We start from the raw sequence: 288,358 nt of genomic DNA on the forward strand, positions 1-288,358 counted from the left end.
CCTCCTGCTGGGAAGCAAACTGAGAACAAGATAGAGAAAGGCACCACTGAAAATACAAATAAATCAACAAGGTGGCTATGTGGACATCTACGCTGTTCTCTAAGGTGAGGGGTACAGGCTTCAGAAGATGCCACCTGTGGTAGAAGGGTGCCATGCACTGTGGTGCCTCAGTCACCTTTGTCATTCAGGATCTTCTTTTCTATCTTTTTTCGTAGTTATGGGAGCCCTCCCTTTTGGTTTCACGGCTCTAAAAACTCGATTGTTGGAATGGTGAGCCTGAAAGGAGACAAATCGCTAGATAACTAAATCTCTCTTATTTTACAGTCCAGTTTTCCCTTTCATTTGTTCCATCCATGGTAAGGACAATACTGGGGCAGGAGTTTTGTAGATTAGACTAGTGTTGTCATTCTTTTTCATAATCTGTTTTTGAAATTAAATCCCTTGTCTGTCTGGTAGGTAGGACAGGTGGGATTTCTAAAATGCATTTAGAGAATAAGATTTAGAGAATATAGACAACTTTAAAGAGAGCCAGGTAGTAAATTCAGGTTAGCAAAAGATACAATGAAATGGTTATTTTATATAGGAACTCCTGCCCTCTACTAGATGGATTTACAACTGATCAGCTGTAGACCATATACCCAGTACTGCTAACCGCGTGGGGTCGTTTAGCTTTTGGAATAGATCTAACGTCTATCCCCACTGACACCAAGCAGCCACGGATGTTAATGATCATTGTGTGTCTAAGAACCTATCAAGTATGCTTAGAACATACTGTGGCTTCCTTTAACCGTGTACCAAGTGTCACTTAGCAGAACCACATAGTTTTGTATCTCCAGCTGACAGCTCAGTTAACCAGAAATTGATGTGTTACTGTAATGGAGTTATCAGTGAGACACACCTTCTACATAGCTTCCAGGTCACACTCACTTAAGCAATGATAAAGGAGTATGAGATACCATTAATCACAAAACAAGACCATAAGTATACAGTTTATAGTTTGCGAATCTTCAGACAGCTACAGCTGATAGCCTTCTAAGGTTTTATGGATGTTTTTAATTCTGTTAAACATGCCAGATAGTATCGGGTAGAAAATGCTGTTATAAACATTTTTGAAACATTTTACTACAGATATTCATAGCAAGTATTAGAGCTTGCCTGTTGTGGGGTGATAAAACATTAAACTGGTAAACATGAAAGTGTTTATTGCAGCTTGTTGGTATCCCAATGTATGTATAACTCCATCCTTAACCCCATTCCAAGGCCCAAGCAAAGATCTGTGAAATGGAAAAACACTTGGAGTGTAAATGTTGGCAGTTGTAAAAATCTGTTTGCCTGAGGTTCCTATGAATAACGACAGAGACATTGAGTAGGAAACTGGAGGCTTGCATTTAAGCAAGAGTCAAAACCTGACTAAATCCATGGGAAAGCAGACCTTGCAACTCAGGTTAGTCCCCAGTGCTATTTACATAAATTCCTTTCTCAGAATCTTAATTTCTATTAAGAATTAGCTGACCTTACTTCCCAAAGCTGCTGCCCCAGGGTACCATAGCATTACACCACTCTGTGACAGGGAGTGGTGGCTACTTTAGGTCTTAAGATGTTGCAGGAGCAGAGTGGAAGAGTTCCTTCTCTCATTAGTACATGCCCTTCTAACGTTTACAGCATATTTCTCCCAGCCAGTCATAGATTATCTAGGGCCCAGTGGGCTGCGGCAGCTATCAATCTAGTAATCCATTCTGCTTTTTAATTGGATGGCCAACACCAATCAGATCCAGGTGATCTCCACTGGCATGCTGCAGTTAGAAAGCTGGAGTAAATAATATTTGACATTCACAAGCAATAATATGCTTTAGTGGCCATTTTCAGAAAAAATAAGTGTTCAAAGAAAGAAAAATGACAGAACTGTGTCATGTGTGCTTGCAGATAAACGGAGACCACAGTATTTGACACAAGTGGTAACTGGTGAGAGAAGGTGGAGGGCTTTCACTTGGGTTATGAGTAGGCTCTTTTTTAAAATAGCAATGCATCCAAAGGAAAACACAAAACAAGTTTTCAGCTACCAGTGGATTTTCCATGTTAGTGTTTGCCACTGCAGGTTAGCTGTGTCATCATGCAAATAGTGCTACCATCAGAGAGAGCAGATGCTGCCTTTAATAAAAATATGATGAATGAAAGGGTGAATTTCTTTGAGTTACATTTGATACACATGGCCTCCGGGCTATGGCATTTACTTTTTTTAAAAGGTCATAAATAAACAAGGAAGTAGGGGGCAATTCTAGAGAGGAGCAACCATTGATAGCATCCTGCCGATGTAGGAGCTCCACTGAGGGGCAGCCACTTCAACCTGCCTTTGATGTTATCTGGTTTTAAAAGATCAACTCTGCATGAATATTTACATATGCAAAACAGGAATCTAAAGAAGACAAGCTACAGCAAAATATTTCACCATTCAATTAAAAGGCAAATTGTTATTCACTTTCAGCAAGCTTAATCTGTGGTCCCTCATCACCCAGATAAGCAAACACTTTTTCAGGTGCTGTGATTTGCTGGCTACTTCCTGCTTTAATTTGGAATCACATTCCTATTTCTGCCATAGCACTTTTTAAAAGTAAGCAATAAAAACTAAGATTCCATAGCTACCAATATAAGGAAATAACCTCCCTATATGTACTGGACCTCATTCCAGACTGATTCATTGGGGTAAGATTGAGATGAACAGCTACATGTAATAGTAATACATTTGGGCTTGATTGATGCCGATTTTAAAACAAGTTCTAGATAGACAGATAAGATCTGCAGGGATGGTTGTTGCCTGCTAGATTAGAGTCTAAAGCATTTTATAATCAAACACTTAAGCCTTGATGAGAAAATATATATATATATATATATTTTCTTCTGTAATGAAGAAAATTGATTTTGAAATTCATTTAAATGACGACTTTACAATAATCATTTCGTTCTCAGAGCTTTCATCTAGTGGGAATCTCAAAGTGCTTTTACAAATTGATTGGGCAAACATAGGACACACAGCATTTGTTTAAATTTTTTCAGTTTTTTTTTAAATTAATGCTACTTCCAACACTCGTTTTAAAGCAAAGTTGTGAATACCGTAATACTGTTAATTGCTTGCCAATGGAAATTAAAGAATTGAATAGCCAACTGTATGTGCACTTGCACACTAACACACAGTTTATTAGTTAGACCTCTGTACAAAATCACTTTGCTCATCCTTCAAATTTATAGTAATCCTCTTTTTAAAAAATTCTGCAATTGATCAACACTGCTTAGCAACAGCACACAACAGGCAAAGAAGGTTTAGCTGGACTACTCTTTGCTACAATTTATTTTTAGTCTGTTACACTACCTTGGTAAACAGCCAATATTATACAATGTAAACATACTGGAAATCTCAACCCATCTCAAATTTACCAAACATGATACATCACGATCGTAAATAATGAAGAGGACAAAGTTCTGATCATCAGATTTTTTTTATATTTTATTCCTACAAAAATCATGTAAACATTAGCATCCAGAAAAATCAAAATATGATGCATCAACTGCAAGTTTAAGAATGTGTCAAGAATATTTCAGCAATCCGTAAATTAATATATTCAGCTATTGGTACACATAACTGGATAAAAGCACCTCCTGACCGAGGTATTTAGGTGTAATAGCTGTAAAGTGAACAGAGGCACTCCGTCCCCCTTACCTGATTATAAGACCACACTCCAATCTAATAGACTGCCCACCATTGTTACATATTGATCATTCTATTTTGCAGCTAAAACACAGTATAAATCAATTGTTGGGGTAGGAAGTTTAATAATTCTGTTTATTTGAACATATGTAGCAAACACCCCTATAAGAATGAAGAGAATAGAGCATTCCACAAACAGGTTTCTAGGAGAGTAAAATTCTAGCTTCCCTGACTGCAAGATTAGTCCATCAGCACTCTCCATTTCTCAATATTTTGAATTCAGCAACAGAAGCGCCTCTGGCTAGACAGTATGCTCCAGAAAGTATGGATGATGCTGATTGGGTGGGAAAGAAATTAAGATGTAGAGTGAATATTACACTGACCCAAAGTTGTCCTTTTGGCTTTGATGGAACATCCTGGACAGTTTAATTTTCTCTCAGATTAGAAAGAGCCTGGGAATATAATGCTTTTAACAACTTCTTAACCGTGTGCTATGTTACTTCAAGTCTGTATAAGTAAATATAATCTTTATGCCGCACTCAACATTACATTGCAAGTGCCTTCACAGTATTCCCCCTTCAAAGACCAAGTACATAAAGATACAGGAGATATTACTTCTAATTTTTCAGGTGACTATATATAAATTAAATGAATTCTGTATGGACAGGTGAAAAAGCAGACAATTTATTAACTAAATTTCAAAGAATATATAGGGAGGAACATACATTAAAGAACTGAGCTTGAATAAGTTGCTCTCTCTGCTCCACCATTATTTAATTCTCCAGGATTTTAAGAAAAAAAAAACAAAAAAATCATAGATATGATCACATGGATTGTCCTGGAAATTCTTGATACTACCAACATCTTATTCTTTGAATTGAATACACTATGGTACAGTGAGAAAATAAACTTGAGAAAATCATCTTATAGTTACAAATATTCTCCATTTTCATGGCTGAAGTAGACTTTCTTGTAATGACAAGAAATTCATTTGGTAGAGTTTGATCTACAAAACTGATTTTTTCCCCAAAGATGAACACAATGCTTGTTTTCAATAAGACTTATTTAAAAAAGGGGGAAGTTATGCCCAACTACAGGACTTGCTGCTGTATTTTCTTCCAGTTGTTTAGGCCAAATCCTGTTCACCTTTGCTATAAGTAGTAAGCTGAACAGGATTTGGCATTTAGCTTCAATTTTCTGTACACATGTATGATCAGGTTGTGTTTATCATCAGCAATGCATTGGAGTCAAATCCTAAAACATGATCCTTAGAACAAAATGCCTGGAATAAGAGTTCACTATGAGCATTAACCTCTTATAGTCAGAATCTGAGCAATTCCTGGAACAGACACATTTCCTTTAGCTCTAAAGCCACAGATATAAACGAAGTAAAGGTTCTGAAATGCTATTCCAAGTCTCTTTATCGAGATTTCTTTTTCAATTTGCTCTTCAATGGATTTGGATGGACCAAAAGTTCAACAGTTGGGAATTGCAGGGTTAAATCACCTGTGCCATAATGTATTAAATTACAAGGAATGGTGATCTTTCCTAATTGAACTATTAGCATAACTGTGAAGATGTTTTTACAGAGCGTCTGCACTAATCTTTTTTTAAGTCCCAAATTCCCCATTAGTTCAGCTCCAACAGTACGAGCAGCAGCAGGAGCTTTAATGTAGGCGCACCAGTATTTAAGCACCATGTTGTCTAAGCCCACTCAGAGATCTACCAGACATCATGCTGAAAATGTTGGTGGCCAACAGTGCTTTATCTACTCTACAGCTTTCAGTATTACTACCACCTGCGGAGCTTAACTGGTAGCAGCAGCAGCAGCAATAATGAGATTGGACAAAAAAAGCCTAATGGAGAGAAGGCCATACTTTCCACCTTGGGACTAAATTGCAGACTGCTTACCAGAGACAAAACTTCCACTGAAATCAATAGAGTTTAGCCAGTATACATTCCTGAGATGTTATGCTACAGTTATGTTCCTGAAGCCTTGAAACTCATTCATACTTTTTTTTTTTTTTTTAAATGTACAGCAGCAGCATTCATTTTGGACTCATGGAGATGGTAATAGCACAATTTCTACACTACTTCACGTGACATACCTCCACTGGTATCTCTTCCATACTTCAAATGGCGCACGCACACACAGCTCCCACCAACAGTTGCTGTTTTAATGTTTTCTTTTTTGTAGGATGGAAAGATTTCTTGCCCACTGATGCCTAAGTAGTTGTCATATCCTCGTTTCATTTCTATTGTGTGCACATTTATACACATCTACATGCGAATATCTGTATATATTCTAGATAGGGGATCATTGATATGCTGTTGTAAATCTAACAACTAACTGAATTCCAGCAATATTACAAATCACTGCAGCAAACTTTGAGTAATTTTAGATCCATCATAATGTTTAAGAACTTGTTCACCGTTTTTATATAATACTTAGGACCTACTACAAATTTTTAAGAATGTAAGTAAACAATGTGAAATTGTTCCCTCTGCTTCCTCTAGTTTTAATGTTTTCTCTCTTTTTTCCTTATAACTCAGCCCCTCTTTTCCCTTTCCCAGTCTAACTTCCTGTTGTCCTTCTCTCCTCAGAGTGCCAACACCAGAAGAGTAGTTGTGGGTGCTGCTTTAATTTTTGCTTCCCCATAATCCTTGCAGTTTTTAAACTTTTACTTTTTATTTAAAACATATTTAAAATTGTGAAGTTTTAAAGCTGCAGAAATTAATAAGTGAAAATTAAAGGCAAAAGTACCATGGCAGTTCCAGGGATGGACTGGAACTGTTAGAATTTCCAATGAAATGGATAATTACAGGCTTTCCTAACATCACGCCCATGAATTACATGGCTGTGGGTTTACTAGTAATCACTTTATGTTGGAAATCTGTATATTTTATAGGTTCTCTTAAAGAGAGAGTTTTCACATAAACTGGTATTTGTTGATTCCAAAGGGTAACAAATATAGACCAAAATCTGCCGATGAACAAGATGACATGCAAATAGGATTTACAAAACAAACCCTTTATATATGTGGATGGATGGGGTTTACGTTGTATAAACAGAAAATCTCACCTCTGAAAATTTGTTTTAGGTTAGGAGAGTTTATAGGATTACAAATGCAGTATTATATACATTGATATTAAGTTAAGCCGGTCCATATATTACACCCAGCAATTCAATATATTAGGAAAGGAAAAAAATCCTCCTCAGAAATTTTTATTTTAGTCATCAAAGCCCAATCCTTTCTCATCTTCATCGGTGGAATCTGCATAGGATTCAAGGGTATTATATAGGAAAGGGTAAAGCTTCACATCTGGTCCTGGAGTAGAACAGCTTCTGCATTCTTCATTATAATATCTGAGCAACAGCCTGTAAACATCCCCTTGAAAATGAAAAGAAATAAAACTAATAAAGTAATTCTAAAATTACTGCATCATACTATAAGTATGTATATATTCACAATCAACAACTGTGTACAGGCCAGAGGATCTGCATTTACATGGATTTCAGTGGCAAGGAACATTGTTTAGGGGAAGTGAAGGGGCAGCAGCTCTTATTTCAGTGTGTAGGCTGGAAATGCAGACCAAGAGGGACCGTGTCATAATCTGTGGTTTGCTAGCTAGTTGAAAACAAGGCTTTGGGTCCCACTCAACTTCTCAGTTCCTTGCACAAAATCTATTGCTTACACAACTGATTGCAAAAAAACTACCTGAACTCTGTGCAAGGAGTGGTGAGTTTCACAGTAACTGTATGTATATACACTTTATAATTTTAAACAACAAAACCATTACAGAATGGATTATTTTTTCAACTGATTTGGAAAGACCTAAATTTAGAGTTCTGTTTCCCACAAAGAAGTTAGAGGTACTACTATCAGCTGGGCAATGAATGTAGCTTCTCCTGTATTGCCATTGGGACTCAATGAGTCCGAATGACTTCAAATCCAGCTACTTAGGTGCATCAGGGCTTGTAGCATAGGGCTCATAATACCATACCAGAATAGTACGAGGAACAAAAATGTGGGTCCTATTTTTTTTTAAAGACAGAAAAGCATTTCAAATTCTATTTAGAGCTCTGGCAGGCCTTCAGTTACCATAAACTAACTTATATGATGGCACATGTTTATTATCTACCACTTTTTCAGGAACAGCTTCTTGCATAGACCTGTAATGCTGAGGTTTTCTTTACTTAAATTCAGCACTTTTATGATCCTAGTGTCTACATTTCTTACTGTTCAACTTTCACACTGGAGAGGGATTTATTCCTCTTTATATTTCACAGTGGAGAGAGATTGTTTTATACTTACCAACAGTTTGGCCCTTCTGAGTGAGAAAGGTGTGCATGTTGTAAATATCCCTCATCAGCTCAGCATCTCCAAAGGTAAAATAAACCACATCTCGCCCAGCCTCCGCAGCTGCAAGGATTTGTATTAAGGCTGCAGCAAAAAATAAATACATAAATAAATAAATACATAAATAAATTTTTTTAAAAAGGGAGAGAGAACACAGAACACAGGTAAATATAGGATAAGACAATTTATGATAGAAGTAGAGTAATTTGTGGTCTAAATTTAAGGTTGGGAGCTTTCACAACTAATAATCACACCACATGGTATTCTTCATCTGGAGATCTTAAAGCCCACTTTTTGTAAAACTGCAAGTATCATTCCACTTAAAACAAAAAACAACCAGAAACTGAAGCTCAGAGCAGTTAAGTACACAATAGGCCAGATTCTGTCCTCTTACATCAAGTTGTATCTTGATGTTCAAGTAGTTCCCTTGAAGTAAATGGGTCTATTCAAGTAGGACTCAATTATAAACTGGCTAATGTTCCTGCACTGTGGATTAAGAGAGCATCCCCCACTCCCTCGTGTGAGCTGCCTGCGTTGTGGGTCACAAAGCCAGATAAGTGCAGAGCAACAACCACTGAGAAAATATGCCCTCTTCCATTCAGGTGGGCAGGGAGTGGATGGAGCCTTCGCTCCTCCCCCAACATAAAACCTGGCACATCCGAGTGTAAACTATGCCAGGAAAAGGGTTAGTATAGATTCCTTCCCCCAAGAACACAGGGGAAGCAGGGACCAAATGTGAATCCCTCAGCCAGTGCAGATACACACTGTCCTTTACTCAATGCAGATTGCCAATCTAGCCTAGTAAACTACTGCTCAGCATGAATAAAGGGGGCTTATGTGACCCCTAGAGAGTCAGTGGGAGAGCATGGAATATAACCCAAGTTTCCGAAGTCCCAGTTTTATATTTTACCCACTGGATGACACTGCCTCCACTGCTCTGACACAGGCTCCCTCTATGAGCTTGGGTACGTTATACTACTTAGCCTCCCTGTCTCCATTTTTTTCATATGGAAAATAGGGAGACTACTTTCTTCTGAAGAGTAAAATGTGTAAGTATTCATGTTAAGAAACCATACTTAGCAAGTAGCGTGATAGGCACTTTATGTATTATTTAATCACGTTTAGCTCAATCAGCCTTACAATGTTCCAAACGATGGATCTCTATCAACTGCTGAATCTATGGAGGGTTACCATTATTTCTCGTCTCTAGAGATATACTTGTCTGAATGCTAATCTTTCCATTCACAATGTCCGTCAGGGATATTATCCACTCTATACTCACCAGGTAGAAGGTGGTGAAGAATTTTATTTTAAACAAAAATATGACATAGGGAATTGTCCTTGCAGTCACACCTGGCAGGGCAAAGCACACTAGTAAGGTGTTCATTGTTCAGCTAGGAGGACAAATTTAACATACTATGCTCTTTAATCAAAGGGCCCTTTTAAACCCAGAACTAAATTATTCATTACACTCATCACATACACAATCAATCTCAATTTGGGGATGATATTTTAATTAAAATATTGAACCAGCAGCCTGTGGATTTGGTAACACTTCAGTAGTTCTGTTTTATAAAGGGCCTAATGAACTAACCTGCATAGGAGAACTGAATCTAATGAATCTTCACATTTAGGCCAAATGAACTATGCAACTGTGCATTGCACTAGGAGCATGAGAAGGTACTCTGCAAATTGCTTTCCACCCGAATTTTTACTTTTAATTGCTAAAAGTCTGTAAATTTGGCACTCCTGAAAGTGAGGAACAAACAGCAGTGGCTTCAGTCAGACTTCCCGCCATACAAGCCTTCCCTTTCCCTTCCCTCACCTCTGTTAGGGCCTGGTCCAATGTCCTTTGAAGCTAATGGGAAAAACCTCCCTTTGGTTTCTCACTTTAGTTTTTTGAACAGATTTTTTCAGGTTAGAGAACTTTTTATAAAAACAGTGATCTAGGTAGTTGAGAAGTACCTCGTCTCTCATGTAATCACAAATAACATACCCCATTAAAATACATTTTCATAACACTATGACAATACTGAACATTTAGCATTTATTTTAGTTATCTCAGACCTTGCTCCTCCCTTTTAACTGGAACATACTGGAAAACTGGGTAAATATTTTAAAACAATCAGGAAAGAATTCCTTTCTGTACAAGAAGCATCACTTCAGATTATTCCCCCCAAATTAGCACAATGGAACCATGAATCCTAAGTGGAACCTTTTGGCAGTACTGCAATATAGGATTACGATATACTATTCGATTTTTCTAAAGAAAAAACTAAGTTGGCCTGGATAAAGTGTTCCAGTAGGAATCTACAGAATTAAGGGCAGATATACTTCATGGAACTATAGAAAAGACTGTAGAGGCCAAACAGCTCTAGTGCAAAGAAATTTAGAGGACATGGGAACAACACTGATGACTATGGCTGTTAGACTGTAGTAAGTCAGAGATCCACAGGATAATTGTATGCATATCCTTACCCTTTTCCAGTACATATATACAGTGCAATTCAGAAAATAAACAAACAAAGCCCACTTCACAAAACTAAAGCAGAATTTTTTGAAGGAGACAAAAAAGGGGCATTTCTATGAACAGCCAATTCTGTGGTGACTTTAAATCAGTTATAGCCTCACCTCAGGCTGATCACATTTGATACAAAGTAGAAATTAATCCAAATCAAAACCTTGCCTCCAAGCACCCCAATCTTTGGGAAGGTTTATGGATGTGGATCCAAACTTTGTAGCTCAGTTGTATCTCTAGCTGATAGACAGACAGACAGACATTACCACATGTGTGTACACAGCCAGATAAACTCACCTTTTAAATATTCAAAATATCTATGCTCATAGCTTAAGATCATTGAAAACAGTCACAAACAAGCTGAAATCTACTTCAAAAAGTCTTATTTAGCCAACATAGCATTCCTCTATTTATAATCAGGAATAATTTTCTTTCTTTATACTGCAGTTTGTTGCGTTCTCAGGTCATTCACTGTGACCTTGATTCAGACTGTATTTTCAATACAATAGCTTTTCTTTAATGCGTGACACACAATCATGCTGGAGTGTGATTAAGGCTTCTAGAACAAATGTACTTTTTTTAAAAAAAAATATAAAATAACCAAGTTCTCCTGAAACATCTGCAGAATCTAGGGTGACCAGACAGCAAGTGTGAAAAATCAGGACAAGGGGCGGGGGATAATAGGACCCTATATAAGAAAAAGACCGAAAAATTGGGACTGTCCCTATAAAATTGGGACATCTGGTCACCCTAGATTCTGCAGATGTTTCAGATGTTAGAACATTTGGAGATGAAGACTATTTTGCTTTTTTAATCTGTGAAAATGAATTCATATCTCAAACTTGAATCTCTGCATTTCTGAACACAAATAAAAACACTGGTCAACACCATACTAAAAAGGGTTATAAAAATACATATACAAAATATAGCCCCAAATGTCATATCAGTACACAAGTTCTTCATTTCTAAAGTTGCTTTCTCACTGCCATATATTGTCAGATTTAAGACAGCCTGTAAAATCTATAATATCAGTTTCTTTTAGTTCATGAAAACTACAGATGACATTGATAATCTTACATGTATGTAATTCCTTCCATCACAAAGGATCCTAAAGCTCTTTACAAACTTTTGAGGACAAGCGGAGAAAATATCTTTTGCACTTGAAATCATATAGGGAATTTGCCCAGGCAGAACGTAATAAGTAGTTTGAATTTGGCCAGGAATTACCACTTCAGTTCTCAGGAAGAGAATCATGGGATCTTAAATGATGAGAAGTTGGTCAAGTTCTTAGTTTTGCCCCATGTTTTATTCAAAAAGGCTGTTTTAACTCTTCAAGTATCATATCAGCACTGACTCAGGAAAAAAAATGTCACATGCTGAATCATAATATCTCTTGTGCAGCACCTAGCTGTTCCCTAATTCTACCAACCAAGTACTGACACAGCCAAACCCTGGTTAGAGCCTGATCCAACTCTAGTTGATGTCTTTCCACCAATTTCAGTGGATCAGCCCCGAAGTTTATAATATCTGATGGAAGCACAGCATAAGGTTAGAGCAGTGGTTCTTAAACTGTGGGTCAGGACCCCAAAGTGGGTGACGACCCCCTTTGATTGGGGTCATCAGTGCTGTCTTAGACTTGCTGTGGCCCAGGGCTGAGGCCTGAGCCCCACTACCCAGGGCCGAAGCCAAAGCCCGAGGGCTTCAGCCCTCGGTGGCAGGACTCAGGTTGCAGGGCCCCTGCATGGGGCTGAAACCCTTGAGCTTCAGCTTTGCCCCCCACACCCAGAGTGGTGGGCTCAGGCTTTGCCCATGCCCCCCGGGCAGTGGGGCTTAAGCGGGCTCAGGTTTCAGTCCCCGCTCCTGGGGTGGTGAAGTAATTTTTGTTGTCAGAAGGGGGTCATGGTGCAATGAACTATGAGAACCCTTGGGTTAGAGGATACATTTGTATATTCTGATCTGTATTCTCAACACAGTAGCTGCAGCAAAACCTGCCTTCAAGTGGTACTAAATTGAGAATTTCAGCTCTGAAAAATCATAGATGGATACAGAAAGTAAGGCAAATTCCACCAATAGGTAGAGAAAGTGGCTAGTTTTCTCTTGCCAGACTAGAGATCATTATAGCACTTGGCTTACTGGAGATCAGGTTATAAACATTTTCTAACATCAATAGGCCACAACATTAGTGAACAAAAGCCAAATAAAATTAAACTTCTGTTCATATATTGTAACTGAAAAAAAGCTTATTTATGCTTCATAACATAATTTATATTTCTTTAAACACACACACTTATAATTCTGCCATGCCCTTATACTCTCACTCTCTCTGAGGTCCTCCTCTAATTTTCATCTACTCAACACTGATTTTTAAGGTAATGCCTCTCTCCTCAACAAATCTGCCGGGACAGTCCTACTGGTCACCCCCAGACTGGACCTCTGCGTGAAAGGTATTTTCAGTGTAGGACCATCAATTGTAAAGTTCATGTCCACTGTTGGTGCAATCGTACCTTAGTCAAGTGATCATTATTTCTAGCAGAAACCCATACATTTTAGGATTACACTGGGATATTGCATTTCAGACTAAGGAGCTCTTATGCAAATTAAAACATTTATTAAAATTCCTTAACTTGAACTGTCCATCAAATATGATCACAGATTGCAGCAGATTTGGCTTTGTATTGATGGCCTGAACTTGGTAATCTATTTTATTTAATGGAAAACAAAAAACAGTTGTCACGAAATCAATGAGCACAGAGTGAAAAATAGGCTCTCGCTGAGTGTAACACATTTGGAAAGAAAACTAATGCAGCTGGCAGCCTGAAGATCATGATGCTTACATTTAGTTTCTAACATAACCACCTAAAATATTCACTAGGTCATAGTTATAAAACTAACTTTTGAAAATATTTTTTCACCCCAAACACCTGACAATAAGCAGCAAAATATTGCAATTTCTGTTTAGATTTAAATTATGTTAAATTATAACCATGCAGAACTAGATTTGGGGATCTACTAATCCAGAATCCAAACGAGTGCTTGATTTGCAGGTACCCACAAAGTGGGAAGCAGTCCCAAATTAATCCAGGACTTTGGGGTCTGCTGCAGGTTGAATGCCTTGATTAAGGACAGGGCAAGAGAAATTGAGGGATTTGGTTGCAAGGAAGGAGAAATTTAAGAGACCGGAGGTCCCCAAGAATACACTTTGCCTTTTAGGAAGGCAGAGATCAAGAGGCATTTACAGAGGCTTCAAAGGAAGCTATGTTTCCTGTCCTTTCCTGACGATGATGTCAAGTATGTTGCACTGGCAATTGGTGCCCTCAAAGTGGTAGGGGAGAAAATGGGGCATGTAGCAAAGCGAGACTCACTGGCACAGTGCTCCTGCCGGTGATCCTGGGAATTAGCTCGATTCCAGCCCGGAGTGCCTCCTCCTGGCCAGTGGCTCACCTGCTGCTGGCCCTGGGTCCCTCCCAGGGGAATCCCCAACCCTCTAAACCCCAACTTGCCTCAGTGGCTACTGCCAGTCATCATCTAGCCCCCGCTCACTGGGGCAGACTGCAGTCAGTAAACCACTCATCACTGGCAAGGGGGTTGGACCAGCTGCCTCTGCCTAACCCTGGGGCCACGCTTCTGCAGCCCTGTACCTCTGTAGGCCTTGCACAAAGCTGCAGCCTGGGGAGTTACCTGGCTGGAGTTCCCCAGCTCCTCTTGCTTTTCCCCAGCACTACTCTACCTCAGGTACCAATGTGGGGAGCTAGGTCCTTCTCTCTCCACTGTTAGAGAGAGACTGCCCTGCCTTCTGGCCCTGAAGCTCTTCTATAGGGCCCAGCCTGGCCCTGATTGGCTGCCTTCCAGTCTTTTCCTGTTGGCTCCCTGGGGCAGCTCTTTCCCAGGGCTGGTTTTTAACGCCTTCAGGGCTGGAGCAGGGTGACCGCCCCGCTACAGGGCATAAGCTCTCCTATAATGCAACTCATTCTTATCAGCCAACAATCTCAAATACAGTAACTTCCCACTTAACGTCCTCTCGCTTAACATTGTTTCGATCTTACATCCCTGTTCCATTACAGAACATGCTCCATTTAAAGTTGTGCAATGCTCTGCTATAACGACGCCTTGCTGCCTGCTTTGTCCACACCTGGCAGCCCCCTATCAGCTCCCCTATGCCCCACCCCCCCAGCGCCTCCCACCCACCTGCAGACCCTGTAGATCAGCCTCCTTCCCCCTGCCTCCTGCCCGCGGCAATCAGCTTGTTTGCAGCGTTGAGGAGGCAGAAGGGAGGAGCGAGGAGGCAGTGTGCGGAGTAAAGGGGGAGGAGATGGGGGGGGAGAAGAGGCGGGTTAAGGGTGGGTACTTGGGGGAAGGGTTGGAGTGGGTTGAGCCCCCCGCCCCTGGTGCTTGCACAGTAGGGGAAGCTGCTGCTGAGCAACGTGCTTCTCCTAGCTTATGGCACCTTCAGCGTCCTTGCCTGCCTCATTGTCTGCAGTGCCAGCGGGCTGTGCCTGTGTGGGGTAAGGCGGGGGCACCTCCCATTGCTTCATACGCAACAATGATGTTCCCATTGCTTCATACTCAGCAGTGATGATTGTAGTATTAAATTGTTTCTTTAAAATTGTTTAAAACTTATACCTGTATTAAATTGCTTGTTTAAAATGTATATAATGCCTTTTGTCTGGCAAAAAAAAATTTCCGTGGAACCTAACCCCCTCCCCCCGCCATTTACATTAATTCTTATGGGGAAATTGGATTCGCTTAACATCGTTTCGCTTAAAGTTGCATTTTTCAGGAACATAACTACATCGTTAAGTGAGGAGTTACTGTATTATACTTAACATTTTACATCTTCGGAGTGCTATACAGATATTAACCCTTGCGTGGGGCAGATGGGCAGGTATCAACCCTGTTTTGCTCTGATTAGGAGTCTGCTTAAGGCAGTGGCCACTAATGATTTTTCTGTAAAAATCAGTGCAAACATACAAGTTATTCTCGTTCTTTTCTTGTTTATCCAGTGTAACAGATTAAAGAAACTGAGGGCGAGGCAAACTGTGTTTGCAAATGATTGCAGGTACTATTTTGCAACCAAAATTATTTGCTCCTGCATTTTAGGTAATTTAGGTATCTGAGGATTTAGGATTTGTGAGTAGAACTAGGTAATTAAGACAATTTTGTGGGCCCATAAATAAAGGTCCACTTAAGATAGGGCTCAAAGTTTGGCCCAAAGCCACAGAGTGTGCCAGTGGCAGCAACGATTTAAAACTCAAATTCTTGACTCCCATTCCCATGCTCATTCCATTTGTTCTTGCCTGTCAAAACAGAATTATAGCCTCCTCCCACTATAATGTGCAAAATACATGAATTTAAGAACAAGCATGTTCCTTTTTGGATTAGTACTACAGATGGTTTTAGTACTACTCCAGCCCTTGGCTAGCAGTTTGCTATGAAAACTCATTTCAATTTTCGGGACTTTTAAAGAGGGAGGAATAAAAACTTATTTCCTTCTCAACCAAAGTGTCCAAGCACCTAAAATAGAAAGCTTACTTCAACTTGACATTTGATTTGATTCATTCTGTCCTTAAAACATTGCTATTATTTACCTTTCAATCTGGAATCACCACCGAAGGCACCACATCCCCAGTTTCCTGTGGCTACTGCTGAAAGATGCTGAGGGGGAACAGCTGGTCGAGCAAAGCCACAGTATGCCTGCAATCAGACAAAAGGCATATCAGCAGAGGAGGTTTTTGACAGTAGTTCTGCTGTTATATTCTTAAGCTTAGTGTTAGATAACAGTAATCAACATTTTTATTCTACTGTTTTCTGGTAAACTAAAATTCAATATAGCTTCAGGCTGGCTTAAAAGTGAAAGTTAACACACTAGTTTGTTGGCAAATGAGCAATGATAGGTAATGGAAACATTTAAAGTGAAAATCAGATAGGAAAACAAAATCCTAGTTATTTCCCCAGGACTAATGAGGAGCAGGGAATCCCTCATGCCCTAGGTAGAATTCCAAGAATATCTGTAAAACAATGTCTTTCATTCATAAAACCCTAAGGTACTTTACATATTTAAACGTAATGTGTATTCTATATTGAGTGAAAGCTCACTTGGTCCACTTGAAACCTTTCCGGTGAAATAGCTACACTATGCTAAAGTTGAGCAAAGAAAGAGGATACTTGTAGTCAGTTGAAATTTGAGAGCGTATTTAGGTAAATAGGAATTTCTTAAACGGAATGTGGCTGAGACACTGGGATTAACCCTACTTGTATGGAAAATGCCATGGTCTCTTTAAATTACCATACTGGTCAGGCCCTAGTTTTTGTGTCTCATCTGAAAGCAGTACAGTACTAGCACACACCATGCTGGGGCTTCAGTTCAGTATCTACTCAGAGGGAAGAGTACTACCTCCCAAACCACATTATGAAGGTTGCTTAGAGGGCTTCCATCCAAGCACAGGTATTTATAGTTTTTCTGCATAATCCCCTTTACCCTATGCAACTCCTGCTGCCCTAGGCCCTGCATAATTGTCACCTTTCAAGGATAAGGAAGTATTTCATTTCTGGCTTTCACAAAACTAAAGGTTAGATTAGCTATAGGTTTAAAATGGTATATCTTTTCTTACTGTGCCTCTCTCATATACCAATACTATAAAGTTAATAAAATTCTGTCCTTTTTAAGGTTTTTGTTTAGGTCTTTTGACCACCCAATTGTTTCTCATAAAGGTGTAAAATCTCTTTTCACCAGTTAAGCAATCAGAATTTAGAGAGCATGACCCAGAAAGGACCAACTTGTGATTTACCAGCTATCATAGCAAAGACAAAAGAAACTCATCTGAGCCACGTAAACAGAATTACCTTACAAGAAAAGGAGACAAATTTCCAGCACTAAATGAAATGTAATGAAGCATTTTTGTGATTGCTTGTGAAGTGAAACCTTGAAAGGCCTATCGCTGATCCACACATGAAATATTATGAGACCATTACAGTAGGTTAAACCACTATGTAACAGCAGGACAAATCTGTCCCATGTTCTTTAAAGCCTTGAATAAAATACACAAAGCCATCTTAAAATACAGGTCTTATATAATATTAAGTGAGGGAAGGAGGAGGAAAACCTGACATAGTCACTCACAAATCTTGAATAAAGAAAGATGCTTCTACAAAAGACCCAGGGGGGGCAAAAGGACAAATCTCTCCTTGAAATGTTTACAAAGGTATAAAAATTTATTGAACGCATTGTCTGGTACGGATTAGTAAACCCGTTTTTTTCGCCCCCATGTAGTCTGTAAATTCTGACAGATATTAGTTATGATTTGGCAGTACACCATTATTCAAAGTTTAAAACAGTGAGCTTACACAACAGTTCACAAATTACCTGTTCCATCAGATGCATGTGGCTTTTTAAAATCTCCCTCAAGTCAGAAATATTGGTGTGCTCAATGACTGGAGCAGGTTTGTGAAAAATGACAGCACCTAGCAAACCATTACACAGCTGTGTGGAAAATAAACCTCCCCAGATGAAAGAACTAGATCTGTATTGGAACAAGACAGCCATTTTGTTTCTGTGTTTGTTTGTTTATTTGCAGGAAGGAGTGGGACATGTATTTTCTTTGTGTACTTCAAAAGAACATGGAGACCATGGAAACTGCCTTTATATTCTCTCTCACTGTCCTATTTAACAACAGATAGGAGAGCTCCAGAACTAGCAAGCTGAGTGCCTGGAGTACCTCTCATTGCTCCACAATGACCCTTATAGCCAATATAAGGGTGGAACTGTCTTCGTCATAAAATATCTCAAATTTCTAAACAGTGATAAGTGATGCTCTACTGGAAATTAAAAAGAGCAAGTTGCATCTTGATAATTAATCTATAAAGTATCACCAGGGATAGAATATTATTAACTAGCACTATTCTCAAGGGAATCATAATGATAATACAGTAGCCCTGTGGACTATCTTACTATTACATTTCTTACATCGTGTATTTGCAAATCTTAATATTGAAATCAGGCACAATGGATGCCTTAGAATTCTAAACAGCTGATCTCGGACAACATTCATCAGTTTTTTTTAGGGATGGATTAAACCAGGTGTACAGCCAGTTATAAAACCAAAGAATTATAGTTATCTTAACTTTGATTAAAAAATAATATATTTGCTTCATAGTTTGTGGCTAATAAGCAGAAAAAGACCCTAATCAGCAAATAAAGGAAGCCTATGAGAATAATTAGTAGTAGTAGTTATAGTGTAGGACGGATGCATGGTTAAAAAAAACTAATAAAAAGCTGCAGTAGCAAGACAAAGAAAAACGGTCTTAAAACCTTTTCTCTTCAAAAGAAACAAGCACAAACCTTCCCACTGTTCTGCTGGTAAGCAAGGAGATGGGAGTAGACAAGAAAGGAAGGAAAAAAACAAGGATAAATTGCTTCAAACTGGGTTTTTGCTACAGCTAGCAAGTTAGCTGATGGGTATAAAGAGAGCCATGGATCTGAAAGTTCTTTGTTAGACCCTACCTGATCATTCTGGAGCACACCAGGATGAGACGGTTTTCCCTGGGTCTGACCTGTTTTTAAATATACTGATCACATGCTTATGAATAATTTGTTACTGTATTGGGTGTAGTGACTGGTTATCTTTGGGCTGTTAGCCATGTTTTGAGCAATTGTATAAATACCATTTGTCCTTTGGACTTAATAAAGAAATTTATGGTTGAATTAGTGTTTGGTGATCTCCCATATTAATATTAATAATTTCAAATAATATTAATAATTCCAACACCACGAGTAGGTGTCACTCCCAACAAACTACCTCTTGGGAAAGCTGAGTGACAACTAACATCTGGTCCCATTGAGATAAGTGCAGCTGAAAAAGGAGGTAAAATACCAACTTATAAAATAGGATCCTTTTAAAAAATAAAACCACTCTATTAAATGTCTCTCTCAATTATTTCCTAATGCTTAATAACAGAATAGAAGTATAACAGAACTACAGGAGTCAATGGATACCGATCCCTATCCTATCATGGGGTGCCATTCTTGTATAAACAGGTATTTGATGGCCTAAATAAATAAATGGTCTAACTAATTAAATCATAATATATTTTAGATAAGAAAAAATGTATTGTTTGTTTCCACACCACACAAAAAATTAACTCTCTTGGTTTAGATAAACTGACTGAAAACCAGTGTAGACAAATACAGTAGCAATATGTTGTCTTCAGAAGGCATGGTGATTTCTAGTATGATTTAGTATAGAATTCCCCCTTATATTTAAGTTTACCTTACTTAATGGAATGTAAAATCTATTTCACTCAGCAGTTGGCTTAGCATTTTCCTCAGATATGATTAACCTGTTCACATTGAACTACCGCTGCCTAACAGGAGTTGTAAACAGAAGAAAATGCATACATTTATCCTAATATATGAAAGGATTTGCATCTATCAATATGATTGATAAGTTTAGTCTGATCTCAAATGCATTGGGGTGGGCAATTTAGTTTTCCAATTAAACTGTCACTGAAATTTACTAAATTCATTTACTGTCTTTTTCAGGGCTTATTTCATTACCATCAGTGATGGAATGATGTGATGTATGCGACTTTATACAGGAAACACATGTTTTTAAACTAAAACTAGTCTTGATCGGTGTACATCATTTTTGGAAAAATTACCTTAAAAGTGGTATTTCCTTTTCAGTAGGAGATTAATGAAAAGCTTGCCTATACTTGCTTGAATTTATTTACATATCTACAGTAGGACCTGATCCTGAAAGGTGCTGAATGCTTCAATTCGCACTGATGTAAAATGGAATCTGAGGTTTCCCAGTACCTTTCACAGTTGGGCCTATACAGTACGTATGTACACCTGCTAAAGATTAATTACAGGGCATAGAAATTAATGAAAAACCTGCCTTGTTTAGTTTAAAAAAAAGAGTTGCAACTAAAGATACCTGTAGCTGGAAAGGTATACCAAGAATGTACAGTATCATCAGAATTCAATGTTTACTTGGTTTCTAGATGGGGCTAGGATCTGATCCATAATAAAGCAACAGAATTCCCTCTCCAGTGTCTGATTGAAAATAGAAACTTAAATTGGATACTCATTTAGAGGAGAAAGAATTAGTCCACAATTTGGTCATAAATTAGAAACTGCAGGCAGGGGGAGGGGGAGAAGAGAAGGTTAACAATATCAGTATTGTTAACTGTCACTCTATAGAAATATGAGGTACTGTACTTTTTTGTTTGTTTGTTTCTTTAAAATCATAGGGTAGGCTAGATTCATTACAGCTAACCAGTCAAACACAAATTGCAGGAAATATTGGTAGTGGTAACTTTTTAGTTCTGGGCTTAGAACCTTTGAAAAACATTATTGGGAAGATTTAGACAGATCTATTAGTTTCCATTTAGAAAATTAAAAAATGTATGCCAAGACAGAAACCATTTACCAACAAGCATTCTATCTGGCATGCTTAGACTTTAATCTTACTATTGCAAAATATGAAGGATACCTATTATGAAAAGATACTGCAATTAAACAAGATGTCCCCTTCAAAAGAGTTGCTGATCCTGCAAGAACTATGGGAAAGCATAACTCCAACATTAATGAAATGGCTGTAAATAATGGGCCTTAGAAGTTACTGGCCTTGTTGAGTTCTCTTCTAATTTTCTCAGGAACAAACTGATCAAGGAAACGTCTGAAGTGAAATGCATCAATAGCAACAATTTCAGTGCAGCGCCTCTGCCATTCATCCCTGCATTGGGAAAAGGAGGACAGCAAAATTTTGTGTAGTCAATAATATAGTGTCTAGAAACAATTCCAAAAATTGAAGTGTGACTCAAAGCTTTATAACTCATTCAGCAAGTTAACACTTTCAGTAGGCTAAGCTACAATTCTGAAACACACACTTGGCAGAGATAACACCACCACCTTACCTCACAGTGATGTGAAAATACATTCATTACGTCTGTGAAGCACTGATATCATGGTGATGAAGGCCATGAAAAAGCCCTTTCAATGTGTTACAGATATTTTTGTACTGAAGACTCATAACTACACCATAGAAGTTACGAGAGAGTAAAATGGAGTCATAGGTAGCTGTGGCTTTTGGCACCGAACAAGGTAATGCTCAGCAGTGAAACAGTAAATGCTGATAAACTGTCATCAGATTTCAGAGTTAGCACCCTTTCTGAATAGATGCAATTTATGCCTCTCAGAACTACTGTTGCAAGCTGTCCAGCCTAAAGAAGACAATACTGTTACAGTTTGCACTTGGTTCCTCTTTGAAAGGTTTTCTTTGGAACCATAACGGCTTTAAATTAATGAATAATTAGTTTATTACCCTAAACTATCCTGTTGCAAAGAACAGATTCTGCAGTAAATTGCCCTGCCATAGAATATATGTGCCTTATCTATAACAAAGCACCTACATGCTTTCTAGCAGTTTTAAAAAACCCAATTGGTCAGATCTGTAAAAAAGAAGCTAAAAAGTGCCCGAGAGCCATAGTTCAACATTCATGATCGTTTCCTTACTCTTTTTTCAGGAATAAAGGCTAAACTTTAATTGTAAAAATTATCTCAGCTACTCAACAGTGAATGTATTACCTTGGGGTATCATCTTCATGGCTTCTTGCCCATCGGTATGTTTCTGCATAGCCTGTATATTCACTGTATTGCTCAGTACCTGAAATAAATCATTTGCCATTTGTCAATTTGCAGATGTTTCTCTTCTTAATACATCGCCTCCCTCCAAGGAGTCTTCACTCCTCTGAATATATGTGCAACTTATGTTAATACTAATGGGAGCCACATATGAACATTACGAGGCAAACTGAACCCTATGTAATCAATATGAGTCTCTTTTCCACAGGGGGTAGTAAGTGTCCAACACAGGCAATCAAAACTGCAGGTCTTTTACACCTGTATCCACAAGTCCTAACATACATTTAACTACCTGCAGTTCTCACCCTCCCCAGTCCACAGTGAAATTCACCAGGAAAGACACTGGGCTGTCGGCTAAGGATGCAGAGCTTGTGAGTAGCAAGTTATTTTTTGTTGGGGGGGAGGGTGGGGGGGGGGGAGGACAACGAGGAGGACAGGGAAGAATGGAAAGACACGAGTTAATCCAACACAGAATTTTTCCAACAAATTATTTTTCCTTCAAGTTTTCACTGATAAATGTCTATTCAACACAGAAATCAGATGCCTTACCGACAGGGGCTTTTTGTTTGAGACACAAGAAAATTAGTTCTTTCATATGAGCAAGAATATTTTCCTGAATTTTAATAACCTGACAACGATTTCTAATCTATATTGTTCAAAGATGAGAAATTTCATGCCAAACATTTCTTAGGAAGGGTTAAGTTATTAGCCCTAGGAGTTCCTCTTTCAACTGGCAATTCAGTTAGGACATTTTTGAAATACCAGGAGTCAGCAAAGTGAGGGAAAAGGAGGAAGAAAATCATAATATGGCAAGTTTTTTTTTATATATATATTAAACCTTTATTTTTATATATATTAAACCATATATATATATATATATAGATAGTTAGATATGACAAGGTTTAACATATTAGAACCCATTAATACATAGTTCAACTCCTTAACATGACATGAATTATTAATTCATTTGGACCAGGAGCTAAATGGGCAGTAGGTTCACAGGTACATAGATACTGAAACAAGTTGACTTGCATACATATTACAATGACAATAAAATACTCCACTATTCAGAATATAATTACACTGTATTAACCACCATTCACTGAAAGACTGGAATGATACACCTAATGAAGGAAACACAATAAGAGGAGGAAAATGGGATCTTAGAGAGTAGTACATTTTCACAGGGCAGTATAAATTTCTCTGAAAGAAAGTCTAGAGAATACATGAAGGTGTAAAAGCCAGAATGAAGCAGTTACTATTACTGTGTGCCAGGAGTGGTTCAGAGCTGCATCACCCCAACAGGAGCCTTGGGCATCCAGACTGCACACCTTAAAATCAATACATCTGGTCCAGGGCTGTCTTGCACTGGATGTTTGTCACCTTGGACCTCAGAGACCCGTGACTGCTTCTTCCGCTATACCCTTACCTCCACTTCCACTCTGAGGGCTTGTCTTCACTAGCAACATTAAAGTGGTGCTGTGGCAGCGCTTTAACGTGGCTTGTGTAGTCGCGGCATAGCACTGGGAGAGAGCTCTCCCAGCACTATAAAAAACCCACCTCCATGAGGGGAATGGCTCCCAGCCCTGGTGCACTGTCTACACTGGCACTTTACAGCGCTGAAACTTGCAGCACTCAGGGGTGTGTTTTTTTCACACTCCTGAGTGAGAAAGTTGCAGCACTGTAAAGTGCCAGTGTAGACAAGCCCTGAAGGTCATCAACTGGCAATTCATCTGTGGATTGCTAACTGAGTGTATAATCTGTGTCCCCACAGCTCCAATCAAAAGTCTGACTGCCCCAGATCACGTTCCCATTCACCTACATCTAAGACTGAAACCTAACTTAACAAACTAGAGTTGTTCATTCAAAGTTTCTCACCACAGCTGTTCTTCAAGCATGGGTTGCTACTACTGAGCCAGGATCCAACACAAACCAAGTTATTTGAGCTCTCTGACTCTTCGGGTAAAGGATGCCAAAATGGCGCGCGCGCTCTCTCTCTCTCTCTCTCTCTCCTTGTACCAAAATTCAATGACCTTGCTTCAGGAGGCAGGAAGGTTTCCTGGAGCTGCAGCTTCCATCCCGCACTGTGTGTGTTAAGTGGCCATCCCTCACACTGGTTTGCCGGATGGCTTTATCTACCTTGCACATAAAGGTAATTTCATTGTCTCTTTGTGCTGAGTTTATTTTGGAGACACATTTATGGAGGCAGAACCACATTCCTTTGTCTAGGACAGGGTGACTTAAGCCCTGCCTGCCAAACACCCTTTAAGAACATATTTTCAGCACATATTTATAATTTTTCATCTATCACCTGTACTTTCACAACACGATAATATTAATGACCAGCATATTACCAGTTCATATAGGATACCTTACATCACACCTTTTAGATACAGATTATGACAACAATGAGTTGGGGTACACGGAGCTGGTCCGGCCAGCGAAGGCTCACTGCTACATACCAGGAAGCCCTTTGCCCTCTGGTATTGGAATGCTATTAGGATCACAATCGAACGATTTTTTCCAACAGGAAGCTTTTGTCATTCAGCGCACAGGGTGGATGGTGCTCAATTAATGAGCAGCTATTCAATATTTTGTTTTCTCCTCAATATGTGACCCTCCACCTCATTTACTCCATAGAACTGAAACCCTGCTCTAAAGACAGAATTATAAATGTCCTCATAGGCTTTGCTATGGTACTCATCACTATAGTATCCGAGTGTTCTAGAAACATCACTTTATTTTCACAACATGCCTATGAAGTGAGGGGGTGATACTATCCCCATTTTACAGATGAGGAGCTGAGGCACCGAGAGATTCAGGTCAAAAATAGCTACTAATTTTGGATAGATGCCTGATTTGAAATGTCTAGAATCTGATTTTTCAGAGTACTTAGTATTACACAGGACTGTATATGTTGAAACCACATTGCCCATTGACCAAAGTTGCAGCTGTGACCACTCAGCAATTCTGCAAAGCAGGCCCAGGGTCTCAAGATGGGCACTCAGAAAATGAGGAACACACAATCAGTGACCACCTCTGAAAAGTCTGATTTAAGTGACTTGCTTGGTATCACAGAGGAACTCTAATGCCAGGTCTACATTCAAAAGTTAAGTCGATCCAGCTTCGTCACTCAGGGGTGTGAATAATCCACACCCTTGAGCAACATAGTTAATCCAATCTAGTCCCCAGAGTAGATAGTGATAGGCTGACAGAAGAATTCTTCCACTGACCTAGCTATTGACTCTCGGGGAGGTGGATTACCTAGGCTGATGGGAGAATCCCTCCCGTCACTGTAGTGAGTGTCTACGCTGAAACACTATAGCAGCACAGCTGCAGCTTCTCTGCTGTAGAGTCTCAAGTGTAGCCAAGCCCTGTGGCAGAGGCAGGGATAGAATCTACTTGTCCAGGGCAGCTTTCAACAGTCTTAACCATGAGACCCTCTTTTTTCTCTCTGAAATCCTCTGCCTCATTACTACACACCTTTCAACTTCTGCAACAAACAAGGCAAGGGTCCTCCAGACAACAGCCTCCTTCATGACACAACATTTATTCACCCCCCAGTTCCTGTGCACTGGATTTCCCCCAAGCTTGACCGCTTCTGTCCAACTCTAGTCCTATCTCTTTCCCATCCCTGGCTCCTTGTCCAAGTCCCACTATCCTATTCTACCCAGTTCCTATTCCTCAGGCTTCTCACAGTCCCAGTCTCCTTGCCCAGCCACTACTAGTCTTCCCCTCTAGGATCCTTTTTCAAGTCCCAATCTCTTCTCCCCATGACTCCCAATCATTCCCCCTTCCCACATCCTGTCCCAGTCCCCCCACCACCTCAACTCCTTGTCCCCAGTCTCCTTGTCCAGTCAGTACCAGTTCCCCCTCTCTTTGGCTCCTCGTCTGATCCATCTTCCTTTACCCGCTAGCTCCTAATCCCAGTCTCCTCATCCAATCTCTGTTTCCTTTCCCCATCCACTCCCTGGCTTCTTGTCTCCCTGTTCCTTTGCCCAGTCAGTCACAGTCCTCCCACACATCCATGCATTTTGTTAGATCTGCCTCTGCTCCCCCTTCTACACCTGCTGAGAGTGTAATTAAACTGTGTTTTGCCAAGGCCTCTGAAATCAGGGTACGGTTTCATAAGCCAAGGAAAAAGAGGGTACTTGAGGTCCCCCAGAATAATGGTGGGGACAGTAACCCCGTTTATGACAATGTCATTTGGTGAAAATAGTGTCCCAGACTGTCCATCAACAGAGACTCCCAACTGGTGAAAAACTCAGGCATCATGAACGTTTCCAGTGCACCCATGTTGATATTCATAAATCGGCCTCTGTGGTCCACTAGTACCTGCATCGCAATGGAATAGTCCCCTTTCTGGTTTATGTACTGATATGCTCCTTGACAAGGACAAACAATAGGAACATGAGTTCCATCAATGGCCTCAGCGCAGTTAGGAAACCCAATAGTCTTAAAGCTAGCATTACCTAAGGAATATCTTTAACGCCTGACACCTTGAGATAAAACACATGCCTGATTGCCTCAGAAACCACCGCCACCACTTTACCCACAGTCAACTTTCCAACACCAAAATGGTTGGTAACAGACCTATAACAGTCTGGGGTAGCCAGCTTCCAGACAGTTATAGTGACCCGCTTCTGGACTGGCCAGGGTGACCTCATTCATCTCGCTTTATGCTGGAGGGTTGGGGCAAGCCTCTCACAAATCTCCAAGAATGTTGCTTTCTTCATGTGAAAGTTCTGGACCCACTGCTAGTCATCCCAGGTCTGAATGACAACGCGATCCCTACAGTCTGTGCTTATGGCCCTGCGCTAGAAGCAGCAGTCTACTTAGGGGGCATCAGCGGCTATGCCAAGTGTATTGAGCAGCATAAGGGAGTACGAGTCTGCCATGCCAGGGTACTCCCCCTCCTCCATCATGGATTCAATCAGGTACCTTTGGTGGGTCAGAAAATGCTGTCCACAAGTGCCTCATGGAAGCTTTGCCCATTCCCTGACACGAGTGAAAGCGCAAGCAAGAGAAGTTCTTCAAAAGGCACCTCCTCCATGTTACTGGCTCTTAAGCTGAGAGCACACAGACCAAAATCACTCCTCGGCTGGCTGTGTTGGCAGGCTGGGTCAAACATTCTGTAACATGCAGGGTGGGCAGTAAAGTTTTCCCATAGCACATTATGGTGAAAGGGCTAGAGAGGCCACAATTCCGGAGGATGCTAGGGACTCCGGGATAAGTTTGGTTTGACTCAGGTGTGTGTACTGTAGTGTGGAAGCCAGAGCCCCAGGTTCAAGCCTGGGATAGAAAGTCTTAAGTCAGGTTTAAGAATCAGTGTAGACGCTCAGGCCCAGGAGTTTCTCCCACAGGTCAGCTGACTCAAGTCCCATTAACCCTAGGCTTACACTGAAGTATAGACATATTTTAAGAGTACGATTACCATTAAAAATGCTAAGAGTCACAAACGCAAGTGAATCTGGCACAGACAGTGCATTCAGTCATTCATATACACACAAATGCACACAGAAAAGATATAGCTGTGTACAGTTTATAAGTATTAAATACAAAAGACAAACCTTATTTTGAAACATACAGCCTATCAGCTTTCAATACAGGCTGTTCTTGACTCGCTTAAAATTCATATTTATTGATATGCCTGGGGAAAATGTCTGCGCAAACAACAAGAAAAGCAAATAAGAGCTGACAGCTCTCTATCAGGACAGCCTTGGAAACCTTCAACTTTGAGAAGAAAACGTTCCCTTCGGGTATAGCAGTTAGAAGGAAAGCACTGGGTTATCAGGAAGGAGAAACTATACCATATCATGATAGTTTAATGAGTGTAGATGTATTAGTTTTGTTTTTTAAAGGGTCATTTTCATTTGCTTTTTATGAAAATGCAACTTCTGATGACCAAACTATGAAGAGATGAATTAATCATCAAGAGGCTCACAGAAATCACACAAAATTTAAACTCATGTCCCAGAAACCCACATTAATGAAAACCATTGATTTTCATAAATGAAACTCTGGAAAGATACCAGATAAAAATTATTACTTGACAGGCAGCAGTCTTGCCTGTGACTCACAGGCTTACAAGCTGAGGTTGGAAAAAGAATCAGCTCTGCAAACATTTCTGGAGAATTTCAGAGGCTCCTTTATCTTCTGCCCTATTTTTTGGGATAAATTGATTAGCATTTCCAACATCTGAATTAAAATGAAAGTATACACAGTAGCATACTGCAGAACACTAGGGAAAACAACAAGTAGAGAAATGTAGGAGGATAATTTGCCATTTACAAAGCAGAAAACAACCAAGAAAATGAGAGCAAAGAAAGAAACAAAACATATATGTGGAGTGCCAAGGTTTAGAGGACAAGCTACAAAATAAGATGAGGGTGGTGCTTATAAAAGGAGAAAAAACAAATACAATACAGTAGCATAGAATATATATTCTTTAGCACTTCTATGAATGACAGAAGTCGAGGAAAACTATGTTTGTCATATGCAAGAGCCTCTAAAAAGAATTATGTATGTTACTAGAAACAACGTAAGGACTCCGGATCTTACTATGCTTAAGATCTACCTTTGTAAATTAAATTACTTAGCTATAGGGGAGGAGGAAAAGGGCACTGCCTCACCTATTTTTCCCATAGTGTCTGCATGGAAGAAGATAGAACATCATACCCTCTGAGGGAGGAAGGTTAATACCACTGGTATCCAGTGAAGTAGCAGAATAAGCAGCCTGTTTTTACTTTGGTTGAACATACTTGGTCTGAAATGGTAAAAAGGCTGAATTTAGAGTATCAGGACTTGTTCACAACCTGAGTAGAAACCACAGTCTGTCAGCAGCAATCGTGATATATAATCTAAACAAGAAAATATAGTAGAAATATATCACTGGAATCTCTAGCATTCCCTCTAACATTTCTGTAGGCAGACAATTCTCTGTGTGTTGAACTACTTGGTTTGCATGACCAGTTTCATATTCATTACAGTGATGATCTCAACCAGATGTTGCACAATCAGAACAAATTTAATTTCTTTCCAATTTCTCAGACTCTTCTGCAAATTTGAGTAGCACAGTTACATCCATTAGGCCACTGCATCAAGATGCATCACAGAAAGAATGTAATTTATCAGGAAGATAGTGGCATACAGTGCAGACATGCCTAAGAACCAAGATGGAAGAAAGCCAGAGATCAAATAAGGATGATGAAATGGCCATTTCCATTAAGGGAGCAGAACATCACATCACAGATATTAATTAGAAGGCACTATAATAAAGTAAAGTGGATTGAAAAAAAAATTGGGAGAATACTGGCTGAATGATAATGTCACACTTGTTTGACCCTAGCAACAAATGCTTGCATTTTTGAAGATGAATGGCTAGCTGCCCCAAAATCTTTGTTTACTGTATCCAGAGATATAGACTTCTCTTGGGATGACTCCTCCTTTACAATCTCTTTTAGTAATCTTAACCTGGAAGAGCTAACCCTTTCCAGAGGGGAAGTAATTCAGTGCTTTAATCTTGTTAGGGTCTAACACAAGGCATTTGACTGAGAACCTGAAACTCATATCACCTTACAGCAAATGTGTTATGGCACATGAACTACATTCCTGAAGATATTTGCCTATTGATACAACTATATATAAGATAATCAAATTTAAAATGAGACCCTGAAAAATGGACATTGTACTAAACTATCTTTTGTATGAGTACATTCTTTCATTAAGTATTCTTTCAGAGGGTTTTATCACATATGTGTTTAAATGTATTTATAAACTTAAATTTTTTTTTTAATCACTGTTTAATCTCTGGTCTGAATTAAAATTAAAGGGAATCTGGGTTCCATTAAAATGTAGACCCCTCACACCAACTTTAATTTCAAAGAGATTCTTCCTTCCTTCCCCATCTCCAGATCCCCCCCAGACTCATCTTCTACTCCTGAACTCTCAGTCTACCATTCCAGTGATACAGTTCACCCAAGCCGTCAGTTGAGCACATCATTATTTCGGGAAACTCTACATAGCTCAAAGCCACAGCTCAGCCTCCCTTCAACTCTGTGGGGCTCAGAAGCCTGATTTAATCCATCCTGGTTTGGTGCTAGAAACTGTATTAACATGAGTAACAGTAAATTCCAAATTCTAAAAGGTGTAACAGATTACACATTTCTGTAAACAGTCTCAAAACAACATATTCCAGGCACTGTGCAGACCCTGAGCATATTCTGTCTAAATAACTTGCAAAATCAACAGTCTGAGAGAAACTTCTTGGATTGCCTTGTCTTGCTCTGCTCTTTGTGTTGATTGATTTTTTTCCTTTTATGGTGACTATAAACCAGTTTCTTTCTTCAGACTGAGTTTTCAATCTCCCACTTTAATCAGGTTAAATGTAGCTGATTCCAGGAAGGATTTGGAAAACTGTTTTTTGACGAAATAGAAGTATCTGCTAATGGTGACTGATTGTGGCTTTTACTTACTGACTCTTCTTTGCAGTGCTCTTTAGTTAAATCTTAAAAATAGCCGTGGAGACTATTTAGGAGTCTCCAGAGACCTGTGTGTAATAAATGAGTTTTATTTCTCTTGTCAGCCTGCTGTTGGCCACTTTTTTAGTAGCTCATTCACAAAAATATTCTATACTGTATACTGGCCTTTTTCTCTGGAAATGGACAATTTGTTTTTTTTTTTAAACACACATGCACTGTTGTACCATTTTTAAACTTCAACTTGATATATAAACCTAACTGAAATATTTTCAAATCCACATTCAAACTTAAAAAAAAATTCAAAACATTGAAAAGTATTAGTTCATTTTGTTTCTACTGTTCTTTGTCTCATACAGTGACAGATGAAGAAATATGAGATTAAGCCACAGAAAAAGAAATAGTAGTAGGGAAAATATTGCAGGTTGTAAATAGCTTGGTCTTTCCTAACAGTAATAATAAAGCTCCATTATATTTAGTCCATGTCTAAGGCCTGGTCCACCTCCCTGTGAAGTCAATGGGAGCTGTTCCACAGACTTCAGTAAGAGCTGAGACCCTATATTAATAATTTAAGTATAAATATTCTCCTTTTATCTCTGATATCTTGGCCAATACAAATTTGGAAAACTATATTCCTGTACAGTTTTAGATCTATTTATGTATTCATATTGTGTTCTTCACAGGTATATTTAATCCAGAAAAAAAACAGTTAACTCTTAAAGTCCTTTCCTAAATTGTTGCATACATTGCTGTGTGCTACTAAAACAACTCTGCAAACATTAAAACAGCTGTAATTTTCCAGCCCAGCTGTAGCAGCACTTCAAACAACAGATGTAGTGAGTGGAGTGTTTTTAAAGACGGTGAAGTGCTTTGGACTCCCTTCAGGATGAATGTCACAATTTCACTAAAAATATAAAGGCTTAATATGCAAAACACACAAGTTGTTAACAATCTGCATATCAGTTAATCCTATGCATCTCCTAGATATGTTAATAATGCAACCATCCTGATAAGAGCCACTTTCTATTCTTGACCACAACAAAAAAGAGACTACCTCCAAAAGAAGCCATGCCAGGTTTTACACTGGGCTCGTGATTTACTAAAATGGAACTTTGTGAGCATAGTAAATATTCTGTACATAACTGTGCAGGGTAGACATCTCCAATACACTTCATAACTACTATCTTCAATATCAAATCTTAGTATTTTAGTTCAAGAAACCCACAATAAACTGAGACATTATGTAGACTGAGTATTAATGTAGGTATTATAGCCAGGTTACAGCAGACCCTAAGTGGAATTTACAATCAGACCATTAGACTCAAAAGAGGTTTGTTTTTTTTACTATAAAGCCTGTTCCTGAGTTATCTGAAGTCAGTGGGATTTTTAGCATAAACTAACACTGGAACTTAATTAGGTCATTAATCTCTTATCACAATAATTTCTCATTTGAGAATGGTCTACAAAGAGAAATATCAACAAACAGCATTGCAGTGAGTGTGAAGATTAGGAGATAGGTGCACAGGACGTTTTTTAAATTTGTGATCTAAAAGAAAAACGGCATGAATAAATCAGGGTATGTATATGACTGCTGACAGTGCCTGAACTTCTGTGATGTTGGAGATGTCAACTGAAACCTCCTGGCATCACACTGATTCCATATATAATAGGAAGATAAGTATTTGAAATGTTCTGCACAGAGTTAACAAAGACTAACCTGTGATTATAAGACATTCATTGTGGTCCAGGACTTCAGTGATGAGCCGAGATACTATCAGCTCTGGATTGATTAAAAAACGAATTTCTTCTTGTACCAGTCCTGCACCAGTGACACCACCTCCAACAAAACGATTTGCAAAATCAACCTAGTAGAAAAAATGTCCTAGATGATTACAGAATAGGCAAACATCTTTACATCCTTTCTTTAATAAGGTAAATAAATGCTGCATGAGATTCATCTTTCTGTTCAGCCTTTGTTTTGTTTGCCTACTTGCATTTAGAAATGCAACTAGCAGGACTGACCCACCTTGCCCTCACTGCATATTAAGTGGTGGGGACCTTTGTCTGGCTTGACAAAGAAGGTGAGTTGCCCCTGTTTAATTGCAAAGGTGGCTTGTCCAGCAGGCTGATAGGAAAGAGGTTGTTGCGCCCTGTCCCCTGGTTAACTTCTCCACCTAAGAAGCAGAAAGCAGTTAGTGGATCATGTGGGGTGGGGGTTTATTATTTGACAAAATGCTCTCAGCCCAAGATCCTTAGAAGGAACACTTTTTTTCCCCAAACATTTATTGGAGTAAAATATAGTTGTTGTTTCCATTTTTACATCCCTTTACAATTTTCCCATTCTATATTTTATAGGAGTTAGAAAAATTACACATTATTAAACATTTGGCCATCAGCAGCATGTCCTAAACCATTTATAGATTGGTAATGCAACTGTACCAGCAGTTCTCTACCTAGTGAGATTCACTGTGAACTATGGCTGAGGACACCTGAATGGGATGAGACTTTTTGTTCAAAATAGACTGACACACTGTTTAAAATAGATAAGCTTTAAACTCATGATTTTTTGCAGGAATAGCATGTATTTCACTTTAAAAAAGCCTCCATCCACAGAGATAAAGGTGGTGGACTAACACCTGTATATTAATCATGAGGTAGACTGTAAAGAAATTAAAAGTGACGGAATGGATAAAATAGAATCTATTTGGGTCAAAAGCACTTCAGGGGAAAAAGTTATCAGAGGTTCCTCTAGGTTAGTGCTTGGGGTATGCTATGGACTTCCCAGGATCTGATGTGGATATGGATAGAGACATCTTAAATATTTTTAATGAAATAAATATTACTGGCAATTGTGTGATTATGGGAGACTTTAATTTCCCAGATATAGACTGGAGAACAAGTGCTACTAATAATGGTAGTGTCCAGATTCTCCTGGATGCGACAGCTGACAGATTTTTCCACCAAACAGTCAAACAAACAAACAAACAAGAGGTGATGCCATTTTAGATTTAGTATTGGTGAGTAGTAAGGATCTCACAGAAGAACTGGTTGTAAGGGAAAAATTTCATAGGGAAGGGTTGCAGACCAAACTGGATGAGCAAGCATCTCAAACAGGTTACTAAGAGAAAGCAGAAAGCCAAAAGCCAATATGGAATGGAATATGGGATGGATCAGAAAGGAAAGCTACCTTTTGGAGGTCAGAAAGTGTAGGGATAAAGTGAGAACTGCCAAAAGCCTAGCAGAGTTAGACCTTACAAAGGAAATTAAAACCAATAGTAAGGCTCTACAGCTGTATAAATAAAAAGAAAACAAGGAAAGAAGTGGGACCGCTAAGCATTGAGGATGCTCAGGGTTTAACTGATTGCCATATTTGGGGTCGGGAAGGAATTTTCCTCCAGGGCAGATTGGCAGAGGCCCTGGTGGTTTTCACCTTTCTCTGCAGCGTGGGGCACGAGTCACTTGCTGGAGGATTCTCTGCACCTTGAAGTCTTTAAATCACGAGTTGAGGACTTCAGTAGCTCAGACATAGGTCAGGGGTCTGTTACAGGAGTGGGTGGGTGAGATTCTGTGGCCTGTGTTGTGCAGGAGGTCAGACTAGAGAATCATAATGGTCCCTTCCAACCTTGAAGTCTATGAGGATGGGGTGGAGATTAAAGATAATCTAGGCAAGGTCCAACACCTAAACAAACACTTTGCCTCAGTTTTTAATAAGGATAATGAGGAGTTTAGGGGTAGTAGCAGAGTGGCTAATAGAAATGTTGATTTGGAAGAAGAACTTATCACATCTGAGGTAGAAATCAAACTCAAACAGTTTAATGGGACCAAACAGGAGGGCCCAGATAATCTCCATCCAAGAATATTAAAGGAACTGGCACATGAAATTGCAAGCCCTATTGCATGGATTTTTAATGAATACCCTATGAATGGAGAATTGGTAATATAGTACCTATTTTTAAGAAAGGGAAAAACAGTGATCCAGGAAACTACAGGCTTGTTAGTTTGACCTCAATTGTATGCAAGGTCTTGGAACAAATTTTGAAAGAGAAAGCAGTTAAGGACATAGAGATAAACAGTAATTGGGATAAAATACAACACGATTTTACAAAAGGTAGTTTTTGCCAGACCAATCTGATCTCTTTTTTTGAGAAGATAACTGATTTTTTAGACAAAGGAAATGCAGTAGATCTAATCTACCTGGATTTCAGTAAGGCATTTGATACAGTTCCACATGGGAAATTATTAGTTAAATTAGATAAAATGGGGATTAATATGAGAGCTGAAAGGTGGATAAGGAACTGGGTTAAAGGGAGACTAGCATGGGTCATACTGAAAGGTGAACTGTCAGGCTGAGAGGGGGTTATTAGTGGAATTCCTCAGGGATCGGTCTTGGGATCAATCTTATTTAACATTTTAATTAATGACTTTGGCGCAAAAAGTGGGAATGAGATAATAAAATTTGCAGACAAGAAGTTGGGAGGAACTGCTGATATAAGATGAGACTCAGGGAGCTGGACTTGGTTCGCCAACCAAGAGAAGGCTGAGGGGTGTATGATTGCTCTCTATAAATACATCGGGGGATAAATACCGGGGAGGCGAGGAGTTATTTAATTCCCAATGTGGACACAAGAACAAATGGATACAAACTGGCAATCAACAAGTTTAGGCTTGAAATTAGATGAAGGTTTCTAACCATCAGAGGAGTGAAGTTCTGGAACAGCCTTCCAAGGGGAGCAGTAGGGGCAAAAAATCTAAGTGGCTTCAAGACTGAGCTTGATAAGTTTATGGAAGGGATGGTATGATGAGACTGCCTACAATGACATGTGACCCATCTGCAACTGCCAGTAGCAAATATCCCCGAAGGCCAGAGATGGGACACTAGATGGGGAAGGCTCTGAGTTACTATAGAGAATTCTATCCCAGGTGTCTGGCTGGTTGGTCTTGCCACTATTTGGGGTCAGGAAGGAATTTTCCCCCAGGTCAGATGGGCAGAGACCCTGGGGATTTTTCACCTTCCTCTGCAGGATGGGGCATGGGTCACTTGCAGGTTTAAACTAGAGCAAATGGTGGGTTCTCTGTAATTTGAAGTCTTTAAATCGTTATTTGAGGACTTCAGTAATGCAGCCACAGGTTACAAGTCTATTACAGGTGTGGGTGGGTGAAGTTCTGTGGCCTGCAGTGTGCAGGTCAGACTGAATGATCACGATGGTCTCTCCTGGCCTTAAAGTCTATGAGTCTACATTATAAACTAGTGACCAGCATACATTTATAGTTTTGTTTTTTTTTTAAAAAAAGGATACTATTCCATCCTAATCTTTCAAATGCTATTATATTTTTCCACATCTCTCTTAAGATAACTGAATTCATAATAGATAATAAGAGTTGAACCAAAATGAGAGGGTGGCAGAATAAATAAACCCCCTTGGACCAGAAACTCGTATGAAGTGTCAAGTCTAAAATGATTTTTAATCTTAGTGGCAAGGCCCTGAAACAACTAGCCAAAATAACAACAAATTCCCACTGAAACTTATGATGAAAATGTTGAAAGACATTTAGTGGTTGAGGTGTTGCTAAAAGTGACTGTGGTATATAAAACTCAGATGAAAATTCTCCAAAATGTTTTGTCAGAGTTCTTAATCCAAGCAGAGGGATTACGTGCTCGGTTAATATCATCATCCCTCAGGGTATATTTGTTTTAGCTGAGTTTAATGTAAATTTATACAACACATAAAAGGCATTATAAAAGTATCAGCATAATTTCCGCCTCCCTCCTAGGGTTACAGGATGGGTGGCTAAGGAGAAGAAAGAAAAATTAATATTTCTGTGTAGTTTTTAAGTTTATCATCTCCATACAGATTCTGGCTGCTCGGATTTAATGAAGCTATGAAGGGCTTCAAGGAGAAGAATTTTCCTCCTGTTAAAATATCAGCAATCTACTTGTCGTGATGCTCTCACTTGAGACATCGGATATGCCATGCTCGGTCACATCACTGGGTCCAGTATCGTGTGTCTGCTTGTGGCTAATATTGGAGCAGCACTAATGCCTACTGGGTATCAACTACAATATTTTAGAGCTGCCTGGAATAACTAGTTAATGTACTGTTATTATTGATGATAATAGTATTATGTGTATACCGTGGTAGCAACCAAAGACCCCCAGTGAGGATCAGGGATCAATTGTCCTAGCTGCTGTACAAGCAAAAAGGTAGGACATGGTCCCTCCCTACTCTGAAGGGCCTAACAGTTTAAATTCAAGACAAGACACAAAAAATAGGAGAGAGATGAGGAGAGATAAGGGTAACACTAATAAGTTCATACGGTTACACAGGGAATTTGTAGAAGTATAAATGTTTGGGAACCATCCTGTTGTGCATTTGTTAACCTATCAAACCATTATCTTCTGTGTTCTCTTCATATTTGCTGTCCCACAGAAAGAGTAACCCTGGGCACATTCCTTTTTATATTTATATGTTTCATCTCCACACTTCTACTTTGCATTACTGGTTCCTGTTTAATATTTATATACATATATATACACACACAAGATTTTATATGTATTAAACAATGTGTACACACACACACATGCCGGCTATTAGCCAGGATGGGCAGGGATGGTGTCCCTACTTCTGTTTCCCACAAGTTGGGAACAGGCGACAAGGGATGGATCACTTGATGATTACCTGTTCTGTTCATTCCCCCTGAGGCACCTTGCACTGGCCACTGTCGGAAGACAGGATACTGGGCTAGATGGACCTTTGGTCTGACCCAATATGGCCGTTCTTATGTTCTTACACAATTTTCATAATGCTCTCAGACAACACATATAATGATGTAAGCCCCCTTCCTCCTGGGTGGCCATTGGGGCCCGGAAGGTTTCCTAAACTCTGCAGGAATGGATCACTGCGGGTGTAAGGTGTGCATTGGCATGGAGCAGCTGACATCCCTGGAGGCTCTGAGGCAATAAAGGCACCACCTCCCTAGCACTGCTCCACAGGAGGCAGGACAGACTTTCCAGACTCCATCTGGCCGCTAGTGCTGGTACACAGGAGATGCTAGGGTCTTTTTAAAGGGTCACTCCCCATGGAAAATTCTGTGGAGGACTCCAAATCACATGGAGCTCCCCCCTCAACAAACACATTCCCAGATGTTATCCAACAACCTTGTAGTTCCAGCTACAGACTTTATGGATCTATTTCTCCCTCAGGCAAGGACTGTATTTCCCCTTTTCAACTGAGATTGCAAGAACTAAAAGCAACTTCAAATGACAAGATAAGTTCATAAAAGGGATAGAACTCAAAGTTTTATACTAAACTCTAAAAGCTAAACTTGTCATCCCTTCAAACAAAACTAAATACTTCTTTATGGAAATGGAGGAGACATTCTCCTTATCAATCGGTTTTAGCTGACGGCTCTCAGACCAAAACAACTGTGCTGGCAGCAGAAAGAGCCTTTTGACTAATGAACTGGTCACCAGATGGGGCACAGCAACAGCTTTTAAAAAATAAACTGAAAACTGTGACATCCTGTCAAGATCATACCCTGGAAACTCCTCTCCTGTCAATCTCCAATCCATGTCTGAACTGAAGGGCCTGAAGCTGTCCAGGTCTTGTGATTTTCTGTCAAATGGTTTTGGAAACAGGGACACATGTGGAAAAAAAAAAAGCTGGGGAATGTTGACACTATTAAGGCTTTCAGAATGATCAGTTTTGTGGTTTCTTTTATCCGGTATAATGTCACTACTTTAAAAAACAAAACAAAAAACAAGGAGGTATATGAATAACTGTGCTAAACTGCCCAGTCATCAATAATGTGCCAAAAGCACAGCATAAAGCCCTATTTTTATTAGACACTTACCTGTAGCATACCACGTCCATTGCTTTCTATAGTGCCCTCATATGTGACATACAATCTGGTCAGTTTTTTATGAGATCTATAATTTTAAAAATATATACAGATACAGTGTTACCTTACAGAGAATCAATTAACTACATCACCAAATGTAAAAGTCTCCATTATAAAAATCTGCAAAAAAATAAATGAACAAAATTATGTTTTCAGTTACATTAGTGTAAATCCAAAGTAACTCCATTGACTTCAATGAAAAGCTTTGTTTGCTTTCCAAAGGAATACTCCAGATATACAACTAAGACCAGTATAACTTAGAACAGAATTTGGTACAATGTGACAAAGGTCAGATATAAATTAGGGAAGTGGGAGGTGAAGAAAATGAATACTTTGCATTTACATCGTACTTTCCATCCAATGATCTCCGCTCCCTATAAACACATCAGTCAATCCTCACTACCACTTGGTGAATTGGGTTTTATTATTCTCATTTTATAGATGGTGAAACAGAAGTTAGGTTTCTTGCCCAAGGCCACAAGAGAACAGCAGGTCTGGGCCTAGAATTCTGACACTCCTGGATGTGGCTGGGTGCAGGGGCACCACCTGCACCCCTGTACACAAAGGATTAACTATAGCTTCCCTTTTCTTTTCTGTTACACAGCAACTCAGGTGAAGAACTATACGCAGGAATGCTGGAAAGACAAAAGAGAGGAATGTCTGTTGGAAGGCGGGACTCCACACTCAGGTACTGAGGCTATGGCTACACTAGAGAGCTTATAGCAGCTGCGATAAACAATCTGTGTAGCCGCTCTAAGGTAATGGGAGAGAGCTCATCCATCAGCTTAATTACTCCAGTCTCCGTGAGTGGCGATAGTTAGGTCAGCGGGAGAGCTTCTCCCACAGACATAGCACTGTCCACACCAGCACTTAAATCGGCATAAATTATGTCACTTGGTATGTGTGTGTGCCTAATTCACACCCCAGAGCAACATAATTTATGTCAATTTAAGCTGTAGTGTAGCCATACCCTGAGTGAACCCCACCTTGGGGGATCTTTTTGTTGTTGCTTTATGCTTATGGTAACTTATTTTGATCTATGCTGATAAAGATTTGCTGCTGTTGAAAAATCCTGTTGCTCGCTGCCATTTTATTTCTGCTGAACTACACCCTCCAGCCCACAACTACTCTTCGGGTTTTCACAAAATTGGCCTTATTTTGATCAGAATGATCATTTTTGATCATTAATTTCTATCCAGAATTGTAAAATTAAAATAACTTAATTTTATGGGTTGATCACCAGTGTTGTGGACAGAATATTCTAATCTACCATATACTTTCATTAATAATGGTATTCAATCTTTTGACTTACTGCCTTTATTTCTTCCAGAAAGAACAATTACTTCCACACTTTGTAAAGAAGAAAGTCACTGACATATTTAACAATAATACAGCTGAATTTAAAAAAAAGAAAAAGAAAAAAGAAAAAGAGGTTTAAATTAAGCTGTATTAGTTACAATCATCCATTAATAGATTTACAGGGGACATAAATCTGCCCTCTACTTGAGCAGGATGTTAAGAAACAGAATATTCTGTGTGAGAAGCTAGTACATAAACTGAATTACATTCATATCAGTGATGGCTTAGATTCCTCACTTCAGCAAACAAGAAATAAAATGATGTTTCACCTTTCTGTTTAAAAAGAAAAAAAACATTTGCCACTCAGCTCCCAGTGAGGTTAAAGTGAAACATATCTATATCCTCAATCACCAATTTAAAAACCTTTAATAGCATACAATTACATATTTCCTGCCCCTAAATAGTAGTTACACAGATAGAGCAAAGAAGCACTATGTTAATATGACAAAACCATCTGACAGAAGATTTGGTCAGATTTTGAAAAATAATTTTGGGTCAGATCCTCATCTGAGTACATTGGCAAAGCATCAGGGAAGTCAATGGAGGTAAACTGATTTACACCAGCTTAAGATCTGGCCTTTGACATATACAACTGTAAGGGTGTGCAGTTTCCTGGAAGACTAGGGGAACCATGTGTACTCTGTTATTTCTAAAGATGCATGAATTTATGTACTCTGAGACTTACAGTAATAGATTTTTAAAAAATGTTTTGGACCCCAAAATGAGAGCATCTTTTCTGCTCAGCACATATATACCTGTTTACTTCTGCAATTCAAGGGTTAATGAGACGTTCTGAATTGACTCATTGTTTTAAAATGGTGGCTTAATTCTCCTCTGCCATACCTCAAAGTCTCTCTCAGTAATCATTGCATATTTACCCTGAAACCAGAGCAAGCTGAGTGCTTTTTCCTTACAATTCACTGTGCCACCATCACCTCAAGAAATCAATCTCTTTGAAAGAGAGAGCACAAAATTACTCAAGCAGTGAGTGCCAAGGGAATGCAATGTCAGCACTGAGTAACTACTTTCAATAGGATTACCTTCTAAAATAACTTTTGTTTTATACCCTTTAGGGCCTGGGCATCCATTTATCATGTACTAACTATAGTATATTTGAGAACTGGTAAAACTAACAAGAAATCCATGACATGCTATATATTTGCAAGATATAGTATCAGACCTTTCATTCTACTATGTGTCTAACAAGGGTACATTTTTTAGATTATAGTTCATATGCATTGTATAGCAAGTAAATCAAAAGTGAATGTACACACTAGTTATTTTAGCACATTTTAGGGGTAGTAACTATTGTAACTACTACAGTTATAAGATTTTCTTTTTTAATAAACACCAATTATTAAAGTAAGTCTAAAAAAGAAAGAGCATGGAATAGCCAGTAAGTCTACACCGTGCTATTTACAGTTTTGGATACAAATTTAACATATGTTATATCTTAACTAGTATTTATATCTATAATCCTAAATTTGCAGATTTTGATTCTAGGGTTACACATCCAATTTCTTGCCTCTTTTCCCAGCCCCAAAACTCCAACATCCAAAAACTCTGCTTAAATTTAAAACTTCACATACCCAGACAAGCAGCCATCATCTTACTTGGACTGTTTGCTGATGACATGGCACTAGCCAATGAAAAAGCTAATAAATCAAAATTTTCATACTGGCTGTCAGCCACATTGCATTCGAGTTCCTGTCATTGCTGCTTCAGATGAACCATCACACCCAGGCTTCCCTCATCCCCACATGTATACCTGCAAATTTTCATGGAAATATCACTGTTTAAACGTTCATCTAAATCATGAACAAACAAAATGAAATGAGGTAGCTGAAGCACATAAATATGCTCAAGTTAGAAATTAATTTTACAAAATTTTAGAACTTTTGACTAAATTATCAACTTCTACAGAACACTGAAACAACTCCCCCACCAAAGAGTAACAACCTCCACCACCAAATTGCTTTTGCATCAGTTCAGCTGACTCCCCCGCCCCGCAAACTTGATGAACAAAAATAACAAAGATCCATACAAAATAGTGTCCCTTGTAATGATTAAGAGCCTGACTCAACTCCTAATGAAGTCACTGGGAGCCTATGACTTTACTGGGAGTTGCATAAGGCCCTAAGTCACCACAACCAAGTAAAACAATTTCTCACACTGAGAGATGTGTTTAACTTACCTTTCCCAGTCTGGAAGGTCTTGAAAACTTTGTCTTGTAAACGTCACTAATCCAGTTGGTTCTATTTTTAAAAAATAACAAAAAACAATACAACATACATTATCAGCTGTATGTTTCAAGTTTTAAAAGCTTACCACTTAAAATCATTCAGAGACTAAGGCTACAACACATGTGGTTCTTACTCAGGAATATTAAAAACCAATTTAAAATAAAAATGCTAGTTAAAATAAATATTTGTTTCTCCTAAAAGGAAAACTGAAGTTTGATTCCCTCACTGACAGTGCCAGTGTTCGAACTGAAGGAAACGTATGTGATGATCAAACTTTCACCTCCTTGCCCCCACTTCCTTTTACATCTATTTTTCTTTTTATCAGCCAGCAGAAGTAAAGTGGAGGTATGACATGTGTCATAAGTTGGGGGTATGATTTATGTCCCTTCCCAATTCGAGTACATGAAAGCATTTCTTTGCAATACCAGACCAAAGAAGGAAAGCACATTGTTTCTCAAATATTCCACTTAAGCTGTAAACATCATGAGACTGGCTTGGTAGTTCAGGCGAGAGCAGAATGTGTTGCCATGGACAAAAACCAGACTTCAGATCCTGAGCAGGCTCCAGTCAGTAGGTCATGAAGCACTACATGCAAGTAGTAGGGGAGCATCATATGTTTTCAACCAAGAACCTTGGCTGATTAACATGAAGGACTGATGGATTTCAGAGGAAGGAAGTTCATTATTTCTTGAACCATTTGAGAGGGGAAATAGGAAGATTCCTGGGGGACTCCAGCCCTCAACAGAAAAAAAGATGTGTATAGACGCATATTATAAGAGATTACCTCTATTTATGTGACTTCCTTTTATTTCACTAAAAATATGTTTTAGTTGCAGCAACAAAAAATCAGTTTTTGAATATTTGGAAGAAACTTATTTTATTCAATCTGTTCTTTGTCCAGAAAGCAATTCCATTTTTTCTGTGGAAAAGCATTCTTAGAGTGAGAAACATTAGAAACTATTAGAGACAATGGTGGTATCATCTAAATAAAAAACATATTTTAAAACTTCTATTCTTTAAGAACTCCTATTTTTTTGGAAAGAATAAAATATTCCTCAGAAAGTGTTAAATATTCCTGTAATACTGTTAGAAATGTTATGAGGTTATAAAGAATTTTATTTAAAAAGGTTAGCTTAATTTTTTAAAGAGAAGGTCTTGTATTAATCAAGTGTTTCCCCACAAGGGTTCTCTTGTATTATGGAGGTGATGTTTCACAAATTAAGCATACATTTTGAGTACTAAGCTTTGGTTTGCATACGCTTCAATGTATTCTGTTACAAGGAACTCAATTACTATTTATAATAAAAGGGCTGGGGAATTAAACATTTAATTTCCACTCATTTCCAGGGCTAAATTACTTCAGTCTTAATTCATTATGTGGGGGTGGGGGGGGAGAGAAAAAAAAAGGGCAGGGTCTGTTTGAAAGTGCAATATAAGTTACTAATTCAAGGAAGAACATTTGAGAATCCCATTAAATATTATTTGGAATTATAGTTTAAAAAATTCCAATTCACCGGTTACATAGAACATAATCCCAAATGATTTTAAGTACATAAAGAGGCGGAGCAGCTGCATAACTTAGAAGTAAGAGGTTGCTGTAATTCAGGTTGCATGTAAACATTTTTTCATTCACGTGTGAAAATGCAATAAGCTATACACAAAGTCACATGCCTGGGTCACATTCTACTCTGGACCTTGATGTCAATAGATGTTATTCACAAATGAGACTTTGGTAGGTAAATGAAGGACAGGATGTGGTTCTACTAGATTTCATGGTGGCAGTATAAATCCTCAAGTCAAAAGAATGACTGTCAGATAAAATGGGAACCTTTTTTTGGCCCAAGTATGGGAGTAGCTTTTTTTAATGCCATTTTGCACCTGAATACCTCAAAAATGTCTTTTTTTAAAAACAAATGCTTCTGACTTGGTATGAGTTAGTTATGAGGGAAAATTACTATTCTCTACATGTTAGAACAAATGATTTTCTAAAATAAAGTTTTAAGAGTAGAAAACATCATGACGTTCATATGGAGTATGCCATCAGAAAATCTAACACCAGACCAAGATATGATACTTCAGATATAATTAAGATATATATTGTATGAATGATTATTAAGGCTCCATGTTTGTCGCGGAAGTCACGGATTCCATGACTTCCTGTGACCTCTGTGACTTCTGTAGCAGCTGGTGAGCTCGAGCAGCTAGCCCTGGGGCCAGTTGCTTGGGCGGCCTTGGGGACAGCCACACCCTCCACTGCTGGAGAAGCCCTGGGCAGTGGCTGATGCAGCTGGCCCCGGGGACTATCTGATCAGCAGTCCCAGGGATGGCAGGAGCAGCCACAGCTTAGGGGCTCTTGGCAGTGATCCTGGGATGCCCAGAGCTACCATTAGCTGCCTGGGACTCCCCTCCTGCCCCCAGCAGTGGCCGGAGCTGCCACTGGCTGCCCGGGGCTTTCCTCCCCTCACAGCACCCCCCTCACCCCCCACTAAGATTAAATCAGAGGTATTTATGGTATGAGTCATGGACAGTCACAGGCCATGATTTTTTGTTTTTTGCCCTTTACCTGTCCATGACTTTTACTAAAAATACCCGTTATTAAATCTTAGCCTTAATGATTATGCATACAACTAGAGCATCATAGGTACATTTTTATTGGAATGAGTGCTCAGCCACATACATGTGTTTTTACACGTTTATATGAATGTGCAACTCCATGACCATGTAAGAAGCTTCAATTAACTTGGTACATTAACTTGAATCTCAGATAGCTTATATAATCTTATTGGACTGTCCTGCTACACACATTCTGAGCATTATCTTGCCAGGCGGTTGAATGCCTTAAAATCCAGTTAAGTTCCATGGGAGTTGAGGGTGCCCAACATCTCGCTGGGTCGCTCATTTAGTGGGTTTATTTTAAACATGGGTCAGCTCTCTTATGACCTTTTGGGGAAGAAGGGGATAGAAGTGGTTGGGGAAAAAATGAAAAAAACCTGCATTATTGCAATATCAGAGCTGAGAGTCTGGACACACTTAAGCCAGTAAAGTCAAAGTTACAGTTCCCTGGAAACCATTATTTTGACAGTGAGTGTGTGTATTTATATGCTTCTAACTGCTGCTATGTGCGTGAGTGCTCTCTCTCTTTTTTTTATGGACAAGAAAGAGAATGGCAGTTAGCAGCATATGGAATAATTAAGATAATACATATATTTTAATTACTGAATATTCTGCTAACTGCCATACCCTCACACATTAGAGAAACAAAGTGGGTGAGGTAAAAATCTCTTATTGGATCCTCTTATTGGACCAACTTCTGTTGGTAAGAAGCAAGCTTTCGAGCCATACAGAGCTCTTCTTCAGGTCTGGGAAAGGTACTCATAGCTGAAGAAGAGCTCTGTGTGGCTCAAAAGCTTGTCCTTCTTACCAACAGAATTTTGTCCAATAAAAGTTATTACCTCACCCACTTTGTCTTTCTAATACCCTGGAACCGACACAGCTACTACACTGCATCCTCTCACATACACATATACATACACAAAAAGTGTTAAAGCGTGTGTGTGTGTGTGAGAGAGAGAGAGAACACGTGTGCATGTGCATGGCAGTTAGCATCTTACATAATAATTCAACACTTTATATATTCTGTACCTCAGGGCAAAGCTACAGTTCCTGTGGGAACCAATATTTTCAATTTCTTGACTTCTTTGTTCAAAACCTTCACCATAACATTGTATTGCCATAGATTTTTCCATTTATTATACATTCTTTATGTGTTTGCTTTGCAGCTCAGACTCAGGCATGTTTCACAGCATTCAAAAGAAATGAACTAATAAGAGGATATACTTTTTTCTGTGACTCTTCTAAAGTAGCAGAAAAGGGTTTTAAGCTTCTCAGGCTTCCTTGGCGACCGCCCTTCAAACAATCTGAATAAAAAGAAAGATAGAAAAGTGACTGAATTAGTTTCAATGGCACACAGAGTAATAATTAAGCTGTTTAACAACAGTGATCTGATTGAATTTTGAAAGTAATAAGGATAACTTCAAGAGGCTTCTCTAGATGTTTAATAAGATAAAAGTGTCACACTCATTTAAATTGAAAAGTAACATGGAAAACAAATGTGATTTCTCTGTTCAAAGAGGGTTGTAAATCAAATGCATACTTTTCTCTCTTTATCAGTTAGTAGTACTTACACACTCTAGTTAAAATCCTCGTTGCCTGCATAAAGCCCAAATACTTTAGCTTTAAGCAGATGAAGTAGAGAGACTGAGGAGAAAAAATCCACCCAACAACCAAGTGTCAGGTTCCAAGGCCCCTCCACAGCCACTATTCCAGTCTACAAGCTTGAAACCACAGACCTTCCACAGCATTTGTATGGGGTGTGGATATACAGCCTTCCCCTGGCCTGCCCTCAATGTTGTATTTACATGCTGGTCTATGCAGGCTGAGTGCAGAGACCTTTTCAGCAGCACCCTGGGGGCATGAGGCATACCTGCATGGTTGCTCAGCCAGTGGACAGCCTTGGGGAACCTCTACAGGGTTTAAGTGGTACAGATAGCCTTGCACTGGCCCTCCAGAGTGTTATGAGGTTAATTTAATCCCACTAGTATTAAGTGGCTCAAACAACAAATTATTTTGGTTGGTTGATTAAATGGAAGAATACGCCCATCCTTATTTTAAAGGGGAAAAAATCCTTAATGAGATAATAGTACACAACTAAAGCTTCAGATCTCCTTTTAATCTTCAGTTCTCCAAGACACTAAACCTTTTAATATGTTATCAGTTTCCTTAGAAATAGGTGCCCATAGAACAGAGGTGGGCAAACTATAGCCTGAGGGTCACACCCGGCCCGTGGAACGCTCCTGCCTGGCCCCTGAGCTTCTGGCTCGGGAGGCTAGCCCCCGGCCCCTCCCCTGCTGTTTCCCCTCTTCCACAGCCTCAGCTCACTGTGCAGCCGGCACAATGCTCTGGGCGGCGGGGCAGCGAGCTCTTGCCGGGCTCACAGCTGCAGAGCCACGGCCTGACCCAGTGCTCTGTGCTGTGCGGTGGCGTGGCTGGCTCCAGCGCGGCTGCCTGTCTTGGTGCTCTGGGCGGCTCGGCTGTAGCGCTGCAGGGGGCAGGGAGATTGGATAGAGGAGAGGGGAGTTCGGGGTGGTGGTCAGGGGTGTGGATAGGGGTAGGGAACAGGGGGGTTGAATGGGGGCAGGGGTCCCGGGGGGGGGCAGTCAGGAATGAGAGGAGAGGTTGGATGGGGAGGAGGCTGGGGGGGCATTCAGGGGCAGGGGTTCCGGGGGCAGTCAGGGGACAGGGAGAAGGGGTGGTTGGATGGTGCAGGGGTCCTGGGGGGGGCAGTCAGGAATGAGAGGAGGGGTTGGATGGGCCAGCGGGGGGCAGTCAGGAATGAGAAGAGGGGTTGGATGGGCCAGCGGGGGGCAGTCAGGGGCAGGAGGTCCAGGGGCGGTCACGGGACAGGAAGCACGGGGGGGGGGGGGTAGGGTGTGTGTGGATGGGGCAGGGGTCCCGGGGGGCGGACATCAGGAAACAGTGGGGGTTGGATAGGGGGTGGGGGCCGGGCCACACCTGGCTGTTTGGGGAGGCACAGCCTCCCCTAACCAGCCCTCCATACAATTTCAGAAACCCGATGTAGCCCTCAGGCCAAAAAGTTTGCCCGCTCCTGCCTTAGAACTAGAAGTTCAGAGAAATCTGTTAAAAAACCAATTAACATATTTCCCTGTTTTTCCCCTACTTATCCTCCATTACATTATTATTTATATTGCAAAAGCACCCAAAATATATCAGGAGTTGTAAAGACATATAGTCCCTGCCCCAAACAGTTTACAGTGAAAGGCACTGATCCTAGAAACACCTCTTTAATTTTCCCCCAGAGAAGTATTCCCCATAGATTTCAGTAAGACTATTCAAGTGAGAAAAGGTACATGTTTGTTTGCAGGATTGGGTCCTAAAACAACAAAATGCAGATGACAAGTGAGGAAAAGGCATACGAAATACAAACAAAGTGGTCAATGTGACAAAGGGCATATGTTTCCCTAGTTCTTTTTCATTCTATTTGGTTTGTAATATACAGATCATCTACAACTACTCCTCAACCTAGCCACGGTTACTTCCTTCAAAATGCAATATAATATACATAAACTACCCCAATTGCTCTAGCATTGGTAACTTTATAACAACAGCTTGTAAGAGGACAGTTGTGGATAACAAATCACTTATATGATAATAAATAAAAAGTAAGTTATCCTCAACTGACAAATATCTACCCATCTATGGAAGACTCATTTATTCCCTAACATGGGTTAATTAGAACCACGTCCCACTGCCTCCCACTCCTCAAATGCCCCCTTGTGCTACCATGGACGACAAAATGAAAGAAAGGACTGAAATAAACTTCTCCTTATTTAATTCTGGCAACCAGAATCTGGCAACCTCTGTGTTTCCGTACTGCTAACTAAAAACTGGCACCAAGGCCAATGTTTGTTCCACAGAAAAGCTGGTAAAGCATCTGTTGGATAACCTCATCCCTACAAGACTAAATACACCACTTCATAAAGAGACAGATCTGAGCTCAGGTACATCTACAAATACTAGTAGATATCACCTTAAAATTAATTCAGAGAATGGCAAACCCAACAGAAACTCAATATTTTAAATTAGAGATGAATGAACTCACCAAAATATTTTGAGAGACCACAAATTTGGGGGGAAATTTTTTTTTTTGGAGAACTGAAAAAACAGAAGTTTCCAATATATGATTCTGCACCTGGAGCCACATGGGTGGACCCACGGGCTTGTGCAGAATCCCACTGGAGTCAATCTGATTCCACACAAACACAATGGTCTACCCATACAGATCCAACTGCAGGACTGGGACCAATATTAGCACACACTTTGTTCCTGTACTTAAAACGCAGAACTTAAAAGCAGCACAAACTATGGAGTCTACCTTCTTTTCTCCAAGCTCAGGATTGACAAATATTGATGGGAAAGCATGGGAGAAGTTTACACTGATATTGTTATTGCTTTGCTCATTAATTTCAAAATTCTTTCATGACCTTAGTGCTCATGAAAGGTACCAGACTGACAATCGTGGAAACCAGGATCTATCTACAGAAAAGCTACAGTATGGGCACCAAGAATGCAAGCTTCTCTATGTTATACCACTAATACTTTTCAACTTTGAATTGTAGAGATCACCTCTGGGGTGAAAAATTCATTTGCTTGCTATATCTATGCCATGCTTGGTCTCTCTGATGAGATTGCCAACAAGAACACCAATTAGTCCTATTTACAGGGATTTTGTAATGTTAAAAAAAGAAACCTGTCCTCGGGAATTGCAGCTGAAACTACTAACTCATTACATACTGGCTGCTTGGACTAGCAGATATTAAAGAGGGTTTGTTTTGTTACTGCTCTGCACTGGACTGGCACTAGGAACCAAGAAGTTAAAAGCTGCAAATCCAAATTCCAGTACCCTAAGCCATCTAACTCCTCCAGTCAAAACTGAATTTTATCTACTTACACTTCAATGATCATGTTTGGAACGGAAATAATATAACACTGGCCTTCAGAAATTTCATTGCAAGGGGAAAACACAACACCAGCTACCCTTTCTTCTGGATTAAAAAAATAAAATAAAAACAAGAAAAGCTGTACTTTAAATTACCAAGAGGGCTACTTCTGACATACAGAAATCCATTTATGAAAATCTAAGAAATAAAAAGAAATGTCCTTACTTTTAGCCATTAAGTGAATGCATTCTTTCCGTGTTAACCAAAATACTATTTTTACTGCATCATCTATCTTCCAATAACCTGCACTTGTATTGCTTAATTTGGTTTCCTACAAAATGACATGGCATTGTTATTGGTAACATATAATGCAATTTGTCTGGAGGGAAGAAAATAGGGGGCTTTGGAAGCAATATGCCTTGAGTAAGAAGTTCACTAAAAGATGTCGGATACAGTAGAAGCCCTTGGGGCTTAAGATCTCATTTCTAAAAGCCATTCTTAAAGTATAGCAAAATTGGCTGGGAATGGGAATGCAAAGTGACAGAATGCTATTCATCTACTTCCACGTAACATAAAGACAACCCTGCTTCAAAAGCAAAAAGCTTTAGGTGAATTCAGCCTTCTAGTATTGAAATGAATTAGATTTTTCATATTTAGAAAAGACGACTTACATAAGAACTATGTGAAGCGGGTGTATTCAATGTGAACAGATTAATTTTACTGGGAAATTATGATTCAATAAAAAAATTAATTGGGGAGGAGGGAAGAGAAGGGAAGGTTAGTCTCTAGTCCTGGTTTCACTAATCGGGAGGGGTGGGGGGGGAGGACCTGTAAATAAGGACTTCAGGAAAACAAATTTTACTTGTACACCCCATTTTAAAATGGTGTTACTGCAGGCACTAATAAAGTACAGTGATTGTAGAGCTAAGGAGGCAAGCTGACTCAGCAAAACAAATAAAAATAAATTAGGTGTCTGTTAAAGGTTTTTCCTCTAAAAACTTTTGACTTTTTATTTTAATATTTGTGCTCTTTATCTGAGACAGTTTATATACTGGACTAATAATGCACACACTAGCCTTTTGCCTCTTCAATTTAAACTGAAATAATGTTTAGGTTGCAAATAAATTTGTTAATCTCAACCAAATGTTCAGTGGATGGCCGTCCACATCACAAAGCCAACAACGATTCAGCATAACAGACAGCTTCTGTACAGAAAAAGCCAAGAACTGGAATAGCAGTGCTCATTGTTGGCCTAATTTTCCTCACTGAAGTAAATGGGATTTTTACAATTTTTTACAATTGTTTTTTTTTTCATTCTTAAAGCAATGGAGAGTTATATTTACAATCAAGAAGTCCATTTATATAAAATATTTTTTCGTTTCCAATTTAATTGTTTATATTTAAGATAGAGCCTTCATTATTAGAACTTTTTTCCATGGCAATAAGTGGAAAAAAGGATTTCATGGGCAAAGGCTAGTTAGATGAGAATGTAAATCAGTGCATCTCCCCTAAGCCAGTGGTTCCACACTTACTTGTTAAGAAAGATGTAACCCTGACACTAGCCCCAAATCCATGCTCACTCCAATCAGAATAATTCTCAATTCATCACATTTAATGTTTGTTCAAATCAAAGAGTTTCACCAAATGAAGTATTGGAGTGGCAATTTAAGTGAAAAAAACAATGAGTGAAAATACTGGATAAATATGCTAGGATTCATTTCACAATCTCCATGTAGGCTTATTATTAATTAGTGAGTTTGTCAATACAGATCAAAAATGTGATACAGCAGCCACACTTTTTGTAAGTCACTTAACAATACAAAACATAGAATGAGAGAAACATTTTGGTTCTTTGCAATGTTGAGACAGTTAGGACAGGAAACTTCTGTTCATTTGAGGCTCATAAACATCTCTAGAAACTCAGGGCCTGATTCAAAGGCCATGGAAGTGAGTGAAAAAGTTCCCATTGATTATAGTGGTCCTCGGATCAGCCCCTAAATCCTTACATTTATCAGTTTATGAAAATGCATCCAAATGTAATCTCACTATGCAGTTTACTTCATATCTCTTTTTTTTTTCAGTGTCCAAAGAGATTAAATGATCAAATTAGAAGACTTTCAAACAGCATTAAAGTTGGCCTGCCTGCAGAAGGGAGGGAAGGAGGTACATGCCTTTGGGGGTGGGGCGACATTGTGATGAATGAACACCTGAAAGATTGTTGGGGTTTTAAAAGTGTTTCACATTTAAAAATAAATTACATTGCCGGAGGGCTCCTTGAATGACTACAGAACTAGCTGGATTATAACATCAAAAGCAAGCATGAAATCTTCATGAAAATCCCCCCCAAACAAATGTACAAACAACCTCTTAGGCCTTCCCTATAAATTATAAAGCAGTAGGTCATTTTCTATGGCAGTAAGCTTATTACTATAGTAATAGAGAGTGGGGGTTTCAACAGCACACACCATTGCCCTAACCAAGCTTCCACTGAAGTTGGTGGGAATTTTACAATGAACGTGAATGGGAGCAGAATTAGGACAACGATGAATGCTTTTAAAAGTCTTGCCCAAAAAATTATTGGAGAGCTAAGTCTCAAATTACATCTATATTAATATGTACACCCAAATCTTAACATACACTAAACAGTCTCAGTTTATTAGTTTCCAAAAACTCCATTTAAATCCACCTACTTTTTCTTCCCACACCAGACTTGTCTGCAAAGTGCTCAAAAGGGCTGTAAGATCAGCCACCTCCCACACATCATGACAAGCCAAAGGCCCTATTTTCAGCGGTGCAGAGATCCACATTTTCCCATTGACTGCACTCTGAGTTTTAGGTGCTTAGAACTCTGAAGAACAAAAATAAAAGAATAAAAAAATAAAAAAATCAGACCCTAGACTTCTATTCTCTGTCTGAGAAAGTGAACCTATTCCAGAGCCAAGTTTTCAATTGCAAGTGCAGAGCTCTTTTTCCTGAAGGCAGGGGATAGGAGATGAACTAAAGACACACACAAAAATATTTTATCTAAATAAATGCAACATTCCCTACTAAGAAAAAGTACAAACACCACATGAACAAATCATGTCTCAAGTGCACATGCATCATACAATTAAATATCTTTCAAATCTCCAACATGGAGACAAAGAATTAATAGCATCAGAGGGGTAGCCATGTTAGTCTGGATCTGTAAAAGCGGCAAAGAGTCGTGTAGCACCTTATAGACTAACAGACGTATTGGAGCATAAGCTTTCGTCGGTGAATACCCACTTTGTCGGATGCATGTAGTAGAAGGCCTGTGAAAGTGAGGGACTGTTGTCCAGGATGGGTTGTAGATCACTGATGATGCACTGGAGACGTTTTAGTTGAGGACTGTATGTGATGGCCAGTAGAGTTCTGTTGGTTTCTCATCCTCCCTGATTGAACTAACCTCGTTATCCCTAGCCTGATTCTTGCTTGCATATACATACCTGCCTCTGGAAATTTCCACTACATGCATCCGACGAAGTGGGTATTCACCGACGAAAGCTTATGCTCCAATACGTCGGTTAGTCTATAAGGTGCCACAGGACACTTTGCCGCTAACGCACTAACAGAAATTACTAGGACACTGGAAAAATATTAATAGACATTTGTACAACAACCTAGAGTATCAACTCTCTCTATGTAGAACCAGAAATATCAAATATTAATTTAATGGTGAGGTCTAATTAACACCTGTACTTGCTAACATGAATCTTAAAGTGAATTGGTCAATATGCAACATTATGGAAACATTTATTTCAAGTACAGAGTTTTGTAGTTTTAAAAAGAATAGGCTTTGTTAGGGCATGATACATATTAACTGGAATTTTTCTTGAGCTCTGTATGACAAGATCACAAAAAAGCAATTCCCTGAGTGGAATGTAGATTATCAATTTACCAATATAAGAATCCAAGGCAAGAAACCATTAATACAATTTTTAAGAATTCATCCAACTAAACTGCACTGTAAATCAAACTCAAAGCACTGCAAACCCCATTTTAAATTGAAGTAATTGATAAATTACTTGCAACTGCATATTTTTATCCAGTAAGCCACTTTTGCTTTGTGCAAGATGTTCTGTCAAACTGCCACACAGCTACTTTAATTTAGTAAGGAGACAGATGCAAAAAGTCTGCCGAGTTGACCACTGAGGCAACCTACAATTTATCTTTGACCTTCTAGCTTCTCAACAAATGCAGCAGCAATGCTTATCAAATTGAAGCCCTTTACATAGATATTTAGGTATTCTGAGGAACCAAAGGACAGGCAGAAGTGAAGGTCAATAATAAATGTAAGCAGACTTGTGGGAGCAAATAACAAGACATTCAGTTAACATTAGCAGCCAAACAAAATGTTTTCTGATTTAATCTTTAACTGTTTTCAGTGTTTATGTTCTGAATATAAATCCTACACTTGATACAAAAAAAAAAAAAAAAAAAAAAACTACAGTGGTTATGTTCCAACTAGGGCTGTCAAGCAATTAAAAAAATTAATTGTGATTAATTGCACAAATAAAAAAATTAACTGTGTGATTGATCACGATTAAACAATAATAGAATACCATTTATTTAAATATATTTGGATGTTTTCTACATTTTCAAATATATTGATTTCAGTTACAACACAGAACACAAAGTGTACAGTGCTCACTTTACATTTAATTTTGATTACAAATATTTGCACTGTAAAAAACCAAGAAATAGTATTTTTCAATTCACCAATACATGTCCTATAGTGTAATCTCTTTACCATGAAAGTTGAATTTACAAATGTAGAATTATGTACAAAAAAAACTGCATTCAAAAATAAAACAATGTAAAATTTTAGAGCCTGCAAGTCCACTCAGTCCTACTTCTTGTTCAGCCAATTGCCCAGACAAACAAGTTTGTTTACATTTGCAGGAAATCATGCTGCCCACTTCTTGTTTACAATGTCACCTGAAAGTGAGAACAGGTGTTCTCATGGCACTGTTGTAACTGGTGTTGCAAGATATTTACATGCCAGATGCGCTAAAGATTTGTATGCCCGTTCATGCTTCAACCACCATTACAGGGGATATGTATGCTGATGACAGATTCTGCTCAATAACAATCCAAAGCAGTGTGGACCAACACATGTTCATTTTTATTATCTGAGTTAGATGCCACCAGCGGAAGGTTGAATTTCTTTTTTGATGGTTCAGTTCTGTAGTTTTCACATCAGAGTGGTGCTCTTTTAAGATTTCTGAAAGCATGTACACACCTCGTCCCTCTCAGATTTTGGAAGGCGCTTCAGATTATTAAAGCTTGGGTCAAGTGCTGTAGCTATCTTTAGAAATCTCACATTGGTATCTTCTTTGTGTTTTGTCAAATCTGCAGTAAAAGTGTTATTACAATGAACAACATGTGCTGGGTCATCATCCGAGACTGTTATAACATGAAACATACAGCAGAATGCAGGTAAAACAGAGCAGGGGACATACAATTCTCCCCAAAGGAGTTCAGTCACAAATTTAATTAACACAAGTCACAAGTTTAATTAACGCATTTTTTTTTTTTAAACAATCATCATCCACATGGAAGCATGTCCACTGGAATGGTGGCCAAAGCATGAAGGGGCATACGAATGTTTAGCATATCCGGCACGTAAATACTTTGCAATGCTGGCTACAAAAGTGCCATGCAAATGCCTGTTCTCACTTTCTGGTGACACTGTAAATAAGAAGAGGGCAGCATTATCACCTGTAAATGTAAACTTGTTTGTCTGAGCAATTGGCTGAACAAGAAGTAGGACTGAGTGGACTTGTAGGCTCTGAAGTTTTACGTTATTTTCTTTTTGAGTGCAGTTATGTAACAAAAAAATTATATTTGTAAGTTGCACTTTCATGACAAAGACAGTACTTGTCCGAGTTGAATTGAAAAATACTATTTCTTATATCATTTTTACAGTGCAAATATTTATAATAAAAATATACACTTTATTTCAATTATAACAGAATATAATATATATGAAAATGTAGAAAAACATCCAAAATATTTAATAAATTTCAATTGGTATTCTATTGTTTAACAGTGCAATTAAAACTGCGATTAATTTTTTGAGTTAATCACATGAGTTAACTGCCATTAATTGACAGCTCTAGTTCCAATATATTAGAATGCCACAAAAATATGCAATATGACAGAGTAAGTGGTGAGGAGTATTTAAAATAAACAATTTCAATACTATATGGTTAGAAACAAAGAAAATATTTTAAAAACGCTCTTTAATTCTACACTTTGCTTAAAATTTCGATTTGATTTTAAAATGACATCACGAGATTCCATGTTTATTGTCCAATTACTTCTACATAGAATTTACAACTTCTACAAGTAAACTTCTCCCACACCCCAACTGTTAGGGCTGCACTTTGCAGCCCCAGTTCAGGAAAGTACTTAAGAATGTGCTTAATGGCTTTTCTGAAGGCCTCGCCCAGTTAGTTTGGGCTGCATTCTTTCTGGTTCCTTCACCATCATCAGCAAGAGAGATTCTAGAACTGGAAACAAACTTGGTAACATGCTAGTTAAGAAAACAAACCAGCCTTCCATCTCACTGCTGTTTTACAGGAATAAACGTACATATTTATCAGAAATATAGGCAGCTCTGACTTGGACATATTGAGATTAGATTAATTAAATATCATGGTGCCATGTTCACACAATAAATTTCCTGATATATTTTATAGACATTTCATGGCAAAACTACAAGGCAAAAAATATTTCAAATATAGTGGGTCATCATGTCAATATAAGTATATTAATTTTGTAACACTACATTATTTGCTACAAAAAACTGACAGGGCATGGGTTTTATCTAATGGAAAGAAGTTGAACCTTTGAAGTAAATGGTTCTGAAAATGTCTTCTGTTTCATCAAATCAGAACAAAATCATCTAATTCTGAAACTTGGAATTCAGGCAACTCCACTATTCCAGTAAGTTTTTTCCAAAAACTGTGTCCCAATTCACAGATTTTTAAGGCCAGAAGGGACCTTTATGATCATCTATTCTAGTCCAACTTCCTACATAACAAAGGCCATAGAGTTTCATCAAGATCATATCTTGCATCAAGTAATCTCTGCATCCAGATCATATCTTATGGCTAATCTACAGTATATTTTTTAGAAAGGTATCCAATATTCATTTAAATGATGCATATTCCACCACATCCCTTGGTAAATTGTTCCAGTGGTTAATCACCCTAATGGTTAAAGATTTGCATTTTATGGCAAGAATGGCTCAAACGTCAAATCTCAATATAAAATTTCCCATTCACAGATACATGGTATTGATTGTAATTCCAGGACATTTACATGTATCCAAACCCACTAGTTATGGTTCCCTGAACAACCTCAATCTGTAAAGTTATCAGAGAGTGCAATTTAAATTCTGCAGTCAACCTTATTCATCAAGAAAAAAATTGATCTCTGCTGATGCAATTGAACATAAAATCAGATTACTCATGCTGTTTCCTGGATTTTAACGTGCTCTCACAGTGGATGATGACATTTACTCCTGTGCGGAGGGGCAGCACATGGGGTATGTACCACTGAAGTCCTACTTAAGACCTTAAAATAGTTTAAAATGAAATTTAAAATATAGGACTTAAATGGAGCTGGCATAAAGATCCACTTCATCCTTTGAGAATAATATGTTATTGGGACAAAGAAAGCTGCCATGCACATAAGGAATATTCACTTTTCCATTTCAAAAATATCAGAAGGATACAACACATCTTTAAGCAAAAGTTCATTTGAATGCATAGGCTGAACAAATACTTGAACCCCAAATAATAAGCTATTATTATCACAGTCCATTTTATTGGGTGGATCTGCTTAGGAGGTAAACTATTATGCTTGTATGTCCTTCGTGAAGACTGATTTAAGTCTACATAGAGATACAAGATGGGTTAGGTAATACCTTTTATTGGATGAACTTCTGTTGGTGAGAGAGAGAAACTTTCGAGCCATACAGAGCTCTTCTTCTGTGTGTTTCAAAACCTTCTCTCTCTCACCAACTGTTGGTTCAATAAAAGATCCTACCTCATCCGCCTTCTCTCTAATACCCTGGGACCAACATGGCTATGATGACACTTAAGTCTATATAGGTATTAAGAGCCTTATCCTTTACTATGCTAAGCACACTCAGATCCTACTGAGGTCAGTGGGAGATGTGGACACTCCACTCCACTTCACAAGGCCCAAAGAGAAAAACCAGGGGTTAAATGGGAAAACACTAACATTATCATCTACTAGGCTAACTAGTGAGCTTAGAAGCACTTGCTTTCAACTATCTTTGCTTATTTCTTCGAACCATGCAACTTGACTTCAGATTCTCCCCCCTACCCATAGAATTGCTTAAGGAAAACAGAGGTCTTATGCAAACAGAAATGTTTTCTCTTTTCAGAACTATCTTTTCTTTCACTTATTAAAGATCTGTTAGAGTTCAATTTGCGTTGTTATAAACATTTGCCTGAAACCTTTCAATAAGTATCCTGTCACATCATCAGCATTATCTGACCTTTTCATTCAATTATACTCCAAGCAAGTTTAATCACCACGGGTTCTCAACCTTATTCTTTCTGAGGCCCCCCGCAACATGCTATAAAAACTCCATGGCCCACTTGTGTCACAATAGCAGGTTTTCTGCATATAAAAGTCAGGGTCGGCATAAGGGAGTAGCAAGCAGGGCAATTGCCTAGGGACTGACGACACAGGAACCCCCGCAAAGCTACATTGCTCAGGCTTCGGCTTCAGCCTTGGGTGGCGGGGCTCAAGGCCTGTGCTTCAAACCCATGTGGCAGGGCTTTGGCTTTCTGCCCTGGGCCCTGCTGGGCGGCCTCCCTGAAACCTGCTCGTGACACCCCAGGGGCCTCAGGTCCCTGGTTGAGAACCATTGTCCAAGACCACACAGAGTTAGGTTTTTGTATCAAATGTTTGGGAAAATCAGGTGAATCTCTCTACAGAGTATTTGCAGATTGCAATGTTTCTTTATATAAGTGCAGCAACTACCTTTGAAAAGTTTCAGGCTAATAATAAAATTAGTTGATTAGTATTATCATTCTAGTCACCCTTAGACAATAGGGTTTTTTTTTTAAACAAATATTTTCTATTTACATTTTTACATATTCTGTGTTCCATCACAGATATTGATCAAGTTCTGTAAGATGAAATTGTGCTCGAATCAGTTATTCATCAAAGCCATCGTGAAGAACAAAGAGCTACAATAAGTGTTTGCTACTGTTATTTATATTCCCATCATCAAGTGAAATGGTCTCCAAAACATTCCACGAGTGCTTTTGTGGACAACAGTATGTTGCACAGCTTTAAGTAGTTCAGCGTCAACTACACAGCATAGGATGGCAGTCTATAGAGATCTTTAGAAATGTAAAGAAATTTAGAATGGGAAATTCTAATCTCCAATAGAAAAGATAAAACACAGCCATACTTGCTAGCATATGTATAAGTCCCAACTCTGTCACTCCGAGTGCAGAAGTGGGGCCCACAAGGATTTTAAAAATTAATACTTGCCACTCCAGGTGTGTATTAAACTCCCAAGGTTACAGCTTTTCTCTGACCTTGGCTTCATAAACACTGCTGCCAACCAAATGCAAAAAAACCAAAAACCCCTTTGAACCCGGAAGGAGCACTTGGGAATTCCTCCCTGTGGGGTACCTTCAAGCCCTTTCACCCCCCGCTCCAGGGAAGAGCTGAGAAAGAAAACAAAGGAAATTAGCTGTGGCTAACAGCACTCCCAGCTATCTTCAAGACACCACTGACTTCCCGAGGAAACTACAATCCATTGGTGATCTTCCAGAAAACGCCATCCTAGCCACTATGGATGTAGAAACTCTCTACACCAACATTCCACACAAAGATGGACTACAAGCCATCAGGAACAGTATCCCTGATAATGTCAGAGCAAACCTGGTGGCTGAACTTTGTGACTTTGTCCTCACCCACAAATATTTCAGATTTGGGGACAATTTATACCTTCAAGTCAGCGGGACTGCTATGGGTATTCGCATGGCCCCACAGTATGCCAACATTTTTATGGCTGACTTAGAACAATGTTTCCTCCGCTCTCATCCCCTAAATCCCCTACTCTACTTGCGCTACATTGATGACATCTTCATCATCTGGACCCCTGAGAAAGAGGCCCTTGAGGAATTCCATCAGGATTTCAACAATTTCCACCCCACCATCAACCTCAGCCTGGACCGGTCCACACAAGAGATCTACTTCCTGGATACTACAGTACAAGTAAGTGATAGTCACATAAACACCACCCTATACCAGAAACCTACTGACCGCTATACTTACCTACATGCCTCCACCTTTCATCCAGACCACATCACACGATCCATTGTCTACAGACAAGCACTAAGATACAACCGCATTTTCTCCAATCCCTCAGACAGAGACAAACACCTACAGGATCTCTATCAAGCGTTCTTAAAACTACAACACCCACCTGGTGAAGTGAAGGAACAGACTGACAGAGCCAGAAGGGTACCCAGAAATCACCTTCTACAGGACAGGCCCAACAAAGAAAGTAACAGAACGCCACTAGCTATCATGTTCAGCCCCCAACTAAAACCTCTCCAGCGCATCTTCAAGGACCTACAACCTATCCTGAAGGACGATCCTTCACTCTTCTCACAGACCTTGGGAGACAGGCCAGTCCTCGCTTATAGACAGCCCCCCAACCTGAAGCAAATACTCACCAGCAACTACACACCACACAACAAAAACACTAACCCAGGAACCAATTCCTGCAACAAACCCCGTTGCCAATTCTGTCCACATATCTATTCAAGGGACACCATCATAGGACCTAACCACATCAGCCACACCATCAGGGGCTCATTCACCTGCACATCTGCCAATGTGATATATGGCATCATGTGCCAGCAATGCCCCTTTGCCATGTACATTGGTCAAACCGGACAGTCTCTACGCAAAAGAATAAATGGACACAAATCAGACATCAAGAATTATAACATTCAAAAACAGTGGGAAAACACTCCAATCTCCCTGGACACTCCAAAACAGACTTAAAAGTAGCAATTCTTCAACAAAAAACCTTCAAAAACAGACTCCAATGAGAAACTGCAGAACTGGAATGAATTTTCAAACTGGACACCATCAAATTAGGCCTGAATAAAGACTGGGAGTGGATGGGTCACTACAAAAACTAATTTCCCTCTGCTGATACTCACACCTTCTTGTCAACTGTTTTAAATGGGCCACCTTGACTGCATTGGACTCATTAGCACTATAAAAGTGATTTTCCCTCCCTTGCTATTCACCCCTTCTTGTCAACTGTTGAGAATAGGCCACTTCCACCTTAACTGAATTGGCTTGTTAGCACTGCCCCCCACCCCCCAACTTGGTAAGGCAACTCCCATCTTTTCATGTGCTGTGTATTTATACCTGCCTACTGTATTTTCCACTCCATGCATTTGATGAAGTGGGTTTTAGCCCACGAAAGCTTATGCCCAAATAAATCTGTTAGTCTCTAAGGTGCCACAAGGACTCCTCGTTGTTTTTGCTGATACAGACTAACATGGCTACCACTCAAACTTAAAAAATGGTAACTACAAAATAATGTTGCTGAATAAAATATTTTAAAAAAACATCCAAGTGACTTGGGAACTTAAGTCTCACTGAAAATCAGGCTCCTACGTTTCTTTAATACTATTGAAAATGTTACTCTTTATGTACAAGCTGATACAGATTTTAGTAAATCACTAATACGAGGTTTTTGTGGAAAAACAGGTCTCTCAAATGGATTAATGTTAAGAATGTTCTTTACAGTGTCAAAATTTTACCCAAATAATTGATCTCTAACAATCCAGGTGATAATTCTGAGAAAACCTGTCATGATGGGTATCAAGCAGACTGCAAATTATCACTCTTGTGGTAATGCAGGAGGAAATGAAATTATCTAACGAGCTATTATGTTTTCTAGTGGGGAAAAACTTCAGAGCAGACTTATACAAGTCAAACACACAAGGCACTGTGAAATAAATAGATTTGATGCTGCTGTATATCTTTACAAATTAATTAAGTAACTCCCACCTTTCTACATTAAAACCTGCCTTCTATTCCTCTCTTTACATAGAAAGTAGCTTAGAGGTTTGGGATTCCCCTTGGCCTCAAAGAGAAGAAACATACTATACTTCAACAATTTAACCTCACTGGCAATTTCTTCTTTTATTTACTGCAGACTATTAACTGTCACAGGTGTAAAATACTGTCAGCGAAACAGAAAAAAACAGAGCACTGAACAACCTGATGTGCAATTAGAAATTTACCTTTAAAACAAAGATTTTTTTCATTAAGGTTTGTATGAACATATATACATGGAGCAATGTAATTTTTGTTGGTCAATCCAATTGCAAACACTGCCCTCCCTTACTACACCCTCAAAAAAGAGGCATCTTTCATTTCTGGGTTTTTCCCATGTTTGGTAAGTGAACTGGATCAAAGAAAATAATAGCAACTTCTTTTTTTAAAGTTACTGGGGATCTTTTTTAATCTTAAGAACCGCAAATTTACACTAAGGAGCAAATCTTGCTCTTGCTGAAGTCAGAGGGAACTGTGGGAGTTCAGTAACTGAAAGTTAAGCCCTAGGCCATAAGTTAGGCATCTGAAAATTGAGGCTTTCAAAATTAGTAAATACTTGAAAATTGTAGGGTATGTCTACATAGAAAAAGAAAAACCTGCGGTTTGCCCAGGTCAGCCAACTCGGGCTGACGGGGCTTGGGTTGCAGGGCTGCTTCAGTGCTTTGTAGACTTCTGGGCTTGGGCTGGAGCCCGAGCTCTGGGACCCGCCCACAACGCAGAACCCTGGAGCCCAGGCTCCAACCCAAGCCTGGAAGTGTACAAAGCAATGAAACAGCCCCGTAGCCCAACTCCTACGAGCCCGAGTCAGCTAGCATGGGCCAGCTGCGGGTGTCTAGCTGCTGTGTGGATATACCCTAAGTGACTTAACTCACTGTATGACCATGGGTAATAGGAGAACCAGGAATAGAACCCAAAACTCAGTTTTTATGCTTTAAGCATTAAACCAAATTCCCATTATCCAATCATTAGAGTTTGCTCTACTGATTATTCTAAGAATGTAAGACCTTTCATTTTGAAATTTAGACCACATTTTATAACCCAAATTCACATGTATATTTGTAAGTTGTACAGAAAATTACACATTTAAAAATAAACATTTCCATCTACAATGAAGATTTATAGAATCCACAGCCATCATCCTAAAGGGGGAAAAAAAACCTTAAAAAGCAATATTCAATTCTTTGCAATGAAATGTTTATGGTTAGGAGGTAACTGGAGCCACTTTTTATAGAAACAATATATATTCCTATTCCCTAACCAGATCACCTCAAATACACTGGATAATTTACTCCACAGAGAATACTCAATGCTATGAAATTGATGTTGTTTATGGTAAGAGACAACTGCATTATTGCTAAATCAGATTTCAGTTCCCCTGTATAAGTGTCTGTACAGTTTGCCCATTTCCTTTCCTATATTAAAAAAATCCATAAAAGATGCGTATATCTTAACTAGTGTAAATTTTTTTCCTATTTCCATTCACTAAAATAATTAGCTTAAAGATCCTGCCTGACAAGGCTGGAGTTAAATTTAGGATACATATTGGTGGTGTCAGTATATTATATTGTCACTATTGCAGAAATGCACGACAGTTTAGATGTATTTTTTATATAACTTTATTTTACCGTCTTAATTGTGCGTCAAAAAATCTCTAGGTTTATGCCGGTGTATGTACCACTTTAAAATATGAAACTGAACCCTGTGATCTGAGCTAAGCCTATTTATGACTGGGAACCATGCACTTTTAATGTGCACAGTCTCTTGTTACAGGAAAACGGGGAAAGGAGCTACTGTAGCAGCATACCATAGCTAAGAGTCAACAGATGCTCGCAGATCAGAGCCACATAAGTAAAGCGTATGAGCTCTTGATAAGCCACTCAACCCCTCTTACAGTTATCCGGAAAACTACTTTGAGAAGAAAATGTATTTTACCCTCATAACCTGCTTCAAACTCCATGATATTTGGGCAGTTTTTAAATAAAATTAAGGGGCTTCCCAAAGTCTAGGAATTTAAGAGGCAAGTCTAATAACTCTCAATAGGAACAACAGGCAAACTCAACAGTATCACAATCAGCACAAACCCTCATGACAGAGACCATTCTCATCTGCAATCCTCACACAAAAGTAGAGAAATTAAAAGAACAAAGGATCAGCCATACATGTTTTATATTTTTATTTTACAAGGGAGGGAACAAGGAGGAATATTTTGTTCCCCAAAAAGGTACTAGATAGATAAGCCCTGGATACAACTCAGATTCTCTGTCTATTCACAGAACAGATACACCGTAAGCAGAAGCAGCGTAAGTTTCTTCAACTACCCTAACAACGTGCCTCAACTATGTTCTAGAAGGATCACCTTTAGAACTGAAAAATGTAATTCATTCTCTAAGCACAGTCGGTGCTTGACCTCTCTGCAGAGTCTGTCAACAAGGGTGTCACACAATAACAAATTTAATAACTACTTATTTTGTGATGGAGATAAGACTGGCATTTCAACCATAACACCTAAATTCCCCGATTGTCTCTTTTTAATTCAGACAAGTTAAAATGCATCTTTTCCATGTCAACTTAATCTCTCTCTCTCCCTTCTAAAATATTGCTCACAATATTTTTACTCACATTTCAAATGTTCTGAAAGGAAACAGCATAGGCATTGTCCTAATTACAATTCTAAGGCAACATTTTAACACTGTAATCCTAAGAGAGAGTCTTAGAGACCATTCCATTTTATCAGATATACTTCTAATTTATATATTATACTATTAACAACTTTAAAAACCCAAAAAGGCACATCCTTGCCAGGTTTAAAAGGGATGTATTTAATCACATTGGCAAGTGTTTTACTACTTTATTATATTATTACTTAATAGCCTCTCAGTTTGTAGGAGGAAGTACAATCTAAATTTACATAAAAATGTTATAATGTACTATAAAATTAAGCACCACAAAGTCAAAGATGTACTGACACATATATATTTATTTTAGGTGACAATAGCAAGAGTTGGATTGGAAAGGGCAAAGTGTAAAATGGCTTATGTTACGCTGAAGTATAAGCATTCTCCCTTCCAGATGACCATAAAGCGGTCAGCATGCAGAAAAGCACTCAGGAAACTTGCCTTCATCAGCACATAACAAGCAGTGGCACATTTGAGATGGTTTACAGAAAATAAAATAAATGGTATGTTGCAGGTCTCTTGTACCAAGTATGGCTTGTTTGATAAAACAGATTGATAGCCTTGTCAAATCACAGTAAGCAAACAGTGACAATTTTTATTTAATATGTACATACCAAGTGTATCATTTCATTTTATTACCTAAAATGGCCAAGCCCTAGAGTGGAAAAGGGGGACATTTTCTATCAGCAGATTTAAAGTGTTTTAAATTAGACTTAAGACCTTTCTCAGTTTAACCATCTATGAAGTACCAATTTTTAAATGTGTTTAAAATGAATAGAGGTTAAAGGGGCATAATTCATTCTGCAATTTGATATAAAAGCCAAATCCACACAACTATGAGGGTACAGATCTTTTTCACTTTGAAACAAAAGTCCATCATTGTTAACGATGAGGGATGGATACTGTGAGGTGCACAGCACCATCAACTACCATAGAATCCAGTAAGATACAAGATTGAAAAGCAAAACATAGTATCAGGCCCTAAAATTAACAGGGTTGAAAATACCTATATTTGGCCCACGATTTTATAGTCCTTTCCAAAACAATCACTGAACATGTGCATACCTAGTCATTTCTTTGTAGAATAAAACAAATAAATTAATAATCAAAGATTAGGAACATGACTACTGTATGAAGTTAAAGACATTTGATTAAGAGATTTCTTATGCACATGTATTTTTTTACCTTAAGCTGCAAATTTTATTATTTAAAGATTTGGTGGGAAGAAAAATGTGTATTATGCAAACGTTGGGAAGGCAGAAAGTCAGTTTAATTATGGAATAATGCATTTGTTAAAGAAAAAAATCATAAAAATTTGCTAATATGCACACAATTATTCTGCTTCATTAAGGGAGCATAGTACATTAATTTCTACAGGTAATGGAAGTAATTCATTCCATTATGCAGAAGATAAAACGTAGTAGTTTCCACATAATTTAAGTCTCGATGCCATAGCACTTTGCTGTGGGGAAGCAGGGTTGCTGCAGCAGAACAACTTCTAATATATCCCTCTCTAACCACAGTAGGAAAAAAGCCCCCGATATTCCTTAAAAGTGGAGTGCATTGTTATAACAATCACAAATTTTGGACACTGCCCAGTACATTTTGTACATATGCTGCCAGCTTGTCAATGCTTGTTTGTATTTTCAAATCTTATAGAATGTAATGGGACAAATTCTGTCCTAATTACAAGCATGCAATACCACTAATGGCTAAAGACATTTATTTTATTGCCCTTTCCTTCCTGTTGACATGCCCATATTTTCAAAAACCAGGAAATGTGGAGAGAAGATGACAGTGGCATTGAGGGTCGGAAGAAAATGGTGCAAACTCTACGCTTTCCTTCTCCACCTCTCCCCATTTTCAAAATACAAATGGGGCCATGTTACAATAAAAGGTGAGGTAGGAAACAGTGTTACTCCTGTGGGTCAGTTTCTCCCAGTGCTCATGGTTGAATGCCTCCATCCTTCAATCTACCTTTTGTATGCTTTCCTCCGCAGTTCTTGCCTTATTAATCCTTCCCTGTTTCTGCTATATTTATTCACTCTCCCCTTATGCATGGTCAGCTGCTTGTCTTCCCTCCACACCAGGTGCCCTTCCCTAGTCTATTCATTACTGGTGCAAGGGAGATAGGAAGCAGAGTTCATGGTGGCTGCGGATATGACTACTACTTCAAGCAAATGGCTGCAGTACAGCTGATCTTTCTGTCGACATGTCACTTACAGCACTGCCTGGAGTAAGAGTTAGACAACAACTCCATGTGGATTGGACTCTAATGCAATGGAGGAGTAGCCCAAGGACTTATGAAGGATTGCATACCCATGGTTCCACTATGTAACAGAACTAGGGGAGATGGTGGCGGGATACCTGTTCAGCCAGTCTGATGTTAATTGCATCAGCTCCAATGGTCAAAATTTGCAAGTGTTTACAAAAACCATGACAAAACACGCTTTTTGTAAAAATCAACAGGGACTCTGATAAGCCCTAAGAACAAAGACAGTTCCACTTTTCAGGGACACTATGTTCTGTTCCTTTCCCCAGCGTCAGTAGCCTTCCATGCATGCAAGTACGGGCAACATTCTGCCCTATGTAAATAAAGGGATTAGTTTGTTTTAGCGTATGTTCTGAGCAGGAGGTTTGAGATACTTTGATTTAAAAAGTGGTGATGAAACAATGTAGGAATTTATACTGGTTGATGGGCAGAGAGTTTAAAGAGAAAAAAGAGGGACAGGCAGGCATTAGAGGCAGACAACATGCCACAGCCCAATATAATATTTAACAAAAGGTGGAATTAAGATCAATTTAATTATTTCAGTGCAAGTCTGAGCCCATGAAGGGGACACTAAAGGCTTGTCTACACTCAGAATTCCACTGGTTTTAGCTTAAGGTGCAATTTTAACTGCTGTAGTTAAACCAGAGCACAAAAGGCTGTGTGGACACACTCAGTTTAAGCCAGATTTATTTCAGTTTCACTTAAGTCTATTAGGAACAGGCTGAAGCTAAAAAGAAGTAAGGCACTCTTTAACAAGAATTATACCTAGCTCTTATATAGCACTTTTCATTCTTATAAATGTTCATAAATGGAAATAAGAGTGTCCACAGAGGGGGCTGCAGTCAATTAATTAAACCAGTGCAAGTTTGTGAATAGACTGGGGTAGGACAACCTTGTTATCAAGCATTAACTTTTCATCCACAAGACCCTCATATTTCCCATGGATAATGTGATTAAATTGTTTCCCATTTTTTCCTTATAATTTTAGAGGCAATAAATCAACTACTGAATTGGTGTTAATTGCCTTTTACTGACGTGAAAGAAAAAACAGAATTCTCCCCTGAGTGGCTACAATATTTTCCTTGAAGGGTCATCTGCTCCATTTATTCAAGAATGCCATACCTGTTGAAGTTAATGTCTGGATAACTAGAATACTCAGACTTCATCTTGGCATTGCGTCGTGGAAAAGTGCAGAAAAAAGCATTGGCTAGAAAACTAGCGATTTGCTCCTGTGACATTGTGATGGAGTGATTCATCTTTTGTTTCAGTAAAGGTATTGGCTACCAGGAGAGAATGGACAAAAAAAAAAAAGAGAGAGAGAGAGAAATAATTAGTTTAGCAATTCAAAAAAAAAAAAAAAAAAAAAAGCAGGAGCACAAAATTACATTTGCTAAATTAGAGCAAGGGTAATTTAGGGCCATTGGTTGGTCCTTAAATCAGCAGCACCATTAAAGTCAAGGGCTGTTCAACTAAGATGATTGGGAACTAGCTTGTTTGACAAATAGCAGATTTCTAATCAGTAACAATAAGGCCAACAAAGCACAACTTATCAGAGAAAAAACAGGCTCCAGAGGTGGAAACAGACTGAACGTAGTAATAACTGGGCAATCTTAAAATCAAGAAAGATATATATTATATTTTATTTATTCCAGCAGTTGGATTCTAAAGTTATGCCTGTGGGTAGTTCACTACTCTGTCTCAGCAACTCTTGTCAGGTCTGACATACCTTCTGTACCCCACACATTGGTGTCATTATCTGTATCTAAAAGGTGTTATGTAATATATCTACACAAACTGGTAACATACTTGTCCCAAAAATCATTGCATGGTGTGTGTAAGAGGTGTACACAAAGGGTAATGAATATGTTCCAGAATTATGTTCTTAAAATGTATCTGGCAAGCAATGCTTAAGATACAACTGTTTCAAAGGAATATGATTCTGATTGCTTGAATGTCTCTCCGTTGAAAAGTAGCCAAGATGTGACCAAAGACAAAGAAAAGCACACTGACATGCAAGAAAACAAAGACATCAGGAGAGCAAGTGGAGAAAGATGACCATTTAGCAATCTCAATGGGGGATGAAGATTGCACCCCAGGAAGCCCACCTATCTCTTGAAGCAGGGTCAATGAACTTTGGAAAGATATAAGCAGAGAGAAAAGGCCATTTTGGCATCCTTCACCTGAACGGATAAAGGAACTGAGCACTTTGAGATCTATGAAGGGTCCTGGCCAGAGAATCTGGTCAGCCATGGTAGAAAAAAAGACTTGAGAAACACTTCTTTGAACAAGAGTCTAGTTTGTTGAATCAGATTTTAGTCTTAGAAATGTATTTTTACTTTTGTTTGTAACCTTTCATCCTTATACTTGGCACCATTCAATCCTCTGTCCCTTTTGTTAAATAAATTTGCTTTACTTTTACTATAAAACAATTAAGTGCACTTTTTGAAGGGAAGGGAGTGTAAAACCCACTTAAGCTAACAGGCTGCAGTATATTGTCTCCTTAAAGGAGCAACAAATTTAACTTCTGTTTGTGCACTAAGGAGACTGGACATTGCACTGAGAGGTCTCTAGGGAACTTTCTGGGGGAGTTTGTTCCCTGCAAGGCAAGAGTTGGACAGAGTCCTGAAGAGTTTACTGGGAAAGCTGAGAAGCTGGTGTGTCAGGGAGTTGTCACACTTCTTAGCAATAGCAAAACTCTCAGCTGCTGAGGCTGAGAGGGTTAACATTAACTCTCAAGTCTGGGAACCTCAGCATACTGTCACAATGCTGTTGCACAATTTAAAGAAAATATATTATTACAGCACTCACCCATTTACAGCTGTAAAACGAGGGGACAAATGTCACCTTAACTATAAAAAATTTAATTACTCAACGATTTATTTTGACTCCCTCATCCAATTTTGTGTTTTGGATAACTAGAAGACTCAAATATAATTTGAATTAAAGAACAAACACAACAAGCACCATTATTATTATACATTTATTTTATGACTGGCTTATCAATTTGAAGGCCTTCTTTCTTTATCCCCACCCTATAAAACATGTGCAGTGCATAAACTAGAAATTCTGTCCCTTTCTGATATGCCCGAGGAGGAAGATGTTGGATGGAGTGGAGGAGTTGGAGAGGAATTTAGTTCACCATTTTCACTCCTGTGAGGAATCACTGTTCAAATCTTATTTGATCACAGGTGGAAACCAATTTGGAGAATCTCATTCTACATTCTAAGTGGGCATCTGTCCACAGCACAAAAATTAGCACAACTAGCAGTCCATGATATAAAAAGGACCAAATTTAGCAATACATTTACAGGACAAGACTAAAGTGGATTAACAGAGCTGTGAATAGGCCTGGGATGAGATCAGGAATGACATGCACTGGCAAAAATGAATCGAGAAGGTTGTACAGAGCCAACTTACAACTATCCACATTTGTAACTTGTATGATTAAACCTTTATTGACACCATTTGTTACCACTTATATTCAATCCATCTTAATCTCACAATTCCATGCAACATCCTCAGGTTGAAAATGCCTCTCGAAAGAATTTACAAGTCTACATAATGAATGTTATGAAGACTAGGACACCATAATTAAAGATTTAATACTTTAAGGGAAACATAATTAGCCAGAATGGAATAGTAACTTTTCTTTATTATTATTATTAAAATAACCCTAATGAAGACCAAAACAAAACAAAAAAGTTTGGGGGCCAGAAAATGAAAAGAAATACTGAAAATAGGAGCCACCAACTTTCAAAGTTATCCAGGAAAAAACAAAACGACTTAAGTAAAGACTAATAAAGAACAGCGTCTTACAAAGAATATTTTCCCCCCTCCCTATCTATAAGTTCACATCAGACAAAACTATCCTTTGGGGTTGTCCACACAAAACGCTACAGTGGCAAGCACTGTAGCACGTCAGTGTAGACACTACCTACTCCAACAGGAAGGGTTCTTCTGTCGGTGTAGGTAATACACCGTCCCGAGAGGCAGTAGTGAGGGTGACAGAAGAATTGTTCTGTTGACATAGTGCTGTCTATATGGGGACTTAGGTCATCTTAACGCCACTCTGGAGCGTGGATTTTTCACACCCCAGCCTATGTAGTTAAACCAACCTAATTTTCTAGTGTTCACCAGGTCTTTGAATCTGCTCACTATTCTGACAAGGCACTTGCTCATTAGTAATGGCTGTGAAACGTCTGTGGCCACTGAAGATGGTCCCTCTTTCTTATCTGAACACCAAATATGGCTTTTAAACTCATGAGAGTAATGTTAACAGATGCACTAAGCATATTCTGCAAGTTTTCCCCTCCACAAAATGTTCTATAGTGAACAGGATGTCAGCTAAAGAAACTTAAAAGGGGTTATAACCCAAAGCAGACTCTCCTTGCTGGCAGCTCTATTTGGGAGTTCTGCCAACAAATTAACAGGGGTCATACACTACAAAGAATCTTCAGTATCTGGTTTTATAAATCATCATGAGCTGCATCTCTGAGTGCTCTACAAGACCTGGAGAGGGGAGCAGGTTTCTGCCCCTTTATAGAAATGCTACCCTCCCCTAGACAGCAGCCACAGATTTAGGATATGTCTATACTGCAGTCAGAGTGTGCGACTGCTATTTGAGTGGACACATACCCAAGTTAGCTTTAATAAGCTAGCTTGCGTCCTGGAGCAAAGACATGACAGCACATGCTTCAGCATGAGCTGTATGAGCCCAAGAACCTTGGGTAATTACTCGCAGGGCTAGCCTGCACTGAAGTGCACACTGTTGTGGCTTCACTACTCCAGGACCCAAGCTAACTAGATTAAAGTTAGCTCCGGTATGTCTATTTGAACTGCCATCACACCCTGTGGCTGTAGTACATACACACACACACACACACACCATGGAAGCATCTCTGAAAGGGTATCTTCTGTCCCCACTGCCTGCAAACAGCACACCTACAGTAAGAGGGAGATAGCTGTAAGTATGAGGGGTAGTAAGTGCAGGAAGCTGGTCTTCACCCCAGCTGGCAGCTATGCAGGACAGCCACTTTACTGGTAGGGTTGTAGGAATTCCAAAAGGCTTGAATGGGTAAAAGGAGAGAACCAGGATAAGCATATTGGAGCCACTGCAGAGACTGAAGGATAGAGATTTATATCCACTTCCCTCTCTCTAAATTCTTTGGCAATAAGTGGGAAGTGGGTGTTTTTGTTTGTTTGGGGGGGAGGCTGTTTCTTCTTGATAAGTAAAATGACTGCAAAAGGAGCATCCAGTTTGCACAGTGCAATTAGAAGTTTACACAAAATTCAAAGGTGGACTATAGCATTTATATAAAAACTAAGCTTTTCGTTATTACTGTTAATTTTATCATTAAATTCCACACCATTCAGTGAAAAAAATATGCTTTCCATTACTACCACACCCATTTTTGCTTTGTGTTTCTTCCTTCTCTATTTGCTTGTTTTTCTCCTTCCTCGTGTCTTTCCTCTTTTCTTCAATGCACATTTCCTCCTTGTGTTAATTTCCAGTTCTCATCTCCCATGAGCTTCACTCCCATGAAAATGATCAGCAATGAAGTAGTTAATGCTCACATTTAAAGCATCATCACTAGGTTTTAGAGTTAACCAATCAACTAGATGAATGGGGGTGATGGAGTTCACACTTCTCCAAGCTACCGTTTCAAGTTCTGTGCAAAGTGATCCATGTTTTCAATGTCTGCTTTCCAACAACGAGAAACCAACTTTCCTCTTCCCCAGTGGAAGTTAGGATTCTGCAGGATGTGAACATGCCATCTCTCTTACACATACACACACACACAAAACATACATTAGAAAGGCTGAATCCAGGCCAGGGGCTATGTTTTTGACATTTCTGATTTAGAGTAATTATTCAGCATTAATTAGGAAATACTGTTGCAGAGCTATAAAAATGTCTTGAAACGTTTTGTTAAAGAGGAGAAACTGTGTATTGGCAGAATAGAATGTGTTAGAATAAAAAGAGATGTATCACTTTAGACAACACAAGAGAAAGCAAAACCCTCAGATGCATGCAGCATTTTCACGAATGTATTAGCACATCAATAACCTCTGCATTAAATCCTTGGCTATCATTCTTAGTTTCTAAGGAGACCTTCAAAAAGGGGTACAGATTCCCACTCATCCCTAGTAAATTGACCATTTTGTATTTTTACTAATCTACTGGCATGTCTACTGTAAGATTAGGAAACCAAATTGGCTCTCATCTACCATTTTGGTTTGCAAAAAGAAAAGAAGTACTTGTGGCACCTTAGAGACTAACAAATTTATTTGAGCATAAGCTTTCATGAGCTACAGCTCACTTCATCGGCATGCTCACGAAAGCTTATGCTCAAATAAATTTGTTAGTCTCTAAGGTGCCACAAGTACTCCTTTTCTTTTTGCGAATACAAACTAACACGGCTGCTACTCTGAAACCTGTCATTTTGGTTTGGTAACTTGACTTCAGGAGATGCAGAGTTTGAAAAGCCACATTTTCATACGAGCAAAAGCAATTACACATCTGAAAAACAGGATGAAATTAATGCTCTTTAGATTTTAGAAACTGAAATCAAACTAGCAGACCCTGCTATCCTTTAATCATAGTTGACAGCATGAAAAATTTTACTCTGCATTAAAAGAAGTCTGAAAAATTTCCTTCATTGAGTTTTTCCCATAATATTCAAGGGATTTTAGTTTAAGAACCACTTTTATATCTGACACAATATTACAAAATAAGTTAGAATTATTTAAGTAATGGGCTAGTAGCTATTGTAATAGTCATTTAAAAAAATAATCAAATGAAAATACATTTCTTCATCCCTTCTTCTAGCTCCTCCCTCCCAATTAAACAATTGCCATCTTTGCTTCTGGTTCTCCACAAATGCAACAAGCACAGCTTCACTGGAGCTGGGTCATTATGTTTTAGCACTAGCTGTGAAGAGACATTTCCTGTGTGAACAGGTGCAATAAGTAGAATTATTGGATATACAATCCTAGGAGACATGCAATAAATGAAATCTTCATTAAGAATGTTTTGATATATTTTTATAAAATGTGAAGTTATTAAATTTATATTCACTGAATTTAGATCTCTTTTGGCTACAGGTTTTTCTTTCTCCATATATTCATCTGTTCATATTAGGGCTCTGTAAGACTGGGTTATGATATCACAGAAGAAAAAATGGAAGAAAGATTGAAAAATCCTGTTTCACAGAATTCAGTTTATTTAGCTAAACTATACTGCTATTGTAGATTAAGTCATTTCAGTGTATAAAATAGATTTCACTACTGCATCTTAAGTTCAGCTACATCTAAACTCAAAGAGTGACCTAGAGATAGTATAAAATGGTCAATAACTCATCTCTCAAATAGAAACATTTCAAGGCAGTAAAACTCCTTTAAAATATGCATAATTTAATCATGTTGGTGTCCTGTGCATGCTGAACTCACTTTTAAAAGCTTTGTAGCTGTCAGAAAAGTTCTTCCAGCCAAATGACTGGTAAAAAGACCAGAAAATATTCCAATTTTCTGAATTCGTGTCCTTTGTAAACATCCTCTTTAGCATAACTAAGCAGGGCAATGCTTTTCTATTCCAATACAAACACCTTACTTTTGAAAAACCTATTTTAAAAGTTGAGACAGTCGTGCTTACTAATTAGAGGCTCTATCCTGCAAATGCTTACTCATCTAAATAGCCTTTACTCACATGAACAGTCCTATTGAGTTTGAGGTGACTATTCCCAGCAGTAAGCATTATACCAACTAAGAAGTGCCTAAAGGATTTGGCCCTATTACAATAAAGTAAAACATTCATGATCATTCCTGAGAACCGTATATTCACAGACACTGTGGAGGTGTAAATATAATCATGTATTTTTATACGTAAAAGAAGAAAGCCTTATCTGAAGCATTATTCCCATAAGATTAAAATAGCTTTAAAAGTGGTTTCAAATCCAAAAGGCTATAAAAATCAACTAAAATATTTTCAAAGTTTAAAAATTTCACGGTCATTTCATTAGAAAGAACAACAAGACATTCTAATATATATAGAATTTTGACTGATGGCTTAAATTAAGGTTCAGAAATGAGACAGTGAGTTTTTAATGTTCTTTTGTACCATTGTGGGTGTGTGTTGTCCTCCCTGTTCCCTAGGCCTCAGCTAAATGAGACAGAACCACCACAGCTTTCAATAAGAAACGTAACATGGCTATGGCATTTTGACCCCAGCAATTAGTTATAGTTTACAGGAAATTAATCTGCCCTGGGGGTGTACCTATTTGTGCTTACTTACCTGAGTGCAGATACTAGGGAGACAAAGTGCTAGCTTCACCATATCAGGCAAGATGGACTGGAACAAATGCTGAGACTCTGCATCTTCGAGCACCTACAAAAAGAAAGATTTCTTTTGCACCAAAAATGTGATTGATATTAACAAGATAAAGACTGCACAGGTCCACTTTTCACATTGGAAAATAGTTAACATTAGGCAAGTTAATCTTAAATTATTTTGTTTAATAATCTCTTCATTCCTATAGCATCTTTCATCCAAAGTTTTCGATTAACTTTACAAACTAATTATCTTTCCCAGTAATCTGTAAAGTACAGAGTAGGTAACCATTATCCACCCATTTTACTTATATGTATGATGAGAGGAAAGGTTAAGTGACTTGTCCAAGACAAAATAAGACGCAAATGACAAGGTGAATGTAGAATCCAATTAGCCGCTAATTAATCTCTAATGTAATAAAAGACAAGAAAATGGTTATCCAAAGACACTTTATGGAGTTAAATAATAAAGTTACTAAGAAATAAGAGCCAAAGGGTAGAGAAACCTAAGACGTATAGGCAAGAGAGAAGAGATGTTTCTAGCTGTAATTTAAAATGAAATGAAGAATTGCTGATGGAGAGAGAAACAGGAAGAATGTTCCCAGATCTCCCAACTGTCCTGGGTTTAACTGGACAGTCCTGCTTTGATCCCAAAAACCCTCTGTCCTGGTTGAAGTGAACATTTCCTCCATTCAGGGCTGCCCTGCGGATGGAGTTTGCCCTGGACCCCACTTTGAGAGGGGCCCCAAACCCAGTGGTGGTGGTGGTGTGACATGGCACACAGGGTCTCACAGCACCACTCACTTCTGGCCTGTCTGCTTCTCCATCTCCGCTTCTCCTCTAAATGTGATTGGTGTTGCAATCCCATGTGCTAGGTTGCAACATCAATCAAATCTGGCCAGTCTGTCCTTCCATCTCTATGTGGATGGACCAAACCTGAGTGGTGCTGCATATCGCTTTAGCCACCTGAAATTTTGGGAGGTATATGTTCCAGGTGGCAAAAGCTGCAGTAGAGAAAAATTAACATTGGCTAGACTGTGTGGAAGCTTAAAAAAATGGGGGTCAGGGAAATCCCAGGAACTTTTCACTCAAGATTAGCAGTTTATACCAACTGGGGAATTGGTTAAGCTCAGCTGAAGTCAAGAGAGCTACATTAATTTACAGCAGCTGAGGACGTGGCCTACAATCTTTGAGGGGAAGTGGCAGGTCTGAATACATGTGGTAGTTCTTCTCTGCTTTTTTTTTTTGCTCAGCCAATTTCCTCTTCTCCTCCCTCCTCTTATTTGATGTCACTCCATCTGTGTATATTTTTATTCTAGTTTAACACAAGGCACTGAAGGAATATGAAGAGCAAGATAGTTGGGTCCCTCCAATAGGCAACTAAGATCATTACCTTCACCAACAATGACCCCCAAAATCTGGAGATCTAGTATTCCATAGTTTTGGAGCCAAATTGTCAATTTAGAACATCCAGAATTGCTTTCTAAATATTTTATATATTGTACACACCAAAAATATGTATAGTAGATAGTGGACTTAATATGAAAAACACTGATGAGTGTTATTTACTTTAGACACGCATAAGAGTTCAGAGATTAAATAATCAAAAGTTACAATGAAAATATTTCTTTTTAGTCATATATTTAGTAATTTTCTTGCTTCAAGTGTCCATTATATGATTTCACTACACACTGAAGTCTCTTTGAAACTTTGCAGATAGATTTCTTGCAAAGGAGACCTTCTAGCTTGCACTGGACCACCATATACTACTTCAGTTCTTCACCTTTGTGGCTTGTTCTTCCCTTAAAACTTCTGCCTTCAATTTTCCCCAAATTATTTCTACAGCATGTACAGGAGAGGCGAAGGAATGAATATAAGTGCGTAGGAAGTTAAAGGAACTTATGGAACAAACTAAATATGTGAAAGAAAGGAGGATAATACAACCTTAACACATACGTAGTGTGGCTCTAGTTTATTATTTATAACTAGGTGAAAGTCCGTGTTGTCATTCAGGGGTAAATTTGTAAAGCGTAAAAAAGCCAAAAATGGCTGAAAACTTAAAAATTGGACATAGAAGTCCATGAATTCCAGTAATGATTGAGCCTGATGATATTCTAGACAAAAAGAGCACTCAACCATCCTTGAAGCTTTTTCCTTTGCTTTGCACTGACTCAGACATCCGAGGCTTCAGAGTGAGACACAGACAGAATGACAATCCTAGAATCTTATTATAAGATGTTCATGTGAAAAAAAAAAAAAGGACTATGATGTAGAGTTTTAAATTTCCATTTAACACTCTGAATTAAAGCTCGTCTTGCAAAGAAAGTTGCAAGTCTGAGAAATCTGAAGGAAATTTGGCTGCAGTGGAGCAACTGAGTGCAAGTTATATATCAATCTATTAACAATATATATTTTCAGAAATGGGACATGTTTTAATAAAAATTGAATAAGGCACTTACTGCACTGCAGTGGCTGGCTGTTGGCTTCATGTACATTTGCACTTTTGTGCAGTAAAAAAACATGGATATCAAAGTTAACATCTAAAATCTAGGTTTCAGAGTAGCAGCTGTGTTAGTCTGTAACCGCAAAAAGAAAAGAAGGACTTGTGGCACCTTAGAGACTAACAAATTTATTTGAGCATAAGCTGTAGCTCACGGAAGCTTATGCTCAAACAAATTTGTTAGTCTCCAAGGTGCCACAAGTCCTCCTTTTCTTTTTATCTAAAATCTAGTACCCTTCAATTTCAGCAGGAAACTTTAAAGATGTTGGCCTTGTTCTCCCACAGCACAAACACCCCCAAATAATGAGATAAACAAAAAAGTGTTGCAAGCCTGGAATTTCAGACTTCAAGCCATAAAATAAAATGAATACATATATAAATTAAATCTATTCAAAAGAAGACATTTAACCTTAAGTGTCACCAGGCTGTCAAATTCTGATATTCTCTCTCCTTTGGGTAACGCTTCCTGTCTTTTAAAACTGACACATGAATAGTAGCCGCCATGCTTTGCTGACTGCCACAAACTATACAGTATCACTTATCTGGTGACACACTATGGTACTGAACTTTGTCTTAGCTGTCAACACTTCAACCTTTTGTTTATGCTCCTTTGCAAAAAATGTAATGATAGTATGACACACATCCTTCCTGAAACAGAACCAAGGCCAGCAACTTCACAAGTCTGATGGCAAATACGTAATTAAATGAATATAAGTGCACATTTTAAACTCTGAAATTCTGCTTTCCTTTTTCCCTTTCTTTTCCCTCCTTATGCCCCTACAAGAGCATCTTCCTCTGTCTCTCTTACCCACCTATAAGTTTAATTAGGAATCCTCCCTGTACAAATCATGAGGCAAAGTACAGATATTTATGCACAGGAGTACTTTCACTGGGACTACTCACGTGCATGAAGTTAAGCATGGAATAAGTGTTACCAGTATCAGGACCTAAAGGCCTAATCCTACAGCACCTACACAAGTGAATAATCCCACTGATTATTTTAACAGAACTCATTTACCTGAGTAAGGGCTACAAGACTGGGTGCTAAATCCACAAGCATACCAAGGATCTCCCAGCTTTTTCTCTAGGGATCATCATTGCTTTCAACCCTCTCCTTTTTACAAGGCAGAGTTCCCTAAATAGTTTTCACCATAGATTCACAGTGCTTTTACCTAGAAAAGGGAGTGGGGGGTGATGAAGGGGGTACTTCCCCTTTTTCCCCAGCCCACTAGATCTTCTCAACAACACTTCTAAACTTAACTAAACTATCAAGTTTTCAGGAGGAAACAAAACACACTAACGTGACTGTTGCAGGATGCAGACCAAGAGCACACCCCCTTATGACCTGCCAAACCATTGCAACCACTGTGACTCAGTTTCCCTCCTAGTTTTTACCAATAATTCTCTTGGCCATCGGCACAGTTCCACTGCTGAGGTGACTTAACCCTCTGGCCAAGTCACAAGAACCCCTTCTGAGCTCTGAAGTCCAAACACACACAGAAGTCTTCCAGTCATTCCTTCCTGAGGGTCTGTCTTCTTGTCACCTCAATTCCAGCCCTTCCTTCCCAGGCTCAGCAACAAGACATCCTGGGCTCTATTCAGTCCGGTCTTCCCACTTATGTAAAGGGGACATTGGAGGGTGGGAGAATGCAAACAGAGTGGCAGTACAAGTGGAACTCACACCCACCCTCTATGGATTCCTGGCCCGGGGAACACTAAAAATTGGACTGACTGAACCCCATAACCACTACCTGTCCTGCTTCTCTTTTCTTCTATACTACCAGCTTTCCTGACTGCCCTCCTAATTCTTTATAGAGCACAGACTCCCAAGATTCCTCTCCCGGGAGTCCTCTCTACTTGGCTCTCCTCTTACTGAGATGCTGCCTTTATATCTCCCAGTGCACCCAGCTCCTAGTCACCTGATTGTCACATGACTTTAATTCATTTCTTCCACCTGTGGACATGGGGTAGGGCGGGCTCAGGTGTAGATGAACTCTAACCTCCTTACAAGTCCACTCACTCTGTGACAGTGGCAATGAGAAAAAGTGATACAATACTTTAATAATAAATAATAATAAATAATAATAATAATGTGATCAGATTCAAATGATAAAAATCTATTCTTCTTGAGCGCAGATGCCCAAACTTTGGAACATTAAGCCATGCTCATTTGTGGATAAATTTACATTATTTCTCTTTTTCTAACTTAAGGTACAGAAGCATAAAAATTGTTGCCAACATTTTTCTTGATAGAGGGAAATAAAAAACATTAGCAATAAAAACCTATAGCTGACCAGTTAGGTCCTTACTTTTTTAATATGTACTTACCCTTTGCGGCATTTTTTGGGCAACTGGATTTGAAACTAAGTTATATAACTGAATGAAATCTACAGTGTATTTTACCTATCACCAAAAATTTTGAAGGAATATTTAAAGCTTTAAGATCTTTTTAGGAGGGTTTTATTTCTCAGGGAAGCTCTAGGGTTTATTTACAAAACATGAGCTGCTATTTGCCAAATATAATTTGGTAATTTCATCAAGGTTTGCACCTGAGTGGTTGACTAAATGACTATGACTTAGTGATGCAAATGGTTTAATGAGTTGTAGCAGAGGTAAGAGCTCCTGGCCAAGCATACTTGACTTGCAATTTAGCAAAATGAACATTTATACTGCAGCAAAAGAAGCTTGACTAAACACTGCCGTAAGTAATGACTGCTTGTCAATATAAACTGGTCCTCCAAATATAATGAACAAATGTGCCTGACAGCCCAAATGAGAAGAGGCTGAGGTAGCATGTGGTGGTAGTGATGGCAGGGAGTTTAAATCTAAATCTGACAGCCCATCAAACCAAACAAACTAAACATACGAAACATGCACTTAGACAACTCTATCCATCACATAAGAAGGTAGAATAATGAAGCCAAAAAGACAAAAACAACATGCAGAGACAGCAATGGCTTAACATTTTCTACTTGGTTGTTTTCTCTTCCCCATATTAACTTGCTGTGACAGGATGCTGACTGACTGAACAACACTTCAGTAACAAAATGAATGTTTCCTTCAGACCTGATGAAATCTGTGTTTCCCAACTGTAATTTATTTTGGTCATTTTACTCCTTTCTGCTCTTCAACCTGCAGTGGTATTGTTTGTAAGAAAACATTTTTCCTGTTTTAACACATCTTGTTTCATATTTGGAATCAGTTTCCACAATACTAGTTACAGTCATGACCTGCCTTTCCAGCTAAGCAGTTTCGCCAACTATTGTAACAGTAGATGCAATATAGATGGAGGTGGTAACCACTCTACAGCTAAAACAATTATTGTTGATTTTATGTGACGTTGTATTATCATGTCTACTGCATTCAACTTAAGGAGTTTTATATTTAAATTTAGCAGACTATAATATTTCCCCCTAAACAAAATACCCTCAATATTCCTAGTGCCTAATAAAATCAATACAATATTAATTTCTGGATTTTACATATATATTAATTATATTATATTAATAAATAAATAAATAAATGTGCACACTCAGTAGCCACATACACACACATTCAGAAGCCAGCAGAGAGATTTTGAATCAATAATATAGTTCCAGGAATGAACAAAAAATATGAATGAAGCAGATTTTATTCTTGTATTGACAAAGTAAGAGCAAACTGAAATTCTGGGTTAAAGGAGTTTAATATGAATTTTACTCCCATAAGAAGAGAAAGTGCAGAGAGGTCATTTGACTATTAAGTCACATTCATAAAATTCAGTCCCTTTTTGTGTATCAAAGGGATAAGGGCATGGAAAAGAAAATAAAGCAGAGCAATAATAACTAAAAGTAAAACACATTGTTCCCATTTGGGGAGGGAGCAATAAGCATTTACTATATTAATTTACAGATTTTAATTTGTTTGTTTCTTTACCAAGGCCACAATTTTGTCCTGCTTATGTACATTCAAAATGCTGCTGCAGAGGTCATTTTCTTAGCTCATCGCTTCGACCAAGTCACCCCTCTTTGCATCCCTCCATCAGTTTCCCTTTCTCCATCAGATCAAATATAAGCTGCTTGTCTTCATTTTCAAGCCCTATTCCCAAAGTTGCCTATCATGTCTCATACACTGGTGAGATGCTGACTCTCATCTCCCTTCAGTCAATGATGTCACCCTTCAACATGCTCTCATTAAGCTTCCAAAAGAGTACCTTTCTTGTGCTTTCGAAGAGTTCTTTGTATACAACTGTAAAGCTACCTCATTATCCTCCTTCAAATACCTCCTTAAAACTATCCTTTGCAGTGAAGCCTACAAAAAAAACTTTAAAATGGTTAGGCAGCTGGAGTCCTATGAGAACTGCCTATCACATTAACCAATACTGTCTCCTTGTTTTCTTGTGCTTCCCTGATCTGTTGTCTTTTGTCTTATACTTCAGGCCCTACTTAACTTTCAATATAGCAGATTCGCAATATTAGACTTCCACCGCAATTTTGACAGTGGGAGTCCCCGCTCTCAGACCCCAGAAGCTGATAATGGGAGCCCCAGGCAACCAACAGTGCAAAATCGTGGAAAAGTAATAATGGACTTTTCCACAATTTTCCATGGCTTGTCCACAACTCAGCTGCAATTTTTTGACAATCATCCTGCAATTCAAGTTGGGCCTTACTTAGACCGTCAGCCCTTTGGGGCATGGACCATCTTTTTGTTGTGTGTTTGTACAGCACCTAGCACAGTTGGGTCCCAGTCCATGACTGATAGTCCTAGGTGCTACCACAATATAAACAGAGCAATTTTCTATCATACATCAATATTTTACCAGAAAGAAGAATAACCTCATCAATAACCATTCAGGACTCCCCAAGAGGCATATGATAAATGCTAAAACAGAAGTGATTCAAAACACTGGGGATTCCGAAAAGTAGTTTTGCCTATGAGTTTATTTGGTAAATATTTATAAACTACATATTAATCTAACCTGTTCCTGGTTTGACTGAGAAGAGATCCTCAGGACACTTTATAAACAGTGATTTAACTCAAACTGCTGTCTATCACATAACCCTGGCTTCTTGATTGGGAGATCATTATGACTCCACTTTGACTGCATTGTGCCAGCACACACCTACACATTTTATCAATGGTTTGTGTCAGGGACTGATACACAGATATGAGGGTGCAGTTCTCTAATAAGTATATATATATAGCCTTGTACCATGTAAAGCAAACTATTAATCATTGTCTTTATCCAAAACACTGTAGAAAGCATGACAAGAAAGCCTACAGCCTGGCAGCAAAAAAAACCAGTAAGTGTTTAGGCTTTTATTTTTATTCTTACTTTACGAATTGTTAATGAATTTCCAACACTATAGGAAAACAAAACAAAAAACAGCCAAACAAATGAACTCCCTCGTCTCCCCTTTTTAAGTTATCACATGAAACTAATTAAGTAGGAAACACACTCTGCTGTCAACTCCATCCCATTACTCAGATAATCTTCCGATGAGAAACCATAGGAAGGACAAAGTAATCTTTGGAGGGATGAGAAAAATCACAACACAGGATTATGCAGAGAAGAACTTTATTTGAAAAAAAGAGAAATGTTTCTGACATTTATCAAAACCACAAACTGACACTTTGAAAAGAAAAAGGAAGACAGGTTACAAGAGAGAAGTTAATTCATTTTTGTTTAATTTTTTTTGAAGGCTCATATATGTCTCCTGCCAACTGAACCCTGAAATGATCTCTCAGGTCTATCAACCTTGACAACTGCAGCTTCATTCTTACAGTTTTTCAAATTTTTAAATAAAGTCCAAACGGTTAATGAGAAATAATTATAAAAAGTGTATTCAATTTATTTTTATGACTCATTTTAATGTACTTTTTAAAAAAACAGTTTATATTTCACCACAGTACTGGAAAGATAACATTTCCCTCATGGGCATGGACATCAACCTGGGTCTGGGGAATGACATACTATACTTTTTACATCTCAGTTGCTGGTCTGCGTCAGTAATGATTGAAAGTCATTGACGTCTGAAGGTCACTTATGTGAAATAACCGGCCATCTCCCTAGCTATGAAGGATTGTTCACATCAGTACTTTCCTTTGTCCAAGTGATGGGGCTTCCAACACTTACTTTGAGACTAGTCAAAAGCCTAACAGATTTCATCATCAGGCACTCTGATATTCAGTCTATATTTTTTCCCCACTGATCTTGGTTCCATTATCCTTAAAATGTTTAATGACTTCCTTCTTTACTATATGGCCCGTGAGTGAAAACTAATTTACTCCAGAAGCTTTTCTGTCATCATGAAATTGCAAGAGTAGAGCTCCATCATTTTATGAGCACTAGCAGACCCCTACGAGGGAAGGCCTAGTAACTATGTACTACAGTTGAAAGATGCTGGATTGAAGTCATGGAGTCTGAAGCATTACCCAAAATGAGCTGCAGCACAGGCAGCAGCAGCAACAACGCAAGCTTCCCAACACTGACCATCCAACGTGCTCCACCCCTCACCTGAGCAGATCGTCTCTAGAAGTCAGCTTCCATGACTACTCAAATCTTTGACACATGTACTGCTGAAACTGCCAAAAAAGCTGATATACATCCTCTCCCACTGGCAGGAATAGTAGGTTCAACCTATTACCTTTTTGATTGTAGAATCTCCCCAATAATATTGGCTACCAGAAAAGCGCGGGCCAGTTTGGCTAGAAATATTAAATTCTGTTTCTTCTCACACATACATGCTGTACTTTGGGTCAACCCATTGCTGAAAATGGACAAGAAATCATTAATGGGTAGAGTGGATGGATAAGGGGATAATTTGGGTGTCTCAGTTGATCGCAGAGATCAGTTTCTCCTATTCCAAGAACTCCAACCCTGCAATCTACTCGGTCCACCTGCATGACATTACCGGCAGCTTAAGCATCTCTTGAAGGACATTTGAGCCTGATGCGCTGGAAGGACCAGAGACTTCAGAATTGTTGTTGATGTGGTGAGAGCTTCATTAAGTTCACCCAACCAACTGGAGCCCGTTATGGCTTACAGGCCCTAAAACCCTCCCTAATTTAACTGCCTGCACCATGCATGTATATCCTTGAACACTAGCCAATGGGGCAGTGCCTTGCAAAACATTAAAAACTCTATCCAGCAGAGAATTATATTTCACTGATACTGGTCCCCATATAGATTACTGTGGACAGGCCTTGCCAAAAAGAGACTCCTGCTGGAGATGTGGGTTTCCTGCAGCCACACACAGTCTCAAAAGTTTTGCAGCTGATACAATCCTTTTGGCTAGAAGTAAGTAGGAAGATTAATATGATAATAGATATCTCCTTAAAAATTACTTCCCACACTGTGTTTAGCAATTTATCCCTTCATCCTGGAAGATCTCCATCTCACAGAAAGCTTGGTTCTCCAGAGCAGTGCTTGAAACCAAATAACTACCTCACACCTCAGATACATTTGAAAAGATTTGCTCTAACTTTTTAGAATCTTTGATTAATCTTTACAAAATAGAAACCAAAATGTCACTTTTTTGCTTCCCCTCCTCCCTTTCCATTCCTCTTCTTTTACTGCTTTGGTCTTTTGTCTCTATTCTCTGTTCTTCTCTCATAGGGGTGGGTGGAACCCAATAAAATAATTTTTTTTGAAAGGGTGTCAAAGCATTGTAATGGTGGCGTTTTTCAAAAGTCTACCAAGAACAGGCTTGACACCAAAAACTTGATTTGTGGATGCCACGAAAAAGGCAACCTATATTAACAAATTTCATTCACTACTAACATGGTCCATTTTTGAATCAGTGTTCCCAGCTGCCAGTACTGCACACCTAACATGACAGAGAGCCCTACTTGAACAATATCTCTAGTAATAAAGATGCCATGTGCCTAATCAGAACCCCAGTAACACCTGGTGCAAACTCACAGCCTTCAGTAAGTAGACAGCTCTTGGTAAGCAATTCTGTTGATGAGGATACTATAAGGAATAGACTCCAACTCACTTTCTAAGAGGAGACAGCAGGAGTAAAAAAGCAGTTAAAAACCTTCAGTTACAAGAATGAGCAGATAGGACTTTGAAGACAGACTGGAAATATCTGTAAATGGCACTGCCATTTTTTTCCACAGCCACTTTTCAGGATAGCACTGCAGTTCAAAGTTTTGAAAGATTTTACCTTTGAAACTTTTTCAGTGGCACAACTATTTCTGACACCTATTATGTGGGGACACCATGAAATAAAGCCAGAAGAGGAATGTTCTGATGAAAGAGCTTGTAGCTCACTCATTTGTGACAAGGAATTGTTGTGGATAATGGCATAGTTTTCATACAACCTAATGATTACAGTAAAATCTGCCTAAAGCAACCACTCAAAAGGCCTGACAAAAATCTGACTGATGAGCAGAGGTGGCTTTCAAATGAAGGCTGCATATATAGGTACCTTCAAATTAATTAGATGTCTAATAGAAGCGGTCTCTTGCATAGTTTCACTGCATTTTAAAAATCTAAAATACACCTTTCCATATGGCTTAATGCATATGTACAAACTTTATGCGCACATAACATAATTATAACGCCACATCTGTTACAAGTGAGTAGCCTACTTTCCTCCCCACCCCACCTAAGGCAAATCTGTTTCTATGCCACGCTCATCACCATGGTGCCTGCATATGCCATTTTTTAATAATCGCTGATAGATATGGAAAAATCACCTATATGCCTATAATTCAATCCTTATTGCTATTGTCTAAAATGTTTAGCCTCTACATTTTAAATCTGTACATTTCAGATAAATACGCTTCCAATATTTGAGGTAACTTTTTTCAGTTCTTCACATATTAGAGATGTTTATATTTTGTTCGGTATGGGGAAAAATTCATTTCTGTTACTTTGAACAGAAAACCCTCCACCGCACATTCACAAAACCATTTCAGTTTAGATTACTCTTTTTTAATCTGATGTAATGAAATTTTTTCAAAACATCTGGACTAAAATGAAATCCAGAATGGAGCAGTGGATAGGTTATTTCAGGCCTTAGGACATGTTGTTTCTTGCTTAAAAAGCCTACATTTGTAGTGCTGACCTCTCTCAACAATGCTTACTTCTGTTAGCACTGTCCAGCCAATTACGAAGATAATTTATCAAAAACCCAGTCATCAGTACAACAAGCCTGTACTTTAGATTTTCCTTTATTCTGGTTTCATTGATTACAGCACTCATTTATTCAAGCAGTTGGTTCAAACAAAAACATATCAAGGACTATTCCAGTCTTCCCTATGTGAAGGCCTGTAGTTATACAGAAAAGTAACTGCATGAACCATTATTATTATATATATACATACATACATACATACATACACACACACACACACATATACATACACACCCCTAGTAAACAGACACTTAAATCATTCTTGCAAGATAAATGTACTGAATATTAGTTATGTGTTCTTAAGATGAACATCTTTCAAAACTAGAGTATAGTCTAGAGAATAGGACTGCTGCCAGAAGTTCTAGATTCTAACTAGACCCTGGTACTAAATGACCATGTGACCTTTAGGCTTGTTGTTTAACTTGAGTCTCCATTTCATCATCTATAAAGTGAGGAATTTAACACTTGTATAAGGATAAATGAGATGGCGGGGATTAATTATTTAAGGTTTGTGAAGCTCTTTGTAATCTTCCAGTGAAAGATTATAGAAGTATATTATTACCTAGACAGGACCATATTGATTTCATCCATATAAAGGAGGAAGCAGCTTACCGATATTTATGACCAGACCATTCCTCTAACAGAAGAGCCATACTAATCTGACCTTTGCTAGTCTGCATACCATCATCATTTGCACACAAGATTTGCTCCTTAATTCTAAAAGAGTTGATGGAGCGATGGCTACTAGTTGTTTGAAATATTACTACTTAAACATCAGCACTTCTACAAAATATACTGTCACGTGTACTAGTACACTATGTAATAGTATAAATCAAATGAAACTATCCTTTATCAAATAAATGAAGTAAATTTAGTAATGCATTATCTTGGGTTGTGTGTGTTTTTAGTTACTAAATTAGCCAGCTCAGTAACAGGTTTCCCAGAAAGTGTGAATTTGCAAAGGTCTACCTCAATAATAAAATTATGCCATATTTTACATTTGTAAATAATTCTGGAGTGCAAAATATTGAATAATGGAATCAGAGGCCCATTGCAGTGGGTTCCACTGCAATGAACTTGAATTTACATGGAGTCTACACAAAAAAGCTAAAATAAATCTTTCTACAAGCTTGTTGTAAACAAGTACTTTGTGCCCATACCTGCATAAGTATTGCAAAGCCAAAATTTAGATATTGAGATCTGTGTAAATGCAAAACGTTTGCGAGTATGATACAACGTATGCTGTAATTAAAACTGCTAATAATAAAGAAGAAACAAATGTTAATGAAGAAAAACATGTATTTGCAATAAAGCAATTAATTTTCATTCAAAATAGGATGTATGCAATGATGTTCTAGTCAAGATTCACAGACACAGATCTGTATGTAAAGAAAGAAAACAAGGAACATTACACCATGACAGAGCCATACTTTTCATAAGGATCCAGTAGCCAGAACGAAAAGATGAGCAGGTGAGGATTAAAAGAAAAAAGAATTCTTTCTTCAGTCTGAATGACCAACAGGACAGATTGCTTGTTTCTGCTGCTATAGCTACATAAAGATTTACCTATTTCCATTAACCTTTGACAAATTATGCCATACTGTTTTAGTCTGACAGCTGACACACTGTTTTCTATAGATTTTACCAGAAATTATATAATGGTATAGACCTTGACTGATCCTAAAAATAAATTAATAAGAACAGCAGATTTTAGCATCTTAAAGCCAAAATAAAGTGCATCCGAGCTGCAAAGGGCCAGAAAAGAGGGACGATTGGTTTTATGGCATGACCCTCCTTTCCCTTGACTCCAAAGATTGAGCTCTGTATCTGGGAAGGGATGGGTCAGAAGGTTAGCCCATTTCTGGGGCAATGTCACCATCCCCAGCCTCATAAGGAGTACCCAAGTAAGTGACGAATGAGTCAACATTCATTTATGCAGCTTCCCCCACAAAAAAAAAAGGAAACCCTATTATAGAGGAGGGTTGTGAGCCATAGAGTCCCTCCTAAAGGAACTGTGTTTAAATGGAAACTGAGAGCAAGAATGGAGGCACCTGGTCTTGAACAAATTTCCTGACACTCAAGGCATCGGGCACAGAAATCCTCCCTTCCTAATCTGCATAACCAAATCCAGGGCTTGGAAACAGCTAGTGTGTGCCCACACACCATACCGGCATCTCTCTGAAAAATGTGAGTAGCAGCAATATCTCAGCTGCTTTTTTTTTTTTTTTTTTTTTTTTTTTAAAAGGTTTCTAGCTATTCAGGTTGCTAAGAAAGCTGTAAAAATTTGAACTGAGTTTAGCTGATGCAGAGATGTAAGCTGTGGAGAGCCTGGAACAAGAGAGGTGTGAGCTGTCCACTCATCTCAGCTCAGATGCCCAGTGCTAGTAAACCATATTGACATTTAAATTATTTCATTCCTCATAAGAGAGGGTAGATCACAGGTCTTTTCCATTTCTTGAGTGACATCATTTTGGTTCTACAAGGGGTATTGGCGTGAACCCACCACTTCCCTTCTGCCACATCAAGAAGGAGCCCACCAAAACATGTACAAGCCCCACCAAGGGGAGCTAAGCTCAAGGAGTCTGAGCTATACTCATTTCGATTACTCACATGGGAGAAGTTTCATTTTTGTGGATGAGCTTATAATAGTATCACCACCACTTCCTCTCCCCACCTCAGTCTGACTGCTGGCCATTTCCCACTTCTCATCTCTTTTCTCCACAGAAAATCAGTCAGGAACTTCATGAGTCCAGACTTTCCATTTACAAACCCCTGTGTAGGAATAACCTACAAAGTTGACAATTTGTCCTTTAATGACATGTTTAATATGAACATTTAACCTTTTTTTTTTACCAAATGAGGTAACACAAACATCAATCCATTAAGTGTGGAGGGTCCTGAAGTACATATACTCATTGCCTGCATGTATAGAATGACAAGACCACAGCAGACAACTGGTGTCTCACACCCCACCCACTCTGCAGTAGGAGATAAAGGAAGATATCATCACTGGGTCTTTTGATTTTGATTCCTTTCTTTCATTTAAGTATAAGAAGCAAGTACATCACTTCTATTACTTAGCAATTGATTTAGTCTGCAGCAAATTCTGGCAGTGGTGACATTTATTTTCTACTACTAAAAATCAAAATTAAAACCCATAGACTTCCTTCTCAAGGAGGGAAGCTGATTCTGACTCCAGCCCTGAGCTGTTTCACCAGCAGCTTTACTGTTAGTTTAAATACTGCTGCTATGGTTGCTCAGTTTTATACAGAGGCCAGAAATCTCCGAGCTTGACACAACTCCCCTGTACAATCAGTGTAATGAGAACTTACAACAAACTCTGTGCCAACTCTTCTGCTGGTTACTCTGGCAGAATTCCAATGATTCTACTGAAGACTGGGTTCTGAAGCTGGAGAAAGCCTCCAATTTGTGAAATCAATGGAGTGCCAATTTGGCCCTACTCGTTTAAGTCTCTGCTACATTCTATATAACCAAAACTAAATTTGCAAGCTGGGTTTTGTTTTTGCACTGGTCACTCCAACAGTGTGTACAACGGTGCCATGTCTATTTAAAATTCAAAAGTTTCTCCAACTCTTCAAAGAATGGCGCAGTCACAAGCAACAAAAGAGCAATTCACAAAGCAGCATCAGCAGTATGCTTAAGCTCAAAAAGTTTAAAAATTGTAGGAAGTAACAAAGGATATCTTTAGCAGATATAACCCTCTTTGTCCTTGGAATTAACTTCCCGAGACAAAGCAGAAGCAATTGGAGGTGGAGCCTTTCACAGATCTCGGGATTTGGCTCAGGCAATCCTTTGCCCACTCGGAGAATGATAATTGGAAGCGGGATGGTAAATATACACTGAAGGAAAGGAAAAAAGTTACAAAAATAAACGGAGCACTGTTTATAGGGGACCATTAAATAAAACCCACTGGTCTGTTGTCATATAGTGAAGCCCCACCACCACTAGGTTATCATCATCTCACCTTGGGACTGCGACAGCCCCAACCCCAGCAACATCCCCCCTTTCCACCTCCTACTCTTCACCCTTACTTTCATTGCCTACTCTTTCCTATCACTCTAGAACTTTTCCTCCTTGCCATCTGATTAGAGCCCAGCATGATTTTCAAGCAGCAAGAATTTCATGATCTAGCTGACAATATTAGCAATGACGTGCAAACGAATCACACACGTGGTTAGCCACTGTTAGAAAACAAGAGAAAACTGTGTGTCAATTCCATACACGTCAACAGAATTGTCCACCTACCAGATATCAATCCCAGGTAGCATCCATTAGGGACAAGTGAACCATCTTGACTTAGCAGGAATTCTGTGCAATACTACTTACTTAGTTTAAAAAAGTAAAGTGTTCGTTTTAACTTTGTTTCTTACAAAATGTTTTAAGACAATGTTCCTTATTTCTGGAATGTGAGTTTTGCGTTCACACATTAAATTGCATCCTGAAAGAGACTATTCCTAAAACAGTGTATGAGCTCCCTCTTGCGTTGGAAAAACACTAGAGCTACTCGGAACGTTTTGTCAAAACCAAAATGTTTCAAGGAGACTTGACACTAGGTGGGTGAGGTAATATCTTTTATTAGACCAACTTTTGTTGGTGAGAGACAACCGTTTGAGCCACACAGAGCTCTTCTTCAGGTCATATTACCTCCCTCACCTTGTGTTTCTAATATCCTGGTACCAACATGGCTACAACAATCACAGAGACTTATCAGTTTCAACAAAAGTTTTTGTCAGGAAAGTTGAGAAAGAGAGATACTGACACCTATAAGTCTGGTGGGTAGGGAACTGGCTTGAGACTTGGGAGACCCCAGAGTGATCTGGAATAAAAAACTCTGCTCTGAATCAGGCAAATAAGCAACTTGAATATGAGTCCCCCACATCCCAGGCCAGTTCCCTAATCACCAGTCTTCTCTTCTCCGCTCACTTGCAAATCCAAAAGCTCATCTTTCAAGCCCAAAAGTGGAAATTTCAACACAACTTCATTTTTGAGAGGGGAAGGAGAAAACATTCAGAAGGTTTTGTTTTGATGTGGAACAAAATCAAACGTCAAAGCCTTGAAAGTTGCCACGAAATGGAATAACCATCCTCTGGCCAGCTCTAAAAACACTCAAACAATCAAACAAACAAACAAAAAACAAACAAACAGTCTCATTCTGAACACCTGCAGACACTCAATATGCAATTTATTTGGATTTAAACCAGTTTTTCTTAGCCAGTAATATGGCAAAAAATACACAAGTTAAGAACATAAAAATAGCCCTTCTGGGTCACACCAAAGCTCCATCTAGCCCAACATCCTGTCTTCCGACAGTGGCCAGTGCCAGGTGCCCCAGAGGGAATGAACAGAACAGGTAATTATTAAGTGATCCATCCCCTGTCACTCATTCCCAGCTTCTGGCAAACAGAGACTAGGGACACCATTCGTGCCCATCCTGGCTAACAGCCATTGATGGACCTATCCTCCATGAATTTATCTAGTTCTTTTTTGAACCCTGTTATGGTCTTGGCCTTCACAACATCCTCTGACAAGGAGTTACACAGGTTGACTGTGCGTTGTGTGAAGAAATACTTCCTTTTATTTGTTTTAAACCTGCTGCCATTAATTTCATTTGGTGACCCCTAGTTCTTGTGTTATGAGAAGTAGTAAACAACACTTCCTTATCTATTTTCTCTACACCAGTCGTTATTTTATAGACCTCAATCATATCTCCCCTTAGCCATCTCTTTTCCAAGCTGAAAAGTCCCAGTCTTATTAATCTCCCCTCATACGGAAGCTGTTCCATACCCCTAATTGTTTTTGTTGCCCTTTTCTGAACCTTTTCCAATTCCAGTATATCTTTTTTGAGATGGGGCGACCACATCTGCACACAGTATTCAAGATATGGGCGTCCCATGGATTTATATAGAGGCAACATGATATTTTCTGTCCTATTATCTATCCCTTTCTTAATTATTCCCAGCATTCTGTTGGCTTTTTTGACTGCCGCTGCACATTGAGTGGATGTTTTCAGAGAACTATCCACAATGACTCCAAGATCTCTTTCTTGAGTGGTAACAGCTAATTTAGACCCCATCGTTTTATATGTATAGTTGGGATTATGCTGTCCAATGTGCATTACTTTGCATTTATCAACATCAAATTTCATCTGCCATTTTGTTGCCCGGTCACCCAGTTTTGACAGATCCTTCTGAAGCTCTTCGCAGTTTGCCTGGGTCTTAACTATCTTTAGTAATTTTGTATCATCTGCAAATTTTGCCAGCTCACTGTTTACCCCTTTTTCCAGATCATTTATGAATATGTTGAATAGGACTGGTCCCAGAACAGACCCCTGGGAGACACCACTATTGATCTCTCTCCATTCTGAAAACTGACCATTTATACCTACCCTTTGTTTCCTATCTTTTAACCAGTTACCAATCCATGAAAGCACCTTCCCTGATCCCGTGGCAGCTTACTTTGCGTAAGAGCCTTTGGTTAGAGTCCTTGTCAAAGGCTTTCTGAAAATCTAATACACTATAACCACTGGATCCCCTTGGCCACATGCTTATTGACCCCCTCAAAGAATTCCAGTAGATTGGTGAGGCATGATTTCCCTTTACTAAAACCATGTTGACTCTTCCTCAACAAATTATGTTCATCTATATGTCTGACAATATTCTTCTTTATTATAGTTTCAACCAGTTTGCCCAGTACTGAAGTCAGGCTTACAGGCCTTACAGTTATGCCCCTGAAACCACAATTTAAGAGCTGTACATGATAAAACTGAATGAACTGCACATAAATCAGTCAATTAATCACTTTTTACTGTCTGGTGGCTAGAAAATATAAAATAATCATCTTTGTTTTGTCTTCGCTATAGTTCAAAGCTGCTGCAGGAGGTTAAAAAATTTAAACTGTAAGGATTAAGTTGGTAAATAGTGTGATCAATATGACAAAGCAAAATAGTTTGTACTATATAAACCTAATGGAACATGCTCAGTGTGTATTAAAGCACGGCAGTATATCAAAACCAGACAGTGAATAAGCTGTGGAATTACTATCACTGGGGATAATCAAGGAAGGCTGTGGAATTACTATCACTGGGGATAATCAAAACTAGACTGTACACTACCCATCCATCAAGGTAGTTAAGGGATAATTAAATTGATCCTGCCACGACACAGGGGAATAATTCTATGAGAAATGTCTAACACAAATTGTTTGATGTGCATATGGATGTGTTTAATTAACATTACGGAAAAAGGGTGTTTGTTTCTTCTAGTTGATATATTTTCCAGTTGAATGCTATGGGTTCAGTGACAAAGTTCACAAGTAAGGGCTGGTCTGGGCTAATGGAGTACTGTCCAATATGTTAAAACTCTTACTTCTAAAGTTCTGTATTTTAACAGTTCAAATGGAACACATTGAGCAGACGGTACATACGTGTACGGCCCTCCACATAGCAAAAGTCCTTTGGTACATAGGCAAGACAAGGTGGCATTTAGGGGGAGGGGAGTACAATCACACAGAATTGACTCTATGCTGGCTCCAAACAGACTAACATGGCATTGAGCAATCAGGGGTAAGCCACAGAAAGAGGTCACTAGACAGCACTTTTGAGGAGTCAGTGGCTGTAAGACCCTGGACTTCTAACACAAGAATATGGAAAGGCAACAATTACTATTCCAGCCTCGAGGCTGGAGCAGGACAGCCACAGAGATAGTTTCTAGGTTGCCCCCCCTCCCAAAAAATAAAATATTCCAACACTGCTTAGTTCTCCCACAAAGCCGACAGGCTTTATGCAAAAGAGGGAAGGGGTAAAGCACTGAATCTCCCCCTTTGTGAAGAGTAACTCCCTTCAAATATGAATTACACAGATGCATTGAAAGCACAACCTATATCTGTACTTAACCTACGAACACAGTACATGTCCAAAGAAGACACATACACCATCATGCAGCTCCACAGGCACCGCCTGCCTTAAAAAGCGTGGCACTCAAGGAGTGAAAATCCATGGAGTTAAAAGGTACCAAGAGCACTTGATATCTAAGTTGTCACTTCTTCAGTTCATATCACAGTTCAGATTTCTTAGAATAGTACAAGTAATATATAGCAATCTCAGATAAAATGCCTCAACTGTTTTAACGACACACACAAAATGTAAATGTCATGCTTCGTTAGGTCTAGCTCATCTTATCTAATGGCTCTGATTAGCTCCCTCGTGGTTTAAACAGTCCTTTTTAATTAAATTAAACTGAGCCGTAAAATAATGCAGGCTGTACTGATTAAAACACTCTCCGATTCATGCTGGGAAGGAGTCCAGAAAGAGTGAGAATTTCCATTAAATTTTAAATCTGAGATTCCAAAGCACAAAGAGAAAACAAACTTCAGGTGGCATCTTGTAAAAGTATGTAATATTTCTGTAGTACTGACTACCTTCAAAATATCTGGTTTGCAGTCACCCCTGAGGCTGTAGCAAGTCTATGAGACCACAAAACTTGCAGAACACACATCTGAAAAGGCACATTCCAAGAGATCCCCCCCACCCCCAAAATCAACCTTAAGCATGATTATAAGTCGTACAAGACTGATATTTGATAACTTGCTTCCACAGCTTTACTCGCAAACAATATAAACAGCATTCCAAGCATACATGTAAAAATTCAGTCTTTTTTATTAGCATGTTTGTAGTGTATCTCAGTTAATTGCCACACATATATAATGCATAAAATAGTATTCTGTAGCCCCAATCCTGCTATTCTATAGTCCCAGTCAGTCCATTAAAGGGACTGGGATTCTTCCCACACTAGCACTTGCAGATCCTTCTCCAGGATTAGGGTCTCAGAATGTTGTATAGGCTTTATGTCAGTCTGTGCTGATTGACTGATCTGCATTACTTGTCTTAGGCTTTGGTGACATGCATTTGATAGTTGAGAAAATAGTCTTTCAAAGAAAAAAACAAAACAAAAAACACTTTTTGTACTTAAAACTATTAATCAAATAAAGAACTTTAAGAGAAAATTAAACATAAGTTTTAATGACAATAATTAGCGCTTATATTATGCACTTAAAATTTCCAGAAGTGCTGGGCAAACATTACGTACACCTGTCTTTTTGGGAAAGTGAAATAACTTAAAAAAAAAGTTAATAGATCAGATTTCCTCTGGGCATGAAATCCGTCTCAGCTAAGTTTATTTAAATTTATAAATGCCCTCACAGGAGCCTATTGCATAAATATACAGAACACCAATAAAATAATAATAATGGACTGATCATCCCACCTTAACAGAAATTGGGATAATAAAATAAATCCAATCCTTTGCCCACTCAAACACTTCATGGACTTTGCAGCATGCCTAGAAGCTTAATAAATTTGGGATGGCTCCAGAGAGTGGAAGACTGATAGAGCAAGGTCCAAGGGCCTTTCTGAAGAGTCCCCAGATAGAATCCCCCTCCCATTTACAATAAGGAAGCTGTACCGCTATCACTGGTTTCAACTGTGATAATTAGTACAGGACGAGAAGCATCGAACAGGACCTTAGGCATGAAATGTGTGAAATGTTCAAGTAGTCATCACAAGAGACACAATAAGGATATTTATCTAAGCAAAAATACTAAGACAGTGAATAGGTTTGTCAAAATATTGCATGGATTAATTATATATAGTGAACTTCTTATGCTTGAAAGATATGCTACTACACTTTAATTATCTAAAGTCAACTATGAGGTTTATAAGCAGCTTGATCACACATTCATTATCTTATAAACAATAGCACCTAGGTCAGGGGTGGGTAAACTATAGCCCGCGGGCCACATCCGGCCCGCCAGACGTTTTAATCCAGCCCTTGAGCTCCACTGGGGAGTGGGGTCTGGTGCTTGCCCCTCTCCAGCCAAGGACCAGGGTTGGGGGCTGCTCCATGTGGCTCCCGGAAGCAGCGGCATTGCCCGCTCCAGCTCCTACGCGTAGGGGCAGCCAGGGGGCTCCGCTCTGGACGCTGCCCCCGCCCCAAGCGCCACCCCTGCAGCACCCATTGGCCAGGAACTGCGGCCAATGGGAGCTGCAAAGGGCGCCTGCAGATGGGGTACCGTGCAGAGCCTCCTGGCCACATCTCCACGTAGGAGCTGGAGAACGGACACGCTGCTGCTTCCAGGAGCCGCTTGAGGTAAGCGCCACCCGGAGCCTGCACTCCTGAGCCTCCCCCTGTGCTCCAACCACCTACCCTGATCCCCCTCTCACCCGCCAAACCCCTCGGTCCCATCCCAGAGCACCCTCCTACACCCAAAACTCCTCATTCCCAGCCCTACCCCAGAGCCTGCACCCCCAACCAGAGCCCTCATCCCCTCCCGCACCCCAACCCCAATTTTGTGAGTATTCATGGCCCACCACACAATTTCTATTCCTAGATGTGGCCCTCAGGCCAAAAACTTTTCCCACCCCTGACCTAGGTCCTGTTAAATGATTGCATTAAAAACATACAAAAATCAAATGTGATGTACAGTTTATTAAAAGAAAAAAATAAAATAATTAGCCTGACCTAAAACACCCAACAAAACAAAAACAGATAGTAAGGAAACATGTCCCTATGGATTTACCTGGGGAAAATAAACATTGGATCCCCCAGTGACATACGAAAGGCAGCACTAAGTATTTCCTTCCAGTGCACATAGGTGAATTCAACAATACATTGTTCCCCTTGGTATTCCTACTCACTGTCAAGAGATATGTGCAAAAGTATATGCATATGCAAACATATTTTTGTTTCTGCTATCAAATCAGTGTTTCTCAGAGCTTTACGTAGAGCTACAAATTGTAATTAAGTGTTAACTCTTACTCTGTAAGTAATCCGCCATTAAAAGGAATAAATAAGCTAGAAATATTCAGGAATTCATACCACAGAAGCCTCTTTGTGCGTCTTTCAAAATTAATTAGCCATGGCTTTTATAAAATAATCTGAAAATAAAGTACAAAAATGAAGGCACCTTTATTCTTGATGGGCTGGAAAAACATCTTACCTACACACTTTTCCAGATGGTCATATAATGCCAGCCATAACATAACAGATGTTTTATGATTCAGTTCAACATAATTTAAAAGAAACAAATCTACATAACTTCTGATGTTAGTATTTCAGCCTTTCATGCTTACTTGTGCAATTAGTGCTGTGCCTCTCAAAAGCATTTTTGACTTCTTACAAAAAACATAAGAGTAAAAAATCATTCTAATTTCACCTTCAATATTTCACTATTTATGACTTGCTTTCCACCTTGCATTGTCTTTTTTCTTTGCCCCTCACTCTACTGCTCCTTTTAGCTGTGTGATACAACAAATAATTGCATTAGACAGGAGTATCCCTTGTGGATCAGTCAGGACATAGAGGAAAAATAATTCCTACCATAGCACTTTCTCCCCAGACCAACAGGGTTTAACATGGGTTCTACTTTCCCTCACCTCAAAACCACAAAAATTTATTTTAGAACTGCAGCCTCCCAAAAAGAATCCAATACATGGATTAGGAAAAGTGTGTTATGCTCAAGATTTGTTTCAAAGGTTTTAAAGAGAAATCCAAAACACACTACATTTTTTCTTAGAAATCCAAATAAGTTAAATCCAGGAACGCTGTGAGGAAGAAAATCCTCTATTTGGAATCAGACAATGTTAATTCAGGTTAACTGTTTTTTAGAAGCTGTCTGATGTAGAGCATTATTTCAACAATGTAAATTTCACTTTCAAATGTACTAGGTATACAATAAGTGGTAAAATCAAGAGGAATGTCTTAAAACACAAGCTTCCAAAAGCACCCTGAATGCATTAGCACAGGCGACCTTCATTCTGTAATGTATTGTCACATATTCCTGTGAAAAATTGCCACATTAAGCATATTGATTCATTGAGAATATAAGTTATTAGGCAAGTGTTTTGGATTTAATTTAGTGGAACGCTACACAGGAGAGCCATAAAACAAAGCATGTTAGTTTCTGCTGTTTTCAGCAGCTGGCAGAGAGGAAGACCAACATTAGCACTTAAAATGCAAAAAACACTAAATATTGCCACTTCAGCTCAGCACCATTTTCAATTTTCTAATCACAGATAGAATGATAAATTGCAGTTAATATGTTCACCTTTACCTTATTCTGATAGAAATATGATTAAATCCATTACAAACACACAGTCATTGTTTTATCTAGATAAATACTTCCTTCCTCAAATCCCTTTTCACTTTCTAATGACATATGAAACTGCTGAAGATTTCAATCTATAGCACTTTACAGGGCTTGGAAGGCTGGAGGGCAGTATTTTTATTTCTTAAATTCACCCACTCCTCCCTAAAAGACATCTGTATTTATAATATTAAACTGGCTATCAGGATCAGCTAATAAGCCTACTATACTGATCCTACACCACAGACCGGGATACAAAACAGCTCCGTTGACATAAAAGCCACAATGAACCACAAAGAAAACTGCTGCTTATGTAGAATAAAATAGCTATTTTACATCCTCAAGACTGATTTATGTCTCTAAGGAGGTAACTTTGGGAGTTACCTAACTGCATGCCACTTGTTCTACTTATAGGAGGCTTACTTCCTACAAATTTCCTTGTTTTTCCTGCATTTAAGCAAGTTCCCTTTGCGCTGGTTGCCAGGATTTTTAAATAATGTAGATACTTTTTTTTTTTTTAATTGATTTTACAACTGTGTAACAAATGTTTAGAGTATAAGACACTCCCTATCTTGAAGAATTTAAATTATACTCTAAGCCAAATCCCACAAGTATAACTGAGGAAGTATGAGAGTTAACTGCAATATCTAGTCCAGGTAAACATGTATTCCTACATCCAAAAACTATCATCTCAACTTTTTTGCTTTAAAAAAATGAATACTTAGTAATATTCTTTAACACCTTTTAAGAAAAATCCTTCCATCCGAACAGATGTGAGCAAAAGAATACTAGAAATTCAAAAAAGAAAAGGGATTAAGATTAGGTGAATACGGCAGAAGAGACACTACTCTGTCAAAGATGGATTCAATAAAAAAATAAAATAAAACCCACCATATTCCCTAGTTTGAAACATTTAAAAAAAAAATCTCTCTGCATTCAACCTTACTAACCAGCAAAATATGTTTAGCAATGCCAGGCTAAACAATAATATTTCATGCCTTTCAAGATATCAGTTGTCAATGGCCGAAATCCAAGAATTGAGGTTTCCTGTGCAAACTTAAACTACCTCCATTGTATGTATGTATGTATTATAAACTCAAATTATAATTTGTCAGGGCCCCTCAGTGCACAGAATGGACAATGAATGAGGCAGAAAGTTTCAAGTAGAGAAAAAAGATGTTCTCTTGTGTTTAAGGCACTGGACTGGGACACAGCTGAGCTGGGGCTCTGCTACTTCTGTCAGACTTTCAATATGATGTTGGTCCAGACTATGAAAACGAATACACACAATGGGGCCAATTTAAGATTGCACAAGGAACCAAGTTCTGCCATTTCTTAACTTTCAAGTGCTTGACTTTGCAACCTTACCATTGTTATAAAATGTATTTTATATATTCTCAATGAAAGCACCCACATATCTAGCAGAATTATATCCATCTGCTTAGGGCCACCAAATCGTAAGCTCTTGCTCCTGCCCAAGGCCCACAACCAGACTGTGTAATTTAACCCTATAATCAGGTAAGAGACCAAGAATAGTCAATTCAAAAATACTTGGGTATTTTTTATGAGGGCATCACCAAGCCACATCGATCTGATCTCTTAAACACATTTCAGGCTGTATATTGTACCCCCATGCACTTTTCTACAAAGTAACCATCATCCCCATCTTTTACTGTTACTTAACTGAAACAAATGACCTTCAAAAATTAACTAGCTGTATACAGGTTGAGCTGACAGAATTATAAAATGTCAATGGATCACCTGTGCATTATCATTCTGACAGCCAACAGGGGAAGTCCCTTTTGATCTTGCCCTCCTTACATCACTCAGCCTTTGGAATTAGCAGCACCTTTGGCAAACTAGAACTTTGAAACTTTCCCACATGAGAATGATAGAGACACTGGGTTGCGTACAGGAATCTGTTTCTAAACCGGTTTAAAAAGCCAAAAGAGCTTTAATATTTAAAACACTCACCCAAAGGTTTAATACTATCTTAATAAGTATTGCTGTTACAAGGAAAATTAATTTGGATTTTACATTTAAAAATTTAAAGAATGACCCTGTATTTTGACTATATAACAATTAAGAAAATCACAAGCAGATGCACAAGACAAGAATTTGCTAATAGGATAGCATGAAACAAATTAGTGGGTGAGGAGCATTGAGCACACAGAAGATGCATCAGGAGATTGCAATGCCAACATTCTTTGGAATAACATTGTTAAATATTTATTATATACAGATATGGCCTAAAAGTTACACCCAGATACAAACGGGCCCCAATGTGCCATTACAGCAGACAGGGCTATCCAGAGGACAATAGTGGAATGCAGTTAGAATTGTGGAGGCTCAGCTCTTCCGCAAATCAGACCGTACAGGACTTAGTTAAAAAAACCACAGAAAGTAAGCAGTGGCTGTGAGTGAAAACAAAGGTTCTTGTCTTAGTCTCCAGCTCTAACAACAAAATCGCAATTTTATACTTTTTTGTACTAATTTTGACCAATGTTCAGCAAATTATTTCCTCTTCTTAGTCAAGTGACTTGCCACCCCCTGGACTTTTACTACTACAACTAGTTTTGCTTTCATCCCACCCTCTCAAATGGACTTAGTAAATAGGAGAAAGCATCAGTAATCAGTAAAACTGTAAGTGCTAACTCCCAAAGTCAATAGGTTCAAACTCTGCACTTCACTCCAGCTGGCATGTTTAGGTCAATCTGCAATCATCTCCACTGAGTGCCCACAGAAGCTCAGCTTTTCATTCAATAGCTCATGTGCTCTGGTACTGCAAAGTAAGCAAAAGAAGAGGTTTTGATAATTTATGGAACCTTTCAAAGTTTTCATGTTCCTCAGTCCAAAACTGATTTAAAATAATTTCTCGATCTAAAATATATAGTCTTTTTTGTTTGCAGTGTTGTTGTAGCTGTTTTGTTCCCCGGATGTTAGGTGGATGACGTAATATAATTTTCTGGACAAACCTCTCATAGTGAAAGAGACACGCTTTTGAGCTTACTCAGAGCTCTTCTTCAGATTTGTAAGATCAAAAGCTTGAATCTTTAACCACAAGAAGTTGGTCCAGTAAAATATACTACCTCACTCACCTATGACTCTGATAGTTTTTTGGGGAATTCAACTTTTTAACATGTATGAATACATGCATTTCCATGAAATGATTTAGTTATGAGAGTAATGGGGAAGTTAGAAAATTTGGAGAGGGAAATTTTCCTGTGCCATAGCTCTAGACATTTAATTTCTGAACTGGGGGATGGATTTATTCCCTTTTTGTACAATTTATGTGATTTTCATTATTCTTTGTTTAGTATACCAACACACACTATTCAAGCCTAGTCTGCAGCTCAGACTTTGGTACAGCTTTTCTCAATTTCTCTGGGAATCTCACAAATAAATCACTGTTACTGTGTGACAGAAACTGCCTTCCCACCTTTGGATGGATTAATGCCCACTGTAGTTTATTTCCCTATTGTTCCTATCTTCTCCAGTACCAGCTATTACTTACTGCCTCTGGCTGATGATCTCCCAGTCTGATCATCCACAGTTTTTGAACTCCCACAGCATCACTTGCATGCATTATGACAAGCTCAGAAACATTTGTAGCTGTGCAGTATCAGTTTCAAACATTCGAGTGTATTCTTCAATAGTACTTTTGATAAAAAAAACATTGGGGATTGAAACAGGGGGATATTGGTCCTTTAAAGGGAAGAGGCCAGGTCATCTGTGACTGGTCAGTTGACCCCAGCTGAGCTTAAAGCAAGGCACATGTGCCATATATTTGGGTAGAGACAAAGACAGTGAAGGAGTCAGTCAGAAAAAGGGCAGCTGAGAGCTGCCAGAGACCAGGAGACTGTAGGAATTCCCTGAAGGAAGCTATAGGTTACCGGGGCAAGGCTGACAGGAGAGACGTAAGAGGGGTTTGATGACTGACCACTTAGGATGGAGAGCCAGGACTAAAGGCTGAGAGCAGGAGAGGAAGTTGCCTGCTGACTTTAAAGCGGGAGAGCCACGGCCAGAAAGGGATGAATGCAAGAAAGCAGCAGAAGGGTTTGCCAGCTGACCTCCCCAAGGGCCAGGGCCAGGGCCAAAGGGCTGGAGAGGGGTGAAGACAAGAAACAGAGCAGAGGGAGCTGCCGGCTGACTCTCAAGCTGGAGTTGAGGGCCAGAAAGGGCTGATGGGAAATAAGCAGCAGAGGAGCTTACCTTATGGCCTGTCTGAAATGAGAGGTTAATGGAACAGGGGAAGTCATGGATTGCTTCCTGGATGAGGATGAACTTCCAGCAGAGAAGCGTTGTAGGGGGAAGAGGGATGTGTGTTCTCCACTGGGAAGAACAGGGTTGCATCCCTGCTGGAAGGACAGGGATAGCTGTCCTGGCAGAAGATCAGTAGAAGACTAATGAAAAACCCAGGTGTGGTAGAATACACTAGAGTGTGGTATGTCCCAAATTAATGGACTAGAAGTCATGGAATTTTTAAAGAACTACATACACTGTGGGCAAGTAATACATTATGTTTTAAGCCTTCTGTTATGGACTAAATTGCACTAGATTTGGTAATAAACTGGCCCCAATGAGGATATTAGTGAGTAAAGAAAGCTAGTACAGAGTTGCAGGTGACTCTAAAGGAGGGAAATTAAGGCCAGTAGGCCTGTTTTGCCACAACCTGCTGCTGGAGGGTAGCCCCAGCAGGGTCGCCCTATGACAGGGGTTTTCCCACCCCTTTTTTATAAGTTGTTATATTTATTGAAATATTATATTGTTTGACAATATTATAGGGAGCATCTTCAACAGACCAGATTAATTTCTGGTGGTGCAGCCAATGTTGCAAGCCCTGAGTGGTGGAAAGCACACCAGGAGCAAGGATGCAAAAAAATACCCACAACCACTGCTAAGCTAATGGCATGAAAGCTAGCCAATGCAGCCCCAAAAGAAGATGAACTAGGACTAGGAGGGGGCAGCTCCAGAGAGGCCTGAAGAAAGACTGATTCAGCACCTCTTCAAGACAATCTTGACAAGGAGGGCTCCCTATGAACCCATAAGCAGTTTTTACAGCTGCCCTTCTGCAGCAGTGCCACCGCCATGTTGTCCCAGAACCAAATCCCACTCCAATCCAGCTGTCCCTATGAGCATAAGAGAGGTATTGCAAAGAACAGCCTGCTTTCCCACATGGATCAAGTTGACCAAACGTTTTTACATGTACGTACTGTATGAACTTACAAAAGGGCAAACACATGAATTATGAAGAAAACTACTAAACACCAATTGTTTAAATGCACAGCTACTTTTGGATACTTATTGTTCCTCCTATGAAATTTTTGCTTCTGTAAAAATTGGTCAACAAAAGAAAATACATTTTCTTCTATATTTTATTGTAAAGCAGGCATATTTCAAATTTTCTGGCATATCTTTGTAATGGACTACCAAAAACTTCCCAACAAGTCCATACCATATTAAAAATTCTCCTTTATAAAACATTTATTTTGACTATAACATTCAATACAAATCAAATTCAATTTCAACCATACCTGAATTACCTACTGGAGAAGCCCCCGGCTGGAGACCCATCCATAATTTTTATCACCAAAACAAAGGCAGTCTTGTGTATTTTCCAAATACATTTCTTTCTCTCCTTCCAACTCAGAATCTGTGTCTTTTTTGGAGCTCTTAAACTCAAGATACAAACCCTTTCTTTGTAGTCTATTTAAGTTCTTGTACTGCCTTCATCAACATGGCATCTGAGCACTTTGTAGAAGTGCATTAAGCAATGTTACTAGCATCTGTCACCTGTAGCTCTCTTCCCCCATCCTCTTGCCAGGGGGAAAGTTTGAAGATAGAGCAATTGCCCCATCTTCACAAGGGTTTGTCTAAAGTTTGAAATCAAGACCTCCCGTACCTTAAAAGAAAAATATACTGCTAGACTTACAACCAGTCTCTGTGTCAGGGAATGAAACTGGGGAGAAACATAAAAATAAGTTTCTTTTTAGTACAATGTTTCTTTAGAAAAACACAATAGAGTTTACTAACAAATCTGGCAGCATAGCAGGATGATCACAGATTTTTTCCTGGAAGCAAACGGTTCAGGAATGCTCTAAAACTTCTGAGCTAGTCATGCAAAATCTAGAATGAAGCAAATGCCTCGTATGCACTAACCACTGTAGCTACCATGGCCAACCAAAGTATTACATTTGGGCCAGTTATAGAAATGTACAGCTCGTGACTCTTGTTAGAAGGGAAAATGAAAAAAAAGTAACACCAGATATACAGTAAATATAGCCAGAATTCATTGAATTATCTTTTAGATTTTCAGTTTTGAAGTAAACTTTCTTTACCTTATCACAGAAGTCAGTAAGAGCAGTAAAGTCCCACTTCTTGGCATAAGCAACATTATATCTCAATATAGCCTCCTATGGGGAAAAAAAAAACACACATACTGGAATAATAAATACAGATTCTTGGTTGGCATATGACAATTCACTGAAGTTTATCTTTTTGAAGAAACAGCACCATCTACTGGCAGAAAAGTATCTTAACACACAACAAACTTGCTATCTTGGAGCCTCACCTGAAGGCTTTATATAGACAAAAAACTCCCCTTGAAGTTGTCAGGAGCTTTTGCATGTGTAGGGCACTAGAGAATCAAAAGCATAGCAAGGTTAAGCAGAACAATTAAAAACAGAGAAACAAGGACCAGGCCTAAACATAATCTTACCAAAAATAATTCCAAGAAAAACTGACTTAGTTCTTAATTTACTCTTTGTGTGTGTGTATTTGACTTTATGATTTCTTTTTGTCTAATTTAAACTCATTTTGTTTTTGTTTTTTTAAACAAAGAACAACATTTCTAAAATATCAATTTTACACTGCTTCAAGAAATTAGTCAGCCTCAAAACACACGCTAGGAATTGTTGACAAAAAAATAATTTAGTAGTTGCTATGTCATTCATGAAACATAAAAATTGAGCATTTTCTTTAGTCATCACAGGGCACAGAGGCTTTTTTTTTTTTTAATTGTTTTTTAAAAAAGGTTTAAAGCCTTTCCAGCAGCCTCATTTCTTGTGAAATAGAAATAGAAGCAGGAATTCCTGACAGCCCTGAGCTCCAACAGATTGATGTGCAGATTGGTTTTCTGAGCTGTCCATTTGCCCTGAAGCATGAGAGCACTGAGATGAGTTCCCCATCCCAATAGCGATGCATTGGTCGTTAAAGTCAGTGATGTAATTGGGCGACAGAAGAGAATGTCCATGAATATGTTGAATTGATCTTTCCACCAATCCAGGGAGTTCCTCACTTATAGAGGAACAGTCACCTGTCTGTCCAAGGTGTTTCTGACTGGAGAATATGTCATTCTGAGCCAACCTTGAAAACAGAGCAAGGGCCAGGAGGCTGGAAGACAGCACTGCTTCATAGGAATGGCCCTTGGAAGACCAGGATTGGCTCCTGTCAGAGGTAAACAGCCACTACCACCACAACCTTGCAGAAACAGCCTTGGGACAGAGGAGATACTGAAGGGAAGTACTCTGGAAATGATCCTGTCTACAGTGAATCATAAATATTTCCTGTGCGAAGGGTGTATCATTATATGGAAACAGGCATCTTGTAGGTCGAGAGCTGAAAACCAATCCCCCTTCTCTAGTGAAGTAATTATAGCTGCCAGAATCGCCATCCTGAACTTCTGAGGCTTTACAAACTTGTTCAGAACTCTTAGATCAAAGATCAGTCTCCGCCCTCCATCCTTCTTTCATATGAGGAAATACTTTGAGTAAAACCTCTTGCCCCTCTGAGGGGCAAGGACTGGCTCTGTTGCTTCTAAACAGAGGAGTTCACCTTCCATCTTAATACAACTTCATGAAAGGGGTCCCTAAAGAGCAATGGGGAAGGGGAATTGAAAGGAGGGAGTGACGTACAATGGATGATATAGTGTGCTGTTGTAACCTCTATAACCCACTTGTCTGTAGTAATTCACCTCCAGGCATGCTGGAAATCAGAAAGGCAGTCCCCAAAGAGAGGGTGGAGGGCAAACAGTTGCAGCTGTAAAACCAGAGATGCAGGAGGATCCCAACTCTCAACCAGCCTCTCAAAACTGCTGCTTAGGAGATGGTTGAGTGGTCATGGAGGGCAGGTGGGCTGTCCTTTTTCTCTGAAACTTATGTCTTTTCCTGCGGCGTTCAGTGGACCTATGGAATCCAGAGAACTGATCAGGACGTGATCTCCAGTCAGCTTGTGACCTACTAAACTATCTCTTATTAGTAGGTATATATATGCCCAGGGAATATAAAGTAGCTCCAGAGTCCTTCAGTGTATGCAAAGACTCATCTGTTGTCCCCAAAAAAAGCCTACAACCACTGAAAGGGAGGGCCTCAACAGTTTTCAGTACTTCTCTTGGAAATCTCAAGAGCTGGAGCCATCATGCCCTGCGCATAACTACCACCATGGAGATGGACCTGGCAGCAGTGTCCACAGCAACTAAGGATGTTTGAAGAGCAGTCCTGGCCAATAATTGCCCCTTTGAAATGGACTGGAATTGCTCCCCATGTTCCTATCCCAGGTGTTCAATAAAAGCCATCAATTTATTATAGTTTCTGAAATGGATTGTTTGATAGTTCATGATCCTGAACTGCAGGATTGCTGATGAATAGGACTTCTGTCCAAAAAGTTCAAGTCTCTTATGGTCCTTGTCATGTGGAACAGAAATGGAGAAGTGCTGCCTGCCCTACTTGTTTACTGCATCCACTACTAGGGAGTTTGGTGGAGGGTGGGAGAACAAGAAATCAGAGTCCTTAGGGGAAATATAATATTTTTTGTCTGCCCTTTTACACATGGGTGGAATAGTAGAAGATGTTTGCCATAGAGTCTTAGCGGGATCCAGAAGTGCCTCACTGATAGATAATGCCACCTGGAGGGTGTTGTTGACAGTAGAATATCTAACAGCTTATGACGTGTTGTGAATCCCAGACCTCTTCAAGTGGAATTTGAAGAGTGTCAGCTACCTTCTTTATGAGGTCTTCAAATTGCTGAAAATCACTGGCCCTGGAAGATGGTGGAGGCAAAACTGCTTCGCCTGGAGAAGAGGATGAAATTGGTGTTTGAGGGTGATTTCTTCATCTGCCCTGGGCTCCTGTTCCTAAAAAGTGTCTCTTCCTGGGGTGAGGAGGGTATGGGGTGGCTGGTTGAGGAGGAGAGGACTGAACAACCCTACTCTTGTGTCTAGAGAATTGCTGTCAGTAAGCAGCCCAGGGATCCTAGTATGCCCATTGAGGGGGGCCCATACAGGAGTGGGGGTGGCATATAGGGTTAGTTCCACCACCCTTGATGATGGTTACACTCTTCCCTATGACTGTCAAAGAATGGGTTCCTGACAGGCTATGTTGGGGAACCCTGGACTCAAATAGAAGACCCCTTCATCCTCCTCAACACTGTCCGATGGAGGAGCATAGAAAAGGATGGAGAATCCTGAGGTACAGGGGGACTACAGCAGTCTGGAGACCGAGGTCTCAGTACTGAGAGACACTCAGTACTGACGAGGAACTGGGATTCCGGCTCATATGTTATGGATAGGGCCCTACCAAATTCACAGTCCATTTGGTCAATTTCATGGTCATAGGATTTTAAAAATCATAAATTTCACAATTTCAGCTATTTAAATCTGAAATTTCACAGTGTTGTAATTGTAGGGATCCTGACCCAAAAAGGAGTTGGGAGGGGGGGTTGCCAGGGGGTTGGGGAGGGTACTGCTACCCTTACTTCCCCACTTCTGCAGGTGGCAGCACTGCCTTCAGAGCTGGGCAGCTGGAGAGCAGTGGCTGCTGGCCGGGAGCCTAGCTTTGAAAGCAGAGCCGCCGCCATCAGCAGCGCAGAAGTAAGGCTGGCATGGCATTGCCACACTTACTCCTGTGCTGCTGCCTGCAGAGCTGGGCCCTCAGTCGGCAGCCGCCACTCTCCGGTCACCCAGATCTGAAGGCAGCAGTGCAGAAGCAAGGATGGCAAAAGCATGACCCCCCTAAAATAACCTTGCGACCCCCCCCTGCAACTTTTTTTGGGTCAGAACCCCCAATTTGAGAAACCCTGGTCTCCCACATGAAATCTGTATCACAGAAGGTAAAAGCACACAAAAGGCCAGAGACCATGGCAGGAGACCAGATTTCATGGTCCATGACGCGTTTTTCATGGTCGTGAATTTGGTAGGGCCCTAGTTATGGACAAGTCCCTCACATATCTGAACTCTTGAGGTACCGAGTAGGGAAGCTGTACCAATGTGGTAGCTATGGACATGGTAGCCAAAGCTGACGGTATCACCGATGGCAGGTATACCAGCGTAGACACTAATGGAGTCTGGCACCATTGCTTCCTCAGTACCGAGGGTGCCAAATGGGTAGGTGCTGACATGGGCCTGGAACTGACAGTACCGGACAACGGTGTTTATGCTTTCCCTCCTTCTCCCTGTCAGAGCCATGTCTCTCCCTCGAGCTCCAGGGCTTTCTGGCTCCACCAGTACCAGATGAGGAGTCCTTCTACTCAATGGTACTAAGCCAGGAGGTCAAGGCATTGGAGACTGTAGCTCTTCAAAGGGGACTGGGCTTTTCTGGAGCAGGCTCTTTCAGATGAGAGTCCACGCTCCTTTTCTAGGAGCCTTTCAGAAGCCTCCAACAACATTCACTTCTTAAGGGGAGCCTGTGCCAAGGGGGAAGGGGGCGGGGGGGAAGAAATCTCCTGACCTGACCCAGACACTGAAGCGAGCACTCAAACATTAACAGTCTGAGCTTAACCTTCTTGTTCTTCCTTGTCCTCAACTTGAGGAATAGGCAGAAATTGCACTCCCCCAAACAATGGGTACACTTAGAGTGGCTATTGCTCACAGGTATAGCCTCTCCGAAGGAAAGGCAACATTTGAAGCCTGGAGAGCCAGGCATGTCCTGTCAGAAAGACAAGGCTCCCCAAGGAAAAAGAGAAGGGGGGGGGGGAAACCAATCCTCTCACTACTAACACTCACTAACTAACTACTACTAACAATGACCTACGCTCACAAAACTTAAGCTATAAATATAATTTGAAATAACTGAGGCACGCTCAAGGAGCACATGCTAGAGCTCCATCTGAGGCCAAGGCGGTAAAAAAGGAAATGAGGGCAGTTTTCCCAAGCATCCATCTGTGGCTTCAGTGTCCAGCACAAGGAGGCATATGGCGCACATGAAGGCTGAACGAGTACTGTTACTGGAAAAATCTCCAAACAAGGGCTTGAGAAGCAAATGTGCAAGGAGGTATGTTTGGGGAAGTTACAGTGCAGCTTGCTGAGGAAAAGGCACTAGAGAAAATATTTATGAGAATTTAGAAGAATACCACTTATGTCTCTTGCTCATTTTCAGTATCTCCATTTACATCTGAAAACTGGTACACAAGGCCTGCTACTTTTGAGTGAAAAGCAGTTCAGAGTGTTAAAAATGCCATGGTGCTCAGTGAGGACTTAGAATGGAATCTGCTCTTTGCTTGGTCCAAAATAGCGCAAATCTGGGGACCATCTCGGTACTCTGCATGTGTCCTCTGTTGAATGGAGTTTTGGAGAGGGCCGAGGATGTGCTTCCTACAACAATGAAGGGGAAGAAAGGAATTTTTGTAGGTAGCTGATGACATGTTGAAATGATTATTTAACGCTGCTGGCATTTTATTGTGTTATGGCATCTAGAGACTTGAACTAGCGTCTTTATGATTTAAATAAATACAAATAACCACATTAAAAAGAGAAACTGCCTGATATGTGTTTTGGACCTACCTCATACAAAACTAACCAGAAAATGAAGGAAGGCGCGCACACACAAGCCAAATCTGACCTAAATTCTATTTTTTCCAGCTTTCTTCCACATTTGAATGGTCTAGCCTATTAAAACAATTAGATGGTAGGTTAAAATTCTGTATTCAAATTTCAAACCCATGAGCAGGTAGGATTGGTTTCTTTTTAAATTGCTAAATCAACAGTTCCTTTAAAAAGGAAAAACAAACAAAAAACAAAAAGTGACTTAAGGATAATGCTGTTGGGCATTTATTGTGTTTAACCAGGCAATGAGGAAAATAGCTCTGCTACTACACTACATAAAGGGATACCATCATTTAAAAAAAAAATATATCACATTCCTGCCTGCTATGTTTCTTTAAACTAATGTTATCAAACACACCTAAGGGAACAAAGTGATTAGAGAAAAAATATCTGTTTTTCCAGAATCTTTACTTTGTGCATTTGACAGCACATTTTGCAGAATGAGTTTCACATTTCCCACTGTATGGTCACTTTCTTCAGTTGTTTATGTGGGTCCATTCATCAGCAGAGAAAAAAAAGAAAAGAAAACTAGGATTGGCAAAGGCACTCCTAGACAGATATAGGACCATTGACTTTATTTTAGATTGCTGGCCTTACCTTCAAATCATGTGAGCTGGTGAACTTATTAAGTAGTGCAGTCTGGATTAGCTCCCATCGGCTTCCAGCAGTCCTATCACCATTCTTTAAAAAATAAAATAAAAAACATGAACAAAGCAAAGAAAACACTTCAGCTAATAAAACTGTATTCGACCACCCAAGCCAAAAAGCATGTAGCAGTAAAATATTCAGTGTCATTGACAGTATACCACAGTACAATTGTAGAGGGGAGAAAAGGAAAAGGGGTTCTCTATTTGCCTACTTTTAGAAAGAACTATGCTTTGAGCACTTGTGTAATTTGCTAATTAATGTCTCAAATCACACTGAATTTTGCTTTAAATTTTTTTTTTTTTTTAAATTGGGACATTTGTTAAACGATATATAATGTGCTCTCCTTCATACTGACCACACTGTTAGTCTTTTCTATACTACCCCCTCAGCCATAAATAATGCATTAATGGACCTTAATGCAGGAAATGGTTGACCAAAACATTATTAAAGGAGACCACTGTTGGAAGAAGTGAGCTTAATAGCTGAAGACCCTCCACCAGAAACAGTCTGCCTCTAGACCCAAAGGTCGCACATCCATGAACAGTAGGCAAAAGTGCCTCATATATCCTCTCAACCACCAAAATGGTAAAGCGGCAAAGAGAAAGTCCCTAAATGAGCCAAGTCCCAAATCACGTAGGGCTTTACAGATTACAAACACCACCATCAATCACACCCAGAATCAGAAGGAAAGCCAATACAATTCACAAAAACAGAGGTATTCTATGCTCATTATACTAGGCAAGGAAAGGTGGTATCATCAAAGCACTAGGAAACGAAATTGCTAGTGAAGATCTGGACCATCTGGAAACGGAGGTGAGAAATGGGAGGGTTATAATTAGCAAGGTGAGAGATATGACCAAGACTTGAACAAGAGTTTCAGCAGTAAGGATAAAGTGGATATTTGATTATGACATAATATGGCTAGAGTTATAAAATCCCCCAAAATCTCCTTTCACACTCAGAATATTAATTCAACAATTCATACTTCAAAAGCAGTCATTTTTTCTAGTATAGATAGGGGGATTAAGGTACAGAAAGTCTGGCTCATTCTTCCACATACTTAAATTAAGGCCACATGCCTAAAGAGAGAAAAAGATACTTGGAAAAACTCCAATGCTTACTCTGTGCAAACACAGGCAATTTTCATGAGGCTGGTATGAGGGGGCTGGGCAAGATACTTTACCTCTTCAGAGTCATGCTAATGGTCTTGTCTAAGTGGTGCCATAGGGTTTTCATGAATCCTTTTCCTATGAAGCACCAATTCATTAGTTATTAATTTTTCAGCTGCAGCAAAAATACCACAGCGGAGAAAGTCAAAAAGCCTTTAGGCTATAGACATGTGTGACAGCTGTCAAGAGGCAATATAATTTGGTCTCCACACAGGTCCATCTCCAAAAATTTGTTAACCTATAACTAAGGGATCTCTCAATCACAAGTCTCCCAAGTGGTAACAGGATACTCGTATCAAAAAATCTTTAACCTCGCAAGACTAGGCCATTTGTGGTTTAGCCAGTAACATAATAAAGAAGATACACTTGAAAACTATGAACACATGTACACTGAGTGACAAACTATAACCGAACCAATCTCATTCTGCAAGGTGAATGGTCATCCCCAATAGGATTGGGGGGGAAGGGGGGGGAAGGCTCTCCTTTTTTCCATGCCCAACCTGCCCCTCAGCCTTTTTCCCTACCATGTATACTATTCATCACACAGATGGCTAAATGAATTATTGGCTGGCAGAAGAGTTCTCTTCTTCTGTCTGAAGCTTAGCTACCAGACCAGATAGACCAGTGTTCTGGTTCAGTATGGCAAACTGAACATCTACAACTGTAGTAGAAGGGAGGGTCACAACTCCTTAGCATATCTGTCTCACTTTTATTGCCCAAACTTTCATTCATATTTGTAAGGAAATTTTTTTTTATCTTACCTCATCCTCTACAGGGTATAAGTTTTGTTCTGAACAAGGCATTTTAACATGTTTATTATCCCACAAATCTTTATAATGAGTTGGAAAAGGTTTGGGCACCTCTTCTTCCCTCAATAGATCGACCTGCAACAAAGAATAGAAAGAAAATTCATGCTATGCAAAGTGCTTGTGAAAGCTATCTAAACAATAAGAAACAGAAATCCTCATGAAAAGTGAGTACACAGCCAAATTTTGGCCACAAATCCTTTTCCACACGTTCCATCAAGTTTAACAGCAACTATACCCAAACATCTAAGAGCAGGCATTGACCCATATTATATAGTCTTAGACATAACTCTGGTTACGTGTACACTACCGCTGTAAGTCAACCTAAATTACACAACTCCAGCTAGTGAATAACATAGCTGGAGTTGACATAGCTTAGGTCGACTTACTGCGGTGTCTACACCGTGCTGGGTCGATGGGAGACATTCTTCCATCAACTTACCTTGCTCTTCTTGTTCCCAGTGGAGTACCAGGGTCGATCGGAGAGTGCTCTGCCGTCAATTTAGCAGGTCCTTCACTAGACCCGTTAAATCGACTAGCGGTGCATCAATCCAGCAGTAGTGTAGACATGGCCTCTGACACACACATTTGTGTAACACTGCTCCTGCCTGGGCTTTCTGTGGGGATTGAACCCACGACCTCTGGATCTAAAACAGAGTGCAGCTACTGCTTGAGCTAAAGCACCTGGTCAAATAGGTCAGCAGTAGTAGACTCAAACTTCTGTATGCAGTCTAGCCACCAGAAGGGGACAAAAAGCCACACTGTGCTGGTGTGGGTTACACTTGTTTTCAGTTTAAGACACTAGGACATTATAGTAAGAAAACAATCATTTTGGTGGAGAAGACACTTTCATTACAAATTGATCATTTTCAGGTATTTACATAACATTTTCTGAAATTATTTCTCTTTGGGCTGGAGGAGCATACTTCCCCTTTTAAGAGGCAGGCTTGAACCTACAACCAAGACAGGCTGGGTGTAATAAAGGAGGCCCCCTGCCCAACTTAGGGCTTGGTAATTTAAACAGGAACAGGAAACTGAGCAGGAGGAATGGGTCTAGAAGCCCTCCAGGCTGCAAAGGACAGTAGTCTCTCCCTCACGCTCCAGAGGGCTAGCCTAACCCAGCTAGAGGATTTCTTTGTGGACTTTTAGTTTGGAAATTCTGAAACAGGGTCATCTGGTAAGGGCCTATGAACTGCTGTTACAACTGCTCCTTCCCTAAGACCTTATTAAAGGGGATATACATATGTTGTTTCAGCTTACCCTTGCAGGGATTCTTTACAGTGGATTTACTGATAGATACAGTCGGAAACATTGAGGCCGGGTGTATCTGCTGCACATACCTGGCCACAAGGGGCACACAGGGAAAGCACACACCTTTTACAGGTGAAAAGCTATTCATTTTTATACACAGCCCAAAAGTGGATTAAAAAAAACTGTACAATTTAGTTTGGCATCTTTTGAGCCATTAGAATGCAGAAAATTATTTTTTCATGCTTTTACAAAATGTATTATATGCTGTTCTGCTTTCTAATAACTCAAACATGGATATATTTTAAAAACTCCAGACATAGCACATTTGTAATTCATAGTGTGATATTACTGGGTGAGCTTCTCTGGCCTGTGTTATGCAGGAGGTCAGACTATATGATCATAATGGTTTCTTCTAGCCTAACATTCTAAGAAAAAGTGTGATCATTTTAGTGCACTTTGAAATAAATGTAATATATGCAATCATTCCAATGTCTGATCACCTGCTAGGGATTTTTCCCCTCTAAAAATAAAGAATACTGAAAGCTATTCTAAGCCAATATGGCTGGAAATTTATATACAGAAAAGTCACACAATTATGGTTCCAAATGTAGCCATAATTATGTGTATGGACAACACACTCTATTATTGCACATGGTGATAACTAGTTGTGGATACAGTGGGATATATATTTAAAATTCCTGACTTTTCTGATAGTAAATTCTATTTATAACATTGCATTAACAGTTGAACACCTTATAGACCACATGCCTTTTAAGCAACATGTAAGTCAAATAAATGTCAATTTATTGAGAATGAATGCGATTTTCTTTACCTGTGCTTTGTGACATCCTGCCAGTTTATCATATATTTCACTTTAACAATTATTTTACTGTACTTTATTTCAAAGAGAGAGACAGAGACAGAGACAGACAGATATATGTGCTAGGTTAGTATTGGATGCAAGGCTAAGATTCCTTTATACTCCTCTTCACTCGTTCACTTTTATACCTTGAATCCAAAATGGAGAAATTTTGAAAAGAGAAAACATTGACCAATTCTGGATACAGATATACATCCTGCAGTTCCCAGAACCTGGAAGTCAAATGGGGAGGCACAAACCTATCTAAAATAAAAGTTTGTCCCATAAGGGCCAGAGTCAAAATCTTAATCATGTTTCTGCAGCCCTACTCAACCAAACTGTAAGACCTCTGTATCACAGAAGGCAAGGCATCTTTAAGCATCTTAGATACTCTAGCTAGCTTTCCATGAGAAGTCAAAAGTTTCCACAACCAGGTAAAGCTGCAAAACTGATAAATGGCAGGATATCAGTCTTATGCCATCAATTTAATAAGAAGGTTGTGTTTTCAAATAATATTTTGAATTATCATACTCTGATGGTCACTGTGTGATTGGTTGATGGTCTCAAATGAGGAAGACGAGCCCCACACACAGGCATTCTCCTCATCTCTTCAATAGGTGTCCCAAACCATTTCTTATTAGTGGGAAGTGAAGGTGGGATATATTTAGGAATCTTCCTTCCCGGCCTTTGGTGTTTGAATTCACAAGGTTCTTTTCTGCTGTTAAAATAAAAAGAATATATTGAAGCACATCTTATTTACAATGGAAAACTCTATTGCTAAACGTATGTATTAACATTAGATTTCAAACTAAATTTATGTCACTTAAGCAGTTTCTTTTCTAAAATACTTTTTAACAGCATCCAAAACACAGCAAAAGCTGAATCCAGAAACACCTTGTTTTCAGCAACATGCACAGTTTTCCATAGTGTTTTGTTGCATAGTCAACAGCAGAAAAGCCATCCTCAAAACTACTCCAAATATTGTAAACTTTATGGAATGGAACACAATCCTTAGCCAGGGGCATTGGTCCCATTATGGTCCCCATTAACAGGAGTCTAAGTATCAGTTTAATCATTAACTTTACATGTTCAATGCAATATTCTATTTATACATGAAAAGTGCTTTTACCATATGAACGCATCAGGACACCGTATTGGACAACAGCTTTCTCAAGATGACATTTACCTGTACCACCAGCTCCCCAGACACTACCAGGGGTATGGAACACATTGACTCCTAAGTCAGTAGTTTGAACAGCCTTTGTATTTGTATTTGTCCTCAAACAGCAGCAAAACAGTTCCAGTGTATTCCACCTGTGTACTAAGGCTTAAGCAGACACTGTAGAGACCTGGCACAAATCATCAGTTGTAGAACTTCAGAGTGATTACAGATCTCAGTTTAACAGACAAGCAACATCCTATCTGAATACCAAAAAAAGGTTTATCAAGGAGGAAGCACAAACTGAGTGTTCAATCAGAAGTAGAGATGCATATTCAGAAGTGCTTGAGCATTCACAGCTGCCATTAAAATGAATGGGAGCTACAAATGCTCTTACACATTTCAAAATCCAGCTCTGCCTTTCACCTTATGTAGGTAATGATTTACAGCCACTTTGCATGTGCATAAGTGACTACACAAAACGTAGGGCAATAGTGAATTGGGCCTAATACACAAGGAAAGATTATAGAAACAAGCCCAAACTTTGTTCTCTGTTACACTGGCATTACTTCAGACTTACACAGGTAATTTAGAGCAATAATTTGACTCAATTTCTTGAAGCTGGCAGGGGCTAAATTAACCAAAGAGTCTCCAGAAACAAGACTGATTTTGGTGAACACTTCATTATTTATTAACTCATTGCCCAAAAGTCTGCTCAGTGCCCAACAGATACAAGAGATAGCATCCTGAAGCTTTGTTTGAATCTAGATTTACTAAAACAAATAAATATATACACACACACACACACGTGTATATATATATATATATATATATATATATATATATATATATATATATACACACACACACACACATACATACATACATAAACTTGTGAGGAAATTCCCCTTGTGCAAGACTCATTTGTTACGGTAAGGTGAGCATCTCTACCAGACTATACAATGAAATACAGACGATCCAGAGGTCTCTGTGCTAATCTATTTCATATAAAACCAACAGTTGTAATGGATGGGTGGCAATTCATTCCATGGTCTCATTAAAATCTGGTGGACTCATTCATTATCAGCCACTAAGGCAAAAAATTTTTTTTAAAAAATCCCAATTTGAACTTTCTTCAGAAGTCAAAAGATCTGCATAACAATTTTGACAAACTATATTACTAATTTCTTCTGTTAGATTAGACCTCCAAGAAATTAACTAGCTCTGTTTATCAGATTTTAGCCAAGAAAATTGCTACAGATAAGCAAATGCCACCTGAAGAATGGATTTCTATTATCTAGTAACTTGACTCAAAGATGAAGTACAGAAAATTTCAGAAGTTTGAGAAAGTCCTGAAAAGTAAGGGCATGTCTACACCAAGAGGTAGAGTAAAATAAAAACTGGGACTCAACCTTAAGTACAATGTGCACCATGAAGTAGTGAAACTATAATAAAAGTGTGCACATAGTTTTAGATACATACTGAAGAGCCAAGGCAGAAAACAAAGTCTTGAATTATATTATTACTCAGTAAAAAAGTCAGAAGCTTCCAAGTATTCTGTTTCCATGGAATAGGCATAGCATACAATACTCTAGTGAAGCAAGGTTTCTGCTGCTTAAAAAATTAAGATCTACTTCATTAAAAACTTACATTTCTACTTGCACAAGTGATTTTTTACCAATTGCTGCTCTTTGCTATTGAGAACAGACGCAGTGCCACTGGCAGATGTAGCTTAATATCGAGCTAAAATACAGTATGTCATATAGTCAAGCAAACAACACAACACAAATTGCTAGTATGTCCACTTTATTACTCAGAATTTACACTGGTGAAACTGAAATTGGAATCTGGCCCAAATTCATTCACTGTCCTCTATGATCTAATTTAACAAAAAGATTTTGTACACTGTATTGAAAGGGATCTGTTCTTCCCTCAACTCCATTAATGCCAATGGGAGTTACCTGCACTTGTTAAGGAGAAACAGACTCTTTAGAACAGAGGTGGGCAAACTACGGCCCGCGGGACTGTCCTGCCTGGCCCCATAGCTCCTGGCCAGGGAGGCTACCGCCAGCCCCTCCCTCACAGCCACGCCGCCACGCGGGGAGCACTCTGGTGCGCCACTCCTGCCAGGCAGAGCAGCTTGCACCCACCCACCCACCTCCCAGGCTTTCTAATAAGCTAGTCCTGCCGCTCTGAGCAGCATAGTAAGGGGGCGGGGAGAGGGGGGGTTGGATAAGGGGCAGGGAGTTCTGGGGGCAGTCAGGGGACAGGGAGGAGGGGGCGGTTGGATGGGGTGGAGGTTCTGGGGGGGGGGCGGTCAGGGGATGGGGAGGTTGGATAGGGCATGGGAGTCCCAGGGGGCTTGTCAGGATGCGGACAGGGGTCGGGGCAGTCAGGGGACAGGAGGGGGTTGTAGCGCTTAGTGGATTTTCCACGCCCCTGAGCAACACAGTTATATCAACGTAAGTTTGTAGTGTAGCCCAGGGCTTAGACAAGTTAGATGTCTTCAAGTCGGCTGGGCCTGAGGTGATACATCCTAGAATACTTAGGAATTGTCTGAAGAGATCTCTCAGCCATTAGTTATCATCTCTGAGAATTCGTGGAAGAGAGGAGAGATATCAGAGGACTGGAAAAGGGCAAATACAGTATCTATAAAAAGGGGAATAAGGACAACCCAGGGAATTATAGACCAGTCAGCTTAATTTGGTTGTCCAGAAAGACAATGGAGCAAATAATCAAACAATCAATTTGTAAGCACCTAGAACAAAATAAGGTAATAAGTAACAGTCAACATGGATTTGTCAAGAACAAATCATGTCAAACCAACCTAATAGTCTTCTGACAGGATAATAATGACATCTTGACTTTAGAAAGGCTTGTGATACTGTCTCACGTGACCTCTTCAAAAACAAGCTAGAGAAACCTATTATAAAGCATGTGCACCTCTTTGGGGCAGCTTGTGTTTTTGTTGTATTTTTAGAGGACGTAGAATAATGGGGTCTTGATCCATGACTAGGACGTCTATGCTTTATGATAATACAAACAGAAACAAACAGCAAGCACCATCACCACTACATTTCCCAATTATGAATATCTTTCTCAAAGTTTTCTGGACTGAAATTTTCCATATTGGTCTCAACCCAAGGGTAAATATTTTGGTAAGTTTGAGCAAAACTAAGTCAGGTTTGTTTGTTTTTTAACTGAGTAATGTAAGCATTGAAAAAACAAATAAAAAAACAAAAAAACAAAAGCCCCTTTCTCCCATGTGTTCTGATTGAATTTTGTAGCTTCTGCCTTCTTTGCATTAGACGAATGCGCACACAAAAATCTAACTTATTTTTAATATAGATCATTGACAAAGGAACAATTGAAGTTTGAAGGAAATCTTCTTGATCAATGGCTTAAATTCTTTACCCAAACACCTCAAAAATAGATTATCAGTGTATTTAAGGATTGGTCCACTGGATCTCTTTCAAAGCTAATAAAAGCTAATAAATTGTATTAGATTGTGTCACAGATCAGTAGGCCAGATTCATCCTTGTTATAAATCTATTGAATTCAATGGAATTACACTAGGAATTTAATTTGGTCCTGTAATCATACTAATGCTTTAGAAAGAAAAATTCACTTGTATTCAAGCTCATATATGTAACATTCAGAAGTATTTCCACAATTCACAGTACTCGTTTGCCAAGATATATCAAAAGAAAATACATACCACCTCTTTATTTTAGAAGGATCTTGCTATTACACAATTTACTAAACAATGAATAGTAAAGCTATTCTTTGTCAACGATGTCCTGTGCCACCATGTATTAAAATCTCATTATTCTAAACTATTTCTTAACAAGATATACAGAGAAGCCCTTTCAGTACTCTGGCTTTAGAAGGTCAGTATTAATTCCTGACCTTAATATTTCTTCTGTGTTCTACAAATGGCATAAGACAAGCTGTCATTGTGTAACCTTGAAAGAAGGTTATATAAACATTTTTTAACTCATCTGCTATTTTTAAATCAATGGTTTCTTCACTTTTATGTACAATTTTGCAAAACTGCTTAAAGGATAATAAAAGTCTACTGTGCTATTACTGAAGAGAAATATACTTAAAAGGGAAAGAAGGAAGAGGACAAACTAAGGTTACCTTTTCTCCTCTGTCCTGGGTATCCTCATGAAATGGGCAGTGATTTTCGAGTCCTTCTTCCCACAGTGTTTTGCACCTTTGCGTTCTGATGAAAGAGCAGGAGAGATCCCATATGACTTTGTATGCAATTCATCCTCTTTGACAGAGTCACCCATCCCCTCAAAATGGAGGTTATATCGAGCACCTTCACAACATTTGGAAGAAAACGGTGACTTTCTCAACTCTGGGTCAGCATTCCCTCGCTGAAACCTGGAAGATTTGCTTGCAGCTTTTGATGTGTCAACATCCTCTTGCTCATCAAGAAATGGACTTGTTTCTTCATCAGCTTCTGAGCCCTGGCAGCTATTCTTAGAATTATCTACATCCATTGGTGACTCAGGTTCACTTTCTTTCTCAAAAGCATGTGAATCTCCTGAACTACTTTGATATTTGTTCAGTTTTGCTGTATCTTCAATATCAGATACACAGGTATCACTGCAAACATCTGAAAGTGGGCTTTCTGGAACTACATCCACCTCATCTTGCTCACTAGTCACACAGACTACATGGACAGGATTGCAGCTCTTTAGCTGCTGTGGATTACATGAAGTCACTTTTCCTTCTGTTTCACTGTCTTTTGATGGATGTTTTCTATTTGCCATCTTCACAGACCTGCCTGATGATAATTTCCTGTGAGTCCAATTGTCACTATTTTCTTCACTAACTCTGTGAACCTGCTTGCCAGTTTTGTGCATTTGATCAATATTGGCATTTTTAAACTGATCTCCAGACCAGGTCCCTTTGACAGGCTCTGTGTCTGATGGCTGATCTCTGCACGGCCCCTCTGCCTCCCATTTACACAGGTTTCCAGGGTGAGGCAGATTTACATGTTTTGTACTCGTTTCCACAGATTTTCTTGGATAGCTTTGTGGACAAGTATTCTCCAGCTTTTTAACATCATGCTCACACAAGTTATCCTTTTTAACAGAAGTCATCTTGGGATCTGCTCCTGTGTTATTAGTTTTGCTCTGCAAACTGTGGAAGAAAAGATGTGAAAAGCTGGGTTTAATTGTTTCTTGTGAAATTCTTATTTGTAGATTTAAAGGCCAGAGGGACTACTACAACCATGTAAGACAAACCACAGAATTTTACCCCAGTAACACCAGCAGTAAAGTCCAATAACTTACAGCTAGAGTATATCTTTTAGAACAGGGGTAGCCAACCTGAGCCTGAGAAGGAGCCAGAATTCACCAACATACATTTCCAAAGAGCCACTGTAATGTCTCAGTAGCCACCCCATCAACACCCACCCCCCAGCTCCCAGAACCTCCCACCCACCACCACTCCCACTGATCAGCGCCTCGCCCTCCCTCCCCGCACCTCCCAGTTAGCTGTTTCGCGGTATGCAGGAGGCTCTGGGGGGGGAGGGAGAGGAGTGAGGGCATGGCAGGCTCAGGGGAGGAGGTGGGAAGGGGTGGAGTGGGGGCAGGGCCCGTGGCAGAGCCAGGGGTTGAGCAGTGAGCAACCCCCGGCACATTGGAAAGTTGGCACTTATAGCTCCAGCCCCGGAGTTGGTGCCTATACAAGGAGCAGCATATTAACTTCTGAAGAGCCACATGTGGGTCCGGAGCCAGAGGTTGGCCACCCCTGTTTTAGAAAGATAACACGTCTCCCTTTAAAGGTTCCAAGTGAGATGATGAATTAGTTACTTCTCTCAGTCATCTGTTCCAATGGTTAATTATCCTCACAGTTAAAATGTTGCACCTTAGAAAAATTTAATTGGAAGTATCTTGTTATGCCTTTTCTGCCATCTTAAAGACCCTCCTAAATGAGGTCTCTTTTCTCTCAGTATAGGTAATTCGAGGCCACAATCAACTCATCTCTTAACCTTGTTTTTGATAATCTAAATACAATATGATTTAACTAGCTAAATTTAAGTCATGTTTCCCAGTCCACAAATCATTTTTGTACCTTTTCTCTGAACACTCAGCAATTTTCCTACATACTTCTAAAAGTGTGGACACCAGAACGGGACATAGTAATTTAGTTGTTTTCTCACCAATGTCGTATATACCTCTACTCCTACTCCACATACATTCAGTTTATACATTTATGTATAATAATTCTTGGATGTAGCAGTCCTAAACAGTCTGCAGTTTAATAAAAAATGATATTTACTAAATCTTTTATTATTTTACAACTAAGTCAGTTCTAGACTAAATATTACACTAAGATTGAACAGAGACATGATCTGCTGGTTAAATAACAGGCCTGTGAGTCAAAAGATTTAGTTTATATTCCCAGCATGCACTCAAGCAGCAGTGGGCAAGTCACTTCACCTTTCTGTGCCTACATGTGCTCATCTGTAAATCTGTATAAAAATACATACCTACAGCGAAGAGATTCTGTAAAACTAAAATGTTTATAAAGCACTTTAAGATCTTCAAATAGAAGGTTCTATAATAGAATTGTCTATAAGTAACATATATCAAATGTTAGTACTTTGTTGGGTCTTTCCCTAATCTTTCATCATCTAAAAGATAAAAAAGGGAAATTACTGATTGTTACAGTTTATGACCTCTTTGACTAAACACATTTTGATAAGCTACTGAAAATCAGCAGCCATCTCAATAAATGATAAGATTCTGCTGTTCTTAGAAGATACTATGGATGAATAAATGGATTACTTGTTGTGTACTATGAACTAAGCAATACAAATAAACAGGATAAATGACTCACTGCTCAAGACCTGACACTGAAATCGCAGAAGCTACAACACCAGTTACAACTAAAAAGAGTTTAGTGGCTTTCATCTTACAATATTCACATCCACCTCCATTAATCTGTATACCTAGATCAGTTTCTCTACTCACTGATATTTCTGATTATATTACTGTCTACTTCTCAAGAAATACTGAAATGACACTGTCAACTTAAAAAAAAACCAACCTTCTATCTGAATTTTAAACAACGTATTGCTAAAAGTAACACCTATGCTGACTATAGTTGAAAGAGACTTGTGGGGGAAAAAAAACTTTGTTTTTGTTTATTTTGTGTATTTGACAGCATTTATATATATCCAATGTGTCAGTTTCCACTACAGAGAAAGTCAGGACCCCATCCTGCAAGCTTCCATGTGGGCACAGAACTCTACCTGGGTAGAACAGCTTGCAGAGACAGAATTTTCCCTCTTTGTGCAAGTCTTTAAAATAGGAGCAGAAGTCATAAAAATTGGCAGAAGGACTATGGAACAGGTATATGTACCATTCCTACTTTTTCAGTATTTTTTATACTGACTAGGTTTCAACTTGACCATGTCCCTCTAAAGGCCTCACATTAGAGCCACAGCTAGAAAGGGAATTTGGAATAAAGATTCTCATTCCATTCACCTTTTTGTGTCAAGTATTTCACCATGTATGGTGCATGATATCACATAGCAATCTGAGGCCCTGTAATACCCAGGTACAACGGGCACCACTTAATCACTTTAATAGAATTTCCTTGCTTTTGCTGGTTATTTTATCATCATGGCTGTCAATTTTCTTTTCCAGTGCTTTTTTTTTGTTATTGTGAAAAATAAATCTGTTGACATGATAATTATGAGAATGGAACAGTTATAATTTTCTGCCGAAAACATTGCCTAATATTACTTCATGCCAGATACCACATAAATTAAACCTTTGTGGGTTTAGTTATGTTTTAGATAGTATACTTAATAGCTTGTACCAGCAGAACAATGAAGATTGTACATCAAGTTTGCATTTATTTGTAATAGTGATGCTGTCACACCAGCCTATGAATAAGTTTATGAATGCAAGATTGGGCATTCATACTCAGCAAGAAGAGTATGTTCCATACTAAACCCAGATGTGAGCAGCTACAACTTGATCATAGTCAATGGAGATACACCACCTTATACCAGAACTGAATATGATCCTAAAAGCTGTAGGAACAGCAAAACTATTTGCTGAAAACAGGATTACAACAAGAGCTTTGATTTATTAATGCTCTATGTTATACCACAATGAAAGCAGAGCCGTATCTACAATAGTCCTACTTCTATTCCAGAATAAAATGATTGTGTTAGTAAGTTATAATAAACCTTCTGACCCAAATCCTCTTTAGAGACAGTTAAAAGAATTGTTCCATTAATTAAAAAAAAATCTTTCAAGCAGTTTATATTATAGCTTTTACCTCTTTAACTCTATTGTCTTGGGTCCTTTATTCTCCATCCAAGTGGTAATTGTCCTTTGTTTGTAAACTGAAAAACCATAATATGTATATTATGACACAAACTGCAATATTACCAAAAACTATGAAGTTTACATTTTCCATTAGCTACAAGTAAAACATCTAACTTAAGTTTTCATTACCATACCTGCTTCAGGTATCATCCAGACCAAGGGTTGGCAACCTATGGCACGCGTGCCAAAGACGGCATGCGAGCCGATTTTTAATGGCATGCTGCTGCCTGCCGGACCCCAGCCGCCAGCCCCGCTCAGCCCGCTGCCGAACCGAGGCCAGGATCCCAGGAGACAGTAGCAGGCCATTAAAAATCCTGCCCGCCCCGGCCAGCTCTTCTCCGCCCCTATCCCTCCAGTGGGGGCAGGGTGAAGAAGCTTGATCCTGCCGGCTGCTGCTGCAGGGCAGGCGAGCTCCCCCCTCCCCCACCTCTTCCCCCAGCATGCTGCGTTCCTGCCCCTCCTCCTCTCCCTCCCTGCTGATGGCCCTTGCAAGGGAGGGGGAGAAGCGGAGCCGCAGCACGCTCACTGCTCCGGGGAGGAGGCGGAGAAGAGGTGGGGACGGGGCCTGGGAGAAGGGGGATGAAAACAGGGCATATCCCCTCCAGCCCCCTGTCTTGAGCCACTCTGGGCAGGGGGCTGGGAGCACCCCCACAACCCTAGCCCACACCCCCAGCCCTCTGCTCTGACCCCTACACCTCCCCACACACACCCCAGCCCCTTGCCCTGACCCCTGCACCCCCTCACATGCCCCCAGCCCTGACTCCTGCACTCTCCTCACACACCCGCAGCCCCCTGCCCTGACTCCTGCACCCCCCACACCCCATGCCCTGGCTCTTGCACCCCCCACATTCCCACCTGCACCACTCGCACCAAATGGGCGCTGCCCAGGTAAGTACTCCACACCCAAACCTTCTGCCCCAATCCTGAGCCCCCTCCCACATTCTAGCTCCTGGCCACACCCTGCACCCTAACCCCCCAGCCTGCTCCTTCACCCCCAGCCCTGTGCTCGGTGCACTCCCACCCTCAGTTCAGTGCAGAGAGAGAGGAAGAGAATGGGCTAGAACCAGGGAGAAGGTAGGAACCCACTCTAAGTGGGAAGGGCCGGGATCTCAGACCAGCAATGGGCTGAGAGGGGCCGGCAGCTGGGACCCTGGCTGGCAGGAGCCAGCGGATGGAACCCCAGACCGGCAGTGGGCTGAGCCACTCAGCCCACTGCCGGTCTGGGGTTCTGGCTGCCAGCCCCTTCCCAGCTGGAGTCCCGGCTGCAGGTCCCGCTCAGCCTGCTGCCGGCCTAGGTGAATGGAACCCCAGGCTGGCAGCGGGTTGGCAGTGTAAGATCAGAATTTTAATTTAATTTTAAATGAAGCTTCTTAAACATTTTGAAAACCTTGTTTCCTTTACGTACAACAATAGTTTAGTTATATAATATACAGACTTATAGAGAGAGACCTTCTAAAAAACTTTTAAATGTATTACTGGCACGCGAAACCTTAAATTGAAGTGAATAAATGAAGACTCGGCCCACCACTTCTGAAAGGCTGCCGACCCCGATCCAGACTAATGATGTAATATTACAACACATGTAGATTTAACATCTGTAATTAGCTCTTGTATTCCCTGTAAACTCCAGGCCTGCTTTTAGGATACAGTCACAGGTTTCTTTCCTCCCCTTCCTCCCCATCCCAGGATTATCTGCAAAGCAGGGTCAGTGCATTGGCTACTTAGTATTCACAATGAATACAAAGTAATTGGCTGGACTCAGTGGAATGGGTTGGAAAATTACCTTACCCATACAGCTGCTCTTGATGTATTCACTTCTCAGACAGGAAAATTAGATGCTTCTGTATCTTTAGCTATTGGTACCAACATACACCTTTAGTATATTGAGAAAAGACACATCCTGGATCTTTAAATGGCAAAATAAGATAGTCAATCTTGCTTCTCTACTGCCACCACTGCTCCACTCTATTGATCAGTGGCTAGGTTTAGTCTGCCCTTGAAAATTATATTGGCATAGCTCTGTCGATCAGAGGTGTAAAAAACCATGTAGCTATGGTGTAGAAAATTACATAGCTATGCCGACATAACCCCCAAAGCAGACGCAGCTACATTGAAAGAAGAGAGTTTCTGACAACTCAGTTAACATTTTGAGGGAGGCCTACCCCAACAGGAAAACCTCTTCTGTCAGTGCAGGCTGCGTTTACTATATGGGGCTGTGCTGACACAGTCTATGTCATGCACGCATAGCCACAAGCAGTGAACACCGACAGACACATTCTAGCCACTGAACTTTCAGAATGTGTGGGGCAGGGGGAGAAGGTAAGAAGGGGTGAAACAAGATCCTCAACGTCCTCACTAAGCTGAACTTCCCCTGCTCTTCATACAATTTTAGTATCATAATATACTTGACTGATAAAGCCAATTTGTGCACACTGTACAACGAAACATGGGCCTTGTAATACTGAGAGTATTAAAAATGAGCTGGAGCAGCTTTAGTTTATGCACTCAGTTGTTCCAAAGTTCAAAATAGAGAATGTATGTAACTTGCTCTTTTGGGTTAATCTAGTCCTTTTTTCTTTTGTGAATGTACAATCCACCCATACTTTCATACCAGAAAATTTCTTGAAATGCATGTCCAGTTTTATGAAGAACAGAATTTAGAATTTGTATTTTCAAGTGTATGTAACTGAATGCTACCATTTATTGTTATTTTATATTTTAGTATTATGAAGGTAAGATAGCACATAAGGAAAGGTAGAAGAGAATCTCTCTTATTAACCAAAATCTTACAACAAAAAAAATCTGATTTCTAAATCTGAAGTAGAATTTTAAGTTCAAAATATATTAAAGTAATTGACAATCTGTGTATTTGTCATAACTGGATTGCTACTAAAAAGCCCCATATATGATGGTACAACCCAGTAAGACTTAAATCTTCACCTTGAAACAACCCACTACATAAAGCATTTAGTTGGAGCCTTTTAACTAACTTGGCTACTCCAGTAAACAATCTGAAGTTTTGGTGGAGTAAAAACATGCAGAGCAGCCAAGAAACTCAGCAGTTGCAAATCACAGTGTTCTTAATTTGTTGGGGTACAGTACTTTCCCTCCTCTGGCTTCATTTCTACTCTCTGTCCGTATCCCTGTCTTTCTTTTTCCATTCACCTCTACAACAACCAAATCTCATCACTGCAATGACCTCCAATGTTTAAATCTGACAATCATTACTTCCTGTAATCCCAATGGATGACCAGATTTGGATGAACATGAGAAACTTTTGGCCACTGAAACAGGTGAATTCCTTATAATTTAACATAAGCATTTCTCTCCATTAAATTCATCACGCATATAGCGCTTTAAATATTTGAAAAGTGGTCAGTTTTCTAGCTAGGTTAACTATTGCTCTCAATATACATCTACCAAAACTATGTTCTGAAAGATTATAAAAAGTATCAAATCTTAACAAGTCTAACTCCAAGAAAAAAGGGGGAAATGAACTCTTTCTACAGGCAAGGTGGTGACAAGTAGGGAGTAGTTAGTGAAGACACCATTTGCCCTGTTTATTTTAAGTACATGAAAGCAAACAAAACAATCAGAAGACTGAACAACATACTTGTCTCTGTGCACTTGTCTACCACTCTTGATACTTGTCTCTGTGCACTTAGTACAATCTTGGCGTCTCCGATGGACATGGGGCGGGGGGGATGGGGAAGGGAATCATAATTACACACACATACAGGGAAAGACTCTCCCCAGTCAGACAGGAGACGAAAAACAGCCACAGAAAGAGATGCACAGAAGAAGGTTAAAAGGAGGAGGGTGGCACAAACCTTTGTTCCCCACCGTGGCTGCCAAGCTTTGGCAACTACCGCTGCTTCTGGGCCCTCGTTCCCGGGGGGGAGGGGGAAGAGGAGACGGAGGCTGCAGTGTCCCTTTTCTGTCCAAGGAAGGGGGCAGCTCTTCCTCCGACCCGCAGCTGCCGCTGGGAGAGGCGGGGGGGGCCAACCTGACTCTCTTCCTGGGGGGTTCACACTCAGCCCCTGCACTCATGCTTAGGAGACACCCCCCGGCTGCGCGCACCCCCAAACGCGCTGCGGCGCTGGGCTCACCAGGGAGGAGAGGCAGCCCCCAAGGGAGAGAAGGCGGGGGCCCTTCCCCTCCACATCCTCCTGCCGCCGACGATGCGTCGGGGGCAGCTCGCCCGGCTCTCCCGCGCCCCAGACCTTCCGGGGAGCAGCGAGCGGACAGGGAACAGGGACCCGCACAGGGCTGGACTCAGGCCAGTGAGGGGGTAGGGGCCGCGGCCACACACCTCAAAATGTCTCCCCCTCTCCCCATAGCAACAGCTCCTCCGTCGCCCCGCCTCCTTGGGCCGGAAAGCCACATGCCCGGGGTCGTCGTAAAGCGGAACAGGAGACGTGAAAGCTGCGGCGCTGAGGACTCGCTTTACGGCAGCAGTAGCAGCGGGCGAGGGAGGGGGCGACAGGGCGGTTGTTCGTTGGCTCGGTCAAGGCCAGACCCTGTCCAAAGGCGGCTGCATGGAGGGCGGCGGTGGCAACTCGAAGGGCTCAGGCCTCGGCGGCCTGTTCGGTGCTGGCGGAGCCGGGGGCCCGGGCTATTCCCACGCGGACTTGGCCGGGGTGCCGTGTGAGTATCCGCCGGCCGGGCCCGGCCTCTTGCCCTTCCCGCCACGCTCGGCATAGCCGCCCCCCCCTTATCCCCAGGGGCGGGCGGGACTCGAGGCCGCGGGGCAGAACCGGGGCGCGCCGGCGGGGTTAGAGGAGGAGAACTGGCTCTAGTGAGGGGGAAATAGAGGAGCTGGAGGCGCAGTAACCCTCCTGCGGGGGCGGCCGCGCTCGCTTCTCGCCCCGCGCGCACCGGTACCGGGCACTGACTCGAGCCCTGGGAAGCAGCTAGCCCCAGTCACGAGCGTTGCACGGGTACCGGGCGGGGTGCGCTGCCCTCTGCGGCATCCGAGTCTTGTGCAATCGCAGAGGAGCCAGTGGCTGAGTAGCGGGGGTCAAGAGCCGGCACGCAATACATCGGTCTTCAGTGAAAGCACTAATCGAGGGTGCGAGCTGAGGCCCTGGGCACTTTGACTGTCTCTCAGTGTTTCCATCCGCTATTACTAGCGTGGTGCCTGAGAGGGTGGCCAGGATTTATTCATACAAGCTGCTTTTGGCACAGAAACGTGAAAATGATCATGTCCTTGTTGGGGGTGATAAGCAGATAAGGGGGCCTTTCTTCTTAGTTTAAGAAAAACTTCAGTTTTTGAGATGACCTATACAAGACTTTATATATAGTTGAATGGATTTGACAGCTAAGTATGACTTAGGCAATTGGATCTATAGTAACCATTTAATTACTTGTCAGATAGTCCTGTTTTAGGGGGTCGTCAGGTTGATTTCGGACAAAATATCATCTTGCTCATCTCAGCCTGGCTATAGGCTTAAAGAAAAATAAAAGAAATGTGTAACTTTTGCACCTAAGAATAATAATCTATACAACCTGTACCAGTCTGTCTATAAATAAATTGATTTACAAAGATGTTTACAAAGGTAGGTAAGTATCATCATCCCATTTCACAGATGGGGAAATGGAAGTAGAAGTTAAGTGTCTTTTTAGGATCACACAGTACGTCAGTGGTGGAGTAGAGAATAGAACCCATGTTTCCCAACAACCACTCCCCTGATTATCGTGTTTGTCTCCTCCATGTCGTGCGGTATAATATTACTTCATCGGATGCATAAAGTGGAAAGTACTGTACATGCATCCGATGAAGTGAGCTGTAGCTTATGCTCAAATAAATTGGTTAGTCTCTAAGGTGCCACAAGTACTCCTTTTCTTTTTGCGAATACAGACTAACACGGCAGCTACTCTGAAACCAGTAACAAAGTTCTTTTTCTTCCTCATTCAGTAACTGGAATGAGCCCTTTGTCTCCTTATTTAAATGTGGATCCCAGATATTTAATACAGGTAAGAAGCATGTTTCTATTTTGATTCTATTAAGTCAGTTATCTTAAATGAGTCACTGTCTCCCTTGTGTAGAGCTGCTTTTCCTAAAGTAAAGAGGTCTGATTTTTCTCTCCTATATCAGCGACAAATTGAACTAAGCTGAAAACTTAAAATTTGTATGGAACCATATTAAGTTTTTTGTACTATTCATCACTTGAAGTCTGAGAACAAAGTTTCAGCACAGTATTTAATACAACTTCTTGATGTCACAGTGTCTGAGAGGAGAAATCCAGTTTAGGGACACAGTGTGAATTAGTCCAAATTAGAAACGGAACTTCTAGAATCTTAAGTCATGCTTCCTTCCAGGTCAAGATCTAGTACCCAACAAGAGGATGTATCAGTTGTGAAACTGATACTACGCTTAATCATTTCCCTTTGCTGGATCCTACACCCGAGAGGAGAGATCACCTACGTCAGAATTAGTTTAATTTAAAAGTATCCCTTATAAAATAACTCTCAGTTGACTTATGAAACAATAATGTTGAAGAAAAATGGTTTGGGAATATCCAAATATTTTTAGTGTACAAGGGCAGTGTAGACTAGATGTCACCTCAAAAGGCACAACTGAGTACAACATATTTCTCAACTAAAAACACAAATATTACTAAATTAAATATAGCTTTAAGAAAGCTTAAAAATAATTCTGCTAAAAATTGTCTGCAAAATTAATCTTGCACAAAGTTAACATAAGAATGGCCATACTGGGTCAGACCACAGGTCCATTAAGCCCTGTATCCTGTCTTTGGACAGTGGCCAATGGCAGGTGCTTCAGAGGGAATGAACAGAACAGGTAATCATCAAGTGATCCATCCCCTGTTGCCTGTTGCCCGTTCCCAGCTTCACTATTATTTAATCTGCCTGAGATCTAGGTAATATGCAAATTATATAGACCATCAGAAGATCAAATCAAATTAAACAATTACAGAAAACCTCATTTGCTTCCCAGTTTCATCCAGTTATATTAAATATGGCAAAAATATCCCTAATAAGATAGCTACTTCTTTGATTATGTCCTCAATTTTGAACAGATGTTTAGTACAAATAGGTTGTCCTATGATCTTAATAAAGGCACTTTGTCACATCTAAAATAGCTAGGAGCCTTGCTGGGTCAGGGGAGGGAACTGCTACTTAAGGAAATCTGTTTGGCTAAACAGGTACAGCAGCATGTGTTACTCTTTTGATCTAGCGCCAGTCTTTTATTTTGCATGAGTGTTAACACATGTTCACTCTTAAGATAGTAAAAGTAACAACTCTCTTCAAAAGAGCTTCCATTCAGTGAGTTTGGGAATTACAGGGGTTTCAGGAGGCACACAGGTACTCCTTTTCTTTTAGTAAATGTTCTGTAACCTCAGTGGTGAATCAAACTTAAATTAAGTAAGAGAAAACAACACTTGTATTCTATTCAAATATTTTATTTAAAAGTAAAAACCTGTAGTGTATAAACCAATAAAAATAGTACTTGACTTCTTACTTTCTCTCGACAATATCCCCTTCATCTGTTATATCGACATGTCTAGGGTAGTCAGTCATCTTGAATTTGGAAAATCCTGGAAGTCTTTACACCTACTGCCAGGCCCAGAATTGGTGGCAGATTTGCCTTGGTTATCTACTCCTGGGGGAATTCTGCACCACTGCAGATGCACAGAATTCATGTACCCCGCAGATTTCTTTGCTTCCCTGCAGAAAAATGACTTTCTGTCTGGGAAGCAAAGGGAAGCCACAAGAGCAGTCATGCGACTTTTCCCAGCAGTATGTTTTGGGTGCCCAGGGCAGCTGGCAGAGAGGTAAATCACTGTGGAGCAGGGTGCAGGACTGGGGAAGACCTGGCTGGTGGCTCCTGTCCTGCCCTGGACTCAGCTGCTAGTCCTAGCTGGGCTGGGGAGGATGAGACTTCCTCTTCCCGTGCACGGCATCCAGGGCTGGGTCAGACCAGATTTCTCCCCAGGCTGCAGGAAGCTCTGAAAACTCCCACCTCCCTGCCCGCTTCCTGCGCCCATTGCTCCTCAGCTACAGGGAAGTGGGATCACTGTACGGGGAACTGCTCCCTCATCTGCCTAACCCCCGTGCATCCAGACCCCCTCCTACCTAGACTCTCCTGCCGAGACTCCCCACCCTCAGAACCTCCCTTTAGAGCCCCACTCCCCCTTCACCTGGACCACCTCTACAAGCCACTCGTACCCGGATCCCCACCCCACCGAGCACCAAATAGCTACACCTGGATCCCCATCCCACTGAGTCCCACTCCTCCAGCATCTGGACCCCCTCACTGAACCCTCTATACCCAGACACGCACCCCCTCACCCTCCCGCCAAGCCCCAACCACCGTCACCTGGACCTCACTGCAGAGTCCCATTACCATTGCACCCAGAACCTCCCTCAATAAGCCCCTGTGCATCCAGATCTCCCCTACACCCAGATCCCCCCACTGAGCCACCTGCATCCAGATTGCCTCACACAGAACCCTCTCAACCCACACATAGATCCCCCACACACTAAGTCCCTCCACACTTGGACTGTGCCTTGCTGAGCCTGCATGCTCACACCTGGTGTACCAGGCACAGAGGGGCAGGACCCTGGAGGGTTTCTGGGGCAGGCCCAGTCCTTGCGCTGCGTCAGGGTTGGGTGTATCCCCACCGCTGAGCCAGTGTCCTGGGGGTGGGGGAAGCTGCAGAGTGATCTCCCACCTCTGTGCAGCCAGTAGCCTGTGCTCCCCAATGCCATGCTGGAGCCTCCACATTTATTTGACAAATAAAATTTGCAGAATTTTAAAATAATTGTGCGCATATTTATTTTTTGGTATATAATTTTTAGGCACAGAATGCCCTCAGGAGTAGTTATCAGTCCATAGGGTGTTGCAGAAACTCACTCAGAAAACTCAATTCAAAGTGTTGATGAAAAGATTCAGTGGAAAAGGAGAAATGTTTTCTTCTCTCCCCTTTCCTTTGAAAAGTAAGGATTCTACACTGACTTCCTTAGTTCTCAACAAATGTTGTTGCTTTGATATAACAAACCAATATTAACTGAGAGAGTAGTATCATGAATCCACTGGATCTGTGCTATGCCCCCAGCTTTGGAACAGTCTCTTGGAGGAATCCCTTCAGTATGCCAGACCCCCGATAGAGGCTCATTCTTCCTTCAGAGTAAGCCACCGGGCCTCACCACCTCCTAAGGCTGAACATGTGGAGCTCCAGCACTCATGTTTCACACTGTGAGCTCTGTTCAGCGAATCCAACTGAGATAGACTCCTGGTAGAGACTTGTATATTCAGGGATTAACACACCTCACCAAGCATCTGCAGTGACCCTCACATGGCATTGTCAAAGCAGTAGGCTTTATTAATCAACTGGAACACAGCATAGGAAGTCCTTAGGTTAGCATAGAGAAATGAAGGGTAAAACATAATCCAGGTCCATTCTGGGCCCAGACCCTGTAGTGAATGCCGTGTTCAGACTCTGGGCTTGTCTACACTGGCAATTTACAGCACTGTAACTTTCTCACTCAGGGGTGTGAAAAAACACACCCCTGAGTGCAGTAAGTTTCAGCGCTGTAAAGCACCAGTGTAGACCGTGCACCAGCCTTGCTGAATTTGCTGGTCTCTTATACACTATTTAGGCATCATGGTGTATGAGTGTCGCTACATTTCATTTTGTAATTCATAGTGCGTTCCATAACATGACAGCCAGAATTTTCTAGAATTTCATCCAATGTCCCCAGTGATTTTGGGAATAATGAAGCTAAGAATTGTTTGGATCCCAACAGAACAGACAGGGGAAGGAGATAATTTTTAAAAAAAAAAAAATCTTAACTGTGCTTTCTGACATAAGGTTTAGCAGAGACTGAGGACTAATCTGTACAGAGAAATTGCACTAGTTGAACTAGGGGTGTGACATTAAACTGATTTATTACCCAGTGCAATTGTGTGGACACTTACAGCAGTTTAAGTCTGGTTTATCTGTTTAGTTTGCACCTATGCATTTCAGGTGCAAGCTAAATGGATATAAACCAAGTTTAAATCAGTGTAAGAGTGTCAGGTCACAAAATTGCACTGGTTTAACTAAATCAGTTTAATGTCACATCTTTAGTTGAACGGGTGCAACTTTATGCGTGGACCAGGCCTGAAGTCTGTGTGTGTTTGCCAAGTCTACCCATTCTGATTGAACTAACTGTAAAAATTACTAAACTTCTGGAGTACAGATATCTTTGAACCAAGCAACACATTTTCTTTCTGACAAGTCATAATGTTGGAAAAATACAAAAGAAAATTTCCATAGATTTTGTACAAACAGTACATTTAATATCAAATGCTACAGCAACACTGTTAGGGAATATTGTGAATTCTCAACCAGGATCACCTTATGATCTATCTTTGGCAAAGGAGGAGTTTGCTAGAAAAAATATGCAGACGTTGATTGCTTTGCTCTCCCACATCTGATGTGTTGAGAACGAAAGTGGAAGCTGTTAGGTGCTATATCTACTGTCTAGAGTGAAGAAGGAAACTTACTATCTACCTTAAAGAAAATCTTATCACAGAAAATATAAATTACCAAGGAAGATGCAATATTGACTCAGAAAAAATACTGAACTGTGAAACTACAATTGTTCTTTTTCACGTGTTAATTGGCTATAGGGTAGATATTGTGCTAGACTTGTAAACTGCATAACAAATTGTAAAAACATATCTTACTTCTGAATTCTTTTATTATTGATGTGCGGGCTTTGGTGAAGTAGCTGTCCTGTTGCTTTCTTTCAGAGGCTAGACATTGAATTGCCTGCGATGAGGCATAAGTAATAATAAACATTGTACAAATAATTAATTAATGCATACTGAGTTTCTTGTTGTTTTTCACTTCATATTGAGCTAGCTGGAAATACTAGTCTAGGAAGAGAATCTCAGATTTAAACTTGCAGATTTAAAATCTCCCTTTTTTAGAATTTGTATCTAATCTATTCCAATCTGAATTTTTTTTTGTAACATAATTAGTGAGAGGCAAGAGTATTCCTGATCCCCACCCCCCCACCCCCACCCATGGTGTTCAGCAGCATTTATGTGGAAGTGTGTGTTTTGTATTTTAACCTTAGTATGGTTAAGCCAACAGAGAGAATTTGAGATGTGTCTGAAACCATGCCTACTTCGAAAGTACAAATGTATAGACACTTACCTTTTCTTCTGTTTCAGGATACAGATGAGTTTATCTTACCCACGGGAGCGAACAAAACTCGGGGAAGGTTTGAGCTGGCCTTTTTTACCATTGGAGGGTGTTGTATGACAGGTAATATCTTAATGTAAGATTGATGTTACTGCATTAAATCCCAAGTACATGAGACACAATAAAAGTGAAGAGATGTTGTCCTATAGTCGTCCGTTCCCCCTCCCCCCCCCGCCGCCACAGACTGTATACGTATTTACATATACAATGGCTACCTGACTCGTCTGTAAACTTACAAGATTGGGAATGAATGTGTTTGTCCGTTTACTGTATTGTTGATAGGGGCTGCATTTGGTGCACTGAATGGTTTGCGGCTGGGATTGAAGGAGACACACAGCATGGCCTGGTCCAAACCTAGAAATGTACAGTGAGTATATAAATGTACCTACGAATGTATACTTTCACCCCATCATTATTAGAATGGCTCAAAGCTAACTGAGTATATTACAATAACAAAATTAAAAGTACATTTGCCTCTTCTGTGGGACAAGGTGTACAAAGCGTAAATGCAGTATTGGGTAAATTGAGTTGTGAAATGCCTTAGTTAATCTTTTAAGTGCTAATTTTACTTTTCAAATGAGCTTTTGTGGGGGTGTTTGACCCTTCTCACAGGGGTCTGGAAAGAGAATACGTGAAGCATTAGTCATTCCCTGGATGCTTATTGAAAACCCACGTTGCATCAAGACTATTTTTACAGGTTGAAGTACTCCCAAAGGGATTACAAGTTGTCTAGAGGCTGCTTTTTTTTTTCCCCTCCCCCTTATCTGGAACTGAGTACTCTTTCTTCAGTACTCCCAGCCTTTGCAGGATCAGGCAGGGAGAGATTTAGGCTATGTCTACACTACAAAGACTATGTTGGCATAGCGCCCAAGTGTAGACACAGCTATGCCAAAAGGGGGAGTTTTTCTGCCGGTGTAGGAACACCACCACTCCAAGTGACATTGTCTATGTAGACAGAAGTGCTCTTCAGTCAGCATAGCTGCATCTACACTGGGATTTTTATTGGCATAATTATGTTGGTCAGGGATATGTCTTTTCTCACACTTCTGGCAGACATCGCTGTCCCAATATAAATTTTAAGTGTAGACCAGCCTCAGAATGGAATCAGTCTCCAAGCCAGCACAGAAAGCAAGCAGCTGGGTCCACCTGGATATTTTCCTGGGGGGGGGCAGGAGGAAGTTCCACTGTGGGACAGTCCAAGGCACAAAATTTGTTCTGGCGTGCTGTTACTCCTGAGATCCCTAGCACTCATCTCACCTTCCAGTGTTGCACAGGCTATATTCTTTCCAAGTCTCTAGATTAAACTCCAGAAACAGGGTGAGCTGATTGTATGACAAATAGGCTTCATATACTGCTTTCCCTCCCTCCCCTTCAAGAATGATTTTGTTGGGGAGATTCTCGTAACTGGATTGGCATAACTGTTGAAAAACGTAATTTTAAGTTGGCTATAGTACCTCTTCGTGGAATTAGTCATCTGGGGGAGGAAATTAGCACTCACTAGTGATTTTTTCCCCCCATAGACTGCTCATGTTTGAGCATTGTTTGTGTATCCTTTTCCTTCCTCCTTCACAGTGTATAAAATGAAAACATATAAACCAAATATTCTATAGTATAAATCTAAATTTATTTCTATCTAAATGGTTGATTTTTATTAACAGATCCTTACTTTATAGATTGTGGGGGAGGCGGGCATAGAGAGCAAACTTGAGGCAAGAAAATTAACTATTTACTTTTCTTAATTGAGACTGTCATATGAAAAACTTACCAAGTTGAGCCAGCAGAGGGCAACAGACACACATACTCCACCTAAGTTTGTCCTTTTATGCAAGGCCAATGAAATCATGAGCTCAGTTCCACTCTTTCATATTCAGCTACAGGGGTAGACATGCCTCACATGTCTCTTTTATAAGCTGAAATTTAGTTTCATTTTGTTACATCCCCTTCACACTACATTTTCTATTAGGTAATCACTAAGATTAAGATTCTGTCACAGATTTTTTTTTAGTAAAAGTCAGGGACAGGTAATGGGCAATTAAAAAAAAAAAAAAAAAATTCACAGAAGCCTGTCCCTGACTCTTACTAAAAATCCCCAGGGGACAGGGGGGAAACTAACAGTCGGAGTGCTGCCAGGCGCTGACTTCTGGTAGCTGCTCCAGCCACATTGCAGCTCGTGTGGGCTGGCCACTCTGGAAGAAGTCACGGAGGTCCTGGAAAGTCATGGAATGCATGACCTCTGTGACAGTCGTATCCTTAATAATCACCATCACAAAGAATGTGAACAAACTTTTGAAAAATGTCTGAAATATCTTCTATTACTAGTGTATGCCAGGAGCTTCTTTCTGTCTATCAGGCAGCACAGTCCTCTCCCACTGAAGTTGATGGAAGTTTTGACACTGGTGTCATTAGGAGCAGGACTGAGCCTGATGCCTCTAATGACTTTACACTGAAAGCTATTCGAAACATGTCCTGACTCTTTAAATTCTCAAACTTGATGTAAAACTGATAAATTGGGAAAATGGAGGGTGTTGATGTGTTCTGGATAGATGGATATACTTGAGCACCTCTTCTCTATTGTACTACACCAGATAGTTTTAGAATGAACTTCTCCATGCCCTTTCAACTCATTTAAATGTAGCAGCATTCAGTGTTGTCCTCTGTCTTTCAGTGAAAAGTTAGTGTAGTGTTACGAAGGAAAGTAATGGGGAAACAAGCTTGATAATTCAGAAACAAATACATGTAAAACATGTTTTCATAGTTTGACACTGAATTCCAGTGGCAGTAAGCTGTCCAGGGCAGTGCCATGCCCATGACATTGTTACACTGCTGGGAGATAAAGATACTGGCCATTTCATCTGTCTGTCATCACACTTCTGAAGGCAGATACCACCAGTGTGGAACAATGCTATGCTTCCAAGAGTGTGTGCTAGGCATAGCATTGTTTCACACATTAAAGCAGACTTTAATGCTAGTCTGGAACCACACATGAAATACTTAAGAGTGGGGTCAGCGTACTTAAAGGGGAAATGCCCCTCTCTCTCTCTCACACACACACTCTCTCTCTCTTCCCCCCCACCCCCTGTCTGCCATGCTGTCTCCCCTCCCTCCATTCGTGCTGCCTTGTAGAGTGTGAGTCAACATTAACAACAAGTTAATCCTTGAGGGCTCAGCCAATTGCTAGTTCATCATTTTAGCAGTAAGGCATCCCCTGGGAAATATCCCACCCATGGACTTCACCACCTCAACCAAGCTTCAGTCATCATCGCTGTGTACCAGTATTAAATTGTTTAAAACTTAAGTTTGTGTGTATACATAATATAGTCTTTTGTCTGGTGAAAAATATTTCCCTGGAACCTAACCCCCCCCGCCTTTACATTAATTCTTATGGGGAAATTGGATTCGCTTAACATCGTTTTGCTTAAAGTTACATTTTTCAGGAACATAACTACAACATTAAGTGAGGAGTTACTGTACCTGGAGCCAGCCTAAAATTTTAATGTTTTATATCAGATTCTGACTTGATAGGGTCTGAGAAAATTGAAACTTCATCCATTTGTTTGCTGAAAGGGAGACTTCTTAAGCTTAGAAAAGTAATCCTGGCTTTCTGCACAGCTTTTTTTGTTGGTAACAATGGCTGTATCATTCAAGCCTGTTGGAGGTATTACAAGGTGCATAATGGTTCTTGTATCTAGCTACATAATCACAGTCCTCCCAATGCATACCACACTAATTGCCAAAGATTGTTATATTAATTGTCATGAAGAGATGTCACTCAGTATACTTACAAGATTTTTCCAATTTTGAGTGCCTTGGTATCTTCTGTGTGGCTGGTTGACAGTCATGATTTTCATTGGAAAGAGCACAAATTACCCAGTGCAACTAATATTGCTATAGTTGAGCTAGCAGGTCATTCACAGCTGTAGTATACTCGTGTTTTAAAACTGAGAAGTTGGATTACTTGGAGAGGTACAAGCCAGATGAGGGTGGGAATTGGAAGGAGGATATTTTCCATTTTGTTTAGGACTTGACAGGGCCAAATACTTGTACTCAATATTGAGTGGCTAATTTTTCATTTGTAGCATTCAAGGTAGAAATGACACAGCAAGAAGAAAATTGATTGGCTTCCTTGCCTAATTCCTTCCTCTCATCCCTACTTCTTAAGTCATTAGGGGAGTCTTAAGGTATGTCTACACTACAGTCCTTACAGCAGCACAGCTGTACCCCTTCAGCTGCGTCACTATAATGTCTCTCAAGTAGCCGCTATATGCCGCCGGGAGAGCTAATTAAACCATCCCTAATGAGCAGCAGTAGCTATACCGAGAGCTTCTCCTGCCGACATAGCACTGAAGCTTATTTCTGTCAGTGAGGTGGCTTGTTTTTTTCCCCACATCCCTGACTGACAAAATTTTTTACCGACAAAAGTGCTAGTGTAGACAAAGCCTAACATACCTTTTGTGACTAGAAAAGGATTACTATGATATCATTTGGAAGCACTCTAGTAGATGGTCATTTTGCATTTGACTGTCACTTTGTGCTTCCCAGAAGTGGAAAGCAGCATTTTTAAGTACAGAAACAGTGTTTTGAACTGAACAGCAGCATCAGAAGTCAAACCTGAGAATTTGTTTTAAATTGTCTCCTGACATGAGGACTGGCATCAGGGATGTATCAGTTTAAACTTCAGGCAGGCTTGTAGGAAGTCGTATGTCTCTCTATATAAAAACAAAATTTTAAGACTACATGATCTCCTCTGATGACGGAATGGCTTTATATTAGATCTTCATACTATAGTTATTACCATATTAAATATATAGAATTATTTGTATTCCATTGTGCTTTGTACCATGCAGTCCTCATCTTCATGGGGGCCCGTAGGCACTTGATTAATAAATAAGGTATTTAAGTTTTATTAAATAGTGCCTTTTTTTAATCTTCAGAATTTTAAATATGGTGACACGGCAAGGAGCTCTATGGGCCAACACTCTGGGATCCTTAGGTAAGTCCAACTTATCTCAAACTAAATAGTGTACAAAGGGTTTGAAACTTTTTGGTTTCTTGGCACACTAAATGAGTTGATGTAGCCTATGGCTAAATTTTTCAGTCACAGCTGGTGATTTTGAGTCTCCACTTTAAGACATCTAAAAGACCCAGTTTTTCAGAGAGTGGTGCTCTGCACTGCCTGAAAACTAGGCCCCTTTCAGGTGTCTGAAGTTGGGCACCCAGATTCTCTAATCCTCTGATCAGAGAGACGTTTGTAAAATTAACTTGCCCTTATTCTCTCAGCCTTTCATTTGTATTATGACAATTGCTTAGTCATTAATTAGTCACCATTTTTTGTCTCTGAAAAATACAACATACATTAAGAGAAATTTGAAAGTCCAAAATGGATTTTGAAGACTAAAGGTGTAAAAATAACCAACTAACGGGTTGTTTTAGTACATCAGAAGTAAGAAGACTGAACAAAAATCTGTGGGTCTGCTGGATCAATGCCAGTGATTAAGGACAATAGACATCCTAAAACTATTTCTTTGAATTTCATTTGCTATCTACATTAGGGAGACACACAGTGTTGCTAAATGCAAAGTAGCAATGCACACTGGAGCGACATATAGATTAGTTAATTTAGAACCCTGTATGGTGCAAAACTATCTCAGCCCAAGAAAGGGATCTTGGTTGTGGTGTAGGAAGCTCAGTGAAGACCTCTACTTCGGGGCAGCTGCAGTTTAAAAAAAAAAAAAAAAAAAAACTAACAAGATGTTAGGATGCATAAGGAATGGGATGGTCAATAATAAAATAATGCTTTTGTATAAATCAATGGTGCACCCTCATCTGGAATACTGTGTACGGTATTGGCCATCCAGTTTCTTAGGATAGAAACTGTCTGCACTGCAGCCCGGAGCAGTCCTCGGAGCTAGACTCAAGCTAGCAGGGCTCAGGCTGCAGCTCAGACTTTCAAGCCCACACAACCCCCTAAACTTGAAAGTCTGAGCTGTAATGTCAGTCCACGTTGCTATTTTTAGCCTTGTGATAGCAGGCTAAAACTAGCAATCTTACCCAGCTGGGAGGCTTACTCCCAGCTGCAGTGTAGACATACCCTAAAAGGACATTGCAGAACTAAAGGGACTCCAGAGGAGAACTACAAGAATGATCAAGGGCCTGAAGAGAGATTGAAAAGATTGGGGTTGTTTATCTTAGAAATAAGGCTAAAGTTGGGACACGATAAAAGTTGATAAAATGAGTGGTCTAGAGAAGGTAGATTGGGAACTTCTGTTCTCCCTGTTTCACAAAAGAACAAGGGGGTATTCAAGGAAATTGAAAGGTAGGAAATTCAAAAAACTGATAAAAGGGATTACTTTTCACAGAATGTGTAATTAAACTAGAAAATTTATTGCCACAGGAAGTTGATGCCAAGAATTTAAGATTCTAAAAGGGACTGGATAACTTCACAGATATCCATAGTTATAATTACACCAATTTTTGGAATAAGCTTAAATCCTGAAGCACCAGGTTCAATATCTATCTGTAACTCTTAGAAATCTGGATGACCCAATGTGGGGAGCAGATTATCCCACATCTGCTACTTCAGAGGAAGGCACAAGAACCCTGCAGTATCAGATATTGGCCACTATCAGACAGGATACTGGACGAGATGAACCTTGGGTCTTTTCCATTATGGCAGTTCTCTTTTAGGTTTACCTATTAGCTGATTATAAAACTGGAAAACAATATAGATAAAAACACACATCTGAAAAAGGTGCTGCATGTTGCAGTTCAAGGTTCCAGTGTGATGAGTGATATATTAACAGATTTTTTACAGCTGTGTTTGTTTTCTTGAGTAATCTTCCCTCTTCAGTATTTGCCTTAGTTATATTGGCATGCATTCCAGTGGCCTACTAGTGTGCAAATTTCATATAGAACATGACCTTTCTAGTTAGCATATTATAGTCCTTAGGAGTGCCAGGCATGACATGAGAGTTGGTTCTGGCTTCTCCTGTGCTAGGTGCTGGGGAAGTGCCAGGCTTTTTCTCAGTGTGGAGTGCTTTGTATGTGTGTGTCAAAAATAAGAAGCAACCCTCTCCTCTTCCACCTTGCTGTTTGTGTTAATTTTCAAGAGTCTCTGCTAAGCAGAGATGGTTCAGTAATGTTACAGTTGTCCACTTATGGAGTGATCCATTTTGAAGGATTCTGTTGAACAAGAATTTTTTTTCCTCTAATACTGCACCCTTAAGGCCAGATCAATATCCTTGCTAATATTCAGTAGCATTTTAAGTGGGGCTGTTTTTGGAGGAGTAAAGTACAATCATGTGAGTAAAGGTATCATAGTCTGGCTTTTAGAGCCACAAGAATAACTAACAGTATTGTATCTATATTGTTTTGAGTGATATGAAGTTCTTCGCCCTGTATGAAGATTCTAGATATTGTTACATTATACCAGGGATTACTTTGTTTGCTGGCTTGGGCTCATGCACCCATATTAAGAATGCATAGATTTCCTTTTGCCACGGGGAGAGTCCCTCAGATTGATGCTTTCCTGTTAACTAAGTGTGTAAGGTGGTGCCACTCTTCACGTATAGGGACAAAATTATTTTATGCAGACAGAAACAAAGAGCTTATAGTACAGTTGAAAATTCTGAGAAACCGAATAGCCTAATTTAGAATGAGGGAAGACATAGATGTCCTCCTTATAGAATAGAAATGACATAATGTTAAAGACTGAAAAGGCCAAAGATATAGCCTTAAGGCATTAATAGTAGGAGTAAAGGGAAGTTGCAAAGACTCCATCAGAAATGAAAAATATGAATGGTGAGCTCAGGATGGATAGCTTTGAAAGCTGCATTTGACACCAGAATCCAAGGCCTGGTTAATCTTATCTCTTCTAGAACACGGATGGCAAGGTAATTTGGTGCAAATGTTTTCATATTTTACCAATAACTTTAATTCCTCTCCCAGCATTGCTTTACAGCGCATTTGGAGTCATCATAGAGAAAACACGAGGTGCAGAAGATGACCTGAACACAGTAGCTGCTGGGACCATGACAGGAATGCTATACAAATGCACAGGTAGACTGAGAAGATCATATAAATATTTTTGCCAAAGATATGTAAAGCATGAATGTAAACTTAGGTTTTTAAAGTGCAGTTCTGCTCTGAAGAGTGACTATATAAAAAGGGCATATTTTTACTCAAAGTTTTTCCACAGATACAACTCTGAGTGCACACAGGACTTTAGTGTCAACCAACACAGCAAAGAATGTGAGCGGTTTTATTCCTTCATATATATATCAGATTTGTTAAAAGCCTCTAAAGACAATATGGTTACACAGGTGGCACTCAAGGCATAGTTTTGCTTGCAGAATCTATCACTGCTGATGTGTGAGAATGGAAGAAGCCATATGGGAGTTTGTAGGGCTGGAAAATTGCCTATGTAAACTGGGTAAATGTAACCTGGAAATCATTTAAACAGATATGAATCTCCACAGTGCTGTTTTTAAAGTCACTTTTCAGAGTAGACTTACACTTAAGAATTAGAGCATGATTTAGCATTTAAAAAGTATGGGAATGTTTATGGTGGAAGAATATATTCTGTGATATAGTAGGTTCACAATAACCACTTAATTACATGTATTGTGCCTGTTGTTGCTATAACCAGAGATTTTAGGGTTAAGGCAAAATGAAGCCCAAGACTGCGTGAATCCTCAGCCACCTGAGAGGTAAAGATTGTTTAAGGGAACAAAGTGTTGGGGGGGAGGGGCGTCTGACCAATAAAATCCTATTAGATAGACATACAGTGCAACTATCGTAGGCGTTGTTTTGGATTTCATCTTCATAAAAAAGATGACTCCTTAAATCAATTGTTTCATGCTCCAGCATAAGTACCAGCGGCACCCCCACGGCCCCTCGATATCCCCTTCCATCTTGACAGTGTACTGATGATTACTCTCTGGGAACAGTTTTCCAACCAGTTATGCACCCACCTTATAGTAGCTCCATCTAGGTTGTATTTTCCTAGTTTGTTGATGAAAAGATCACGCGAGACCGTATCAAAAGACTTAATAAAAATCAAGATATACTACATCTACCACTTCCCCCCACATCAACAAGGCTTGTTACATCTGTGTTGGCATTACCATTACAGTACAACCCTAAGTACATATTGTTTATAATAGTAACCAAACCATTTCAAAGGAAAATGAAATTCTACAAAAATGAAAACCTAAGAATTTGAAGTAGCCTTTTTCCTTAAGGCAACAGAGAATTTGGTATTGTAATCAGGGGGATTATAAAACCACCTTAGTAAACAAATTAGTATATTGTGGGAGATAAATTTTGGGAATATAATTACATCACCCTTTGTAGAGACCTTACACTGTTTCTTGTGTAACTTGTTTTCTAAGCCATTAGGACTTGGAGTCAAACACCACTGTGAATTGCAGCCAGACAGTGAGCGTTGGAAGATGATGGGATATTTCCTACAGGAAGCACCACTAAGCAAGCAGGCTGGCATACTTTACACTACCAGAAGTTTCCCATTGGTTTTCAAGTGTAAAACCATAAGAATGATCATAGTGAGACCAATGGTTCATATCGCCCAGTATCCGGTCTTCTGACAGTGACCAATGCCAGATGCTTTAAAGGGAATGAACAGCACAGGTCAATTATCAAGTGATCCATCCTGTCATCCAGTCCCAGCATTTGGCAGTCAGATGTTTAGGGATACCCAGAGCAAGGGGCTGTACCTCAATGGCTATTGGCCAAGATAGCCAGATGGACCTATCATTCATGAACTTCTCTAATTCTTTTTTCAGTCCAGTTATATTTTTGTCCTTCACAAAAACCCTGGGCAACAACTTTCACAGGTTGACTGTGCGCTGTGTGAAGAAGTACTTCCTTTGGTTTGTTTTAAACCTACTACCTATTAATTTCATCAGGTGATCCCTGCTTCGTATGTTTTGTAAAGGGGTAAATAACACTTCCTTATTCATTTTCTCCACACCATTCATGATTTTATAAACCTTTATCCATAGCCCCTCTTAGTCATCTCATGGAGCATGCATTGCTTTAATCCAGTCTTGGGGTGGCACAGGCATGGATAACTTGTAAGGTCACCTAGCCTTTCCCTTGCCAATACAGGATTGTTCCTGCAGTATATCTTCAGTGTACTGATTTTTTTTGATTTTTTTTTTTTAAAGACAAATAGGAAGAAAAAGGGTTGTATTTCTTTAACTTCTAATGTCCAAAGCTACTGAGCCAATGGAAGTGTAGACAGTGGTTTGCCTATGTTCACAGCACTGTATGTACCAATATATCACTTCAGGCAATTTTTCTATACTCTGTTACATATGAAATGCCACACGCAAAAAAAACCCTAAGAACAATTGGGATATTCAACTCCACTGGAGCTAGTTAAGTACAGTATTAGCTGCTACACTATAGGTGTGATTGAAACTTTCCAAGGTTTATGATAAGGAATCAAAACTTAAGTGAGAACATCACAGATGATATTCACACTTGTTGAAGGGAATGAATTCCATCTTCTCTTTCTAGGTTCTACACAGCTCTGACTCTTTCCCCTTCCTCCCCCACCCTTCCCTGAGTTTTGTTCTTTTATTCCTATTACTCTTTGCACATGAATGCCTCTGTACTCACCTTTTTCCCCTGCTGCCCCTATGCCAGTCATGTCCTTCCTGCATACATTATAGCCTCCATCTCAAATCCAGTTCTCATTCCCACATTCTCTCCAACCAATGCAGTCTAGTTGTAATAAATCAAAACTGCTCATGTGTACCATACAGAAACAAGCAGTTATTTCACTGACTCAGATCAGTCATGTCATGTATCTAACTTTGGCAGTTTAGACAAGGCCTCTTTAGAGCGTGAAAAAAACACCCCCCTGAGCGCTGCAAGTTTCAGCACTGTAAAGTGGCAGTGCACCAGTGCTGATAGCAGTACTCCCAGTGCTGGTCGCCACTCCCCTTGTGGAGGTGGTTTTTTTACAGCGCTAGTGAAGACGTGCCCTAAAGCTCTCAGGATGGGGACCATGACTTTGCTTGTTATGTGAAGAGCCCAGGCACTATATACCAGTGTGAATTGATAATATCCACAGGAGAGGTTTATATGTTCATGGTGTGTCCTCTCCCACACCTTTTACTGGCAGCTGGCAAAGCAGGATCGTGCCCAGTTTCAAAGTTAGCTCCATTCTATAATCCAGAAAGGATGGGTACATTTGTGTTGGAGGCAGCGTTGTGGTGCACAGGTCTCGTGCGGCCACCCTCTTTTTGTTTAACAATGAGTTCATGGACAATTTATATACAGTAATGTAACATTTGGCATTAACTTTGTCAGCAGTGCATGGATGTAGCACTGTGACTCAGTATCAGTGGTAGCCTTGCGGGATTGAACATTTCTGTGTCTGCATTATGAAGCTTGCTTATTGACTGGATTTTTAAAACTGCATTGACTGAGCTTTTGATGAGGGGAAAACTGGTCAGAAATAGCTCATGGGAAGGCCATTGTTGGAATCTAGTGCATTATGCTGCTACTTAGAAAACTCTTGCCCCAAACTAACCCTTGATCTCACATTTTGCCCTTATGATGGCTTTAAATGCACAAAGATGTCACAAGATCAGACTAGGAAACTATGTTGCAACAAAATCCTTTGCAGAATTTAGCTATTCCACATGGTCTAGATTAGCAAATGTTTATAAATGACTAAGCAACAAAATGAGTTGAACTTCGGAACCATGCACTGTTTGACCACTCTGGACAAAATTATCTAAGATTTTCTGTTTATGCTGTGGCATAAACTTAAGTGCTGTGATTAGAGACTTTTTACAACTGGAGCTAGTTAAGTACAGTATTAACTGCTACACTACTCTTGCAGCTTGTTGGGACACATTTTGAGATCATACTTCACACTGAATGTAGACAGGTTTCAGAGTAGCAGCCGTGTTAGTCTGTATTCGCAAAAAGAAAAGGAGTACTTGTGGCACCTTAGAGACTAACCAATTTATTTGAGCATAAGCTTTCGTGAGCTACAGCTCACTTCATCGGATGCATACTGTGGAAAGTGTAGAAGATCTTTTTATATACACACAAAGCATGAAAAAATACCTCGTCCCACCCCACTCTCCTGCTGGTAATAGCTTATTATCCAAAGTATGCATCCGATGAAGTGAGCTGTAGCTCACGAAAAAGCTTATGCTCAAATAAATTGAATGTAGACAGTTAGTGATAGACAAAGGAAATCCTCTCCTGTTCTTTTTACCAGTATTATAAGCAGGAGCATTGTTGGGAAAACACTAGGCCATCAGGGAGCATGTGCCTCTCAGTTATAGACTGATTTTTCCCCCCACTTGTTGCCTGTGGTCTTGTAAACAGATTTATAATCTCAGAAAAAGGCCAGTCAGCACTGCCTTCTTCCTGTTTTTTTTTTTTTTTTTCCCTTCTTGGGTTGCACAACGTCATCACAGTTTGCGGAGAAGTGGTTAAAATTCAAAGTCTCACTTCCTTATAGACATTCCAAAAACCCCTTGTTGAAGAGGGAGGCATCATGCAGATGAAATGATCAGAAAAGCCCGTAAACGCAATAAGGTGGTGGGTGTGTCTCCCCCTCCTCCCCTGTTTAAAAAAATCTGCCTGTTGGGTGTTTTGCCACTTATAAATAGGCAGAAATAAGAACTGATCTGTTGTGGTCAGAATTACTGCAATGGATGTTATGATGCATACATGTTCAGACTCAAGCTTATATTGAGCCCATCTCTGTATGGGCTCATTCATTCAGCAACCTTTCTTTTGATTCAGAAACAAGGGTCACTGAAAACTTCAGTCAAGCTTAAAACAAGTTTGGCAGTTTTCAATTTACCTGTTTAGCTATGAAAGCAAAGCTCTTTGCACAGTGAATTGAGTCGGCAGGAAACTTAACCTTTAACATAAAACATGAGCCGAGTTTGTAAATTACTTTCCTTTTCCCTCCTTATGGCTTAGTGTGTTTAGCTTTTTCTTTTGGGGAGGCAGGAGGGAGACCTAACATTTGGGAAAGGGACTGTTTCCATGTATGCGTACAGCACCTAGTACAATGGGGCTGTGATCCTGATTAGAGTCTCTGGATCCTAAATCTATGGCAATAAATATATATAAATTTGTTGCAATCAGGAGGTCCATCTGAACAGAAGTGACATACATGTTAATAGCTAAAATGGACCAGTCATCATTTTAGAAATACAGGACACAACCCTGAAAGTCAACAAATCCTAAATTCATTAAACAGGACTAATCACTTTATTGCTACCAATACAAAGTCTGACCAAGCCAGATCTAGAGACTAATTTGGTGTAGTTGTAATGGGCAGAAGTTCAGGAGAACTGGTCTAGCTGTAAAAGAAGCCACACAGACAAACCATAAGACAGCAAGCCCTGCAAACTGAGGCCTGATTTGTTCCAGTCAAGGTTTTCTGTTTCCTTGATCCAAGTCTGATTTTTCTTTCTTTTTTTTTTTAATTTAAATCTGTATCTGCTAGGAAGTAGAGGTTCTCTTTTTTTTAATCCCCTTATATTTCTTCAGGGAGAGACCCTTGAGTTATTTTGCAACCTGCTATAGATACAGGCTCTGTGATATCTTTCTTGTCTTCAGAATCTACATAAAATTGTAGAAGATTTTGCTTCCTAGCTGTGAATTGATTTCAATTCAGATAATTTAGAACAGAGGTGGGCAAACTACAGCCTGTGGGACCCTCCTGCCCAGCCCCTGAGTTCCTGGCCCTGGAGGCTAGCCCCTCCTCCGCTGTTCCCCTCCCCCCACAATGCTCCGGGCGGCAGGGCTGTGAGCTTCTGGAGCAGAGCAGCTGCAGAACCCGACCTGACCCGGTGCTCTGTGCTACGTGGTGCATGGGTGGCTCCAGCCGGGCAGCGTGGCTGTAGTGCTGCCAGCCACCAGTGCTCCAGGCAGCGCGGTAAGGGAACAGGGGGCATTGGATAGAGGGCAGGGGAGTTCGGGGTGGTGGTCAGGGGGCCGGGAGTGTGGATAGGGGTCGGGGTGGTCAGAGGGCGAGGAACAGGGGGGTTGAATGGGGGCAGGGGTACTGGGAGCAGAGGAGGTGGGGGGGGCATCAGGGAACAGGGAGGGTTGGATGGGACAGGAGTCCCCAGGAGGCGAGAAGGGGGGCTGGGCATGCCTGGCTGTTTGGGGAGGCACAGCCTCCCCTAACCGGCCCTCCATACAATTTCCGAAACCCAATGCGGCCCTCAGGCCAAAAAGTTGCCCGCCCCTGCTTTAGAAACATAATGAACAACCAGTGTGGTCTGCCTTCTTTATAGTGTCAGCATCTTAGATGCCACTTTGACATGAGTTCCAAATAAATCAACTCAACTGAATTAGGTTGTGGACAGATTCACTCTTAATCATGCTCTGATCCAACAGATGTTCCACATCTGGTGCAAGAACGGAAGGGTATTTTTATGTCTGATCTTACTACAAATTGGTATGTTACATATAATGATGGGCAGTAATATTTGATTTTCAATCGCAAGGGAGGATGATCAAATACAACCCATTTGGGGGTTTTACTCAGCCATTCGGGGGTTAAACAGTTACCTCTGACTTATGCCTGTTCTTAGTTCTCTCAAGTAGCAGCACAGTGTAAAATAGACCACCTTCTCAGTTTCACTGCTGCTTGCAGGGTTCTGAATATCACCACTGGAAACACAGGAGCTGTCTAACAGACTCGGGAAGATAACATTGCATTGGTTAATATATAGAAGGTGATGCTAACAACCATTAAGGGGCTGTAAAGTGGGGGTGGGGTAAAGTGGAAAATTTAGTTTCTTTAGAAAATGAAGTCTGTCTCCCTTCCACCACTGCCAAACAAGGAAAGTTTCCTAGTTTTAGGTGCTGCAGCTGTGCTGTTGTAGTGTTGATGCTTCCTAGACGAACATAAGGGGTTTTCCTGCTGATGCAGGGAATCCACCTCTCCAAGATGCAGCTATAGTGAGGAGGGAGGTCAACCTAGCTGCATTGCCTAGGGTGTGAAATTGTTCATAGCCTTGAGAGATGTAACTAGGTCAACTTAAGGCTATGTCTACACTAGCACTTTTGTCTTTAAAACTAGTCGGTCAGGGGTGTGGGGGGAAAAAACCCACCCCTGACCAATGTAAGTTTCACCAACAAAAGCACTGGTGTAGACAGCGCTATGCCAAGTCCACATAGAGTGGCTACGTGGGAGACCTTACAGCAGAACAGCTGCAGTGGTGCTCCTGTAAGGTCTGTAGTGTGGACCTAGCCTGCATTTTAAGTATTGACCATGCCTTAGCATCTGGCTACAGCAGTCTGAAATCAGAGCTGTTTCTCTAGAACATTTCATTTCTTCAGCTCAGCTTTCCCTCCATAATTTCTATACCAGCGGACCTTTCCTACCCTGGCAACCTTTACAAACTCTCCCAGGGGCAGTAGTGAACTTTTAGAAAATTTTCCTAACATAGACCTACATTTTACTACATAAATGTACATGTTAAAAAACAAAACAAAAAAACCTGTGGGCCAGATTCAGAGATGCCAATTAACTACAGCTTCATTTTAAGTCGGTGGGAGTTGAAGGTGTTGATCATCTCTGAAAATCAGGCCCTTTTAAACCTTTGAAGCTATTTCTTCTACAGGCTGCAAAAGAAAAAAAGGATTATTTCTCATTCTGAGTTCTTGGGAGGCAGATGCTGGAAGCCATGAAATGTTTAGATTTCACTATCTGCCTTGTTCTACTTGACATATTTTGTAAGTCTAGATTTCTGGCTTTGTGTTTTTAATGCCTACCTATTCAGGTAATAGGCAGCAGTTATCAATGCTGGCATTTTCTTCTCTTCAGCTCCTGACCCATAGTTTTCCTTTTTTTAAACTTTCAGGAAATGATGAGGAATTAATGTTGCCTGAAACCCGTATATCTGTTTGAGTCAGTGAAAACTATAGGCTAAAAATGTGCCTGTCCAGCTTTTTCAGCTTGAGCACATAATTCCTCCTGCTCTGTCAGCTCCAGTTTTGTGAAGAGGCAGTGAATTGAAATGGTATGATAGTTGCGCTCCTTGAGTACTGCAAGTACGCTGTACAATAAAGTCTAATACTAGGACTGGGACAGAATGAATATGCATGCTCACTGATATTGGAAGTAGACAGGATTCTTTGATAAGCTAGATCAGCTAAAAGTATACATCAGACAACAGCTCATCTAACTTAAGGTCTGGGAAATGTATCCTTAGAAACTTTGGCCATTTCCTTAAATAACTTTTGTTGTTTGGCTAACCCTTAAAGATCTGGTTTAATATTGGATTCTAGCAAATTAAGCCTCTTTTTTTATTCTTTTAGCTTCACCTTGCTCATGTCAAAGTGCGATAATGGCATAACTATGTATGTCTGGTGGGGTGTGCCAAAGCAACTTGCTATCAAGACTAACAGAACGTGATTGTAAGGGAGGAGTGGGAATTTAGCCTATCACTTAGTTTACACCCCAGGGAGGGGGTGGTATAATTCCTAAGCAAGGTCATCAGGTCAGAACACTTAGCATTTCCTGCCCAGTAACTTAGTTTTGTTTGCTCTAGCCAGCAAACTGCAGTTTCACCAGAGCTGGAAGGATTTAATATCTTACTCAAATACAGTCTACCCACCTGGCAGAGTGGGATAATACTCCTTTAGCAGTGCACTCCTGTGTGTGAATGCTTTGGAGAGCAGAGGCAAATTGCACCAAACAAGAGTGAAATTGTAGAACTCAATAGTAATAGCTGGGGGCTTAAGTATGTATTAGGGCCCAGTTCCTATGTGCTTTCCAGTTACCAGGAAGGCTCATTGTATAAACCATATGCATCACTTTCCATTACATGAAACAAGCTGTTCTGCTGAAACAGTACTCTAAATCTTTCAGCAAAGTACAAGAAGCACCAAGCTACCCACTCTGCACTGAAGTATGTTGTGGTTGGAGGGTTGTAAAAGCTTGTGTGAGGCTTTATTCAACTGCCTGAGCTGCCCACATGAAAACTTTGGCCCTGCATCAGATGCTCTAAGCAGTACATTGACATGAAAATTGAAGAGTCCAAACTTGCACACAAAATAGCTAGACATGGCAAGTGACTCATTGCAACAACCAAATAAATTCTGTCTTTATATAAATAGCTCCCTTCTGTCAGAAATCAGTCCAGACCCTCTTGCAACCTCCCTCTAGTGGGAGAATGAGATTTTTAGAAGAGAGGGGTTACCCTGTGTTTTAGCTTCTGTAGTGTTTGTTCTGCGAATAGGTGAAACCTATTCCTTTCATCTGCCTTTACACCTAACTGGTTAAAGCCTTCCCTTATTTATTCTCCATGGCAAATCCTTTCCCACAGCACAAGCTAAGGTTTCATTTGGGTTTTTCCTTAGGATTGCGGGGAAGGGGCAAAATTTTATTGTTGTCCCCAAGATGATTATCTTAATTGCACAAATGTCCTGTCAGCTTTTTACCTCCTCTTGTGCTATGTACCCAAGACAAATTTTCAAGAATAGGAGACACTCCTAAATCCTGTTTTAGGTAAATAAGGATAACTTTTAATGTTGCTGGGGGCTCAATACTTCTGAGAATCAACCCACTTATTTAGGAGCCTAACTAGAATTGAGTTCTTGACCCACTTACAAACAAGAGATCTTGTAGCTAGGTAAGCACAGCTAGTCTGGCTGCAAAGTTACAGAAGGTAGGACTGGAAGTAACTTGGGTCACCGGTTATCCCTTGTGCTGGTTCCTGGTTTTATTACATGCCTAGGCCAATGTAAATAGATTTAAGACATAGCAGCTCCAGAGGGATTCTGCTTAATCTTAACGCTCGAATGCCTTAATCTAGATGAAACTAACAATTTGCCCCACTAAAAGTAATCTACAAAACCTTGAGCAGTTTAGGGGGAGACAACTAATAACCTAGGAGGAACTAATTAATTGGTACAGATTACCATGATAAACAGAAAAAGGAATGAGTAAGGCTGAAGAATTTGTGAAATTCCCCTGGTACTTCTGCTAATTCCCATCTAGCAGGCAGTTCATATCTAGCTCTAAAACTGAAAGTGATCCATTTCTAAGTATTGGACTTTTTCTCTCACTTGGCTTGATCCTGGTAAACACTGAAGGTTCCAATACTTAGTGACATTTTCCTGACAGTTTAAGGTCAGGGTCCCTAATACCATTGCATGTACAGTGTGTTCCTGGAAATGTCCCAGAAGCTTTTAGGTATTAGATACTGGAAACTGCAGAAGTGTCCATTTCACTGTTAGATGGGTGAAAGCTGAAATCGGACAGCGATTAACAGAGCAAGATGTTAAATAGGGCATAGAACTGAGATGCTAACTGTCAAATGACTGAAAAACTTCATCTGATTATATTATGACCATTGAGTAGCTAAACCCACATTTTACCATTAGTAGTAGAAATTTTTTAAACTAAACTTGGAATAGGAGAGCCATTTAAAATGGTTTTATTATATTTCTATGTGACTATGTGGTAGCTGGATAAATTGTTTTTTCATTGCCTTTTCTTGACCTCAACTGCCTGATACTAGTGAGAGTGAAGTCAGTCAATTCAATGATCCCCTCAAATGCTTGATGACTGATCCTGTTTCCCCAATTTATTCCAAATTACCAAAATTAGCTAAACTATAAAAACCTAGATGCAATTCTGTTTAACTCTCAATTTCTAATTAAAGGAGTTGGGCCAGATATAAAGAAGTTCTGTTGCAGAAGTTCACATCTGCTTCTGCTGTTGTTTGCTTGTCCCCTCACCTCTTCCCCCTTAGTTACCTTATTTGAGAGACAGGATTAGGATTTCAGGTGAACTACAATAAATATGAGATTGATTCTAAAGCAGCAAAGGTCTCCTCTGCATATCAACATCCAGTCATAAGGACAAGAGAAATACATGGAAGATATGACCTATGGAGAGTTTTTTGTTTGCTTCAAAAGCCCTTTACCGTCCATTTAAAATAAGTAAAGCTAATAATTGTACAGGCAGTTATATGAACAGAATTAAAGTTAGAATCAGGAAAGACACATTATATCATCCAGTCTAGTAAAATTACAAGTACTCTTTGGGAGAGCTTTGCTTTTATGAATAAGCTTAGACTTTAAAGGGGAAAAGGCGCAGTCACATAGAGCGTCTTGTATTTGAGATCCTCTTAGATGAAATGGTGCCAATTGCTCTAACTAAATACTTACTCTCGGTATTATTTAATGCTATTTATTTTTCTTTTCTAGGTGGAGTGCGTGGAATAGCACGAGGAGGCCTTGTAGGCTTGATGCTTACTGGCCTCTATGCTCTCTATAATAACTGGGAGCATATGAAGGGCTCTGTACAACGACAATCCCTCTGAGCAGGGTCATGAGGACTGACTATAGGACACTTATGTAGTTCACCAATCAAATTGATTGCAAAATCTGTCTGGTGATGTCCCTTCTTATTTTATCTACAATTAGTGTGAAACTGAATGGAAGCTATTGTACTGTGAGGAAGTTCATTGACATCATTTACGAGGACTGGCACATCGCTTCGAGCCAGCAGACTACTGGAGGCAGCAGTACCTGGTGGGTCTGCAAATGATTACAATGTGGCTATTAACTTCTTCTCAAAAGGCACAGATTGTCTCCCCAGCATCTCACTTTCTACTAGTCCTGGACATAAGCTCCAAGATCTGGTCCCCTAACTCGGCTCACGTAGACAGTGCTATGCCACCAGGTTCATTTGGTTATTTCTGTACTATAATTGTGCTACTTTCTAGCCAATAATGTTTGAGTCCCTAGAGGTAACTGCTGCAATTCTAACATAAATAAAAATGGTTTTGTAAGCCCATGTTAATTCAGCTGGAGCGAGGTGGAGTCTGTCAGTAGCAGTTAGCACAAGGCAAGGCTTGTGCTAATGGTAAAAGCATAGTGAAAACTGTAAACAGGTATATCAGGCAGTAAATAGAAGCATGGTACGAATGTGCGTTTTCTAAGCTGTCCTCTTTTGTCTGGACAAGGTAAAGAAACATGCAAAGTCTAGTGGTTTTTGTTTGATTATTAAATAGCTTTGTTCAGGAACTTGTCAGTGCTAAAAATTGAGGTCCGTAGTAATTTCTCAAGAAACATTGAATGACATAACCTTCCCCCCCCCCATGTCCTTCATGAAGTAGAGTAATTTTGTAAAGTGTCCATCGTGCAACATGGTGAGGCCAACCCGTGGTTTTGTTTGAAGGAGCAATGTGATGAGGTCACAGAAGGGCAATGCATAGGAATCAGTGGAATAGAAAAGCCACAGGCCAACTGACTCCTGCTGCTAGATAAATGGTATGGTGATAGTTTTAAAGAGGGGGTAATTGACTGGGTGTTGTATTTGTTTCTATTACTACAAATAGAGGGACTCATTTCTTCATGCAGGCTGTGGTTGGGGTGAACTGAGAGCTCTGTGCTGTTGCAGAATAGTTTCTCACTATTAAAACACGAGTGCTTCAAAATTAAGATAATGTTGAGGAAACTGGTTTGGTTAGTAAATTGGAACTAAGCAAATGGAACAGTACTGTTCAGAAAGCAATTTCTGTTTAAACCATCCATTTCAACCTGGTGAAAACTTCTCTGTGGAGCCAAGCAGGATAATGTTTATGCTTTTTGAAGAAATCTGAACCTTCATTCTTAGTAAAGGACAGTTTCTCCAACAGCTGTCTTTAATACACCCACACTGAGAAGCGTGGGCCTGAGTCTCTTCTCAGTTACACTTACATAAATCAGGAGCAACGCCCCTGAAATCAGTGGAGCAACACTGGTGGTACAAGGTGGAAAGGGGAAAGGAGAATCATCCATCATATGGGCAGAACTTACGACTAGAGTAGTGGATTCCTTAAGTGTATACAGTAACATTTACTGGTTACAAAAATGTAATGGGAACAGCTGCAGCTTATACTTCATATGCTTACAGTTGAGCGTATGCCTCAGTAAGCCACACTACAGAAGTGCATATTAATCCAGGGCACTTACAAATTCCAATATAGGACTAGGATTCTATTCCAACCCAATTCCTTCTCTCTAAAATAAACCCTTTTTTGCTTTCTCTTAACCCCATCTTCTGGCATCTTGACAGTTTGTCTACAGGAAGCCTCTTTCCCACAATAGTGGTCTTGCATAGTGCCAGGAAATTATTACAACACAGAGAATTGGCTTTCAGTGAAAAAGTAGTTCCTGCCAGTGGAAAGTATGGGAGGAGATTCACTGCAGGCAGCAAGCAGTCTTCTAGTTCCTCTGGTGGTTCTCCTACCTATTTTTACTGCTAACTTTGTTGTAGCCACTCCCTGGTTCATGTCCATCTGAGACCTAGTCAATTTCCTCAGGATTAAAGCAAAACCCCCTATGCTATGGCAGTAAATCAGGATGAAAAGGGAACAGTAAAGCATGACTTGAGGTTATTGTATTGTAGCTCCCCCCCTCCCCCATTGTTTTTTTAAGGTAGAGCCTGTGAATTAGTAAGTAGCCCTTTGTACTGTTTGAAAGCAGGACAATGGACACTCAAAAGCTTCCTCATTTCTGCAACCCCCTGTGAAAGGTAATTTAAAAAAAAAACAACCCACCTCCCAGATGAAACAACAGTTCTGCATCCCAATTCATACCTCAGTGCAGTGAGATCAATAAAGGCAGGAAGCAGCCCCTCCTGGCTTGATTTTACCTTTTCATCTCCTCTCGTTGAAAGAAGAAAGGATGTGGCTTTCCACAGGACTTTCTTCCTTTGAAAGGGGAGGCTCACTTTACCCCATAGCAAAAGTCTTTTGGACCAGCTTTTATCTAGAGAGCTAACAAGCCTTATAATTGACACCCATTAACCTAAATTATCAGTCATTAGAGCACAGTACCAAGCAGGTGTTTAATACCAATCTATAACTGGATGTAGCTGAGAGCCCCAGAGCTCTGCTACTGGAGCTACTTAAAACTAGATTTTGTGTTTTTCCTTGATAAGTGCATGGTGTGAAAAAGAGTAACTGCTGTTGCTTCTCCCTAATCGCTGCTTGTCCTCCATTCTAGCACACTCAGATTGGAATAGCATAATCCATCAGTGTAGAGAGTTAAACAGCCATATCACCATACTATCTGCATCCTTTGTGGATACAGAGGGATGATTTATCCAGCACATGTGACAGGTCAGCTGACAATGAGCAGGAAAATGCATGTGGCTCCCTTTAAGAACTCCCTCAACTCTCCCACTACCTTCATTTTTTTCTCCTGTGCTGGTCACCTTTAATACTTGGCAGGGGGTGTTGCACTTTTGTGATGGTATCTAAAGGAAATCTGAAATGTTGGGTGTTTTTTTTGCTTGAAATATCAGGACTTAGTAAAGTTTCCTCCTATTTTGCTGAAGATTTTTTCAGGAGGACTGAAATGTAGCCTTATAGCTCACAGATCTTAACTAAAGCAGAAGAGGTTGTGAAGCTTTAACAGATGGACTCCTCTAGCAGGAGAGGGGCATGCAAGTTAGCTGAAAACTGAAGTTTTGAAAGCGAGTTAAAATAGTTCCCCTCAATTAGATTTCAGTTGCTTGATTTGTGATGTTAGCCCTACTCTCTATCCAGTTAATTGGAATCCTCTGCCCCAAAAAATTGAGATGGCCTCTTGTCTCCTTTGCAGGTCACCTGTAATTCATTAAATGCAAAATTAATTGCTAGCCTATATGATGTTCAAATTCACTAATGCCTTGTGGCCATAATTAAAGGCTAGATTTACTAGACTTCTAACTACAGTCAATCTATCCTACAGAAAGTCTCAAACTACTTTGAAGTGATGTCCCCACTAAAGCAAAGTAGGCTTGGGTCACTGGAAACAGGAGTTTAATTAATTTTACTTTTAAGGTAAGTAAATAGAGCCTGGGTTCATCATAGTCACAGCTACTCAGTCATATGTCTTTGACTACATTCCAATATGTCCACTAGGAGGAGGATGCTAATCTTTAATCCTCCCTTGGCTTTTGTACCCAAGGAGGAATAATAGCATCAACATACTGGAGAGGTGAAGGCTTAGTATAAAATACAGGCCTTGAGACTTGACAAGAAGAGTAGTGGTTTTATAGCAGTTCAAGACGAATAATTCAAGGCAATGGTTTTAAACTGCTCGCATGCGTTTAAAGATTAAAGAAAAAGTGGGAGATGGCTGGTAAGTGGAAAGGCGGGGACAAAAGCTTGCTTAGAGAGTGAGTGAAAGAAAGGGAAAAGGCCTAGAATCAGATGGCAGGCTCAGGGGTTAAAAAGCAGATGAGACCTGCTCTGTGGAAGGTGGTCATGGCAGTTTTTTTATCTTCTTTGTCAAAGCTGTTTTGTCCTTTTGAAAGAAGCTAATCATGCTGTCTACTTTTACTCCCAGTTACGATGGAGAATGTGCAGAGCTGCCACCCTATGAGCAGCCAGCTCTCCAAACTCTACTGATCAGTTTAAGAACATTTACTCCAAGCAGCCTGGCAAGATCATGACATTTCAGGTGCAAAGAAATGCTTTTTCAGGTTTGCAAGGTGGTCTTCATTCATTATAAGGAGCAGCCAAAGACAAACTTCTTTTGCTGTTCCCTTTCACATGACTTCTCTCTTCCAGCCATACTTGTCAAAGTACCTTTCAGCAGACTGCATTTGGAATTCCCAGCCCCATAGTTCCTAGTTGAGGCAGAGTGCATTTCTAAACCATAGGGGTATGTACATGAAAGCAGTTAAGGTGCTAACACTCCTAGCCTCTGGGCACTTGTAACTGTCAGCCCAGCGTCTCCCTGAACTAAATGTGAGGAGGTGCAGAATGATACCCCTTTTCAAAGGCCAGGTCCTAGCAGAAGATTGAGTAGAGAAGCTGTGAAGCAGTCCAAAGAGAAGGGAATTCTCACTTCAGTCTATTCTGCAGGGAAGTTTAAAAGATTTGTACAGCAACTTTACAGAAGTGGGGTCTACTACAACAATACATGACATTTCTAGACAGCTAATAAGCAAAATGGCAGAAAACTCCAGGGTAGCTTGAATTTTTACTCATCACTAAGGAAGATTTAACCTATAAACACAAGAGGCAGCCCTCACCTATGTCTTTTAAACTGTTGGATTTTTAAGGTTTTGTCTACACTGCAGATTTGCCAATTTCAGGCAAGCAAGTGAAAGTTGCAGCTTATAGCATTTACCCTGTCTACACTAGGGCTTTTCACCACTACATTTACTCCAATGACTTTAGAATTCCATGTAGACAAAGCCTCAGAAACTTCCTTCTCTACAGGAGTGTTCTGAGTTCCATGAACCTGTGCTGCATCTTATATTAAAGATGGCTTATCTATCTTTATAATCTACTGGCCACCTACTCTAAACAACTGATAAAGGGGCAGGGACCCTCTGAAATGCATTTGTAAAGGATGGGAAGGAAAAAAAAAAAAGCAGGCATTAAGGAAGCTTCTACCTAAGGCTGGCCTTAAGCTTTGCCCAGCCCAAGCTGCCAGAATTTGGGAAGGGATGACAAATAGCCAGGTCATGAATTGCTTCCTCTAGTTTCAGAGTAGCAGCCATGTTAGTCTGTATCCGCAAAAAGAAAAGGAGGATTTGTGGCACCTTAGAAACTAAATTTATTTGAGCGTAAGCTTTTGTGAGCTACAGCTCACTTCATCGGATGCATTCAGTGGAAAATACAGTGGCGAGATTTATATACAGAAAGAACATGAAACAATGGGTGTTACTATACACACTGTAAGAGAGTGATCACTTAAGGTGAACTATTGCCAGCAGGAGAGCAGGGGGAAAAAACCTTTTGTAGCAGTTGACAAGCACGTCTGAGGAACAGTGGGGGGTGCAGGGGTTTGAAGTCTGGTAGTGAGGTGTTGTCCTCTCCCCATGCCAAGCATGCTGTCCAAGAGGCAGCCAGGACCAGCCTACAATTTATAATGCCTGCATGAAAAAGATCTTCAAGTGGCCCGTTGCTCTGCTTATGGCATTCCTGCTCTCCATCTTCCCCTCTGCAAGGAACCTAGAACAGACCCCCTCTTACAGCACCAGAAAGGACCTTCCAGTAGTATTCTTGAGGAGGCATTTGTTGCTGTACCTCTTCTGAGTAGCTTCTGTATTAAAGAGCACCCATGTAGCCTACTGGATAGTCCCATATCAGTCAAAGGACAATGTGCAAATCTGTCAAATGTTTGTGTTTAGAGCCACAAATGATGAGGGTGGAGGCTGTAGGGAACAGGACAATTTAAGTTACAGAAAGCTGAGCAAAGAGTTTATAAAATTCCCCAAATACAGCTTTCCACAAAGAAATAACCACCACACCCACTTTTCGCTGCAATGCTTTTTAATGGAAAAGACTAATCAACACTTTAAATATTTATTATTATTAACTAAATTGGGATTCTGTGAAAAGCAAATGAACACACCCCCAGAAAGTTTTAAGGGCGTAATGAATTGAATATGAAGTTAGTACTCATTGACTAAGGTTAAAAGGATTATAAAGGTGAGTTGCACATCAGACATCATTAAATTCAACTGCTAATCAAAATAAGTTATCATTGGAGTTAGTCATAGTGCAGTCTTTCCATGCAGCAACAGTCAATATGGTCAGGTAAAAACTGAAGTTCTGATTTCAGTAGATGACTCAAACTATTAAAAGAAAAGGTCTTAAGTGGTCTGCTAATCTAAAGCCCTTATAGAGTCTATTTTCAGTGTGCAAAGGGCCAAGATTTTTTAAAAACATCAGTTCACAGGCTATCTGAACACAGTGATACCACACATGAATACTTTTACTGTGTAGCACCAGGCAAGTGGTATTAAGTTTCAATCCTTCTAACAAGATTTCCTTTCTGCACTGAAAAGTTGAGGTCATTTTTACTCCAGACAAGCTTTAAGAAAACATTATCTAAAAATCATCAGAAAAAAGTTAATGAAAATGAACGGGGGAAATTAACTGTGCAGGTATTTAATAACTGCTAATTCTTCATGCAAGCTAGCAAACCTACTGCCCAATGGCACCTTGTACAACAATGGCTTCAGACAATGTATGCACTGTTTCAGAAGGGTTTAAATAAAACATATACTAGAGGAGATATATTCATGCTATGTCCACTGCTACAGAGATCAAAATTAATCTGACCCCACTCCCCAAATCTGATATCAAGGTGATAGTTACCTTAACTATCGAAAACAGATTGAAAAGGTGGTGGGATCTATGCAGGCCACCCGCTGGAAAACACATTGAACAAGATTACATCCTACTTGGAGGCTCTCAAGCATCCAAAGTTCCATTTTTGTTAAGCATTCCGAGATGTTTCCATTTATAATTATATTTGTCTATGAACCAGCTAAGGAAACATGACTACCAGCAGTTTATAGAATATAAGTTAACTGCCAATTAGTCTAAAAAAATAGACATCTTTGCATCACTATTACATTTTTTTGTACACCAAATTGTTTCAGTAAAATTGTAATTGTTACCTCATCAAATGCTGGGCACCTACTAGCTTCAGAGTCTATCAATTCACAAAGACTAAACAGCACTGAAAAGACTTTCAGTTCAAAAGCAATTTAAAAAGATCTGGGCCAAATGTGTCTCAGTTCTCAGTAGCTGAAGATCTCATTCACTGACAGGAAGGTCTTCCTTTAAAAACACATCTAACAGTTCTCATCATGTGTCAGGGGCCAAAAAAAGTATATTTCTTTCAAAAACTAGAATACATTTGACAGCTTTGGGCTGACCTGTACATAGGACACATGCAACAAGTGCCATCCTTCAAAAGTTAACAAAAAATTGCTTCCACCTAAGGAATAAGCTATCTAAAAAAGATGGAATCCTTCTCAAAATAAAGTTCTAGAATATGAAGGACAATCTTTTGGGTAAGAAAACTGCAACACTATATAGTACAGTCCAAGCACCAGAGATGCAGATTTCACAGCAAAGACATTTCATTTTACAATTGTTCCGAGCTTCACCATGCTTCAAGTGACAACCCATAAGAGAAGCTTCACATAGGCCCATGAAAGATACAATCTTACAAATGCCTATTGTGTCAGTGTGCTTATATTCAGCAGGCCTGCACTCAGGAGTATTTATAACACAAAGGCATTTTCTGCACCATAACTCAGTTACATATAAATATAGTTTGTCTTTTAGCTAAACGTTTGGAAGAAAAATAAAGCAGACTAGTCAGACACAAACACAATGATTCAGCAGACTGCATGACATAGTATGTTTGTGTGGCAATCAGCAGGAAGGTGACGTGGTTCTAATGCTTCAGGTTCTTCACTTCTAGAACAAAACAATTCAGAATACAGAGTTACTTTATTTTGTTCTTTGGTAAAGGAGAAAGTAACACTCTGTGAGAGAAGCAAGAACAAAAGGGATGTTGAAAATGCTTCACATAAAGATACTGCTTCTGGGGCTAAGTTTCTTGGTTCTGATGGGTTTGCTGTTCCCTTGCCAGCAAAAGAGCTTTCCAGGAGGTTAAAAACAGAGTGTTCATCTGTCAAATCCCAAATATAGGACACTGGCTTAAACTATATGACAGAGACTCCCAGTGTGATGCATAAAAATTAAGAAAATCCCGAATTAGAGTGTAATTTACCATAAACCATACAAAGAGTCAATATTTAATATCAATTTATTTAACAGGGGTATGATTCCCTCAATTTCCCCTGGCAGAAGAGGATAAGGGAAAGAACAATGGAGGACTAGGAGGGGTGGGAATGGAGAAAAAGGAATAGGTTGAGCTGCTAAAAATAGATATAGAAAGCAAATCAAATGTTGCTTTTAACATTTAAATGTAGATATCTTAAAGGATTATAGAATGCACAACTGTGTTTATTAGCAATGCATTTGTGTAACTGATTAATCTTACCTGTAAAGGGGTCTGGTACAGCCACTTTTCTCTATCTCCATTCAGTTTCATACAAGCAAAAAGATCACAAACTGTAGGAAGGCCACAGTCCTGAAAAAGGGAATGTCCTTAATAATTATGTCCAAAATGCATCTAAGTTAGTTTTCCTGTGGGTCTGCAATCTTTTAAAGGGGTCAGATCAAAGAAAGTTAAATCTAATATTTCTTGTGAGATGAATCTTGGCTACATTCGCTTTACAAAGTTAGTTGGATTTCAATACTGAGATCTGTTTTATTTCAGCACTCTTAAAATAGTGGTTGAGCATTGAGGAGACAAGATTTTTTAGAAAAAACTTGAGTTTGGTGTAAACACAGGGCAAGAAGTAACACTGGTAATTATACTGTCTTAACACATTATCTAGGAATAAACATTAAAGACTATGCTCACTTGTGCCTTCTTGCGTAGCAGCCATTTATCTTCCATCGGAGGCTGGTTGACAGTTTCTGTATTCTTTGAAGACAACACCCAACTGTTGACATGCAGAGGAAGGTGGAATGGGGCCAGGAGGTCTAGAAAGGGACTCTTGAAGCTAACTTCTGCTTTCTCCCGGGTTGCCTTTTCTTCTGTGCTTGCTGCTTTGTGCTCTGATTTGGCTAGCCAGGTTGTCAATGGACTCTCAAGCAATGCTTTTAGAGGTTCTACAACCTTCACTGAACTATCCAGTTTCACTGTGGTAGTAACTGACTCCTCTGGAAGCTGCCTGGAGGGATGAAGCCAGATGTTGACAGCAGATTTAGGCTTCTCAGGCTCAGGGTTCACCACCGGTACCTGGCTTACTGGCATGCCATTTTTATCCTTCCCCTCTTTCTTCAGGAGCCACTTACACAGAGCTTCCTTTTCACAGCTGTCATCACACACACACTCTGAAAAGCTAGTGCATGGCTCATTAGCTTTGCACACATCTTCCACTTTAAATGGAGTCTGGGGGTGCTGTAGGAGCCAGACATTGTTGGTAGATACTGTGGGGGATTTCTTCACATCCTGCTGCTCATTCAGGCACTTAAGATTTCCAAGGTTTTCTATCTCTACACTCTTGGCCTGACTGCCACGACAGTAAGTGCAGGAGTCAGCTGTGGGAAGCCAATCATTTATGTTATATTCCTCCCTAAAAGGTTGAAACACACATTTCCATTTCTCTTCTGAGGCACTACTTCCATTTTCTGGGTCAGAAGGAGTAAGCAGCCAGTCAGAAATGTCCATCTCTTCTTGCTCAAGGAACTCTAATTCATCCATCTTTTCAGTGGAAAAGAAGGAGCAGGTGGTGGAATTGGAGCTCCTGTGCTTATGGGAATCTGTTTTTTCATAATTTTCTTCTCTTTGCTGATTCTGCAGGAGCCAATTTTCCAAATCTTTCAGATTTCCCCAGGCTTCCTCAAAATAACAGACTTTGGAAGAGTTTAAATCCTAAAAAAAAAAAAAAAAAAAAAAAAAGCTGTTTGTACAGTGACAGCTCAGAATATTTTGAGAATCAAGCAAGATGTAACAAGGGTAGGGCAGAGATGCAAGACAAATATAATGGATGTGCTCCCCCCGCTTTCAATTTCAACTGCAGCATGAAACCACATTCCTCTTTAATACGTGAAGAGCTTACCTGGCTGGTCTCTGGCACATGCTTTTTCATTAGCCAGTCCTCAGGGTTGATGCTGGGAACATATGGAACCTGGCGAATGCTAGCAGACTTGCTTCCAAGTAGCCAGTCACTGAGTGGGGAACCCAACGTCCCAGACAATAGTTTCTGCTAAAAAAAGAACGTATGGGGTCTCCAGGTTATAAACATAGCTATTTCATTGTGGAGGCAATCTACAGAGAATCTCAGAATGTACAGTGTATCCAATGTGTACCAATATTTATTAACCAAAACAAGAACCACAGAAGTCCCTTCTCACACCATCATCACAAAAGCCTCACAGTCATCTATGTGGCAAAAAACCAGCTTACTGCTGTGTGGTTTGCTTTTCCAATTGTTTCTAATTATCTAGAAACTAGATTGAAAACAGTTAAATGCGTACAATTAATCTGCATGACCTATGACCCACAGGAGTTCTGGATCCTGTGATCACTTCAGCCCTTTTGACTGTATAGTCTCTCCATCTACATGAAAAATACCTCGAACTTAGCTGCATCTCTGTGCTGGACCCAGCATGGTGCCTCCCAGGTGAACTGTTGCAATACAACTGGAACAGTTTCAAATCCCTGTCTGGCACACTTAGGACTCAACTCCATTTATCCTCTAGTATTTGGACTAGAAGAGCCAAGCTGGAGCTGCCCCATTCCATCCCCAGGGACAAATTAACTCAAGTTCATAGTCAAGGACCTGATGTAAGGGAAGATGGCAAAAGGAAACTAGAACATCCACCCAACAGGCATTTCCTTGGGACATGCACTTTGCCACATTGTTACTGAATACTCAAACAGCAATACCTTAACCGCTGCCATGAAAATTACCAGTTAGGAAAGCGGATAGATAGCAAGGTTACGCTTATACTACCTTTAGTCAAACCCTATTTTCAGGGGACAAATTCATTTTACCTGTTCATGTTGGGTCAGCGTGCACTTCTGCACTGACATCCAAGGGGAAGCATTTTCTGTCTCAGGAGTTTGCTATTTTTAAAAAAAAAAAGGAAGATGAATAATCACTTTCCTCATTTTTAAAACTAAACTCTAATTAAAAAAACAAATGTTTAAACATTAAGACTAAAATGAAGCAGCATTAAAAGCACAGTTACAACTGGTAAACTCCTTTTATATCCCTGTAACTTCAAGGTAACTGAATTTTTTTTTTTTAAAAGGGGGGGGAGCCTTCAAAATAAAGATGTTATGGCAAATTTCAGTTTAGAGCAATTAAGCAGAATTATTTCTGCTTTTATAGAAGTAAATGCTCCCAGAGGCTGGGGCATGTACCTTTTTCACCAATATTGCTTACAAGTCAATCTCCACATTAAATTCCAACTGCTACAACAAAGAGCAAGAACACATACCCGCCGCCCTCCACCCCACCCTAACCTTCCAATCAACCTCTGCCAAAAACATATATGTAAAGTTTTGTGCAGCAGCTGAGGAGATACTTTTGAAACAGACTTCTTGACAAATCATCTATTGCTTGGGTTTTGTTATTACTGTATATAAATATCACATCCCACCTAGGTGATCATAATCTATCTGATCAGGGAGTTATAGACTTTTTGAAGTTGAAAAAAATTGCTATATGCAATATTAAATTATGTGCCTAAAGCTGTAATAAAACATACACAAATATTTTATTTCAACTAGAGATTTAAAATGAACCCAGTTGAATAAATAATCAGGGATCTGCAGACACCCTCTCCCCTTAAAAATATCTGAATCAAGTATTTTCAACAGTGATCCTACTATAAAAGCCTTGGTACTCACCATTGTTTTAATTGAGCCAAAGGACGTGATGGCCTGGCGAAGGAAAGACGTATCAGCCTCAAAGTTCAGGTTGGAAGACTCTTCTGGTTTGAGGGTCAGACTGCCCAGTCTAAAAGAATTAAGGAGATCTTTAATAAAAATTAAAGTTCACCCATAAGTTCAGTTAAATGCTTCACTAGCTTTAAGCTTATAAAACTGAGCCAATATTTGTATAAAGGCTTTTAATTGGCTCTGTTGCAAACAGCCAAAAATCTGAACTAATTTGAATTATTTATTTAGCGTTTTACAAAAATATAAAAAGATGTGTCCATCCAAGGCTCTTATGCAGTAAAAACAGAAAAAAAATGAAATATCCAGCAAAACAGCAAACTCCTCTCCTCACTTACTCTTCCTCCCAAATCAAATGACATCAAACCTTAACCTCTGAAGTAACCTGCACAAATAGTTATGCTTGCATTACCATTTATGGTATCCTGACTTCTCTTTAAAGGATCGATTTAAAAATCTTACACTGAGATTTTCAAAGCAGTCCTGGGTATTTAGCCATACTCATCTTCTATCCTAGACTGTTTTGAAATCTCACCATTAATTTTTTTAGCAATTACTGAAAATAGCTCACAGTAAAGTATTATACATACTTCAGAAAAGCTAACTATGTAGAAGAGATGGTTTACAGATATTACGACCAGAAAACAGTTTAAATTCAATGTAAAGTCAAAATGAATAGCACTCATTTATTCAGATCACGTAATATTTTTACCTCTCCAGGCACACAGAAATCTGATTGACTAGGTCATTGCTATGGGGGTGTTCCAGTTGGTGGATAAGACAATTGAACTGTCCCAGCAACTATATGAAAAATAAAACAATAGTATTGCCTTAGCTCCAGTAAAGGCATCACATGTTCAAATTCACATTCTTATACATGACACAGGATATACCTGTTCAAGATTTGTACTTTACCATGAATACATACTAGCAAGACCAGTGTATTTGAAACGGCCAATATAGCTAAATTGAGTTAAACACACACATCTTACCCAGTAGAGTTGGTGTGTTTGCTGTTGCAAGGTCTCTTCTTTGAGCTGCTGAATGAGATCTACCTGTTCAAGCAGCCAAACTTCACGACTGCGCAGACATTCCATATGACGACTTATGCAGCTGTGAACCTGAGCTTTGACCTGCAAGATAAATACCGGCTCCATTTAGTATTTCTAGAATGTCTGTTGAGTAGTTCAAACCAGAGCATACCCAATGTTTCATGGGGGAAGAGAGGAAACCACCCACTGAAATTACATACTAATATTTTTGTACTAATTGTAATCACCTCAAACCATAACCTGAAATTTCTTTGTTCAAAGAACACACCGAAGACACCAACCCTCACACATCACAACATACAATTCACACACAACTGGCTGGGTTAAGAAACCTAACACTATTGTACACAAGTCTGAGTACTCTTTAGGACAAATGCAGTTTCAATTATTATTAAAAACTTTCACAAAAGTCATGTGAGGCTACCCAATTCCAAAGACAGATAATATTAAATAGCAATATTTGTCATTTATGCATATCACAGTAACACCCAGAGTCCCTCATCAGAATCTGGGCACCACCATGTATTGCAGGCAAGTAGAGGCAGCGGGGATAGGGGAGAAGGGGGGAAATATAGTGTGACACAAACAAACAGACATTAGCTTCCAACCACCTTCTTCTCACCCCATAAAATACAAATACAAACCATTTTGAAATCCATGTCATTGCATGTTTATTCATCAAAGGCTTGGGCTTTTACCCAACATACTTACCAGTTACCCTACTTCAAAGTTCCAAGACCATTTCCATTGAAGGAGTACCCAAACACAAAGGATTATCAGTTTATTAAAACAGCCGTACTACTACATATTTATTTGTAGCACCTTTATATCATTCAGTTTAAAGAAGTTATTTCCAGTAGCATAAATAGTGAATCACTAAAAAAAAAATCCCATTACAAATAAGGAACGATTAACACAAAAAATGTTGAGAAACTGCACTTTTTATTTTGCCTGGTGAGGTTAGCAATACTCAAATGCTTATGTCTTCTAAGGATTATAGTGAGATAATGGTTAGGGCTCTGCATCTGTCATGAAGATTGAGGAAGTCATGGATTCCGTGACTTTCCGCGACCTGACTTTCCGCAAGCTCCAGCACTTCTGCAGCAGCCAGTGTGGCTGACCCTGGGCTGCCCAAGCAGCTGGCTCCAGGGTCAGCTGCTCAGGTAGCCCCGGGGCAAGCCACACCAGCCGCTGCTGGAACAGCTCTGCAGCCAGCCGCTTAGGTGGCCCTGCAGCAAGCCCTGTGCGGCTGGCCCCGGGGACCACCTGAGCAGGGGCCCGTGTGACTGGCATAGGTGCTGCTAGCCCGCCTCCCAAGGCTCCCTCCCACCCCCCAGATTTAGTCAGGGGTATTTATAGCATGGACAGGTCACAGGCCATGAACTTTTGTTCATGGCCTGTGACTGGTCCATGACTTTTACTAAAAATACCCATGACTAAATCATAGCCTTAATAATGGTGCTTCTAGGACAGATTCAGTTTATTGTCTCAGAACACCAAGTATCTTGTAGAACTACCAACCAAAACTGATAAAACGTTAGACTTTTAAAAAGTACATTTTAAATACCTCTCTCCAGTTCACTTTAATTTGTTGTTCAGCCTTGAGAATTCCAGCAATAGCTGTCTCCAAGTCTTTCTTAGCTTGAAGGCACTTTACAAGGGGCTCCTTACTGCAGGAGTTTCCACTCCTATCCTGCGGTGGGCTCATTCTTGATAATGTTCCTAAACCACAAGGAAATTTTGTTTTAACAACAGTGAAACTTAAGTATTTCCAAAAGTCCCTGAAAGGATAAGAATGAGGAGGGCATATTCTGAACAGTCATCTGCAACCTCAGTAATATTAATTTGTTATTGAAAACACATTTGAAAATGTAATTTTTCTAAAGGTCAAGATACCGAATACTAAAAAAAAACCTGCTATAAAAAAGTAACGTCCAGTAAGTTGTACACCTCTGTGGACAGCATGTCTGAATATACCAATCTTTGCCTTGGTTGTCCTCTCAGTTTACTTTTGGTACACAGTAATTTGCAATATCTGATGTGCTACAGAAAACAAATTATCTGGAAAAATATTAACGAGGAGGTCACATTGAGATCTTGAGATTCTTCAGGGTAATTTTTCAGCACAGTAATTTATCCACACTAACAATATAAAAAGAAGATATACTGTTCTGCTAAATATCTACATGCTGAAAACTTCCCCATTAGATTTCTGTTTTCCAATGCTTTTAAACTTTTTTCTAGCTAAGGAAGACATGGAGGATGGGAGAGGTCCCAGAGGACTGGAGAAGGGAAAATATACCACCTATCTTTAAAAAGAGGAACAAAGAGGACCCGGGAGCTTATAGACCCATCAGCCTAACTCTGATACCTAGAAAGATACTCAAATTATTAAATAATTAATTTGTAAACACCCAGAGGATAATAGTGTTATAAAGAATAGCCAGCATGGATTTGTCAAGACCAAATCGTGCCAAACCAACCTAATTTCCTTCTTTGACAGGGTTACTGGCCTAGAAGGTAGGGGCAAAACTGTAGACTTGATAAAGCTTGACTGTAGTAAGGATTTTGACAGTCCCACATGACATTCTCATAAGCTAGCTAGATAAATGTGGTCTACATGAAATTACTATAAGATGGGTGCATAACTAATTGAAAGACCATAGTCAAGAAATAATTATCAATGGTTCACTGTAAAACTGGGAGGACTTATCTATTGGGGACCTGCAGGGGTCTATCCTCGGTCCAATACTATTCAACACTAAAATTAACAATTTAGATATTGGAGTGGAGAGTATGCTTTTAAAATTTACAGATGACACCAAAGTGAGAGGGTTCACAAGCACTTTGGAAGACCAGAATTTGAAAGGACTGTGACAAATTGGAGAATCAGTCGGAAATGAACAAGACGAAATTCAATAAATGCAAAGTACTATACTTAGGAAGGAAATATTAAATGCAGATACAAAATGGGGCTAGGCAAAAACTGACTAGACAGAAAAGAAAAAGACCTGGGGGTTATAGATGATCACAAATTAAATAGGAGTAAGGCTACGATTTTGTCATGGACATCTTTAGTAAAAGTCAGGGACAGGTCACGGGCCATTAACAAAAATTCATGGAAACCGTGACCTGTCCCTGAAACGGTCCATGACAAGAAGTGGGAGGGAGGAGGGTCCAGCACCCTGCCCTGCTGTGGCTGCAGCCCCTGCCTCGTGGCTGGGAAGGAACCCCATCTGTGGCGGCTGGGGAGCTGCAGGGGATCCCCTAGCTGCTGCGAACTGCATAGGTCCCCTGCATCCGTGGCGGCTGGGGAACTGCAGAGATCCGCTGCCACTTGCAGTGGCTATGAAGCGGACAGGGGACTCCTGCCCATGGGGACGGGAGAGCTGATGGGGATTCCCCCGCCGGCCGCTGGTGGTGGCAGGGGTACCCCGCAGCTTCCGGACACCACAGGAGGTGGGGGTGAAACTGTTTAAGCGAAACTGTTTAAGCAGCATATTCCAGAAGTCTTGAGGTCTTTCCGAGTGTAGCCTTCATTGATTTGAGATCTACCATACCATACCATACAGCTCCCAGCGGCTACAGGCTGAAGTCACGGATATCTGCAGAAGTCACAGATTCCGTGACTTCCGCGACCTCCATGATCAAATCGTAGCCTTAAATATGAGCCAACAGGATGCCGCTGCAAAAAAAAGCTAATGTAACTCTGAAATGCAGTCTTGTATGTAAGACACAGAAGGTAACTGTGCACTCTACTTGGCACAGGTGAGGCTTCAGCTGGAGTAACGTGTCCAGTTCTGGGTGACACACTTTATGTAAGACCCTTTGTATTTTTGGGGATAGGAGGAGGAAACTTTCTGTCAGTGGTGGAGCCGAACCTATGTTTGCAGCATTAGGGAAGTTTTAGAAAACGCTGTACTCTGAGAGGCCAAATTTAGAACAAGAGCTAACAGATTCTTCAGAGATTTGCTATAAAACTTGAGATTCACTTCAAATGACTATCAGAAATGTGCAGTATCTCTGGCCTTCTCTTGATTACGAAAAGTGGTCAAGTCTAGGCTGAGCTTAGGTAGGAAAATTTAGCTAAGCCCAACTACATCCTACCTTTTTGCTAGTCAGGACAACCCTAAATGAGGCACAGAACTACTCTGAAAAGGTATGATTTATTTTTTTCCCATTCACAACAGTTATCGGAGTGAGAATTTTGTTTGGTTGAAAGACTGAACTACACTGCTTCCAATACACATTTTTTTAAAAGTAAGACTAGTTTCGTCTTACTATCCCCCAAAACACAAAGAGTCTTACATATATGCAGAGTGGATAAAAAACAATGATTTTTAAAAAAATAAAAGTTAAAAAAAAAATCGGATTTTTGAGGAAAAACAATCGAAAAATAGTTTTAATTAAGATACATTATAGTTCAAAGATATCTCATCCTGGAATAGGGATTATAAATTCTAATTCTATAGTATGAGAATATATTTGTGTAATGTTTAAGAAAAATTTTGTAAATGAGTTCCAATAGTTCATGGATTATGGACCCAATCTTATGGGATTCCAGGGGCTTCTGTATAGATTATTTAGGTTAATTTTTCTATCTACCCAATGGGACTCAGTGCTCAGTCTAGAAGATACCATCAGAGATACTCAGTTTTGCACTTCTCAAACTGTGGATTTGTGTCTCCAGAGATAATTCTTGTTAACAGCAAGATGTTATTTATGTTTTTAAATAAATAAATATTAGAGGTGAGAAATAAGACCTCAACCCTATTGTCCCTCTGCAAATTTGCGTACACAGAGTCAATCCCTTACCTCTCTCTAAAAGTGCAAAGTTTCAAAAAGTTCAATGAATAGAAGATTGTTGGGGCGGAATAGATCTGGACAAGGGAGAGGAAGTCTGAAGATAAATGTGAGAAGGGAGGTACAGACAGTAGAAACAAAAGTGAAACTGTTTAAGCAGCATATTCCAGAAGTCTTGAGGTCTTTCCGAGTGTAGCCTTCATTGATTTGAGATCTACCATACCATTCTCTCACTAGAAGAAAAAATCTATAATGGCAGCAGGCTGCAAAAGACACACAGTTTAGGAATATTTTAATGAAGTTTCTCTACCTGTGGGTAAGACAGGCATGTGTGCAAAATGCAAACAGTGCAACAAAGTAATGCAAGGCCTGGCTGAATGAAACAACATCATGAGAAGTGTTCCTTCTCAGGAGGAAGCTGCACTGAAGATGATGAAAGGAACGTGTCTGAACATGCAGGATTTTCAGTTTTGTAAACTTTCCTATTTCATACTTCTTTCTTAAGGACTGCCTGTCTTCCTTCTGGACTATTCCTCTGGAATTCTAATGTTTGAGCAAAAAATATAGTTGTTACTCTATGATACTATCATTTTAGATGCAGTTGTGACAAAAAAAATAAATAGCTGAAATAGGCAGATCTTCCTTTTACAATTTCACCTTTAAAGTAGTACTGAGTGTCAGTGAATGCAATGAGTAATACTAAATGAACAGTATGGTAATAATTAAATAACTGCATTGACTTATTTTGTTTAGGAGAATCCATCCTCAACATACAGGATTCTGAAGACTATCCACCTTCAAGATCACCATCATTTTCTATAGTTTCAAAGTTATCTGCTAATGATAGCGTTTCAGTAACATAATGTATGTCACATATATATCACCTGTAGCAAAAAGAAAAATAAATCTCCATCATCCAGAAACAACTATAGATAAGTTTGTGATAAAAACCAGCAGATTTACAAAAAGAGGTAATTGGGAAATTTTTTCATCAGTTTGTTTACGCAACAAACTCTTCTTTCCGTATGACTGAGAACCCACACTTCGTTAATATGGTTCAGCCATTAAGACCAGGATACAGTCCACCCAACAGAGCAGATGTCGCAGATAAATTGCTGGATAAAGTGTATGAAAAAGAAATTGAGCAGCGTGCAAAAGGTATAGGTGAGTAAAATTGTTAACCTTAGTCTTGATGGGTGGAGCAATGTCCACAATGATCCTGTTGTATGTGCTTGTGTGACAACAGAAGAAGGGAATGTCTTCCTTACAGAAACAATTGATAAATCAGGAAATGCACACACAGCAGAATATTTACAAGAAGTAGCAGTAAAAGCTATAACAAACTGGAAAAAAATTCAAATGTCTAGTATGCAGCTTGGTCACAGACAATGCTGCAAATGTATCCAAGATGAGAAGAAATTATTTAGAAGAGAGTGAAAAGAGTCCCAAGCTAACAACATACAGTTGCAGTGCTTATTTGATGCCAAAGACTTCAGTGTTCCAGAAATAAAGGCTAATGTTGTTGAAATTGCAAAATACTTCCGTAACAACCACTTTGCAGCAACTGCTCTGAAAAAAGTGGAAGGAACCAAGCTAACTCTTCCACAAGATGTGCAATGGAACTCAGGAGTGGTCTGTTTCCATATCAAGAACTGGCCTAATCTGATGACAGTTTGAGAACAAAATCGTGAAAAATAAATAGATGGCACTGTCACAGCCGAAGTTCTCAACATTGGTCTTAAAAGAAATGTTGAACACATGCGGAGTACCCTGAAGCCTATTTCTGTACCTTGAACAAAATGCAAGGAAATAACTGTTTTATTGCTGATGGTGTTGAAATATGGAACGAACTGAGTGAGATCTTAAAAAGAAAAATATGCAATGACAGAGTTAAATTACAAGCATTAAAAAAAAAAAAAAAAAAAAGAGAGAGAGAGAATAGGATAAGCAGTATCTCCAACTTATTTTCTTGCAAATATTTCTAATACTGGATACCAGGGTCAAACCTTAACTGCTGAATAAGAGGAGCTGGTTATGACATGGACATCCAGCAATCATCCCTCCATAATGGCAACTATAATAAACTTCAGAGCTAAGGGTGAACCATTCAAGAAATATATGTTTGCTGATGATATTTTAAAGAAAGTCACACCAGTGAACTGGTGGGAGTCACTTAAGTACTTGGATTCAGAGACTGTTGAAGTGATAATCTCACTTTTAAGCTCATTCTGCTGGTGTAGAAAGAATATTTGCTTCCTTTGGACAAATTCATTCCAAATTTAGAAATCGTTTGGGACCTGAAAAAGCAGGAAAGCTTGTTTTTCCTTTTCCAGATTATAAACAAACAGGAAAATGAAGGTGGAGAAGACTGAGTTAGCTGCAGAAGCCAATATTTTAAGTTTCTCATGTTGACCTGGCTGACACAGTCGATTTAATTTTTGATTTAAAAAAAAAAAAAAAGTTCATTTAACTATTTTAGTTAAAAACAGTTTTAACAAAAACAAGCCTGATTTTAAAAAACCTGAATGTTTAACTAAATTCAAAAATTCGTATGCTTGTTTTTTAAATTATTATACGTTTGCTGTTGAAGAAAAAAATCCAGAATACATAATGTTGTTGTTTTAGTTAAATAAAACAATTTAAATGTCTGACGGGTGATTTTCTCCTCCTAATACAGCATGGCAAGAAAATCCTCCAAATATTAATGATTAACCTGTTGACTTGGAGATATTTATGAAGTCATTGGGAGGTGAACTATCTGCTTCATTTATATTTGGTAAATGAAATAACCAAACAATCATTCATTTTCTGATATAGCTGTAAAACTAATCTGAAAAGTTTTCAAAATAAATCAATCACTTTCAAAGCATATAGTGTGTACCTTCTAAAAATGAAACCTACATCTCTCTCTGAGTTGTGAAGAATATGTACTAAGGTTATAACAACCAACAAGAATGCACTTTTATAGAGAAATCCATGAGTAAACAGAGCCTTTTAGTGATTTAAATCAAACAGACCCTGGTCTTTAGTAATAATGTCACATGAAAATGCAGGTCACCACCATGAAAGAACGAACGAACAAACAGAACAAAAAACAAACACAAATATAAACATTCTGCAGGATGGTGTTGTATGGTGTGTTTGGTTTTCTTCCTATGGAAAAGGGTAGAAGCAACATTTCATATGTAAAATCAAAGATCACACCACAAGTTGTGAAGTAATTTCATCCAATACCTCCTCCTCTTGAGAAACATATGATCATATTCAGGCTAGAACTAGAAGAGTACTTTAATTCTTTTTTTTTTTTAAATGTACGTAGGTCTCCACCAAATTATTCAGGATGCAGAGGGCCAACCTACCTTGTCTCTATTTTTGCTTGAATATTATATGTTTAATTCTAATATTAATGCAATTAAATTTACATGTTCAATTTGTAAAACTGTTGTAATCCTTCTTCTTGCTACAGGTTTCAGAGTAACAGCCGTGTTAGTCTGTATTCGTAAAAAGAAAAAAGAAAAGGAGTACTTGTGGCACCTTAGAGACTAACCAGTTTATTTGAGCATGAGCTTTCGTGAGCTACAGCTCACTTCATCGGATGCATAGCATATTGTGGAAACTGCAGAAGACATTATATACACACAGAGACCATGAAACAAAACTTCCTCCCACCCCACTGTCCTGCTGCTAACAGCTTATCTAAAGTGATCATCAAGTGATCATCAAGGAAGGCCATTTCCAGCACAAATCAAGGTTTTCTCACTCTTCCCCCCCCCCCCCCCCCCAACACACAGACACACATACAAACTCACTCTCCTGCTGGTAATTATGGAATTATTCCAATTATGGAAATAGTAGTCACAATTTTTTCAGAAGATAGTATGATTTTTTTAAAGTTAATTTTGCAGTGTTATAGCTTGTATAAATAATAGTGAGCTTGAAGAGACTTGGGTGAAAATTACACTGGTTTTGTACATCTACCAAATGCAAAACCATTACAACAACATTTTGCAACTTACATATTTTAAAAGAGTAAAATTGACAATAGACTTGCCAGTTTCATGGTTGGCATTCACTGTCAATTTTGCTACTTTTTAGGAAAAAGCAGACAAAGCACTGAAAGGGTTGTAACTGGACCTCGCTGTCTCCCATCAACACCATCTAATTTTCATACACTAACTGATTTAGTACTCTATGTCCAGAACATTTTCCAAGCACCATATATAGAATCTTTCAAAACATTTTAACTACACACACACACACACACACACACACACACACAGTACCAATGAAATGAAACCGCCTCTGGAGTGAGGCAGCCATTTCATAGCCATAATTTGCCATCATGACCAGTGGCAGAGCTGAATTTTACCAGGAGGCTTGCCTATGCTACAGCTTTCGCTTCAATGTCACTCAATTCATCTCTACTCTACAGAGCTACCACCCATCAGAACATTATTACGGGTATATTACAAACTGTGAAGATGCAACTAGTTTACAAAAATTTGGAGTTTTAGGGAATTTCTGGCCAAGGACATTCACAATGAGTGCCACTGGACCTTTAACACCTTCTTGTAGCAGTAAAAGCCTCAGTTTTTAACATTCCCATACAATAACTGCAGTTAATTCTAAAGAATGAAGGGCTGAATTGATTATGCTGGTATTTGAGGGCCTGTCGCCATGGGACACTCAGAAAAGTTAAACCAAAGTTACTAAAGGTGTGAAGGTAATGCACATAAATTAAAGCACATTATCGCTCCCTACTCCCATGCTCTCATTCAGAAGTAAAGTGGCCTTAGTTCACTGTAGCTTAAACTTTTTCTGATCCAAGTAGCTGTTGAAGATCCAATGGCATGCTTTATAAATGTTCCTAGCCAAAAATTCCCTAGCTTAAGGAACAGCAAACCAAGGCCACTTTAGTATGTTATATGGAATATTTTTGCCATTGTCTCAATTGTATATCACAGCTACAAAGCCACTGAGTTGTTTTACACATTTTATATTTCAAAACTGTCTAGATTAAAAATTCTAATTGCAATGTCTTTAAATATATGTATAGAAGACTGTTGATATGAAACCAAAAATATTCAGGGAAAAGAGTCTGTACATCTTATAACTTGTAAAATGAAAGCCCCTAGATTAGCTAAAACTACACTTTCTTCATCCTGCATTTCTATCCAATGATGGAAATAGTTCAGCAGTGACTATGGTTATTAACAAGCTTTTAGTGTTTTCTCTTTCAGCATCCACTGATTCATACAGCTTTCTAGGGCTCACCCAAAACCTCTTTTAAAGAAAATTGCAGTCTTGTTCCAAACACATATCTGCTCAAGAATGCACAGAACGGTTTCTAGTGCAAAGGCAGCAACACATGAATTCTTCATACAAAATAATGCAATTAAATTTTCTGCTTAAAAAAAAAAGTCTGAAAACCAAAGACTTTGCTTGTGTCTGAGTGTTCCCAGAGCTGTTTAACTTTCTCATTATCATTCTATTCTGAATATAACAAACACAACATACTAACAGAAATCCATGCAATCACAAATCCCTGTGGTAAATATTTTATACAAATATTTAAAGCATACACCCATACCGCTGACTTTATGTCACATCCCTGCAGCCTGAAAGCCAAGCCTGCTTGCCCTACCTGTTTACTATTCGTCTGTCTTCCCGTACGACGAGCCCAGGTTCTCAAGGCCTTATATAGCCCCTGCAAATTTATCAGCTGTGAGCACTGAGCAGGCTTTGGAATCTGCCAGCGCAGCTTACTTCCTAAACCCACCCCTCGAGCCCCACGTGGCCAGGGCAGCCACAGCCAATACTCAGTCTTGCACGTCTTCACAGAAAGGAGGGATCTACGAGGGCACCAAAGGGAAACGCCTGGAAACAATCGTAGCAGCAGAGAGCTCTGACTGGCCTGAACGCTCATGCACAGAAAGCCGAGGGAGGCTGCAGCATAAAGCTGCGAGAGGAGGCCGGATTGCTAATACTGAGAGAGGAGGGACTCAGGGAGGGTTTTCTGTTTTTTTTAAGATTTAATAAAAGTTTTATTAAAATAAGCTTCTAGAGAAGTGGAGTCTTTACTTTGCATGGTTGCTGCACAAAAAGAACACAGCTCTGCTGCTGAGCAAGATGCCTGTTCCCTGCCTTGGAGACGCACCTTACACTTATGGACTTTAGTCTTCTAACCTCTGTCCAACAGGACAATGCAAAGGGGAAAGGCCACATTAGGGGTCTTAGAAAACTGGAAGTATGGCACGGTGGTCTCCAAACAATCCCCTTTTGGAAATTAAAAGATGGAATTTTGTTTACCAAACCTGCACACAGTTGCTTAGGGCCAAGCATGCAATCTGTGTATGTGGTTTGGCTTACAAATATGGATCCATTTTCTCAGAAAGATCTGTAACTTAGCTGTTCAACCAAATCTTCCACAGTTTACATAAGAGTCAATCTGTCCACATCAAAATCTTACTATTCTATTCAGCAAGGACAAAAATAATTGGCTTGAGATCTGGGACCCTGTCTATATTAAAAGACTGAGATGTTTCCCATTATAGTACCTATGAATTGTGGTTCTCCTGAAGTACCTATCCCAGAATGCAGGCCCCACAAATCCTCTTAACAGATGGAGAAGTGCTGTAGCAAAATGTAAAGTGTAATCTCTATAATAAGCATTTTTCAGTCTAAAATAGCATGCATTTAATAAAACTTGGTGTCAGCATTCCCCAAAACACAGGTCTTTGTTGTATGCTGTACCTTATAAAACAGAAGCCATACATAGGTACAGAAGCTGCAAACAAGAGAGGAATCTGGAATCACCACCTTAATGAACAACAACAAAAAATGCTTCACATAATGCACGTTGCAAATCTGAAGGTTAGACGTGCTCTTTATCTACCCATGCCATTTTGGAATTGTATCAAGTGAACTTCTGTTGCTACACTTCCATTCACACTAACACTGGAATAGTTCAGACTGAACCAGTTATAAGATTTGCTCAGAGTTAACGCAGTAATATCAATACACAATTGAGAAACATTACAAACACTAAAAAAAAGAAAAGGAGTACTTGTGGCACCTTAGAGACTAACAAATTTATTAAATATAAATTTATTTTGTTAGTCTCTAAGGTGCCACAAGTACACCTTTTCTTTTTGCAGATACAGACTAACACAGCTGCTACTCTGAAACCTGTCATTACAAACACTAGTGTGGAAAGTGTTTTACATGTGTTCTAGATGTTTGAAATGGTTCTTTTAATTGTTGGAAGTCTGTAATGTAGTTGGGACACAAAAGTTCAGCACCCTTCTGAAAGCCTGATTGTGGTTTTATGGCATTTACATTAAAAGTAAACCTTTTTCAGCACCAGAGGGGTAAATGTTGCTTATACTCATTATTAGCATGCAGTGTTGTTGCAGTCATGTCTTACTCCTGGGAGAATTCTGCATCGCTTCACACATGCAGAATTCATGTGCCACTCAGATTTTTTTTCCCCCCCAGCAGAAAATTCATTCTGCCAAGATGTGCTGCAGTTACACCTTTTGGCCACCCGGGGCCGCTGTGAACATAAGAACTGCCATGCTGAGTCAGACCAAAGGTCCATCTAGCCCAGTATCCTGTCTTCCAGCAGTAGCCAATGCCAGATGCTTCAGAGGGAACGAACAAAAGAGGTACTCATCAAGTGACCCATCCTCTGTTGCCCATTCCCAGCTTCTGGCAAGCAGATACTAGGGACACCATCCCTGCCCATCCTGGCTAACAGCCACTGATGGAGCTATCCTCCATGAATTTATCTAGTTCTTTTTTGAACCCTGTTATAGTCTTGGCCTTCACAACATCCTCCGGCAAAAAGTTCCACGGGTTGACTGTGCATTATATGAAGAAATACTTCCTTTTGTTTTAAATCAGCTGCCTATTAATTTCATTTGGTAACCCCTACTTCTTGTGGTGAGAGGAAAAAAATGACACTTCCTAATTTACTTTCTCCACACCAGTCATGATTTTATAGACCTCTATCATATCCCCCCGTAGTTGTCTCTTTTCTAAGCTGAAAAGTCCCAGTCTTATTTATCTCTCCTCAGATGGAAGCCGTTCCATACCCCTCATTATTTTTGTTGTCCTTTTCTGAATCTTTTCCAACTTCAATGTATCATTTTTGAGACGGGGTAACCACACTGACACGCAGTATTCAAGATGTGGGTGTACCATGGATTTATATAGAGGCAATATGATATTTTGTTTTATTAGCTATCCCTTTCTTAATGATCCACAACAATCTTTTTTGACTGCCGCTGCACATTGAGTGGATGTTTTAGCAGAACTATCCACAATAACTCCAATATCTCTTTCTTGAGTGGTAACAGCTAATTTAGACCCCACCATTTTATACGTATAGTTGGGATTATGTTTTCCAATGTGCATTACTTTGCATTTATCAACATTGAATTTCATCTGCCATTTTGTTGCCCAGTCACCCAGTGTAGCACCAGAACAGAGAACAGCCGCTCCCGGGTGGGAGCAGCCCCAGCTGTGGCTAGGGAAGAGCAGAGGCTGCGTTCCTAACAGCGCCTGCCCGTGGGGCCAGGTCAGGAGGCACGGGATATGTGGGGGGGACAGAAAGCGTAGGGCACATGGAGCTGCTTGGGTGTCACAGACTGGGGTTCAGAAGCGCTAGTGGGGGGACAGACTGGGGCACGGGCTGAATGGGAGTGCAGGGACACATGGAGACGGGTGGAAGAGGGTGGCTTAGTGGGGGTGCAGGAACACATGAGGATGGGGGAAGAGGGTGGCTGACTGAATGAGAGGCTAGGGGTCAGCTAGGGTCTGCATGGAAGAGGCTCCCTAACAATCCCTTCCCCCAACACACTAAAAAACCCCTGATCCATACTTCTCCCACCCACACCTAACAAACCTCCAAGTTCACTCTCAGGCTCCTTCCCAGCAATTACTTCCCTCTCCCTCAGCTCCTCCATTACCCCAACTCCCCCAAGCCTTTGCACTGCTTCTGAGGGGTGCAGGAAATACATTTCTGTATTGTAGTTTAAATTAATTACTCAAAAGTTCTGTATTAACATGCCTAGTAAGGAATCTATTTGTCAAAAACATTTCCTGAATTTTTTGTTTTTGTCTGTATTGTTACAGACATACTTGCTCACAGGTATTTTGAAATAAATTACCAAAATAATTTAAATGTGTGACTATACTGTGTTATTTTGACAAATAAAATATGCCAAATTTTGCTGAAATTTAAAATACTGTACACAGAATTTTTAATTTTTTGGCACAGAATTCCCCCAGGAGTACAGTCTCTCCCAGGACATTAGCAAGACAAGGTGGGTGAGGTAATATTGTTTATTGGACCAACTTCTTTTGGGGCCAGAGACAAGCTTTTGAGTTTACACAGAGTTTTGGGAAACTTACTCAGGTTTGGAAAATTTACTCAGGTCTGGTCTACACTACAGACCTATATTGCCATAACTATAACACTCAGAGGTGTAAAATATTCACACCCCTGAGAGGTCGGTATAACTATGTTGAACTCCCTGTGTAGACAGCACTGTCAATGGGAGAGATTTCCCCACCAATATAGCTACCGCCAGTCCATTTGGCTGATTCTGTAGCTTGATTTGAGCTGTTTGTTCACGGAGGCCTAAATGGAGATCAGTTTTCCTTTAGTGTGATTTGCAAATGTAATTTTAATTCTATCACCAGTAGCAATATGCTGATTGCCCCTCAATAACCAAGTTAAATGGAAAAAATTGCCCATTAAATGAAAGCTCTTTGCAGATTCCCCTTATGTCTGTCCCTGTTATAGCCATTTCTGTTCTAACATATCCACCAGTCATTCCATCACTTCAAGGCTATTCTATAATCCCAATGAAGTATGGAATGTGAGGCACATTCCCTTGAAAAACGTCATGCCATATATTAACGTTGCCTACATTTTATACTTTTAGAATATATAAAAAAAAGAGGCTTTCAGAAGAAAAAAACATGCAATATGTCAAAAGAAATAACTTTGGGGAGTTCCACAACATGATGCATGGTGGGTTGTCACAATGCAGGAGATACGACGAGGACGGACACACTAGGATCTGAAATAAAAACTAACTTTTTAGGTGAGAAGTGAAGTGGTGCCTAACCCTTAACCTGGTTACAGGGGGGAGGCATTCAAGATATAGTTAAAATTATTGGAATTTAACATATTTCCATTGTTAGTGATGTTACAAGGAAAATCCAAATGTTCTTCCCGTTAAGACTGCTTCCATATTCATCTTCTTTTTCACCACTCCCTACTCCAGCCCTGCTCTCCCAATTATGCTTCTCTTGGTACTATACTTCCATAAGCACCTCTCTGCCTTCTCCCATGCTATCCCTGAGACCTGGAATGTACCCCCACATTTGTTTTCACTACAGCCTCCCTCTCGCCCTTCAAAAACCCACATCAGACAGCTACCTATTTTGACCCTCCCTTCAAATCTAAGCACTTCTGTAACCTACCTGCAATTTTTTAAGAATTCTTCCATATTATGTCTTACCTAGCCTGGAGTTAAACTCTTTGCAGAACACTATGCACCTATGGCACTGTATTAAAAAGCAAAATTTATAATCACTACAGATAATTTCCAAAATGCTCAAGTCCCAGTGACTCAGGCTTGGCCTACACTTAAAAGATCAAAATAGCTGCCAGGGGTGTGAAAAAACCACACACCTGACCACACAGCTATGCTGTCCTAACCCCCAGACGTAGACAGCTATGTCAAAAGAAGTCCATGGACCCAGTCACCATCTACTGAGGAGCCTACACCAACAGAAAACCCCTTTGGTCAGCATAGCATGTCTCCACACTACAGTACAGGGTTGTGCTGGCATACCTACACTGACACAGCTATGCTGTGGTGCAGAGACAGCCTTAGGTGCTTTTGAAAATTTTGCCCTAAATCTAATCAGCAAACATAAGCCAAAAAAGATTTTTGATCATGCTCAAATATATTTACCAAGAACACATGATAAAGAATGCTACTATCTTTATGTATGATTGTGTAGGTTAGGATGCAGGAAATATTTCACTATTTGAACACAAAGAAAATCATATTTTCAAAACTGTTTAATTTAACGAGGTTCAGTGCCACCCATAATAAACTGTAAGATAAACTATTAAACCAACCAGGCTGCTGATTCTTAAAAGAATTTTTTTCAATTGACAGTGTAGCTCAGAGTAAACAAACTAGTGCTTTCATATTGTACGCCCATCACTTTGTTTATTATTCTTTATTAGTACATCAAATAGAGAATTGTTTTGTTTAGTCTGTTTGGCAAATGGTACCTTTTAAAAGAACAGTCATATTCCTTACATTTGCAATGACGTGAGTACAAAACTCACAAGCTCCTTTTATGTAGATCAGTGGTTCTCCATCAGGGGTACACAGAGGTATTCCAAGGGTACATCAACTCAACTAGGTATTTGCCTAGTTTTACAACAGGCTACATAAACAGCACCAGCAAAGTCAGTACAAACTAAAACTTCAGACTCGTTTATACAGCCCTATATACTATACATTAAAATTCAAGTACAATATTTATATTTTATTGATTTTATAACTATACAGTAACAATGAGAAAGTAAGCAATTTTTCAGTAATCGTCTGCTGTGACAGTTCTGTGTTTTCAACGTCTGATTTTGTAAGCAAGTAATTTTTAAGTGGGATGAAACTTGGGGGTACACAAGACAAATCAGACTCCTGAAAGGGGTAGAGTAGCCTGGAGAGGCTGAGAACCACTGATGTAGACTGTGGTAGCCCCCAGCATGTGCTCCTCAAATAGAGGAAACGTATCTGTAGGCGCCGTCCCGAAGTCCTCCCCACATCCCGCACCCTCCGCTTACGCTCCCCCCCGCGCTCGCCCCCACCCCACTCCGCTCTCTGCACCTGGCAGCCTCTCCCCGCCCACGTAGTCCAGGCAGCATCTCTCCTCCCGTCTGCCTACGCGGCTAGCCCCCCCTCCCCGCCACGTTACAGGAGTCACTGTCACCCCGCCGGGACGCAGCCCCCGGGGGGAGCGCGGCCCAGAGCGGCCGCCCGCCCGCCCGCCCGTCAGTTAGCGGCGCGGGAAGGGCGGGGAAAGCCACGTACGGCAAGGCCGGAGCGGAGGCGCCACCCCCGGCGCACACAGGGGCTGAGCCCGGCGGGCCCGGACGCGAGGCGGATCCTCGGCTCTAGGCGAGCACCAGCCGGCGGGGTTTCCGCAGCGGGTGAGCGCAGGCAGGGCGCCCGCGCGCTCGCACGGCGGGGGGAGGGGTGCCGGGTCCCGGTGCGCTCCGCACTTACCGGGCTGGGGGGTGAGGAGGGTTCCAGAGACGCAGCGGTTTGACCTCACGGGCTGGAGGCTCAGCACAAAAAGGGAGAGGGGGAACGAGCGGCTACTCTCGCGAGAGCTGTGCCCGTCGTAAAGCCTCGCGTGGAGCACTCTGCGTGTACTGATCCGTAGCGGCAGAGAGACGCCACTACGCACGTGGGCACCTTGCCGGCCCGAGTTTCCGGCTGCGCTAGAACTGGGTCTGCGCATGCGTAAAACTCCCTCTCCCTCGCCTCGCCTCGTTTACCGAGGGGGCTGGCCGAGGAGGGAGGCCTGCAGCGGGGCAGGTGGCAGGAGTGAGCGAGACTGACCGAATCCCAGGCTGCGGCCGCACGGAGGGGTTGGGTCCCGTTGGCCTGGCAGCGCGTCGCCCTTGGGCTACAAACTTCTGTTTTTTTCTTTGCCTGAGACCCTCAGTTTTCACGAATCAAGGGACTCCCGCGGCTGAGACTTCAGGAACCCCCCGCTGGCATGAGACGAGCTAGTACCCCAGCACACTATCATACACCAGTTTGGGGGGGCGGGTCAAAAGAATTCCTTGGCAGGTTTTCAGTAGCCAAAAAAAGAAAGAAAAATCCCCCCTCAGTGCCCTAGGGATCCTGGCATATCGGACAAAAATGGAACTGGCAGCAGTGACCAGGAGAAAGCCTAGAAATGTCTTCATCACTAACACTGCTTTTACTAAGGCAGGGCTGGCAGGTGGCACAGATCTCATTTGACTGCCCCATCATGTTTGTCCGCAAGATCCTGGCTGAATTGTGGGTGAGAGCTGAAGCCCTCCCACCTACCTCTAAAACTTGCTATTGTGCATAGCGTCTGGCTGAGGGAGGGGGACCTGAGAAGGAATGGGGTGAGCTGCAATGAGTGTGGGGGAGAGGGGAGCAGGTGGCCCAGCCCTAAAGACAGCTCCCAAACCACAGCAAGTCTGGTCTAAGGCAGAACTGTCAGGCTGTCTCAAAGGAAGCCACAGCTTGAGGCAAAGAACCCTATGGCCACTTACTTACCAGTGCCTAGCCTCCCCAGCTACCCATTAGCACCAAGCCTTCCTTCCCATTCAGCATAGGCCAACATGTCCAACCATAAGCACCCAGCCTAGTCACCCCTCCCGCTCTCCATCATCCAGACTGCCTTACCTCATTTTTCTGTCACCAACCACATGGCACTGCCCATCTTGCTTTTTCACTGCCACTCACTATCCAATAGCATCCCTGTGGCAACTGCAGCACATACTTGGGTAGAAAAGTACCTTATTCAGAAATTTTTCACTAACAAATTTTTCACTGGGTAGGTCCAGTTCCCAAGGGCAACTCCCCCATCCTCTCTGTCCACTGGTGGAAGAAGACTAGCTGTTTCCTCATACTTGTTTCAAGCTAATTTTTCAGAATAGCTGGATGCCTGTAGAAGTCACTGTGACTTGCCAGCTTTCTGTGACCCATAGTTTGAGAACTACTACTGATTTTAAGAATAGATGCAGAGATATGAGGAGGGGGGGGGTGTGTGACAGAGCTGTTTCACCCCCTTCAGGAAACCCATCTCCTAAACAATAGCATAGACAAAGGTGTGAACAATACCTCACCACTGCCTTTTCACTGCAGTGAGATGTTAATTTGCATACTGGATGGAACTATATAAAGATTAATGTTTTAAAGCAGAAAAAGTCAAAGCTACACCCAGAACTGGAGACCAAGCACTTTGCAGAAATAACTCCATTGTCTTCCTGCTTTCTCCCCAACCTCCAAAAATCTCCATTCACCTCTCCCCATCTTTTAATTATTTTTGAAGGCGCGCACTCCCTCTCTCCCCAAAGCAACTTCAAGCCTATACCCCATATATTATGGAAGGAGAAATGTTTTTCAAGTTTATTAATTAAGAAAATTGAAATATGGTAGCTTATCAAATCCCCATAATAAACACAGGGCTCCTTTACTTAATCACTGAACAAACGACCTGGCAAGGGACACTGAACTGTTAAGTATCCTGAATTTCTTTTTTAAGGCTGTCCCATAATTTGTTGTTGCCTCGTGCAGCCTTCAGTATTGTCTGGTGTGCAGCCTATTCCTTTTGATCAACATTTGCAGAAGAGAGTAGAGGCATGGGGAATTAGAGTTTGGGGTCTAAGAAGAAAAAATGACAGAAAGAAGACGGCGGACTGAGAAAAAAAAGACACAAGATGAGAAGGGAAAGAGTCTATGAAAGACAGCTAACTGAACTTCACAGTACTGAAAATTTAACCTAATGATCTGGTACTCAGGAAAGAGGAAACAAGTGGAGACTACAGCAGGTTCATCTATCTTGCCCTCTGCAAAGAACCTAATTAACCTCAAAGTTAGAAATGAACACATTTATTTATGTAAAAGATTTTTATTTTTCCCCCCACTTCAGTTGTATCTCATGTCTTTACAAAAAGAAGTCCCGGATTCTGGTTGCTTCAATCCAGGAAATGTAAGCAGAAGTCCTTGTAAAGACACTGGGTTTGTTCTCCACTTTGCATCCAATAGGTCCAAAGCTAACTACACCATGCACTTCCCACTTTTCTCTTCTAATCTGACAGACCAGTGGTCCACCTGAATCTCCCTGGAAGAAACAAACAACCATTAGACAGGACTTGGAATTGCAGGAAATTGCTTACATGCCAATGACTTTGTGCTCTTTAATAGCTCTATTAACAAACAGAACAAATCAGACTTTTTGCATGTCACATAATGCATAAAACACTCTTAGATCTATTTTTAACAGGTGTCATTAAGGTATAGAAAAGGATGTAGAGCTACACTGGAGTTCTTAACTCTGAGGCATCTTGTGCTACTTACAAGAAGTGAGGAAAGCACCATGTTTTAGAAGGATACTCTTGATGAGATTTAGCTGTCAGGTTAGAATCCTCTTTAGGATTACCTAAACTGCACAGTTTCAAAACCACATGGGCCACCTGAACAGCATTTTCTGCCAAACACATAAGGATATTAGATGCAGACTGAGTCAGCTCCTTGTTCTTTAAAGCTGTCTAATCATTTATTGGATTAAGAAAGTGGATGATTCAAAGATGTAGTAACAGTATACAATGTGTTTCACCTCTTAAATCATAGGTTTGGATCAAGGCTAGGTTGGTCATTACTAACATCTGATGCGTGTTCAGTGGCCCACATGAAGTGAATTAGTGGTCTTGATCCGATTCCTACTAGAAAAATGTACAGATCACAAAAACCATTTCAGCTGACACTAATATGCCCTACAGTTGGGCAGTCATAGCAGAGAGGTCAAGGACTGCATAGGCCAATGAGCCAATTACTTTAGTAATTCTTGAAGGGATGCATCCAGAGAGGGTAAAGGGCATGTTGACAGCATTGTGTAGGGAAGTTTGCACTACAGCTGCTTGTGCTGTAGCTGATCTATGGGAAATACAAATAACTTCAGTATTCAGGGCTACCAGTCACTTTTCACAAGCACTAAAAATTAACACTCCCCAAGTCTTCCCACATCCAAAAATAAAATAATTTATTAATTCCCTTAAATAATGCCTGACCAAAAATCATCATAAAATATATGAAATAATATATTCCTAGAAATTACCTTGGAATTGGTACATATCTTTCACTCATTATAATACAAAGAGGTGGAAAAGTTAAATACCTTTAATTTGACTAGTCAAAAAGTAATAATACACAAGCTTTTGACAAGAGATTCCTTTGCAGCAGTTTGGGGCATTTTTAGCAACCTTTTTTCTAAGGATATATACAGCTATGAACATTTTTCCATATATTGTTGAAGTGCAATGGGCTTAAAATAATCTCTTCCCAATTCTCACTCCCACTCCCCCCCACATTGAGGTCAGGATACAGGACTAATGCTGCAAACCAGGACTGTTTTCTGTAATTTGAGGCCTCTGACAATCCTAATCTATGCCACTGCTTTAAAACTATTTCTCTCCAATTGTATGAGGGATGTCCAAACGTTGTCCTACTAAATACCACGTTTAAACCTCTTAATTGCTTTTAACCGAGAAGCTTGCAACAGCCTTTATCCCGAACATGGGAGTATGCCCCTTAAAAACTACATATCCCAGCATGCAGTATGGACCCTTGCATATTGAGAGTATAATATTCACAGGCCACACACACTTCTCTTTAAAGATAGGGGCAGCAGCAGGCCATTTTTTAGAAAGCCACAAACTACATGTTAGCTACCCCTGTACTGAACAGCCTGATGTTTTCATTCATAGTTGGAATTAACAGCGGATTTTTGTACCTGACAGGCAGCAGGAGGCTCCCCAGTGTCCCTGAATCCAGCACAGAGCATTGACTGCCGAACTCTGTCTCCCCAGAACTTCTTTAGGCGACATGTACTGAAATCTATGACTGGTAACTTGGCCTGGTTCAAAACCTCAGACAAAGCCAGGTTTCCTTTCCCACCTTAAATAGATAAAATAGATGAGAAAAGGGAACATGAAAAACATTTCCGTTCTAAATATGAACATTTCAGGTGACATGGAATGTAATTTAACAGTATTCATGTACAAGTTACAAGAACTTGGGTCTACTTTGTTCCAGATTAAAAGATTCCCACCATTCCACTTTTGTTTCCAATTTGTTAATTCAGATTTTTTGTTTGTTTTAAATAGTCATATTGTGTATGTGTTTATTTCACAAGTATAGTCAACTATGAAATTGCATTTCCCCACAATTTATTGTCACAGGATCCAACTATTCATTCATCCCTGGGCAGGGTCATGGTATGGTGGCAGGTCAGTAGAGGGAGGTTTGTAATCCTGCTGTCCAGTTTTATCTATTTTGCAGATAATGAGACTTCAGTCTCCAGGACTAAAGAGCCTGGCACTTTTCATGGGCATTAGTTAGAATATCAGCTCTTTGGGGCAAGGATTGTATCACAGATGTTTGTACAGTGCTTAAAATGGGGCTGTAATCCAGACTGGAACCTCAAATGTGCTACCCAAATATAAAATAAATAAATACATACATACATTAACATGAAAACAGGGAAGAACCTCAGAATAAAATCTGAATGGTTGTTGAAAGATTTAGCTGTGCAAGTATGCAGGTATTATGGTAGCATGGGCAGTAACTGTTACCAAAATGTCACGTACACTCTTTGGGGCAGGGACTGTTCTGTGTTTATGCAGTACCTAGCACAATAGGGTTCTTGACTTTGACTGGGACTCCTAGGTGCTATGGTTATACTGTTATAACAGTAACATTTAAGAGAATAAGTCAGTCACCTATTTCAAGAAGTGCTGTTATACTAGGTAAGCTATTTGGTTTTCTTGTGCCTCAGCATATAGGAAGGTACCCTGCCTATATTGCTATGTGCTTTTAAAAGAATCCTCCTCTATATCATTGGAATTTCAAAGAGTAACTGGCTCAAAGTTGGTCTCTGACAGGCATTCACCTTCCACAGACTCGTGAAGTCTAACCTCTGAACCCATGCTATGAGAAGCACTCAGAAGTACCTCTTGTGTTCCCCCATCCAGTCACCCAACAGAATTGTCCTGGATGAAGAGTGCTGTCTCTCTTAGGCAGGCAGGCATAGTGAATAAAATGGTTTGTTATAATGTCTTCTACAGGCTTGACCAAGGCAATGTCATAATCCAGCTCATTTAGGTGAGGGTAGCAGAAATGCTCATGCTGATAAATTCGCTTCACACGGTAGACTCGCTCTGTGGATTCGGTATGATTAAGGTTATGCTTGCCCAGGAGAATTCGCCAGTTTGCTGCATCTTCTACCTTTCCTCTAAAAAATTAAAACAACAGAGGGTGTCATTATATTGAACCTAATGCCCTCTTTTTAATGAGTTTTTTCCACCTAATTATTATGTGCAATACTCCCCACACTCACATAATTGACCAGAAGGCTGTTTACCCCAAACTTGCAATTATATCAAATGTTGTGAGTTTAAAATGACATTGTTTAGAAGTGCAAAATGGTAGCCTGCTGAAATGAGTGGGGGTGTATTTATGATGAAAAATGAGATCCTGCCAAAGAAGTAGATTAGAAATTACTTTAAAGGATTCTGCTGACACAATAAATGTAAAGAGCAGCTTTCCTAGTATTTAACAGCAGCAAAGATACAGTTTGACTTTTCACTGCAGGAGGAAACAATGCATCATTATTTACAGCAGGCCTCCATATAAAGTGGGAATAAACATATTATAGATGCTTAGGAGGTATCTATAAAATACAACAGTAAAAAGCAGGTTTAGAGGCTTAGTGCACTTGTCCTTCTCCTTTGGACACTGCACATGAATGTATAACAAGGTTTTGCATCAAAGATTCAGTACCATTTCTAGCTGACTGAGAAAAAGGAATGGATTTTATACATTTCTTTAGGGTAAAATGCATTCCTCCTGAGTAAATGTGCTTTATACCAGGAACTTCAGCTCTCATTCAGGAAGTATTTACTGGGACTATTCCTGTGCTTAAAGATAGGTACATGCTTAAGTACTTGCTGAGTTGAGGCCTAAATGAGGACTGGGGAGAATGGAATTCATTCCCTCACTGCTCTAACTATGGGCAGGACATAGGACTTGTAGCTTTAGATGGGATTTCTAGCTACTGAATCTGTCAAGCTTTACCACCGTGCAGCTTAAGTGGCATGACAGGCTTTACACAGGGTCTTTGCAATAGGGTGAATTTTAATCTTACACCAAATTACATATTGGCATGGAGGTTGGCCAGATATTTTTCAGAAAGTTTGAAGTTTTCTTAGTTAGACTGTAACTTACTGAATAGTTGGAATGACTTGTTGAACAAGATGAATGCAAGATCAATTGCATTAGTTTCTATTGTTACTTGTTTTACACTGTACTTCACCTGCATGGCTTCTCCATACTGTATAAACTAAAAACTACATTACAATTATTTTAAAAGGGGAGTTACCAAATTTGTGACACATTCACAGGTGATTATCATACATGGTACAAGAAAAGGAACATTAAATACAAATAAAATTTACCGAGTACAGAAAATAACTGCTTTATGTGTCATTATATGAAAGAATAATAGTGGTTTTTTGTTTGTTCAAGAACAAGTGTGGAACATTGATCGCAGAAAGCAAGACATTTTAAGAACTGGGTAAATCCATATTTGCTTGATTTTATTCCTTTCTGTGATGGTATATTTCTCAGTCCACGTAAAAAAACTAGAAGTTCTTTTGACCTCATTTATATGCTTTCTTTCAATATATTTTCCTAAGTAATATCCCATGGTTGTCATCTTTTGCATTTTGATGGATTTTTCTTTTGCTATTAACACCCTAATTGCTAGGTTATGTTCCCCAGTTTATATTCCTGGGGGAATTCTGCACCACTGTGCAATGCAGAATTTTCCAGAAATTAACGAGCACACAGAATTTCCTTTGCCCCACAGAAATGGGCTGCAGTGCTGCTAGCTGCCACTAGGGGCTGCTGGACCCAGCAGAGCACAGCTCACACATAGAAGACACCGCTGTGAGGGAGGGGGAGAGAGCTAGAGGGTTCCTGGCAATTGCAGTTCCCAGCATGCCCTGAGGGAAGGAGAGGGCAGTGCGCAGGAAACTCCGTGAAAACCTGACACTGAGCATCAGGTTGTTTCTCCCTCTGGATCCTTGGGCTCTGGCGGGTAGGGAGGCAGGTGTCTGGACTAGGAGGCTCCACGGCTGGGCTCTGGGGAGGAGGGGGTTCGGATGTATTGGCTGGGGGGGGCGTGCGGCTAGGCTCTGTGGGGGAGGGGTTGTGGGTATCTTCCCCCTCCCCCCCACTGGGCTCTGGTGGGTGGGGAAAGGGAAAGAGAAATAGGAACTGGGTTGTCATAGGGTTTCTTTGTTCCTGGGGGAATTTTTGTGTGTGTCTGTATTGTTAGAGACATACCTGCTGACAGGTATTTTGAAATAAATTATCAAAATAATTGAAACTGGTGTGATTATGTAGTGTTATTTTGACAAATAAAATCTGCAGAATTTTAAAATATTGTGCGCAGAATTTTTAGTTTTTTGGCCTTGAATGCCCCAGAAGTAAGTTTAAGAACCACCCCACTGGTGTGCACAATTTCCCTTGATCAGTAGGGTTATCATACGTCCATATATTCCCAGACATGTCTGGCTTTTTGATTCTTAAATCACCATCCAGGAGGAATTTTTAAATATCTGAAAACGTCTGGGATTTTGCCATTATTATTTTTCCCCAAAGAAGAGTTGATCATTCAAGAAAGAGACTGAATGTTGATCACTCGAGAGAGTGCCTGTCTTTTCCCCCTAGCTCCCAGCGCTTGCACTGCAAAACAGCTGTTTCGTGTGGCTGGGAGGGATGGAGAAGGAGAGGGAACACGGCACGCTCAGGGGAGGAGGCAGGGCCGGGCCAGGGATGGAGTTGGGGCAGGGACTTCGGGGAAGGAGTTGGAATGGGGGCAGGGAAGGGTTGGATTTGGGGCGAGGTGGGGGGTTCGAGCAAATCCCCCCCGCCCCCCGTGGAATGTTCTCTTTTTTGAATGTTCAAATACGGTAACCCTAATTTCTGTCAGTCTTTCTGATGTCCCTTTTCATGGTGGCTCTGAGTCACAATGGCTGAAGTACAGAATACATCTAATTCTGCACTTATTTCTGCTTTCAGTGGTAATGAGTATATAAAAATATATTTCATAACCTCCAAGAACTGAAGCAAAAACTGCAAATGTAAAACTTACTTCTGGAAGCAGTGGGCAGCAGTGAGAACCCAGCTTTTGTGAATGAGAGTCCCTCCACAAACATGAATAAATTTGCTATTTGTTCTAGTCCAAACCTAGAAAGAAAAATAAAGTTAGAAAATAGTAGAACTTTATGTCAGAGGAGATGTCATTCTTGGGCACTTGAAAGGAATGGATGAACTAATGGTGGCTAATGGATGAACTAAAGTGCTCTCTACTGAGCAATATGTGTTACTAGCAGTTGTGGAAGAAATCTGTTTACCCCGGCATTCTTTTTTCTGTGTGTAAAATGATGCTAAAGAATTGTTAAGAAAGACCTGTCTGCTAATGCCATTGTGGAATAAAGATGGGGTACAGAAAACCACTGTTAACTAATAAGCAATAATTATGAAGATATTTGTATGTCCAGACTGCCACGCCCTCATTATTATGTTTTACTGCTGTAATCTGGTCTTTTCTAGCATTGAGGCCAGCCCTATTGCCCCCTCAAGTCTATTCAAAACATTGTTGCAAGGATCATTTACCTTGTTTGTTGTTCTCATCACATCACTCCCTTCTTTGCATCCCCCTATTGGTTCCTCTTCCAACATTGCAGTAAACACATGGAGGGTAACAACATTAATATGGAAGACAAGGATAGAAGAATCTTGCACGGAAGACTATTTTGTGTTTTGTTTGTGAATCCTATCACAGCCCATTATCTCTCATTTTATTTAAATCATAGGTTATTATAAGTTATTTTTAACTTAATTTTCCCTTGCATGTTATCCATTTCCACGTCCAAATTATCAGATGTCAGCCACACTTCAATTATTGATTCTTTATATATACATCCCATTCTCTTCCCTGACCGAGCTTTCTCCTGCAGAAATATAGTCTTCTTTGATGACCAAGAAAAATGTATCAGTTGTGGAAAGTAGGGGACTATCTGAGTTAGAGGTTCTGGAGAAACCAGTTTATAAAAGACTCCTTCTGGATGAATGAGACCATGGTCTCCATTTTTTATTGTGGTGGAATAATTCAGTCACATACCAATCTACTTTGCTTAGATACAAAACAGACGATATTACTAATGATGAAAATGTGTTGCTGTCTTGAAGTTCTGTATTTTCACCAATGTCATACAGAAATACCCTCCATCCCTCTTCTTTCTATTTCATCCCCCTTGCCTGCGTCTGTAACCAAGTCTTCATTATTTTCTAGGGAATTATTTTCCCATGAAGCTGCTATACAATTCTTGGTTTTAAAATTTATTTTTAAAGTGGCCAGTCTTCCTACTATTAAATATACAGGGCAGTTAAAGAGAGAAAAGAAAATTTCACTAGTTGGTTTCAGGGGGGTTGGGATGACTAAATCCTTAATTAAATGTGCTTCCATCAACTTTTTGGAAAGTATACTTCAATTCAGGTTTGATGGCTACATACTGTAGCTCACAAATATTTTACAACCATAAGAAACTACTTATATATAAAATTATATAAATAGTTCTTAGACCGCAATCCCTTTATTTAAAGATTTGTGAAAAGCACTCTTTATACATACATACATTTTACCATTGACTTCAGTAGGAGAAGCTTGTGGCACAATATAGAGACACAAGTTACATTCACTTGCTTGGCTGCACACACACTCTTAATAACTGTATTATTGACTTCAATAAAAATGTTGTACTGACAAAGGACAGCCAGGTTTGTTCCTCTGTCTAAAGGTCATTGTTACCTGTAATGAGACTTGCCAAGGCCAAGAATGTGGCCTTACTTCGTTGCCTGATATAATCCTCTCCACCGTGTTTGGTTGAAAATATGGAACCCCACAGTTTGTTGGCCAATCTAAAAGACACAGCTAAATAAATGAAGCCCGCAAGATCATGTTCTAATCGTAGTAGGCTGATTCTGGAATGATGGGGCATGCAACTCAAACATGCAGAGAATTTGGAAAAATGGGGTAAAATGACAATCATTAACAATGTACTGTATTCACCAGCCTTGTATACATATTACTCTCTTTTGTACAATTATGCATGCATGTATAGGGATAGTAAAAAAGTTAATAGATTTTAAAACTTCAAATAGATCAATAAAATACATGGAAGAGTTTATTATGTGAGCTTATTAGTTTTTATACCCACAGCTGCTATTTTCAAATGTCTATGACTAGTTTGCTTTTGGGCCAAAATTCCTTTTGCTTCTCAATTTACAAATGATTGTTTCTCTGGAATGTGTGATCACTTTCTGTTTGACTACTTTGGAGATATCTTATTGTGAGAAGATTTTCAGATCTTTTATTGGTTTTGTGTTACTGGTTTATTGGACACATTCTTTTGAATTTTCACTCAGATACCTCAAACTGCATCTTTCAGAAACTTCATATTTACCATGGATGCACCAGGCAATAGGGACAAATGCCCTTGACAGGTTTGAAGAAATGTGAATTAAAAGTACAATGTTGGGTATTTAAAAATAGCCCACCCTTCATCAGGAGCCTGATCCTGCAATCTCTAGTCACACAATTGGTTCCAGTGTGTAAATCAGGTGCATGACAATCTTGCCAGGTGTCAGTGCCATCATTGGAGTCTCCAAGACTTCCCTTTTAAAATGGGGCTTTCAAAATATTAACAGAAATGGCAACTTCTGACCTAGGAGCAGAAGAAATGACTTATTTGGGCTATTAGGTGGGGTTGCTCAGCACTTGACCAAAGAAAGATATCCCCATGGAACCCAAATAGCTCCTTCTAATTTGACCCGAGGTGCCCCGTTTCACCTCATGGTATTAATTATTATTATTATCTGTTGTTTTTTTTTTGCCAGTTTCTAGAGAGCAGCCATTAGGGTTTGGTATCATTAACAGCCAACAGTGTTATGGCACTAATCAAGTCATATTTATAGTAGATATATTGCAGATGCGGAGAAGGGGGAACATTTGGCAACAGAGAGCACTATTAAGCAGGGAAGGAACGAGCTTATCAAATAAGTTTAAGCGTGTGCACAGGATCTGCTGAATTAAAATCCACTGGCTAATGGCATTAGCCTGTTTAATAGTTTTTTCAAAAAAAGAGATCATGTAGTGTCAACTTACCGACGTTCAGGAATTTGGGATGACGTGCATTCTGGACTGAAGATGCTTGTGCTAAAGAAAGCACTAACAGCAGCATAAGCAAACCGTCTACAATCATTGTCAAGAACTTGATCAGACGAGAAAAGAAGAGAGACTGACTTTTTGTACTGCAGCACAAGTGTCATTACTGAACATGACACTGGAGGGACAGGACCATAAACACCACAGCTTGTTGTTACTTTCATGATAAATACAGCAAAACAATGCAGGGCAGATCAAAACACCAAGGCCTGGATGGTTCTGCCTGTGGTTAGCATTCTTGTTATGACTGGCTGTGGGAGGGTGGTTCTCATCAGCAGTTTTACACTGGAAGGCACAAACAAAATGGGCATTTCTGCAAGGTACTGTTGTATATTTAGGGAATTTTGGTCCAACATCCACTTTATGATTAATGATTTACAAGCTCAAATGAAGAAAGCCATTGAATTTTTATTACTTGATAAAAATGAGTGGCAGATCCAACCACTGAGCAGCAGATGGGGCTAGGGAACCTATTTTCTATGAAGTAACACAAACAGACTTTAATTCATTGAAAGCTCTTGACCCAGATTCATTAAATTATGCTACCTTTAACCACATAGGGAACAAAATCTCTCCTCATGAGGCTGAACAGCTTGCAACACCATGTGGTTAATTGTTGCTGGGGTTGCTTTTTTGCCAGTAAGAAAACAGTATGTGGTTGGAAGAGGGTTAAGATTTTTTGGCATCATTTCCTCATTCGTGTTTATTCCCTTCCTTTTAAAAATTCCCTTGAAATGTTGTCTGAGCAATGTATTCTGTCGTATATGGATGGCTGATAATAAGATAGATGGCATCTGTTTAGGTCACATATTAGTTGGGATTAATGCTTCTAAAGACTTACTAGACTTACAGACTACAGCTTAGTACTCTGCTATCTGAATGCATTGACCCTTCTGCATGTGATGACTGTAAGCTCAAGACCCAGAATTTCTAGAGCTTTAGAGAGGCAGAAACTGTACATTTGAACAACTGCAGCAAAGCCTGCAAGTGTGTTTCTTGATCTGATACAGACAAGAGTTAAATGTGTGACGAGATTGGACATCCAGCACTTCCCCTGAAAGGATGTTCCACAGTCTAACAGCTCTTACCATAAGAAAGGTTTTTCTGATATTCAACCTAAGTTTCCTTTTCTTAATTAAATCCCATTATTCTTTGGGGCTTTCTTTTCCTAACAGGGGCTTCAGTTCCGCAAGCCCACATCAGCCCTGAAAGGGGGTGACAGGAAGAGGAAATGAACCAGTTGTACAGTACTCCGCAATGGCAGTTGCAATCTCTCTAGGCCAGGAGGCTGAATCTCTCATTTTATAAAGTGGTGGTGATGGTGAGAACATTCATTCTTAAAACAACCAGTGTCTTTAGCTGCAAGACTGACATTTCATCTTTCCAAATGAGAAAAACACATAGATCTTGTTCCTCTACAAATTACACTTTCCATGCAAAATGAACACACATCCTGTTACCTTTCTGCCCTATTGCAGAGCTAGCCTATTTAGAATGTCCAGTTCAACACAGGAGGCTAGACAGCACTACTCATTTTCATTGTCTGTAGTGATACAAGGGTGTGCGGTAGTTACAGGCATATTGAAAAAATAAGGGCTCTGCCCAGAGGAACTTACAATCACCGGTTTCTTATCCTCAAATGGCTAGATGAATCCAGCGACATGAACTATTAACGGGGTGAGATTTTAAAAAGATGTGGGTTAGACATTGGTTTTTAATTGAGCCCTTCATTTCAAAGCTATTTTGCTGAAGAAAGTGAAAAAAAATGTAATTTATAAACCAAATAAACCCCATAATCTCTATCTTCCTAGCTAAGAAAGCAAGACATAAATGACTAGTGTCATGAAGAGTTCTGTATGGTTATTTAGCCCACGCTAAGGGTTTACTGAAAGGACTTATTTCCATCTAATAAACCATTCTTCTCCCACCCCTTTTTTCCAATTAACAATACTACTTAACACTAATATAGCATTTTTCATTTTCAAAGAGCTTTGAAACCATGAATTAATCACCTCAACATGGCTGCAAGGAACAGTTGCAAGTATTACCTTCACAGTTGGGAAAACTCATGAGAGCAGTGTCTTGCCCAAGTGACAGAGAATGTAAGGGTCAGTTCCAAGACTAGAACTCAGAAATTTCTGGCTCCCAATCTTGTGGTAAGAGCCCCACATCAGACATTATGGCTTAGCCGCACCCTTCCCCAAAGTGTTTTTCCTACAAAGAACTATATGACTTTGTTCTAATTTTAACAAGGAACAACCTTCTGTCCCACCAAGGACCTCTTACCTCACCACACTTACTGGCAGATCACTATTTCCTTGGATTTACAAAAAAGCTAAATAGTTGTGTAATGAGCCTGCCACCACAGAAGTGATCCTTTCTTATTGCTTCAGATCATAAGTACGGCAGGAAGAAATGCCTCCCCAAACACATACATCTTTGAACAACTGGCTAATTGCCTTATAGGGAGTAGGGATTCTTTTCCTCTGAAGTACCAGCAATTAGCCACACTGGGAGGCAGAATACCAGGTTGTCTTGAATTCATTGCCAGTTTGCATTCTTTCACATGAAGGCAAGTGGAGCCTCTGGGGATGGAAATTCTCATCTTGGAGTCCTGGTGCAGATTCAGGTGCACCAAGCTCAGAGTATATGGTTTATAATCCCAGGGCCAGATTAAAAAAAGATCAACAGGCATATTTTTTATTTTTATTATTTTAGTAAGTGCTGGTGTTATTTGTAGTCTCTCAAAAAAACTGGAGCCTGGTTAGTGCTCATGAAAGTCTTGGAGATCAAAGAACTCCAACCAAGAACAGGTACAGCATAGATGGTTATTTTGCAAGTTTCTTCTTCCCTGCCTAGCCCAATTAATCTCTAATACTGATCTTGAGGGGCCACTTTCAATAAGCGAGAGAGGGTCTAATTCAGTTCTTGGCCTCTTCTCCAAGATTGGAAACAGCAGATTTAATGATATTGATACTTGTTTATTGGTAACTGGACTAAGATAACTCATTTCACACATACTACCTAATAAACACCCACATCAGGTATTACCTATTCTCAGTCAACGCCAATTTGGACTAGAGCTGAACCAGTGACCTAGAAGGGAACAGCTTTGTAACTTATACTTTAAGCAAGCCGTGAGCCATCCAGAATCCATGTGTTCAGTTTCTAGCTAGTCCTTCTAGTGCTAAGTTACCATTCTCTACAATTTATTAATTAGCCACTATCTTCATAGTTCCAACATGCCCTTCTCCCCAGCATCTAGACAGGTCAGCACCAATTGTTATCCAGAATAGCAGCTTCTGGTTTTTGGAACATAAATTTGGTGCCAATTCTCTTTCAACAGCTGTTAGTTAAATTTTAAATGCAGACAAGCCTGAATCTACAGCATTCCAGGTCATTAGAACTCAGAAGTCAAAAACTACTGTTCTGCCTCTGATAAATCTAACCCCAGTTCCATGAACATTCACAACAAGAATTTTGAACAGTGGTCAAAAATGGAAAAGATTCAATGAACGTGTTACCTGACAGGCATTTAGATTCAAAATGCGAAAAGTAACTTTCCAAGGACCACATCCAAAGTGAAAAAAGAGGCAGTTTAAAAAAAGAGGCAGTTTTCATATTTCATCCACAGAGTTAATATTCAGATGAATATTTTAGTTTTCCTAAATTCCCATTAAAAATCTCTTCTATTTTAATCCTTTCCAAAAGCAAAGGAAATCCGCAGATGCACACACTATATTTGTTAACAAGCCACAGTGACTCAGTTAGAAGCCTAAAGACCTGAAATGCCCAAAATAAGGGAGTATCTGGTTTTTTTGATTAGCAAGACATTGGCCTGATTGCCTTGGTGTCCTTCCCCTTCATTTGCTGTTTATTTTTCTCCTACAGTGATAATCAGATATTGGTAATGTAGTAGCAAATCTGTGCCAGTACAGTACTATAGGTTTATTCACTGCAGCGGTTTATATAACCTAGTAGTTGTAGTACTAGCTTCTAATCTACACTGTATAGCAGCCTATCATTGTTTAAGAGACAGTGATCCTAATTGGTCTCTTCTTCCACTTACAATTCCCTTCTAATCAATACCAATACTATTTTAGGACTTCTTACAATTATTTTGAAAAAAATTACAGTGATCAGAACTATTCCATTATTTTCAAATGATTTCCCAAAATTTGTGTGTGAACACACACACAAATTTTGGGAAGAGGGGATCCTACAGTTCACATGGCAAATCAATTAGCTGGAAATTTTAACCTTATAGTTTAAGTTGCATTATATTAAAAGCAAATGAACAGAAACCTGACTTTAGGAACATGTTTCACTCCAGCCAAATGAGGACACGAGGTTGGTGGAGGGATAGCTCAGTAGTTTGAGCATTGGCCTGCTAAACCCAGGGTTGTGAGTTCAATCCTTGAGGGGCCCATTTAGGGATCTGGGGCAAAAACTGGGGATTGGCCCTGCTTTGAGCAGGGGGTTGGACTAGATGATCTCCTGAGGTCCCTTCCAACTCTGATATTCTATGACTATGACTTCTATGAGGGCAAGTTGCTCAGGATGGTCCCTCTGCTAGTGTACTGTACACATCCAAATAGGCATCCCTGTGACTATACATTTATCACATATGCAGTTTTTAAAAAAATCACAATTCAATGTAGATGCACATCCAGAAATCACTAAAAATTACATTTAATGTCAGGAAACCAAACTGACCACTTATAATCTGTAATATAGACACAGTATGACAGACTAACCTGAGATCCTTTTTTTGTGTCATGTGTTTGTAAGAAAGAGTTATTCAGGATAAAATTCACATTACATGAGTCATTCATGATTCATTAGGTATCTTTGGTAATATTGTACATTTATGTCTTAGTTACATTGCAAGTACTAATTCCTTTGGATACTTATCGTGTAATTCATTATAACTATATAGACTAATTTAAGTGATGTTGCAGTAGTGTCGTCTATCTATACATTGTCCGTGACACATGTGATGTATAGAATTAAGTCAGACTAGCAGAATTGAAGTTACTCTGCACATTTATATTACAGATCACTCTTACTCGTTAGCTATATAGCAATTACAGTGTAATTAATATTATGCCCTTTATATATTACTAAAGTGGTAATTATGGCTCTGTAAAGTCTAAAATGCAATTAAGTTATAGTTTTTAAAAACAGCATACTATTTCCCCAAACAATTTCAATCTAATAGGATGCTAAAGAATGTAAGTTGTATTTTTAAAAAGTTTTCCTAACTAGAAATTATTAAAGTACAAAGTACAATAACATGACCTTAAAAGATCTGTCTTTTAGAAAAAAAGTGTATCACTGCTTGTAATATTATTCACATCTAATACACAAGGACAGAGGAGTACTATAGTAAACAAAAAAGTCAAGGAGCTACAAATATACAACCCTTCTGCTTTCTCCGGTAATAGATCTCCTTGGAGTTTCTTGTTGAGTTCTCAGGTAATAGATCTCCTTGGAGTTTCTTATTTTATGTCAACTCACAGTTTCCCACCCTATTCTAAAGTGACTGGATTGTCCACACTAGCTGCGTTAAGTCTTAAGATGTAATGTTTATTTACAAGACAGTTTAAATGTTGCAGTCATGTAGCTATGTTCACTCCACAACAGTATTGGAACGGGCACAGCAGCTTGGGTGTCTCAAAGAGTGCATCATTGTTCTAAATGGCCTTTTCTTTGCCTCTTTAGCTGGAGGTGACTCCTCAGTACTTTTCCTAGAGAGCTCTATAGGCTCTGTCTGGAATTGTTCTATCTGAATTTCAAGATGTTTTTGAATGGCTAATCCAAGAACTTCTGGGTCCACGGCTGCCCCATATACTTCCCATGTCATCCCTTCATCATCCCATCTCACTTCACGTACTGGAGACTTTGGGGCCTCTTGGTCATGTTCTAAATTAACCTCTGGGAACACATGAGGGTGACCTTCAGCTACAACAGATGGGCTTGTGGCCACAGACTTGCATTCCACTGTTGAAATGGTTTGTACCTCTGCATCTTTGCACTGAAGAGGAGATTTCAGTCCTTTGGTTAAGTCATTCATAGAGGTCATAGTCCATGTGTCTTTAGTCTTCATTATCAAATCTGCACGTTGCTGGTCATGCAACACAATGTAAGAAGCCTTCGTTTCCTGTTGAGCTCTGCTCTGTTGAATGCAGTGCTGAGCATGTGACAGATGCTCCCCAGGAACACTACAGCATTTCAGGATTCGCTTTGCATCCAGACCTGATTCGCTAACAGATGACACAAGTTTAGGAAAGGTCATGATATCTGAAGTAGGCAAGGACTGACGATATCCAGGAGTTACCTGTTCTCTTCCCGATTCACTAACTGAGCATACCAACCTTGGAACAAGTTGAAGAGATGGTATTGGCAAAGAATGGCAATAGGCAGAAACAGTGCCGTCTATCTTCATAGCAGAGTCCTGCCTTGCACTGCAGGGTAGAGCAGTGCTGTTGTGAATTGTCATCACTGTGGCAGGGTATATACTGCTTGATACGTTATTGTAAGTCATGCCACCTTGACTAAGCCCAATTGATTGACTGCACATTGTCCTGTTTGGGAAACCACTTCCTGGCATGTGTGGTCCTAGAACGGCAGTGTGAAATGTTCCAGGATCTGTATAAATGGTAGTGTTATATGTTATACCACCACTGTCAAAGCTGTTTGTGGGCACTTTTTGGTCGCTATATGACGTGGGAATCTGAGTCACCCGGTTTTGATAGTTAGGAGTATTTTCATATGTTCCAGAGCCATATCTCGGTCTTAGGAAAGACGTGTTATGCACTGATGTATCATAACTACTGCTAGAAGAACTTATAATGGAGTGTGTGGCACTGGTTTCCATGTGGGTGACAGAACTCTGCTGCTTGCAACTGCATATTAGGTCAGAATGGCTTCTCTGAACTGCAGCTTCCAGTCCTTCCGTTCTATTCACTCTTTGCTGGTGTGTATCACAGACTGAAGAAATGTTTTCAACAGTGCTACTCTTGACATGCATCCTAGTGTCCTTTTCTTCCAGGGATATTGGAATCTGGTCAACGGTCAGGAAGCGGTTTGTAGTGGTAGCTCTGTTCTGCACATTATCACCTGGTGACTGATCACTCGTGGTTCTGACAGCAGATGAACTTTCCACCATTCCCAACTGTGTAGAAGACCATTCAGAACTAGGGGTACGTCCAACATCATTCTCACTCACCTGTGTTTGGCAGACAGTACTACTGAGGCTCTTCTTGAGATCTTGTTTGCTGCTCTGTCTTTCATCAGAACTCACTTGCCCAATGCACGCCAGACTTGAGGAGCTCTTAGACAGAGGGTGGCTGTTCAGATTCAGGGGATGGTGGCAAACAGAATTTAGTGTTTCCTGAGGGGAATGGGTTTGGACCTGGTGGCTGTTGGCTGCCATGGCAAATAAGAGACCTGCAGGAAGGAAAGAGACTTTAAAAAACAATTCAAGAAGGAATATGTAATTAGCAATACTCAAGATCAGGAAATACTTATCATCCCTATGGAGCCATTGCTTAGGCTTCCCTTGCTTTTTATAGTCAAAAGCATGTGCCTCCAGAGATCAAAGTACAACATCTTTCTTTATCCTCAAGTGGATCAGCTTGTTTTTACCATTAAGATTGTTATACAAAGGATGTTTTTCCCAAATTGGGTTTGTACTTCATGATACAGAAGGAGAGTCAAGTCTCTCCTGAGTTTACTGAAAAACACTTCTTACGATGTCCAGAGACAGGCACTGTGACACCCACAACTTAACTGAAGGGAAGGCACATTTTTAAACAAAGATGAACACTCAGGAGAAAAGTTATTAGGAACCTAAGTTAAACAGCTGTTGTGACAAACAAAACACAAAAATGTTTTCAAGATTAAAAATCCTTTCCTCTCACAGCTGTTCAGCTTTTAGTTCCTTGTGATGTCATGATTTTCACAAATTATCCAGTCATCGAGTCTTCAAGCATAAACTGGATTTAAGTTTCTAAATTGGAAAAAAAAAAATCAACTCTCCCGCCCTGCCCCGTCCCCCAAATAAGCCGAAAATCCTTTAAAGCCTTATTTATATATTGTTTAAAAAAGGTAAAAGAGGAGACTAGTCATGTGGCTTTCCCATTCTGCTGCTAGCAGTACAAACACACACTGCATATGGTCTAAATTTACCCCTTTCCTGGCAGTTACCTTAACACACTCACACCCACCCAACCACAACAATTCAGATTATTGCTGGATTTCCCCTGTTATCTGTCCTACCTCAGAGAGACTGTCATGGCCATTTATACTTCAAGGTTGCAGTTATAGGATCCACCAGGTGAGTTAGCAGAAGAGCTCTAACGAGGCCAATTCAATCAGGCTGGATGTGGCCCATTCCCAACAGTTGACATGAAGTTCAGCTCTTCTTGTCAACTGTTGGGAATGGGCCACATCCACCCTGATTATATGGCCTCATTAGTACTGACACACACACACCCCCTTGGTAAGGCAACTCCCATCTTTTCATGTGCTGTATATTTATACCTGCCTACTGTATTTTCCACTCCGTGCTTCTGATGAAGTGGGTTATAGCCCGTGGAAGCTTATGTCCAAATAAATTTGTTAGTCTCTAAGGTGCCACAAGCACTCTTCATTGTTTTTGCTGATACAGACTAACACGGCTACCCCGCTGAAACCAGAAGAGCTCTGCATCTCAGAACAGGGTTTCCTTTTGCAAATTGCCTTAAGAATCCAGAAGTTCATATTAACTGTTGACGCTAATACCCAACAGCAAGGTGAAAAATGCTCATTTTCAAATGAAATATTACAACTCTTCTGTCTTTGACAAGAGAACTATCCAACTTCTGTTAAGAACATACTTGCTTCCACTGGCTGGTATAGTATTATTTGCCCCTGTGACCCCTACAAATGTTTATGTTAGTATTTCCTCATTTAGGAGAAACTGTAATAGTAACAGTCTTGTTTTTAACCAGCTTTAACAGGCCCGAAGTAGCTTCTTCCAGTGGCTCTCTTTTTAATGTCATTTATTCTATTCTCCTGCTGTTGCAACATTTGCATTGACTATTTGGCCTATTCACCTTCCCTCCTCTTACCAGACACTTTGATGTATAATTGAAGTGAAATTATTTTAACAGCTTTCTGCAACAACAGAATGTATTCAAAAGAACACACTCAATTTTTCAACCAACACATAGTTAAATCAAGCTGCAGCATTTAATTTATTAGCATGCAATTAAGTGGCCAGCTCAAATAATACCAAGTAATTTTTTATATAGAAGTACAGATGAAAGTGTTCCTAAATTTCATGCCTCAGGGCTTCAGAGGATTGTCAGTAGAGGTCCAGAAGGAAATATTTTTCCCCACCCAATGTATTTCAGGTTTGTTTCCCTACCCATCCTCTGAAGCATCAAAAAGGGCCAGGGCTGGAGATGGGACACTGAAAAGGATAGACTGGACCTCTGAGGTGGTATGGCGAATTCTCTCAGATGTTTGGCTGGTGGATCTTTCTTACGTGCTCAGTCAGCTCAGACTTGTACTGATCACCATTTTGGGGGTCAGGGAGGAACTCTGCCCCAAATCAGATTGGCAGGAACCTGGAGGGGGTTTAGTCTTTCTCTGTATCATGGGGCATTGGTTGCTTGCTAGGATAATCAGGGTGCAACTAACCAAATCAATTGCTTGCCATTGCAGCAGCCTCTCAGGCATTTGTGCACCTTGGTTTCTCCTATTTTCTACTGTAGCATACAATATTTTAGTCTCCTGAGGACTGTAATACTGAGTCTAAACCAGGTTTTTGGGCTCCATACTGGGTAACTGGGTGGGGATTAGCAGCCTGTGATGTCCAGGAGGTCAGACTAGAGGATCTGGGCAGTTCCTTCTGGCCTTAACCTTTATGACTATGTAAGTCCCAATGTTTTTAAGAACTTTTAAGGAAATGCACACTGCATATTCTGGCTTTGCAACAAGAAAGCATTCACAAATACACGATTCATGCCATTAGAATGCATTTCAAAGAAGAACTTTAATTCTTGGGACAAGAAAGCTAGATGTAACTGATAAGTTCATCACACAAGAACAAAAATACCCTGTAAATAGATCAAAATACTCTGCTCATCTCTCCAGTAAATTGCCCAATCCCTGAACAGAAGGTGAGGGCTTCTAATACAGCCACCTTTCTTCTGGCTGGCAGAGGAGGAGGAGAGTAACAGGAATAAGTTCATGTGCTTACATAGTTCCCAATCATTTACATATTGGGGTTTTAAAAGATCTTCTAATGTCGATTTTAAGATGTTTGGGGAAGTGACTGCCCTGGTGTATGTACACAGCAGCTAGCACAACTGGAGAGTTGGGCTGGTCTAACTGTTCTTCTAGGTGTCCTGTGATACAAATATATAATTGCCTATCATTTATTTTCATATTTTGTTTGCTTGTATCCCCCAATTCTATACAGACTAATGCCTCACTAATTAGCAGGATTAATTCTTTTCATATGTATAATATTAATAAATGTAAACTGTTCTCTCAGATATGTAGCCGCAAACACATGGGGCTGGGACACTACTGGCGCCCCAAAGGCTTCCCCCGCTCTCTGCTGCTGTCCAAGGATGGAACAACAGTGAAGAAAATCCACTGATCAATTACGGAGCCCATGCTCCATTGTCCCTGCTGTCTGGGACTGAGAGACCTGCCTGTTGCTTAACCCCTACTCAGTCACCCTTCTCTCCCACACTCAACGGTTAGTCTCCCAAATTCAGAGAAAAGCTCATACACCAGATTGCTGAGGGCATTAACCAGTGCTGCTGAATGGGGGGTGGCAAGGGCTGCAGGGGCCATGAACCCCTGGAGTCCTGGCTCCACAGAGATGTAAAGTGCTCAGGTAACTGCCTCTACCTAACCCCAGTGCTATAGCCTTCATACTCTGATCATCTGTGACAGCAACATGATGTTCCCAATGACTAATCTGCTACAAAAGCAACATGTGATAGGTACTGGAGAGCACAGTCAGAAGGGAATGACGGACAACCACCACTTGCTGTCAATATGAATAACTCATTCTTTACAACTCTACTGCTACCCCATAACTGAAAGTGTTTAGAAAATCCCATTCAGAGAGCACTTGAGAAGTGAAGCATGTGATAGGAATGATATCTAGTTTTTAAACACACTTCACTGGTCCACCTCTCTCACAATGCACACACGGACCCAGTCCTGCGTACAGATACACCGGCTAGCATATCTTTCCACATGTACTCTAAATGAAATGAACAGGATTAAATGCCAGAGTACAACTGTATGCATGGGCATAACTGATTGCAAAGTCAGGGCTTTAGATTTAAACTGTTAGGGCAGCGATCTTGTTTTCCTACACATCTGTAAAGACCCTAAGACACCATTAGTGCTAACCAATATTTCACAATGTACATTTCTTCAGCCACAGGATCTGTAAGTCTCAGATAAGAGGAAGTCTCCAATACAACAAAGAGAAGGTAGAGATATAGGGCTTGACCCTACTCCCACTGAAGGCTACAGGAATTTTTCCAGGGACACAACTCATGAAACTTGTAAGACTTGGGAGGTAAAGATCTGTTAACACATCAAAGTATGAACAAAACTTTTTACATTACAGTAAACAGTGCAACAGAGAACTGTTTACATAAAGGAGAGCCCGAAGCGGGATTTGAATGTCAAATTCAGGTGAAGAATCACTAATATGGCAGAAACACTTTTACATGAACTTATGATCTATTGCCATAACAACATCAGCTGAAAACTTCAAAGTTTAAGTTTTCAATAGAATTCCAAAAAGGAACAACTACTTTATAAAATTGTGTTTATCTCTCTTGATGCTATCCACACCTACAGATAATTTTAAACACAGCTACACTGAGTAACTGAACACCAGTGGATTAGAAAGCCAACCTCACATCTGTGGTTATTTCACTCTATGGACAGCAAGTAAATTATTGCTTTACAGACCTAGCATTCTAAATTTGGTTATTGTTCAGATACACGTATATTCGATTGTGATACAGGATAAATATTGCTCTTGGCACCCAGGACCATAGGACCGCAAAATAATGGAAACAGTCACTTTCTTATTCCTTAAATAAAAAAATTAAAAATGATTATACAAAAAGGGAAATTCCCTAACAATAACTTTAAGACAGAGTTAAGGATGGTGAAAGATATACCTTCCAACAAGATGAACAAACCTCTATTAGAACAATATACTTTACAAACATGTTCCCCCGCCCTCCACACCAATATCAGGAAATTCAAAGTAAAGTTTCCACAGACATCCTCATCTTTTCCCCCAGTTCCACGCCCTCTTTCTACCTGTAGATCTTATTCTCCTCAGTCCTATGTAATAATCCATGAGCAATCAACCACCCACCAAATACTTGCCATAGCCCAAGTTCTCTTTCAGTCAATACACTCTATGTGAGCCAGAATTAAGATATGTATGTCTGAGTTGGTAATTAATACTTAGATCTTATAAGGCACGTTCACCCATAGATCTCAAAGCACCTTACAAAAGAGAAGCAACATCATTATTTCCATTTGTAAAATAAGGAACTGAGGATCCGTGATGTGAAGAGACTTTCCCAAGGTCACTTGGCAGTTGAACAGTACATTGTTGTGTTACTTACACTATGATATACCTTTATTCCCAAGTGGGGGCAAGGGATGCTCACTCCTGCTTCTTAACCTTCCCTCTACTACCCTCCATCTTTCCTTCTAACAATCAGACCTGCCAACACTATGGGTTTCTGACTCTCCTGTAGGTGAATGGGGGAAACCCAGTCGTTCTACAGAGAAATCACACATTGATTGGCTGTATTCTCAGTAAGCAAGATAATGGGGAAGTACAGCCAGTCAATGCTGCTGCATATGCTGAGCAGCTGCCTCCTTCTCCTTCTCTCTGTCACTAACCCATACACAAAAGCCTGGGAGCGCTACTGAAGCACCCAGTCCTTTCATCTCAGAGCCTCCTGAAATGTAGACCCGGGGCAGGGAGGTAGGTGCAGAACTAATTAAATGGCACCCCTGGGGATGGGTCTGCCATGCCATCAGGCAGTACTTTACACAAACTTAAAATGAAATTGCTTTGCATCACAAGGGACTGGCAGGTATGTAATTCAGATCACACACACTCATCCTCCCTCCAAACTCTACATTCTAGCGACTAGCCTACAAAATGCTGCAGACTTGAACCTCCAAAGTCCAGAAAAACCCATCATCATCTCCCCATACACCATGTCCCTATGGCATAGAGGCACCACTCTGTATACCATTCATCCTTCCAATACACACCAGAGAGATTCTCTTCCACATACTGGGTTACGTACAGTGTACCTAGAAATTCTCCATTTGAAGAGGGGAAAGGAGTGGGCACACATCCCAGCAATTATACCAAAATGTGTATCTTCACAAAAGCCATACTGGTGTCATGAGAATGGTATGTATAAAAATGTGGATCACTGCTAATGTAATTTACACAGTCAGTGGGGCACTTTTACATTTTGTGCAGAAGCGAATCAGAAACTCGGATACACATGTAGAGCATGGGAAAGGATAAAGGTAGAGTTAAAGCTGGGGAACCTGAAGATCTGAAGTCCCTTTCTTTCAGTGTGTGGGGTGAGGCAATTGCTTGGTTTTATTTTAAATTCAACAAAACACACCCATGAGGTTCATTCTATTTAAAGATATCTATTGTTTACATTGACTTTATGTGAAAAGTTTTAGTTCAAGAATCTGAAGATGTCTGCACTTGGATACATGAACAAGAAAGCATGCCATTTGAGGTAGATATGTTAGGAGTATATACAAAATTGTTAGACAAGCACAGAAAGGATTAGGATAGAAATGGAATTAACATCCACTATTTTTGGCTTAGCTTCAGATGGCTGCATGAGGGGATCTAGGATGCTTTCACTAATTCCACTGAACTACTTTACTTGAAAGCAACAAATTTGTGTGGTTTTCTATGACTTATGATTAAAGTTGTGACCTATTTAATGCATTAGTAAATTTACTATAAGGATATTACATTTTGTGCATTTTACTAGTGAGATTTACTGACAAATTACTATGCCTACATGAATTCCTCAATTTTGTTTTATATTTCATGCATATGTTTTCAATTACAATTTTGAAAACAGAATGTAAATGGATAAAATGCAAAACAATCCATAAAACCATGTTGGCATCTGGATCAAGTTTTCAAAGCAAGTGGCATTACATATGCACAATACCAGCAATAATTTTTCTACATAGACTTTTTAGTACTATTCATTTTGCAAGTGATAATTTTGATGAAGACAAAACTTTGTCTTTCTTCCATGGTTTGAATCAGGTACCTGACACCTACTAGCTCCAGGATAATCTTACTCAGCAAAGTACAAAATGCCTGTATCCCCATGCACACCAAGCCATATGCATCTGTAATTTAAGTAAATTAAATATTTGTGTTTCATTTGCTATTGCTTAACTAGAACCTTGCCGATCAATTTTCAGTTTAATTTTTTTAAAACATAATTTATCACTCCGGCTGACCAAATAACAGTAAAATATGTTTGTCAATGAGTTTTTACACATATGTGTCATATAGTATATTCACCAAGAATTATCTGAGCAGTTACAACGCTGGATGAATACCAGTGAGATCCATTAAAAAATGCCACCCACCCGCATCAACAGGTAGGGGAAACTGATGGGGCCAGAGGTGAAAGGGGGACATTCCCAGTAGTGATGGAGAGAGGCACTTGCCAAGGAACAATAGCCTCACATGGGATCTCTGGCACCCATTGGCCAGCAGGGTGAGAGGGGTGCTGACTGGCCAGCATTCCCCAGCTCCCAAGTTTTAGCCCAGCACAGGGGCCATGTGGAGCCTCTTTCAGCTCCATTCCAGCAGCCCACCCTACCCACCCAAACTAGGAATGAGAACTTGGCCTGACAGATGCTGTGGGTCTAGCCAATCATCTGTTCAGGGGGTCAGGAAGGAATTTTTTCTCGGGCCAAACTGGCGGAGGACCAGGGAGTTTTTTTGCCTTCTACACAGCATCTGCAAGCAACAGGGGGTTAAGTAGGAACACGTTACCTAACTGGGGTGGTGTTACTTACTCGTCACAACTTGTAGCCGGTTTCCAGTGTGGTTGAGAGAATAAAATGAACAGTTCTCAGAGATAAAAGACCTGGGATTTTGGCAGGGCTGCCCAGAGGATTCAGGGGGTGTGGGGACTTCAGCAGCAGGGATCCTTCCGCTCCGGGTCTTCGGAGAACTTTGCTGAAGACCTGGAGCGGAAGAAGTGTCGGCGGGACTTCACTGGTGGGTCCTTCACTCCGGGTGTGCTGCCGAAAACTCTCGGGGGGATCCCTGAAAATTCTCGTGGGGGTCCCTGCGGGGCCCGGGGCAAATTGCCCCATTTGCCCCCCTTCTGGGTGGCTCTGGAATTTGGTGATGGGCCTTGGGTAATACCTGGTGGCCCTCGTGGGCCGAGGTCCCCTATCCTGCTACACCCTCTGTCCCCCTCGTGGAGGGAAGGGTGCTAGGTAGGATTCAGAGAGAGCTGAGTCCTGGGGGGTAGGCTGAGGAGAGCTTACTCCACATTGTGGGTTATATATTAAGGAGCCCTGTAACCCTAGCACCAGTTATGGGTTATATGGTAAGGAGCCCTGTAACACCTACATTGGAACCAATTAAATGCCTAGCATAGGCAAGTATGGGTAGTGAGCGGGTAGTACTCCTTCCTTGTGCTAAAAGTTTAATAAAAGTTGTGGGTTACCACTTAATTCCATGCATGTATCTATCGGTCTTCATTCTGCCGTTGTGTCCGCATCAATTTACTCAATACTATTAAACCAGCCCTACCACCCCTCAATTGCTTTTGTTATAGCTCCACTCCTTTCCTGGCTTCACTACACATTATCTTTTCCATAACAGATGATAGTGTATCTTTTCCTTGTCCCTCACTTATAGGGTCACTGTCCAGGGGCAACACCCAGGTGAGAAACCAACAAGTGCCCCCAAGCTGGTGGGGAAGAGGAAGAGATTCTTCCCATGGTGCTACTTTTTCCCCATTGTCTTACCCAGTGCTTGCTTCAGCAGCTCTTCAGAGTTTTCACAAGCATTAGCAGCATGAAACTGACCTGATTCTTGTCAGTTTTCCTGCCTCCCACAGGGTGTTCTAGTAGCAGGAGTGAAAATTAGTAAGAGCAGTTTTCAGTTTGCTATGGCTTTGGAAAGCTATGAGGAGCAGCAGGTGCTGTTTGTCTGCTTATCTGGGAAGACGACACTGCATCAGTGGGTCCCAACTCTGCACTCCCTGCACATGCCCAACTTCAAATGAAGTCAATAAAGAAAAAATATATGACATACAATATTTGTTGATCTAGTTGCTTTTATAGCCTCTTCATCCTAGCAGCCAAGTGCCTATTAGCACCCTCATAACTGTGGTAATGGAGAACAAACCAGTTTCTAAACTCTCGTCTGTTTATAAATAGCACAAAAGTTTTAGTATCAGAGCTTAATAGCTCTTTGAGTAGTTAGCACTCTTCTCCCTTGAAAAATTGCTGTGTCTCAATTCATATATTGCATTGTTAAAGACATTAAATAGATTCTTCTGGGATGCTTGTCACTACGTGTGACAAAGTTCCTCCTCTGCCTTGGTGGATCCTGTGCTTATTAGCGGATTTGCTTTCCTCAGAGATTCCCGGCAGCCCTCAGTTTGGCCACTTTTGCTAGTGGCTCAAACGTGCTGTTCACTCAGCTAATCTCATCACTGGCCAGCATGGGGAAAAGGAAGGAGAACAATCCCAACAGTCCCTGCTGGTTCACCTAGTGGGTTGTGGGACAGGCCAGGGACCTTCCCCTCTGGTGGGACCCACAGTCCAGGTCAACTCCTCCTGTATCCAATAGGGAGTTGACGGAATCGGGGGAACCCGGGCCCGCCCTCTAGTCCGGGTTCCAGCCCAGGGCCCTGTGGATCACAGCTGTTTATAGTGTTTCATGTAACACCTGTGCGACAGCTACAACTCCCTGAGCTATTTCCCCATGGCCTCCTCCCAACACTTTCTGTATCCTCACCACAAGACCTTCCTCCTGATGCCAGATAGTGTTTGGATTCCTCAGTCCTCCAGCAGCACACCCTCTCACTCTCAGCTCCTTGTGTGCCCCTTACTGACTGAAGTGAGGTCCTTTTTAAACCAGGTGCCTTGGTTAGCCTGCCTTAATTGATTCTAGCAGCTTCTTAATTGGTTCCAGGTGTACTAATTAGCTGTCTGACTTAATTGGTTCCAGCTAGTTTCTGATTGTTCTGGAACTGCCCCTGTTACCTTATCCAGGGAAAAGCAACCTGCTTAACCTGGGGCTAATATATCTGCCTTCTATCACTCTCCTGTAGACATCTGGCCCGACCCTGTCACATATGATATCTGGACACCTCACAACAGCCCTGTGAGATAGGGAAATATTATTGTGCACATTGTAGAGGAACTAAAACAGAAATTAAGCTGCAATTGTATAAAGACTTGCACTGGTGCTTCATTGTCATGCAGTTGTTGACATCATTGATTGTACACACACCGGTGATGTTAAACATGTGAATTACTGTTTGCAAGATTGGGACCTAAAGGAAAATTTATTTGCTAAGTTCATGATTTAGAAAGCCCACCCAAAATGTGATTTACCCTATGTTTCATCCACTTATTGCCATGGCACTTTTAAGAAAGGGACACTATCTTGTTAAAATCTGAACTAATAATAGATTTGTGTGTGCCACTAATTGCACGTTAGATGATAAAAGTGAAATTTTTTTAAAAAAATCTTAAACCACTGATTCTGTTTATTTTTTCATCTTACTCAGTTTGTATAATTAAAGAGACTTATTTTCATTTTCTGGTTCTCATGAAGTAACACTGTGTAGTACTATTTGAATGGCTAAATGCTGCAGGAAAATATTTAGGTCCAGACAAAATAAAACCAATTTTACTGGAATATACTTTAAGCAATGGAAATTATTCTTTTAAAAAATACACTCTATATTTTGAGCTTTAAGTCAACCCAGCAGCATCCTTCTAACTAATTGAATATGTAAATAACACAATGTCTAATGCTCTATACAGCATATACACCCAGATTTCTTACAGTAGCTGATTTCAGATCTGGATTTGATTTGATTTTAGAATGTAACCTTGAAAAATACTCTCCAGCCCAAAGAACAATGATTATTTTCAGTTACTTGGCTTCGCAATCCCATCATTCCTGTACCAAATCTGTGCAACAGCCACAATTGGCATGAAACCTCACATTACACAAATTAAATAAATAATCTCTTATACCTGTGAAAAGGAATTTGAATGATTACCTGACTCATTGAATTCTGCAGAACCTTCCATGAAACAGAATTCTACTATCCTCTGTGAAAATGCACTATGTGTACCATTTCCTGCCACAAAAATGGGTGAGACACACACTTCTCACCAGATGGTAGTAATCTTGAAAGAGCTCTCCAGAAACTGTACCACTTTTAATCCATGTTCTCTGCATTTCACACTGAAACATTTGATTATGGGGATCCAAATATTTTGTACTAAGTTTCTAAACGGTATTAAGACTGAATATATATCTTGCTCTCTCTCTCTACACATACACTTCATCTATGCTAGTGATAACCTTGGGATAAATTGCATTCATCATGCACATTTGGTTGCTTCACCTGTACTTTGTCCCCTAGTCCATCTCTGTCAGAAAATTTTCCAGATCTAATCATGAAGTCTATAGCATTCTAACAATTCTATAGCATTCTAACAATTTTCTAACAAGCTTCTAACAATTTTTTTATAAAATCTGTCCCTAAAACTTTTCATTGCCCCCTCCCCTACCAAAATATGGATTTATTCCTCCAAATTAAATTGATACTAAACAAGTCAAATTCAGTTCTAGAGTAAGGGTTTAAAGTGCAATTCTGAAGAATGACTATATCCAAACAGCACCATCTTACTCAAAAAATCTGACTGCCAATACACACAGCTCATGTACTGAGCTCTGACTGCTCTCTTTACTCTCGTTGGCATTGCAGAACCGACATAGCTAAGAGAACTAAACATTCTTTTCCATTTAAAAGGTCAACACTCTTGTTTTCTAAGTTATAATCAATTACACCTGTGAAACCTTAATGAAGTCAGTAAAGCTGCACCAGTGTTACTAAACGTTTAATTTGACCACAGCACCTTTGTTATGCTGATAGTGCACGAGATGCAAAAAACCCAGTTTTGACTCTGTACCGAGGTACAGATGCCATGTGGGGGTTGGGGTTAACATGTTAACAGAACTCATTTGAAACAGAAGTGCTCACTCAAACAGATAACATACAGCCCTCTATTATCATTAGTACAGGGTCACTTATTTGTCTTTCAAATATTGACCCACTCTGAGAACAAACTATCAGGGTTAGAAACAGGAACTTTCCACCTGATGAAGTGGGCTTTAGCCCATGAAAGCTTATGCTCAAATAAATTTGTTAGTCTCTAAGGTGCCACAAGTACTCCTCGTTCTTTCCACCAACAGAAAGCCAAGAATCTTTCTTCGCTAATAGAATGAGATTTGTTTGGGGGCTTGGGAAAAAACACACATAAGATACTGGACTTTTTAGAACACAACATACATAGAAAAGCTATTTTAGATCATTTCTAAGCTGCCTTTATTGCATTTTGGGACAGGAGTTTTAAAAGAGCTCAGTGTTGGCCTAACGCTGCAGCCACTGAAGCAGAGATTTTTACCACAACTTCCAGAGACAAGAGTTAGGTCAACACTGTGCACTTTGGAAATTCCCTCCCTTAGTTATCCCAAGATACCATACAGCTGGATAGCTGATACTAAGAGAGCCTCTCTTTATGGATGGAGAGATATGATAAATAGGAGAGAAACAGAAAAAAATTTTTTTTTGTACATTGTGACTTATACAAAAAATACGGTGCAATATAAAGTTTTGATACTAGTATATATGGAAAGGGTATGCTGACGAGAGATGTATGGATGTTTGCATTTCCTCCAGTAGGTGAAGGAGGCCTTGTGAAACAAGTGAAACAATATTGTCATCTAGAAATCTGCAGCAGCTTTATTTAGCTAGTTATGTCACGCTAAAGTGACTGATTGTTAGCTGTGCTCATTTTTAAACTCATTGTTGCTCTGTAAATTGGAAACGTGTGGTGCTAACATTAAGTTCTCAAAAACAGATTAAATAGGTACATTATGAATTCTCTGCAGAACCTGGCAAGAGGCAAGGAGAGAGTGCATTACAGATTCACCACCATCTCGTAAAAATTCCTGCACATTTCCAGTATCCCTAGTGATTACTGTCCATATTCTATATCAATAACTTTTTATGGATTATTTATTCTACATAAATGTAATATTCAACACACAAACTGGCTATAATGCACATAATTAGAGAAAGAATAATGATGGCAGAGCCGACAGCCCTATTATAACAAACCCAGACAGCATTGGTTGTGGGTATTATGCTTGTAATGCACGTTCCTCTCCTCCAGCTATTCTTAAAGTCAGGCAGGAAGGTGGTATTTTAAGAAGATCTCACAGCAATGGATTCTTGTAAAATTTTGCTCCATGCCTTCAAAATCAGCCTCTGATTACAGAGTAAATCTGTTCAAAGTAGAACCACCCTTGCCACAAATGGAGACTATATACCTGTGAAATTAAAAGAAAGAGTTCCATAATAGACCTAGGCCAAGAGTCTCAAAATGATTAATAATTTTGGGTCTCCAACAGGAGACAACTGAAAGAGGCCTGATTTTTAGAGGTTGGGTGCTCAGGAATTTCAGAAAATCAGGCCCTGTTAAGGCATCTCAAGTTGGGCACCTAAAAATTACGACTTCGTTTTTAAAATCCTGATTCTAGTTTGTGTCAGCATTTATTAAACTACATCATGAAAGGCTTCATAAAGTCTGTCAGTAGAACATGCACAGCACTACAACTTCAGGGCACCGAATTCTTCTTTAACACCAGGACAGATGTATGTATGTTTTATACCAAGAGGGCAGCATGATTTTAATTTACTTATAAGATTTATTCCAGTAGAAGGCTGCTATATCTAGGTTCTTAACTCTATTTAAGCCTATTACAGACACCCTGAATGTAACCTGCGAATTCCCTGACATACTGCTCAGGAAGAATGGCCTGAGAGAGGCTACAGTTGTTATTAATGATAGCATATGGCAAACGTTCAAGAACTTTCATTGCAATCCAAGCGGCAGCAGTTGTGATCAGTTACAGACTGCATGGTGGGATGGGGGAGGGAATACCGTACATCAATACTAGAAGTGCAGAGTGCATCTTCATTACAGAGTTCTGTTGTAGTCACCCATGAGGGAAAACTACTATACTTAAATGTCTAAAGAGCTTTCCTTTTTCAAATGTCTAAAGAGCTTTCCTTTTTCAAATATCTGACATTTCCTTATTTTAGAGCTGGGCGGATTAAGCAATTAAAATAAGGAGATCATAATGGGAGTGCAAGAAAAAACAAGTGTGCCCCACATTAGAGTTCTTTGCACATAGCAAGAATATTATACAGACACTCGATGAGTGCAACACAAAAGCCTAGTTCGTATACACTCCATATACATATAAGTAAGCTGATCAGCTGCATCTGTTACTTCTTATCAGCTATACAATGGTTAACTCCAAGCAAGCTTCCTTTGATTTCCAACACTACCCTCCTGTTCCTCAGCCTGGGTAAGGTGTGGAATATCAGACAGACATCTCGCTTACCTACTGACAGGGAGTCAAAGGAAGAAGCAGGAGTGCCTGAGTCACTCTGTATCAAGTGAGGAAGTGTCTGGGAATACTCAAAGCTCCAGCAAGGGGCTCTCTCCTCTCACTGACTCCCCAAAACAATGACATATCAGGGAAACCCTGCTTATAATATTACCTTGCAATGACGTAACATGAAAATAGCTATTTTGTGGAAAAAATGAATGGGTTTCTATATTTACTGAGTTAATAAAAAATGCAATCAAATCACAAAGACAAGTTCCATATGTCCATAGTTTATGTGCTCAAAGCAAAATCACACAAATGGAGATGGTATTCATGTGATAAATTAGTGTACGGACATTTGACCACCTTGCCTGACCTCTGCTCATGAATCCAGGGATGGCCTGCAGTACTCACCTGGGGGTTTACTACACATGGATATGACCAATACATTCTGCCCTTTATGTCCCCTCCACCCGCACGCATACATTCCCACACACACCACATCCTGGAGCACTGCCAACCCTACGTATTCAAAAATCATGAGTCAGGTCTCAAAAAAACCATGATATATTTTAAATCTGATTATTCTGAAATCCAGTAAAAGTTACATGCTTTTAATTTGCCTCCCGTCGTTAGAGCATTTAGGGTTCATGTTTTCAAGCTTTTCTCCACAACAATGAAGGCTAAAAACTTTTTTAAAATGAAAGCTAGATGCTCATGTAATAAGCTGATTTCAGTAGATGAGGCTTTAAGAAAAACATCAAATATTGTGAGAAGTGAGATGACCTAGTACTATACTCACAGTGAACGCTCTGCTGTCTGCCGAATTTACATATTAACATACGGTCTCTAGACTGTAACAACAGACTAAAGTTACACAGAGCAGAGACTTAATCTAATTGCCACATTTATTTAAGTAAGAATATCTTGCAACTTATATTCAGTTAAATGTCAGCACACAATAGTCTTTGTGGGTATAGCATTTTGCTGTTTCTTAAGGACTTCAACTCTTTAATGCACAAACATGACATTGACCAATACCTGGCTTCCCAACCACAATGCAGAATGATTCAAAAAATAAATTACAACTCCTTAACACTGGGTGCTACTTAAAATCCAACTTAAAATCAAAGTCAACCATCAAAAATATAGCACAGCAAAAATGTACAGACAAATGCAAATTAAAAGTGAAAGGCATCAACAAAGTTTGTAACCCTTGTCCTCCACAAACCCCACCCTAGTCTTTCCAGGCTGGCATTGATGTAAGTTTGAACTCTGGGCTTGGAGCCTCTGATGAGCTCCACCTCGGTAAACCCCATTGCAAGGTCAGGGCCACAGTCCCCAGTCCCAAAAAGAGAACCACATAGATCAACCCCTGCACCTACTGACTACAACTGAACTCTGTGCAGACACAACGGTCCACCCATCTCAGTCCCTGCAGGATTGGGGACCTGAAAACTCTGAGTCAGGGACCTATGTTTTGAGATTGTCTGCAGGGCTGCTCCACGCACACAGGAAATCAATAGAAATAAAAACAACAATAAAAGCCATGATTTGCTGCTGATCGTGTAATGAAGAAAGCAGGAAGCCAAACTAAAGTAATTTGTTTACAGAAGGCTGCATACAACCACCCATGCCTTGCATACCTACCCCACTCCACTCCAAGAGGTTAGATGACTGAAATATTTACATGCCCTTGTAAATTAATATTATACTTGCTTTAAAATACTCGGATATTCTTGCAGGGTTTTTTTTTTTTCCTGTTTGTTTTGTTTTGTTTTTTTGTTTCGCTGCTAGTTTGGAAGTTTAACAGCAACAGTTAAAATGGAAAGAAATGAATTTGATCTGGCCTAATGTCATGATCTATCGAAGTCCCAAGTTCAACATTAACTTCAGGACTAGCATTTCTTGGGCTAGTTGAGCTTGAACAGGACAACGATAAGGTGTCAGACTAAGGGACAAGAGTGTGCCTGGCGTTCTATACATTTAGAGCTCTTTGCCACACAGTCCAGTGACAGTAGTCCTTGGACATGCTCACATGATATCATGCTTGGCAGAAGGATGGCAGTTGTTTTTATAAATTGCAATGGGTGGTGGCAGCAATGACACTGGAAATATAAAGGAAAGAGATGGGTGGTGACCCCAGAATTTCTCCACACACCCAGGGAAGCCAATGCTCACATGCTTGAAAGATGCCCCACCAAACAGATCAGTGGGGAAGCTCTCTTTATCTTCTTATGGATGAAGACAGTTCTGTCTCTTTCACAAACCCAGTGTCATCAGTATTACAGGTGGCAGATGGACTAGATACCCCAATAGGTTCTCTCTCTCTCCCTGGCTCTCATATTTTCCTTCTCTACCTCCTATACCACAGTCTGTACCCATTTAGACTTTGAGGTTCCAAAAGTTACTTAAAGTTACTCTAAGCAGCAACATGGAGCAAAAAGAAAATAGATTTTAAAATTATGAAAAGGGGTGAGGAATGTGCAGTGATTGCAGAAAGGAAATGGGAACCAGGACTACTGGTTTCTATCTCCATGTCTGGATCACTGACTCACTGTGCAACCTTGAACAAGTCACCCCCTCTCTGTGAGACTCAGCTTACCTATCTGTAACATGGGGATAAGAAAAATACATCACAAGGGTTTTGCAAGGCTTACTTTATGTTTGCAAAGCACTTTGAAATCCTTGGATGAAGGATGTTAGGAGAAAAGTCTTTTTACCTTTTTAAAAGAAGGATCTTGCTTGAAATAATTAGTTAGTTTCTTCAGTATAACGAACTTTCTGCCACATTCACAGAAAACTACCTTATCAGAAATGGTTACATTCTATTCACTCCTTACCAGCATCAGTGCAGACCTATCCACTTCCTCAGACTCCCAGTGTTAGGTCAGAGTGGTTAATCCAAAGGATTTCAAATGGGTAAAGCAAGGATTAGCTGAACAGTAACATTATTTCATCATAGATGACAATTTCTCCAATAAGAAAGTGCCAGTATAAAAACCAGTTGTCTTCAAATGCCTTTCCCATCAGATGCCACAGAATAAGCATTTTACTTACTGCTGGGACTGACTTTAAAAAAACAACATCTGTGCTGGAATAATCTTGTTCCAGCAAATAAACCAGAGGCAGGATCTGTTTGCTGTAGGTCATAATTATACTTGCCTATACATCAGTTTTATGCTGCTTGCACCCTATTTCATAGCTATATCCTCACGTGGTGACATGTAGCACTCCTGCTCAAGTATGCAAGGGTTTACCACGAACACACACACTGGTACAAGGGGTGAACTATGATGTAATATTTTATCATAATTTGAGTCATGCTGAATTTATGTCCATAAGAACAGAGCTGTGAAAAATCATCAGAATCTGGAGACTTACCTATAGAGATTCACTCACTTACTAGCTTTTATTCTAGTATGCTAAACTCTTCACGAGTACCGATAGCATGGCAATAGCAGTACCTCTTTGCACTGGCAGAGACTGAGCAATCTCTGCCCAGAGGGGAGAAGTGAGCATGCATCTGTGCAATGTTACACTGGTTTGAAAAGGAGTAACAAGAATAGTTATGTAAATATAGTTTAGTCTACTCAATTAATGTGAAGTATCATTCAAAGGGTTTGTTCCTCTGAAATGTTGTGGGTCACATGAAGTGGAATGGGGAGGAGGGGGAACAGGACAGAAAGACTTTCCATCTAGAAATTTTGATTAATTATATATTGGGTGCAACAGTTATCATATTAGCAAATAAACAGGTGATAATCTCACTCAGAGATATTGGGAGTGAGAAAGTATCATCTGTGTTGCCAAAGATGATGACTTGTGGCTAGAATGGGATGATGCAGGATATTCATACCTAAACACCAAAGTGAGCCTACAGCATAACTACAAGATCCAACACAGAGAGGCACAACTAAAGTCCAAGAAATAAATCCCAGCAGCCTCAGAGACTTACGTTGACCTAACTATGTAAGTGTCTATGCTGCAAGATGTAAGTCACCCACTACTTGGGTGACTACATTCACCTTTCCCTAGTTAGACACATGTTTTGCAGAAAGTGATGAGCAAAGAAATCTTTTAGAATAGGGTGCCATTTTAAACATAACAAAAAATATCATGGTGGGGTTGCACATTTACCATCTGTTTTCCAGATCAAAATTTGCTTAGCTGATAAGTAAAAACATCTGATCCCTACTAATTCGACATGGGCAAACTAGGTTCTTTCACTACCATGCGTTACTGATAGTAAAAGATTCTGCAGGCCAAATTAAGGCCTTATTTACATCCATTCAACCCCATTCCATTCAGTTGATTACACAGGTGTAGACTCACTGGAGTTTAATTGGTAAACATTTTGCACAAGGAGAAAGAATCCAGCTCATTCCTCTGTCTGTTAGCGCTACAGCACAAACAGGAGTAACGCCATCTGTCTGAGCAGATGTGGCTTTAAATACACACAAAGAAACATACTGGTTGAGTAAGAAGGTGCTATTTTTACAGTCCCTTTTCAATGCAGAACCAAAGCACTAATAGTTAATGAGTAGGCTCATAGCATTGCTCAGGCTGAGATGTCTGCTGGTGTCAACCTCATCTACACTTAGCTTATCCCTAGTCCCATTTCCTAATTGAGTAAGGGATTACTTAAAACAGGTTCACAACATGGCTTCAGTTTAATTAATAGATGTTTCTGTTGCTGAAGGAGCTCTTTCTGAATGGAATTTTTGTAAGATCTAGCAATTTAAAAACAAATTGAAAACATTCTTCCGAGGTAATTCTTTGCTTATAGCTGCACCCATAAAGCGTTTCTATATTAGATTAATTTAGTAGTTTTAACTCATCCATAAGAATTATGGTATCAACGCTCTCAGCTGGAGAGTGGTTTAACATCTTTTCACTCCACTGCCCCTTCAACATATCCCTCCCCCTGTTCCCAAAAACAGTTGAGGTCACAGAAGTGTAAAATAAATGGTTGTTGGTTTTAGACAATTTTCTTGTTAAAAATATAGCTTGTCACTGAAATGACTCTTGTAAAAAACAAAATTAATATTTAGAGTTCATTGGGATTCAAACCTTCCAGAATTTAAAAATTAAGTAAAACAGCTGAGCTACCAGGAAAAAACAAAAGCCCCTTTCACATAACTGGCACAGATTCGCTGTAATGGATGCAAGATTTATACATACACCTTTACAGTATACATAATAGCTTCACTGTGAATCTACATTAGGACAGCTACATAAGATTAGTGGCATGTTTCACTCTATTATATGCAAAAATATTAAACCCCAGCCTCCATATATACTCAAGATCTAACTTCAAGGGAGACTGTCCACATGAACTCAAATCAATTTTAAAAATATGAAGTTGAAGCCAGTGTCAGGCACTATTTATTATCGTATGGTTTTCTAGAGTGGGCATCAGCATAATATCTAAGTCCACATTTCTACCTTGCAAAGTCCACCTGCCAATTTTCGTAGTTTTACAATCATGTCTTTTTCTATTTTAGTGTCCCTTACTGCTGTGCAAAGCACTCACACAATGGAGGAAACTGACTGTATAAGAAAAAATAAAATTGACTATACACATACTGTGGTCAAATGCACCAAGCAAACTGAAAAAAAGAAATAGTTTTTCCTCTGACTTCTTACAATTACACTGATCTTGTGACAAAAAAACAAAACAAAACAAACCACAAATAAAAATACAATTTTTAATTCAAACGTATCCCTTAAACCAATAAAAACCAGGGGAAAACAAAATAGAGTTAAGACTTAACATAGTATCTTCAATTCACCCTGCTGTTTGTAATTATTGGAAGATGTCTCCGTGCATTGAGGGATCTCTCATATCATGTACTATATAACATTTTGTAATGTTCAAGCACAAGAAGGTGGCCTTAGACTAGAGTTTTAGCTTTAACTCTGGAATCTCCCTGCTGTAGTAGATTAAAGCGATGCTTTACATGTGACTGTAAGAGGTTTTGTTTTTAAGATTCTAACCACAGGGAACGGCAGCTGAGAACGCAACCTGTTTAGGTTTAAAAAAAAAAAAAAAGGAGTTATCAGAAAGGGAAAGAGGAGGAAACCCTTTGCTGTTCTGCACAGAACTAACCCAGCATACAGACAGGTGTAACATCATCTCATTAATGCACCAAATGGCTCTGCTCCTCTGGACATTTTAAAGCTACACCTGATTTGTGCTATTTTATCATAGCCCTCCTCTCCCCCCAGCTCTTATTTTTCAAATTGATTTTGATTATTTGAAAACAAAAACTTAGCTTACTGTAAAAAGAGTAAATATATTTCCGATGCTTTAACCTGGCACCATTATCTAATGAATGAATAATCCTATTAATAAGCACAAATAAAAAGCACAAGGACATTATGAACAAGTGATTGCTCTTAATGTTTAAGTGTTTGTATGCAATTATCAAATAAGAAATTAAACTTTACCTACAATTCCCCTGAGAGTAGTAACAAAATACATCTTAATGAAAAGAACACACAGAACACTATGGCTTAAAAAAGTCAACAAAAGCCAGAACTTAAAAAATAAAAATTAAAAAGACACTTCTTAAATCCTGTTCTGTCTTATTGCAGAGGTCTTTGAGCATTAGGCAAACTATTGCCCTAATCCTGAAAATGTTTGCCCGCATGATTAACTTCCAATGGGATTAAACAAGTGCTTAAAGTTAAGTTTATGCCTACGTGTTCACAGGCTCAGGACCTCAACCATCACCTTTGCAGGTAGGCACAATACAGCAACTGGTGTTTTGCATCAAATGATTACTTTCTTTAATACATAGATTATTGACAAATAGATTTTTTTTTGTATTTATATGTTCTGCCTTGTTTGTGTACCTCCCCATGCTTAAAAAAAATAAGTTCTTATACAATGACTCTCTCTTCCCAGTCAATATTTCATGTGTACAATCCGCTAAATAAAATAACCTGCTTGTTTCCTTCATCTCTTTCCCCTAATCCATAAAATGCACTGAGTATAAGTTTTTAATTTTAACATGGGAATTTATGAGCTAGATGATGCACACAAAACACAATTCCCTATTGCAGTCTCGGACTTCAACACAGCAAAATAATTGCCCCCCATTTGAGTTTTGTTAAATCAATTTGTACTTGGGCTGAGACTTTTGAAAACCAGGTTACAGCTCAGAGCAAATTTTTAGTCAGTCATTCTAAACAGCTGAAGACAAAAGATACCACTAAAGCCATGATGGATCCTGTACATAGGGCAGCAACAGAGAAAATAAAGCCGATAACATCATTTAAAACAATGGTATAATGCAAGTGTGGAGCAGTGATTTTTTTCAGGTTGCATTTGCTGTTGTGCGCTAATTTGCTGACAGCTTCAAAAATGTATGGGATGACCATGTGGTACAGTGCTGGGAAGGTTGTTCTCTGATGGAATATTACAGCAAAAACACCCAAGAAATAAGAGTTAGTAAAACTACTATATGAGTTATCTCCTCTTCCTTTTAGCAGAACATTTTTGGTACCAAAAAAGCAAAACACACACGAGAGTTGGATACAGCAGCTGAGCAACCCTACAATCCAAAGGGTTCAGGGGAGAAACACCTAATGTATTTATTTTCTTTTAAAATCCCTACAAAATACCATAGAACACACAGAGATTAAAGGACAAACAGACATACATTTTAATGAGATCTTTCAGGCATTTGGCATGGAAAGAGAATCGCCTTTTGCAGAGCTGGATGAGATCTGTTTAAAACTCAAAACAAATGCCACCGTTGAGAGGTCCTTCTCTCTTTTTAGGAAAAAATAAAACTCTGCAGATTAATTACTATTTCAGTTTTAATCACTGGATTTTAGGTCTCCCTCCCAGAGTCCAGCTATCATCAGCCCCCACCCAGCACAATACTCACAGAACTCTGGGTCTGTCTCTCTGCAGCTCCTCTCACTTCCATACAATTTGCTTTGTTATTCTCCAAGACATGCCTTTAAAATGAAAAGATCTCATTGTATTAGAAGAAAATAAGAGAACATGTATCTCCTGTGGTCCTTACCTTCCCCCTACTCAGAGAGGTTTTACATCCAGCTTGCCAGTCCAGGTTACCTGGGTGGGGGAGGATTTCAAAAGATGCTCAGTAATTAAACGAGAAAAATCAAAGCCACGAGAGTTTAGGTTTCCTCTGGAAACTCAGATTGCTCCTCCTCCTGTTGGTAACAAGGTGTATGCGGGGGGAGAGAGGAGTGGGGAGTGAAGACCATCAAAACAAATGGAGAAGGGATTAAGGGATGCAGTTTCCTTTGCTTCTACAGGTGACGCCTCTTCCTACCCCTCCTTCTCCCGCCCCCCCCCCCCCCGACTAAAGAAGAAACAAAATGGAGCCTGGGAGGGAGGGAGAGAGATAATCCTGCTGCTTCATCTGATTAGAGAGACTGGGCCTGTGCAGAGCAAGCAACTCAGCAAAGGATAAGGAAGCATGGAGAGGGGAAAGAGAGGGGGTCAGAAGGAGGAGCAGATGGTGGGGGGGGGGTCACAAAAGAGGAGGAGGAGCAGGGGGAAAATAAAGTGGGGAGGGAAGAGAGGAGAATAAGGTGGGAGGGGGAGGAGTGACTATAGTGATGGTTGTGAGAGCGATGTGGCAAAGTGTGGGTACCCGGGCACAGAGGGACTGCTGCTACCTGGGGCATAATTGCTCCCTATTCTCCCACAGGCTGGAAAATATGGCTGGGAAACACCTGCTGTTTCCCTGTCTCTAAAGGCTGTAAAGAAGGAAATAAACAGCAGCTTTGCATGCATGGATTTGAAACAGGAATCTCCTGGTAAATTCAGAGGAGTAACATCTGCTTCGGTTGAATAGGAGGAGGAGGACAAGGGATGTCCGGCTGGCTCAGTGGACATTCTGGCTAGTGCTTTACTATTTCTCCCACCCCTCGGGTTAACTCCCCTAAGAAGTTGGGGAAAAGAGGTCTGGTAAATTTTAGTTTAATTTGAATCTCGTAATTATCAGGGCCTCAAAAAGAACTACAAACATAAGGCCTAACCATGGCCAACACAGTGAATAAACTAGTCAGCAACGGATAGAACGGGCACAAATCAAAATGATTTTTCTATCACAAAGTTATTTTCTAGAGGTCATTTTCACTTTGTGGAAAAATCTTCATTGAACCAAAGTGGTTTAAAAGTATACGTTTATCAGCATTGGAACTGCCAAAATATAACCAGGCACATGAAGTGTAGCCTCTAGCTTGCAAGAATCCATAAGAAAATGCACAAAACCCAGCCCTTGATATTGCAGAAATACATGAGTGAACAATATCCAACTATCCAGTCACTACCTTGTCAGTATTCATTTATGAAAATGCACAACACTCAGACTCAACATTGCAAAACACATATGGTAAGAGAATACTCATAAAACCTAGCTCCATACTGAAAAAGTGCATGCAAAAGCCACACAAAATCAGCTGTAAAACTACATTCAAGAACGCACATCCCAGTGTCAACATTGCAAATACCCACAAAGACATTCAATACTAGAAGTCTGGGGGATGTTTTGGATAAACATGCTGAACTTGAGATACTTAGCCAAACTCATGGAGCACTCTCTCTCTCTCATTCTCCCCTCTTCACAAAGCCCCCCCGCAAAAGGCTTCCCCTTATCTGAAGCTGTTTTTTTGACACTCAGGTCAAAGACTGCCCTCTCTGGTGATTTCAGAAAACAGCCATCAAGCCTGCTGCTCTTTTGTCTAGACCGTAGGCAACACAGACCTGCTCCAAACCCACTACTGAGAAGCACCAGAAAATAAGGGGAAATTCAAGATAGCCTGGTGGAAATGTGCAATATTGGGGGAGGGGTGTTTTGGCAGCAGGTTGGGCGGGGGGGCAGGAAGAGAAACAGACAGAAACAAGAATTAGTATGGTGGATGAGTCTCTTACACCCAGCTGGGCTGAACAGTAATGAGGCAATGGGAAGGGAGTACTCTGATGGTGGATGAAGAAAGGAAGGATAAAGCAAGGCAAGTAGGTGGGAGATGTCCCTGGTGAGGGAATCTGAAGCAGTGAAGGGAAGGAGGTTGTGTGAGGTCTCTGTGATAAGAGGGGAAGGTGGTGTATCTCTAGGAAAAACAAGATAGTGCAAGAAGTGGACACTGTCCAGGTTTCTTTGCCTGGTATCCTCCCAGGCCTTTTATTGTTTACCCACTCCTGTCCCTGCATCTTTTATTTTCCCCGTGTAATTAGGTGGCTTCTATTTTGTTGTGGCCCATCCCCTCTCCTTTGGGTCCTCTCTCCCTTCTCCCCCACAGGACTGGCGGGTTATGTGGTAAAGGAAGGGGCAGCAGGAAGAAAGGTGGGGAGGTTACTGGTGGAGGGAACTTGGGGTGGCGGGTGGAGAAAATGAGTGGAGCAGGGAGAAGGAAATCGAGTCTCACAACAGCAAAAACAAAACTCCATGACTTGTTTAATTTGTCCTGGTCATGAATGTGTTAATTTCTTTCCTGTTTAATATTGACATCATAAGCTCTCTTTATATCTAAGCTCTCATATACAACCCTCATCACCACTCTTATCTCAGTCTGGCTGGGAGATGGCGGGAGCAGACTCAGTTTCTGACGCTTCCCCTTCCCCGGAAAGAGATGAATAGGAAGGGGAGGGGGCTCTCTCTCAGCCTTCAAAGCTGGGCTTTACTGCCGAAATAAGGTGATTATCTGCATCCTTCCAGGCAAATTCTCTCCCCACACATAGGAATTGACCTCAGGCTGTAAAGTTGTAGGGCAGTAGCCGCTGTTGTGCTGCACGTCAAGGGTTAATAATTTTGTTTTATTAAGCAACAGCCTTTTGGAGTCTGTAAAGCATTTTTTTATCTGCAATGTTTATTGGAGCAATAAACCAAAACAGGTGTTTATAGTAGGCTGCTGGGGCTCACCTCAGGGATGTGAGGGAGGAGCTCACCAAATCAGCATGGTCCAGAATGTCCCCGTCAGTGTGCCCAAGGGGAGGGCAGGGATGCTCTGTGGGCAGTTCTTCCCCTGTCTGTACGGGAGAGGACAGGGCATGCCACTTCCACTATACTTTCTCTTCACTCCTTGCCCCCAACAAGAGACCCTCAGCCGAGGTGCCAAAGGGCCAGAGGTGGAAAGGCTGTACTCGAAGGCACTGTTCCTTGGTAACTGTTGGTATACCAGCAGCATTCCATAGGTGTTACTGGGCAGGTATAGGAGAACTCAGTCAGTGACACCCTGGCTTCTGCAAACCCCCACTCTCCATGCTCTGTGAGGCTGGGGGCAATCACCCCTTCCAAGCTCTACAATCTCCCAAACATTAGAGGGAACAATATAGAGAAAACTCTCTGAGGCATATCTTAAAGCATTTCTTTCCTCTCAGGCCTCTGCAGGAGGGGGTATTTGGCCTTCTAGTTTTTGTTTTGGATTCGCTCAGGAACACTGATACCCAAAACTGTTGACTGTTTGCATTCAAAGTAGCAAAATACAGATTATTTTGGATACTGAAGGATTCTGGTGACTTCTGACTTTTTATTTTTTAATAATTATATTTCCATGAGTGTCAAAATGCTCTCTTCTACCTCAGTCTCCACGACAATCTCCATGGTCCTCAGCCAATCAGCAGCAGAAAAAATGAGAAGGAAGAAAACTCACTGGTTGATGGGGCGAGATGTGCTCTGAGATGGAGAGACCCAAAACCAAAAAATATCCCAGAGCCTAGGTCACTGCCGTAAAGAGTGGCAAAGAGACTATTTTGAAGCATTGTAGGATTAAAGTGGTGATTAGGCTTTATAGTGGCCAGTCACACAAGTGTGAATTTCACCCCATAGTTCATTAATGCATACCCTTATTGGCATACCCAACAATTTATTGTTGGTCACATATGCCTCTTTACTTTTACACTGAATGAGAACAAAAATAATTTTAAAATCCAATTTGGGGCAGTTTATTCAATGTATCTTTGTTAAAATAGTTCACAATGGAAGGAGAACTGAATATAAAAGATTATATACTTACTTAGATCAGAAGCTCTTTGGACAGGGACCATCTTTTTGTTCTCTGTTTGTACAGCACCTAGCACCATGCGGTCCCGTTCTATGAGTGGGGTGCTACTTAAAAAAAAAAAACTTTTAATTGTGGGTCTCTGGATTCCTCAGATGCTATCCAAACCTAGTGTGAGTTTGTGGCAGGGTTTGGGTGAGACATAGGGTCTGGGCAGGTGAGGAGAAACTTCACAGGATTGTGTTTTGCTTAAATTCACTCTCCCTGGGGTTTCTGGTTTATTTTTACAGGGTTCTTATGAAATAAAGTTCTTGCATGGTTGCCAGCTCTCAGGGTATTTGGAGTTTTTCTTAGAGCCCAAGTTCCTTGAATCGTTTTATGACATAAGAATCTCAGCGGTGTTGCTTGGTTTGTAAAATAAGTTTCTAGCCCTTAGTGCAGTGAAAAAGCTTCAAAATGTAACTCCTGAAGGTTCAGAGGGCAGAAGGTAAAAAGAACCCAACATGTATTATTTCAAAAATATCATGATTTAAAACCTGTCTCGTCATTTTGCAGGGCCTGACTCATGCTGTTTGAACACATGTGGTTGGCAATACTCAGTGGTGAGCTGGAGCCGGTTCGCTGGAACCAGTAGTTAAATTTAGAAGCCCTTTTAGAACCGGTTGTCCCACAAGGCACCTTAGGCACCTTAGGCACTGACTCCGTGGGTGCTCCGGAGCTGGAGCACCCACAGGGAAAATTTGGTGGGTGCAGAGCCCCCACCGGCAGCTCCCCGCCCCGCACCCAGCTCACCTCCACTCCACCTCCTTCCTGAACGTGCCGCCCTGCTCTGTTTCTCCGCCCCTGCCCCCTCCCGGCTTCCTGTGAATCAGCTGTTAGTGCGGAAAGCCTGGGAGGGCTGAGAAGCAAGTGGCGGCTTTGCGCTCAGGCCCACGGAGGCAGAGCGGAGGTGAGCTGGGGCGAGGGTGGGCGCAAGGAGGGCCGCCCGCGCCGCAGCAGGTAACCCAGGGCACGCACAGGGGAACCGCTCCCCGCCCCAGCTCACCTCCACCTCCGCCTCCCTGGGCCTGAGTGTGAAGCCACCGCCTGCTTCTCAGCCCTCCCCGGCTTCCCACACGAACAGCTGATTCGCAGGAAGCCGGGGCAGAGAAGCAGAGCGGGGCGGTGCGTTCAGAGGCAGAGGCTGAGTGGAGGTGAGCTGGAGCCGGGAGCTGCCTTTCCCGTGGGTGCTCCAGCCCTGGCGCACCCACGGAGTCGGCACCTAAGGTGCCACTTTTGATGTGATCAGTGGGGGGAGCGGCCGCTCCCCCTGCTCCCCCCCTAGCTCCGCTACTCTGCCCCTAGGAGTCAGAGGGACCTGCCCGATGCTTCCTGGGAGCTGCCCCAGGTAAGCACCGCCAGGACTCCCCACCTCGCCCCCAGCAGTTCCCTTTGGCTTTTAGAGGCGGGGTGGGCACCACTACAGTGGCCCATGAGACCCTCCTGCCCGGTTCTGGGGGTAGTCAGGGGACAGGGGAGGGGGGTGGATGGGTCAGGGGTCCCGGGGCGGGGGCATCAAGGAACACGGGGGGTTGGATGGGGCAGGAGTCCCGGGGGGGGGGTGCGGGGGGCCACGCCCCCTTGTGTGGTGAGGAGGGAACTTGTTGTTAAGATTTTGGCAGCTCATCACTGGCAATACTGAGTGCAGCTGAAATCCTTAAACTCCAAATCCAGAACTATCTGTACACACAAAACCAATATAAGTGTAAGCAGAGTCAGGATGAGCTCCACCCTGACATCTGGTGGTGAGGTGTGGCAAGTTGTGGAAAAGAACTTCAGGGGCTGATCTCATTTGCATAGGCACACCCACCCCGCCTAGAATGAGGCCATAGCTGCCCAAATGGTCACTTTGGCTGTTGTGGGATCCCCAGTGTCTCTGTTATTGGGGCGGGAAGAATAAATTGTTATTACCCTGATTATGGGAACTGTGCTTGGAACTGTACTTGGCCTTTTGTTATGATGGAGGGACTCACCATCAACTAAGTAGCACTCGCTAAGCAAGGGACATGGGTTCCAAAACTCTGTGAATTGAGAGAGGCTTGAGACAGGTATTTGTACCTGGTGGTGTGGGCCCCTTTGTGAGGGCCTGAAACACCAATTGCACCTCTGTCTCTCTCCACTGTGGAATGTCAGAGCTAATTTTGGGTCTATTAAGAGTCTTGCTACAGGTACTGTGCTGAATTCACTTTGGCCTTATGGTGCACCAGCACTAAGGCTCCCACTACTATGAGCTGAAATCACTGAGCACTGTGTCAAGTAGTGGGGAGCCAGAAGAACCAGAGTGCAGTGGTGCTGTTCGTGGATAGGCTGGTGGAGTGTTCATGAGACGGCGAGGTGAGCTGTGCAGAGCGGAGCCGTTCGTGGGACGGTGAGCTGAGCAGAGCTGTTCATGAGATGGCGAGCTGTGCAGAGTGGAGCCGTTTGTGAGACAGCGGAGCAGAGCCCTGTGGAGCAGTCAGCTTCAGGACACATAAGGTGCCCCTTACCTCTTCCACGCACAGGCACATTTTAGCCAGACTGGGGAGTAACACTCTGCAGATGAACTTTTGAACTCTGGGGGATTTGTGGATTGCTGGACTCAAGAGACGTTTGGGTTCTGGGACTCAAGAACCCGAGGGAAAGGATGTGGCCCAATTTGCTGGGGTGGGTCTTTGCTCATGGTTTGGTTAATGAACACTAGTTGTGGTGTTTCCCCAAATTAATGCTGATGTCGTTTACCTCATGTTATTAAAGATTCTCTGCTACACCGAGACTCTGTGCTTGCGAGAGGGGAAGTATTGCCTCTTTGAGGCGCCCAGGGGGTGTGTAAGATTTTCCCAGGTCACTGGGTGGGGGCCTGAGCCAGTTTTGCATTTGCTTTGATGAGAGGGAACCCCTGTGTACTGAACCTGGCCCTTGCTGCTATCAACTTGGCCTGGCAGAAGGGTTACATAAGCAAACAGAGCACCCCCATCTGTTTCTCGAACATCCCCATCCTGGCTTTCAAGCCAGTACTTCCTACCTCCCCAGACTAACTAGGCTCAGTTGGAAGTGCCTCTCTCAGTTGACTGGGAAAACTCAGCTTGGATTTCACTCACAGGAGCCCCTCCTCTGCTTTGTAGCAAGGCAGGCTCTCCCCTTATGGGAGCCACAGAGGTGTGGAGTATATCATGGCTGCAGGCTCTGCTAAAGAGGGTTCAGGAAGGCTTTTACTCGCTGTCACATGAGTCTATTCCATTTAAACCAGTGAAGTTGCACCTGCAACCAGGCTGCCTTTCCCCTAATGTATTTTTACTATCTGTTGTATTCTATGAAAATAATGTAGCCCTCCAGGAAGATATGCCATTTTGTAGGTTACATTGCTCATTTCCTTGAATTCCATCTGCTACCAGCAATTTGGATCAAATCCAAGTTGTCCATATTGAAGATTTTATATTGTAAATTTTTAAAGGGTTAGATTGTGCTATGAAGAAATCTAAAGCAATCTCAACCATTATGACACAACTTAACACAACACAACCCAATGTACCTCTATCTTAGAAATCACAGTAAAATGTTATTACACAACACCAGTTAGAAGCTCTCCCATTTGAACACTGGCTAACTCTTAGTCAAGTCTAACATCCTTCATTCATGGACGTGATATGAGCTATTAAGTGCCCAGGTTTGCAGTTTGGCTCATATAGTTATTTGCAAACAATGAATTTGTGTATGCAAAAATAGCCTGTGTGTACAGAAATGAGGTATGTGTCCATGCCCAGCAGGTAGTTGTATGCCTAAGTTAGCATATGCAAATAATTGTGCACTTCTAAGTTTGAAAATTTGGGATCATTTGAATTTGTAGATCCAGCAGGGACTTCAAATTTGACATATAAAATACTTACATTTAAAGAAACTTTTTTGACATAGGAATTTTACAAATAAATCTATTCCATTTGTCAGTTGTTACAAACCATTTCATGCTTAATTTTTAGTTCAATTACAAGACTATGTTGCATGCTTAGCAATAATTTTAATGGTAGAATTCATTTGAGTTTATATTAATTTTCTACTTACGGAGTGGTGGCCACTTGTAGACAAGAATGATTAATTGGGAAGATGTAAATAGGCCAGCTCTGATAGTGTATTCGTTGTGGGGTTCTGACTGTGATCCTTAGAGCACCTCAGTGCCAGATGGCATAGAGCTCTCTGATCTGTAGCAGCGAGACTCATGTGGCCTCAACAGCTCCACCTCAGATACCGTTGTCAATATTTATCCAAAAGGTAGCATGTAATATAGCATTGGAAAACTAAAAACTCACTGATCATTCATATTCTTGAATGATGTACGTACAGTTAACTTACAAAGAACTATATAGATGTGCTGGCCATATGTGATCAGAATGTGTTTAAACCAGGTATCGCAGGGGTTTGATACAGAAGGCCCAGGGAACAGTCGTGGAGTGGTCGAGGGGAACTATCTAAGCCCGGGGCTAATTAAGGCATGGTTCCCTGTAGACTAGAGAAGGTGGCTGCAGGTTAATTGGAGCACCTGCAGTCAATTAAGCCCTGTCAGGAACCTAATAAGAGCCCCTGCTTCAGGCAGACAGGGGAGAAGGAGGAAGGACTAGAGCTTGGAGGTATGTTGAGAGATTTGGAAGACCCTGCCTAGCAAGACAGGGAGACTCCCTTCCCCCCAGCAACTAAGGACCGAGGGTAATCCTATCTAATGGGGATGAGGGTAAGAACCTGCAGGGGTTGAGAGGGGCTGGGGCTCAGAGTGAGGAGCAAAACCAGACCCCTTCCCTCTTCTACCACCTTCTTGGGCCACTACTGGGGACCTCAGTGTCCCAAGAGCAGGGGCAAGGTGTGGTGTCTTAGCCCCCTGCCAAGAAAAGCGCAGGACCCACCATACTAACATCGGCCATATTTTCACAGGGGAAACTGTTAAACAGGTTTTTCCAGATGAAGGAAAAGGGCTGACACCTCAAGCCAGGTGTGGCCAAGGACAGGGTACTATTCATTTGTATTGGAAAGTGCAGGAAGATCATAATTTACACTGTAAAAATCTCAAGCGTATGAGAACCCTTATGGCACTTCACCCAGCAGGGAAAAGGACCTTCTTCTGAAGATACACTTCAGAAGAATACATTTCAAAGGTTTCCTGGATTATAAAGAGAGAGGGAGAGAACCCCAAAGTTATCCTTCAGCTGTGGGACAAAGTAACTGAATGCTATGTTTGGATTCTGGCTAAGGACTAGCCAGCCATGCTGGAAGAATGACTATAGTGAAAAAACATTTTAAACAAAAGATTCTAGTTTGTTGAGTATCATATTTTCTTTGTTTGTAACCATTTCTATCCCTATTACTTCTCCTTGGTATCACTTAAGCCTATGTCCTTTTGTTAATAAACTTGTTTTATTTTTCCTACAATCCAACTCAGTTCTGTGATTGAAGGGAAGGGTGTGTTAATCCAAGTTAAATTAACAGGCTGCTGTGTGCTGTCTCTTTAAAGGAGCTGCAAAGATGATGTTTTGTGAGTGCTATAGTGGGAGGGGCTGTGCACTGCAGAAAGAAGTTTTGGGGGGAGAACTTAGGGCTCGAAGAGTTGTTGAAGTCCCCATTGCAAAGAGTATCCAGGCAGAGGAAGCCAGGGTGTGACATACATGCTTGTATGCTGGCTCTTGGTGTCAGAGCTGTGTAGCATTCTTGGCATGCAGAGTTCAAGGCAGTTGTTGACTGAACCCTTTAATGTCCTGGGTGAACTCCAAAGCCTCATACTGATATGTTTTTTAAAAAAAGTGACAGCATCAAAACCAAATAATAGAATTTTAGCCATGTTCGCATCCCCTAGACCATGCATGAACTGCCCAATATAACATACAAGGCTTAATTTTGAAATAAATCTGCAGTTTCCTGAGTCCATTTTTACTTTTCAGACTTCCCAGCAGGGATGCACTAAGCCTGTAAAGGCCTCAGGTTGATCATTTGCATCACAGCATCATGATGATGGTGTAGTGTAGGGGTGGGCAAACTTTTTGGCCTCAGGGCCACATCTGGGAATAGAAATTGTATGGTGGACCATGAATGCTCACAAAATTGGGGTTGGGGTGCAGGAGAGGTGAAAGCTCTGGTTTGGGGTGTGGGCTCTGGGATGGGGCCAGAAATGAGGAGTTCAGGGTATGGGAAGGGGCTCTAGGATGGGGCTGGGGATGGGGAATTTGGGTTTGGAGGGTAGGAGGGGGATCAAGGCTGGGGCAGGGGTTTGGGGTGCAGGAAGGGGTTCAGGCTCTGGGGTGGGGCTGGGAATGAGGGGTTTGGGGTGCAGGAGGGTGCTCCAGGCTGGGATCCAGGGGTTTGGCGGGTGGGAGGGGAATCAGGGCTGGGGCAGAGGGTTGGGGCTCAGGGGTGCAGACTCTGGGCAGCACTTACCTCAAGCAGCTCCTGGAAGCAGTGGCATGTCCCTTCTCCAGCTCCTATGAGGAGATGTGGCCAGGCAGCTCTGCACGCTGCCCCGTCCGCAGGCACCACCCCTGCAGCTCCCATTGGCTGCGGTTCTCAGCCAATGGGAGCTGTGGGGGTGGTGCTTGGGGCAGGGGCAGCATGCAGAGCACAGCCCCCTGGCTGCCCCCATGCATAGGAGCCGGAGGGGTGGCCACGCTGGTGCTTCCAAGAGCTGTGTGGAGCGGCCTCTGACCCTGCACCCTGGCTGGAGCGGGGCTATGCTGCTGCTTCCAGAAGCCACATGGAGCAGGGCAAGCCCCAGACCCCACTCCCCAGCGGGAGCTTGAGGGCTGGATTAAAACACCCGGCAGGCTGCAGTTTGCCCACCCCTGGTGTAGTGTCATGATGTTGTGACATATGACAGAACAGCTGTGCTCATGTCTCGCCGTACACAGGGCCTGGACCACACTGCATCCGCACCAAATCTCCTACTGCTCCCAGTATTATGTTCCATTAAAAATCTGAGGAGCTACACGTTTCTCTCTTTGCAGCACATCTGCCATTTCAGAACAGAGATGTATCTGATTAGTAAAACATGAAATAGTTTTAGCGTATGGAATAAAATTGAAGCTTTCTGACTTGATGCCAGTGACTTCACACTCATGTTTACAACATCTAGAAGAAAATATGCAGTTCTGACCTCTCTAGGGTTGCCAATTTTGGTGGGCTGGATTCCTGGAGGTTTCATCACATGACATAATATTTAATTAAAGATTAATTTCTGGAGACTCCAGGACAATCCTGGAGGGTTGGCAACCCTAGACCTCTCTCCTCATTTCTGTGTGGTAATTTCATTTTACACCAACAGGAAGAGCTCTGGGAAGAGCACTTTCACTGTGGTATTTGCACTCTTGGGATGGTTAAAATCATCCACACCATTGGTGTCTTGGTTATAACAGCACCTGATTTATAATGACCCAAGACTGCAAAGACTTACATATCTTACTGCTTGAATATGTCTGATTATAATACATATGAACAATTATGACCTGTAATCACTCTGTGGTTGAAAAGCAGTAATAGGCTTACTCCATAAGCACTCAAGCATATCCAGTATAAGGAAGGTCAATAGTAAAAGAGAACTAATTTGTAATGCGCAAAGATTTTTTTTTGCATTTATGCCTTGCAAGATGTGGTGTGTTTAGCTCTGAAGCGTGCTAGCACAGAACGGTTTGTCAGACTCATTTTGGGCATTTTCACCTAATAAGCAGCAGCAGAGTTACTTTTTCATTTCTTCCTTCTGGGAGAAGACGACTGCTGGTTAGATGGTCTAATTGTTTCAAGCACAGTCTATGAACTAAGCCTCTATTCTGTAATTTTATTTTTCTGTGAACAAAGAAGGTAGATGATTCCTGTGGTCTTTTTTCATCTGTTGGTTCCATAAAGTCATGACTGAATTCTGGCAGGCTTTATAGATTCAGCTTCCCTGGGAATAATGTTATAACAGTATTATCATCCCTTCTTTCAAGGAGCAGCATGGGTGTGGTGTTCTTTTCTTTGGGAAATTAATCTTTTTGAAAGCCTTCGGGCTCTTTAGTAATGTGGAGACTGGTATTTTTGAGCTATGTCACCTCCTTCCTCTATCACCCTGGATTTAAAAGCAGCCTTTCCAGCTAAGCAGACCAGTTCTTCTGCTTCTAGTCAGCCTATGCAGTTTGCAGTGGAGCTGCTGATTCAGTTAATCTTTTAGGGTAAACATTTCAAAGACTCTGCAATTTACAAGGCAGTGCAGCTGATTTTTCAGCCAAGGAAATGGTTGATTACAACATGTTCTTGTTTGCCTTTTCTTTTTAATAGTTGTGCTTCACACTTGGAAAAAATTGGTTTATACATCTTAATCGAGAGATTGTCTCATGGCCATCTCTCCTCTCATTTTACCTTCACCCAGATCGCTTCCCCTCCCATCCACAATTGCATAATGTTCCTGTGGCAAACACAGCAATAGTTTGCATGGAAAAATATTAGGACATTATTACAGTATTTTGGTAGATTTAAGCTGCCTTTAGTGCAATAAGTGTTTTCTCCTTTTTGAGAAGTTAATCACACTGTCTACTTTTGCTGTGTTTCATTGCCCCCCTTCCATCTGCTTTGTTTCTCTCAAGGGGAAACCAGGTTAGTCAGCGCAAAGCGACCAGGCAGTGCTCAAAAGAGCACAATTTGGAAAACTCATTTAAACAATGAAAATAAAAATTACACACCTCAAGATCACCTTAAATTCTTCATTGTTGATGTCTTGTACACCAAGACATTCCTGCAAAATGGGGTTTGGGCTTCTTTCAATAACACACATTAATGCACATCATAAATCTCTTGAATTTCTTTTCTTAAAGATTGTGATTCAGGAAATGTGTTTTTGTCTCTGAACCAAACTGCATAATTTAATAATAGAGCTGTTAAGTATGATTTTGGAGGTAAGAGTAAGGGGTATATTCCCTATCATATTCACAGAGTGTGTTAGAAAGACCGTGACTCCAGGGACTGCTTCTGATCTCTGTGACTTCAGTAGAAGTAGGATTAGGCCCTAACTGCCAGGAGAGAGAGAGAGAGGCGCATAAAGAAAAGGTTGTGCAGTGATGCTGCTGTCACAAGCAATGAGATAGGGAGGTGGAAAGCAATATTAAGTGCTTTGTGAGTACAGTGGGCATGGCTGGCTGAAATCAAACTCCCATGTCTACATACATGTCTTCATTTTTCTCTTAACAGCATATGGCCAGATTCTGCCCATGTATGTGTAAACAAGACTCCCCTGAAGTCAATAAGAGCTCTGTTTATGTGACCAATAACTAAATTTGGCTCAAAGGTAGCACTCATAGCAATGACGCTAGTTAAGGTTGCCTAACGCTTTTCATGGTAAGGCCCTGTTTTTAATTACTTATAGCTTTGCCAAATTTTAACTGTTCAGGCTGAAATTTGCCATGTGTGTGCTTCAGGCTCCTTATATTATTGTTGTTAAGTTTCAGGAAACACAATTCAGCCATTTTCTAGAACAAGCTTAGGGGAAAACACATTGTTTTGCCCATGTTAAAATAATTTGAATGAGCTCTATGTTTTGGAGCAGGGATATGAAATGTGGCTGGGAGGGAGGGTTACCTGGTTGTCAGAAATGCTGTTCCTGTGAAATTCCACCCAAACTTGACAATATTATAGCTTCTGAAAAATCAGTTTGTTATAAAGACTCAGAACATTATTTTCCAAAGATTCCATATGCATTGAGCATGCTCCATTCCCACACAGCTCCTATGTACTAATTAGCCTACACATGTTCCTTCCATACATTTCATACCTCAGGACACTGATTAAAAATCTGGAATGATGCAAAATTAACATGCCACACATTAAATGGATTTAAAACTAGCTAACTGATAGGGAATCATCATTGAACAGGTGTGTTTCTAGTGGGGATCTGCAGGGATCAGTTCTTGGCCTTATGCTAGTTAACATTTTTATTAATGACTTGGAAGAAAACCTAAAATCACTGCTGATCACATCTGCAGATGAGAAAGACTGGCAGAGTGGTAAAATCATGAAAACAGGTCACTAATACAGAGAGATCGGGATTGCCTGCTAAACTGAATGCAAGCAAGCAATGCATAATGTGGCCAAATCTAAAGTTATATATCTAGGGACAAAGAGTGTAGGCCATATTTATAGAATGAGGGACTCTAATCTGGGAAGCAGGGCCTCTGATAAAGTCTTGGGGAACCTTGGGGACAATCAGCAGAACATGAGCTCCTAGTGCAACATTGTGGGCAAATGAGCTAATACGATCCTGGGATATATAAAAAAGTGAATCTCAAGTAGGGGTAGAGAGATAATTACCTCTGTACTTAACACTTCTGCAATCACTGCTGGAATACCATGTCCAGTTCTGGTGTTAACAATTCAAGAAGGATGTTGACAAATTGGAGAAGACCCATGAGAATGATTAAAAAATTAGAAAATGTGGCTTATATTGATAGACTCAAGGAGCTCAATTTAGTTAGCTTAACAAAGAGCAGGGTAAGGGGTGATTTGATCACAGTTTATAATTACTTATGTGGGAAACATATTGGATAATGGGCTTTTCAGTCTAGCAGACAAAAAGTAGAATGAAGTCCAATGGCTGAAAGATGAAGCTCAAGAAATTCAGATTAGAAATAAGCTGCAAATTTTAATTGAGTAATTAATCATTGAAACAATTTACGAAGGGTCTTGGTGGATTCTCCAACACCATCAATTTTAAAAACAAGACTGGATGTTTTTCTAAAAGATCTGCTCTAGTACAAGCAGGAATTAATTCAGGGAAGTCCTACAGCCTGAGTTATACAGGAGGTCCGACAAGATGATCACAATGGTCCCTTCTGGCCTTGGAATCTATGAATCCCAATACAAGTCCCTGACTGCTCTGTTCTGGAGATTGCAGCCTTTGAAGAGAGCTTCCCCTGCATTTTCCATGTGCTGCTCTAGTGTCAGGCACCAGAACTGACTAGGGAGACTCTCCTGTGCTCTCAGTGCTCCCCCTGCTGGTACCTAAGCCGCATGGAGGAGAAGGAGGATGCAGCCTGACTTAAATGCAGAGGGACGAGAAGTAGGTGGGGGACAGGGATATGCTGGCAGCAACAGGTACAGGAGCTGGGGGCAGTGGATAGTACTTGAAGGTAACAGGACAGGAGTGGGTGGGCATCAGAGCAGAGTGGAACGGGGCAGGCTAGAGGAACAGGAGCAGAAAGGTCTATAATAACTAGAGAACACTCCGTTCCAGAACCTAGACTTGAAACCAGGATTCTTGAGTCTCAGCATTCCTCTGCTGTCTAGCAATTAGCTGTGAAACCCACAGGCAAAGCATATATAGGTCTCATCCTCCCCTGTAGTGGCTGCTCCACACAGAAGAACACTCAGGAATTGGTTGCAATAGTAGGCAGCTCTCTCAAGTGATGGAGGTCTGTCCTGTGGAGCTAAAGGTTTGAACCCTCTTTATGACCTGAGCTGGAGGTTAATTTGGTTCCAACATGCATGGAATTTCAGTTCAACAAAAAAACACCTGAGGAAATTACATAAAAAAAATCCTACCCCAACTAAAATATAAAAATAAGGTTGCCAAATCAAGTATAAAAATAAGGACATGCCTATGCAGCCTTAATTCAGCGCCCGTGTCCCAATGCACTATTATATAGTCTTTTGTTACATGAGCACATACTGTTTTTTTCACAATATCCCCGCCTTATTTACTCAACAGTTTGGATGGGAATCAGAGTTCTGTAGTATGTGATGCTATTGTCTATAGGACCCTGACTTGTTTGGTGTAGATGTTGGAAGGTGTGTAGTGAATGTGCCAGGGGACTGCAGAAAGAAAAAAGGATGGTCTCCCGGCTGAAGAAGCTGACTGCCATTCTGGAGCACCATATTGTATTCTGGTCTCTTCCACAAAGTTCCTGTGTAATGCTGGGGAAGCCATTTAAACCAAAACTTTCACAGGTTTTCTGCATGCCCAGCTCGATACACTGGGACATGAGTTGCAGAAGCACTGAACACTCACAGGTGCAACTGAAGTCAATTGGAGTTATGCTCTGAACATATAACGTGTGACGGAGTCAGACCAGAAGGATACAAGAGAGTGGTCCTTTTGAGCACTGGGACATGGGCGAGCGCTAGCTATCTCGCCCACTCCTAAAAGCCCCTCCCTCAGCCTAGGGAGGGGCTATTAAACCCGGAACCCAACTGAGTTTGGGGGACAACAAATGCAATAACGGGAAAGGTGTGGGGGTCAAAGGGCCAAAACTAGGGAACCTGAAGGGGACACCGAGCAGAGAACCCCAGACAGCGCTCACTGCTCCTCAAAGACATTGAGAGAGCCTGCGGCCGCTGCGCACTGGAACTCTGCCCAGATGCGTGAATGGATAAAGGAGCGAAAAACAGCCCCACGGTCGCAGACCCACCCCCTCTGCTAACCTCCTCTCCCTGGTGTTCCGAATGGCCACCTTGGCCATGGCTAGGAGGAGGTTGATGGGGTGATCCCGTGACTTTGTGGGGCTTTGAATCGGGTGTGCATAAACAAACAAGTATGGGGAAAAGTGCAGCCAGAACCTCAATAAGAGGTTCTGGAGGAGCTGGAAAAGGGGCTGCAGCCTGGCACACTGAAGATATGCGTGCATCAGGGTCTCCCTCAAAAGGGATAGGCTTCAGGGACAGAGGTGAACTGCGCCAAGTACATGCCCATGCTCACGGCTCCATGGAGGAGCCGCCAGCTGATATCCCCAGCGGGCTGCGGGACTAAGATGGAATATAAACTGGCCCACCGGGGTTCCCCACCCTCCAGGGCTGGTAAAAGGTCCCGCCACTTGGTATCAGGGCGGGACACAAGGGTGGAGTAGTGAAGCGTGTGCAGCACGAGCGTGTATAGCTGGTCTCTTGGCGCGGTTTGGAAACGAACCGGCTGCATTGTACACAGCCGGCTTGAGGTACAAGGAGGGGGAGGCCAGGAGGGCTCACGGGGCAGGGAGCCGACGGAAAGATCTGGAGAGCCTGGAGTGAGGGGCGGAGGGGGCGTACCCTCTCGCAGGACCCACTCGAGGAAAAACCGAGCCGCAGGAAGCAGGGCTGCCTCCACCTCCTGGAGTACGCACCGGGGGTTGTAAGGGTGGAGAAGCCCATGTGCTGACTGAGCACCTGGGGACCCACCCAACCCCCCAGGTCCTAGTCCAGGAGGTCTCCGATCTTGGTGACTCCCGCCAGGACCAACCTCCGGCACACCAAGGGGGACTCCGCCACCTGCACACACAGATGGGGATTGTGTATAGTAGGGGCTCCGCGAGGAGATCTAGCCCCTCGGTGGCCACGAAGGACCTGGTTGCTGAAACCAACCTCCAGGCCCGGAGGAGGTCCCGGTAGAAAACCGGCAGCTTGGAGAGGTCTCGCGGAAGATCTCTCGAGTGGAGAAAAAAAGAGCTGCCAGTCATATCGGAGCCCTTGCAGGCGGCGGAGGAAGGCATGCGCCAATACTCTCCACGCCGAGCCACCCAGACTATAAAGCCTCTGCAGGGCCTGGAGGTGGAAGACATGGACCTGCGTGCCCTGTCCTCCCTCCTCCAGGAGGAGACCCAGTGCAGTCCCGGCCAAAAAAACTCCAGGACCAGCCTCTGGAGATTGGCCAGGAACACCGGGGGCAGGCACAGGGTGTTGAGTCGGTGCCAGAACATGGACAGGACCAGTTGGTTAAGCACCAGCGCTCTCCCCAAGAGGGAGAGGTACAGGAGCAGTCCCGTCCTGCCAAGCAACCGCCTAATCACCCTGTCCTCTAAACCAGGCCAGTTCTCCGGCGGAGACAGATGCGTGGCAGAAACATAAATGCCAAGATAGAGCAGTGGACCTGCGCTCCACCGCATGGCCTGAAGTGCGGGTGGGAGGGAGCTCGCCCGGCCCCGGCCACCAGGCCAGAGCTCTTGACCCGAGTGGAGGAGGCAGCCGAATAAATAGCTTGACAGGCCTCCACCCGCACCAAATCATCCGGGTCCTGGATCACAAGGAGCACATCGTTGGCGTACGCTGCCAGGACCAGCCGCACCTCCGGCTCACGCAGCACCAACCCCGTCAACCTCTTGCGAAGGAGACAAAGGAAGGGCTCAATGGCCAGAGCGTACAGCTGACCCGACAGCGAGCAGCCTTGACGCACCCCTCACCCGAAGCTGACAGGTGCGGTCAGGGTCCAGTTGAGCCTGACCAGACACTCCGCGGAGGCGTACAGCACCTGGAGAAACCCCACAAACCAGGGCCCGAAGCCGAATGCCAGCAGAGTGCCCAGGATATACCCGTGGTCCATCCAGTCGAAAGCCTTCTCCTGATCCAAGGACAGGAGGGCGAATGACAGACCATCCCTACACCCAAGCACCAAGAGATCCCTGACCAGATAAAGATTGTCGAAGATGGTACGGCCCGGGACGGTGTAGGTCTGGTCTGGATGGACCACGTCCACCAGCACGGACTGCAGCTGCAGCGAGATGGCCTTCGCCACAACCTTATAGTCCGTGCTGTGAAGAGCGAGACGGGACGCCAATTCCGGAGATCACAGCGGTCCCCCTTCTTCGGTAGCAAGGCGAGCGCCGCTCGCCTGCACGACAGAGGGAGGACCTCGCTCTCCAGAGACTCGGCCCAGACGGTGGCAAGGTCTGGGCCGAGGACATCCCAGAGCACACAGTAGAACTCCACGGTCAGCCCGTCCATGCCTGGAGACTTTTATTGGTGGGCATGAGATGGAGGGCTTCCGAGACCTCTGCCAGAGTGAGAGGCAGCTCCAGCTGCTCCCGGTCACCCATGCTGATGGTCGGGAGTCCGTCCCAAAGCACTCCAGGCTTCAGCATCGGTCGGATCCAGGGAGAAAAGGCCAGCGTAGAAGGCCTTGGCCCTCTCGCGCATCTCCACTGGATCAGTGAGGGGGGCACAATCCTCTGCCAGGAACGGGAGCAAACAGCAAGGGACTGAAATGGGGGTGGGGGGTCAGAACAAGTATGCCACAGGCGTGGAGCAAAAAACAGGGTGGGTTCAAAAACAAACAAACAAAATGGGAGGAGAATGGGGTTGGCAAGCATGCCTGCACCACGGGACAAGGATGGGGCAAACTAACCAAGGACCAAAAAACAGAACAGTGTAAAACAGAGCAAACGGCGTGGCTAGAAGGGAGGCAGGCAGGGCAGGCAGCAAAGGGAAAGGGGGCAAACAGCTGCAAGACCAGGACAGTGGGCGAGGCAGAGGGGAAGGGGGCCCACCTGCCAAATGCCGCAAGGGAGGAAAGACAAAGCCAAGGGAGGGGAAAGGAAATGCGCACCCACGGGTGCCCAAAAAACAAGTGCCCGCTTGCTGCCGCTACTGTCTCGGGATGGATAGAAAGGCAGAGCAAACTGCTGGGCTGGGGAGTGGAGAATAGAGCCAGAATGTAGGTGGAAAGGTGGAGGGGGCAATGGCGGTGGCAGTAGGGGAGCGAACAGACCAGGGGGAGGGCTCTACGCCACTCCCCCAGCTCCCTACAGCAAAGGCACCTACCACCATGGAAGCAAAGATGTTACAACAAACCCCCTCCACAGAACAAGGCCCCTTCAACTCCCTCCTCAGCTCCAGCAGCAGCAGCGACAAGCTCTCTAGCGGCAGCAGTAAGGGCAGCAGCAGCCCAGCCAGGGGAGTCCCCAGAACAGATGGAACAAGTGGGGCCTCGCACTACCCTCTGAGGGTCACACCAGCAGAGTCCTCCCCACAGCGGCAGCAGCAGCCAAGGGGGCAACTAGCCAGCAGGATGACCTCAAAAGCGTAGAAGGCAGGTATATCAGCCTCAGGATGAGCAGGTCCCTATTCCCTGGATAGCCAAACAAAGGCTACTCCAGGCCAATCAAGACACCTGATGCCAATTAACCAATTAAGGTCATGAGGCTAATGGAGACAGGAGGAACCAATCAAGGTCTCACTCAGACTGCTTAAAAGCTCTCCTTTCCAGTCTCTCTCTGGAGAGCCCAGGTGAAAGGAGCTGGAGGAGGAAGAAGCATTGCTGTATCCTGAGGTATGGGTGAAGCTAGGAAGAGGGGACCACGGGGGAAGTGGCCCAGGGAATCAAAGCAGCATTTAGCGGTGGAGGGAAAGCCACCAAGAGCTGCTACCCTTAGGGTCCCTGGGCTGGAACCGGAGTAGAGGGCGGGCCCAGGTTCCGTTGCCCCACTCCCCCCGCACCCATACTCTACGAAGATCCCCTTGAGAGGGGAAGCAAGACTTGGCCCATTCAGGAGGGCGAACTGTGCCTACTGAGCTCTACAGAGCAACAAAGACTGTGGGGTATTTCCCCTTTCCATCTCCCATACTGGCCTGTGATGAAAGTAACTCAATAGGCTGTGACTCTGGCCACTACACTGTGAAAGGAAGGTCACGTTGGGGCCTTAGTGAGTTTGAGGCCCCTGAATCTGCCAGGAAATGCGGGGACCCACAATTACAGGCTCGGAACTTTGTCACACATGCTATAAATATGCTAAATACTCTGAACAATCAGGCCCTAGGTACAGGACTGACTTCAAGGACAGGTGATCAGGGCAGTTGCCAAATCATTCTGCTAGTTTCTTTTTTGTTTGTTTTTTTATTTGGCTACTTGTGGGGTACCAAAAATATTTTTCACCCCGGAAGGAAAAACACCTCTGGACACATGTTCTTCAGCTCCAAACACAGGGTCAAATTCTCCTCTCAGCTACACTGATGCAACTTCACTGAATTCAAGGTGGTTGCTCCAATGTAAATGAGAAGAAAATGTTGCCCTCACTCTTCCCCTGGAAAGTGGACACTTGACATTTTTGGGCTGTCTTTCTGTGCCTCAGCTCTAATCTGTAAAATGGGGGATAATGGTCCAAAAAAGAAGTATGGGTCTAGTTAACGTGGTGTAAATAGTGCATCAAGGCTGCAGTGCTTAGTATAATGATGTGCAGCCCTAATCAGGGTTCTGTTTACGTCTTTGACTTAGAATATTTCCAAATAATTTAGCCTACAGTACATTTAGAGGCATGGCCCCTGCTCAGACGAAATACAGAATAAAAGCTATTCAGCCAGTATGTCTGGGTAGCAGTTCACATTTACAAAGGCAGACTAATGGTACTATATGTTCGATAGGAGATGCAGAAATAAGAGCTATAAAATAGTACAGATGGTTCAAACAAAAACCGGAGCAAGGAATATAGTGATGCATCAAGCGCATACCCTGCCAAAGGTAGTTCAGGAGGATGGAATCTGAGCTCCATGTTGGCTCTGTCTGCAATAATCTGCAGGGTTGACTCTGACAGATTGAAGTCCAATAGTGGTGTTTATGCAACTAAATCTTGTTCTAATCTATCAGGTTTATGTAACCTCTACTCATGGACATAATGACTCAGATTTCAGGAGCATAAAAAAACCCCTCCTCCTTTTTTCTCCTCTGCCAAATAAACTAAATAGATGGTAACATCAAATCATGCAGGAGGCTCTAGTCCTTTCACCTTGGAAAACAATAGGTTTGAAGAAAAAAAATGTAATGATCCAAGTAACAGAAAAAAACTCTTACTTACCTTTCATAACTGGTGTTCTTTGAGATGTGTTGCTCATATCCATTCGAAGTAGGTGTGCGCATGCCATGTGCGCAGCAGCTGGAAGGCGTTTCCCCATGCAATAGCCGGCGGGTTCGCCCAGGCGCTCCCTGGGGTCGTGCCTTCATTGCACTGAATATAGGGCCCTGCCGCCCCTTCAGTTCCTTCTTGCCGTATTGCTCTGACAGAGGGGTAGGCGGGTGGGTATTGTAATGGACATGAGCAACACAACTTCAACAACAGTTATGAGAAGGTAGGTAACCATTTTTTTTTGTTTCGAGTGATTGCTCATGTCAATTCCAATTGGGTGATTACCAAGCCTAGGTTTCGGAGGCAGGGTTGGAGCTCAAAGGTTCACTGACTGAACCACCGCCCTCCCAAAAGCTGAATTGTCTCTAGCCTGCAGGGTAATGGTGTTATAAGAAGCACATGGAATCTAAGGGGATAAGGCAATATGCCACGTTTGAGAGTACAATTTAAGCATTAAAATCAGGATATACATTCTCTCTCTCTCACACACTCACCCCCCAAAAGGTTCTGCAGCTGGATCTTATAGTTACTAGCCTTTAGTGTTGCTCGGTCAGTTCCAGTAGCCAGCTGAAGCTGCACACGAGGGAGGGGAGATGGGTCTCTGTCGAACATAGTCGAAGCTCTGATGTTGATGCAGGACGAACCCAAAGTCCCATGGCAATACACCCTTCTTTTATAGTAATAATTTTCCATATAAGCCTATGGACTTTGCTGTGTCCCACTGGAGCTGTTAATCATGAGGTATTCAAGGTTGTTCTTAAATCAGCCTTATTTTGAGTTGTTACCGGGAGGAGTTATCTTGCCCCTGGAGTGTATGCCTTTGCTTTAGGGTCATCAATCTGCCATCCGGGTGATTCTGATAATAAAGTTGGTGCCTCTCGACTCCTCCACTCCCCTCTTGACCATCTGGCCCAGCTGTCTCTTCTCAGTTAATCAGTATACCATACATTCTTCACTCACACACCAAACAGTAAATAAGGCAATAATTACAGCCATAATTCTATTCTTCTAAGAACAATTAGCATAATTAGCAAAGAATAAACTCAGAACAATTTCTTTTTACTAATTCAAAGCTAGCAAAATGGAATACAAAGTAAAATGGAGTACAATTTACTTGAGCCAGTTTTTCCCCATTAGGCTTTTGGCCTACAATAGCGTAATGCGAGGTAAAAGTATGTATAGATGACCAAGTTGCAGCTCTGCAGCTATCTTGTATTGGAATAAGGGGCACGGAACGCCGCTGACGATGTCTGCATTGTAAGCAGAGGGGCTGGTATCTTCGCCAGATCATAGCATGCCCAGATACAGGACGTGATCCATGATAAAATCCTTTGGGAGGAGACAGGAACCCTCTTCATTCTGTCTGCTACTGTGACAAACAGCTGAATGGACTTCTGAAACTGTTTCATGCGCTTGATATAGAAGGCTAATGCCCGTCGAACATCCAACGAATGAAGTTTTTGCACCCTGCTGCTTGCATGCGGCTTAGGGTAGAAAACTGGAAGGAAGATATCCTGGTTAACATGGAACTGGGAGACAACCTTAGGGAGAAAAGTGGGATGTGGTCTGAGCTGGACTTTGTCCTTAAAGAACACAGTGTAAGGAGGCTCAGATGTTAGGGCCTTGAGCTCTGACACACTCCAGGCCAATGTTATCGCTACCAGGAATGCCACCTTTTATGAGAGGTACAGCAAAGAACATGTCACTAAGGGTTCAAAGGGTGGGCCCATTAACCTGGAAAGGACCAAGTTAAGGTCCCAGGCAGGGATCTGCTGTTGTACATGAGGGTATAGTCTGTCTAGACCTTTTAGGAAATGACTCACCACGGAGTTGGCAAAGACTCACCAGCCCTCCACACCTGGATGGAAGGCAGAGATGGTGGCGAGCTGTTCCTTTATTGACTATATGGAAAGCCCTTGCTGTTTGAGGTGGAGGAGGTAGTCTAATATCATCGGTATTGACAAACGTGTTGGGGACGAGATACTGGGATGACCAAATTGTAAATCTTTTCAATTTGGCTAGGTAGGTAGCCCTAGTGGAGAGTTTCCTACTGCCCAGGAGGACTTCTCTGACTGGACCCGAACAAGCGAGCTCCATTGAGTTCAGCCATGGAGCTTCCATGCTGTGAGGTGAAGCAACTCGGGTTCAGGTGCTGGAGATGGCGGTGATCCTGAGTTATCAGGTCTGGGAAGAGTAGTAAGGTTATTGGGTTGTCCACAGACATTTCCAGGAGAGATGTGTACCAGTGCTGGAGGAGCCAGGCTGGAGCTATCAATATCACTGAGGCCTCGTCCTTTTGAACTTTGAGGAGCACCTTGAGAATGAGAGGTATGGAGGAAACGCGTACAAAAGGTGTCCCTTCCAGGGAAGGAGGATCGCATCTGCGATGGAGCCTGGGCTGCGATTCAGGAAGGAGCGGAATTGTAGGCACTTCCTGTTGTGTTGCATGGCGAACAAGTCTATCTGGTGAAACCCCCACTGCTGGAAGATGGTAATCGTGACATCCAGGCATAGGGACTACTCGTGGCCATGAAAATACCTGCTGAGATAGTCTGCCAACTCGTTCTGTACTCTGGGGAGGTACGACGCCTCCAGGTGTATTGAGTGAGTTATGCAAAAATCCCACAGTCTGAGGGCTTCCTGGCACAGGGCAGAGGAGCATGCACCCCCCCCCCCATCTGTTTATATAAAACATTGCTGTTGTATTGTCTATCATGACCAATACGCATTTCCTTTCCAAATGGACTTGGAATGTCTGGCATGCCAGACAGACTGCTCTCAGCTCTCTGACATGGATGTGAAGTGAGAGCTCTGCTTGGGACCAGAGGCCCTGAGGTCTCCCATGTGGGCACCCCAACCAACACGGATGCATGCATCACGAGCAAGAGGGTTGGTTGTGGTCTGGCAAAGGAAACCCACCCGCACACACCTCCTGCGGGTTGAGCCACCATATGAGGGAGTTGAGGACCAGACAAGGAAGAGTGATAATCTTGTCTAGACTGTCCCAAACTGGCCGATACACCGACACCAGCCATGCCTGAAAAGGACGGTCCACGAACTCATCGGCCAGCTGCCCTGCACGCCGCAGGTCCTCTGGCTTTTTGTCCCCCAACCACATCCTCAGGTCAGTTCAGCAATGTTCATACAGTTGTTCCAGTACAATCAAGTTAACCATGTCCTCCTTAGTCTGGGCTCCATCTGCTCACTTGTGGACGTCCCTGCATTCGGAGAATCAGTTCCAGATATGTGACCTCAGGGGTTTTATGCAGACTGAGGAACTTTTTCCGGTACACCTTGAGAGTCTTCCCAAACTCGTGTAGCAGGGCCTCTTTGAACACTTCATAGTTTCCTGCCTCCACCCCTTCCATTCGGCTGTACAGCCCCACGGCTTTGGGGTCCAGTAAGGGGGTGAGAAACCGGAGCCTGTCTGCAGGGTCAACACTGTGCAACTCGAAGGCAATCAGGAATTAATCTAGGTCCTCCCCTTCCTTATGCTAGGACAGGATGCACTTATCAAAGCTCCATGCAGTCCTAGGTCCCCCGTCGCTCACCGCAGCAGGGCGCTCTCTGCTCCTCAGCCTTGCCAGCTCGAGTTCATTCACTGCTTTTCCTGTTCTTCCCTCTCCTCCTTTAGTTCCTGCTGCCTCAGCTCCAGCTCTTTCAGTTTTAGCTCCCTCACCCATTCCAGCCACCTCAGCTCCAGTGATGGGGAGCTCTGCTGGGAGGATCCCCTGCTGGCCGCAGGGGTCAGGGTGCCCTCTGTGTTCCCTGGGCTCCTTCCAGCCCCTCCCCTAGGCATAGGTAGGAGGGGTCTTGGGATGCCCTCAGCAGCAGTCTGACCCCTCCCTGCCAGGACAGACCCCAGTGCCCGCCCTGCGTCTGTGGGGCTGCTTCCCTCAGAGACAGGGATCAGTTCATCCAAGTGATCTTCCTCCTCCAGCTGGGCAATCAGCTGTTCTTTGAGCTTCCCAATGCGCAGCCCCCTCTGCTTTCACAGCTTGACCAGGTCCCTCTTAAGGTGATGGTTATAAGTCTTCCCGCTAGTCCCACGTTACTGTGGACTTGAAGGCCTGTGTGCTCTCAGCTCCCCATGGTTTCCAGGAGGGGCCCCTAGTGTGCCAGCCCTTCTCCAGGTCACCACCTCTCTCCCAGGGTCAAGCCACCGACTCCTCCGCCCCTGAAACTGCTGTTCTCAGGGGGATCCCATTCCTGCAACAGTCCTTCTCGCTGGTGTCACACTCCCAGGTGTTAAGCATAACTTCTCGGCCCCCCGAAACCTCTCCCCTCCAAGCCTTCAGCAGGCCTGGTCCTCATCAATCCCTCTTCGTTTCACTGCTCCCCAGTCACTTACTGCAGGAAGCGCCATGCACGAGGTTCAGTAGATCCCACCACTGCCACCAGTTGTCAGGAAGTGTGGGGGAGACAAGGCCCTGCACCCCCCACTTCCTGTGATTCACCGTGACTCTCTGCCAGCCAGTAAAACAGAAGGTTTATTAGATGACAGGTATACAGTCCAAAACAGAGCTTGCAGGTACAGACAACAGGACCCCCTCAGTCAGGTCCATATTGGGGGGGCAGGGAGCTTGTACCCTGGCTCTGGGTCTCCCTCCATTTCCCCAACCAGCTCCAAACTAAAACCCCCTCCAGCAGTCTCACCCAGCCACACCCCATGGCTCCTCCTCCAGCCTTTGTCCAGTTTCCCGGGCAGAAGGTGTCACCTGGCCCCATTCCCCTCCTGGGCTCAGGTATCGTCCCTCAAGTGAGGTCACGCTCTGATAGCCCATCACCAATGCAGACAGTACCAGAAACTCCCCTGCAACATCCCCAAGTCAATCCTCCCCACTCCCTACTCAGTCACAATGAATTTACCCTGTATAAGCTTTATACAGAGTTAAACGGATTTATTTGGGGTTTGGATCCCAGTGGGAACTGGATATTTGGGTGTTGGAGACAGAAGCACTTCTTAAGCTGTTTTCAGTTAAGCCTGCAGCTTTTGGGGGACGTAGTACAGACCTGGGTGTGTGTTTGTAGCAGGCTAGTGTGTCTGGCACAATCAGGCAAGGCACTGAAGGCCAAAGCTGCCAGAGAAAACTGGCTCAGAGGTAGTCTCAGCACATCAGTTGGCAGTCCCAAGAGGGTCTTTGTGACCCAACTCGTCACACTGAATAGTTTGTTGTATCTGAAACCTGTAGCCAGGAACTCCTTCCCCTGGCTATCCGCAAGGCTACAGTCTGGGTGGCCACATCCACCACATCAAGGGCAGCTTGTGATGAAGCTTGGGCAATGAGCTTGCCCTCCTCTACGAAGGAGGAAAACTCTACCCTGCAGTCCTCTGGCAACAACTCTGTAGGTTTTGCCATAGCTCCGCAGGAGTTGTAATTATACCTGCTAAGGAAGACCCGATGGTTGGATATTCGGAGATGGAGCCCTCCAGTGGAGTAGTTTTTTTCCCCCTCCCAAAGGGGTCCAGCTTTTTAGCCTCACAGTTTTTTGGGGAGGGCCCCTGGTAGCCTTGGCACTCCCGCTCATTTGCCGCGGCTACCACAAAGGAGTCTGGCAGACGATGAGTATAGAGGTGCTCGAACCCCTTAGAGGGAATGAAGTACTTTCATTCATTCATTCCTCTTTGCTGTTGTAAGGAGGTGGGGGTCTGCCACAGTGTTTTGGTGGCATCATTAATAGTTTCAATCAGTGGCAGAGCAATACAGGAGGAACCAGAGAGGGTGAGAATGTCCACCATGGGATCTGATCTCAATGACCTCCACCTGGATTCCCAGGTTCTGTGCCACCCTCCTCAGTAGTTGCTGGGCACTTTGCTGTCCTCCAGGGTAGGAGCCATCGACGTTCCCGCCACCACCTCATCAGGTGAGAACGAGGCCCTATCCGGGAGCGGGTGCTGTTCCCTGCCCTCGGCGCCAAGGGGATCTCGCAGCACCTGGTCTTCCGGTGTGATTGGTGCCGCAGCTGGTGTGGATGGTGCTGACACAATCGGTGCTGGCGTGGTCGGGGCCAATGCAATTGTTTGGTCTTGCTAATATGCCAGAGGTACATACGATGCTGAGGCCACCGATGCAGACCTGGAGTAGGACCTCTGACTCTGACCCTGGCCCTGGCAGAATGGCCACCGGGCAGGAGCCTGCCACTGAACAGGCCACGTTTCCGGATGAGGCTGCTGTCTACGCCTGCCCAACCTGGATCTCCTGCTTCTCGTAGACCGGTAAGACTCCACTTCTGACTACGAGGACTCTGTGTAGGAAGACCATGGAGGGGCGGTGCCTGTCGGTGCAGGAGACTGGTGCCAGGAACTCGGGGACTGGTGCGGCTCCCCTATGTGAACGTTGGTGGAGGGCATTGGCGACCGGTGCTGAGGGGACTGTGACCGGCGTGGCACCGCAGTCTTGCTCCTGGATGGCACTGAGGGTCTCATTTGGTCTCGGCAGCACCCATGTAGGAGACTTGTCCCACCTCGGTGCCACGAGTGCGATGAGGTCCTTGGCCGCCTCAAATGCCTTCAGCATGGATGGCAACTGTAGGTCGCAGCTCTCCCAGATAGGGGAGTGTTGTGGGCCCGGACTCGACGAGACCCTACTCTATGGAGCCAAACTCACGTGACCCGATATGGGTCTCATGGTAGCAGGCTCCTTGTGTGTCGGTCTGGGTGTAGGGGAATGGCCCCTTTCAGGTCTCCTCTTCTTACAGGGAACCAGGGATTGGGAACTGTGCCACCCGCTGACATGCATGGAGCCCCCTATGAGTGGAGCATATATGGTGCCAAGGGTCTCTGGCGGAATCCTTCCTCAGGGCTGACTCATCTGTTGCTGGCGCACTGCGCACCAAGGATGAGGTGCTTGGCGTCAGCTCTGCCGATCCGGGGTCCGATTGCGGACAGAGAGCAGCCTCCATCAGAAGGATGTGAGGCACTGATCCCTGGCCTTCTGAGTCCTCGGACAGAATCCCCTGCAGATCTCGCAGTGCTCTTTTTGGTGGCTTTCCCCCAAATGCTTCAGACAGGAAATGTGAGGGTCACTCCTGGGCATAGACTTGCCACACACTACACAGGGTTTAAAACCCGGGGACCAAGACACGCCCCAGTCCGGGGGAAACAAAAAACAATATACACAGACAGGCGTCCTGAGGGGAAGATTAGAGGGCTGTACTAGCAACCAGAGACACCAGTGTTGAACAAGGTGTGTTCCCAGGAAGGGGCAGAGAGTGACAGCATTCTTGTCCATTTTTTGAGGTGCCCAGCCACTGACGCACACAACTTATTAGCCCCTGTACAACTTCCTCTGCAAGGAAAATTTCATTGCTACCTTTATATCAATTGAAAGAAAAAGGACTTCCCTATGTAAAAATTGGTAATAGAGAGTCCCCCAAATGTTAATGTTAATTATAAAAGAATCATTGTTTTAAAAGATTTCTACGTAGGAAGGGTCCAATTACACTGAAACAATTAAAAGTATCCAAGAACTATTCTTACCATACACTGGACTAGAGATATATTTATGGCTGTACAATTATACTGGGTTTCAGTCTAACAGAGCATCTATCACTTTCTACCTTGGTGAAGAATGTATTGCTTATAGTTATAATCAAAGTGGCATCTATACCTGCTATAGTGAAGCCAGGAATACCCAGGGAGCAATAAATTAATACGACAGTTGTGCCTAGTATGTTGTTTCTGTCTTATCAGCATAGAACCCCTTTGCCTCAGAGTTCTGATGTGTGCTTGCGAACAATACACCCCGAGAATGCTTCCTTTGTTTCAAAATGGTAACGTTCAAATCTTTTTGACAGCACACCTGTTTTATGAAGGAGTGACATGCCCACATGGCACTCTCTGGCGGTCATCTGCACTATTTGTATTTCATTTAGTTTGCAAGCTCTTTAGATTAAGGATCTAGGGCTGCGTCCAAAATCCATTGAAATCAGTGGAAATCTTTCCACTGATTTCAGCAGACTTTGGATCAGGCTCTTAGTTATTAGGTTTGGTTTAATACAGTAGTTCTCAACCAGGGGTACGTGTACCCCTGGGGGTACGCACAGGTCTTCTGAGGGGTACATCAACTCATCTAGATATTTACCTAGTTTTACAAAAGGCTACATAAAAAGCACTAGCGATGTCAGTACAAACTAAAATTTCATACAGAAAATAAGTAAGCAATTTATCAGTAATAGGGTGCTGTGACACCTTTTATTTTTATGTCTGCTTTTATAAGCAAGTAGTTTTGAAGTGAGGTGAAACTTGGCATATGCAAGACAAATCGGACTCCTGAAAGGGGTACAGGAGTCTGGAAAGGTTGAGAACCACTGTTTTAATATACCTCACCTGCTAGATAGCATCATGTACATTTGGAGTACGAGACAAAATAAATGTCAACTATCCAGGATGTCTTTACCGTTTGTTGTCAGTTTGAGAACTGGCCTATTTACAAAGTTCCTTTGTACATTCATCTTGTCTTCTGCCAGACTTTATTGGATCATTTATTCTGGCAGAGATGATAAATAGGCACAGAAAATTAGTCATTTCCCAACTCTGAGACAATGTAGCAAATTATGAAGTCAAAATCCAGCAAGGGGAGCCAGAGAATCGCGACTGGCCTGTAATCACACAGCAGTTTCACAAAGGGAAAGGAATCATCAGCTCAAATGAAAAATATTTGGATCTATGAAATGTGTTTTGACTTCCAGGGTTTGATTTTAATAGATCTGAGACCTAATGTCCACATGCATCTTTGTATGGACAATTACACTCCTACTTTTTACACAAATGTGTGTGACTGCATTTGGAAATCTGGCAATTGTGCACACAGAAGGATATTTTGATCCATGCATGGTTGAAGTAATGCTTGGGTAAAGTGATGCACAAATACACATGCCCCTCAGTCTTCAGACTGATGAAAATCAGGCCCTCAACACCTTATTCTGATTGATTGTATATGTTCCCAGTAACAAAGACTCACTGGGCTGAATTCTGCCTTCAGGTATATCCATGCAGCCCCGTGCATTCCCAGGGGTTGCACCAGTGCCAGTTAAGGGTGTAACTGGGCAGAACTCAGCTCATTGCGTTTGTTAGTATTTAGCATTTTTACACATTGTATATATTATAATTTTGAACTTTCCCAGTATCCTATTCAGCCAAATCACAGGAGCACACTTGCATACAGACACACAAAATGACAGAATGGTCCTGTGGGCACAGCCAGTCAGGAAGACACATTCAAGGGGATTTCACAACCTCCCTGGGAAGTCTGTTCTCTTCAGTCTTCTTTTCTCACAGGTCCAGTTTTCTAAACCTTTTATCATTTTTGTTGAAGTCCTCGGGAATCTCTTCAGTTCGTCCACATCTTTCCTAAAGTGTGGTGCCCAGACGTGGACACTGTACTCCAGCTGAGGCCACATCAGTGCTGAGTAAATTGGGACAATTACCTCACGTGTCTTACATACAACACTCCTATTAATATGCCCCAGGATAATAGCCTTTTTTGCAACTGCTTCAATTTGTGATCCACTATAACTCCCAGATGCTGTTAAGCACTACTACCACCTAGCCAGTTATTCCCCATTTTTTAGTTGTATGTTTGATTTTTCCTTCCTAACTTAGTAGCTCTTTGCTCTTGTCTTTATTGAATATCATCTTGTTGATTTCAAACCAATTCTCCAATTTGTCAAGGTCATTTTGAATTTGAATCCTATCCTCCAAAGTGCTTGCAGTCCCTTCCCAAGTTGGTGTCATCCAAAACTTTTATAAGCATACTCTCCCCTCTTCAAGTCATTAATGATAATATTGTATAGTACCAGCCAAGACTGACCCATCTGAGACCCCACTAGATACATCCCACTGTTTGACAGTGAACCACTGATAATTACTTTTTAAGTAGTCTTTCAACCAGTTCTGCACTCATTTTCCCCCCTAGTTTTCTTATGAGCATGTCATGGGAGACTCTGTCAAAAGCTTAACTAAAATCAAGATACACCATGTCCACTGCTTTCCCCGCATCCACTAAGCTAGTACTGTGTCAAAGAAGGAAATTAGGTTGCTTTGGCATGATTGGCTCTTGGCAGATCTATGCTGGCTATTCTTTACAACCCTATTATCCTCTTGGTGCTCACAAACTGATCTAATAATTTATCCCAGTATCTTTCCTGGTATTGAAGTTAAGCTGATGCATCTAATTCCCTGGATCCTCCTTTTTCCTCTTTTTAAAAATAGGTACTGTGTCTGCTCTTCCTGGATTTAAATAGGGCCCCTTGACCATTCAGAGGCCATGAAGGAAGCTCTCAGTTTGGCCTCCAAGATGGTACTTCCTGTAGTGTTTATCTCCAGAGGGTCTATGTGATAATGCATATGGCCCTATCATAGCTGTTGTGTAGTGGTGTGGACGTGTTGGCTGTCCCACACCCCAGAAACTTGGGTTTTAATCTCACACTCTGAAAAAGAATCTGTCAACATGTTGTGCACCCCTGGAAGATGCACGGCTGAGAGTGTGATCTGGTGGCAAATGCACCAGTTCCAGAGATTGACAGCCTCTGCAAGGAGGGGTGGCCCTTGCTCCCCCCCATTTGTTAATATAGTAAATCATTGTCATGTTGTCCAACATGACTTAAGCATGCAAGGTCCAAAATCATTTGTAGGCTTTGTATGCTGCATGCAGCTCCAGACAGGTTTATGTACAATTGGGATGCTTGAGTCCAGGTACCCTGAGCTACATGTTTGTCCTGATGGGCTCCCCTCCCTAGTAGGGAGACATCTATATTCAATGTTTATGTGGGTGGGGAAGGAACAAAGGAAACACCCCCCCCCCCATCTCCCTGTTATCCCACCAGGAGAGAGAACTCAGAACTCTTGAGGGGAGAAGGGGAGATCAGTTTGTCCAGAGTTTGCTTGTTTGGCACGTTGACTGTCCTTAATTAAGCCTGTAGCCATAGAAGGGAAAATTTCCTGAAAAAAAAGTATCACACAGATACATAAGATCCTGTGAACCAGGAGGATGAGACTGGTTAGAACAAATTGCCTGAGGGCTCAGTCAAGGCTAATGGTCTAGGGACATGCCTGGTTAGGACTGGATCCAACCACATTACTACACAGATCTGGAATCAATGTCCTCCAGGGCAGTGTATCTAGGCCCTGATACTAGAGAGTGGACTGGGATTTTCTGTCCCTGGGTGGTGCCAGAGCTAATGGCTTCAGAACCAATGACTCCTTCTCTTGCTGTGTTGGTACTGATAGTGTAGGAGGCATCTGCTACCTTCTGTCTCTTGCCAGTACCAATGATGGTGCCGTGTCTTTGGCTAGGGATGGTTTCAGGGTACTCCTGCCTTTCAGTGCCAGGAAACTGGTACTGTGCTCATTGTGAGCTCTGGACACTCTTGTACCAGAGTCCACCCAAGTTAGAGTGTGTGGGAGAGGATGGCTTCTTCTAGATGAGGATGTGGAGGGGCATGTCTCATGTTTGTGAGAGTGTTTGCTCTCACCTTCCTCGTGGTTTTTGTCTGGAAGAGTCTTTAGTCCCCAGGCCAGAGACCACCATGCTGGGAGGTGAGCTTCTTGGTGCCTCTGCCCATCATACAGGTTGGTCTGATAGGCCAGGATCGGACTGAGGCCTCATTGCACAGTCCATCAGGAATCTTCTAAGTCTGTACTCATGGGCTTGATGGGTTTGGCTAGGAAAAGACCAGCAGATATTGCACTTAGAGGGGATATGAGCTTCCCTGATATAATAGATGCACATGCCATGGTTGTCACTGACCAGAAAAGCCCAAAGGCAGGCCATACAGATCTTGAATCCTGGGATTCTGGGCAAGCTGTACAGTGGGTGGGTGTTCTGGAAACAAACGCATCAGAAAAATTTAAAGTTGGAGATGGTCAGTATGCCTGAGCTTCCAAGGAAGAGAAAGTCCCAAGGAAATACAAATGGGGACAGGTGAAACCAGCTACCCAAATTCAGCAAAGGAATTTTATGAATATATTGTGACAGGGTCAGGCCAGATGGCTACAGGAGAAGGCAGATATATTAGCTCCAGGTTAAGTAGGTCCCTTTTCCCTGGGTAAGGTAACAGGGAAGGTTCCAGAACAAATCAGGAACCTTCTGGAAACAATTAAGGCAGACAGGCTGATTAGAACACCTGCAGCCAGTCAAAAAGCTGCCAGAATCAATTAAGTCAGGCAGGCTCATCAGGGCACCTAGGTTTAAAAAGATGCTCACTTCAGTTTGTGGTGTGCGTGCGAGGAGCTGGAAGCAAGAGGTGCAAGAAGCTGAGAGTGAGAAGGCGTACTGCTGGAGAACTGAGGAGTACAAGCATTATCCGACACCAGGAGGAAGGTCCTGTGGTGAGAATACAGAAGGTGTTGGGAGGAGGCCTGGGCTACTTCCCCATGGGAGTTGTAGCTGTCACGCAGCTGTTACAGGAGCCACTGTAGACAGCTGCAATCCACAGGGCTCTGGGCTGGAACCCGGAGTAGAGGGTGGGCTCAGGTTCCCGCCAACTCCCTACTTGGTACCGGAGGAGTTGACTTGGACTATGGGTTCCACCAGAGGGGAAGGTCTCTGGCCTGTTCCCCGATCCACTAGGTGGATCAGCAGAGACTGCGGGGATGATTGTTCTTCCTTTTCCCCGTGCTGGCCAGTGATGAGGCTAACTGAGTGAATGGCAGATTTGAGCCACAAAAGTGGCCGAACTGAGGGCTACCGTGAACCTCTGAGGCGAGCAAATCCGCCAATAAGCACAGGACCTACCAAGGCAGAGGAGGAACTTTGTCACAACATCTACTTCAAAGTAATTGATTTTAAAATGTCCAGTATTCAATCAAGATTTGAACAGAGAAGCTACAATATTATTCAAAACCTTGACATTCATAATTATTCCAAACAACATAAATGCAAGTTCAAGATGTCCTTCAGTGTGTTACCTCAAGGGGAATAAGGCAACGCTTTAGAAAAGAAAACTTTAGAAATGTTAGAGGGGAGACAAAAGGAAATCGCCTTTTCTCAGAAGGACAGACTCTACTCCCTTCCGTATCTGTCATCGGTGGATTTAGCTTACAATAAGGGTCTCTCCCCCTCCCTGTGAGATGTAATAAAAATCAAGACAAGACAAGGTAATATGGTGCAAACAAAGGTAAGTGTATTAAGGGCAAAAGTACAGAAAAATGGGGGGTGGGGGTGGGAGGGAGAAGAAACACAAAACTTGACCATACAGTGATTTAGTGACTGGCTTTCAAAGCTTGAAGCTGAGACCCACAAAACCTCCTTTGGCCTTCAGAAAAACAATTAATGAAACCCAAATACAGAAACCTTTTCTATGATTTAGGCCTAGTGAACACTATGCACGGATGTGAGGCCCAGGACTTTCTACTCTCTGGCTAATTGGAACTCTTTGAGGAGGACCACTGGGGAGTCCTGACGACTGCTGAATTTTGTCGCAGGTGGGGAGACCCTGTGGGATGTTGGACACCAGGAAAGCAGGACCCTCCCTGGTAAGATGGATTCGATTAGCTGTGACGGGGATAGTGATGACAAGTCTCTCCTTCCTCAACCTTGCTGCGGGATAGATGGTACTTTTCTCTCTAGCTTTGGAGTGTTAGGAAGACCCAACCGTGCACACGCTGCCGCTGAAATGGCCCGCACTGCGCAGGTGCTGAGCAAGATCTTATATAATCTCTAAGATGGGAAAAGTTTTGAGGGACTAGAATGTTGGGGGTTTGCTCTGGCAGGAAAAGTTGGTTTGAGCCAGAGGACTCCAGTGTCTAAGTTGTAAACAAGTTTGCTTACAAAGATGGAGTCCAAGGGTCATAGTTCATGTACTTCATATTAGATTCTATTAAAGCCAGTGATTCACTTAACATTACTTCAAAAATACATTAAAACAACTAATTGAACATATTAAACAGTACCAACATTTTTTACTTCTTTATACCTAAGAAGTGGTATAGTCCTGATTTCAGCCATGATTGCCTGAATACTCAGCTTCATTACTTGCAAGCCAGTTGTCAGCTTACAGGAAAAATGTGAAAGCCAGTTCAGAAATCTCTCAGTTCACTCAGCCAAACCAAGCACCGGCTGTTTTCTGAAGTGATGAAATTTATAAAAATAATTTTGATGGTACCCACACCCAATCTTATAAATAAGCATACAGGGCTTCAGTTCACAACGCTCACCCTGCGCTTGCAAATATCTGCAATGCTTGTGACACATCTTCCCTGATTTTGGGGCTTGTAATTAAACTTTTTAAAAAAACCCAATATTTTGCACAGCTCTACTAAATATAGCAGCAACTGCTGGAGTTCTTCATTAATACAATCTCAGCTGACCAGAGACGCACCTGAATAACATTTCAAACCCAACAAATCCTCCAGCAAAACTAGGGTTGACATCTCTGAAACTTCCAATTTAAAAAACATGAAGGAATTTCAAAAATTTTCAGGCTTCTCTGTACATCATGCAACGCAAAATAAGTCCCAGGCTCAAGTTTTTATAAATATATAGCGTGGGTCATCTTTGAGAACGGTTTACTGCATTAATTTCTGAGCAATATTAGAGGCTGCCAGTAGGTGGCACTATTGTTCCTCGTATCAGAGGAGCAGCCGTGTTAGTCCGTATTCACAAAAACATCCGATGAAGTGAGCTGTAGCTCACGAAAGCTCATGCTCAAATAAATTGGTTAGTCTCTAAGGTGCCACAAGTACTCCTTTTCTTTTTGCGAATACAGACTAACACAGCTGTTACTCTGAGAGGAGTCCAGTGGCACCTTAAAGACTAATATTTACTTGAGCATAAGCTTCTTTAAGGTGCCACCAGACTCCTTATTACTATTGTTCCTATAAGTTTTATGATAAGACTATATATGAGAAAGGTGAAGAGATTAAAAAAAAAAGTCTCAAGTCAGCAGCAGCGATGACCTATGGGCCAAATTCTACCCCCATTTTACATCAACCACTTCAAGAGTACCCAGAAGTTACCTACTACAGGACAGGCCCAACAAGGAAAACAACAGAACACCACTAGCCATCACCTTCAGCCCCCAACTAAAACCTCTCCAACGCATCATCAAGAATCTACAACCTATCCTGAAGGACAACCCATCACTCTCACAGATCTTGGGAGACAGGCCAGTCCTTGCTTACAGACAGCCCCCCAACCTGAAGCAAATACTCACCAGCAACCACACAACAAAAACACTAACCCAGGAACCTATCCTTGCAACAAAGCCCGTTGCCAACTGTGTCCACATATCTATTCAGGGGATACCATCATAGGGCCTAATCACATCAGCCACGCCATCAGGGGCTCATTCACCTGCACATCTACCAATGTGATATGCCATCATGTGCCAGCAATGCCCCTCTGCCATGTACATTGGCCAAACCGGACAGTCTCTACGCAAAAGAATAAGTGGACACAAATCAGACATCAAGAATTATAACATTCAAAAACCAGTCAGAGAACACTTCAATCTCTTTGGTCACTTGATTACAGACCTAAAAGTGGCAATTCTTCAACAAAAAAAACCTTCAAAAACAGACTCCAATGAGAGACTGCTGAATTGGAATTAATTTGCAAACTGGACACCATTACATTAGGCTTGAATAAAGACTGGGAGTGGATGTATCATTAAACAAAGTAAAACTATTTCCCCATGTTTATTTCTCTTCCTCTCCCCCCGCCCCCCCCCCACCTGTTCCTCAGACGTTCTTGTCAACTGCTGGAAATGGCCCACCTTGATTATCACTACAAAAGGTTTTTTTTTTCCTCTCTCTCTCTTGCTGGTAATAGCTCACCTTACCTAATCACTCTCGTTACAGTGTGTATGGTAACACCCACTGTTTCATGTTCTCTGTGTATATAAAATCTCCCCACTGTATTTTCCACAGTATGCATCCAATGAAGTGAGCTGTAGCTCACGAAAGCTTATGCTCAAATAAATGTGTTAGTCTCTAAGGTGCCACAAGTCTTCCTTTTTTTTTTTTTTGCAGATACAGACTAACACGGTTGCTACTCTGAAACCTGTCACTTCACCGAGTTAGTCTTTCTTATCAGGAGGCACATTACAGTTACACTGAAAAGGTTGGCAATCAAACTCTAGAGGGGTCTAATTAGAGACAATAAATGAATTACTGTCTGTGAGGGACTCGGCGGGTGGGGGGGGGTGGCATACTAGTGCCCAGATAGAAATGGAACATAAAAAACAAACACACATCCACTCTCTGTGCCAGCTGTGGCAATATCTGTGCCCTCCTGCAGAAGACGACTGACAGGGACTGATACAGCCAAGCGCCGGGGCCCGTGCAGGTGGACAAAACATTCTACCAGCCTGCCACAGCTAGTATTCCCAGGGCTTCAGACAAAATGTCAAAGCAGGGCCCTGTGCCTCCAATCCTTCCTCTTGCAGCCTCATGCTCTCCCCCTTTTCTGTCTTCTTATTCTTTCTGTCTATCTAGGTCACTCTTATATTGGTGCCTATCACTGAAATATCAGAGTGCTTTTTCTTTCATCCACCTTGTTCATGCCTCTCTCTTCCCTTCTGTCACTATCGGCAGGATTTGTCCCTCTGTGTAATTTTGTTTGGAGTGTGTTCTGGATTCAGATCTGAGAGGCTTGCGAATACTTAGAGGTAAGTCAAATTCAGCAGTAAAACTGGCAAAAAACAAGTCTGACAGGCTCATCCCCATTAGGATTTTCCTGCTTTCCCTATTTATCAGCCTTCATTTTGAAGCGTGAGGAGCTGCTGCTTCCTGGAATAAGTTCCAATGAGGAATATTTTGCAAAGCTTGGTCTTTGTCTCAAACTTTCTTTTCTAATACATTCAAGTATCTGAAGCCTAGTTAAGTTGTAAATGCCAATATAAGTTCACTAGCAGATTGAAATTTTTATCTCAGTTACACGAATATACTCCAGATCCTGTTAATTGGACAACTCTCTGGCTGATTCACCAACTTCAACAAAACCTGTCTTAGTCAGTACCATTTTTAATTGGAAAAATCTACCTCTTTCTTGAGCTCATTATTTTAGCTTAGTGCGCTAATTATGTGAAAGTCAAAACTCATGAACCGTGGGAGGCAGGAGAAGAGGAAGTATATTAAAATACTTTGCTATTTCAGTAACTCCTGTGGTTTGTATTTATTCTCTGGTTGATACCAGTTTTTACTGAGAGTGGCATTTCTTGTAAAGGTGTCAGTAATAATTCTAAAATTATAAATGAAATACAGTAGGTGTTAGATTTTAGACACTGTCAACTTGAAAGCTAATCAATTATAAAGCTATTTTTAGATACTACTGTGTCCCTTAGAGCCTTCTACCAATTTTGTGTTTTTACAACCCTATATTTTAAAAATAGGTCTCTCCCCCCTATTGCTGTGACGGCACAACATGGAAAAGTGATTATACAGGAGAGACAGAGTCTGAATATAAACACAATGTCAAATACACAAAGCTGAACTGAAAGCACAAGCATGAAGCAGAAACTGAAAAACAAAATAGACAAAATTTTCTCTTCAGTGTAAATTGTAACAACAATATAGGCAAAGCTATTCAGACAGAAGTGTAACCTACGTTGATGGTGTCCCTTTACAGGGACATTGGCAAGTCGAAGGGTCTTTTTTAAACTGACTTGTTTAAGAAAACTGTTTTCTAATGGAGTGCCCTTTAAATAGCATGTTTTGACTTCTTAAAAAAAATCCTTAAATAATTCTAATCCTTTCCCAGCTCCCCTATTGATGTTTAGAATGATCTTTGGTGGTCTTGGTCTCAGACTTGCCTCAAACATGTCCAAGCTCTCTCCTACCACATTTCTCTGTGTACATGCCTGCCTTCTTCTTTGCAGCAGCTGTTGTAGGTGAGCCTGCACCTGAGCAGCACTAGAGTGATGTCCTCATTCTAGTGCCTGAGACAGGAAGAGCAACTCCCCATTAACAAAACCCTGACAGTGCCTATATATGAAGCAGTGTCAGTTGCATGAAGTCACCACTGTGTTGTCAACTCTCACAATTTAGTGAGTCTTGCGATAACTGGTATTTCCTCAGCTCCTGGGGTCATGTTATTTCATTAGAATCACAACTTTTTCTTTTTTTGTTAAATGTTGCGGGGGATGTTTCTAACCCTCATTTTTGAAAAAAATGACCGAGTTTGAAAGGAAGTTTCAAATACCAGAACACAAAGAAAAAACAAAACCCTCAGTTGTTTTTTTTTTAATCTTCTGGGCTCTGACAATTTTTGAATGTAAACACCATGGAAAAAAATGGAGAAAAATTTGTTTCCCCCACCCCCTCAATTTGCTATAACAAAAGTCATTTCAATTGTTACCTTGAATAACAACAGCAGGTACAGCCATTTGGAAATGAAAATGAGATTTTCACATGGATGCTGTGCCTTTAAACTCTTAGATTTTGCTATTAGAAACTAAATCTTGATCTTTACAGCAGAAATATTTATTATTTTTACAGCACCTAAGAATGTGCTAGGAACCCTACAGAACATCTACAAAACACTATGCCTGCCCCCAACATCTTCCAAGGGTAATAATTAGAATTACAGTTCGCTCCTTTTTTAGGGAGAGAGAGAGAGAAACTTCATGTCAAACGTCTATTTCTCATCCTACCATAGATCATCAATGCAAGTGAGTAAATACTCCAGCATGAATTTGGAAACAAAGAGCACTGGCAACTTTAATCCCGATTTTTTTCCCAGAAGAATGTTCAAAATCAGCCAACTAGAGAGAAACAAAAGGGCCAAATTCTACCTTTGACACTCACGTATTACTCCAATGGAAATAAATGGGGGTTGTCTGCCTGTTTGAGAGGCAGAATTTAGCCCTCTGTACTGAACTCTCTCCGGAGGCATTTCTAGTTTCCCTGCATGCTAACAAATTTCTTTGCAAGTGTGAAAAGGAGCGGATGGGCAGTTTCCTGTAGTTAAACCCAAGGCTATGCTTTAAGACAGAGAAAAATAAATTCCAGATTCTAGGTGGAAGTAGTTAGGGCTGCAGCCAGACACAGAGGATGGGGGGGCAGAAAGTGACGCCACAGACCTCTGCCCCCCTTTCCCATGGGGTGGTAATGGGGCCCTCTTCTGCCAGGAGGTGGCAGTGTCCCGGAACACACCTCCGGATGCTTTTGGCAGGCAGTATGCGTGTTGGATTGTTTAATTTACCTTCTCCAAGCACAGTGAGGCCAAATGTTTTACTACAGGCTGTACAGGGTAAGAGCAGGGCCTCTGTGGTAAATAAGGGCTGTGAAGGAATTTGATTGTCAGCTGGCTAGACAGGAGGGCAGGAAGGAGTTTCTATGTGAGTGGAAAGTGCGGGACACTGTGCTGAAACTTTTGATACTTACGTTTTTGCTACTTATCTGTTTGATTTTTAGATTACCAAGGTCATTAGGATGGGAACCATCTTCTATTCTGTTTGTGTAGAGTGCCTAGTGCAATGAGGTCCTAAGTAGGCTCTGAGTGTTACCAAAATACAAACAAACAACAATACAAGTACACAGTACAGTTGAAGTTCTTCTCATTTAATTGTGAGAATTTACGTTTTCACATTTTGAAGGTCAAGAAAATTTCTCAAACAACCAAATTTTGGCCAGTCCTACCTTGTCTTAAAATCCTGGAGAAACATGGGATTAGTTAAAATTCACCATATTGACTGGCTGAGGTCATCTGCTTTGTAATGTATAAGCTGCATAAGTATAGGAAGCTGTATATACTGTAACAGAAAAGTAAACTTATGCTAAAATATTCTAGTGCTTTTCATCCTGAACGTTCACAAAAGGCTTCACACACACACAGGTGGAGCTTTACACTTCACTAAATTGCAGCTTCCTCAGATGTGGATTTCAGTAGCTATTTAATGCAATACCCCAAGGACTGATTACAACAGGAATTGAAGAAAACTACTTTACTTAATTGAAACAGAGGCAATTAAAGGAAGCCAAGTGCAATTACCCAAATTGTAATTTGGCCAAGACAGAAGGGAGTTAACAGTCTGCTTCCTACAAGAAGTTGTATAAAGCCTTTAATATTACAGTTTGCAAAGAAACACCCAATGTGGTGAACATTGCAGAGTCCTGGGTATTGTTGCAAATTTTTCTTGACGTTCTAGCCTTGGGAGGTTGGAGTGTGCTTAGATGGCTTGGCTGGTTTGAAAGATGTGGTGAGGGGTCTCTACCTACAAGGTGAAGCTAGGGTAGTGAGGAAGGTAATGTACTAAAGTTACATTTATACCATGTGGGGTCTATAGAATCCTAAATTAGACATCACACTGATCTATAGTATCTAGAGAATTCAACTCAACCTTATCTATGGGACTGTGCCCACTGCCTCCATAATTTCTCAGTGGTATAATTCATGTGGATTAGAGAAGACATCACACCAAGAAGTGTTTAGAATCATTCCTTAGGATGAACTCATTCAAGAGGTAACAGCTGAAAGAGGTGAACGTGGGGATATTTTCATGCATACCTCAGGTGGCATAGGAACATGAGACTCAATCACTGGCAGTTCATCATCATCTGTGTGGCTGTGACCACACCCCTTTCCTTCACAGATGATATACAGATCCAGAGTCAATAATTCTACATCTATATTTATGATATTTGTGAATGCTATTACATAACAAGTGATCATATAGATCAGAAGTACTGGTATGAAAAATAGTAGTAAACACCTCTTATTCTAAATATGTAAGGGAAGGCTTAATAGTACTATACTGATCCATAAGGAAGGGTGAAGTGAGGAACAAGGATATATTAAATTGCTTTCCAAAAATGTAATTGTTGGCATAAATGGACTCCTTTCTGATAAAGATTGGATGAGGTGGTAAGGGTTTTAAATAAGCTTATTCCCACAAGCAATTGGTTGTTTATATTGTTTCCCATAGTATTATAGCCTAATAGTAGACACTATATAGTTAAGGCTGAAGAGGAGAGGCTTAAAATGGAAATGCATCCTCAGTCACTTGATTTTGGGGGGTGGGGGGTGGAGAATAAAATAATTACAAAATTGAGCCATCATCATTCCCTGTGCTATTTGAATACACATAGGGAGCAGATCTGCTGAGTGAGAAGAAACTTGGCCTGCCTGCCTATCTACCTATGGTACTTATATGGCCCCCATTACTGTAGCATCTGAGCATCTTACAATCCTCATTTATATATGCTCACAATACCCTTGTGAGGTAGGGAAGTATTATCCCCATTTTATTGGGGGGGAACTGAGGCACTGAGAGACTCAGTGACTTATCCAGTGTCACACAGGAAGTCTGCAGTGGAGCAGAGAACTGAACCTGGGTCTCTCAAACCCCAGGCTAGCATCCTAACTCCTGGAGCCTCCCACTGTTCTTTTCTTCCTCCGAGTCTCCATAGTGAAAGTGGAGTCATTCCTTCAAATGACCAACCATCAGTTTCTCTCATTCCTAGCCACTTGCTCTCTTTAAAACTTCCTTTTCCTCTGCAGCCTGAAAGCAACAGCTTTCTATGAAAAGCATTTTGCGATGCTGCATATTGAGGAGGATATATATGGTGTGGTTAATTAAGAACATTAGAATGGCCATACTGGGTCAGACCAATGGTCCATCTAGGCTGGTATCCTGTCTTCTGACAGTGGCCAGTGCTAGCGGCTTCAGAGGGAGTGAACAGAAGAGGTCAATTATTGAAAAAAAGATCCATCCCCTGCCGTCCAGTGCCAACTTGTGGCAGTCAGAAGTTTATGGATGCCCAGAGCATGGGATTGCATCCCTGACCATCTTGACTAATAACCCTATATCCTCCATGAACTTTTCTAATTCTTTTTTGAACTTAGTTATACTTTTGGCCTTCACACAATGCACAGTCAACCTGTGGAACTCATTACCATGGAACATCATGAAGAAGTACTTCCTTATGTTTGTTTTAATCTGCTGACTATTAATTTAATTAGGTGATCCCCAGTTCATGTGTTATGTGAAGGGGCAAAGAACAACACTTTCTTCTTCACACCATTCATGATTTTATAGACCTCCATCATATCCCCTCTTAGTTGTCTCTTTTCCAACCTGAAAAGTCCCAGTCTTTTTAATCTCTCCTCATATGGAAGCTGTTCCATACGTTAATCATTTTTGTTGCTCTTCTCTGTACCTTTTCCAATTCTAATACATCTTTTTAGAGATTGGGCAACCAGAACAACACGCAGTACTCAAGGTGTGGGCATACCATGGATTTGAACTATAGCAATATGATATTTTCTATTTTATTATCTATCCCTTTCCTAATAGTTTCTAACAGTCTGTTAGCTTTTTGTTTTTACTGCTGCTGCACATTGAGCAGATGTTTTCAGAGAACTAGCCACAAGGACTCCAAGATCTTTGAGTGGTAACAGCTAATTTAGTCCCAATAATTTTATATGTATAGTTGAGATTATGTTTTCCAATGTGCATTAATCAACACTGAATTTCTGCCATTTTGTTGCCAAGTTACCCAGGTTGGTGAGATCCCTTTGTAAGTCTTCGCAGTCTGCTTTGGACTTCTATATATTTTGTAACCTGGTATTACTGTGTCCCACTGATTTTTTTATCCTTCCACCAAATTTCTGTGATGCCTATTATATCAATATTCTCGTTTTAATACCAGGCACTCAAGTTCACTCATCTTAGTATTTAGACTTCTAGCATCCGTATTCAAGCCCTTATAAAATTTGTCAATATTCAGTTGTTTGCGGTCATGTGATGTTATTGAATGGGACTCTCATTTTCAGTTTCTAGTGTACTTTATCAACTTCTCTTTTTAGGATATAGTGTATCCTCTTTAATTAATCCTCCCCTACATGATGTCTCTATCTGAAGTGTGTTCTCCTCCACATCTGTTGGCTTTCCCTCTGCCCTTAGTTTAAAAACTCCTACCACCTTTTTAATTTTACACGCCAACAATCTGGTTTCATCTTGGTTTAGGTGGAGATCATCCATCCTGTATAGACTCCTCCTTTACCAAAAGATTCTCCAGTTCCTAATAAACCAGAATCCCTTTTTCTGTTAGGAAGAAAAATTGATATCACCCCATTGATATATCAGATTTGCTGATATCACCTGGATCTTGTTTTATGAATACAAGTTGAAATTGGCTTGAGGTTTTTTGTTTTTTTGCCCCAAGACTACAATGTACACAAATACAAATATATAGCAATCAAGGATACAAAAATTTAGCAAAAACACTCATACCTGCTCTGGATGACAAGTTGTTTTGGTAATGGTTATTTGCTAAAAGGTAAAACGAAAAGAGAAAAAAAAAAAAGTAAAATCAGACAGAAAGGTATGAGATGACCACAAAGTTTGTAGGGAATTAAACCTACTAATATAGCAAGATATGCAGAGAAAGAACCCACTCCATGAAAGCAGGAGATGTACACATGGATGACTGTCCATCCCCAAGCAATCCCCACACTTGCAGCATGGTTCCAGCAGGAACCATGTTGCACTGACTGGTACCCCTGTAACTGCTCAGTAGCAGTCCATGGAGCATTGTAGCAGTCCAAGAGTCCATGAAGCAGTCACTCCCATTAGGATATCAGCTAATATTTCTGTTGGCTGTGGAGGGGACAGTAGCATGGAAAGCTGTCAGTCCTCTGCAGTTCCCACACAATTCCAAACGTTGAGTCTCAACCCTGCAATGCTCAGCAGAAAGGCTTCTACAAGTGTACAAGGAAAGGGGCATGATACTGTGGTGATGGCATTCCACATGCCTTCCAGGTAAGCAGCAAGAAGTCTGCTCAGGGAGGGGAGCGCGGGGGGTGGTGGTTGTGGTGTCTAGCCCAAATCCTGAATTATTATGAATCCATTGTAGAAATAAATATAGCAGAAGCAACTGATAGAGAGAAAATCACTGTTGGGAAATAAATACATTCAATAACTAGCAACATGTGAGAAGGTGGAAATTAAATATACATGAGAGATAAATGTTTATATTTAAAGGTAACCTGAAATGCTATCTCCCTGCTGGAAAAGTCCTATACAAAGTAATTAGAGTATTAAGCCAATCTAGCTAAAAGTTATAGCAGGAAATTTTAAGTGTTATGAAGATGGATTCAAATATTCTATAGAAAGGATTTTAAAGTAAATTTTATTGAATCTGATTTAATTTCATTAGACCCTTATTGGTTTCATCCCCTATTAACTTCTATAAGCATTAAGAAGAATTTTTTTTAAAGTATATGAGAGCATGTGGTAGTGTATGTACACCCCATCCCCATTTGGGGTGGATCATGGGCGCACTGATATAGCGGTTACAACCTACCAGACTATCATGGACCTCATAACAGTGTGGCCCAATGGCTAGAGTCAAAGCAGCAGCCCTGGGGTTCTGGGCTGCATGGCCTAATGGCTCAAAACACTGGGCAGTGTCACCTAGTGGCCAGAGTCACTAGAGCAGCCCTCAAGTGCAGGGCTGTGTGGTCTAGCAGACAGAGTTTATATAGCAGTCCTTGAGGGCATGGCAGCGTGGCCAAGTGGCCAGGATCAATATGGCAACCCTTGAGTGCAGGGCAGCACAGCCTAATGGTCAGATTGAGTGGCAGTCACAGTAGGGGAAACTGGGTCCAACTGACTCCATCGGGTCCCAACCGAGGGCCCTAACAGTGGCAGAGTGGCCCACCACTGCGTCAGCAGGGAATCCAACTGCAACACTGACCTTACACAGGTGGGAGACACCACTCACTCCACCTCCCTTTTCTACCGGGCTTCCTGAAGCTGCAGTCCATATGACACCAGGGTCTCCTCGGCACAGGTAACTCCCTGGGACTCTGACTCTAGCCAGTCAGTTGTAAGCAACAGGTCTTCAATCTGTCTCGGGATCTCTAGCAAGGGAAGGGCTGTAATGGCTCCTGGGCTAGAGCCTTCACCAAGCATCCTTCCTCCTTGGTGGTCAGCCCCAAATTGGGCTGGGCTGCTCTCCTTTATATTAGCACAGCAGCTGGAGCATACCCAGCAGGATCTGAGGGGTGGGACTTCCTCCACCCATGGTGTGTGATTAACCCTTTCCTGCCTGGTGTGGAGTATGCACACCCCATCACAGAGCCCAAGTTATGAACAGGACACATCGAAAAAGTATAAATCAGTCTAAAATTACACTGAAAGTCTTGGTAGTTACCATAGTCTAAGTTCAGGAGCTCTTCTAAAACAGCCAATGTCACTCAAAGATGTAAAAAAGCAGGGAGCTGCATTCCTTACAGCGCTTAAGGTTTTATTAGTAAAGGCATCTGCTGCTGTAGGAGAAAGATAGAATCCTGAATTCTATGTCTTGGCAGGTAAGTGAAAGAAGAATTGAAAACTGAACAATTTTGGTTTCAAATATACTCCTTTATAATTTTTAAGTTCACACATATATTTTGTTAATTAATTGGAGTCTGTGTATATTTATTACACCCAAAATCAACATGAAAAGAACAGTAATAAAGCTGCAAAGTCAAGACACAAAAAGTTAGGAAATCCCAGAGTTAAGATTACCTGTGTTACCTTAATCTTCCCCTGCGTGTATATGCATTATGATACAATATTTAAAATATATGATAACATACTATTTTCCCACAGGAATCTTCAGAGATTTTAGCTGCTAAAAGCTAAAAAGTCTCTACTGAGCATGAACAATCTGCAATTTTACCAAAACTTATAACTTTACCAAAACTTATAACTTGGTCAAATTTGGGTGGATTTTCAGAGATGAAAAAAGGCCTGACAGAGAGCCCTCCCCAGCTGCTAAATTTCAAGTTCCTGTTCCAAAGCTTGGGGCACTAAAGCATTTCAAAAGAAAAGGTTGTCGGAAGTTTCTGACATGGCAAAACAACATGTTTTTCCATAGCCTTGTTACTCGAAACAGCTGGACCATTTTGGCTGTGGAAGACGCCTAGCCTGAAAAATTTCAGCCCAAATCATTAAAGGTTGACAAAGATATAAACAACTGAAAATGGGGTCTTATAACAGGAAACCTTAATAATAGATGGTGCTACCAGCCCTGCCTACAATCGTCATTATGAAAATTATAGTGGTGCCCAGAAACACCAGTCAGGGTTGCTTTCTTCACCATTGTGCTAGTCACTGCACAAACAAATATGATGGCATGGCGTGGGATTTTCAAAAGTGCCTAAGTGAATTGGGAGCACAAGTCTCATTGACTTTTAGTGGGACTTATACTCCTCATTTAGATTCTTTTGAATATCCCACTCACATTTCCTGCCCTGAATGTGAGCTTACAATCTATAAACCATTACATTTCACCCAGTAGTATAGTTGATGGTAATCACAGGTAAATAGCGTTTACCCACTTCTCCAATGGAAAATATAGTTTACCCACTTCTTTATTTTAATCACTACACCACTGAGTTCACCTTTAATAAGGAGGTAGAAGTTGCCAGTCCAAATCCTGTGTCAGTTGTAGGAAAGCTAGGCTGTTTCATCTATGTGAAATTAATTGGAGGCCTGAGTCTTATTTGACATCTCTGATCACCCCTGGATTTCTTTCAGCCTTGCTGCTTTCCACCTTTATCTCCCTCCCCAATTAATACCCTGTGTTTCAGTTAGTTTCCTCTAGATGAGGGACTTTACTTTTTTCCAACATGAATCCTATTTTTTTTAATTTATGCCCATGCTTCCAATCTATCCCCTTTGTATTATTTCTTTGTCCCCACGGGTATTCAGAACTCCTCCAGATTTAGTGTCAACTGTAGATTTCATTACTATGCAGTTTTCTCTCTCTCTCTTCTAGCCCATTTATAAAGGTGTTAAATGAGAACAGAACTCTGCCTGCAGGGAGCCCCTTCAGGACCTGTCTGAGGTATATAGGTGGGGCATCATGAGAAAGTTTGCTCTCCTGCTGTCTTTGCCTGCCCAGTGGATAAGGAGAAGGCTTAATTCACCTTTCAACTTTGTGAAATGCACTGCAATAAAAATAATAGATGAATTGTTCTTTATGGGGCTTAAAACAAGTGAACCAGCCTATCAAGGTTTACACTAAGAAATGCATAAATAGTTGATCATTCTTGCATACGGCTTTGCACGTCTATAGCACTAAGGCACAAGGATCTTTGCAAAGGAGGGTAGGAATCATTAACTCCCCCTTTAACAAGGAGGCAACTGAAGCAAAGAGGTGAAGCGCTATGCCCACAGCAAGTCAGTGGCAAAATCCCACTCCCCTGTAACCGCTGCAGCCTGCCTCCCAGCTAAAACCTTGGTTCGAATGTCAGGCTTGCCACAGGCCCTGCCCTGAAGTTTGAGCCCTATTCAACTCAGCTCCGCTTAGAACGGGCCCTTCAAGGTCTTTCAGTGCAGAGGGCATCGCTCTGCGAGCAGACAACTCCTTTTTAATAACATGCTCTAACAACCCTAGATATCTGTACACTTAAATACACTCGGACTAGGGCGGTTTTCTTAGCTGAACAAACATCGCCCCGATAAAGCCCGGCGTGACTTTTCCCGCAGCAGGAAGGAACCAGGCACCTCCCCTCCCGCCGAAGAGCGCAGCTTAAAGGACCAGGAAGCCAACAGAGGAAGCGGCTTGGTGTTGGTGCTTTTATTGTACGGATGCTATAAACCCCAGGGGTGGGCGGCAGGGGCTGACTGCAGAGCCTGCTTCATTGTCCCTGCAGCCCTTAAATACCGAGCAGCTCAGCTGTGACTAGAGGAGGAGCAGGCTGGGCCGCAGGAGCGAGGCAAGCAGCGGCCAGCTGGCCAAGGACTCGCTGCCTCCCGCTCCCTGATCTCTGGCTGCTGCCCGGGAACACAAGACGCACGTGGGGAAAAAGTCACCAGCTAGCACCTGGGGCCGTGCGAGTGCTGGTGCGGGGCAGGGAGCTCGTGCACCCCGCGGCCGGCCGGGGGAAGGGCAGACAAGGAGCTGATCGCCCTGCCGGGGACTGGAGGAGATGGGGCTGAGCCTGTGAATTTGAGGGACGAAGGATCCAGCCCAGCAGCTGAGGCCCCAGGACCCATGTCTGGTAAGTGCCGGGGTTGGCCTGTAGGGGCCCAGGGCATCCCCCGGCGAGGGGGATGTGGGGCGCAATCCAAGGGGAGCTAGTCAGGTGTAACTTGGGGCTCAGATCTCTGCCAGCCCCACACCTAGGGCCAGTGTCCTTCGAACAATGTGTACAGTGGGGGTGCTGAGCCATTGGACTAACCTCTAAACCCTGCATATGTTGGAAACCACTTCAAGCCAAAGGGTGCAACAGCACCCCCAGGACCCCTAGTCCTGGGGAGGTCAGGGCTGGGGCTGGACACTTAGCTGCCCAAGCACCAAGAAGAGGGCAATGCCTGGTATGCAGGGGCCACACAGGCACAGCTATTCTCCCCCTTTCACCTCCCCAATGTCTCAGGGGACTAGATACCAAACCATTACCAGCTATTCATCATCTAGGAGAGGGGGCATGTCAGTACCAGGCTAGGTCCCCTCCAGCACCCCATGCCTGCATCAATCTCATCCTTGCTCTTCTCTGATATAGGTTCCTGTGAACCCAATCTGAACTGAAATTTCCCTCCTCTTCAGAAATCCAGCCCCTGTCCACACTGCTCCTTGGGCAAACGATTTTCTAAGGTTCCTGAGTTGCTGAAATCTCCACATTGCTTCTGTGCTGGGGGACTACCCTGCTCCATCCTGCTAATATGCTCCTTAAATAAATAGAATAATAAACTCTTTAGAAAAGCTTAGTTATGGATCCAAAGCAGAACTTTGCAGCTTCCTTCAACCCATCTCTAGTAACAATTGTGAACATGAACTACTATACAGTTATTCACCTCTCCTCCAGAACTCCAGCTACGAAGCACCGTTCCTCTAATTCTCAGGTCTCCCACTTGATTTTATTATATGCCCTTAGTGATTGCTTTCCTATCAAATAATTGCTTAGATTCTGTTGTATATAATGCATGTAAGGCAGAGAGAGCAAGCCAAGAAGGAAATGTAAAAGCAGATAGATTTTTCAGAAAACACTGCACTTTTCTGTCATACAGATTTGTGCTAAGGCAAATGTGTAAACTATAATGAGAATGAAGAGAAAATACATTGCAGATCTGAGACCTGAGTATGAATTAATTTGTGAGGCAGTGCTGCCTGACTATGTAACCACAATACAATTTATTTGGTATGGTATCGGTATGGTCATTTCTCAGGCTACAGATTTACCAGAGAACGGTGGGAAGGATGGGGAGTGGTAGAAGGAGAAAGCTTATTTCCACAGCTATTTTTGCAAATAATAAACAAGAGACTATAAGGCTGAGGGAGACAGAAAGTCCACCCATCAAAATATTGTGTGTGCTAAAATCAAGGGTAATATCTTACATATGTTGATAGCTCATCCTTACAGAGCAAGAGGTTGGAGGAGATTAACTGAATGTTCTAACTGGTTCTTTCCATCTCTAACTTCTATGCTCTATATCATACATACAGTACACCAATTTCTCATGAACATAGGTAGTTATTTAATCATACAAACATTTTTCTTCTTATACACAACCAATCACACCTATTTTAATAGCTGTCTTTCTGATTTATGCCACACTGTATCTTCCTAATCTGTTGGCTACTGCTGTTGGTTTAACCAGATAAGGCAAACTGCTCAAAAAACGACAATAAGCCAAATTCTGCTTTAGATAAACGGGTGAATTCTAAGCAGGTCTGTTGAATCCAGTAAAATTCCTGTGGATTTACCCAAATATGAATAAAAGATTAATTTGCTGTCAGTGGGTGGGGCAAGTGGGTCAGAAATGTTTAATGACATGATTCAACAGTGAACATATTAATCTCACTGAATTTGCGCAAATGTTAAGAGCTCATTCTCTTTGGATTTACTTATTGCATTCCATGGATGGCTGTTGTAGTTATACCACAACACCTGTTGGTTTATTGTCACTGATGGTTGTGTGGATAAGGCTGCATGGGCAGGCTACCTAAGCAGAACACAGGATAGTTGGAAAAGGAGTAAGTGCTCGGAAATGGAGAGAAGGAAATATGTTGAAAACAGAGAAAGAGCAAAGAAGATAAGTGGGTTAAGCTTTTATGGCCCTTGAAATGCTTGCCTTTCTTTAATATACATACATACATCAGAGTGGAGAATAAAACCGTGAACCATACAAACATTTGCAGTGCAGATATTACACCTGTGGAACTATTTCATTTTTACCAGTGTTCATTTTATCATGGAATTTAGCTAAAAGACTTACCTTCATCAGACACTTCTCACTCTGCTCTTCAAAAAGCAATGGATAAAGATTTGTACATTTGCCAGTTTTACCTACATGACTGTTTCAGTGGAAATTTATGAGTATGCTCTCAAAGACTAACAGGTAATGTGCATCTACAGAAGTTCTTTGGTCAAGAGCGAATTTCTGAGTTGCCAGTTTCCCCAAACTTCAAAGTTATGCAACAGTTAAGAAATTAGGTTGCCAGTTTAGCATATCCAGACTTTCAACCCACAACAAACAGGCAAATGAGTTTCCTGTCTCCCAAAGCAATTATTACAATCATAGGTTGGGTATGTTTTGGTTTCTAGACACACTCTCTTCAGATTACAAAGGAAAAGAAAAAGATGACATTCATTGTTCTGAAAAGTCAATAGGTTGGTTGAGAGGCAGGGGAAGATATAAAAGCAGATTAAAAAATAAAGAAACAAAAAAGAAGTATGATCACAACTTCTGTTTAATCACACAGAGATCAGACTAGATGATCTAATGGTCCTTTCTGGCCCTAAAAATCTTTGAATGAATAGTTTTTGCTTGTATTGCCATGCGAGCTGCTGATTAAATACAGCACCTCTACCACACCTCAGGAGGAGATAAAGAAGAGCAGGGAATTCAGCAATAACATGTATGTGTGAAGTATAATTGGAAGTATCGCTACCAGAGAACCATTTACACACTTTGTACTATTTGGTCACTTCAAAATCTGAACAAATATTTTATCCAGTATTATTTACTGAAAGCAGACTGTGCTTGATGTTGTGCAAATAAGACAGGATTCCTCTTCCATCACAAAAAGAGTTTAGAATCTAGTTCAGAACTTCAAATACAGCCAGAACAATTCAGAAATCAGAGAGAAGCCTGGTTTCAAATAACACCAAACTCTGGGAAAGTTCAGCTCCAGATCTAGACTTTGTGGCTCCAGCCCATGTGACCCCAAAACATATCACCGGGGGATAGCATGAACTTGAGAAATTTTGCAATGATCAGCATTAAGTCTTTGCAGAAAAAAATGTGTTTTAAGGAAGGGGTTTAAAGCAATAGAAGGAGGTTGTCTGGAGCCTTCAAAAGAAGAGAGAGTTAAAATCCTAAGGGGAGGCCTGGAGTAGGAGAACACAACAGATGCAGTTAGGAGGGAAGTGATTCTGTCGGTAAAATTAATCACTTACAAAAAGTGAGGCATAAGAAAGGAAATGCAAGGAAACCTCATAGAGGACACCAAGCACATTCAGAGCTCACCACACTTACTGTTGTGGCGACTCCCTCTTTTATGCCCTTGGAATGCTGTACAAGGGAAGGGATGAGGGGCCCCATTGACTATGCTCACTAAAAGATTTAGGGGGCTCTTGTTCCTATGTGTAAGAAGATTGAGAGGCCACAGTGAAGGAAGTGGCTTTACACCACCTCAGCACCTCCCTCTATTCTGGGGCTGAGGGTTGACATTTTAGTCCCCAGCTCAGGTTACAGCAGCCTGAGGGGTTACCTCGCAATGCCCCCAATGCCCCAGACTATTCCAGCAGCCATGAACAGCCAGGTTCCCTGGATAGGAATGCATCCCTCCCCACTAGGAATCTACATGGCATGCCACTTACACCAAAGACTCCTGCTTGGGGTGGCATAGCACTGGCTATGATGGCTGTGATTTCCAACGGAGTTCCTGGTCTGGGTGGTGGTGGGGCCTTATGGTCTCTTTATGGCTTCTGTATTCCAGCAGAGATAGTGTAAAGTAGCCCTGGGATACCAATGAATTGAGTCCATCATCAACATCCAACTTTTGTTCTTTACTGAGTAAGAGATCCTCATCAAGGAATCTCTGCATATTCATCTTAAATTTAAAGCATCTTTGATATTTTGATAAATTATCTTCATTTTTGCTGGCTACAAAACTGCTCTCTCAGGGTTTCATTTATCTTAAGAAATCAGGATTCAGGATACAACTTTTAGATGACGTGCCTGAGCTGATCTTTTCAGATCAGGAAACATACGTATCCTCTAATTCTGTTTTGTTGTGTTTCTAAACCTCCTTTGTACTAAAGATTCTTTGCTTTGTTTCATTTTTAAACTCTGTTTTGCTTTTTTCTTCATTTGGACACACAGTCTCAACTGAACATTGAAGAAAAAGGAAACAAATCAAAGTAATGGTATAATGTGATGCCTGGTATTTCACCCTCTATTGTCTAGCCTGTTTTTCCTGTAATGGGAGTACTACAAGATCTCTCATGATAATTGGAATAAAAATAAGAAAGCTTTGGCATTTACTTATATTCCATGCAGGTTCTTATTCCATGCTCATCACCAAAGTATCTGATCACCTTCCAGTAGAGTATTAAGAGATGTAACTAATATCTATCAGGTGTTTGGTTCTCCCATCCTCTACCCACGGGAATGTTTTGTTTTGTAGGTTTTTGTTAACTATATGTTGCTATATATTTGTGTTAGAGAAGGCAGGTCAAAGAAATGTGCTTTGCAGCTGGAGTGGAAGATGGTGAGGGTTTGTGATGGCCACTAGGTTCTGAAGGAATTCATTCCAGTCTCAGATTGGACCCCCAAGAAAACTCTTGAGGGTCAAATTCTATTTCCAAAGTTTCAGCCAATATAATTGACAGTGAAATAAGCAAATCCATTCTCATCAATCTTTCAGCAAACCAAAAAACTGTAAGCTCTTAGTCTTAGGAGCATATTCTTAAATTTAAATATTCCTGTCCAAAAAACCCTATATGTATTGATGATCCCACTTTGTATGCTTTCCTGTAACCAGAACAGGTAGCTGCTGTGGCTGGAGGTGTAATAGGAGCAATCCTTTTATTGATCCTTATTGGAATAGCAGTGTACCTGCTTTGGAAGAAGATATGCCTCCTACCTTCCTATGAGGAACTCCCCAATTCAGTCTCACCAACACATCCAGATGCCAGTCTGGAGGATCAGACTTTAAGCCAGCAATCTTCGGTAATTCAACCAAAAAGCATAAGGTGAATAGACGTCTCCTTCTTCTTATGGGCTACTGTTTATCAAGCTACATACTTCTCTACCTGCCAAAGGCCCAAATGTGGGACAATGTATGACAGGAACCCAAAATGATGCAGGGAGGGGGAGAAATCAATCATGTAGGAAAGGTAAAATGCTGTGGGATTCATGCCTTTAGGGTAAGTGACTGTTACTATAACCTCAGTTCAGTAATTCTTTATTTCCGATGTATATAATGTAATATAATTTAACAATAAAGGTGGGGAAACCAAATTGACTTGGAACATGGATAACTTTGTTGGTTCTTAAACTCTGATCCATGGCCCAGAGCCCTTCCTGGTGGTCCTTAGAATGAAACATTTTAAGAACCAAGCAGTAGGAATTTTGGACATGAGGGAAGGTAATTAATGAGCTAATGAAGTAGTCGACTGAAAAAGTTGGAGAGCTACTGATCTGCTCAATCTCAATCTCTAAAACAAAAAAGTTCAATTTTTTTTCTTTGAAGCATTAATTAAAGATAAGGAGAGGGGATCTGACTGAACGTTTACTTGTATGTAAGGTGCCCGCCATAATGAGGGCCACAAATCCCTGACTGGGACCTTTAGGTGCTACCTTCATACAAATAAATAACTTTCTATGATTTTTATATGGGCTAAACAAGGGGTATTGCATTATCAATCACATCCACCTAAGGACTAATGCAGCTACAAACGATTTCTGCAAAACTATGGAACTACAACTAAATGTATTATTCTCTGAGTTTGGTTTCCTTAGTTAAACTGGAAGAGCTGTTTGTTGTTGTTCTGAGCAGAACTAGAAGCGTTCCGTTCATCATTCCACCAAAATTTCATGGGCGAGACTGGATTAACCTGACAAATGGAGAGCAGGTTCAGAAGGACAGTGACCCCTACGTGACTCCGGAATCTGGGCCCCGGTGTTCTTTTCACTCCTTGGGTATGATGACACTGCAAAGGTGGGACAGATTATTGGAAAGGAAGCTTGAGTACTGTGCAACACATTTGCTATGCAAATATTATACACTACAATTGTTATCTGTCCACACTCTGGAGTGATATTGATTTTATATATATATATAATCTCACAAAGTGTAGCTACACTACAGTATTCTACAGTAATAGCCCCAAACACTGTACTGTATGTTTAGATAGGAATTGGGCCAGAGTGGGGCCACCCCTTACACTGCTGTACAAGGGAGAGGGTAGAGAACAAGAAGCAAGTCTTTCCTTGCAAGTCCCTTCAATATAGGGACAACACAAGAGCTGCTCGGGGCCAGTGTCTGGTCAGTGCTAGCATCTCCCACAAGGGGCAGGCGTGGACAATTGCAGAAGGGACCACGTGCTGCACTCTGGAGGGCTGGAACAAACAGCAGCTACATTCCCCCAGTAGTTGTCCAAGGCAGAGTCACTACAGAAGCCTCCATAACAATATTAAGAAGAAAAGAGACGAGTCTACACACTCTCCTCAACCTTTAGGGGAAAGGGAATTCAAAGGCAGAATTTATAAACAGAGAGACTGTGAATAAATAAAAGCTTTACATGGTTTCCCTAAAGAGACAGTAGCTGTAAGAAATACTGCTGTAGTCTGAGGTTAACTTGCTTGGTTTTGTTTTTTATTTTGCAAAGCTGGAGCTTATGTCATAGGGTCTATCAACCCAGAGCTGTACAAGTTCCCTGAAGACAAGAGCGAGACAGACTTCCCTGAGTGCAACATTGGCCGACTTTGGTTCTCAGTGGAATATGAGCAAGAGGCTGAAAGGCTTCTCGTCTCCTTGATAAAAGCTAGAAAACTGCAGCCTCCTACAGATTCCTGCAGTCCCTTTGTGAAAATTTATCTGCTGCCTGATGAAAGGCGTTACCTTCAGTCCAAAACCAAACGCAAAACCCTCAACCCTCAGTTTGATGAAAATTTTATTTTTCAGGTACTTGCCTTTTAACTGGAATGGTACGTCTGATGTGTCACTCTGGATGTCAGGGAAACGAGATCACTAGGCTGTGCAGCCAGGAGGTCTGTGTCATCTCATGGCGAACCTTTCCCGGCACATACATTGTCACAACGCCCTCTGGCTGTGAGGCAGTTTATTATTATTATTTGCACTGCCAGGGCCAGGCAGGGGTGTGTGTTTATGTTAGGCACTGTAAAAAACACAAAAAAGAGATGGTCCCATACCCCAACAAACTTACAAGCTAAGTCAAACAAATCTCATTTGATATTTCATCTCCACTATTTAGTTTACACCGTTTTGCCTCAAGTAGCGTAGATACTGGCATCTTAATTTCTGATTTTTTTATAATATATTACGTTTATCATAGTTCTCAGTGCATTTATACAAAGAAAAATACAACCTCAAAACCCAGAAGAAGCAGTGGGCATACTGGGATGCAGATTATCATAGCTATTTTGCTTGTAAGAAATATAAATATATATCCCATTTTAAGTACAGAAACTACATGCCCTAAAATATTTCAGAGATATATGCATCACACGTGTGGTAATGATAAATTGCAGGGCTATGTAATAAATTAAATTGTTATATTGAAATGTTCTGCCTATTTTTGTACAGGTTTCTAGTAAGACATTGTGTCAGCGGACTCTGAAGTTCTCAGTCTACCATGTCGATAAACAGAAAAAGCACCATCTCCTAGGCCAAGTGATTTTTCCTTTGAAAAATGAGACATTAACTGGTGACAGCAAACTAGTAATTTGGAGAGATTTAGAAGCAGAAAACTTAGAGGTAGGCAACTAATTAAAGAGTACACTCATTCGGCAAATACCACTCTGTTTTGTATTTTTGAGCTTTCCCATTGTGATGGGCTTACTGGGGAGACTAGGGAGTTCTACAGAACATATATGTAGTACCCGCACATGGGCTCAGATGGGGCAGAGGAAGGCAAGATCAAATATGGGATTGTTTTTGTTAAAAGATAGGAGATTAGCGTTTACCAGGGGTCCTAACGTGCGCTGTGGAGGAGGCGGTGTCACATGCAGCACTATAACACTTTAATGTTTCTCATCACAGTATTTAGCACAGGAATGAAATGGCTGCATTTGCACACAGCTATCTCCCCAACGGCTAGGATGAGGCGTAAAAGCCAAATGAAAAAACACCTGCTGCTGTTTGCTTCTGTTATGAATTAATGAGGACACAAGAAAGGCCCAGGACAAAGCAGGATGAACGATGCTGTATCCCAAATTAGGAGAAGGGATAGGAATGCAGGAAAGCTGCTGGCAAGCCTTCAGGGAGAGTTTTTCGTGTGTGTTAATATGACTCAGTGGGTGACACTTTCATAACACATCAAGACGGTTTGACCACCATTTATGTAAAGCCAGAAGCTTGGTTAGTGACAATTCTAAGACTACTTCATACTGAACAGTGCAGGGTTACAGTATTACTCCTGCTGGTGCTGGGGGACTGGGAGGAGGAGAAGATGGTTTCCTGCCTTGGGGGGTAGGGGTGCAGGGAGGGGGGGGAGAGGGGGAGAGAGAGAGAGAGAGAGAGTGAGTGTGTATAAGGGTGGAGGGTGGGAAATGACACCTTGATAGCGCTGGGTGGATAAGAGGCACAGCTGAGACTGGGATCCAGAAAGAAGGGTCAAATCCTGTTCACTGATGTAAATAACTATTTATGTGAATAAGGGCAAGCAGGTTTCAGTGGGAGGGGATAAAGTCAGAATCTCCTGCAAAGAACCATAGAGCAATAATCACTATGTAGGCAATTATACCAATGTTGGATTGTTCCTTTCAAATACCTCTAACAGTGAAATTCAGAGATGCTAGAATTCATGTCCCATTCCTAAAGTTGCAGAAATCACTGTTTTCCAATATATCTGACTGAAAAGAAAGCCTTTTAGATGCATTTTAATAGTGACCTTCCGCTTCCAAAGCCTCCTTCAGAGTACGGCGATATCCAGTTTTCTCTCAGCTACAATGACTACCTGGGCCGTCTCACTGTAGTGGTGCTGAGAGCGAAGGGATTAAAATTCCAGGATGAGAGAGAGATTGCCAGTGAGTATTACCTTCCTCTGTTACTACCCTTGGATTCCTGTTCTGGTTTGCTTCTTCCTGGCCCATCTTCCCAGTGCTTACGTTAAGTGACTCCACTGACCGGCCAAACACCAGGAAGATTTAATTTCTGCACAGAAGCAAACTGTGTTGTGTTCCGGTGCTAACTAGATTTGGATATTTGCTGTTTGCGTATTCATTGGGTGGGAAAGTGGTTTGCAGAGAGGAGGGAAATGAAAGGAAGGCAAGACACTTAGCAAATCCTGTTGTGTCCAGCTTTCTGCTTTGCTTCCATTACAACCTAAGGAAGCTGCGGGTAGAGCATTGCACCGGTGAATCTGCTGTTACAGTTGAGAGAGCATGTCCAGGACAAACCCTGTATTTCTGAAGTTAGTGTTCAGACCAGAAGCAAATGATTTTTGGAAGGTCTGTTGGGCCATTTTGGAGATGTCCCTGGGATTTCAGCATGTGGACTGAAGGCAGACTAGGGCTCAATGGGCAAGGAAATCTGTTGAACATGTCCATTGCTCAAGACAAAGATTGATGGCAAGAAAAAGCACAGCAGATAGAGGAGGCAGGAAACATGGCTTTGGACAAGTATACAGTTACCACTGAACTTTCAAAGCATGAAAAATGTATATAGGTTTAAAATGCATATTTGTGTAACAGCACTAATATAGTCTGTTAGTAGATGTTTGCTGCTCAGGTAATAGCTAGCAAGACACTGACATTCCCTTAGTTTTAGGTCCGATCATACCTGTTCTTTTTAATAATTTGAAATCTCCAAGTGCTAAAAATCACACAGGCTCTTTAATTAAAGATGGCCATATGCGAACGCACAATCAGGCTTTTTTCCAATATGTAGATCCAATGTGAATCAAAGCTTCTGGATAAGTAGGGCCTGACCTTGAAATAGGTCTCAACCGGGCCTCCATTTTTGTGGGGCATAATATTGTGTCTACAAATAAGGAGGCGTGTGGGATTGTGCCTGCAATTAACTGTGGATGCAAATGGTTTGGCCTGGTGTCCTTGGCCAAGCTTTGTTCTCCCAACATCCTTTTATGTAGTGAATATCAGCTGGTTGCTGTCCTTCAGTCTGGGGGAAAAGTGGAGACGGGGGCTGCATTTCAGAGTTGATGTATGTAGAGAATGGTCCAAAACCCCACAGATCCAAACATCCTGAACTGGTGGATATTCAAATACATCTCTGAATCCAACAGTGTCCGTCTCTAGTGATTTGTGAAGTGATTGGGGATAAAAGGAGCCATATCAATGTAAAAGATTTTCTCTTACAGTTGAGTACAATTTAATTTTCTCTACAGAGATCTTCAGTAGCTGTATTTGTAAAGTGCGTAGAGTGACAGTCTCATTGATGGAGGTAAACGGTCTTTGTACAAGATATCTATAAACATGCAGGCAGTGGGACTCATGCTATTAACCCCAGAATGAATGCTCTCTCAAAATTTTTTATAACATTACTAGAGATGAATTTGCCTTGTTTAGGCCAAGAATGTTGTAAGAGGAGTTGTACAGTAGGAGCAGCACTGAAAATACCCATATTTCTAGTAAGCAAAGTCATGACCTAATAGGCAGTGCCTCTGCAGTAAGAGGTAAATAATGGACAGGCAGAAAACAACTATTATAAATGGGCACTAGACAGCGAACAGCTAGCTAAAATAAGGATGTTTATAAAACTGACTTCCGGGAGATGAATTGCAAATGAGGTGAATGTAGGGTCCTGATATTGGAAGAGGCTAAGGCAGGGGTTCTGCAACATGTGTGTGTGTGTGAACTCTGTGTGTGCGCGCGCACACACACACACATGCGTTCCTCTCGCAGTTCATCTCTGCTCTGGCCCAAAGTGCAGGATTTTAAATTTTGTAGCAGTAAGAGTCAGATTAAATTTGCTTCTTTCAACACATCGGCCATTGAGCTACTGTGTTAATTTGATGCCAGGCTCTTGCACATTATTACAGTAATCAGTGCACTGACAGGGCTGTGGAAGCTCTCCAGGAGGAAGGAAGGAAGGAAATGCTGTCAATAAGCAATTCCTCAGGATAAATGGCTAAAATTTAAAGATCTTTAAACAAACAGCCCTTATTTCCTTTGATAATGCCCACTGCTACAGCTGACTTAGTGACTGCAGATTCTCTGGCAAATCCTAAAGGGAAGAACTTGATTGAGAAGGCTCTTACAGTTTATAGGCTGTCTGTTTCCATACTGATTGTTGTTAATTATGATTATGTGTATTACTATAGCCCTTAGGATCCTCAATCATGGA

The 288,358-nt window shown here is 41.1% G+C and overlaps 5 protein-coding genes across 16 annotated transcripts in view; 2 read left to right on the forward strand and 3 right to left on the reverse strand.

The window, feature by feature from the left end:
• Positions 1-3,211: 3,211 nt before the first annotated feature.
• Positions 3,212-129,362, reverse strand: PARG (poly(ADP-ribose) glycohydrolase). Of its 4 annotated transcripts, XM_074958740.1 has the most exons (19): positions 128,843-129,362; positions 124,963-125,029; positions 120,974-121,803; positions 120,790-120,874; positions 116,019-116,205; positions 113,333-113,455; positions 111,352-111,435; positions 105,278-105,352; positions 75,121-75,213; positions 67,953-68,110; positions 46,036-46,115; positions 42,150-42,210; positions 38,549-38,624; positions 32,415-32,562; positions 22,164-22,242; positions 21,204-21,312; positions 16,165-16,270; positions 8,017-8,145; positions 3,212-7,092 (listed from the first exon to the last, which is right to left on the reverse strand). In XM_074958740.1, exons 1-19 carry the CDS (start codon positions 129,060-129,062, stop codon positions 6,932-6,934), a joined length of 2,871 nt encoding a protein of 956 aa, XP_074814841.1. In that variant the 5' UTR covers positions 129,063-129,362; the 3' UTR covers positions 3,212-6,931. The 4 variants fall into 4 exon arrangements, with proteins under 4 accessions (XP_074814841.1, XP_074814840.1, XP_074814839.1 ...); XM_074958739.1 differs by having other exon boundaries at positions 116,019-116,202; positions 120,790-121,803; XM_074958738.1 differs by having other exon boundaries at positions 120,790-121,803.
• Positions 129,363-129,439: 77 nt separating this feature from the next.
• TIMM23B (translocase of inner mitochondrial membrane 23 homolog B) lies at positions 129,440-157,087 on the forward strand. Its single transcript, XM_074958763.1, has 7 exons — positions 129,440-129,659; positions 130,930-130,988; positions 136,204-136,297; positions 136,517-136,601; positions 141,166-141,224; positions 144,179-144,289; positions 155,471-157,087. The coding sequence occupies exons 1-7, from the start codon at positions 129,551-129,553 to the stop codon at positions 155,584-155,586; spliced, it is 633 nt and encodes a 210-aa protein (XP_074814864.1). The 5' UTR covers positions 129,440-129,550; the 3' UTR covers positions 155,587-157,087.
• Positions 157,088-160,783: 3,696 nt separating this feature from the next.
• NCOA4 (nuclear receptor coactivator 4) lies at positions 160,784-185,929 on the reverse strand. 3 transcript variants are annotated; one of them, XR_012640294.1, is made up of 11 exons: positions 185,718-185,929; positions 170,159-170,313; positions 168,532-168,672; positions 168,252-168,340; positions 167,492-167,600; positions 166,631-166,702; positions 165,693-165,839; positions 164,489-165,505; positions 164,063-164,152; positions 162,358-163,473; positions 160,784-161,408 (listed from the first exon to the last, which is right to left on the reverse strand). XR_012640294.1 is itself a non-coding variant. In XM_074958759.1 (10 exons), exons 2-10 carry the CDS (start codon positions 170,297-170,299, stop codon positions 163,468-163,470), a joined length of 1,812 nt encoding a protein of 603 aa, XP_074814860.1. In that variant the 5' UTR covers positions 170,300-170,313; positions 185,718-185,929; the 3' UTR covers positions 160,784-163,467. The 3 variants fall into 3 exon arrangements, 2 of the variants coding, with proteins under 2 accessions (XP_074814860.1, XP_074814862.1); XM_074958759.1 differs by having other exon boundaries at positions 160,784-163,473; XM_074958761.1 differs by lacking the exon at positions 185,718-185,929 and adding an exon at positions 179,039-179,164 and having other exon boundaries at positions 160,784-163,473.
• Positions 185,930-187,993: 2,064 nt separating this feature from the next.
• LOC141990910 (GRIN2-like protein) lies at positions 187,994-227,624 on the reverse strand. 5 transcript variants are annotated; one of them, XM_074958747.1, is made up of 6 exons: positions 227,389-227,624; positions 204,779-204,999; positions 194,413-194,507; positions 191,207-191,487; positions 189,988-190,151; positions 187,994-188,319 (listed from the first exon to the last, which is right to left on the reverse strand). In XM_074958747.1, exons 2-6 carry the CDS (start codon positions 204,983-204,985, stop codon positions 188,143-188,145), a joined length of 924 nt encoding a protein of 307 aa, XP_074814848.1. In that variant the 5' UTR covers positions 204,986-204,999; positions 227,389-227,624; the 3' UTR covers positions 187,994-188,142. The 5 variants fall into 5 exon arrangements, with proteins under 5 accessions (XP_074814848.1, XP_074814844.1, XP_074814845.1 ...); XM_074958743.1 differs by lacking the exons at positions 187,994-188,319; positions 189,988-190,151; positions 191,207-191,487; positions 194,413-194,507 and having other exon boundaries at positions 201,994-204,999; XM_074958744.1 differs by lacking the exons at positions 187,994-188,319; positions 189,988-190,151; positions 191,207-191,487; positions 194,413-194,507; positions 227,389-227,624 and adding an exon at positions 227,248-227,377 and having other exon boundaries at positions 201,994-204,999.
• Positions 227,625-276,354: 48,730 nt separating this feature from the next.
• Positions 276,355-288,358, forward strand: part of LOC141990912 (synaptotagmin-15-like) — a 17,790-nt gene continuing 5,786 nt past the window's right edge. The window contains exons 1-6 of one of the 3 annotated variants that reach the window (XM_074958748.1): positions 276,355-276,863; positions 281,852-282,062; positions 282,869-283,011; positions 283,701-283,996; positions 284,639-284,809; positions 285,960-286,080. In XM_074958748.1, coding sequence (XP_074814849.1) covers positions 276,857-276,863; positions 281,852-282,062; positions 282,869-283,011; positions 283,701-283,996; positions 284,639-284,809; positions 285,960-286,080 — 949 coding nt within the window. In that variant the 5' untranslated portion in view covers positions 276,355-276,856. The other 2 variants (XM_074958750.1, XM_074958749.1) reach the window with 2 other exon arrangements.

This window comes from Natator depressus, chromosome 7 (genome assembly GCF_965152275.1).
Source record: "Natator depressus isolate rNatDep1 chromosome 7, rNatDep2.hap1, whole genome shotgun sequence".
Taxonomy (NCBI): Eukaryota; Metazoa; Chordata; order Testudines; family Cheloniidae; genus Natator; species Natator depressus.

Bases quoted from the DNA above. Each gene is read 5' to 3' on its own strand.
- PARG (XM_074958738.1), bottom strand. From the start codon at position 129,062: ATGAGTGCAGGGGCTGAGTGTGAACCCCCCAGGAAGAGAGTCAGGTTG. The intron at 111,436-113,332 runs GTAAGATAAAAA...TATTTTTTAAAG, and splicing joins TATACCCTGTAGAGGATGAG to AATGGTGATAGGACTGCTGG. The intron at 105,353-111,351 runs GTAAGGCCAGCA...TTTTCCCCATAG, and splicing joins CCAGCTCACATGATTTGAAG to GAGGCTATATTGAGATATAA.
- TIMM23B (XM_074958763.1), top strand. From the start codon at position 129,551: ATGGAGGGCGGCGGTGGCAACTCGAAGGGCTCAGGCCTCGGCGGCCTG. The intron at 129,660-130,929 runs GTGAGTATCCGC...TTCCTCATTCAG, and splicing joins GGACTTGGCCGGGGTGCCGT to TAACTGGAATGAGCCCTTTG. The intron at 144,290-155,470 runs GTAGACTGAGAA...TTTCTTTTCTAG, and splicing joins AATGCTATACAAATGCACAG to GTGGAGTGCGTGGAATAGCA.
- NCOA4 (XM_074958759.1), bottom strand. From the start codon at position 170,299: ATGAGCCCACCGCAGGATAGGAGTGGAAACTCCTGCAGTAAGGAGCCC. The intron at 168,341-168,531 runs GTAAGATGTGTG...TTTTTCATATAG, and splicing joins AAACACACCAACTCTACTGG to TTGCTGGGACAGTTCAATTG. The intron at 165,506-165,692 runs GTAAGCTCTTCA...TTTTTTTTTTAG, and splicing joins ATGTGCCAGAGACCAGCCAG to GATTTAAACTCTTCCAAAGT.
- LOC141990910 (XM_074958743.1), bottom strand. From the start codon at position 204,985: ATGGCAGCCAACAGCCACCAGGTCCAAACCCATTCCCCTCAGGAAACA.